We start from the raw sequence: 288358 nt of genomic DNA on the forward strand, positions 1-288358 counted from the left end.
TGTATGTCTTTGTTACTTGGTGTCAGTGTATGTCTTTGTTACTTGGTGTAAGCGTGTCTGTGTTACTGGGTGTCCGTGTATGTATTTGTTAATGGGTGTCAGTGTATGTCTTTGTGACTTGGTGTCAGTGTATGTCTTTGTTACTTGGTGTAAGTGTGTGTCCGTGTAACTGAGTATCAGTGTAAGTCTTTGTTACTTGGTGTAAGTGTGTGTCTGTGTTACTGGGTATCAGTGTATGTCTTTGTTACTTGGTGTCATTGTATGTCTTTGTTACTTGGTGTCAGAGTGTGCCTTTGTTACTTGGTGTCATTGTGTGTCTTTGTTACTGGGTATCAGTGTATGTCTTTGTTACTGGGTGTCAGTGTATGCCTTTGTGACTTGGTGTAAGTGTTTGTATGTGTTACTGGGTATCAGTGTCAGTCATTGTAACTTGGTGTAAGTGTGTGTCTGTGTTACTGGGTATCAGTGTATGTCTTTGTTACTTGGTTTCAGAGTGTGTCTGTGTTACTTGGTGTAAGTGTGTGTCTGTGTAACTGAGTATCAGTGTGTGTGTTTGTTACTTGGTGTCAGTGTATGTCTGTGTTCTTGGTGTAAGTGTGTGTCTTTGTTACTTGCTTCAGTGTATGTCTGTGTTACTTGATGTAAGTGGATGTCTTTGTTACTTGGTGTCTTTGTCTGTCTTTGTTACTTGGTGTCAGTGTGTGTCTGTGTTACTTGGTGTCAGTGTATGTCTTTGTTACTTGGAGTCAGTGTATGTCTTTGTTACTTGGAGTCAGTGTATGTCTTTGTTACTTGGTGTAAGTGTATGTCTTTGTTTCTTGGTGTCAGTTTATGTCTTTATTACTTGGTGTAAGTGTGTGTCTGTGTTACTGAGTATCAATGTATGTCTTTGTTCCTTGGTGCAAGTGTGTGTCTGTGTTACTGGGTATCATTGTATGTCTTAGTTACTTGCTGTCAGTGTATGTCTTTGTTACTGGGTGTCAGTGTACGTTTTTGTTAATGGGTGTCAGTGTATGTCTTTGTTACTTGGTATCCGTGTGTGTCTGTGTTACTGGGTGTCAGTGCATGTCTTTCTTACTTGGTGTCAGAGTATGTCTGTGATACTTGGTGTAAGTGTGTGTCTGTGTAACTGAGTATCAGTGTATGTCTTTGTTACTTGGTGTAAGTGTATGTCTGTGTTACTTGGTGTCAGTGTATGTCTTTGTTACTTGGTGTCAGTGTATGTCTGTGTACTTGGTGTAAGTGTGTGTCTTTGCTACTTGGTTCAGTGTATGTCTGTGTTACTTGGTGTCAGTGTATGTCTTTGTTACGTGGTGTCTTGGTCTGTCTTTGTTACTTGGTGGAAGTGTGTGTCTGTGTTACTGGGTATCAGTGCATGTCTTTATTACTTGGTGTCAGTGTATGTCTTTGTTACTTGGTGTAAGTGTATGTCTTTGTTACTTGGTGTCAGTGTATGTCTTTGTTACTTGGTGTAAGTGTGTGTCTGTGTTACTGAGTATCAGTGTATGTCTTTGTTCCTTGGTGTAAGTGTGTGTCTGTGTTACTGGGTGTCAGTGTATGTCTTTGTTACTTGCTGTCTGTGTATGTCTTTGTTACTTGGTGTCAGTGTGTGTCTTTGTTACTTGGTGTAAGTGTGTTTCTGTGTTACTGGGTATCAGTGAATGTCTTTGTTACTTGGTGTCAGTGTATGTCTTTGTTACTTGTTGTCAGTGTATGTCTTTGTTATTGGGTGTCAGTGCGTGTCTGTGATACTGGCTATCACTGTATGTCTTTGTTGCTTGGTGTCAGTGTATGTCTTTGTACTTGGTGTAATTGGATGTCTTTGTTACTTGGTGTTAGTTTGTGTCTGTGTTACTTGGTGTAAGTGTGTGTCTGTGTTACTGTGTATCAGTGTATGTCTTTGTTACTTGCTGTCAGTGTATGTCTTTGTTACTTGGTGTAACTTTATGTCTTTGTTACTTGCTGTCAGTGTATGTCTTTGTTACTTGGTGTAAGTGTGTGTCTGTGTTACTGGGTATCAGTGTATGTCTTTGTTACTTGGTGTAAGTGTCTGTCTGTGTTACTGGGTATCAGTGTACGTCTTTGTTACTTGGTGTCAGTATATGTCTTTGTTACTTGGTGTAAGTGTATGTCTTTATGACTGGGTGTCAGTGTAAGTCTTTGTTACTTGGTGTAAGTGTGTGTCTGTGTTACTGGGTATCAGTGTATCTCTCTGTTAATTGATGTCAGTGTATGTCTTTGTTACTTGGTGTCAGTGTATGTCTTTGTTACTTCGTGTAATTGTGTGTCTCTGTTACTGGGTATCAGTGCATGTCTTTGTTACTTGGTGTCAGTGTGTCTTTGTTACTGGGTGTCAGTGTATGTCTTTGTTACTGGGTGTCAGTGTGTGTCTTTGTGACTTGGTGTATGTGTGTGTCTGTATTACTGGGTATCAGTGTCTGTCTTTGTTACTTGGTGTAAGTGTGTGTCTGTGTTACTTGGTATCAGTGTAAGTCTTTGTTACTTGGTATCAGTGTATGTCTTTGTTACTTGGTGACAGTGTATGTCCGTGTTACTAGGTTTAAGTGTCTGTCTTTGTTAATTGGTGTAAGCGTATGTCTGTCTTACTTGGTGGAAGTGTATGTCTTTGTTACTTGGTGTCAGTGTTTGTCTTTGATTCTTGGTGTAAGTGTGTGTCTGTGTTACTGGGTATCAGTGTCTGTCTTTGTTACTTGGTGTAAGAGTGTGTCTGTGTTACCTGGTATCAGTGTATGTCTTTGTTACTTGGTGTCAGTGGATGTCTGTGTAACTGAGTATCAGTGTATGTTTTTGTTACTTGGTGTGAGTGTGTGTCTGTGTTGCTAGGTATCAGTGTATGTCTTTGTTACTTGGTGTCAGTGTATGTCTTTGTTACTTGGTGTAAGTGTCTGCTGTGTTACTGGGTATCAGTGTATGTCTTTGTTACTTGGTGTCAGAGTGTGCCTTTGTTACTTGGTGTCATTGTGTGTCTTTGTTACTGGGTATCAGTGTATGTCTTTGATACTGGGTGTCAGTGTATGTCTTTGTGACTTGGTGTAAGTGTTTGTATGTGTTACTGGGTATCAGTGTCAGTCATTGTTACTTGGTGTAAGTGTGTGTCTGTGTTACTGGCTATCAGTGTATGTCTCTGTTACTTCGTGTCAGAGTATGTCTGTGTTACTTGGTGGAAGTGTGTGTCTGTGTAACTGAGTATCAGTGTATGTCTTTGTTACTTGGTGTAAGTGTATGTCTGTGTTACTGGGTGTCAGTGTATGTCTTTGTTACTTGGTGTCAGTGTATGTCTGTGTTCTTGGTGTAAGTGTGTGTCTTTATCACTTGGTTCAGTGTATGTCTGTGTTACTTGGTGTAAGTGTATGTCTTTGTTACTTGGTGTCTTTGTCTGCCTTTGTTACTTGGTGTAAGTGTGTGTCTGTGTTACTGGGTATCAGTGTATGTCTTTGTTACTTGGTGTCAGTGTATGTCTATGTTACTTGGTGTAAGTGTATGTCTTTGTTACTTGGTGTCAGTGTATGTCTTTGTTCCTTGCTGTAAGTGTGTGTCTGTGTTACTGGGTATCAGTGTATGTCTTTGTTACTTGCTGTCAGTGTATGTCTTTGTTTCTTGGTGTCAGTGTATGTCTTTGTTACTTGGTGTAAGTGTGTGTCTGTGTTACTGAGTATCAGTGCATGCCTTTGTTCCTTGGTGTAAGTGTGTGTCTGTGTTACTGTGTATCAGTGTATGTCTTTGTTACTTGCTGTCAGTGTATGTCTTTGTTACTTGCTGTCAGTGTATGTCTTTGTTACTTGGTGTAAGTGTGTGTCTGTGTTACTAGGTATCAGTGTATGTCTTTGTTACTTGGTGTCAGTGTATGTCTTTGTTACTTGGTGTCAGTGTATGTCTTTGTTACTTGGTGTAAGCGTGTGTCTGTGTTACTGGGTGTCAGTGTATGTTTTTGTTAATGGGTGTCAGTGTATGTCTTTGTTACTTGGTGTCTGCGTGTGCCTGTGTTACTTGGTGTCAGTGTATGTCTTTGTTACTTGGTGTCAGTGTATGTCTTTGTTACTTGGTGTAAGTGTGTGTCTGTGTAACTGAGTATCAGTGTATGTTTTTGTTACTTGGTGTGAGTGTGTGTCTTTGTTACTTGGTGTAAGTGTGTGTCTGTGTAACTGAGTATCAGTGTATGTTTTTGTTACTTGGTGTGAGTGTGTGTCTGTGTTGCTAGGTATCAGTGTATGTCTTTGTTACTTGGTGTCAGTGTATGTCTTTGTTACTTGGTGTCATTGTGTGTCTTTGTTACTGGGTATCAGTGTATGTCTTTGATACTGGGTGTCAGTGTATGTCTTTGTGACTTGGTGTAAGTGTTTGTATGTGTTACTGGGTATCAGTGTCAGTCATTGTTACTTGGTTTAATTGTGTGTCTGTGTTACTGGGTATCAGTGTATGTCTCTGTTACTTGGTGTCAGAGTATGTCTGTGTTACTTGGTGGAAGTGTGTGTCTGTGTAACTGAGTATCAGTGTATGTCTTTGTTACTTGGTGTAAGTGTATGTCTGTGTTACTGGGTGTCAGTGTATGTCTTTGTTACTTGGTGTCAGTGTATGTCTGTGTTCTTGGTGTAAGTGTGTGTCTTTGTCACTTGGTTCAGTGTATGTCTGTGTTACTTGGTGTAAGTGTATGTCTTTGTTACTTGGTGTCTTTGTCTGCCTTTGTTACTTGGTGTAAGTGTGTGTCTGTGTTACTGGGTATCAGTGTATGTCTTTGTTACTTGGTGTCAGTGTATGTCTTTGTTACTTGGAGTCAGTGTATGTCTCTGTTACTTGGTGTAAGTGTATGTCTTTGTTAATTGGTGTCAGTGTATGTCTTTGTTACTTGGCGTAAGTGTGTGTCTGTGTTACTGAGTATCAGTGCATGTCTTTGTTCCTTGGTGTAAGTGTATGTCTTTGTTACTTGGTGTCAGTGTATGTCTTTGTTACTTGGTGTAAGTGTGTGTCTGTGTTACTGAGTATCAGTGCATGTCTTTGTTCCTTGGTGTAAGTGTGTGTCTGTGCTACTGGGTATCAGTGTATGTCTTTGTTACTTGCTGTCAGTGTATGTCTTTGTTACTTGCTGTCAGTGTATGTCTTTGTTACTTGGTGTAAGTGTGTGTCTGTGTTACTAGGTATCAGTGTATGACTTTGTTACTTGGTGTCAGTGTATGCCTTTGTTACTGGGTGTCAGTGTACGTTTTTGTTAATGGGTGTCAGTGTATGTCTTTGTTACTTGGGATCCGTGTGTTTCTATGTTACTGTGTGTCATTGTATGCCTTTGTTACTTGGTATCCGTGTGTGTCTGTGTAACTGAGTATCAGTGTACGTCTTTGTTGCTTGGTGTAAGTGTGTGTCTGTGTTACTGGGTATCAGTGTATGTCTTTGTTAGTTGGTGTCAGTGTATGCCTTTGTTACTTGGTGTAAGTGTATGACCTTGTTACTTGGTGTCAGTGTATGACCTTGTTACTTGGTGTCAGTGTATGTCTTTGTTACTTGGTGTAAGTGTATGTCTGTGTTACTGGGTATCAGTGTATGTCTTTGTTACTTGGTGTCAGTGTATGTCTTTGTTACTTGGTGTAAGTGTATGTCTGTGTTACTGGGTATCAGTGTATGTCTGTGTTACTGGGTATCAGTGTATGTATTTGTTACTTGGTGTCAGTGTATGTCTTTGTTACTTGGTGTAAGCGTGTGTCTGTGTTACTGGGTGTCCGTGTATGTATTTGTTAATGGGTGTCAGTGTATGTCTTTGTGACTTGGTGTCAGTGTATGTCTTTGTTACTTGGTGTAAGTGTGTGTCTGTGTAACTGAGTATCAGTGTAAGTCTTTGTTACTTGGTGTAAGTGTGTGTCTGTGTTACTGGGTATCAGTGTATGTCTTTGTTACTTGGTGTCAGTGTATGTCTTTGTTACTTGGTGTCAGAGTGTGCCTTTGTTACTTGGTGTCATTGTGTGTCTTTGTTACTGGGTATCAGTGTATGCCTTTGTGACTTGGTGCAAGTGTTTGTATGTGTTACTGGGTATCAGTGTCAGTCATTGTTACTTGGTGTAAGTGTGTCTCTGTGTAACTGAGTATCAGTGTGTGTGTTTGTTACTTGGTGTCAGTGTACGTCTGTGTTCTTGGTGTAAGTGTGTGTCTTTGTTACTTGCTTCAGTGTATGTCTCTGATTCTTGGTGTAAGTGGATGTCTTTGTTACTTGGTGTCTTTGTCTGTCTTTGTTACTTTGTGTACGTGTGTGCCTGTGTTACTTGGTGTCAGTGTATGTCTTTGTTACTTGGAGTCAGTGTATGTCTTTGTTACTTGGAGTCAGTGTATGTCTTTGTTACTTGGTGTAAGTGTATGTCTTTGTTTCTTGGTGTCAGTGTATGTCTTTATTACTTTGTGTAAGTGTGTGTCTGTGTTACTGAGTATCAATGTATGTCTTTGTTCCTTGGTGCAAGTGTGTGTCTGTGTTACTGGGTATCAGTGTATGTCTTAGTTACTTGCTGTCAGTGTATGTCTTTGTTACTTGGTGTAAGTGTGTGTCTGTGTTACTGGGTATCAGTGTATGTCTTTGTTACTTGGTGTCAGTGTATGTCTGTGTTACTTGGTGTAAGTGTGTGTCTTTGTTACTTGGTGTAAGTGTGTGTCTGTGTCACTTGGTATCAGTGTATGTCTTTGTTACTTGGTGTCAGTGTATGTCTGTGTTACTGAGTATCAGTGCATGTCTTTGTTCCTTGGTGTAAGTGTGTGTCTGTGTTACTGGGTATCAGTTTATGTCTTTGTTACTTGCTGTCAGTGTATGTCTTTGTTACTTAGTGTCAGTGTATGTCTTTGTTACTTGGTGTAAGTGTGTGTCTGTGTTACGAGGTATCAGTGTATGTCTTTGTTACTTGGTGTCAGTGTATGTCTTTGTTACTGGGTGTCAGTGTACGTTTTTGTTAATGGGTGTCAGTGTATGTCTTTGTTACTTGTGATCCGTGTGTGTCTATGTTACTGTGTGTCATTGTTTGCCTTTGTTACTTGGTATCCGTGTGTGTCTGTGTAACTGAGTATCAGTGTACGTCTTTGTTACTTGGTGTAAGTGTGTGTCTGTGTTACTGGGTATCAGTGTATGACTTTGTTACTTGTTGTCAGTGTATGTCTTTGTTACTTGGTGTAAGTGTGTGTCTGTGTTACTGGGAATCATTGAATTACTTTGTTAGTTGGTGTCAGTGTATGCCTTTGTTACTTGGTGTAAGTGTATGTCCTTGTTACTTGGTGTCAGTGTATGTCTTTGTTACTTGGTGTAAGTGTATGTCTGTGTTACTGGGTATCAGTGTATGTCTTTGTTACTTGGTGTCAGTGTATGTCTTTGTTACTTGGTGTAAGTGTGTGTCTGTGTTACTTGGTGTCAGTGTATGTCTTTGTTACTTGGTGTCAGTGTATGTCTTTGTTACTTGGTGCAAGCGTGTGTCTGTGTTACTGGGTGTCCGTGTATGTATTTGTTAATGGGTGTCAGTGTATGTCTTTGTTACTTGGTGTCTTTGTGTGCCTGTGTTACTGGGTGTCAGTGTATGTCTTTGTTACTTGGTGTCAGTGTATGTCTTTGTTACTTGGTGTAAGTGTGTGTCTGTGTAACTGGGTATCAGTGTATGTCTTTGTTACTTGGTGTCAGTGTGTGTCTGTGTTACTGGGTATCAGTGTATGTCTTTGTTACTTGGTGTCAGTGTATGTCTTTGTTACTTGGTGTAAGTGTCTGTCTGTGTTACTGGGTATCAGTGTATGTCTTTGTTACTTGGTGTCAGAGTGTGCCTTTGTTACTTGGTGTCATTGTGTGTCTTTGTTACTGGGTATCAGTGTATGTCTTTGTTACTGGGTGTCAGTGTATGTCTTTGTGACTTGGTGTAAGTGTTTGTATGTGTTACTGGGTATCAGTGTCAGTCATTGTTACTTGGTGTAAGTGTGTGTCTGTGTTACTGGGTATCAGTGTATGTCTTTGTTACTTGGTTTCAGAGTATGTCTGTGTTACTTGGTGTCAGTGTATGTTTTTGTTAATGGGTGTCAGTGTATGCCTTTGTTACTTGGTGTCTGTGTGTGCCTGTGTTACTGGGTGTCAGTGTATGTCTTTGTTACTTGGTGTCAGTGTATGTCTTTGTTACTTGGTGTCAGTGTATGCCTTTGTTACTTGGTGTCAGTGTATGTCTTAGTTACTTGGTGTAAGTGTGTGTCTGTGTAACTGAGTATCAGTGTTTGTCTTTGTTACTTGGTGTAAGTGTGTGTCTGTGTTACTAGGTATCAGTGTATGTCTTTGTTACTTGGTGTCAGTGTATGTCTTTATTACTTGGTGTAAGTGTCTGTCTGTGTTACTGGGTATCAGTGTATGTCTTTGTTACTTGGTGTCAGAGTATGTCTGTGTTCTTGGTTTAAGTGTGTGTCTTTGTTACTTGGTTCAGTGTATGTCTGCGTTACTTGGTGTAAGTGTATGTCTTTGTTACTTGGTGTCTTTGTCTGTCTTTGTTACTTGGTGTAAGTGTGTGTCTGTGTTACTGGTATCAGTGTATGTCTTTGTCACTTGGTGTCAGTGCATGTCTTTGTTACTTGGTGTAAGTGTATGTCTTTGTTACTTGGTGTCAGTGTATGTCTTTGTTACTTGGTGTAAGTGTGTGTCTGTGTTACAGAGTATCAGTGTATCTCTTTGTTACTTGGTGTAAGTGTGTGTCAGTGTTACTGGGTATCAGTGTATGTCTTTGTTACTTGGTGTCAGTGTATGTCTTTGTTACTTGGTGTCAGTGTATGTCTTTGTTACTTGGTGTAAGCGTGTGTCTGTGTTACTGGGTGTCAGTGTATGTTTTTGTTAATGGGTGTCAGTGTATGTCTTTGTTACTTGGTGTCTGCGTGTGCCTGTGTTACTGGGTGTCAGTGTATGTCTTTGTTACTTGGTGTCAGTGTATGTCTTTGTTACTTGGTGTAAGTGTGTGTCTGTGTAACTGAGTATCAGTGTCAGTCATTGTTACTTGGTGTCTGCGTGTGCCTGTGTTACTGGGTGTCAGTGTATGTCTTTGTTACTTGGTTTCAGAGTATGCCTGTGTTACTTGGTGGAAGTGTGTGTCTGTGTAACTGAGTATCAGTGTATGTCTTTGTTACTTGGTGTCAGTGTATGTCTGTGTTCTTGGAGTAAGTGTGTGTCTTTGTCACTTGGTTCAGTGTATGTCTGTGTTACTTGGTGTAAGTGTATGTCTTTGTTACTTGGTGTCTTTGTCTGCCTTTGTTACTTGGTGTAAGTGTGTGTCTGTGTTACTGGGTGTCAGTGTATGTCTTTGTTACTTGGTGTCAGTGTATGTCTTTGTTACTTGGAGTCAGTGTGTGTCTCTGTTACTTGGTGTAAGTGTATGTCTTTGTTACTTGGTGTCAGTGTATGTCTTTGTTACTTGGTGTAAGTGTGTGTCTGTGTTACTGAGTATCAGTGCATGTCTTTGTTCCTTGGTGTAAGTGTGTGTCTGTGTTACTGGGTATCAGTGTATGTCTTTGTTACTTGCTGTCAGTGTATGTCTTTGTTACTTGGTGTCAGTGTATGTCTTTGTTACTTGGTGTAAGTGTGTGTCTGTGTTACTAGGTATCAGTGTATGTCTTTGTTACTTGGTGTCAGTGTATGTCTTTGTTACTGGGTGTCAGTGTACGTTTTTGTTAATGGGTGTCAGTGTATGTCTTTGTTACTTGGGATCCGTGTGTGTCTATGTTACTTGGTGTCATTGTCTGCCTTTGTTACTTGGTGTCCGTGTGTGTCTGTGTAACTGAGTATCAGTGTACGTCTTTGTTGCTTGGTGTAAGTGTGTGTCTGTGTTACTGGGTATCAGTGTATGTCTTTGTTACTTGGTGTCAGTGTATGTCTTTGTTACTTGGTGTAAGTGTGTATCTGTGTTACTGGGAATCAGTGAATTACTTTGTTAGTTGGTGTCAGTGTATGCCTTTGTTACTTGGTGTAAGTGTATGTCCTTGTTACTTGGTGTCAGTGTATGTCTTTGTTACTTGGTGTAAGTGTATGTCTGTGTTACTGGGTATCAGTGTATGTCTTTGTTACTTGGTGTCAGTGTATGTCTTTGTTACTTGGTGTAAGTGTGTGTCTGTGTTACTGGGTATCATTGTATGTCTTTGTTACTTGGTGTCAGTGTATGTCTTTGTTACTTGGTGTAAGCGTGTGTCTGTGTTACTGGGTGTCCGTGTATGTATTTGTTAATGGGTGTCAGTGGATGTCTTTGTGACTTGGTGTCAGTGTATGTCTTTGTTACTTGGTGTAAGTGTGTGTCTGTGTAACTGAGTATCAGTGTAAGTCTTTGTTACTTGGTGTAAGTGTGTGTCTGTGTTACTGGGTGTCAGTGTATGTCTTTGTTACTTGCTGTCTGTGTATGTCTTTGTTACTTGGTGTCAGAGTGTGCCTTTGTTACTTGGTGTCATCGTGTGTCTTTGTTACTGGGTATCAGTGTATGTCTTTGTTACTGGGTGTCAGTGTATGCCTTTGTGACTTGGTGTAAGTGTTTGTATGTGTTACTGGGTATCAGTGTCAGTCATTGTTACTTGGTGTAAGTGTGTGTCTGTGTTACTGGGTATCAGTGTATGTCTTTGTTACTTGGTTTCAGAGTATGTCTGTGTTACTTGGTGTAAGTGTGTGTCTGTGTAACTGAGTATCAGTGTGTGTGTTTGTTACTTGGTGTCAGTGTATGTCTGTGTTCTTGGTGTAAGTGTGTGTCTTTGTTACTTGCTTCAGTGTATGTCTGTGTTACTTGATGTAAGTGGATGTCTTTGTTACTTGGTGTCTTTGTCTGTCTTTGTTACTTTGTGTACGTGTGTGTCTGTGTTACTTGGTGTCAGTGTATGTCTTTGTTACTTGGAGTCAGTGTATGTCTTTGTTACTTGGAGTCAGTGTATGTCTTTGTTACTTGGTGTAAGTGTATGTCTTTGTTTCTTGGTGTCAGTGTATGTCTTTATTACTTGGTGTAAGTGTGTGTCTGTGTTACTGAGTATCAATGTATGTCTTTGTTCCTTGGTGCAAGTGTGTGTCTGTGTTACTGGGTATCATTATATGTCTTAGTTACTTGCTGTCAGTGTATGTCTTTGTTACTTGGTGTAAGTGTGTGTCTGTGTTACTGGGTATCAGTGTATGTCTTTGTTACTTGCTGTCAGTGTATGTCTTTGTTACTGGGTGTCAGTGTACGTTTTTGTTAATGGGTGTCAGTGTATGTCTTTGTTCCTTTGTATCCGTGTGTGTCTGTGTTACTGGGTGTCAGTGCATGTCTTTCTTACTGTGTGTCAGAGTATGTCTGTGTTACTTGGTGTAAGTGTGTGTCTGTGTAACTGAGTATCAGTGTATGTCTTTGTTACTTGGTGTAAGTGTATGTCTGTGTTACTGGGTGTCAGTGTATGTCTTTGTTACTTGGTGTCAGTGTATGTCTGTGTACTTGGTGTAAGTGTGTGTCTTTGTTACTTGGTTCAGTGTATGTCTGTGTTACTTGGTGTCAGTGTATGTCTTTGTTACGTGGTGTCTTTGTCTGTCTTTGTTACTTGGTGGAAGTGTGTGTCTGTGTTACTGGGTATCAGTGCATGTCTTTATTACTTGGTGTCAGTGTATGTCTTTGTTACTTGGTGTAAGTGTATGTCTTTGTTACTTGGTGTCAGTGTATGTCTTTGTTACTTGGTGTAAGTGTGTGTCTGTGTTACTGAGTATCAGTGTATGTCTTTGTTCCTTGGTGTAAGTGTGTGTCTGTGTTACTGGGTGTCAGTGTATGTCTTTGTTACTTGCTGTCTGTGTATGTCTTTGTTACTTGGTGTCAGTGTGTGTCTTTGTTACTTGGTGTAAGTGTGTTTCTGTGTTACTGGGTATCAGTGAATGTCTTTGTTACTTGGTGTCAGTGTATGTCTTTGTTACTGGGTGTCAGTGTACGTTTTTGTTAATGGGTGTCAGTGTATGTCTTTGTTACTTGGTATCCGTGTGTGTCTGTGTTACTGGGTGTCAGTGTATGTCTTTGTTACTGTGTTTCATTGTATGCCTTTGTTACTGGGTGTCAGTGTACGTTTTTGTTAGTGGGTGTCAGTGCATGTCTTTGTTACTTGGTATCCGTGTGTGTCTGTGTTACTGAGTGTCAGTGTATGTCTTTGTTACTTGTTGTCAGTGTATGTCTTTGTTACTTGGTGTCAGTGTGTGTCTGTGTTACTGGGTATCAGTGTATGTCTTTGTGACTTGGTATCAGTGTATGTCTTTGTGACTTGGTGCCAGTGTATGTCTTTTTTACTGGGTGTCAGTGTGTGTCTGTGTTACTTGGTGTCAGTGTATGTCATTGTTACTGTGTATCAGTGTTTCTCTGTGCTACTGGTTGTCAGTGTCTGTTTGTTTGTGTTGCTGGGTATCAGTGTATGTCTTTGTGACTTGGTATCAGTGTTTGTCTTTGTTCCTGGGTGTCAGTGTGTGTCTGTGTTACTTGGTGTCAGTGTATCAATGTTTCTCTGTGCGACTGGGTGTCAGTGTGTGTTTGTTTGTGTCACTGGGTGTCAGTGACACTAGGTGTCAGTATTTAGTTTAGTTCAGAGATACAGCACTGAAACAGGCCCTTCGGCCCACCGAGTCTGTGCCGACAATCAACCAACCATTTATACTAATCCTACACTAATCCCGTATTCCTATCACATCCCCACCTATCCCTATATATTTCCGTACCACCTACCTATACTAGGGGCAATTTATGATGGCCAATTAACATATCAACCTGCAAGTCTTTGGCATGTGGGAGGAAAACGGAGCACACTGTGTATGGGGTTTTCACAATGTATCAGGATCCTGCCAGGTGTGTATGGGTTTTTCACAGTGGATCAGGATCCTGCCAGGTGTGCATGGGGTTTTCATTGTGTATCAGGATCCTGCCTGGTGTGTATGGGTTTTCACAGTGTATCAGGATCCTGCCAGGTGTATGGAGTTTTCACAATGTATCAGGATCCTGCCGAGTGTGTATGGTTTTTCACAGTGTATCAGGATCCTGCCGGGTGTGTATGGGGTTTTCACAGTGTAACAGGATCCTGCCAGTTGTGTATGGGGGTTTCACAGTGTAACAGGATCTGCCAGGTGTGAATGGGGTTTTCACAGTGAATCAGTATCCTGCCAGGTGTGTCTGGGGTTTTCACAGTGTATCAGGATCCTGCCAGGTGTGTATGGGGTTTCACATTGTATCAGGATCCTGCCAGGTGTGTATGGGGGTTTCACAGTGTATCTGGATCAGCCAGGTGTGTATGGGGTTTCACAGTGGATCAGGATCCTGCCAGATGTGTTTGGGGGTTTAACAGTGTATCAGGATCCTGCCAGATGTTTATGGGGTTTCGCAGTGGATTATGAACCTGCCAGGTGTGTCTGGGGCTTTAACAGTGTATCAGGATCTGCCAGGTGTGTATGGGGTTTCACAGTGGGTCATGATCCTGCCAGGTGTGTATGGGGGTTTAACAGTGTATCAGGATCTGCCAGGTGTATTTGGGGGTTTCACAGTGTATCAGGATCTGCCAGGTGTGTATGGGGTTTCACAGTGGATCAGGATCCTGCCAGGTGTGTTTGGGGGTTTCACAGTGTATCAGGATCCTGCCAGGTGTGTATGGGGTTTCACAGTGGATCAGGATCCTGCCAGGTGTGTATGGGCTTTCACAGTGTATCAGGATCCTGCCAGGAGTGTATGGGGTTTCAGAGTGGATCTGAACATTGATCTTACTGACTGTTACTTTCATCAACAGCCTCTTCCCTCTGGCACCAGCAACTCAACATCCCATTCAGGGCCTGCTCAGGGCAACAGAGGATATTTTCTGTTCCACCGAATACACAATATCTCACCATGATCTCTCACCTATTCCTGTGCCTCACCTGTTTCTCATCCTGTCCAGCGTTGGGTGGCTTCCTGCTCTTTGCGGTCACACTTTTGCTCAGAAACATATTCTTCACTGAATGACTGTCTCTACCCAGTTTACAGTCCCCAATACCAGATATCTATTGCTCTGTTCTGGTGCTCAGGGGTTCCCTCCAGCTGTGTGATGCCCCTCTTCCTATTAAACCCCTGTACTGTGTGCTCTGCTTGTATGAGCTGAAGATTCTTCAAGGAGCGTAGGACCATTTGTCAGGGCAGAGTTTGTATTTGAACAGATTTGTGAACTTACCTGTGCTCAATCTCATTCTTGAAGGTGTTAGATCTGCTCCTCCGCTTGGACCTTCGGCCATGGTGGTGACAGACGTTCCAAGATCCTGACGTTCTGTAATAAATACAATATTAATAAGAGGGTGGAACGGCAATATTAGAAGGAGACCGTTGCCTTGTTAAATATGGTATCAGTCCTTCGCCCTCCATCAGCACAGCAGCTGTTAGTTCTGAGGCCAAGCCTTTCCCAGGTGTTATGATCAACTCTCCACATCAGAGGCTGCTCAGTGAAATCTAGTGAACCTGCTGATCTCTGGAACCCATTTGCAGACAGGATCCCATTGGCCGAGACTCCGCACTGGGAGCATTCATTGATGAGATTTATTAACACAATGCAGCCTGAGGTAGAGAATATTCTGCAGGGAAATATGGACCTGGTCATGATAAAGGTTGAGACTGGGGAATAAGTAATGGGAAGAAGGAAATGGCAGAGACTTTGAACAAATACTTTGTAACTGTCTTCACAGTGGAACACACTAAAAGCATCCCCTAATAATAGAAAGCACATACCTTCCAGGAGAGCACGAGGAGGGAGCCAATAAATAGAGTCTGAGGATTGCGGCCGAGAGAACTTACCTTCCGGGAGAGCAGTGGAGAGGAGTCCAGGCACATCAGAGTTTGAAAACAAAGTGAGCAGTGACGTTGCAGGAAAGCTGCAAGGTGAGCAACTGCTGTGGGAATAACTCGAAAGGTGGACTGATACACCGCACCAAACAACATGAAAAAAGGAAAGAAGGTACCAGCCCTTCGCTTTGCAAGCTGGAACGTCAGAACTATGTGTCCTGGCCTGTCGGAAGACCTTACACAAATCAACGATTCTCGGAAGACCGCCATCATTAACAACGAGCTCAGTAGACTCAATGTGGACATTGCAGCACTTCAGGAGACTCGCCTCCCCGCGAGTGGCTCTCTAGCAGAGCAAGACTACACCTTCTTCTGGCAGGGCAGGGATCCTGAAGAACCAAGACAGCATGGAGTGGGCTTCGCCATCAGAAACTCCTTGCTCAGCATGATAGAGCCTCCCTCAAATGGCTCGGAACGCATACTGTCCATCCGACTGCTCACCACCTCTGGTCCAGTACACCTACTCAGCATCTATGCTCCAACACTCTGTTCCGCACCTGAAGCTAAAGACCAGTTCTATGAACAACTCCATCACATCATTAGCAGCATCCCCAACACCGAACACCTATTCCTGCTGGGGGACTTTAATGCCAGGGTTGGGGCCGACCATGACTCATGGCCCTCCTGCCTTGGGCGCTATGGCGTTGGAAGGATGAATGAGAACGGGCAGAGACTGCTTGAGTTGTGTACCTATCATAACCTCTGCATCACCAACTCGTTCTTTCACACTAAACCCTGTCACCAGGTTTCATGGAGGCACCCAAGATCACGTCGTTGGCACCAGCTAGACCTCATTGTCACAAGGCGAGCCGCCTTAAACAGTGTTCAAATCACACGCAGCTTCCACAGTGCGGACTGCGACACCGACCACTCCCTGGTGTGCAGCAAGGTTAGACTCAGACCAAAGAAGTTGCATCATTCCAAGCAGAAGGGCCACCCGCGCATCAACACGAGCAGAATTTCTCACCCACAGCTGTTACAAAAATTTCTAAATTCACGTGTAACAGCCCTTCAAAACACTCCCACAGGGGATGCTGAGACCAAGTGGGCCCACATCAGAGACGCCATCTATGAGTCAGCTTTGACCACCTACGGCAAAAGTGCGAAGAGAAATGCAGACTGGTTTCAATCTCATAATGAAGAGCTGGAACCTGTCATAGCCGCTAAGCGCATTGCACTTTTGAACTACAAGAAAGCCCCCAGCGATTTAACATCCCAGCACTTAAAGCAGCCAGAAGTACTGCACAAAGAACAGCTAGGCGTTGCGCAAACGACTACTGGCAACACCTATGCAGTCATATTCAGCTGGCCTCAGACACCGGAAACATCAGAGGAATGTATGATGGCATGAAGAGAGCTCTTGGGCCAACCATCAAGAAGATCACCCCCCTCAAATCTAAATCGGGGGACATAATCACTGACCAACGCAAACAGATGGACCGCTGGGTTGAGCACTACCTAGAACTGTACTCCAGGGAGAATGCTGTCACTGAGACTGCCCTCAATGCAGCCCAGCCTCTACCAGTCATGGATGAGCTGGACATACAGCCAACCAAATCGGAACTCAGTGATGCCATTGATTTCCTAGCCAGCGGAAAAGCCCCTGGGAAGGACAGCATTACCCCTGAAATAATCAAGAGTGCCAAGCCTGCTATACTCTCAGCACTACATGAACTGCTATGCCTGTGCTGGGACGAGGGAGCAGTACCCCAGGACATGCGCGATGCCAACATCATCACCCTCTATAAAAACAAAGGTGACCGCGGTGACTGCAACAACTACCGTGGAATCTCCCTGCTCAGCATAGTGGGGAAAGTCTTTGCTCGAGTCGCTCTGAACAGGCTCCAGAAGCTGGCCGAGCGCGTCTACCCTGAGGCACAGTGTGGCTTTCGTGCAGAGAGATCGACTATTGACATGCTGTTCTCCCTTCGTCAGATACAGGAGAAATGCCGTGAACAACAGATGCCCCTCTACATTGCTTTCATTGATCTCACCAAAGCCTTTGACCTCGTCAGCAGACGTGGTCTCTTCAGACTACTAGAAAAGATCGGATGTCCACCAAAGCTACTAAGTATCATCACCTCATTCCATGACAATATGAAAGGCACAATTCAACATGGTGGCTCCTCATCAGAGCCCTTTCCTATCCTGAGTGGTGTGAAACAGGGCTGTGTTCTCGCACCAACACTTTTTGGGATTTTCTTCTCCCTGCTGCTTTCACATGCGTTCAAATCCTCTGAAGAAGGAATTTTCCTCCACACAAGATCAGGGGGCAGGTTGTTCAACCTTGCCCGTCTAAGAGCGAAGTCCAAAGTACGGAAAGTCCTCATCAGAGAACTCCTCTTTGCTGACGATGCTGCTTTAACATCTCACACTGAAGAATGCCTGCAGAGTCTCATCGACAGGTTTGCGTCTGCCTGCAATGAATTTGGCCTAACCATCAGCCTCAAGAAAACGAACATCATGGGGCAGGATGTCAGAAATGCTCCATCCATCAATATTGGCGACCACGCTCTGGAAGTGGTTCAAGATTTCACCTACCTAGGCTCAACTATCACCAGTAACCTGTCTCTAGATGCAGAAATCAACAAGCGCATGGGTAAGGCTTCCACTGCTATGTTCAGACTGGCCAAGAGAGTATGGGAAAATGGCGCACTGACACGGAACACAAAAGTCCGAGTGTATCAGGCCTGTGTCCTCAGTACCTTGCTCTACGGCAGCGAGGCCTGGACAACGTATGCCAGCCAAGAGCGACGTCTCAATTCATTCCATCTTCGCTGCCTTTGGAGAATACTTGGCATCAGGTGGCAGGACTATATCTCCAACACAGAAGTCCTTGAAGCGGCCAACATCCCCAGCTTATACACACTACTGAGTCAGCGGCGCTTGAGATGGCTTGGCCATGTGAGCCGCATGGAAGATGGCAGGATCCCCAAAGACACATTGTACAGCGAGCTCGCCACTGGTATCAGACCCACCGGCCGTCCATGTCTCCGTTATAAAGACGTCTGCAAACGCGACATGAAATCGTGTGACATTGATCACAAGTCGTGGGAGTCAGTTGCCAGCATTCGCCAGAGCTGGCGGGCAGCCATAAAGACAGGGCTAAATTGTGGCGAGTCGAAGAGACTTAGTAGTTGGCAGGAAAAAAGACAGAGGCGCGATGGGAGAGCCAACTGTGCAACAGCCCCAACAAACACATTTCTCTGCAGCACCTGTGGAAGAGCCTGTCACTCCAGAATTGGCCTTTATAGCCACTCCAGGCGCTGCTTCACAAACCACTGACCACCTCCAGGCGCGTATCCATTGTCTCTCGAGATAAGGAGGCCCAAAAGAAGTTGGGTTAGGACACTACTGTTCAGGTGTGTGTGTGTGTAAATAACTTAATAATAAGGAACATGTGAGTAGCTGCTTCTTTTTTTGAGTTAGGTTTATTTTAACTGGTGAATTGCATTGATTTTTAGTAGGATTTATCAGTTCTCGTAAGGTTTATTAATAATTCTAAGCTGTTATAGTATTAGTAAGGTTTTTTTTTTAAGAAATAGTAAAGGGTCAACTTATAAATAAAAGGTATGGCAGGGTTGCTACAACCTCAAGAGTGCACCTCCTGTGCTATGTGGGAGCTCCAGGACGTTTCCCATATCCTGGAGAAACATTTGTGCAGGAAGTGTCGTCAATTGAAGCAGCTTGAGCTCCGGGTTTTGGAATTTGAGCAGCAGCTAGCGACACCGCAGTGTATTCATGAGGATGAGATCTACGTGGATCGCACTTTTATAGATGTGGTCACCCCACAGCTAAGAGTTTGCAGGGAGCGAGGGAATGGGTGACCACCAGACAGTCAAAAAGAATCAGGCAGGTAGTGCAGGAAACCCCTGAGTTCATCTCGCTCTCCAACAGGTATTCAGTTCTGAAAACTGAGGAAAGTGATGCTTCACCTGGGGAGTGCAGCCAGAATCAAGTCCATGGCACCATGGGTGGCTCAGCTGCACAGGGGGGTACAGGGAAGACTAGAAGAGCCATAGTGATAGGTGATGCAATAGTCAGGGGAACAGACCAGCGTCTCTGTGGCCGCAAACATGAATCCAGGATGGTGTGTTGCTTCCCTGGTGCTAGGGTCACTGAGAATTCTGAAGGGGGAGGGTGAACAGCCAGCAGTCATGGCCCACATCGGAACCAACGACACAGGTAGAAAGAGGGATGTGGTCCTGCAGTCAGAACTTAGGGAGCTTGGTAAGAAATTAGCAAGCAGGTCCTCAAAAGTAGTAAACCCCAGATTACTCCCAGTGCCACGTGCTCGTGAGTATAGAAATAGAAGGATAAGACAGATGAATGCGTAACTGGAAAGATGGTGCATAAGGGAGGGCTTCAGATTCCTGGGACAATAGGACCGGCTGTGGGGGGAGATGAGACCTGTACAGGCTGGACGGGTTGCACCTGAACAGAGCTGGGACTGAGTTCCTGACGGGACGTTTTGCCAGTGCTGTTGGGGAGGGCTTAAACTAGTTTGGCAGGGGGATGGGGACCTGAGGGTGGACTCAGTTGGGACAAAATCAGAAATGAAAATGGAAGGTGGAAAATTAATGGATGGGTCTGGAAGACAGAGGAAATGAGGGTTAGAAAATAAATAAATTTGGCAGTGCTCAGGGTATCTACTTCAATGCAAGAAGTATAGCAAATAAAGCAGATGAGCTGAGGGCAGAAATAGACAAGTGGCAGTATGATATCATAGCTATTACAGAAACATGGCTTAAGGAGGGACAGGAATGGCAGCTGATCGTTACAGGCTTTTCAGATGCGATAGGGAGGGGGATAAGAAAGGAGGAGGAGTGGCATTTTAGGTCAAAGAAACTATTGTGAGGAGGGATAATATGTTGGAAGGTTCATCAAATGAGACCATATGGATTGAGCGAAAGAACAAAAAAGGGGCAATGACACTGCTAGGAGTGTACTATAGACCCCCAGTCAGAGGGAGATAGAAGAGCAGATATGTAGGCAAATCTCTGAGAAGTTCAAGATCAATAGGGCAGTAATAGTAGGAGATTTTAACTCCCCCAATATTAACCGGGATAGTTTTAATGTGAAAGGAATTGAGGGAGCAGAATTCTTTCAGGAGAACTTTTTTACCCAGTATGTAGTAAGTCCAACAAGAGAGGGCGCAGTTTGAGACTTAGTTTTAGGAAATGAAGATGGGCAGATGGAAGGATTGGCAGTGGGAGAGAGAGCATTTTGGTGATAGTGATCATAATTCAGTCAGTTTTAACATAATTGTGGAAAAGGACATAGATAGAACAGGAGTTAGAGTTCTCAATTGGGCAAATCCAATTTGACTAAACTGAGGAGTGATTTAGTGAAAGTGGACCGAATCAGATACTTGAAGGTAAATCAGTGTCAGAACAGTGGGAGGCATTCAAAGGGGAGATTCAAGGGGTTCAGGGTAAACATGTTCCTACAAAGAAAAAGGGTGAGGCGGCCAAATCTAGAGCCCTATGGATGGCAAGGAGCCTACAGGGTAAGATAAGGCAGAAAAGGAAAGCTTATGTCCAACACCGAGAACTCAATACTACAGAAAGCCGGCAGGAGGATAGAAAGTGGAGGGGTGAAATCAAAAAGGAAATTAGAAAAGCAAACAGAGGGCATGAAAGAATATTGGCAAGCAAAATCAAGATGAACCCAAAGATGTTTTATCAATACATTAAGAGTAACTAAGGAGAGAGTAGGGCCCATAAAAGACCAAAAAGGTAACCTATGTGTAGGAGTGGATGATATTGGTATGGTTCATAATGAATACTTTGCGTCTGTCTTCACAAAACAGGGGGGCGTTGCAGATATTATAGTTAAGGAGGAAGAGTGTGAAGCATTGGATGAGATAAACATAGGGAGAGGGGAGGTATTAATAGGAGTAGCATCCTTGAAAGTTGATAAACCACCAGAGCCAGATGAAATGTATCCGAGACTGTTAAAAGCAGCAAGAGAGGAAATAGCAGAGGGTCTGACCATCATGTTCCAGTCCTCACTGGATACAGGTGTGGTGTCGGAGAATTGCTAACGTTGTACCTCTGTTTAAAAAGGGATCGAAGGATAGACCGAATAATTACAGGCCAGTCAGTCTAACCTCAGTAGTGGGCAAATTATTGGAATCTATTCTGAGAGACAGGGTAAACTGTCACTTAGAAAGGCACAGATGAATCATGGATAGTCAGCATGGATTTGTTAAGGGAAGATTTTGTTTGACCAACTTGATCAAATGTTTTGAAGAAGTAACAAGGAAGATAGATGGGGGTTATGCAGTTGATGTGGTATACACGGATTTTAGCAAGGCTTTTGACAAGGTCCCACATGGCAGACTGGTTAAAAAAATAAAATCCCATGGGATCTAGGGAAATGCAGCAAGGTGGATACAAAATTGGCTCAATGGCAGGAAACAAAAAGTAATTGTTGATGGGTTTGTTTGTAACTGGACGGCTGTTTCCAGTGACGTTCCACAGGGCTCAGTACTGGGTCCCCTGCTTTTTGTGGTATATATTATCGATTTGGACGTAAATGTAGGGGGCATGATTAAGAAGTTTGCAGATGACGCAAAGATTGGCTGTGTGGTAGATAGCGAGGAGGATAGCTGCAGGCTACAGGAAGATACTGATGGTGTGGTCAGATGTGCAGAAAAGTGGGAAATGGAATTCAACCTGGAGAAGTGTGAGGTGATGCATTTGGGGAGGTCAAACAAGGCAACGGAATACACGATTAATGGGAAAATACTGAAGTGTAGAGGAGGTGAGGGACCTTGGAGTGAATGTCCACAGATCCCTGAAGGTAGCAGGACAGGTCGATAAGGTGGTTAAGAAGGCATATAGAATCCTTTCCTTTATTAACTGAGGTCTCAAATACAAGAGCAGGGAGGTTCTGTTGGAACTGTATAACTCATTGGTTGGGCCACAACTTGAGTACTGTGTGTAGTTCTGGTCACCTCATTACAGAAATGATGGAATTGCACCAGAGAGGGTGCAGAGGATATTTACCAGGATGTTGTCTGGACTGGAAAATGCAGCTATGAGGAAAGATTGGATAGGCTGGGGTTGTTCTTCTTGGAACAGAGAAGGCTGAGGAGAGATCAGATTGAAATGTACAAAATTGTGAGGGACCTGGATAGAGTGGAGGTGAAGGGTCTATTCACCTTAGCAGAGAGGTCAGTGATGGGGGTGGGGGGGCATAGATTTAAAGTAATCGGTAGAAGGATTAGAGGTGAGATGAGGAAAAACCTTTTCACCCAGAGGATGGTGATGGTCTGAAAGTCACTGCCTGAAAAGGGGAGTTGACTGAACTGGGTCAGAATACAGGAACTGTTCCGGGATAGAAACCCCAGGGAATGGACTGAACTGGGTCAGAATACAGGGGATTGTCCGGGATAGAAACCCCAGGGAATGGACCAAACCGGGTCAGAATACAGGGGATGGTCCGGGATAGAAACCACAGGGAATGGACCAAAACGGGTCAGAATACAGGGGCTGCTCCAGGATAGTAACCCCAGGGAATGGACCGAACTGGGTCAGAATACAGGGGATGCTCCAGGATAGTAACCCCAGGGAATGGACCGAACTGGGTCAGAATACAGGGGCTGGTCCAGGATAGTAACCCCAGGGAATGGACCGAACTGGGTCAGAATACAGGGGCTGGTCCTGGATAGTAACCCCAGGGAATGGACTGAACTGGGTCAGAATACAGGGGCTGGTCCAGGATAGTAACCCCAGGGAATGGACTGAACTGGATCAGAAAACAGGGGCTGGTCCAGGATAGTAACCCCAGGGAATGGACTGAACTGGATCAGAACACAGGGGCTGGTCCAGGATAGTAACACCAGGGAATGGACTGAAATGGGTCAGAATACAGGGGCTGGTCAGGATAGTAACCCCAGGGAATGGACTGACCTGGATCAGAACACAGGGGCTGGTCCAGGATAGTAACCCCAGGGAATGGACTGAACTGGTTCAGAATACTGGGGCTGGTCCAGGATAGTAACCCCAGGGAATGGACTGAACTGGATCAGAATACAGGGGCGGGACCAGGATAGTAACCCCAGGGAATGGACTGAACTGGGTCAGAATGCAGGGGCGGGTCCAGGATAGTAACCCCAGGGAATGGACTGTACTGGGTCAGAATACAGGGGCTGGCCCAGGATAGTAACCCCAGGGAATGGACCGAACTGGGTCAGAATACAGGGGCTGCTCCAGGATAGTAACCCCAGGGAATGGACCGAAATGGGTCAGAATACAGGGGCTGCTCCAGGATAGTAACCCCAGGGAATGGACCGAACTGGGTCAGAATACAGGGGCTGGTCCTGGATAGTAACCCCAGGGAATGGACCGAAATGGGTCAGAATACAGGGGCTGGTCCTGGATAGCAACCCCAGCGAATGGACCGAACTGGGTCAGAATACAGGGGCTGCTCCAGGATAGTAACCCCAGGGAATGGACCGAACTGGGTCAGAATACAGGGGCTGGTCCTGGATAGTAACCCCAGGGAATGGACCGAACTGGGTCAGAATACAGGGGCTGCTCCGGGAGAGTAACCCCAGGGAATGGACCGAACTGGATCAGAATACAGGGGCTGGTCCGGGATAGTAATCCCAGGGAATGGACCGAACTGGGTCAGAGTACAGGGACTGGTCCAGGATAGTAACCCCAGGGAATGGACCGAACTGGGTCAGAATACAGGGGCTGGTCCAGGATAATAACCCCAGGGAATGGACTGAACTGGGTCAGAATACTGGGGCTGGTCCAGGATAGTAACCCCAGGGAATGGACTGAACTGGTTCAGAATACGGGGACTGGTCCAGGATAGTAACCCCAGGGAATGGACTGAACTGAACTGCGTCAGAATGCAGAGGCTGGTCCAGGATAGTAACCCCAGGGAATGGACTGAACTGAACTGGGTCAGAATACAGGGGATGGTCCAGGATAGTAACCCCAGGGAATGGACTGAACTGGGTCAGAATACAGGGGCGGGTCCAGAACAGTAACCCCAGGGAATGGACTGTACTGGGTCAGAATACAGGGGCTGGTCCAGGATAGTAACCCCAGGGATTGGACCGAACTGGGTCAGAATACAGGGGCTGGTCCAGGATAGTAACCCCAGGGAATGGACCGAACTGGGTCAGAATACAGGGGTTGGTCCAGGATAGTAACCCCAGGGAATGGACCGAACTGGGTCAGAATACATGGGCTGGTCCTGGATAGTAACCCCAGGGAATGGACCGAACTGGGTCAGAATACAGGGGCTGCTCCGGGAGAGTAACCCCAGGGAATGGACCGAACTGGATCAGAATACAAGGGCTGGTCCGGGATAGTAATCCCAGGGAATGGACCGAACTGGGTCAGAATATAGGGACTGGTCCAGGATAGTAACCCCAGGGAATGGACCGAACTGGGTCAGAATACAGGGGCTGGTCCAGGATAATAACCCCAGGGAATGGACTGAACTTGGTCAGAATACTTGGGCTGATCCAGGATAGTAACCCCAGGGAATGGACTGAACTGGTTCAGAATACGGGGACTGGTCCAGGATAGTAACCCCAGGGAATGGACTGAACTGAACTGCGTCAGAATACAGAGGCTGGTCCAGGATAGTAACCCCAGGGAATGGACTGAACTGAACTGGGTCAGAATACAGGGGATGGTCCAGGATAGTAACCCCAGGGAATGGACTGAACTGGGTCAGAATACAGGGGCGGGTCCAGGATAGTAACCCCAGGGAATGGACTGTACTGGGTCAGAATACAGGGGCTGGTCCAGGATAGTAAACCCAGGGAATGGACCGAACTGGGTCAGAATACAGGGGCTGGTCCAGGATAGTAACCCCAGGGAATGGACCGAACTGGGTCAGAATACAGGGGCTGCTCCAGGATAGTAACCCCAGGGAATGGACCGAACTGGGTCAGAATACAGGGGCTGGTCCTGGATAGTAACCCCAGGGAATGGACCGAACTGGGTCAGAATACAGGGGCTGCTCCGGGATAGTAACCCCAGGGAATGGACCGAACTGGATCAGAATACAGGGGCTGGTCCGGGATAGTAATCCCAGGGAATGGACTGAACTGGGTCAGAATACAGGGACTGGTCCAGGATAGTAACCCCAGGGAATGAACTGAACTGATCTGTGTCAGAATACAGGGGATGGTCCAGGATAGTAACCCCAGGGAATGGACTGAACTGGTTCAGAATACGGGGACTGGTCCAGGATAGTAACCCCAGGGAATGGACTGTACTGAACTGCGTCAGAATACAGAGGCTGGTCCAGGATACTAACCCCAGGGAATGGACTGAACTGAACTGGGTCAGAATACAGGGGATGGTCCAGGATAGTAACCCCAGGGAATGAACTGAACTGAACTGTGTCAGAATACAGGGGATGGTCCAGGATAGTAACCCCAGGGAATGGACTGAACTGGGTCAGAATACAGGGGCTGGTCCAGGATAGTAACCACATGGAATGGACTGAACTTGATCAGAATACAGGGGCTGGTCCAGGATAGTAAGCCCAGGGAATGGACTGAACTGAACTGGGTCAGAATACACGGGCTGGTCCAAGATAGTAACCCCAGGGAATGGACTGAACTGGGTCAGAAGACAGGGGCTGGTCCAGGATAGTAACCCAAGGGAATGGACAGAACTGGGTCAAAATACAGGGGCTGGTCCAGAATAGCAATCCTTTGCAATGGACCGAACCGGGTCAGAATACTGGGGCTGTTCCAGAATAGCAACCCCAGGCAATGGACCGAACCGGGTCAGATTACAGGGTCCGGTCCAGTATAGAAACCCCAGGGAATGGACTGAACTGGGTCAGAATACAGGAACTGCTCCGGGATAGAAACCACAGGGAATGGACCAAACTGGGTTAGAATACAGGGGATGGTCCGGGATAGAAACCCCAGGGAATGGACCAAACGGGGTCAGAATACAGGAACTGCTCCGGGATAGAAACCCCAGGGAATGGACTGAACCAGATCAGAATACATGGGATGGTCCGGGATAGAAACCCCAGGGAATGGACTGAACTGGATCAGAATACAGGGGATGGTCCGGGATAGAAACCCCAGGGAATGGACTGAACCGGATCAGAATACAGGGGATGGTCCGGGATAGAAACCTCAGGGAATGGACTGAACCGGATCAGAATACAGGGGCTGGTACGGGATAGAAACCCCAGGGAATGGATTGAACCGGATCAGAATACGGGGGATGGTCCGGTATAGAAACCCCAGGGAATGGACTGAACCGGGTAAGAATACAGGGGCTGGTCCGGGATAGAAACCCCAGGGTATGGTCCGAACCAGGTCAGAATACAGGGGCTGCACCAGGATAGAAACCCCAGGGAACGGACCGAACCGGGTAAGAATACAGTGGATGGTCCGGGATAGAAACTCCAGCCAATGGACTGAACTGGGTCAGAATACAGGGGCTGCACCAGGATAGAAACCCCAGGGAATGGACCGAACTGGGTCAGAATACAGGGGCTGGTCCGGGATAGAAACCCCAGTGAATGGACTGAACCGGGTCATAATACAGGGGCTGGTCCGGGATAGAAACCCCAGGGAATGGTCCGAACCGGGTCAGAATACAGGGGCTGCACCAGGATAGAAACCCCAGGGAACGGACCGAACCGGGTCATAATACAGGGGCTGGTCCGGGATAGAAACCCCAGGGAATGGACCGAACCGGGTCAGAATACAGGGGCTGGTCCGGGATAGAAACCCCAGTGAATGGACTGAACCGGGTCATAATACAGGGGCGGGTCCAGGATAGTAACCCCAGGGAATGGACTGAACTGGGTCAGAATACAGGGGCTGCACCAGGATAGAAACCCCAGGGAACGGACCAAACCGGGTAAGAATACAGTCTGGGGTACTAATGGAAGCTGACACATGCCCTGGACCAGAGGGCCTGTCCCCTGCTGGATTCAAGGAGCTTGCTGCAGTGATCTTGGACACACAGGTTTTGATCTTCCAGACTTCCAACAACAACTTGTATTTTCCAGCGCCTTTAATTTCATAAAACATCCCAAGGTGTTTCACCGGAGCATTATAAAACAAAGGATAACACCAAGCCACAAAAGGAGGGTTAAATGACAAAAAGCTTGGTCAAGGAGGTAGGTTTTTTTTAAAGTGTCTTAAAAGAGCAAAACAGAGAGTTGAAGAGATGCAGGGAGGGGCTTCCAGAGCTTGGGTCTGAGGCAACTGAAAACATAGCCAGCAATGGTGGAGCGATTAAAATCAGGGATGCATAAGAGGCCAGAATTTGGGCAGCACAGATATGTTGGAGGTTTCTGGAGCACTTGCCTTCCGGGAGAGGAGTCCAAGCACGCCAGAGTTGGAAAACAAAGTGAGCAGTGATGTAACAGGAATGATGCAGGGTGATTGCTGAGTAAATGCTGTGGGAATAACTCCTAAATAGCCGGGTTAGTGCAGTAAAAAGTTTAATAATAAGGAACAAGTGAGTAACGTTTTTTGAGTGAGATTTATGTTAACTAGTGAACTATATTAATTTTTAGTCGGATTTATCAGCAACTTCAAAAGTAAAGGTAAGGACTTTAGATTGTAGTGGGTAGTGTTTGGAGTAGAACAAGGCCCCTAGCGTGATTAGTATTTTTTTAATTCAGGGATTAACTAATCAATCTGAGGGTAAGTCATGACAGGAGAGCTCAGCCCCGTGATCTGCTCCTCCTCCGCTATGTGGGAAATCAGGGACGCTTCCAGTGTCCCTGATGTCCGTGTGTGCAGGATGTGTATCCATCTGCAGCTACTGGCTACCAGCATTACGGAGCTGGAGCTCTGGGTGGTTTTACTGTGGAGCATCCGCGATGCTTAAAACGTCATGGATAGCACGTTTAGCGAGGTGGTCACTGCAGGAAAATGCTGCAAAAGCAGAAAGGAAGTGGGTGACCAGCAGGCGGAGTAGAGGAAGGCAGTTAGTGGAGGAGTCCCCTGTGGCCAACCTTTTCTCTCTAACAGATATACCGCTTTGAATACTGTTGGGGGAGATGGCTCAGGGGATAGCAGCAACGGACAAGTTCATGGCACCATGTGTGGCTCTGTCGCACAAGAGGGAAGGAAGAAGAGTGGCAGGGATTTAGTGATTGGGGATTCAATCGTAAGGGGAACAGTCAGGCGTTTCTGTGATCACAAAAGAGACTCCAGGATGGTATGTTGTCTCCCTGGTGCGAGGGTCAAGGATGTCTCGACTGCAGGGAATGCTGAGGGGGGAGCGCAAGCAGCCAATTGTCTTGGTACATATTGGTATCAACGACATAGGTTTTTTTAAAAAGGGAATGAGGTCCTACGAGCTGAATATAGGGAGTTCGGACATAAATTTAAGAAGTCGGACCTCAAAGGTAGTAATCTCAGGTTTACAGAGTGGAATGTGGGAAACCAGCCAGGAGTGTGTTGGAATAATCAAGTCGAGAGGGAACGAAGGCAAGAATGAGGGTTTCAGCAGCAGATGTGCTGAGACGGGGGCAAAGTTGGGTGATGCTCTCGAAATGGAAATAGGTGGTCTTAGTGGTGGCGTGATGGGACACCAACGGTGTGAATAGACTGGCATAATCTTGGACTGTGACCAGGGGGAGGGTCAGTAGCTAATGAACAGAGTTTGCAACAACGGTTTCAGTGTTCCTGATATTTGATTGGAGGACATTTCTCTCATTCTGGATGTCTGAGAATGAGTTTGATAATTTCGCAACAGTGGCGGACTGGAGGGAACTGGCGAGGTAGAGCTCGGTGTCATCAGCATACGTTATGAAAACTAAAGCTATGCTTTTCGATGTCGCCGAGGGGCAGCATGCAGATTAGCATTAGGAGGGGGGCCAAGGATAGATCGGATAGACACCAGAGGTAACAGTGCAGGAGCAGGAAGAGAGCCATTATAAGTGATTCTCTGGTTGCAATGAGATAAATAAGAGTGAGAGCAGTCCCACCCAGCTGGACGACAGTGGAGAGGTGTTAGAGGAGGATGGGTGCAGTCAGATCGAGATGGAGGAGGAGGGAACGTACGTGTACCACAGTCACAGTGGATGTCATTGTGACTTGATAGGAAGTGTTTCAGTACTATGGCGGTTGTGGAAACCTGATTGTAGGGAATAGGATCGAGGGGACAGGAGGTGGGTCTTGTAGACAAGATGAGTTCAGACAGGGCATGAGGGGAGATGGGTGTGAGTTCAGGGCGAGGGAAGGAGGCAGCGTTATAGGAAGTTTGGCCATTGGGCTAATGAGAAGAAGGAAATGGCAGGGGCAGCTGATAGGCAGGTCTTGATCTTAGTGACAAAGAAGTCTGTGAGTTGCTCACATTTATTGTCAGAGGTGAGGTTAGAGGGGTTTAAGAAGACAGTTTGTAATAGAGAAAGGAAGCCAGGGGTTATCCTTGCAATCCAGGATGAACAGTTTTTGTCGATGAGAGCAGGACCTGATGGTGTTTTAGGTTGTCCAGCTGGATGGCTAAACCAGTTGTTTGCCATGTCCATTCACGTCTGCATCCCTTAGACATAAGGCAGTGGAGATTAGGGCTGTACCAGGGGGCAGGGCCAGGGTGAGAGATTGATCTGTTTACTGGGGACAAAGGTGGAGGTGAGTTGTGCAAATCAGTAGCTACCGAAAATGTCTGAGGGCCAAAGGGTAGATCGTTGAGAATTTGAAAGTGTTGTTGTAAGTAAATAGGGGGATTGTATTTATCCAGGGATGGATACGGAAGGAGGTGGAGTTGGAGTGTGGGAAAGGGATGTGGGTGCAGAGTGAGACAAGGAAGTGATCATGAGATGGCCTTTTCTGTAACTTGTGCAGTGGGAGTAGCAAGGTCACGTGAGTCGGCAAGGTCGAGGGGGTGGCCGTGAAAATGGCCGGGTTTGGCTATTTCCGTGAAGAGCGAGATTGAGAGAGGATAAGAGGGCCATGAACTCAGGAGAGAGTGAGAAAATGATGAGCTGAGATGGAGATTGAAATCACTGAGGATGAGAATTCTTTCAGCGCAGAGGCTGAGGGAGAAAAGCAGTGAAGGTATCTCCATGATAAAACTCTTTATTGGAATTGAAGGCAGTACAGAACAATGGTTTTGATCGAGAGGTGATGGGGTGGAACAAGGTGAGATGCTCAAAGGAGGAGAAAGGGCCAGAGAAGTGGGGTGGTGGTGGTGGTTGGGGGGGGGGGGGGGGGGGCGGGGAATGTCCTTCCAAGGTGTGATCTGGCGATGAGAGCGACACAGCCACAGCGATGGTCTTAGCGGGGCAGGTGATGGACGATGTAACCAGGCGGGGAGGCTTCATTAAGTGGCGTGGTGTCATCACCCCTCAGCCAGCTTTCCTTTAAGGCCATGATGTCGACGCACAGTAAGGTCACGGATGACACGTGAACGAACATTCTGGAGGAAAATGTGTAGATGGAGTGGTGAGAACGGTCAGTCCACAGGGTCAGCAGTGAGTTGAACATGGTGAAGATTGGTATGATCAGTCCCTAGTGGTCACACTGGATGGGAAGGGAGAGGAGAGTGGGATGGACACTTGGGTTGCTGCTTCTAATGAGGAAGCACCCGATGCCTCAGTGAGGTCATCAGAGGATGCCAAGAGAAGCACTGTGCTGAGCTGCCGGCTTATCGGAATGGGACTCGAGCCTGGGACGACAGGAACGTTGAGTCCTGAAGGGTTGGGGTCGGGAGTGCAGTGTGTGTGAGAGTGGGGAAGTGAAAAGAGGGATGGCAATACAAGAGCTTTTGGAGGGGTAAAGAGAAAAGAAGTTTAAGGGAAAGAGCCAAAGTGGAAATAGATTGATCGGCTTGAATTTGGATGGCAGCTAAAATGGACACCGGGAGAGCTCAAGTTAAATCAGTCTAGTTGCATGAAAACATGATAGTAAAGGGGAATTAGATGGGGATATTAGGAAGGAGTTCAGAGTTAGTCTGAGAACCTGTGGTGGAATAATGATGACTTGGAATGGTTGGAATCAGCATGGAGCATCAATGAGCTGTTCTGTGAGTTTGGAGACAGATAAAGCAAGTTTGAAGATAGAGTATCAGGATGCATAGATACAGGTATTTCCTAGGAATGGAGATCCTCTGGAGGTGTACAGAGTCAGTTGCAGGATGAAAAGGTGATGGCAAAGTTGGAGGACTCCATTAAAACCCAGGTGAGTGATATTCCAGCCAACAATCCGACTGAAGCTGATAAACCAGTATAGCCAGCGACCAGCCACAGAGTCAGCAGGAGACAAGACGGACAAGAAGGAAGGACTGTGAAAGGATGGAGGGGGAGAGAGAGGTTAAATGACAGATGTTATGGAACAGAATGCAAATTGAGTGCGACATAGTTGGACAAAAATACAGCGCGAGTTCAGAGAGAGTGTTAATGGCAGAATAATGAACAGCTCTGTACAAAAGCAAAAACATGAAAAATAAGTTTGGCGAGCACATGGTTAAATATATTTATAGTTTGCATTATTTTGTTTATATATGTATATCTCAAAAAATAATGGGGCTCATGGTCTCAAATTATTGAACTCAATATTGAGTCCGGAAGGCTGTAGAGTGCCCAATCGGTAAATTAAATGCTGTTCCTCGAGCTTGCGTTGATGTCCACTGGAAAACTGCAGCAGGCTGGGGACTGAGGTCTCAATCACAGCAGTGGTGGGCGGAGGGTAGTAGACTGCGCAAAGTTACTTTAAATGTTGCAAAAGTGCGGCAAATCTGAGACAGAAGTTGGGTAAAAGTTAAAATGGTTTCCTCAGATTAGAAGGTAGCAATTGTAGCTGTGCGGAGGGGGGAAAGAGAGAATCATATGATGAGGCAAAGTAAACATGGATATTTGGAACGTACGTTATGCTTGACTAAGTTTTTTTTTGAGGGTGTCACTGGTAGGGTGGATAAGGGAGATCAGTGGATGTAGTCTGATTGGATTTTCAGAAGGCATTTGACACGATACCACACAGGAGATTGTTGTACAATATTAGGGCTTCTGGGATTAGGGAGAATATATTAGCACGGATTGAATATTGCATAACAGGCTGAAGACCAAGTAAGAGTAAGTGAAACACTTCAGGGTTGGCTGTAACTCTGGGAGCACTGCAAGGATCAGTCTTTGGGCCTCAGCTACTTACAATCTATATCAATGACTTGGACAAGAGGACCAAGTTCTGCCGATAGAAAGCCAGGTGGGAATGTAAACTGAAGAGGACGCAAAGATGCTACAAAGGAATGTAGACCCCTTAAGTGTTTGGGCAAGCAATTGTTCACTATGGGCAGAAGAATTGAAAAGCAGTCTTTTTTTTAGAGGTGAAAGACTGGTAAACATTGTAGTCTAAGGGATTGGGGGATCGAGATATACTCGCCTTAGGGGGTGGATTGAAGGTTCACTGGGTTGATTCCTGTGATGGGTGCACTGTCCTATGGGGAGTGATTGAGTAGAATAGGCCTATGCTCTTTGGTGTTTAGAAGAATGAAAGGTGATCTCGTAGAAATTTATAACATTCTCCGAGGGCTTGACAGGGTAGAAGTTGAGACTGTTTCCCCCAGCTGGAGAGTTCAGAACGAGTAGTCATAGTAGCAAGGTAAGGGGTAGTCCATCAGGACTGAGATGAGCAGAAACCTCTTCGATCCGAGTGTTGTAAATCTTTGGAACTCTCTAGCCCAGATTGCTGTGGACACTCAGTAGATGAGTTTATTCAAGACTGAGACTGTGCCACGTAATAGACTTTATCAGCAAATTTGAAGCCCATGGAATGAAAAGGACGTTGGCAGCATGGATACCAAGTTGGCTGAATGACAAACAATGAGTAATGGTGAACGATTATTTTTCAGACTGGATGAAGGTATACAGTGGTGTTCCCCAGGGGTCGGCATGAGCAGAAAGACCTGGGAGTGTATGTGAACAAATTGTTGAAGGTGACTGGGCAGGTTGAGAAAGTCATTGAATAAATATGTGGGGTTCTAGGCTTTATAAAGAGAGTCACAGAGTACAAAGCAAAGAAGTTATGATGAACCTTCTCTAAAACATTGGTTCATAAGAACTAGGAGCAGGAGTAGGCTGTCCGGCCACTCGAGCCTGCTCCGCCATTCAATAAGATCATGGCTGATCTTTTCGTGGACTCAGATCCACTTACCCGCGCTCCCACCACATCCCTTACTTCCTTTATTGTTCAAAAATATGTCTACCTTAGCTTTAAAGACGTTTACTGAAGTAGCGTCAACTACTTCACTGGGCAAGGAATTCCATAGATTAACAACCCTCTGGGTGAAGAAGTTCCTTCTTAATTCAGTCCTAAATCTGCTCCCTCTAATCTGGAGGCTATGCCCTCTTGTCCTAGCTTCACCTTCCAGTGGAAACATCCTCTCTACTTGTGTCTTATCTATTCCCTTCATGATTTTATATGTTTCTATAAGATCCCCCCTCATTCTTCTGAATTCCAATGAATATAATCCCAATCTACTCAGTCTCTCCTCATAAGCCAGCCCCCTCAACTCCGGAATCAACCTAGTGAACCTCCTCTGCACCCCCTCCAGTGCCAGTACATCCTTTCTCAAGTAAGGAGACCAAAACTGCACACAGTACTCCAGGTGCGGCCTCACCATTACCTTATACAGCTGCAACATAACCTCTCTGCTTTTAAACTCAATCCCTTTAGCAATGAAGGACAAAATTCCATTTGCCTTCCTAATTACTTGCTGCAATGCAGACCAACCTTCTGCGATTCATGCACAAGGACACCGAGGTCCCTCTGCATAGCAGCATGCTGCAACTTTTTACCATTCCAGTAATAATCCTTTTTCCTCTTACTCCTACCGAAATGAATGACTTCACATTTATTAACTTTGCATTCCATCTGCCAGACATTTGCCCACTCACTCAATGTATCTATGTTCCTCTGCAAAGTTTCACAGTTATCTGCATACTCATCTTAGTGTCATCTGAAAACTTTGACACCCTACACGTGGCCCCCAACTCCAAATCATCTATATAAATTGTAAATAATTGCGGTCCCAACACTGATCCCTGAGGCATACCACTAGTGACTGATTGCCAACCAGAATAGCACTCATTTATCCCCACTCTCTGCTTCCTGTTAGTCAACCAATCCTCTATCCATGCTAATAACTTTACACCTGACGCCATGCATCCTTATCTTATGCAGCAGCCTCTTGTGCAGCACCTTGTCGAAGGCCTTTTGGAAATCTAGTGTACACCACATCCACTGGGTCCCCATTGTCCACTTTGCTCGTAATGTCATCATAGAATTCCAAAAGATTTGTCAAGCATGACCTGCCCTTCATGAACCCGTGCTGCGTCTGCCAAACGGGACAATTTCTATCGAGATGCCCTGCTATTTCTTCCTTGATAATAGACTCAAGCATCTTCCCCACTACAGAAGTTAAGCTAACCGGTCTATAATTCCCCATCTTTTGTCTACCTCCCTTTTTAAACAGTGGTGTCACATCTGCTGTTTTCCAATCAGCTGGGACTACCCCAGAGTCCAGCAAATTTTGGAAAATTTCCGCCAGAGCACCTGCTATTTCTCCCACCATCTCTTTTAGTACCCTGGGATGCATTCCATCAGGGCCAGGAGACTTATCAATCCTTAGCTCCATTAGCTTGCCCAACACTACTTCTTCCATAATAATGATTGTTCCCAGGTCCTCACCTACGTTCGTCTCTTTGTCAATTACTGGCATGTTATTAATGTCCTCCACTGTGAAGACTGATACAAAATACCTGTTCAATGCCTCGGCCATTTCATCATATCCCATAACTAAATTCCTCTTCTCATCCTCTAAAGGACCAACGTTTACTTTAGCCACTCTTTTTCGTTTTATATATTTATAGAAACTTTTGCTATCTGTCTTTATATTCTGTGCTAGATTTTTCTCATGTTCCATCTTACGTTTCTTTATAGCTCTTTTTGTAGCTTTCTGTTGACCTTTAAAGTTTTCCCAATCTTCTAGTTTCATGCTGCTTTTGGCCACTTTGTATGCCTTCTTTTTCAATTTGATAGCCTCCCTTATTTCCTTAGACACCCATGGCAGATTACCCCTTTTCTTCCAGTCCTTCCTTTTCACTGGAATATACTTTTGCTGAGCACTTTGAAAAATTGCTTTGAAAATCCTCCACTGCTCGTCAACTGTCCCACCATAAAATCTTTGTTTCCAGTCTACTTTAGCCAAGTCCTCCCTCATTCTATTGTAGTCCCCCTTGTTCAAGTGCAGGACCCTGGTATTGGATTTTACCTTCACACTCTCCATCTGTATTCTAAATTCAACCATACTGTGATCACTCCTTCCAAGAGGATCCCTAACTATGAGGTCATTAATTATTCATGTCTCATTACACAGGACTAGATCTAGGATAGCTTGCTCCCATTGCATACTGTTCAAGAAATCTATCAGGGATACACTCAAAGAATTCCTTCTCAAGGCTACCCTGACTGAGCTGGTTCGACCAATCTCCATGTAGATTAAAATCCCTCATGATAATTGCCATACCATTTTTACAGGCATTGGTTATTTCTTTGTTTGTTGCCCGCCCCGATGTGATATTATTTGGTGGCCTATAGACTACGCCTATCAATAACTTTTTCTTTAGAGTTTCTATTTTCCACCCGAATGGATTCAACCTCATTCTCCATAGAACCTATATCATCTCTCAGCACCGCCCTGATGTCGTCCTTGAGTATCAGAACTACACCACCTCCCTTACCTTCCTGTCTGTCCTTCCGAATAGTCTGGTATCCCTGGATATTTAACTCCCAGTCGTGACCAACCTGTAACCATGTCTCCGTAATGGCTACCAAATCATATTCATTCGCGATGATTTGTGCCGTTAACTCATCAACCTTGTTATGAATGCTACGAACATTCAGGAAAAGTGCCTTTATGCTAGCTTTCTTACCCTCATGATTCCCAACATCTCTAATAATAACTCCTGAGTTATCCTTCCTTTCTGCTTCTATCATAGTCTGCCTTGAACTTAAACCCTCCTGCACACGTTAGCCTGCTGCTTACCTTTTTATTTATCATCATACACCCTGTCGTTTTCCCTTTCCCTTTCCCTTCCCCCCGAGTCGCTAGTTTAAAGTCCTAGAGACCACCCTATTTATCCGTTTCGCTAGAACACTGGTTCCAGATCTGTTCAGGTGGAGACCGTCCCATCGGTACAGATCCCCCCGGTTCCAAAACTGATGCCAATGCCCCATGAAATGGAACCCCTCTTTCTCACACCACTCCCTTCAGCCCCAATTCAGGGTATCACACTCCCGCAAGGATGTGAAGGATTTACAGAAGGTGTTGCAAAAGATTTAAATGAATGATTCCAGGGATGGCAGACTTCAGCTGCGTGGATAGATTGGAGGAGCTGAAATTGTTCTCTTTGGTGAAGAGAAAGTTTGAGAGGAGATTTGATCGAGGTGTTCAAAATCATGAGGTGTCTGGACAATGTAGATAGAGAGAAACTGTTCCCATTGGTGGAAGATCCGAGAACTAGAGGACACATGGCCACATGAAAAACTTTTACACAGCGAGTGGTTATAATCTGGAATGCACTGTCTAAAAATGTGGAGATAGATTCAATCATAGCTTTCAAAAGAGAATTGGATAAGTACCTGAAATGGGGTTTGGGGAGGGGGGGGGAGTGAAGGAGGAATTGCAGGGGTACAGGGAACATGCAGGGGAGTGGGAGGAGCTAAATTGCTCTTGCAGAGAACTGGCACATAATGGACTGGCTGAATGGCCTCATTCTGTGCTGTCACCATTCAGTGATTCTGTGCAACAATAGATTTCCTGCTGCCAACTGCAGAGAACCATGGTGTGCCATAAACTGCTTGTTCAACAGGACAGTGTGTTAAGATAAACAGGAAATATATCACTGGGATGACTGGGTGGTGTCGCTGTGAATTCAGCTCCATCTAATAAACAGCTGGCAGTTCCTGCACTGGACTTTGCAGTAAACTAACTGGTGATTTAGAGAACACAATGGGGTTTGCTGGGAACTGAGGTGCTGCTGTGGGGAGACAATGAGCACAGGACGGGCTTTGTCCTGGGGCAGAGGGAGGAAACAGCAATGTACAAATGAACAACAGGACTGTGGTGACGTGGGACACCAGTTCACAATATTTGTCAATATTTCCCTCATTTTTCACATGTCACCCTTTGTCCTTTCTTTCCTTCCCAATCTTTCCTCAATACCTTGTATCTAGGAATAGTTAGTGCCCAGTCTTGCCCTATTTTGAACCAGGTCTCCGTTATCATCTCAACGCCATATTCCCAAGTGACTGTCGACACCTGCAGCTCACTAATCATATTTACCACACTCTGTGCATTCACATCCATGCACTGTAAACCTAATTTAGATCTTACTGCATTCTCTCACACTCTGAACCCACCTAATGCCTTATTATTTCTTATGCTAGTGCTAGCTATCGCTCTCAATTCTTTGTGCACCTTGCTTTTCCTCTCTAATGTTACCTCCTGATTCCCACCACTCCCCCTCTTGTTAGTTTAAACCCTCCCGATAGCACTAGCAAACTGTCTGGCAAGGACATTGGTCCCAGCTCTGTTCTGGTGCCATTAATGTGGCCTGTACAGCTCCCATCTCCCCAAGAACCTGTCCCAATGTCCCAGGAATCTAAAGCCCTCCCTCCTCTCTCTCCAGCCACACATTCATCTGCTCTATCCTCCCATTCACCAGCGCTTGGCACTGTGAGTATTCTGGAAATTTATGCATCTGGAGTCCAGCTTGTTAATTTATTTCTGAGCTCTCTCAAATCTGCCTGCAGATTTTCCTTTTTTCTTCCTGTGTTATTAGTATTTGGTCACCCCAACCCTTCTCTTTTTTTCAAAATAAGAGAACTGACATATTAATCCTTTCCTGATCGCTACAACTTCTCATTTCTGGTATTATCTTTTGTAAATCTTTCTTGCACTCTCCCTGGTGCCTCTATATCACTTTCGTAATATGGTGACCAGAACTGTGCACAGTACTCCAAGTGTGGGCAAACCAAGGTTTGATACAAGCTTCACATGACTTCTCGACTTTTCAATGATGTCTCTCTAGAAATAAACACTGGTGCATGATTTGTCTTTTTTTATCTGGCCTTATTAACTTGCATCTCTACCTTTTTGTGTATTTGTACCCCATTTAGATTCTTATTTTACAAGTAATAAGTGACTTAATATTTCTTAGTGAATGTAATAACTCACTTTTATACGTGTTGAAATTGATTTGGCAATTGTATGCCCGTTCCGCAGGTTTTGGTGCCTCTTTTGCAATTTATTATAATCACAACATTACACGAGTGTTAATATTAGTGGAACAGTGGGAAATATCCTCCGCTCCTGCAGTGTTCACTAGTCAGGTGCTGGTACAGTGAGAAATATAATAAATATATTCAAATGGATGCACTAACCAGGGCACATCTGCATGAAGATGGAGAACAGAGAAATCATACCTCTCTAGATATTGTGTTCATTGATAAAGTAGCAGAATTTTATATTAAAACTCAGCAAATCGAAATTATTTAGCGAAAGATCTGCTCATATTTTTAACGAATTTTCATGCTGAATAAAACCTGAGTGAAGAATCATTTAATTCACCAATGATTGCCCTGCTTCATGTTGCCATACTGCATATTCTCTCTTTCAGGAGTAAGTCTGGATTTGCCCTGCACTGCTTGAATAACTCTTGCCAATGGGCACTGTCCGTGTAGAGACTCAGCCAATGGGAATGCGTCCAGAACTAGGTTGTCGAGATCAGCAGGACTTGTTGCATTGCCCTGGGAAGCTGTCTGTGTTAAACCTGATGTGGAGGGTTGATCGCAGCACTTGGGAATTGCTTGATCTCCGAGCCAACAACTGTTATACTGTTGAGGGAGATGGGACTGACCACGTGCCTTACAAAGCAATGCTCTCCTTATCATATTAATATTTCCATCTAATCCTCCTATTTATTACAGAGCATCAGAATCTGAGAATGCCTGTCACCACCACAACTGAAGGTTCAAACAGGGCAGAAGATGCAACATCTTGAATAAGAAAGTGAATGGACGCAGGGACGTTAACAAAATACTTCAACATTTAATTTCTGCTCTGATCAATGTCCAGCTCTCGGTCAAGGACCTGGAGCTTACACAGAAAGAAGGTGCAGGGACAGGGGCTTAGTGGAAAGAGGGAAGTGAGTGACCATCCAGAAAGGCATCACAGTCCGAAATGGAGAGTGTCCCTGAGTATTGCAACTGTCCAATATAATCATCTAGAGCACAGAAGGCGGCCATTCTGCCCGTCCAACCCATACTAGCTCCCTCCTGCAAGAGCTATCTATCTAGTCCCACTACCCTGCCCTTTCCACCGCAGTCCAAATAGATGGCTAGTATTGGTGACAGTAAGGGGGATTGAGTGTGTCTGAGGAGGGTCACCTTGAGCAACAGTGTGACGCTATTAATCCAGAGGCCCAGACTCATCCCGAGACGCAGATGCCAACCCCACCACAGAAGCTGGGGAAATTCAAATACAATTAATGAAATAAATCTGGAATTAACAGTTTCTCACAGTAATGGTGAATCTACCAAATTGTCCTTTTAAAAACCCATTTGCCTCAACTATCTCATCTGAGAGACTTCTACTTTGGGTCCCACGACCCCGCCCCCCGCAAGACGAGTTTAAACCCTCCCGAGTAGGACTAGCAAACCTCCCCACAAGGAAATTGGTCCCCTTCCAGTTTAGATGCAACCCGTCCCTCTTGTACAGGTCACCTCTGCACCAGAAGAGATCCCAATGATCAAAGCAGCTGAAGCCCTCCCGCCTACACCAGCTCTTCAGCCCCGCATTCATTTGCCTTATCCTGCTATTCCTACCCTCACTGGCACGTGGCACAGGGAGTAAATCCTGAGATTCCAACCCTAGAGGTCCTGCTATTTAACCTTCTGCCTAACTCCCTATTTTCACTTTGAGGAACCTCATCTCTCTTCCTGACGGCAAATTCGGGCACATCAAGTTCCCAGAAACTGCAATGTGATAATGTGATCATGAGTTTACAGGTTACTGGTCGAGCGACAACTATTGATCAGGACACGGGGAAGAAACCTTCTACTGTTTGATGAAATAGTAAATCTGTTGCACAAGACCGCCAACTCCCCAACCCCCCTCCCCCCACACTCTCCCAGTTCTATGGTGCTGCCCTCTTACCACCCACAACTACCAGGGGGGTGTTCTGGCACTTTTTAACCACAGGCCCAAGTCATCTCATTGCCCCTTATCAGGATTGGTGTAGCGTTGCCAATTCTGCGGCAGTTTGACTAGGATGTGACTGCTTAACATCCCTGTCCCTTATTTCCGTCCCCCCTTGATCAGAGCACCAGCCTCCTCCAGCAATACTATCAGCAGAGTCCCGGCAGCTCGCTGGCATCTCCACCAAGCTTTTGCTTTTTTTTTTGTTTGCTGCTCGATTCACAATCAAAGCCTTAAAACAAAATGTCTCTGACAGGTTTTCCAGCCTGGTCGTCCTGCGAGGGAGAGGGGGGCCGCTGCTGGGCTTGTCGCCCCTCACCGTCAGAGACACCCGCTAAGTATCCCTGGGGCCAGCCGCTGGCTCCGCCGGGGTGCTCGGCCCAGTCTCTCCGCGGGGGGTGGCGAAGGCAGCTCCCTCCCGCTTCTCGCCGTCAGGGTCAGCGTGCGATGCGGGAGCGATCGGGAGAGGTGCAGGTCGGGGCAACATCCGTGTCCAGTCGAGCAGCTCCGCTCTTTCCCTTCACAGACAAAGTAAAACAGAGAACAGTGAAGGAACAACACAAATGGGGATAGTATCTTTGCTCAGAGGAAGGGCTGCCAGGGGTGGACGGGAGGCTTCAGAGAAACAGGTTAGCTGCGAGGGAGCGGCTTTGTAAAGTAGACAAGCAGAAAGATTAGTACTTGGTGCTTTGTGAGTGAAATGGAGCCAGTTGAAAAGGAAGGATGTAAATCAGAGGGACTGAAGCAAAGGAAGCATCACAAGAACAGAGAAAACATCAACACTTTAAACTTCCCGCTGCATTTGCTGACAACGCAACCACTAGGAGGCACAGTACTAGCACATGCGCAAATGCAGCTTCTTCCACTGAAACGTCACTGTCTGAGACGTTCCAGGCAGCTGCCAGGATGAAAGATGGCGCTGCTCAATTTATCACAGGAAATGTAGCTGCTCAATTTATTTATTTGGAGATGCAGCACTGAAACAGGCCCTTCGGCCCACCGAGTCTGTGCTGACTATTAAACCACCCATTTATACTAATCCGACATTAATCCCATATTCCATACCACATCCCCACCATTCTCCTACCACCTACCTACACTAGGGGCAATTTAGAATTAGAATTTTTTAGAATATTACAGCGCAGTACAGGCCCTTCGGCCCTCGATGTTGCGCCGATCATCTGACCTACACTATTCCATTTACATCCATATATCTATCCAATGACCACTTAAATGCCCTTAAAGTTGGCGAGTCTACTACTGTTGCAGGCAGGGCGTTCCACGCCCCTACTACTCTCTGCGTAAAGAAACTACCTCTGACATCTGTGCTAAATCTTTCACCCCTCAACTTAAAGCTATGTCCACTCGTGTTTGCCATCCTCATCCGAGGAAAAAGACTCTCACTATCCACCCTATCTAACCCTCTGATTATCTTGTATGTCTCTATTAAGTCACCTCTCCTCCTCCTTCTCTCGAACGAAAACAACCCCAAGTCCCTCAGCCTTTCCTCGTAAGACCTTCCCTCCATACCAGGCAACATCCTAGTAAATCTCCTCTGCACCCTTTCCAAAGCTTCCACATCCTTCCTATAATGCGGTCACCAGAACTGCACGCAATACTCAAGGTACGGTCTCACCAGAGTTTTGTACAGCTGCATCATGACCTCGTGGCTCCGAAACTCGATCCCCCTACTAATAAAAGCTAACACACCATATGCCTTCTTAACAGCCCTACTAACCTGGGTAGCAACTTTCAGGGATTTATGTACCTGGACACCAAGATCTCTCTGCTCATCTACACTACCAAGAATCTTCCCATTAGCCCAGTACTCTGCATTGCTGTTACTCCTTCCAAAGTGAATCACCTCACACTTCCCCGCATTAAACTCCATTTGCCATCTCTCAGCCCAGCTTTGCAGCCTATCTATGTCCCTCTGTTGCCTACAACACCCTTCGACACTATCCACTATTCCACCGACCTTCGTGTCATCCGCAAATTTACTAACCCACCCTTCTACACCCTCATCCAGGTCATTTATAAAAATGACAAACAGCAGTGGCCCCAAAACAGATCCTTGCGGTACACCACTAGTAACTAAACTCCAGGATGAACATTTGCCATCAACCACCACCCTCTGTCTTCTTTCAGCTAGCAATTTCTGATCCAAAGCTCTAAATCACCTTCAACCCCATACTTCCGTATTTTCTGCAATAGCCTACCGTGGGGAACCTTATCAAACGCCTTACTGAAATCCATATACACCACATCCACGGCTTTACCCTCATCCACCTGTTTGGTCACCTTGTCAAAAAACTCAATAAGGTTTGTGAGGCACGACCTACCCTTCACAAAACCGTGCTGACTATCGCTAATGAAATTATTCTTTTCAAGATGATTATAAATCCTATCTCTTACAACCTTTTCCAACATTTTACCCACAACCGAAGTAAGGCTCACAGGTCTATAATTACCATGGCTGTCTCTACTCCCCTTCTTGAACAAGGGGACAACATTTGCTATCATCCAGTCTTCTGGCACTATTCCTGTCGACAATGACGACAGAAAGATCAAGGACAAAGGCTCTGCAATCTCCTCCCTGGCTTCCCAGAGAATCCTAGGATAAATCCCATCTGGCCCAGGGGACTTATCTATTGTCACACTTACCAAAATTGATAACACCTCCTCCTTGTGAAACTCAATCCCATCTAGCCTAGTAGTCTGTATCTCAGTATTCTCCTCGACAACATTTTCTTTCTCTCTTGTAAATACTGACGAAAAATATTCATTTAACGCTTCCCCTATCTCCTCTGATTCCACACACAACTTCCCACTACTATCCTTGATTGGCCCTGTTCTAACTCTAGTCATTCTTTTATTCCTGATATACCTATAGAAAGCCTTAGGTTTTTCCTTGATCCGATCCGCCAATGACTTCTCGTGTCCTCTCCTCACTCTTCTAAGCTCTCCCTTTCGATCATTCCTAGCTAGCTTGTAACTCTCAAGCGCCCTAACTGAGCCTTCACGTCTCATCCTAATATAAGCCTTCTTCTTCCTCTTGACAAGCGCTTCAACTTCTTTAGTAAACCACGGCTCCCTCGCTCGACAACATCCTCCCTGCCTCACAGGTACATACTTATCAAGGACTCGCAGTAGCAGCTCCTTGAATAAGCTCCACATTTCGATTATGCGCATCCCCTGCAGTTTCCTTCCCCATCCTACGCATCCTAAATCTTGCCTAATCGCATCATAATTTCCTTTCCCCCAGCTATAATTCTTTCCCTGCGGTATATACCTGTCCCTGCCCATCGCTAAGGTAAACCTAACCGAATTGTGATCACTGTCACCAAAGTGCTCACCTACGTCTAAATATAAAACCTGGCCGGGTTCATTACCCAGTACCAAATGCAATGTGGCATCGCCCCTGGTTGGCTTGTATACATACTGTGTCAGAAAACCCTCCTGCACACACTGGACAAAAACTGACCCATCTAAAGTACTCGAACTATAGTATTTCCAGTCAATATTTGGAAAGTTAAAGTCCCCCATAACAACTATCCTGTTACTCTCGCTCCTGTCGAGAATCATCTTCGCTATCCTTTCCTCTACATCTCTGGAACTATTCGGAGGTCTAGAAAACTCCCAACAGGGTGACCTCTCCTCTCCTGTTTCTAACCTCGGCCCATACAACCTCAGCAGATGAGTCCTCAAACGTCCTTTCTGCCACCGTAATACTCTCCTTGATGAACAATGCCACACCCTCACCCCACCCCCCCCCCCCCCTCTTTTACCATCTTCTCTGTTCTTACTGAAACATCTAAATCCCGGAACCTGCAACATCCATTCCTGTCCCTGCTCTACCCATGTCTCCGAAATGGCCACAACATCGAGATCCCAGGTGCCAACCCATGCTGCAACCTCACCCACCTTATTCTGGATGCTCCTGGCGTTGAAGCAGACACACTTTCAACCAAGTTCTTGCTTGCCAGTGCCCTCTTGCGCCCCTGTAACCTTATCCCCTACCTCACTACTCTCAACATCCTGTACACTGGAACTACAATTTAGGTTCCTAACCCCCTGCTGAATTAGTTTAAACCCCCGAAGAGCACTAGCAAATCTCCCCCTCAGGATATTGGTACCCCTCTGGTTCAGGTAAAGACCACCCCGTTTGTAGAGGTCCCACCTACCCCAGAAAGAGCCCCAATTATCCAGGAAACCAAAACCCTCCCTCCTACACCATCCCTGCAGCCACGTGTTCACCTCCTCTCTCTCCCTATTCCTCGCTTCGCTAGCACGTGGCACGGGCAACAACCCAGAGATAACAACTCTATGCTAACGGTATGCCGAAGTCTAAGTGCAACCATAATGTTGAACCTCAAATCAATGCTTAACCAAACTGTCAACCTGACCATAAATCTAACTGCAAGACTAACCCCAAACTAACCCGAATGCTAAATCTAGCCCTTACTCAAATTGTATTCCTAATCTAAACCTAACGCTATAACTAACCCAACACATACTGTAAAATGAACCAGTCGCAAACCAGAACCTTAACACAAATTGCTAAACTGAACCTAACCCTAAATCGAGCTCTCTGCTAACCGCAACACTAAATGTAACACTAACTATGAAACAAAGCACAACCTTAATCCGAACAGTCACCAAACCTGAGGCATAACCTTCTGCTGAAACAATCTCAGTGCTAACCTCTACCTGTTAGTTGATGGAGTAAAGTGCAGGCCCCATTGAGATTTGCGTAGGGTTGTGGTTCGTCCGCTCACAGCAACATCCACAGACTTTGCTTCTTCTTTGCCATCGCCATCTTGCAGCACTTGTTCACTTCCTCCCACCGCCGCCGCCCCGTCCCCCCAAAAATCAGCACAAAAGTATTTCTATTGAACCCAAGTTTCAGCAATAAACCACCATCATATTTAACACTAATGCACCTCTGCCACAGCAAATGCATCTTTTCAATTGCTTCAGCTGTTTCAGCCTGCTGCGACACTGAATAGAATGACACAGCCTGAAGAATGGGATTCGGCTGCACTAGCTGGTTTCCACTTTAAACAGTTACCACAGTCAGGAAGTGTACCAGACAGCGATGGGGAGAGGCGACAATGGCAGGTGCAAGGTGGCACTGGCAGATTCAGCTTCAATTCTGCATGCAAGTGGTTCAGCATGATGAGTTATTTGACTGTTGAGCTGAGACAACAACATCATCTGGCAACACTCTGAGTGACGAAGCAGTATTCGCTCGGAATAATACTGCTTGTTCCGAATGGGGATGGGCCGAAAAAGATGGCCCAGACAATCCTTGTCTCAACTCTCCTTGTTGGCGAACCGTCGCCAACGGGCATCTCGTATATCAGTGCAAAAGAATGAAGTAACACATATAAATGCAAAAAAAAAAGCAAATGAGAAATAAAAATCTTGAAGCTTGCGGGCTGGATTATTCACACAATGTCAGATTAAGATGATTACAGACTCCATGAAATATCTTCCACACGAATAGCCAGTGAGCATGCCCATCTGGACATTGACATCACATCATTCTGTGAAGTTTACTTTGCAGAGCAGGGATCAATAACAGAACATGGCGCAGGCTTTTCTGGGCAGAGAAAATTAAAGTTGAGTGATCCCTCTTAAGGAATTTGTGACTAAAACATATATTGCTAGCATGTGTAAGAACCTCCCCATGGGCTTTTCTAAACGCCTCATATCCTCACGATTATCAGTCCAGGACGATCAATTCGCTACCATTATCAGCACATATTCACCTATCCTACAAGCCGATATGGTGATGAAAGAAAGCTTCTACCGTGAGCTGCATAATCTTCTACTGACGTTTGACTCGAATGATAAGTTCACCAGATTTCGAGATTTCAATGCATGAGTTGGGCCTGACCAAGAGCATTGACAAACTGTCTGGGGAAGATATGGTATTGGCAAATGTAATGAAAATATGGTCGAATTATGCTGGAATTATGTATGGAGTACGGACTCAGATTTACTAATTCTGATTCCATCAGAAAGCCGGATTTCAAATCAGCTGAAGGCATCCAGGCGCAAAGCACGAGCACTTATTGGGTTATATTCTGGTGCAGCAACGAAAAATATGGGACGTGCTACACAGTCGTGTGATGCCAAGTCCTGACTGCGATAGCAGCCACATACTGTTTCGACTCAATCTTGCCTTCACAATCAGACCATTGCCCAAAAGAAAAAAAGAGCCACAAACAAGGAAAACGCAAGTCCATGAATTCTAATTACAGGAGGAAAACCGTTCCCAGAGCAAGCTTGAACAGAGCCTCTGCAGTGAAGCGACTCTGGATAGTGATATCAATCCAGCAAAGCAGTGGGGACAGTTGAACTCCGTCCTTTAAGGTTGAAAAGAAACTGCAGAGCTGGTTGGCTTCTCAACCAGAAGAAGCCAAGATTATTTTCGAGAAAAATTATATTGAAATCCAAGAGCTTCTTCAGAAGAAACACATCTGTCTCAATTGATAACTTGCATGTACTGATGAGCAGGCTACAAAAGCTGCATATAGGGAAGCCTGCATCCCTCTGCAAACCAACCTCCATGCCAACCAAAGAAATTCACGAACAGTGGTCATTGAGAAGGCACAGATGTATGCAGCTACGGGAGATATGAAATTCCACTCAGAAGCCTTGAGATCTGTAAATGGACCTTCCACCATGTGCAGGCACCATTAAAGTCTTCGGATGGAACAACAATGCCCAAAGACACTGATGTTATCTTGGCAACAAGTAGTCAGATTACTATGAGAGCCTATTTGATGACGCTCAGATGGTGTAGGAGACGTCCATCGCAATGATCTCGAAGAGGGAAGTGAAATGCGAGCTGGATGGACCACCACACATGAAAAGATCAAGACCGCTGCAGCACAATTAAAATCACTAAAGCCCCTGGAATAGATGGGATTCCAGCCAAGGTTTATAAACAGGGAAGATATGTGAACCTTGATAGGCTTACAGATGGGCTTTCAGCATGCTGGAAGAAAAGTACATTGCTTCAGAACCTTCCAGGTGCAGTGACTGTCTACCTCAACAACAAAAACAGAAACAAGGGAGAGAGTTCTGACTATTCAAAGTACGGAAGTTTACTACACAAAAACAAGAAATGCTGGATTCACTCAGCAGGTCTGGCAGCATCTGTGGAAAGAGAAGCAGAGTTAACGTTTCGGGTCAGTGACCCTTCTTCGGAACTGACAAATATTAGCAAAGTCACAGATTATAAAAAAGTGAGGTGGGGGTTGGGCAAGAGATAACAAAGGAGAAGGTGCAGATTGGACCAGGCCACATAGCTGACCAAAAGGTCACGGACCAAAGGCAAACAATATGTTAATGGTGTGTTGAAAGACAAAGCATCAGTACAGATTAGGTGTGAATATACTGAATATTGAACATCAGCAAGTGCAAACCTGAAGAAAAACAACCTGAAAAAAACAGTGGGTAAGCAAACTGAACAAAATAAGATGAAATTAAATAAATGCAAAAAAAGATTGTAAAAAATGTAAAAAGGAATGCAAAAAAAAAAGGAAGAAAAAATAACTAAAAATGACTAAAAATGAAAGTAAAGTGAGGGGCTGTCATGCTCTGAAATTATTGAACTCAATGTTCAGTCCGGCAGGCTGTAGTGTGCCTAATCGGTAGATGAGATGCTGTTCCTCGAGCTTGCGTTGATGTTCACTGGAACACTGCAGCATGCCCAGGACAGAGATGTGAGCATGAGAGCAGGGGGGAGTGTTGAAATGGCAAGCAACCGGAAGCTCAGGGTCCTGCTTGCGGACTGAGCGGAGATGTTCCGCAAAGCGGTCACCCAGTCTGCGCTTGGTCTCCCCAATGTAGAGGAGACCACACTGTGAGCAGCGAATACAGTATACTACATTGAAAGAAGTACAAGCAAATCGCTGCTTCACCTGAAAGGAGTGTTTGGAGCCTGGGATAGTGAGGAGAGAGGAGTTAAATGGACAGGTATTACACCTCCTGCGATTGCAAGGGAAGGTGCCCTGGGACGCGGACGAGGTGGTGGGGGTAATGGAGGAGTGGACCAAGGTGTCGCGGAGGGAATGATCCCTTCGGAATGCTGACAGGGGAAGGGAGGGGAAGATGCGACTGGTAGTGGCATCACGCTGGAGGTGGCGAAAATGGCGGAGGATGATCCTTTGGATATGGAGGCTGGTGGGATGAAAAGTGAGGACAAGGGGAACCCTGTCACGGTTCTGGGAGGGAGGGGAAGGGGTGAGGGTAGAGGTGCGGGGAATGGGTCGGACATGGTTGAGGGCCCTGTCAACCACAGTGAGGGGAAATCCTCGGTTGAGGAAAAAGGAGGTCATATCAGAAGCACCGTCATGGAAGGTAGCATCATCAGAACAGATGCGTCGGAGACGGAGAAACTGGGAGAATGGAATGGAGTCCTTACAAGAGGTACGGTGTGAAGAAGTGTAGTCGAGGTAGCTGTGGGAGTCAGTGGGCTTATAATGGATATTGGTAGACAACCTATCCCCAGAGATGGAGACAGAGAAGTCGAGGAAGGGAAGGGAAGTGTCAGAGATGGACCATGTAAAGTTGAGAGAAGGGTGGAAATTGGAAGCAACGTTGATAAAGTTTTCTAGTTCGGGGCGGGAGCAGGAAACGGCACCGATACAGTCATCAATGTACCGGAAAAAGAGTTGGGGGAGGGGGCCTGAGTAGGACTGGAACAAAGAATGCTCGACATATCCCACAAAAAGACAGGCATAACTAGGACCCATGCGGGTACCCATAGCGACACCTTTTACTTGAAGGAAAACATGGAGTTGAAGGAGAAGTTGTTCAATGTGAGAACAAGTTCAGCCAGGCGGAGGAGGGTGTTGGTGGATGGGGACTGGTTGGGCCTCTGTTCCAGGAAGAAGCGGAGAGCCCTCAAACCATCCTGGTGTGGGATGGAGGTGTAGAGCGATTGGACGTCCATAGTGAAGAGGAGGCGGTTAGGACCAGGAAACTGGAAATTGTCAAAATGACGTAGGGCGTCAGAAGAGTCACGGATGTAGGTGGGAAGAGACTGGACCAGCGGAGAAAAGATAGAGTCTAGATAGGAAGAAATAAGTTCAGTTGGGCAGGAGCAGGCTGACACAATGGGTCTGCCGGGACAGTCCCGTTTGTGGATTTTGGGAAGGAGGTAGAAGCGGGCTGGACAGGGGAAGGGAGGGGAAGATGCGACTGGTAGTGGCATCACGCTGGAGGTGGCGAAAATGGCGGAGGATGATCCTTTGGATATGGAGGCTGGTGGGATGAAAAGTGAGGACAAGGGGAACCCTGTCACGGTTCTGGGAGGGAGGGGAAGGGGTGAGGGTAGACGTGCGGGGAATGGGTCGGACAGGGTTGAGGGCCCTGTCAACCACAGTGAGGGGAAATCCTCGGTTGAGGAAAAAGGAGGTCATATCAGAAGCACCGTCATGGAAGGTAGTATCATCAGAGCAGATGCGTCGGAGACGGAGAAACTGGGAGAATGGAATGGAGTGCCTGTCTTTTTGTGGGATATGTCGAGCATTCTTTGTTCCAGTCCTACTCAGGCCCCCTCCCCCAACTCTTTTTCCGGTACATTGATGACTGTATCGGTGCCGTTTCCTGCTCGCGCCCCGAACTAGAAAACTTTATCAACTTTGCTTCCAATTTCCACCCTTCTCTCACCTTTACATGGTCCATCTCTGACACTTCCCTTCCCTTCCTCGACTTCTCTGTCTCCATTTCTGGGGATAGGCTGTCTACCAACATACATTATAAGCCCACTGACTCCCACAGCTACCTCGACTACACTTCTTCACACCCTACCTCCTGTAAGGACACCATTCCATTCTCCCAGTTTCTCCGTCTCCGACGCATCTGCTCTGATGATGCTACCTTCCATGACGGTGCTTCTGATATGACCTCCTTTTTCCTCAACCGAGGATTTCCCCTCACTGTGGTTGACAGGGCCCTCAACCGTGTCCGACCCATTCCCCGCACGTCTACCCTCACCCCTTCCCCTCCCTCCCAGAACCGTGACAGGGTCCCCCTTGTCCTCACTTTTCATCCCACCAGCCTCCATATCCAAAGGATCATCCTCCGCCATTTTCGCCACCTCCAGCGTGATGCCACTACCAGTCGCATCTTCCCCTCCCTTCCCCTGTCAGCATTCTGAAGGGATCGTTCCCTCCGCGACACCCTGGTCCACTCCTCCATTACCCCCACCACCTCGTCCCCGTTCCAGGGCACCTTCCCTTGCAATCGCAGGAGGTGTAATACCTGCCCATTTACCTCCTCTCTCCTCACTATCCCAGGCCCCAAACACTCCTTTCAGGTGAAGCAGCGATTTACTTGTACTTCTTTCAATGTAGTATACTGTATTCGCTGCTCACAGTGTGGTCTCCTCTACATTGGGGAGACCAAGCACAGACTGGGTGACCGCTTTGCGGAACATCTCCGCTCAGTCCGCAAGCAGCACCCTGAGCTTCCGGTTGCTTGCCATTTCAACACTCCCCCCTGCTCTCATTCTCACATCTCTGTCCTGGGATTGCTGCAGTGTTCCAGTGAACATCAACGCAAGCTCGAGGAACAGCATCTCATCTACCGATTAGGCACACTACAGCCTGCCGGACTGAACATTGAGTTCAATAATTTCAGAGCATGACAGCCCCCCACTTTACTTTCATTTTTAGTCATTTTTAGTTATTTTTCCTTCCTTTTTTTTTGCATTCCTTTTTACATTTTTTACAATCTTTTTTTGCATTTATTTAATTTCATCTTAGTTTGTTCAGTTTGCTTACCCACTGTTTTTTTCAGGTTGTTTTTCTTCAGGTTTGCACTTGCTGATGTTCAATATTCAGTATATTCACACCTAATCTGTACTGATGCTTTGTCTTTCAACACACCATTAACATATTGTTTGCCTTTGGTCCGTGACCTTTTGGTCAGCTATGTGGCCTGGTCCAATCTGCACCTTCTCCTTTGTTATCTCTTGCCCAACCCCCACCTCACTTGTTTATGATCTGTGACATTTCTAATATTTGTCAGTTCCGAAGAAGGGTCACTGACCCGAAACGTTAACTCTGCTTCTCTTTCCACAGATGCTGCCAGACCTGCTGAGTGAATCCAGCATTTCTTGTTTTTTTTCAGATTTCCAGCATCCGCAGTATTTTGCTTTTATTACGGAAGTTTACTGTCTATTGCAGGCAAAATCTTGACCATTTTGATTCGAACTAAACGTTTTCCGACAATAGATGCAGAGAGGATCCGTGAGAGTCTGTGAAGATTCAGACCCAATAAGGAACTTCAGGTATGATTTTTGTGCTGAGACAGGTCCAGGAGAAAAGTGAAGAATACAACATAGGCATGTACTCTTCTTTAGTAGAACTCTCCGAGATGTTTGATACAGTCAACGGGGACAGACTAAGGTACAGTCAAAGAATAATAGAATGGTTACAGCATAGAAGGAGGCATTTGGCAAGCCGTGTCAGTGACCGTTTTCTTAAAGAGCAACTCACCTAGTCCCACTCCCCTGTTTTTTTTCTGTAGCCCTTCATTGTTTTTATTAATCTTCAGATAATTAGTCAGTACACTTCTGAAGGCCCCAATTGAACTTGTCTCTACCGCACTGCCAGTCACTGAATTCCAGATCCTAAGCACTTGTTCCATAAAACAAAGTTTTCCGCATGTCACTGCTTCATCTTTTGCACTTCACATTAAGTCGCCTTTTTACGTTCTCGATCCTCTAGTCCTGGATCCTTGAGCCAATCTTTGAATTTCTCCGTATCCCGTGTATATTCTGTCCAGACCCCTCATGATATCAAATCTCCTCGTTATTGTCTTGTCTGCCTATACCATCAGCCTGTTTATATCCTGTTGAAGATTATCATTATCCTCCTCATGGTTCACAATACTAGCAAGTCCTTTTTCATGCTCAACTTTTTTTGAAAAATTGTGCCCTGCACAACAAAGTCTAGGTCATTAATGCAGGTCATGAAAAGCAGGCATCCCAACACTGACCACTGGGGATCCTCACTAAATACCTTATGCAGTCTTAAAATAACTGTTCACACATAACATAACTGAGGAGGTTTGCGTAGAACTCCGAAAGGAGATAGATACATTGGTGGAATGAGAAGACAGGTGGCAGATGAAGTGAAATGCACAGAAATGGGATGTGATTCATGCTGGTAAGTAGAACATGGGGAGACAATATTAAATAAAATGTACAATTCTAAAGAGTGTGCAGGGGCAGAACGACCTAGGTGTATACGTGCATAAGTCATTGCAGGTGGCAGGGCAGGTTGAGAGAGCAGTTAATAAAGCATACAGTATCCTGGGCATGAATACGGGCATAGGGCACAAGAGGAAGGAAGTTATGCTGAACGTGGATAAGACACTCGTTCAGCCTCAGCTCGAATATTGCGTCCAGTTCTGGAAGCCGCACATTAGGAAAGACATGAGAGCATTGGAGCGAGTAAAGAAAAGATTCATGAGAATGATTCCAGTGATGAGGAATTTCAGTTATGAGGATAACTTGAAGAAAAACATACTTGACCTTTCCTCACCAATCTGCCTGCTGCAGATGTATCTGTCCATGACACTATTGGTAGGACTGACCATCGCACAGTCGTTGTGGAGACAAAAGCATGCCTTTACATTGAGGATAAACCCCATCGTGTTGTGTGGCACAAACACCGTCCGAAATGGGAAAGATTTGAAACAGATCTAGCAGTGCAAAACTGGGCATCCATGATGCGCTTTGGGCCATCAGTAGCAGCAGAATTGTACTCTACCACAATCTGTAACCTCATGGCTGGCTTATTCCCAATCGACAATTACCATCAAGCCAGCAGACCAACCCTGGTTCAATGAAGAGTGCAGGAGGGCGTGCCAGGAGCAGTACCAGGCATATCTCAAAATGGGGTGTCAATCTGGTGAAGCTGCAACAAAGGACGACTTGTGTGCGAAACTGTGTAAGCAGCATGCGATAGACAGAGCTAAGCGATCCCATGACCAATGGATCAGATGCAGTCCTGCCACATCCAGCTGTGAATGATGGTGGACAAATAAACAAAAAGCCCGAGGTGGTGGCTCCACAAATATCAGCATTCGTAATGATGGGCGAACCCAGCACATCAGTGCAAAGATAAGGCTGAAGCATTTGCAACCATCTCCAGCGAGAAGTGCCGAGTTGATAATCCATGTCGGCCTTCTAATGAAGTCCCCAGCATCACAGATGCCAGACTTGAGCCAATTTTATTCATTCTGCATGATATGGAGAAACGACAGAAGGCTATGTATACTGCAAAGGCTATAGGCCCTGACAATATACCGGCAATAGAACTGAAGACCTGTCCTCCATAACTTGCCACACCCCTAGCCAAGCTGTTCCAGTACTGCTGCAAATTGTCCTCTACCTATAAAAGTAGAAAATTGCCCAGGTACATCCTGTACACAAAAATCAGGACAAGTTCAAACAGCCAATTACTGCCCCATAAGTCTGTTCTCAATCATCAGTAAAGTGATGGAAGGTGTCATCAGCAAAGCTATCAAGCGGCATTTGCTTAGCAATAACCTGCTCAGTGACGCTCAGTTTGGGTTCCGCCAGGGCCACTCAGCTCCTAACCTCATTACACACTTGGTCCTAACATGGACAAAAGTGTTGAACTCAAGAGGTGAGGTAAATGTGACTACCCTTGACATCAAGGCAGCATTTGACCGAGTATGGCAGCAAGGAGCCCTAGCAAAAGTGAAGTCAATGTGAATCGGGGGAAAACTCTCCGCTGGTTGGAGTAACAACGAGCGCAAAGAAAAATGGTTGTGGTTGTTGGAGGTCAATCATCTCAGCTCCAGGAGTTCCTCAGGGTTGTGGCCTCGGCCCAACCACGTTCAGCTGCTTCATCAATGACCTTCCTTCAATCCTAAGGTCAGAAGTGGGGATGTTCGCTGATGATTGCACAATGTTCAGCACCATTCCTAACTCCTCAGATACTGAAGCGACCCGTGGAGAAACGCAGGAAGACCTGGGCAATATACAGCCTTGTGCTTATCGGTGGCTAGTAACATAAACGCCACACAATTGCCAGGCAATGACCATCTCTAACAAGAGAGAATCTAACCATCTCCCCTTGACATTCAATGGCATTACGATCGCTTAATCCCCCACTGTCAACATCCTGGGGTTTGCCATTGACAATAAAGTAAAATAGAGTAGCCATATAAATACAATAGCTGCAAGAGCAGGTAGAGGCTAGGAATCAGGTGGCGAGTAACTCACCTGCAGACTCCCCAAATCCGTTCCACCATCTACAAGGCACACGTCAAGAGTTTGATGAAGTAATCTCCACTTGCTTTGATGGGTGCAGCTCCAACAACACTCAAGAAGCTCGCCACCATCCAGGAGAAAGCAGCCTGCTTGATTGGTATTCCAGCCACAGACATTCAATTCCTCCACCATTGACACACAGTGAGAGCTGTGTGTACCATCTACAAGATGCACCGCAACAATGCACCAAGGCTCCTTTGACAGTACCTGACAGACAGGCAATCTCGACCAACTAGAAGGCCGAGGTCAGCACATGCATGGGAACTTCCTCTCCAAGTCACAAACCATTCTGACGTAGAACTATATAGCCGTTCCGTCAATGCTGCGCGGTCAAAATTCTGGAAATCTCTTCCTAACAGCACTTTGGATGTACCTACCCCACATGGACTACAGCGATTCAAGAAGGCAGCTCACCACCACCTTCTCCAGGGCAATTAGGAATGGAAAATAAATGCTGGAAAAAGCCAATGACGCCCACAAGCCATGTATGCATAATATAAAAAAATAGATATTTGAAGTGAGGAAAGTGAGTCTGCATTAGATGGCAGTGGACTGAGAAGGACTACGAGGAATTCAAAGACGGGAGTACAATACATGTGTGAACACACAAAGTGTGGTGTTTAAGGTCGGTGAGCGAATGTTTAAATATGGGAATGCGAAGTAGTGGAAATAATGGAAACGAGGTCCGGGCCCTTAATATATAAGGATACAAAGATATAAAGGGGTGGCAGTACTAATTAAGGAAGACTTTTCATTGCTGGAAAGGGACGTGCTTCGACATGGCAAGTACAGAATCCATTATTCCAAGATGAAGAGCAGAATATGCATGATTGCTGTCCTCGGGGTATTCTCTAGGCCTCCAAATAGTACAAAAGAGGTCGAGGAGCAAATCTCAGGGAAATCACAGAGATGTGCAACAACTAAAGTTAGGTGATATTTGGGAACTTTAATGACCAAACAGTTGATTGATATGATTTTGGATTAAAGATTAAGGACTGGGAGGAATTTGTAAAATGTGTCAGGAGAAATTTCTTGATCGGCATGCTCTCAGCCAACGAGAAAAGAGGAATTGCGAACTCTGGTGTTGGGAAATGAGCTAACCCAAGTGGACCCGGCGTCTATGCAGAAATACTTGGGTAAGAGTGATCATCGTATCATAGGTTTTCGACTAGTAATGCGGAAAAGCAAAGAACAAAATAATGGAAAGTGTCTTGATTGGAAGGGGACTAATTTCAAAAAATGAGAAGGGATCCAGTTGGGAAGAATGGAACCAAAGATTCGCAGGAATATCTGCATCAGCACGATAGGTTATATTTAAGGTAGAGGTGCTTCAGTTCCATATTAGGAATATCCCACCAAGGGTGAAAGGTAGCGGAATGAAGAACATGTCACCTTGGTTGATGAAGGAGATATAGATGATGATGAAACAATCAAAAAACAAGGCACGTAATGCATGTCAGGTGAACTCAAGTGAGAGCCAGGCCAGTGGCAGTAAGTTGAGAGGAGAGGTGGGGAGGAAAATAAGACCAGTAAAGAGAGAATATGAGAATGCAATGACAGCCTATTAAGTGAGTTGTGCAAGGAGGAATGCCTATTAGGGACACATAGGGTAATACATACTTAGAGGTGCAGGGTAATGCTAATACACTTAATGACTACGTTTTATCAGTATTCACCAGAGGAATGGATGCTGACAAAATATCAGTGGAAGTGGAGTGAGTCGACATCGTGGAAGCGGATACAAAAAATGGTCTGGAAAGGTGCTAAAAAGGATGGCTTATAGTACATAAGGCACTTCGACTGGATGGCTTGCATCCCCAGTTATTAAAAATGATGGGGGCGGAAATAGCAGACGAGGTTGCTGTAATCTTCCAGTCTTTGCTGGATGCGAGTGTGATGCTGGAAGATTGTAAACTGCTAAATGTAAGACCTTCATTCAAGAAAGTGTGTGATGACAGTCCTAGAAAGTAAAAGTCAGTTAGTACAAACATCCGTGGTCGGTAAGGTTTTAGAAATAATAATCCGGGAAAATATCAACTGACATTCAGAGAAGTTTCAGTTAGTTAAGAATAGCCAGCATAGATTTCGTCAAGGCTGAACAAAACTCTGACAGTGCAGCGCACCCGCAATACTGACCCTCCGACAGTGCAGCATTCCCTCAGTACTGACCATCTGACACTGCAGTGCTCCCTCAGTATCGAACCCCCTGACAGTGCAGCAGTCCCACAGTACTGACCCTATAACACAGCAGTGCTCACTCAGTACTGACCCTCTGACAGTGCAGTGCTCCCTCAGTACTGACTTCCTGACAGTGCAGCACTCCCTCAGTACTGACCCTCTGGCAGTGCAGTGCTCCCTCAGTACTGACTTCCTGACAGTGCAGCGCTCCCTCAGTACTGACCCTATGACAGAGCAGCACTCCCTCAGTACTTACCCTCTGACAGTGCGTCACTCCCTCAGTGCTGAGCCTCCGGCAGTGTAGTGCTCCTTCTGTACTGACCCAATGACTCCGCAGTGCTCCCTCAGTAATAATCCTCCGACAGCGCGGCACTCCCTCAGTGCTGAGCCTCCGACAGTTCAGTGCTCCTTCTGTACTGACCTTATGACACCGCTGTAAACCCTCAGTACTGAACCTCCGACAGTACGGCATTCCGTCAGGAGTGACCCTACGAAAGTGCAGCAATCCCTCAGTACTGACCCTCCGACAGTGCGGCACTTCCTCAATGCAGAGCATCTGATGGTGCAATGCTCCTTCTGTACTTACCCGATAACACCGCTGTGCTCACTCAGTACTGACCCTCCGACAGTACGGCACTCCGACAGTAGTCAGCATAAGACAGTGCAGCACGCCCTCTGTACTGTCCATCTGACTGTGCAGTGCTCCGTCAGTACTGACCCTGTGACACTGCAAAGCTCCCTCAGAACTGACAGTGCAGCTCTCCCGCAGTACTGACCCTCTGCCACTGCAGTGCTCCCTCAGTACTGACCCTCTCACATTGCAGCACTCCCTCAGTACTGACCCTCTGACGGTGCAGTGCTCCTTGAGTATTGAACCACCGACAGAGCAGTGCACTCTCAGTACTGAACCTCCAACAGTGCAGTGCTCCCTCAGTAATGTCCTTCCGAAATTGCGGCACTCCCTCAGTACTGACCCTCCGAGGGTGCAGTGCTCCCTCAGTACTGAACGTCCGACAGTGCGGCACTCCCTCAGTACTGAGCCTCCGACAGTGCAGTGCTCATTCAGTACTGACCCTGTGCCATCGCAGTACTCCCTCAGTACTGAACCTCCAACAGTACGACATTCCATCAGTACTGACCCTCCGACAGTGCAGCACTCCCTCAGTACTGACCATCTGGCAGTGCAGTGCACCCTCAGTACTGAACCTCCGACAGTGCAGTGCTCCCTCAGTAATGTCCTTCTGACATTGCGGCACTCCCTCAGTACTGACCCTCCGAGGGTGCAGTGCTCCCTCAGTACTGACCGTCCGACAGTGCGGCACTCACTCAGTGCTGAGTCCCCGACAGTGCAGTACTCATTCTGTACTGATCCTGTGACATCGCAGTGCTCCCTCAGTACTGACCCTATGACAGTGCAGTGCTCCCTCATTACTGACACTCTGGCAGTGCAGTGCTACCTCAGTACTGACCTTACGACAGTGCAGTGCTCCCCCAGTACTGGCCATCTGACATTGTGGCACTCCCACAGTACTGACCCTCCGACAGTGCAGCACTACCTCTGTACTGACCCTCTGACACTGCAGTGCTCCCTCAGCACTGACCTTACGACAGTGCAGTGCTCCCCCAGTACTGGCCACCTGACATTGTGGCACTCCCACAGCACTGACCCACCGACAGTGCGGCACTACCTCAGTGCTGAGCCTCTGACAGTGCAGTGCTCCTTCTGTACTTACCATATCACACCGCTGTGCTCCATCAGTACTGACCCTCCGACAGTCCGGCACTCCGTCAGTGACCATCTCACAGTGCAGCACTCCTTCAATAATGACCCTATGACATTGCAGTGCCCACTCAGTACTGACATTCCGACAGAACAGTTTTCCCTCAGTACTGACCCTTAGACAGTGCAGTGGTCCCTCAGTCCTGATGATCCGAAAGTGCGGCACTCCCTCAGTACTCACCCTCCGACATTGCAGTGCTCCTTCTGTACTGACCTTCTGACAGTGCAGCACTTCTTCAGTACTGACCCAATGACACTGCAGTGCTCCCTCAGTACTGACCCTCTGACAGTGCAGTGCTCAGTCAGTACTGTCCCTCCGACAGTGAAGCACTCGCTCAGTACTGACCCTCTGACAGTGGAGCACCATCTCAGTACTGACCCTATGACACTGCAGTGCTCCTTCAGCACTGACCCTATGACACGACTGTGCTCCCTCAGTACTGACCCTCGGACAGTACGGCATTCTGTCAGTAGTGACCTTACGACTGTGCAGCACTCCCTCTGTACTGACCCTCTGACACTGCAGTACTCCCTCAGTATTGACACTCTGACAATGCAGAAGTCCCTCAGTACTGACCCGATGACACTGTAGTGCTCCCTTAGTACTGACCCTCTGACAGTGCAGCACTCCCTCAGTACGTTAACATTTACACTGCAGCACTCTCTCAGTACTGACCCTCTGACAGTGCAGTGGTTCCTCAGTGGTAACCCTGTGACAGTGCAGCACTCCCTCAGTACTGACCGTCTGACAGTGCAGTGCTTCCTCAGTATTGACCCTTTGACAGTGCAGCACTCCCTCAGTACGGACACATTTACACTGCAGCACTCCCTCATTACTGACCCTCCGAAAGTGCCGCACGCCCTCAGTGCTGAGCCTTCGACAGTGCAGTGCTCCTTCTGTACTGAACCTATGACACCGCTGTGCTCGCTCAGTACTTACCGTCCGACAGTATGGCATTGCGTCAGTACTGATCTTATGACAGTGCAGCACTCCCTCAGCACTGACCCTAAGACAGTGCAGCATGCCCTCTGTACTGTCCCTCTGAGAGTGCAGTGCTCCATCAGTACTGACCCTATGACACTGCAATGTTCATTCAGTACTGACCCTCTGACAGTGCAGCACTCCCTCAGTACTGACCAGATGACACTGCCGTGCTCCCTCAGTACCTACCATCTGACAGTGCAGCACTCCCTCAGTACTGACTCTATGACATTGCAGTGCCCCCTCAGTACTGACCCTCCGACAGAGCAGTTTTCCCTCATTCCTGACCCTACGACGTTGAGGCACTCCCTCAGTATTGATCCCATGACAGTGCATTGCTCCTTCTGTGCTGACCCTATGGCACCGCTGCGCTCCCACTGTCCTGACCCTCCGACAGTATGGCACTCCGTCAGTACTGAACCTGCGACAGTGCAGCTCTCCCACTGTACTGACCCTCTGACAGTATAGTGCTGCCAGTACCGACCATAAAACACTACAGTGCTCCCTCAATACTGACCCTCTGACAGTGCAGCAATCCCCAGTACATACCCTCCGACAGTGCAGTGCTCCCTCAGTCCTGACCCGACGACACTGCTGTGCCCCTTCAGTACTGACCCTACGAAAGTGCAGTCTTCCCTCAGTACTGGCCCTAACACAGTGCAGTGCTCCTTCAGCTCTGACATTGTGACACCACTGTGTTCCCTCAGAATTGACACTCTGACAGGATGGCACTCCGTCAGTGGTAACCCTACGACAGTGCAGCACTCTCTCTGTACTGACCATCTGACACTGCAGTGCTCCTTCAGTAATGACCCTCTGACAGTGCAGCGCTCCCTCTGTCCTGATCCTACGACACTGCTGTGCCCCTCAGTACTGACACTCTGACAGTGCAGTGCTCCATCAGTACTGACCCATCGACAGTGCAGCACTCCCTCAGTAGTGACTCTCTGACAGTGCAGCACTCCCTCAGTACTGACCCTCTGACAGTGCAGCACTCCCTCAGTACTGACCCAATGAAACTGCAGTGCTCCCTCAGTACTGACCCACCGACAGTGCAGTGCTTCCTCGGTACTGAACCTCCGACAGGGCATTTCTCCCTCAGTACTGACCTTCCGACATTGCGGCACTCCCACAGTTCTGACCCTCTGATAGTGTAGTGCTCCCTCAGTACTGACCCTCCGACACTGCAGTGCACCCTGAGCACTGACCTCCAACACTGCAGTGCTCCCTCAGTATTGACCCTCTGACAGTACGCCGCTCCCCCAGTTCTGACCCTCCGACAGTGCAGTGCTCCATCAGTATTGACCCATCGCTGGATGGATGCAGCTCCAACAACACTCAAGGAGATAACATTTTGAGGAGTGAATACAGTATACTCCATTGAAAAAAGTACATGTAAATCACTGCTTCACCTGAAGGGAGAGTTTGAGGCCTGGGTTACTGAGGAGAGAGGAAGTAAATGGGCAGGTATTACACCTCCTGCGATTGCAGGGGAAGGTGCCGTGGGAAGAGGACGAGGCGGTGTGGGTAATGGAGCAGTGGACCATGGTTTCGTGAACGGAATGATCCCTTCGGAATGCTGACCAGGGAAGGGAGGGGAGGATGCTTTCGGCAGTGGCATCACGCTGGACGTGTCGGAAATGGTGGAGGATGATCCTTTGGATGTGGAAGCTCGTGAGGTGGAAAGTGAGGACAAGAGGGAACCCTGTCACTGTTCTGGGAGAGGGGGGAAGGGGTGAGGGTAGAGGTGCGGGAAATGGGCTGGACACAGTTGCGGGCTCCGTCAACCACATTTGCCAGTTCTGTTGAAATGTCACCGACCTGAAACATTAATTCTGCTTCTCTCTCCACAGATACTGCCAGACCTGCTGAGTATTCCCAGCATTTCCTGTTTTTATTTCAGATTTCCAACATCTGCAGTATTTTGCTTTTACTTAAATGGGAGATCCGTGCAATAGGAGAGCTGTCAATCAAAGCCGAACCCCGTGCAGCCTGCTGTCAGTCACAGAGTACTGGCGGCCGGATGGAAACCACGGAACTCAACATTTATTACGACTGAAACTGGTGTCTGTGCGCAGACATTTTGCTGACTCCTGGACCAGGAGGATAAGGAACCCCGCTTCAGTCATTTTGGTAAACGCTGGTTGCAGTTAACAGCGCACAGGCAATTAAATCCCCGCTGCCGTGTCCTCTGTCCCTTTTTCTATTCTCTGTTGTCAATTAAGAGCGTAGGGGATGGAAGGTTGGGCAGTTGCATGCTCCTCTTGCAGGATGTGGGAGGTAAGGGTCACCACCTGTGTCCCTGCTGACCTCACCTGCGAGAAGAGCACCCAACTCCAGCTCCTAATAGACAGTGTTCGGGAACTGGATGAACTTCGGATCATTCAGAAGGCTGAGGGGGTGATAGAGAGCAGTTATAGGGAAGTAGTGAAACCTAAGTTATAGGATAAAGGTAGCTGTGTGACCGTCAGGGTAGGGAAAGGGAATAGGCGCACAGTGCAGGGATCCCCTGTGGCCGTTCCCCTCAATAATACGTATGCCGTTTTGGATACTGTTGGGGGCGACGATCTACCAGGAGAAAGCCACTGCGGCCAGGTCTGTGGCACTGAGCCTGGCTCTGTGGCTCAGAAGGGAAGGGGGGAGAATAGTAGAACGATAATGAAAGGAGATTCAATGGTTAGAGGAAAAGATAGGAGATTCTGTGGTCGCGAACGAGACTCCCGGATGGTATGTTGCTTCCCGGGTGCCAGGGTCAGGGATGTCTCGGATCGAGTCTACGGGATTCTTAAGGGGGAGGGGGAGCAGCCAGCAGTCGTGGTACACATCGGTTCCAATGACATAGCTAGAAAAATGGTTGAGGACCTGAAAAGCGAATATAGGAGTTAGGTTGGAAGCTAAAAGGCAGGACGAGCAGAGTAGTAATCTTAGGATTGATACAGGTGCCACGTGCTTGTGAGGCTGGAAACAGAGAGCGAATGCAGCTGAACACGTGGCTACAGAGCTGGTGCAGGAGGGAGGGCTTCAGATATGTGGATCATTGGATTAACTTTTGGGAAAGGTGGGACATGTACAAGAAGGACGGGTTGCATCTGAACTGGAGGGGCACCAATATCCTCTGCGGGAGGTTTGCTAGAGATCTTCGGGAGGGTTTAAACTAGTTTGGCAGGGGGATGGGAACCGGAGCTCCGGATCAGTGGATGGGGTAGCTGTTGGACAGGCAGATACAGAGAGCAGAGAGTCTGGAGGAAGGTTAGACAGTTAACAGGGCAAAGTTTCAGCCAGTATGATGGGTTGAAGTGTGTCTATTTTAACGCAAGAAGTGTCAGGAATAAGGGTGATGAACTTGGAGCATGGATCAGTACTTGGGGCTACGATGCAGTGGCCATTACGGAGACTTGGATGTCGCAGGGGCAGGAATGGATGTTGGATGTTCCGGGGTTTAGATGGTTCAAAAGGAATAGGGAGGGAGGTAAAAGAGGTGGGGGAGTGGCATTGTTAATCAGGGACAGTATCATAGCTGCAGAAAGGGAGGTCGTCGAGGAGAGTTCTTCGACTGAGTCAGTATGGGTGGAAGTCAGAAACAGGAAAGGAGCAGTCAATTTTTGGGAGTTTTCTATAGACCCCCCCAATAAGAACAGAGACACGGAGGAACAGATTGGGAGGCAGATTTTGGAAGGGTGCAGAAGTAACAGGGTTAACATAGAACATAGAACATAGAACAGTACAGCACAGTACAAGCCCTTCGGCCCACGATGTTGTGCCGAACCTTGAACCAACTCTAAGATCAAACGACCTACATACCCTTCATTCTACGATCATCCATGTACCTATCCAAGAGTCGCTTAAATGTCCCTAATGTATCTGCTTCTACTACCACCCCTGGCAGTGCATTCCACGCACCCACCACTTTCTGTGTAAAGAACATACCGCTGACATCTCCCCAAAACCTTCCTCTAATCACATTAAAACTATGCCACCTGGAGATATCCCTTTCCGCCCTGGGAAAAAGTCTCTGGCTATCCACTCTATCGATGCCTCTCATCATCTTGTACGCCTCTATCAAGTCACCTCTCATCCTTCTTCTCTCCAATGAGATAAGACCTAGCACCATCAACATTTCTTCGCAAGACATGCCCTCCAGTCCAGGCAGCACCCTGGTAAAACTCCTCTGCACCCTCTCTTAAGCTTCCACATCCTTCCGATAATGAGGCGACCAGAACTGAACACAATATTACAAGTGTGGTCTAACCAGGGCTTTATAGAGCTGCAGCATCACCCCGCGGCTCTTAAACTCAATCCCCCTGTTAACGAAAGTCAACACACCATACGCCTTCTTAACAACAGTATCAACTTGGGTGGCAACTTTGAGCAATTTATGGCCATGGACCCCAAGATCCCTCTGTTCCTCCACACTACCAAGAATCCTGTCTTTAAGCCTGTATTCTGCATTCAAATTCGCCCTTCCAAAAGGAATCACTTCACACTTTTCCAGGTTGAACTCCATCTGCCACTTCTCAGCCCAGCTCTGCATCCTGTCAATGTCCCGTTGCAACCTACAACAGCCTTCCACACTATCCACAACTCCAGCAACATTCGTGTCATCGGTAAACTTGCTAACCCAGCCTTCCACTTCCTTATCCATGTCATTTATAAAGATCACAAAGAGCCGAGGTCCCAGAACAGATTCCTGCGGAACACCACTGGTCACCGAGCTCCAGGCTGAATACTTTCCATCTACTACCACCCTCTGTCTTCTATAGGCCAGCCAGTTCTGCATCCAGACAGCCAAATTTCACTGTATCCCATGCCTCCTTACTTTCTGAATGAGCCTACCATGGGGAACCTTATCAAAGGCCTTGCTAAAATCCGTCTCCGCCACATCCACCACTCTTCCTTTATCAATGTGTTTTGTCACATCTTCAAAGATTTCAATAAGGCTTGTGAGGCATGACCTGCCCCTCACAAAGCCATGCTGACTGTCTCTCATCAAACTATGCCTTTCCAAATAATCATACATCTTGTCTCTCAGAATCCTCTCCAATAATTTGCCCACTACCGACGTAAGACTGACTGGTCTATAATTCCCAGGGTTATCCCTATTCCCTTTCTTGAACAAGGGAATGACATTTGCCACCCTCCAATCATCCAGTACTACTCCAGTGGACAGTGAGGACGCAACGATCATCGCCAAAGGCGCGGCAATCTCTTCCCTCGCTTCCCGTAAAAACCTTGGGTATATCCCATCTGGCCCAGGGGATGTATCTATCCTCATGTCTTTCAAAATTGGCAGCACATCCTCCCTCTTAACATCAACCTGTTCGAGCAAATCAGCCTGTTTCACGCTGTCCTCACCAACGACCAGGTCCCTCTCGCCAGTGAATATTGAACCAAAGTATTCATTTAGGACGTCCCCTACCTCCACAGACTCCAGGCACAAGTTCCCTCCACTATCCCTGATCGGCTCTACCCTCCCTTTGGTCTTCCTGTTGTTCCTCACATATGTGTAGAACGCCTTGGGACTTTCCTTAATCTTACCCACCAAGACTTTTTCATGTCCCCTTCTAGCTCTCCTAAGTCCATTCTTCTGTATGTTCCTGGCTACCTTGTAACCCTTTAGAGCCCTGTCTGATCCTTGCTTCCTCAACCTTAAGTAAGTTTCCTTCTTCCTCTTGACTCGCTGGTCCACATCTCTTGTCATCCAAGGTTCCTTCACCCTACCATCCCTTCCTTGCCTCATCGGGACAAACCTATCCACAAGTCGCAGCAAGAGCTCCCTGAACAACCTCCACATTTCTGTCGTGCATTTCCCTGAGAAAATATGTCACAATTTAACCTGCCCAGTTCCTGCCTAATCACATTGAAATTTCCCCTCCTCCAATTAAATATTTTCCCATCCCGTCTGCTCCTTTCCTTCTCCACGGCTATCGTCAAGGTCAGGGAGTTCGGATCACTATCACCGAAATGCTCTCCCACCGAGAGATCTGCCACCTGGCCTGGTTCGTTGCCAAGCACCAAATCCAACATAGCCTCCCCGCTCGTCGGCCTATCTGCATATTGTGTCAGGAAACCTTCCTGGACACACCTGACAAAAACTGCTCCATCCAAACTATTTGCACTAAGGAGGTTCCAATCAATATTCGGGAAGTTGAAGTCACCCATGACAACAACCCTGTAACATCTACACCTTTCCAAAATCTGCCTCCAATTTGTTCCTCCGTGTCTCTGTTGCTATTGGGGGGTCTATAGAAAACGCCCAATAATGTGACTGCTCCTTTCCCGTTTCTGACTTCCACCCATACTGACTCAGTGGACAAACCCTCCTCGTTGTTGTCTTGGGTGACTTCAACTTACCTAATATTGATTGGAACCTCCTTAGTGCATATAATGTGCATGGAGCAGATTTTGTTAATGTGCCTGGGAAGGTTTCCTGACTCAATATGTAGATAGGCCGACCAGAGGGGCGACTATTTTGGATTTGGTGCTTGGCAACGAACCAGGCCAGGTGGCAGATCTCTCGGTGGGAGAGCATTTCGCTGATAGTGATCACAACTCCCTGACCTGTACTATCGTCATGAAGAGGGATATGAGCAGATGGGATGTGAAAATATTTAATTGGGGGAGGGGGAACAACAATGCTATTCGGCAGGAACTGAGGTGCTTAAATTGGGAACAGATGTTCTCAGGGAAATGAACGACAGAAATGTGGAGGTTGTTTAGGGAGCAGTTGCTGCGACTGCTGGATAGGTTTGTCCCGATAGGCAAGGAAGGGGTGGTACGGTAAAGGAAACATGGATGACAAGAACAGCTAGTCAAGAGGAAGAAGAAAGGGTGGCACAGTGGCGCAGTGGTTTGCACTGCAGTCTCACAACTCCAGCGACATGGGTTCAATTCCGGGTACTGCCTCTGTGGAGTTTGCAAGTTCTCCCAGTGTCTGCGTGGGTTTTCCCCGGGTGCTCCGTTTCCTGCCAAAAGACTTGCAGGTTGTTAGGTAAATTGGCCATTATAAATTGCCCCTAGCATAGGTAGGTGGTAGGGAAATATACGGACAGGTGTGGATGTGGCAGGAATGTAGGATTAGTATAAATGGGTACAAATAGCTGATGGTTGGCACAGACTCGGTCTGACAAAGGGTCTGTTTCAGTGCTGTATCTTTAAAACTAAAACTAAAGCTTATTTAAGTTTGAGGAAGCAATAATCATACAGGGCTTTAGAGGGTTACAAGGCAGCCAGGAAGGAACTGAAGAATGGACTTAGGAGAGCTAGAAGGGGACATGAAAAAGTCTTGGTGGGTAGGATTAAGGAAAATCCCAAGGCGTTCTACACTTATGTGAGGAACAAGAGGATGGCCAGAGTGAGGGTCGGGCCGTTCAGGGATAGTGGAGGAACTTCTGCCTGGAGTCGCAGGAGGTCCATCCCCCACTCTTATCCCCCTCTCCCCAGTCAGCGTCCACCCCCTCCCTCCCCCTGTGTCCCTCCCCTCTCCCCCAATTTACATCCCCGTCCCCCCTCAGAGTCCATCACCCTTCTCCCGTCCCTCTGCGTCCATCCCCCTCTCCTATCCCCCTCTCTGGAGTCTGTGTCCACCCCGTCCTTCCCCTTATCTCCCTCCTCTATCCCCCAATGTCCAACCCCCTCCCCCTTCCGATGTGTCTATCACCTCTCTCCTGTCCCTCTGTGTCCATCCCCGCTCTCCCTCCTTGTCACCATCCCCCCCACTTTCCCCTTGTGTCCATCCCCTACTCTCCCCTCTTTGTCCATCCACCTCTCCCCCTCTGTGTCCATCCCTCTCTTCCCCTTCTTTGTCCATCCCTCTCTCCCCGTCTGTGTCCATCCATCTCTCCCCTTCTGTGTCCATCCATCTCTCCCCCTCTATGTCCATCTCCCTCTCCCCCGCTGTGCCCAAAACCTCTTTCCCACCTCTGTGTCCTCAGTACTGACCCTCCAACAGTATTGCACTCCCGAAGTACAGAGCCTCCGACAGTATTGCACTCCCTCAGTTCAGACCCTCCGACAGTATGGCACTCCTTCAGTACTGACCCTCCGACAGTGCAGCATTCCTTCAGTGCTGACCCTCCAAAAGTGCAGCACTCCATCATTACTGACCCTTCACCAGTTTGGCACTCCCTCAGTACTGAACCTTCAAAAGTGCAGCACTCCCTCAATACTGACTATCCAACACTATGGCATTCCCTCAATACTGACCCTCCATCAGTTTGATTTTCCCACAGTACTGATGCTCCGAGAGTATGGCACTCCCTCAGTAATGACCCTCCGAAAGTGCAGCTCTCCCCCAGTATCTACTCTCTGACTGTGCAACGCTCTCTCAGTACTGACCCTGTAACAGTGCAGCACTCCATCAGTACTGAACCTCCACCAGTACGGCACTCCCTCAGTACTGACACGCTGGCAGTTAGCATCCCTCAATACTAACAATCTGAGAGTATAGCGCTCCCTCAGTACTGACTCAACAACAATGCAGCGCTCCCTCACTACTGACCCTACATCAGTATGGCACTCCCTCAGTCCTGACCCTCCAACAGTATGGCACTCCCTCAGTACTGACCCTCCAACAGTGCAGATCTACCTCAGTATCGACTCTCTGACTGTGCAACGCTCCCTCAGTACTGATCCTCTAACAGTGCAGCACTCCATCAGTACTGAACCTCCACCAGGACTGCACTCCCTCAGTACTGATCCGCCAACGGCAGGCACTTCCTCGGTGCAGAGCAGCCGGCAGTATGGCACTCCCTCAGTAGTGACCGTCCAACAGTGCAGCATTCCCTGAGTACTGACCATCTGACAGTGCAGCATTTCCAAAGTATTGACACTCTGAGAGTGCAGCATTCCCTCAGTACTGATTCAACAACAATGCAACACTCCCTCAGTACTGACCCGCTGGCAGTCAGCATCCCTCAATACTAACACTCTGAGAATGCAGCGCTCCCTCAGTACTGACCCTCCAACAGTGCATCATTCCCTCAATGCTGACTCTCCACCAGAACGGCACTCGCTCAGTACTGACCCGACAACAGCATGACACTCCCGCAGTACTGATCCTCCGACAGTGCAGCACTCACTCAATACTGACCCCTCGACAGGATGGCACTCCCTCAGTGCTGACCATCTGACAGGGCAGAGCTCCCTTAGTACTGGCCCTCCAAAAGAATGGCCCACCATCAGAACTGACCCTCTGACAGTACGGCACTCCCACAGTACTGATCCTCCGACAGTTTGGCACTCCCTCACTGCTGACGCTCCAACAGTGCAGCAGTTCCTCAGTACTGACACACCAAAAGTACAGCACTCCCTCAATACTGATTCTCCGACAGTGCGGCGCTCCCTCAGTACCGACTCTCTAACAGTGCAGCACTCCCTCAGTACTGAATCTCTAACAGTGCAGCACTCCCTTAGTACTGATCCTTCGACAGTGTAACACTCCCTCAGTGCTGACCCTCTACCAGTATGGCTCTCCCTCAGTACTGACCCTCCAATAGTATGAGACTCCCTCAATACTGACCATCCAACTGTATAACACTCCCTCAGTACTTACACTCTGACAGTATGGCACTCCCTCAGTGTTGACCATCTGACAGGGCAGAAATCCCTCAGTACTGGCCCTCCAAAAGAAGGGCACACCATCAGAACAGACCCTCTGACAGTACGGCAGGCCCACAGTACTGGCCCTCCGACAGTCTGGCACTCCTTCAGTGCTGACTCTCCAACAGTGCAGCACTTCCTCAGTACTGACACTCTGAGAGTGCAGGGCCCCCTCAGTACCGACTCAACAATAATGCAGCGCTCCCTCAGTCCTGACACTGAGCGTGCAGCATTCCCTCAGTGCAGACTCAACAACAATGCAGCGCTCCCACAGTGCTGACCATCTGGCAGTGCAGCCCTCCCTCAGTTCTAAGCATCTGACAGTGCAGCACTCCCTCAGTACTGACACTCTGAGAGAGCAGCATTTCCTCAGTACTGATCCTCCGACAGTGCAGCACTCCCTCATCACAGACTTTCTGAGAGTGCAGCATTCCCTCAGTACTGATCTTCTGACAGTGCCGCACACCCTCTATTCTGACCCTCTGGCAGTGAAAGACTCCCTCAGCACTGACTCTCTAACAGTGCAGCACACCCTCAGGACTGATCCTCTGACATTGTAGCATTCCCTCAGTGCTGACCCTCCATCAGTGTGGCTGTCCCTCATTCCGGCCCCCAAATAGTATGATACTCCCTCAATACTGACCCACCATAAGTAGAGAACTCCCTCAGTACTGACCCTCCAATAGTCTGGCACACCCTCAGTACTGAAGCTCCATCAGTATGGCAGTCCCTCAGTACTGACCCACCCACAGTATGGCACTCCCTCATTATTGATCTTCTGACAGGATGGCTCTCCCTCAGTACTGACCCTCTAAATGTCTGGCACTTCCTCAGTACTGACCGTCCATCAGTGTGGCACTCCCTCAGTACTGATCTTCTGACAGGATGGTTCTCCCTCAGTACTGACCCTCTAAAAGTCTGGCTCACCCTCAGTACTGACCCTCCAACAGTATGGCTGACCCTCAGTACTAACCCTCTAATTGTATGATACTCCCTCAGTACTGACATTCTGACAGTGCAGCAGTCCCACAGGACTGAGAATGCAGCGCCCCCTCAGTACTGACTGAACAACAATTCAGCACTCCATCAGTTCTGACCATCTGATGCTGCAGAACTCCCTCAGGACTGATGCTCCAAAAGTGCACCACTACCTCAGTACTGACCCTCCGACAGTGCAGCGCTCCCTCAGTACCGACTTTCTGACAGTGCAACACTCCCTCAGTGCTGACCCTATAACATTGCAGAACTCCATCAGTACTGACCCTCCAACAGTATTGCACTCCCGCAGTACAGAGCCTCCGACAGTATTGCACTCCCTCAGTTCTGACCATCCGACAGTATGGCACTCCTTCAGTACTGACCTTCCGACAGTGCAGCATTCCTTCAGTGCTGACCCTCCAAAAGTGCAGCACTCCATCATTACTGACCCTTCACCAGAATGGCACTCCCTCAGTATTGACCCTTCAAAAGTGCAGCACTCCCTAAATACTGACTATCCAACACTTTGGCATTCCCTCAATACTGACCCTCCATCAGTTTGATATTCCCACAGTACTGATGCTCCGAGAGTATGGCTCTCCCTCAGTACTGACCCTCCGAAAGTGCAGCTCTCCCTCAGTATCGACTCTCTGACTGGACAACGCTCTCTCAGTACTGACCCTGTAACAGTGCAGCACTCCATCAGTACTGAACCTCCACCAGTACGGCACTCCCTCAGTACTGACACGCTGGCAGTCAGCATCCCTCAATACTAACAATCTGAGAGTATAGCGCTCCCTCAGTACTGACTCAACAACAATGCAGCGCTCCCTCACTACTGACCCTACATCAGTATGGCACTCCCTCAGTACTGACCCTCCGACAGTATGGCACTCCCTCAGTACTGATCATCTGGCAGTATGGCTCTGCCTCAGTACTGACCCTCCGACAGTATGGCACTCCCTCAGTGCTGACCAACTGACAGGGCACAACTCCCTCAGTACTGGTCCTCCAAAAGAATGACACACCATCAGAACTAACCCTCTGACTGTACGGCACCACCAGTACTGACCCTCCGACAGTCCGGCACCCCCTCAGTGCTGACGCTCCAACAGTGCAGCACTTCCTCAGTACTGATGCGCCAAAACTGCAGCGCTCCCTCAATACGGATCCGCCAACAGTGCGGTGCTCCCTCAGTACCGGCCCTCCAAACGAATGGCACACCATCGGAACTGTCCCTCCAACAGTATGGCACTCCGTCCTAACTGATCCTCCAGCAGTATGGCACTCCCTCAGTACTGAGCCACCAACAGTATGGAAATCCCTCAGTTATGACCCTCCGACTGTATGGCACTCCTTCACTACTGACCCACTGGCAGTGCCGCACTCCCTCAGTACTGATCTTCCGACAGTGTAGCACTCCCTCAGTGCTGACTCTCTACCAGTATGGCTCTCCCTCAGTACTGACCCTCCAATAGTATGAGACTCTTTCAATACTGACCATCCAACTGTATAACACTCCCTCAGTACTTACACTCTGACAGTATGGCACTCCCTCAGTGTTGACCATCTCACAGGGCAGAAATCCCTCAGTACTGGCCCTCCAAAAGAAGGGCACACCATCAGAACTGACCCTCTGACAGTATGGCAGGCCCACAGTACTGGCCCTCCGACAGTCTGGCACTCCTTCAGTGCTGACTCTCCAACAGTGAAGCACTTCCTCAGTACTGACACTCTGAGAGTGCAGGGCCCCCTCAGTACCGACTCAACAATAATGCAGCGCTACCTCAGTCCTGACACTCTGAGCGTGCAGCATTCCCTCAGTGCAGACTCAACAACAATGCAGCGCTCCCACTGTGCTGACCATCTGGCAGTGCAGCTCTCCCTCAGTTCTAAGCATCTGACAGTGCAGCACTCCCTCAGTACTGACACTCTGAGAGAGCAGCATTTCCTCAGTACTGATCCTCCGACAGTGCAGCACTCCCTCATCACAGACTTTCTGAGAGTGCAGCATTCCCTCAGTACTGATCTTCTGACAGTGCCGCACACCCTCTATTCTAACCCTCTGGCAGTGAAAGTCTCCCTCAGCACTGACTCTCTAACAGTGCAGCACTCCCTCAGGACTGATCCTCCGACATTGTAGCATTCCCTCAGTGCTGACCCTCCATCAGTGTGGCTGCCCCTCAGTCCGGCCCCCCAATAGTATGATACTCCCTCAATACTGACCCACCATAAGCAGAGAGCTCCCTCAGTACTGACCCTCCAACAGTCTGGCACACCCTCAGTACTGAAGCTCCATCAGTATGGCAGTCCCTCAGTACTGACCCACCCACAGTATGGCACTCCCTCATTATTGATCTTCTGACAGGATGGCTCTCCCTCAGTACTGACCCTCTAAATGTCTGGCACTTCCTCAGTACTGACCGTCCATCAGTATGTCACTCCCTCAGTACTGATCTTCTGACAGGATGGCTCTCCCTCATTACTGACCCTGTAACAGTCTGGCACTCCCTCAGTACTGACCCTCCGACAGTATGGCTGACCCTCAGTACTAACCCTCCAATTGTATGATACTCCCTCAGTACTGACATTCTGACAGTGCAGCAGTCCCTCAGTACTGGGAATGCAGCGCCCCCTCAGTACTGACTCAACAACAATACAGCACTCCATCAGTTCTGACCATCTGACGCTGCAGAACTCCCTCAGGACTGATGCTCCAAAAGTGCACCACTACCTCAGTACTGACCCTCCGACAGTGCAGCACTCCCTCAGTACCGACTTTCTGACAGTGCAACAGTCCCTCAGTGCTGACCCTATAACATTGCAGAACTCCATCAGTACTGACCCTCCAACAGTATTGCACTCCCGCAGTACAGAGCCTCCGACAGTATTGCACTCCCTCAGTTCTGACCCTCCGACAGTATGGCACTCCTTCAGTGCTGAACCTCCGACAGTGCAGCATTCCCTCAGTACTGACTCTACAACAATGCAACACTCCCTCAGTACTGACCCGCTGGCAGTCAGCATCCCTCAATACGAACAATCTGATAATGCAGCGCTCCCTCAGTAGTGACCCTGACCCTCTAACAGTGAGGCGCTCCCTTAGTACTAACCATCCAAGAGTGCAGCACTCCCTCAATGCTGACTCTCCACCAGAACGGCACTCGCTCAGTACTGTACCGACAACAGTACGACTTTCCCGCAGTACTGATCCTCCGACAGTGCAGCACTCACTCAATACTGACCCTCCGACAGGATGGGACTCCCTCAGTGCTGACCGTCTGACAGGGCAGTGCTCCCTCAGTACTGGCCCTCCAAAAGAATGGCTCACCATCAGAACTGACCCTCTGACAGTACAGCACTCCCACAGTACTGATCGTCCGACAGTCTGGCACTCCTTCAGTACCGATTTTCTGACAGTGCAACACTCCCTCAGTACTGACCCTCTAACAGTGCAGTATTCCCTCAGTGCTTATCCTCCGACAGTGCAGCATTCCCTCAGTACTGACCCTCCACCAGTATGGCACTCCATCAGTACTGACCGTCCAACAGTGCAGCATTCCCTGAGTACTGAACCTCCGAAAGTATGACACTCGCTTAGAACTGACACTCCGGCAGTGTGACAGTCCTTCCGTACAGACCATCTGACAGGGCAGCACTCCCTCAGTACTGACACTCTGAGAGTGCAGCATTCCCTCAGAACTGACTCAACAACAATGCAACACTCCCTCAGTACTGACCCGCTAGCAGTCAGCATCCCTCAACACTCTGAGAATGCAGCGTTCCCTCAGTAGTGACCCTGACCCTCTAACAGTGAGGCACTCCCTTAGTACTAACCATCCAAGAGTGCATCATTCCCTCAATGCTGACTCTCCACCAGAACGGCACTCGCTCAGTACTGACCCGACAACAGTACGACACTCCCGCAGTACTGTTCCTCCGACCGTGCAGCACTCACTCAATACTGTCCCTCCGACAGGATGGCACTCCCTCAGTGCTGACCATCTGACAGGGCAGAGCTCCCACAGTACTGGCCCTCCAAAAGAATGGCCCACCATCAGAACTGACCCTCTGACTGTATGGCACTCCCACAGTACTGATCCTCCGACAGTTTGGCACTCCCTCAGTGCTGACGCTCCAACAGTGCAGCACTTCCTCAGTACTGACACGCCAAAAGTGCAGCACTCCCTCAATACTGATCCTCCGACAGTGCAGCACTCCCTCAGTACTGTCAATCTGGCAGTGCAGCCCTCCCTTTGTACTGACCTTCTGACAGTGCAGCACTGCCTCTGTACTGACACTCTGAAAGAGCAGCATTCCCTCAGTACTGATCCTCCGACAGTGCAGCACTCCCTCAATCTCGAACCTCTGGCAGTGCAACACTCCCTCAGCACTGATCCTCCGACAGTACAGCACTCCCTCAGTACTGAACCTCCACTAGTATGTCTCTCCTTCAGTCCTGACCCTCCAATATTATGATAAACCCTCAATACTGACCCTCCAACAGTATGGCACTCCCTCATTACTGACCATCCAGCAGTATGACACTCCATCAGTACTGATGCTCCGACAGTATGGCACTCCCTCAGTACTGATGCTCCGACAATGTGGCACTCCCTCAGTACTGAACCTCTGACACTGCAGCACTCCCTCAGTACTGACACTCTGAGAGTGCAGCGCTCCCTCAGTACTCACTTAACAAAAATGCAACACTCCCTCAGTACTGACCCGCTGGCAGTCAGCATCCCTCAATACTAACGCTCTGAGAATGCAGCGCTCCCTCAGTACATACTCAACAACAATGCGGTGCTTGCACAGTACTGACACTCTGAGAGTGCAGCAGTCCCTCAGTACAGACTGAACAAAAATGCAGCGCTCCTTTGCAACAGACCATCTGACAGTGCAGCACTCACTCAGTTCAGACTCAACATCAATGCAGAAATCCCTCAGTACTGACATTTTGAGGTTGCAGCACTCCCTCAGATCTGACCCTCTGACAGTGCAGCACTGCATCATTACTGACCCTCTACCAATATGGCACTCCATCAGTGCTGACCCTCCACCAGTAAGGCACTCCCTCATTACTGTCCCTCCAACAGTGCAACAGTCCCTCAGCACTCACTCTATAACAGTGCAGCACTCCCTCGGTACTGACCCTCCACCAGTCTGGCACTCCCTCAGCACTGACCATCCATCAGTATGGCACTCCCTCAGTACTTTTTCCTCCGACAGTGCATCACTCCTTCAATACTGACACTCTGAGAGATCAGCGCTCCCTCAGTACTGACACAACAACAATACAATATTCCCTCAGTACAGATCCGCTGGCAGTCAGCATCCCTCAATACTAACACTCTGAGAATACAGCACTCTCTCAGTACTGACTCAACAGCAATGCAACGCTCCCTCAGCACTGACAATCTGTGAGAGCAGCATTTCCTCAGTACTGAGCATCTGACAGTGCAGCATTCCCTCAGTACTGATCCTCCAACAGTGCATCACTCACTCATCACCAACTTTCTGAGAGTGCAACATTGCCTCAGGACTGATCCTTCGACAGTGCAGCACTCCATCAATACTAACCCTCTGGCAGTGCAGCGCTCCCTAAGTACCGACTTTCTGACAGTGCAACACTCCCTCAGCAATCACTCTCTAACAGTGCAGTGCTCCCTCATTACTGATTCTCTGACAGTGCATCACTCCCTCAGTACTGACCCTCCACCAGTATGGCACTCCCTCAGCACTGACCCTCCAATAGTATGATACTCCCTCAATACTGACACTCCAACAGTATTACACTCCCTCAGTACTGAAGCTCCAACGGTCTGGCACTCCCTCATTACTGACCCACCATCAGTCTGGCACTCCCTCAATACTGATACTCCTACAGTATAGCACTCCCTCAGTACTGACCCTCCACCAGTATGGCACTTCCTCAGCACTGACCCACCAATAGTATGATACTCCCTCAATACTGACACTCCAACAGTATTACACTCCCTCAGTACTGATGCTCCAACGGTCTGGCACTCCCTCATTACTGACCCACCATCAGTCTGGCACTCCCTCAATACTGACACTCCTGCAGTATAGCACTCCCTCATTACTGATCTTCTGACAGTATGGCACTCCCTCAGTACTGACCCTTCGAAAGAATAGCACCCCCTCTGTACTGATCCTCTCACAGTGCAGCACTCCCTCAGTACTGACCCTCAGCAGTATGGCACTCCATCATTACTGACCATCCAGCAGTATGGCACTCCCTCAGCAATGATCCTCCGACAGTATGGCACTCCCTCATCTACAGCTTTCTGACAGTGCAGCACTCACTTAGTATTGACCCTCTAACAGTGCAGGACTCACTCAGTACTGACCCTCTAACAGTGCAGCACTCCCTCAGAACTGACCATCTGACAGTGCAGCACTCCCTCAGTACTGAATCAAAAACAATGCAGCACTCCTTCAGTACTTACACTCGGAGGGTGCAGCGTTCCCTCAGTGCTGACTCAACAACAATGCAGCATTCCCTCAGTACTGACGATCTGGCACTGCAGCACTCACTCTATACTGACCCTCTAACAGTGCAGCACTCCCTCAGTACTGATCATCTGACTGTGCAGCACTACTTCAGTACTGGCACTCCACCGGTATGGAAAACCATCCGTACTGACACTGCAACAGCATCGCATTCCCTCAGTACTGACCTTCCAACAGTCTGTCACTCCCTCAGTACTGACCCTCCGACAGCATCGCACTCCCTCAATACTAACCATCTATTAGGGCAGCAACCTCTCAGTACTGAAACAGTGAGAGTGCAGCACTCCCTCAGAACTGACTCAACAACAACGCAGCGCTCCCTCAGCACTGAGACACCAGCAGTAGGCAGGTCTTCATCACCAAATTGATGACAGTGCAGAACTCCCTCAGTACTGGTCCTCCAACAGTGCAGCACTCCCGTAGTACTGACTCAACAACAATGCAGCGACCCTTCAGATCTGACCATCCGACAGTGCAGCACTCACTCAGTACTGACCCTCTGAGATTGCAGCGCTCCCACAGTACAGGCTCAACAACAATGCAGCACCCTCTCAGTACAGACAGTCTGTGAATGCAGCCTTCCCTCAGTACTGACTCAACAACAATGAGCCATTCCCTCAGTACTTACCATCTTACTGTGCAGCACTCCCTCATCACTGACCCTCTGACAGTGCAGCACTCCCTCATCACTGACCCTCTGACAGTGCAGCGCTCCCACAGAACTGATACTCTGAGAGTGCAGCATTCCCTCAGTACTGACCAGCTGAAGTGCAGCATTTCCTCAGTACTGACCATCTGACACCGCAGCATTCACACAGTACTGGCACTCTGAGAGTGCAGCATTCCCTCATCACCAACTTTCTGACAGTGCAGCTCTCCCTCACTACTGATCCTCAGAAAGTGCAGCACTCCCTCAGTACGGATCCTCTGACAGTGCAGCACACTCTCAGTACTGACCCTCCACAAATATAGCACTCCCTCAGTACTGACCCTCCAACAGTATGGAACACCCTCAGTACTGACCCTTCAACAATGCAGCTCTCCCTCAGTACTGACCACCCAAGTATCGCACTGCCTCAGAACTGACCCTCCGACAATACAGCACCACCTCAGTACCGACCATCCGGCAGTATGGCACTCCCTCAGTACTGACCCTCCGACAGAATGTCTGTCCCTCAGTACTGACCCTCCGACAGTGCGACACACCCTCATACTGACACTCGAACAGGGTCGCACTCCCTCACTACTGACTCTCCAAATATGCAGCACTCCCACAATACGTATCCTCCGACAGTGCAGCACTGCCTCAGTACCGAATTTCTGACATTGCAGCACTGCCACAGCACTGACCCTCTAGCAGAGCAGCACTCCCTCAGTACGGATCCTCCGACAGTGCCGCACACCCTCAGTGCTGACCCTCCAACAGCACAGCACTCCCTCAGTACTGACCCTCCAACTATCGCACTCCCTCAGAACTGACCCTCCGACAATACGGCACCACCACAGTCCTGACCATCCGACGGTATGGCACTCCCACAATACTGACCGTCCGACAAAATGTCAGTCCCTCAGACCTGACCCTCCGACAGTGCGGCACACCCTCAGTACTGTTCCTCCCACTGTCCAGCAGTCCCTCAGTGCTGACCCTCCACCTGTATGGCCAACCAATAGTACTGACCTTCCAACAGTAAGGCACTCCCTCAGTACTGACCCTCCAACAGTATGGCACTCCCTCGGTGCTGACTATCTGATGGTGCAGCATCCGTCAATACTGAGTGCAGTGCTCCCTCAGTACTGACTCATCAACAATGCAGCGCTCCCTCAGTACTGATCCTCTAACGGAAGGCAATCCCGCATCACCAAGTTTCTGACAGTGCAGCACTCCCTCAATACAGACTCTCTGGCAGTGCAGCTTTCACTTAGTAACGATTTTCTGACAGTGCAACACTCCGTCAGCACTGACTCTGTAATAGTGCAGCAGTCCCTCAGTACTGATCATCCGACAGTGCAGCACTCCCTCAGTACTGACCCTCCAACAGTACGGCACGCCCTCATTTCTGACCCTCCAGCAGTATGGCTTTCCATCAGTACTGATCCTCCAACAGTATCGCTCTCCCAGAGTATTGACCATCCAACACTCCCTAAGTACTGACCCTCCAATAGTGCAGCACTCCCTCAGTACTGACTCTCCAACAGTATGGTACTCCCTCAGTACTGTCAATCTGACAGTGCAGCAATCATCAACAGTTACACTCCAAGAGTGCAGCGCCTGCTCATTACTGACTCAAAAACCATGCAGCACTCTCTCACTACTGACACTCTGAGAGTGCAGCATTCCCTCAGTACTGACTCAACAACAATGCAGCTCTCCTTCAGAACTTACCATCCAACAGTGCAGCAATGCCTCAGTACTGACACTGAGAGTGCAGAGTTCCCTCAGAACTGACTCTGCAACAATGCAGCTTTCCCAAAGTACTGACAGTCTGAGAATGCAGCTTTCCCACAGAACTGACACTCTGAGAGTTCAGCATTTCTCCCGTACTGACTCAAGAACAATGCAGCACACACTTTGTACTGACCCTCTGACAGTGCAGCACTCCCTCAGTACTGAATCAACAACAATGCAACAGTCCCTCAGCTTTCAGTGCAGCAGCTTTTTCGGGAGCAGAGTGTGAGCGAGTGAGCAGCTGGGAAGGTCAGTTTGAAAGTAAATTTAATTTCCTTTTGTTTTTCGGCGGAGGCCAGGGGGCTGCTGGGTAAGTAAAACACTATATATTTGGCCGGTTTAAAATAACGTTCCTTTCAGTGCAGCAGCTTTTTCGGGAACAGAGTGTGAGCGAGTGAGCAGCTGGGAAGGTCAGTTTGAAAGTAAATTTAATTTCCTTTTGTTTTTCGGCGGAGGCCAGGGGGCTGCTGGGTAAGTAAAACACTATATATTTGGGCGGTTTAAAATAACTTTCCTTTCAGTGCAGCAGCTTTTTCGGGAGCAGAGTGTGAGCGAGTGAGCAGCTGGGAAGGTCAGTTTGAAAGTAAATTTAATTTCCTTTTGTTTTTCGGCGGAGGCCAGGGGGCTGCTGGGTAAGTAAAACACTATATATTTGGCCGGTTTAAAATAACGTTCCTTTCAGTGCAGCAGCTTTTTCGGGAACAGAGTGTGAGCGAGTGAGCAGCTGGGAAGGTCAGTTTGAAAGTAAATTTAATTTCCTTTTGTTTTTCGGCGGAGGCCAGGGGGCTGCTGGGTAAGTAAAACACTATATATTTGGGCGGTTTAAAATAACTTTCCTTTCAGTGCAGCAGCTTTTTCGGGAGCAGAGTGTGAGCGAGTGAGCAGCTGGGAAGGTCAGTTTGAAAGTAAATTTAATTTCCTTTTGTTTTTCGGCGGAGGCCAGGGGGCTGCTGGGTAAGTAAAACACTATATATTTGGGCGGTTTCTGAACCCGAGACACCACACTTGTAGTGTCTCCCACCCGCCCTCCTCCTCTAACCAAAAAAAAAGGACTCGGTGGGGTGTTTATAAGGTAAGGCTTTTTCAATTTCTCTGGTTTTATTGTGATTGGTAAAAACTTTTCGTTCCTTTTTCATTTAACTAAGTTTAAACTTAAGATTAAAAATGGCAGGAGATCTCAGACCTGTATCATGCTCCTCTTGCTCAATGTGGGAGCTCAGGTACATGGCTGATGACCCTGACTCCTTCACGTGCAGGAAGTGTGTCCAGCTGCAGCTCTTGTTAGACCGCATGACGGCTCTCGAGCTGCGGATGGACTCACTTTGGAGCATGCGCGATGCTGAGGAGGTCGTGGATAGCACGTTTAATGAATTGGTCACACCGCAGATTAGGATTGCTGAGGGAGAAAGGGAATGGGTGACCAAAAGGCAGAGAAAGAGCAGGAAGGCAGCGCAGGAGTCCCCTGCGGTCATCTCCCTCCAAAACAAGTATACCGTTTTGGATACTGTTGAGGGAGATGGCTCACCAGGGGAAGGCAGCAGTAGCCAGGTCCATGGCACCATGGCTGGCTCTGCTGTTCCGAAGGGCGGGAAAAAGAGTGGAAGGGCTATAGTCGTAGGGGATTCGATTGTAAGGGGAGTAGATAGGCGGTTCTGTGGTCGAAAACGAGGCTCCCGAATGGTATGTTGCCTCCCAGGTGCACGGGTCAGGGACGTCTCAGATCGGCTGCAGAATATTCTAAAGGGGGAGGGTGAACAGCCAGTTGTCATTGTGCACATAGGCACTAATGATATAGGTAAAAAACGGGATGAGGTCCTACAAGCAGAGTTTAGGGAGTTAGGAGCCAAGTTAAAAAGTAGGACCTCAGAGGTAGTAATCTCAGGATTACTACCAGTGCCACGTGATAGTCAGAGTAAAAATGAAAGAATAGTCAGGATGAATGCGTGGCTTGAGAGATGGTGCAGGAAGGAGGGGTTCAGATTTTTGGGACATTGGGACCGGTTCTGGGGGAGGTGGGACTGTTACAAATTGGACGGTCTACACCTGGGCCGGACTGGAACCAATGTCCTTGGAGGTGCTTTTGCTAACGCTGTTGGGGAGGGTTTAAACTAATGTGGCAGGGGGATGAGAACCAATTGAGGTCAGTTGACAGTAAGGAGGTAGTAACAAAAGCCTGTAAGGAACTAGATAATGAAGTCAGTGTGACTAAGGGGAAGAGCAGGCAGGGAGCAGATGATGAATAAAAAGGGACTGGTGGTCTGAGCTGCATTTGTTTTAATGCAAGAAGTGTAGTAGGTAAGGCAGATGAACTTAGGGCTTGGATTAGTACCTGGGAGTATGATGTTATTGCTATTACTGAGACTTGGTTGAGGGAAGGGCATGATTGGCAACTAAATATCCCAGGATATCGATGTTTCAGGCGGGATAGAGAGGGAGGTAAAAGGGGTGGAGGAGTTGCATTACTGGTCAAAGAGGATATCACAGCTGTGCTGCAGGAGGGCACTATGGAGGACTCGAGCAGTGAGGCAATATGGACAGAACTCAGAAATAGGAAGGGTGCGGTAACAATGTTGGGGCTGTACTACAGGCCTCCCAACAGCGAGCGTGAGATAGAGGTACAAATATGTAAACAGATTATGGAAAGATGTAGGAGCAACAGGGTGGTGGTGGTAGGAGATTTTAATTTTCCCAACATTGACTGGGATTCGCTTAGTGTTAGAGGTCCAGATGGAGCAGAATTTGTATGGAGCATCCAGGAGGGTTTTCTAGAGCAGTATGTAAATAGTCCAACTCGGGAAGGGGCCATACTGGACCTGGTGTTGGGGAATGAGCCCGGCCAGGTTGTTGAAGTTTCAGTAGGGGACTACTTTGGGAATAGTGATCACAATTCCGTAAGCTTTAAAATACTCATGGACAAAGACGAGAGTGGTCCTAAAGGAAGAGTGCTAAATTGGGGGAAGGCCAACTATACCAAAATTCGGCAGGAGCTGGGAAATGTAGATTGGGAGCAGCTGTTTGAAGGTAAATCCACATGTGATATGTGGGAGGCTTTTAAAGAGAGGTTGATTAGCGTGCAGGAGAGACATGTTCCTGTGAAAATGAGGGATAGAAATGGCAAGATTAGGGAACCATGGATGACAGGTGAAATTGTGAGACTAGCTAAGAGGAAAATGGAAGCATACATAAGGTCTAGGCGGCTGATGAAAGACGAAGCTTTGAAAGAATATCGGGAATGTCGGACCAATTTGAAATGACAAATCAAGAGGGCTAAAAGGCGTCAAGAAATATCTTTAGCAAACAGGGTTAAGGAAAATCCCAAAGCCTTTTATTCATATATAAGGAGAAAGAGGGTAACTAGAGAAAGGATTGGCCCACTAAAGGACAAAGGAGGAATGTTATGCTTGGACTCAGAGAAAATGGGTGAGATTCTAAACGAGAACTTTGCATCGGTATTCACCGAGGAGAGGGACATGACGGATGTTGAGGTTAGGAACAGATGTTTGATTACTCTAGGTCAAGTCGGCATAAGGAGGGAGGAAGTGTTGGGTATTCTAAAGGGCATTAAGGTGGACAAGTCCCCAGGTCCGGATGGGATCTATCCCAGGTTACTGAGGGAAGCGAGAGAGGAAATATCTGGGGCCTTAACAGATATCTTTGCAGCATCCTTAAACACGGGTGAGGTCCCGGAGGACTGGAGAATTGCTAATGTTGTCCCCTTGTTTAAGAAGGGTAGCAGGGATAATCCAGGTAATTATAGACCGGTGAGCCTGACGTCAGTGGCAGGGAAGCTGCTGGAGAAGATACTGAGGGATAGGATCTATTCCCATTTGGAAGAAAATGGGCTCATCGGTGATAGGCAACATGGTTTTGTGCAGGGAAGGTCATGTCTTACCAACTTAATAGAATTCTTTGAGGAAGTGACAAAGTTGATTGATGAGGGAAGGGCTGTCGATGTCATATACATGGACTTCAGTAAGGCGTTTGATAAGGTTCCCCATGGCAGGCTGATGGAGAAAGTGAAGGCGCTTGGGGTCCAAGGTGTACTAGCTAGATGGATAAAGAACTGGCTGGGCAACAGGAGACAGAGAGCAGCAGTAGAAGGGAGTTTCTCAAAATGGAGACGTGTGACCAGTGGTGTTCCACAGGGATCCGTGCTGGGACCACTGTTGTTTGTGATATACATTAATGATTTGGAGGAAAGTATAGGTGGACAGATTAGCAAATTTGCAGACGACACCAAGATTGGTGGAGTAGCAGACAGTGAAGGGGACTGTCAGAGAAGACAGCAGAATATAGATAGATTGGAGAGTTGGGCAGAGAAATGGCAGATGGAGTTCAATCAGGGCAAATGCGAGGTGATGCATTTTGGAAGATCCAATTCAAGAGTGAACTATACAGTAAATGGAAAAGTCCTGGGGAAAATTGATGTCCAGAGAGATTTGGGTGTTCAGGTCCACTGTTCCCTGAAGGTGGCAACGCAGGTAAATAGAGTGGTCAAGAAGGCATACGGCATGCTTTCCTTCATCGGACGGGGCATTGAGTATAAGAGTTGGCAGGTCATGTTACAGTTGTATAGGACTTTGGTTCGGCCACATTTGGAATACTGCGTACAGTTCTGGTCGCCACATTATCAAAAGGATGTGGATGCTTTGGAGAGGGTGCAGAGGAGGTTCACCAGGATGTTGCCTGGTATGGAGGGCGCTAGCTATGAAGAGAGGTTGAGCAGATTAGGATTATTTTCATTAGAAAGACGGAGGTTGAGGGGGGACCTGATTGAGGTGTACAAAATCATGAGAGGTATAGACAGGGGGGATAGCAAGAGGCTTTTTCCCAGAGTGGGGGATTCAATTACCAGAGGTCACGAGTTCAAACTGAAAGGGGAAAAGTTTAGGTGGGATATGCGTGGAAAGTTCTTTACGCAGAGGGTGGTGGGCACCTGGAACGCATTGCCAGCGGAGGTGGTAGATGCGGGCACGATGGAGTCTTTTAAGATGTATCTAGACAGATACATGAATGGGCCGAAAGAAAAGAGATACAGAACCTTAGAAAATAGGCGACATGTTTAGAGAGAGGATCTGGATCGGCGCAGGCTTGGAGGGCCGAAGGGCCTGTTCCTGTGCTGCAATTATCTTTGTTCTTTGTTCTTTGTACTGACACTCTGAGGGTGCAGCACTCCCTCAGTACTGACCTTCTGACAGTGCAGCACTCCCACAGTAGTGACACTCTGAGAGTGCAGCGCTCCCTCATTACTGACTCAACAACAGTGCATCACTCCCTCAGTACTGACCGTCGCAGAGTGCTGCATTCCCTCAGTACTGATCTTCAGACAGTGCAGCACTCCATCAGCACCAACATCCTGTCACTGCAGCATCCTTCAGTACTGATCCTCCGACAGGGCAGCGCTCGCTCAGTACTGACTCTCCAACAATAGGGCACTCCCTCGGTAGTGAATCTGCATCAGTCTGGCACTCCACCAGTACTGACCATCCGACAGTATGTCACTCCCTCAGTACTGACCCTCCGACAGTATCGCACTCCCTCAATACTGACCATCTATTAGGGTTTCGGTGACTGCAGCTTTGATATTAACGGAGGTGCGGGAGCGGGCTGACTGCTGCGAAGTCAATTTCAGTGTCAGTTTAAAAGTGAATTATCTTTTGTTTTCGGAGGACCAGCGGACTGCTGGGTAAGTAAAAACTATACATTTGGGTTGTTTAAAATCTCTTTCTTTTAGTTTCGGTGGCTGCAGCTTTGATAGTAACGGAGGTGCGGGTGCGGGCTTACTGCTGCGAAGTCAATTTCAGTGTAAGTTTAAAAGTGAATTCCCTTTTGTTTTCGGAGGACCAGGGGACTGCTGGGTAAGTAAGAACTATATATTTGGGTTGTGGCTGTACCCGAGACACTACATGTGTAGTGTCTCCCACCCACCCTCCTCCTCTAACCAAAATGAATGACTCTGGTGTGTTGATAAGGTAAGCTTTTTATTAAAGAAGTTCTGTCCGTTGGATGGCTAACCTAACAAGTTTTGACTTTTTGTTTTTGGTTTTTCAGTAGATTTGTTGGGAATTTGGAATAGTGGGAATAGAAGTTAAGGCAGTTGTATGTACCTCCTGCAGAATGTAGGAGGTAAGGGTCGCCAAGAGTGTCCCTGCTGACTGCATCTGCGGGAAGTGCACCCAACTCCAGCTCCTCGAGAACCGCGTTAGGGAACTGGAGCTGGAGCTGGATGAACTTCAGATCATTCGGGAGGTGGAGGAGGTTATTGAGAGGAGTTATGGGGAGGTAGTATCACCTCAGGTAAAAGAAGTAGGTAGATGGGTTACCGTCAGGGGAAGGAGAGGGAACCAGCAGGCAGTGCAGGGATCCCCTGTGGCCGTTTCCCTCAACAACAGGTATACCGTTTTGGATACTGTTGCGGGGGACGACTTACCAGGGGTAAGCAATGGGGTACAGGTATCTGGCACAGAGTCTGTCCCTGTTGCGCAGAAGGGAAGGGGGAAGAGGAGCAGAACATTAGTCATTGGGGACTCTATAGTTAGGGGAAAAGATAGGAGGTTCTGTGGGAACGAGAGAGACTCACGGTTGGTATGTTGCCTCCCAGGTGCCAGGGTTCGTGATGTCTCGGATCGTGTTTTTGGGATCCTTAATGGGGAGGGGGAGCAGCCCCAAGTCGTGGTCCACATAGGCACCAACGACATAGGTTGGAAGAGAGATGGGGATTTAAGACATAAATTCACGGAGCTAGGGTGGAAGCTAAGAGTGAGAACAAACAGAGTTGTTCTGTCTGGGTTGTTGCCCGTGCCACGTGATAGCGAAGCGATAGCGAGGGAGAGAGAGGAGTTGAACATGTGGCTGCAGGGAAGGTGCAGGAGGGAGGGTTTTGGTTTCCTGGATAATTGGGGCTCTTTCTGGGGTAGGTGGGACCTCTACAAACAGGATGGTCTTCACCTGAACCAGAGGTGTACCAATATACTGGGCGGGAGATTTGTTAGTGCTCTTCGGGGGGGGGGGGGGGGGGGGGGGGGTTTAAACTAATTCAGCAGGGGAATGGGAACCTAAATTGTAGTGCCAGTGTGCAGAATGTTGAGAGTAGTGAGGTCAGGGATATGGTTACAAGGACGCAAGAGGGCACTGGCAAGCAAGAACCTGGTTTAAAGTGTGTCTAATTAAACGCCAGGAGCATCCGGAATAAGGTGGGTGAGCTTGCAGCTTGGGTTGGTACCTGGGATCTCGATGTAGTGGCCATTTCGTAGACATGGGCAGAGCAGGGGCAGGAATGGATGTTGCAGGTTCCGGGATTTAGATGTTTCAGTAAGAACAGAGAAGATGGTAAAAGAGGGGGAGGTGTGGCATTGTTAATCAAGGAGAGTATTACAGCGACAGAAAGGACGTTTGAGGACTCGTCTACTGAGGGAGTATGGGCCGAGTTTAGAAACAGGAGAGGTGAGGTTACCCTGTTGGGAGTCCTTTATAGACCTCCAAATAGTTCCAGAGATGTAGAGGAAAGGATAGCGAAGATGATTCTCGACAGGGGCGAGAGTAACAGGGTAGTTGTTATGGGGGACTTTAACTTTCCAAATATCGACTGGAAATACTATAGTTCGAGTACTTTCGATGGGTCAGTTTTTGTCCAGTGTGTGCAGGAGGGTTTTCTGACACAGTATGTAGACAGGCCAACCAGGGGAGATGCCACATTGGATTTGGTACCGGGAAATGAACCCGGCCAGGTGTGACATTTAGATGGAGGTGAGCACTTTGGTGATAGTGATCACAATTCGGTTAGGTTTACCTTAGCGATGGACAGGGACAGGTATATACCGCAGGGCAAGAATTGTAGCTGGGGGAAAGGAAATTATGATGCGATTATGCAAGATTTAGGATGGGTAGGATGGGGAAGGAAATTGCAGGGGATGGGAACAATCGAAATGTGGAGCTTATTCAAGGAGCAGCTACTGCGTGTCCTTGATAATTATGTACCTGTGAGGCAGGGAGGAAGTTGTCGAGCCAGGGAGCCGTGGTTTACTAAGGAAGTTGAAGCGCTTGTCAAGAGGAAGAAGAAGGCTTATGTTAGGATGAGACGTGAAGGCTCAGTTAGGGCGCTTGAGAGCTACAAGCTTGCAAGGAAGTATCTAAAGGGAGAGCTAAGAAGAGCAAGAAGAAGACACGAGAAGTCATTGGCGGATAGGATCAGGGAAAACCCGAAGGCTTTCTCTAGGTATATCAGGAATAACAGAATGACTAGAGTTAGATTAGGGCCAATCAAGGATAGTAGTGGGAAGTTGTCTGTGGAATCAGAGGAGATAGGGGAAGTGTTAAATGAATATTTTGCGTCAGTATTTACAGTAGAGAAAGAAAATGTTGTTGAGGAGAATACTGAAATTCAGGCTACTAGGCTAGATGGGATTGAGGTTCACAAGGAGGAGGTGTTATCAATTTTGGAAAGTGTGAAAATAGATAAGTCCCCTGGGCCAAATGGGATTTACCCCAGGATTCTCTGGGAAGCCAGGGAGGAGATTGCAGAGCCTTTGTCCTTGATCTTTATGTCGTCATTGTCGACAGGAATAGTGTCGGAAGACTGGAGGATAGCAAATATTGTCCCATTGTTCAAGAAGGGGAGTAGAGACAGCCCTGGTAATTATAAACCTGTGAGCCTTACTTCGGTTGTGGGTAAAATGTTGGAAAAGGTTATAAGAGACAGGATTTATAATCATCTTGAAAATAATAAGTTCATTAGCGATGGTCAGCACGGTTTTGTGAAGGGTAGGTCGTGCCTCACAAACCTTAGTGAGTTTTACGAGAAGGTGACCAAACAGGTGGATGAGGGTAAAGCAGTGGATGTGGTGTATATGGATTTCAGTAAGGCGTTTGATCAGGTTCCCCACGGTAGGCTATTGCAGAACATACGGAACTATGGGGTTGAAGGTGATTTAGAGCTTTGGATCAGAAATTGGCTAGCTGAAAGAAGACAGAGGGTGGTGGTTGATGGCAAGTGTTCACCTGGAGATTAGTTACTAGTGGTGTACCGCAAGGATCTGTTTTGGTGCCACTGCTGTTTGTCATTTTTATAAATGACCTGGAAGAGGGTGTAGAAGGGTGGGTTAGCAGATTTGCGGATGACACGACGGTCGGTGGAGTTGTGGATAGTGCCAAAGGATGTTGTAGGGTACAGAGGGACATAGATAGGCTGCAGAGCTGGGTTGAGAGATGGCAAATGGAGTTTAATGCGGAAAAATGTGAGGTGATTCACTTTGGAAGGAGTAACAGGAATGCAGAGTACTGGGCTAATGGGAAGATTCTTGGTAGTGTCGATGAACAGAGAGATCTTGGTGTCCAGGTGCATAAATCCCTGAAAGTTGCTACCCAGGTTAATAGGGCTGTGAAGAAGGCATATGGTGTATTCGCTTTTATTTGTAGGGGGACCGAGTTTCGGAGCCACGAGGTCATGCTGCAGCTGTACAAAACTCTGGTGAGACCGCACCTGGAGTATTGCGTGCAGTTCTGGTCACCGCATTATCGGAAGGATGTGGAAGCTTTGGAAAGGCTGCATAGGTGATTTAGTAGGATGTTGCCTGGTATGGAGGGAAGGTCTTACGAGGAAAGGCTGAGGGACTTGAGGTTGTTTTCGTTGAGAGATGGAGAAGGAGAGGTGACTTAATAGAGACATATAAGATAATCAGTGGGATAGATAGGGTGGATAGTGAGCGTCTTTTTCCTCGGATGGTGATGGCAAACACGAGGGGACATAGCTTTAAGTTGAGGGGTGATAGATATAGGACAGATGTTAGAGGTAGTTTCTTTACTCAGAGAGTAGTAGGGGCGAGGAACGCCCTGCCTGCAACAGTAGTAGACTCGCCAACTTTAAGAGCATTTAAGTGGTCATTGGATAGACATATGGATGAAAATGGAATAGTATAGGTCAGATGGTTTCACAGGTCGGCGCAACATCGAGGGCCGAAGGGCCTGTACTGCGCTGTAATTTTCTACCTGCTACCCCCAATACTGCCAGATCTCTGTACTCCCCAAGGCTGCCAGATGCCTGCTCCCTCCAATACTGCCTGATCTCTGTACTCCCCAATACTGCCAGCTACCTGCTCCCTCCATTACTGCCAGCTCCCTGCTCCCTCCAATAGTTCCTGGTCTCTGTACTCCCCAATACTGCCTGCTCCCTGCCCCCTCCAATAATGACCACTGCATGCTCCCTGCTCCCTCCAATACTGCCAGCTCCCTGCTCCCGCCAATGCTGCCTGCTCCCTGCTCCCTCCAGTACTACCAGATATCTGTACTCTCCAATACAGCCAGCTCCCTGCTCCCTCCAAAAGTTCCTGGTCTCTGTACTCCCCAATACTGCCTGCTCCCTGCTCCCTCCTATAATGCCAATTGCGTGCTCCCTGCTCCCTCTAATACTGCGAGCTCCCTGCTCCCTCCAATACTGCCATCTCCCTGCTCCCTCCAAAACTGCCAGGCCGCTGCTCCCTAAAATAATGCCAGCTCCGTGCTCCATCCAATACTGCCAACTCCCTGCTCCCTCTAATAATGCCTGATCATTTTACTCCCCAATACTGCCAGCTCCCTGCTCCCTCCAATAATGACAACTGCGTGCTCCCTGCTCCCACAAAAACTGCCAGCTCCGTGCTCCCTCCAATACTGCCAACTCCCTGCTCCCTCTAACACTGCCTGTTCATTTTTCTCCCCAATACTGCCGGCTCCCTGCTCCTTCCAATAATGCCAACTGCGTGCTTTCTCCAATCCTGCCATCTCCCTGCTCCCTCCAAACATGCCATTTCCGTGCTCCCTCCAATACTGCCATCTCCCTGCTCCCTCCAATACTGCCAGCTCCCTGCTCCCACCGATACTGACAGGTCTCTGTACTCCCCAATACTGCCAGCTCCCGGCTCCCTCCAATACTGCCAGCTCCCTGCTCCCACCAATACTTCCATATCCCTGCTCCCTCCAATACTGCCAGCTCCGAGCTCCCTCCAAGAATGCCAACTGCGTGCTCCCTGCTCCCTCCAATACTGCGAGCACCCTGCTCCCTCCAATACTGCCATCTCCCTGCTCCCTCCAAAACTGCCATTTCCGTGCTCCCTCCAATACTGCCAGCTCCCTGCTCCCACCAGTACTTCCATATCCCTGCTCCCTCCAATACTGCCAGCTCCGAGCTCCCTCCAATAATGCCATCTCCATGCCCCCTCCAATATTGCCAGCTCCCTGCTCCCATCGATACTGACAGATCTCTGTACTCCCCAATGCAGGTAGCTCCCTGCACCCTCCAATACTGCCATATCTCAGCACTTCCCAAGGCTGCCAGATGCCTGCTTCCTCCAATACTGCCAGAACCCTACTCTCTCCAACACGGCCAGAGCTCTGTACTCCCCAATACTGCCAGCGACCTGCACCCCGCAATACTGCCAGATCTCTGAACTCCCCAAGGCTGCCAGCTCCCTGCTTCCTCCAATACTGCCAGAGCCCTGCTACCTCCAACACTGCCAGAGCTCTGTACACTCCAATATTGCCAGATCTCTGCACTCCCCAAGGCTTCCAGATCCCAGCTCCCTTCTATACTGTCAGGTCGCTACACCCTCTTATACAGCCTGCTCCCTGCTCCCTCCAGTACAGCCAGATCTCTGTACTCCCCAATACTGTCAGCTGCCTGCCCCCTCTAATAATGCCAACTGCGTGCTCCCTGCTCCCTCCAATACTGTTAGCTCCCTGCACCATCCAATACTGCCAGATCTCTGTACTCTCCGATACTCGCCAGCTCCCTGCGCCCTCCAATACTGCCAGCTCCCTGCGCGCCCTCCAATACTGCCAAATCTCTGCACTACCCAATATTGCAAGCTCCCTGCTGACTCCAATACTGCCAGGTCTCAATACTCCCCAATACTGCCAGCTCCCTGCTCCCTCCAATACTGCCAGCTCCCTCCTCCCTCCAATACTGCCATATCAATGCTGCCTCCAATAATGCCAGCTCCCTGCTGCCTCCAATAATACCAGCTCCCTGCTCCCTCCAATACCGCCAGCTCCCTCCTCCCTCCAATACTGCCATATCCCTGCTCCCTCCAATAATGCCAGCTCCCTGCTCCCTCCAATACTGCCAGATATCTGTGCTCCCCAATACTGCCAGCACCTTGCTCACTCCAAGACTGCCGGATCTCTGTACTCACCAATCCTGCCAGCTCCCTGCTCCCTCCAATACTGACAGCTCCCTGCTCCCTCCAAAACTCCCAGATCTCTGAACTCCCCAAGGCTGCCAGCTCTCTGCTTCCTCCAATACTGCCAGAACCCTGCTACCTCCAACACTGCCAGAGCTCTGTACACTCCAATATTGCCAGATCTCTGCACTCCCCAAGGCTGCCAGATCCCTGCTCCCTCCTATACTGTCAGGTCGCTACATCCTCTTCACTGCCTGCTCCCTGCTCCCTCCAGTACAGCCAGATCTCTGTACTCCCCAATACTGTCAGCTGCCTGCCCCCTCTAATAATGCCAACTGCGTGCTCCCTGCTCCCTCCAATACTGTTAGCTCCCTGCTCCATCCAATCCTGCCAGATCTCTGTACTCTCCGATACTCGCCAGCTCCCTGCGCCCTCCAATACTGCCAGCTCCCTGCGCGCCCTCCAATACTGCCAAATCTCTGCACTACCCAATATTGCAAGCTTCCTGCTCACTCCAATACTGCCAGGTCTCTATACTCCCCAATACTGCCAGCTCCCTGCTCCCTCCAATACTGCCAGCTCCCTCCTCCCTCCAATACTGCCATATCCCTGCTGCCTCCAATAATGCCAGCTCCCTGCTGCCTCCAATAATGCCAGCTCCCTGCTCCCTCCAATACCGCCAGCTCCCTCCTCCCTCCAATACTGTCATATCCCTGCTCCCTCCAATAATACCAGCTCCCTGCTCCCTCCAATACTGCCAGATATCTGTGCTCCCCAATACTGCCAGCACCTTGCCCACTCCAATACTGCCGGATCTCTGTACTCACCAATACTGCCAGCTCCCTGCTCCCTCCAATACTGACAGCTCCCTGCTCCCTCCAAAACTGCCAGATCTCTGGACTCACAACTACTGCCAGCTCCCTGCTCCCTCCAATACTGACAGCTCCCTGCTCCCTCCAAAATGGCCAGATCTCTGAACTCCCCAAGGCTGCCAGCTCCCTGCTTCCTCCAATACTGCCAGAACCCTGCTACCTCCAACACTGCCAGAGCTCTGTACACTCCAATATTGCCAGATCTCTGCACTCCCCAAGGCTGCCAGATCCCTGCTCCCTCCTATACTGTCAGGTCGCTACACCCTCTTATCCTGCCTGCTCCCTGCTCCCTCCAGGACAGCCAGATCTCTGTACTCCCCAATACTGTCAGCTGCCTGCCCCCTCTAATAATGCCAACTGCGTGCTCCCTGCTCCCTCCAATACTGTTAGCTCCCTGCACCATCCAATACTGCCAGATCTCTGTACTCTCCGATACTCGCCAGCTCCCTGCGCCCTCCAATACTGCCATCTCCCTGCGCGCCCTCCAATACTGCCAAATCTCTGCACTACCCAATATTGCAAGCTCCCTGCTCACTCCAATACTGCCAGGTCTCTATACTCCCCAATACTGCCAGCTCCCTGCTCCCTCCAATACTGCCAGCTCCCTCCTCCCTCCAATACTGCCATATCCCTGCTGCTTCCAATAATGCCAGCTCCCTGCTGCCTCCAATAATGCCGACTCCCTGCTCCCTCCAATACCGCCAGCTCCCTCCTCCCTCCAATACTGCCATATCCCTGCTCCCTCCAATAATGCCAGCTCCCTGCTCCCTCCAATACTGCAAGATATCTGTGCCCCCCAATACTGCCAGCACATTGCTCACTCCAATACTGCCGGATCTCTGTACGCACCAATACTGCCAGCTCCCTGCTCACTCCAATACTGACAGCTCCCTGCTCCCTCCAAAACTGCCTGCTCCCTGCTCACTCCAATACTGCCGGATCTCTCCTCCCTCCAATACTGCCATATACCTGCTCCCTCCAATAAGGCCATCTCCCTGCTCACTCCAATACTGCCAGAACTCGGTACTCCCCAATACTGCCAGATCTCTGTACTCCCCAATACAGGGAGCTCCCTGCACCCTACAATACTGCCAGAACTCTGTACTCCCCAATCCAGGGAGCTCCCTGCTCCCTGCAAAACTGCCAGATCTCTGTACTCCCCAATTCTGCCAAGTCCCTGCTCCCGCCAATACTACCAGATACCTGTACTCTCCAATACTGCCAGCTCCCTGCTCCCTCCAATACTTCCTGGTCTCTGTACTGCCCAATACTGCCAGCTCCCTGCTCCCTCCAACAATGCCCACTGCGTGCTCCCTCCAATACTGCCAGATCTCTGTACTCCCCAATTCTGCCAGCTCCTTGCTCCCTCCAATACTACCAGATATCTGTACTCAAAAACTGCCAGCTCCCTGCTCCCTCCAATACTTCCTGGTCTCTGTACTGCCCAATACTGCCAGCTCCCTGCTCCCTCCAACAATGCCCACTGCGTGCTCCCTCCAATACTGCCGGATCTCTGTACTCACCAATACTGCCAGCTCCCTGCTCCCTCCAATACTGACAGCTCCCTGCTTCCTCCAAAACTGCCAGATCTCTGAACTCCCCAAGGCTGCCAGCTCCCTGCTTCCTCCAATACTGCCAGAACCCTGCTACCTCCAACACTGCCAGAGCTCTGTACACTCCAATATTGCCAGATCTCTGCACTCTCCAAGGCTGCCAGATCCCTGCTCCCTCCAATACCGACAGCTCCCTGCTCCCTCCAAAACTGTCAGATATCTGAACTCCCCAAGGCTGCCAGCTCCCTGCTTCCTCAAATACTGCCAGAACCCTGCTACCTCCAACACTGCCAGAGCTCTGTACACTCCAATATTGCCAGATCTCTGCACTCCCCAAGGCTGCCAGATCCCTGCTCCCTCCTATACTGTCAGGTCGCTGCACCCTCTTATCCTGCCTGCTCCCTGCTCCCTCCAGTACAGCCAGATCTCTGTACTCCCCAATACTGTCAGCTGCCTGCCCCCTCTAATAATGCCAACTGCGTGCTCCCTGCTCCCTCCAATACTGTTAGCTCCCTGCTCCATCCAATACTGCCAGACCTCTGTACTCTCCGATACTCGCCAGCTCCCTGCGCCCTCCAATACTGCCAGCTCCCTGCGCGCCCTCCAATACTGCCAAATCTCTACACTACCCAATATTGCAAGCCTCCTGCTCACTCCAATACTGCCAGGTCTCTATACTCCCCAATACTGCCAGCTCCCTGCTCCCTGCTCCCTCCAATACTGCCAGCTCCCTCCTCCCTCCAATACTGCCATATCCCTGCTGCCTCCAGTAATGCCAGCTCGCTGCTGCCTCCAATAATGCCAGCTCCCTTCTCCCTCCAATACCGCCAGCTCCCTCCTCCCTCCAATACTGCCATATCCCTGCTCCCTCCAATAATGCCAGCTCCCTGCTCCCTCCAATACTGCCAGATATCTGTGCCCCCCAATACTGCCAGCACCTTGCTCACTCCAATACTGCCGGATCTCTGTACTCACCAATACTGCCAGCTCCCTGCTCCCTCCAATACTGACAGCTCCCTGCTCCCTCCAAAACTGCCTGCTCCCTGCTCACTCCAATACTGCCGGATCTCTCCTCCCTCCAATACTGCCATATCCCTGCTCCCTCCAATAATGCCATCTCCCTGCTCACTCCAATACTGCCAGATCTCTGTGCTCCCCAATACTGCCAGCTCCCAGCTCCCTCCAATACTGCCAGAACTCGGTACTCCCCAATACTGCCAGATCTCTGTACTCCCCAATACAGGGAGCTCCCTGCACCCTACAATACTGCCTGAACTCTGTACTCCCCAATTCTGCCAAGTCCCTGCTCCCGCCAATACTACCAGATACCTGTACTCTCCAATACTGCCAGCTCCCTGCTCCCTCCAATACTTCCTGGTCTCTGTACTGCCCAATACTGCCAGCTCCCTGCTCCCTCCAACAATGCCCACTGCGTGCTCCCTCCAATACTGCCAGATCTCTGTACTCCCCAATTCTGCCAGCTCCTTGCTCCCTCCAATACTACCAGATATCTGTACTCTCCAAAACTGCCAGCTCCCTGCTCCCTCCAATACTTCCTGGTCTCTGTGCTCCCCAATACTGCCAGCTCCCTGCTCCATCCAACAATGCCCACTGTGTGCTCCCTCCAATACTGCCAGATCTCTGAACTCCCCAATTCTGCCAGTTCTCTGCTCCCTACAATATTGCCAGATCTCTGTCCTCCCCAAGGCTGCCAGCTCCCTGCTCCATCCAATAATGCCCACTGTGTGCTCCCTCCAATACTGCCAGAACTCTGTCCTCACCAATACTGCCAGCTACCCGCTCCCCACAATACTGCCAGATCTCTGTACTCCCCAAGGCTGCCAGCTCCCTGCTCCCTCCAATACTGCCAGATCTCTGTACTCCCCAATATTGCCAGCTCCCTGCTCACTTCAATACTGCCAGATCTCTGTACTCCCCAATATTGCCAGCTCCCTGCTCACTCCAATACTGCCAGATCTCTGTACTCCCCAAACTGCCAGCTCCCTGCTCCCCCCAACACTGCCAGCCACCTGCTCCCTGCAATATTGCCGGATTTCTGTACTCACCAAAACTGCCAGTTCCCTGCTCACTGCAATACTGGAGCTCTCTGCTCCATCCAATACTGCCAGCTCACTGTTCCCTCCAATACTGCCAGATTACTGCTCCCTCCAATAATGCCAGATCCCTGCTCCCCCCAATACTGCCAGCTCCCTGCTCCCCGCATTACTGCCAGATCTCTGTACTCCCCAAAAGTGACAGCCCCCTGCTCCCACCAATACTGCCAGATCTCTGTACACCCCAATACTGCCAGCTCCCTGCACCCTCCAATACAGCAAGATCTCTGTACTCCCCAATAATGCCAGCTCCATGCTCCCCCCAACACTGCCAGCCACCTGCTCCCTGCAATATTGCCGGATCTCTGTACTCACCAAAACTGCCAGTTCCCTGCTCACTGCAATACTGGAGCTCTCTGCTCCATCCAATACTGCCAGCTCACTGCTCCCACCAATACTGCCAGATCCCTGCTCCCTCCAATGCTGCCAGATCCCTGCTCCCTCCAATACTGCCAGATCGCTTCTCCCTCCAATACAGCCAGATCTCTGGAATCTCCAATACTGCCAGCTCACTCCTCCCTCCAATACTGGAGCTCTCTGCTCCCTCCAATACTGCCAGCTCACTACTCCCTCCAATACTGCCAGATCCCTGCTCCCTCCAATACTGCCATCTCCCTTCTCCCTCCAATACAGCCAGATCTCTGTACTCTCCAATACTGCCAGCTCCCTCCTCCCTCCAATACTGGAGCTCTCTGCTCCCTCCAATACTACCAGTTCCCTGCTCCCTACCATACTGACATATCTCAGTTCTCCCAATACTGCCAGATCCCTGCTCCCTCCAATACTGCCAGATCCTTGTTCCCTCCAATACTGCCAGATCTCTGTACTCCCTAATACTACCAGCTCACGGCTCCCTCCAATACTGCCAGATCCCTGCTGCCTCCAATACTGCCAGATCCCTGCTCCCCGCGAGACTGCCAGATTTCTGTTCACCCTGCAATACAGCCAGCTCACTGCTCCCTCCAATACTGCCAGATTTCTGTACTCCCGAATACTGCCAGCTCCCTGCTCCCTCCAATACTGCCAGATCTCTGCTCTCCCAATACAGCCAGCTCCCTGCTCCCTCCAATACTGCCAGATCTCTGTACTCCCCAATACTGCAGCTCCCTCCTCACTCCAATACTGCCAGCTCCATGCTCCCTCGTAAACTGCCAGCTCCCTGCTCCCTCCAATACTGCCAGCTCACTTCTCCCTCCAATACTGCCTGATCTTCTTACTCCCCAATATTGCCTGCTCCCTGCTTGCTCCAATATTTCCAGATCTCTGTACTCCCCAATGCTGCCAGCTCCGTGCTCCCTCAAATACTGCGAGATCTCTGCACTCCCCAATAATGCCAGCTCCCTGGACACTCCAATAATGCCACATCTCTGTATTCTCCAGTACTGCCAGCTCGCTGCTCCCTCCAATACTGGAGCTCACTGCTCCCTCCAACACTGCCAGCTCCCTGCTCCCTCCAATATTGTCAGGTCGCTGTACTCCGCAATACTGCCAGCTCTCTGATCCCACCAATAATGCCAGGTCTCTGTACTCCCCAACGCTGCCAGCTCCCTGCTCCCTCCAATACTGCCAGCTCCCTGCTTCGTCCAATATTGCCAGGTCTCTGTACTCCGCAATGCTACCAGCTCCCTGCTCCATCAAATACTGCCAGCTCCCTGCTCCCTCCAATAATGCCAGGTCTCTGTACTCCCCAATACTGCCAGCACCCTGCTCCCTCCAATACTGCCAGCTCCCTGCTCCCTCCACTACTGTCAGCTCGCTGCTCGCTCCAATACTGCCAGGTCTCTGTACTGCCCAATACTGCCAGCTCCCTGCTCCATCAAATACTGCCAGCTCCCTGCTCCCTCCAATACTGTCAGCGCACTCCTCCCTCCAATACTGTCAGCTCACTCCTCCCTCCAATACTGCCAGTTCCCTGCTCCTTCCAATACTGCCAGCTCCCTGCTCCCTCCAATACTGCCAGCTCCCTGCTCCCTCCAATACTGTCAGCTCACTCCGCCCTCCAATACGGCCAGCTCCCTCCTCCCTCCAATACTGTCAGCTCACTTCTCCCTCAAATACTGCCAGATCACTGCTCCCTCCAATATTGCCAATCTCTGTACTCCGCTAAAATGCCAGCTCCCTGCTGGCTCAAATATTGCCACATCTCTGCACTCCCCAATACTACCAGCTCCCTGCTCGCTCCAATACTGCCAGCTCACGTCTCCCTCCAATACTGGAGGTCACTGCTCCCTCCAATACTGCCAGCTCACTTCTCCATCCAATACTGCCAATCTCTGTACTCCCCAATACTGCCAGCTCCCTGCTTGCTCCAATACTGGAGCTCACTGCTCCCTCCAATACTGCCAGCTCACTTCTCCCTCCAATACTGGAGGTCACGTCTACCTCCAATACTGGCAGCTCACTTCTCCCTCTAATACTGCCAATCTCTGTACTCCCCAAAACTGCCAGCTCCCTGCCCCATCCAATACTGCCAGATCTCTTTTCTCCCAATACTGCCAGCTCCCTGCTCCCTCCAATAGTACCAGTTTTCTGCACCCTCCAGTACTGCCAGTTCCCTGCACACTCCAATACTACCAGTTCCCTGCACCTTCCAATAATGCCAGCTCCCTCCCATACTGCCAGCTTCCTGCTCCCCCCAATGCTGCCAGCTCCCTGCTCCCCCCAATACTGCCATCTCCATGTTCCATCCAATACTACTCGTTCCCTGCACCCTCCTATACTGCCGGTTCCCTGCTCCCTACAATACTGCCAGATCTCTTTACTCCCAATACTGCCAGCTCCCTGCTCCCTCCAATACTGCCAGATCTCTGTACTCCCCAATACTGCCAGCTCCCTGCTCCCTCCAATACTGCCAGATCTCTGTACTCCGGAATACTGCCAGCTCCCTGCCCCCTCCAATACTGCCATCTCCCTGCTCCCTCCAATAGTGTCAGCTCCCTGCCCCCTCCAATACTGCCAGCTCCCAGGTCCCTCCAAAACTGCCAGCTGCCCGCTCCCTCCAATACTGCCAACCTCCTGCGCCCTCCAGTACTACCAGCTCCCAGCACCCTCCAATGCTGCCATCTCCCTCCTCCTTCCAATAGTGACAACTCCCTGCTCCCTCCAATAATGCAAGATCTCTGTACTCCTCAATACTGCCAGTTCCCTGCTCCCTACCATACTGACATATCTCAGTTCTCCCAATACTGCCAGCTCCCTGCTCCCTCCAACACTACGACTCCATTCTCCCTCCAATACATCCAGATTTCTGGACTCCGCAACACTGCCAGCTCGCTGCTCCCTCCAGTAATGCCAGCTCCCTGCTCCCTCCAACACTACGACCCAATGCTCCATCCAATACTGCCAGCTCCCTGCTCCCTCCAATACAGCCAGATTTCTGGACTCCGCAATACTGCCAGCTCCCTGCTCCCTCCAATAATGCCAGCTCCCTGCTGCCCACAACACTACCTGCTCCCTGCTCCATCCAATACTGCCAAATCCCAGCTCCATCCAATACTGCCAGCTCCCTGCTCCCTCCAACACTGCCAGCTCCCTGCTCCCTTCAACACTACCTGCTCTCTGCTCCCTCCAATACTGACAGCTCCCTACTGCCTCCAATAATGCCAGATCCCTGCTCCATCAAATACTGCCAGATCTCTCTACTCCCCAATACTGCCAGCTCCCTGCTCCCTCCAATACTGCCAGATCTCTGTACTCCCCAATACTGCCAACTCACTGCAGCCTCCAATACTGCCAGCTTCCGGTTCGCTCAAATACTGCCAACTCCCACCCCATTCCAATACTGCCAGCTCATGCTACCTCGAATACTGCCAGATCTCTGTACACCCCGATACTGCCAGCTTCCTGCGCCCGGCAATGCTGGCAGCTCCATGTTCCATCCAATACTGCACACTCGCTGCACCGTTCAATACTGCCTTCACCCTGCATCTTCCAATACTACTCGTTCCCTGCACCCTGCAATACTGCCAGTTCCCTGCTCCCTACAATACTGCCAGATCTCTTTACTACCAATACTGCCAGTTCCCTGCTCCCTCCCACACTGTCAGATCTCTGTACTCCCCAATACTGCCAGCTCCCTGCTCCCTCCAATACTGCCAGATCTCTGTACTCCCCAATACTGCCAGCTCCATGCTCCCTCCAATACTGCCAGATCTAATGCTGCCCCACAATCTAAGGCAGCCCCTCAAACTAAGTTAGCCCCTCAAACTAATGCAGCCACTCAATCAAAGGCAGACTCTCAAACTACTGCAGCCACTCAATCAAAGGCAGCCCCTCATTTAAGCCCACCCCTCAAATTAATGCAGCCGCTCAAACTAAGGCAGCCTCTCAAACTAAGGCAGCCTCTCACATTAAGGCAGCCTCTCAAAGTAAGGCAGACCCTCAAATTAAGGGAGCGCCTCAACCAAAGGCAGCCCCTCAAACTAATGCAGCCGCTCAACTTGAGGCAGCCCCTCAAACCCAGGCAGCCTCTCAACCTAAGGCAGACTCTCAAACTAAGGCAGCCTGTCAAACTGAGGCAGCCTCTAAAAGTAAGGCAGACCCTCAAACTAAGGCAGCCGCTCAAACTAAGGCAGACTCTCCAATTAAGGCAGACCCTCAAACTAAGGCAGCCCCTCAAACTAAGGCAGCCGCTCAAACGAAGACAGCCCCCAAACTAAGGCAGCCTCTCAAACTAAGGCAGCCCCTCAAACTAAGGCAGCCTCTCAAGCTAAGGCACCCCCTCAAACTAATGCAGCCCCTCAATCTAAGGCAGCCCCTCAATCTAAGGCAGCCCCTCAAACTAAGACAGCCCCTCAAACTAAGACAGCCCCTCAAACTAAGACAGCCCCTCTAACTAATGCAGCCCCTCAATCAAAGGCCACTCCTCAAACTAAGGCAGCCCCTCAAACTAAGGCAGCCGTTCAAACTAAGGCAGGCCCTTAAAGTAAGGCAGCCCCTCAAACTAAGAAAGGGCCTCAACCAAAGGCAGCCCCTCAAACTAATGCAGCCGCTCAAACTCAGGCAGCCTCTCAAACTAAGGCAGCCTGTCAAACTAAGGAAGCCTCTCAAATTAAAGCAGACCCTCAAACTAAGACAGCCTCTCAAACTAAGGCAGTCTCTCAAACTCAAGCAGCCTCTCAAACTAAGGCAGCCTCTCACATTAAAGCTGCCTCTCAAAGTAAGGCAGACCCTCAAATTAAGGGAGCGCCTCAACCAATGGCAGCCCCTCAAACTAATGCAGCCGCTCAACTTGAGGCAGCCCCTCATACCCAGGCAGCCTCTCAACCTAAGGCAGACTCTCAAACTAAGGCAGCCTGTCAAACTGAGGCAGCCTCTAAAAGTAAGGCAGACCCTCAAACTAAGGCAGCCGCTCAAACTAAGGCAGCCGCTCAAACTAAGGCAGACTCTTAAACTAAGGCAGACCCTCAAACTAAGGCAGACCCTCAAACTAAGGCAGCCCCTCAAACTAAGGCAGCCGCTCAAACGAAGACAGCCCCCAAACTAAGGCAGCCTCTCAAACTAAGGCAGCCCCTCAAACTAAGGCAGCCTCTCAAGCTAAGGCACCCCCTCAAACTAATGCAGCCCCTCAATCTAAGGCAGCCCCTCAATCTAAGGCAGCCCCTCAAACTAAGGCAGCCCCTCAAACTAAGGCAGCCGTTCAAACTAAGGCAGGCCCTTAAAGTAAGGCAGCCCCTCAAACTAAGGAAGGGCCTCAACCAAAGGCAGCCCCTCAAACTAATGCAGCCGCTCAAACTCAGGCAGCCTCTCAAACTAAGGCAGCCTGTCAAACTAAGGACGCCTCTCAAAGTAAAGCAGACCCTCAAACTAAGGCAGCCTCTCAAACTAAGGCAGTCTCTCAAACTAAGGCAGCCCCTCAAACTAAGGCAGCCCCTCAAACTAAGGCAGCCCCTCAAACTAAGTTAGCCCCTCAAACTAATGCAGCCACTCAATCAAAAGCAGACTCTCAAACCACTGCAGCCACTCAATCAAAGGCAGCCCCTCAAACTAAGCCCACCCCTCAAATTAATGCAGCCGCTCAAACTAAGGCAGCCCCTCAAACTCAAGCTGCCTCTCAAACTAAGGCAGCCTCTCACATTAAGGCAGCCTCTCAAAGTAAGGCAGACCCTCAAATTAAGGGAGTGCCTCAACCAAAGTAAGCCCCTCAAACTAATGCAGCCGCTCAACTTGAGGCAGCCCCTCAAACCCAGGCAGCATCTCAAACTAAGGCAGACTCTCAAACTAAGGCAGTCTGTCAAACTGAGGCAGCCTCTAAAAGTAAGGCAGACCCTCAAACTAAGGCAGCCGCTCAAACTAAGGCAGCCGCTCAAACTAAGGCAGCCTCTCAAATTAAGGCAGACCCTCAAACTAAGGCAGCCCCTCAAACTAAGGCAGCCACTCAAACGAAGACTGCCCCCAAACTAAGGCAGCCTCTCAAACTAAGGCAGCCCCTCAAACGAAGACAGCCCCCAAACTAAGGCACCCCCTCAAACTAATGCAGCCCCTCAATCTAAGGCAGCCCCTCAAACGAAGACAGCCCCTCAAACGAAGACAGCCCCTCAAACTAATGCAGCCCCTCAATCCTAGGCCAATCCAGAAACTAAGGCAGCCCCTCAAACTAAGGCAGCCTCTCAAACTAATGCTGCCCCTTAAAGTAAGGCAGCCCCTCAAACTAAGGAAGGGCCTCAACCAAAGGCAGCCCCTCAAACTAATGCAGCCGCTCAAACTCAGGCAGCCTCTCAAACTAAGGCAGCCTGTCAAACTAAGGCAGCCTCTCAAAGTATGGCAGACCCTCAAACTAAGGCAGCCTCTCAAACTAAGGCAGTCTCTCAAACTAAGGCAGCCCCTCAAACTAAGGCAGCCCCTCAAACTAAGGCAGCCGCTCAAACTAATGCAGCCCCTCAAACTAAGGCAGCCGCTCAAATTAATGCAGCCCCTCAATCTAAGGCAGCCCCTCAACTAAGGCAGCCGCTCAAACTAAAGCAGCCCATCAAACTAATGCAAACCCTCAATCTAAGGCAGCCCCTCAAACTAAGGCAGCCCCACAAACAAATGCAGCCCCTCAATCTAAGGCAGCCCTTCAAACTAAGTCAGCCCCTCAAGCTAATGCAGCCACTCAATCAAAGGCAGACTCTCAAACTAATGCAGCCACTCAATCAAAGGCTGAACCTCAAACTAAGCCTATCCCTCAAACTAATGCAGCCGCTCAAACTCAGGCAGCCCCTCAAACTCAGGCAACCTCTCAAACTAAGACAGCCTCTCAAACTAAGGCAGCCTGTCAAAGTAAGGCAGCCTCTCAAAGTAAGGCAGACCCTCAAATTAAGGGAGCACCTCAACCAAAGGCAGCCCCTCAAACTAATGCAGCCGCTCAAATTTAGGCAGCCCCTCAAACTCAAGCAGGCTCTCAAACTAAGGCAGCCTGTCAAACTGAGGCAGCCTCTAAAAGTAAGGCAGACCCTCAAACTAAGGCAGCCGCTCAAACTAAGGCAGCCGCTCAAACTAAGGCAGATTCTCAAACTAAGGCAGCCGCTCAAACTAAAGCAGCCGCTCAAACTAAGGCAGCCGCTCAAACTAAGGCAGTCTCTCAAATTAAGGCAGACCCTCAAACTAAGGTAGCACCTCAAATTAAGGAAGCCGCTCAAACTAAGGCAGACTCTCAAACTAAGGGAGACGCTCAAACTAAGGCAGCCGCTCAAACTAAGGCAGCCGCTCAAACTAAGGCAGCCTCTCAAATTGAGGCAGCCCCTCAAACTAAGGTAGCCCCTCAAAATAAGACTGCCGCTCAAACTAATGCAGCCCCTCAAACTAAGGCAGCTGCTCAAATTAAGGCAGCCCCTCAAACTATGGCAGACTCTCAAACTAAGGCAGCCCCTCAAACATAGGCAGCCTCTCAAACTAAGGCAGCCCCTCAAACTAATGCAGAACTCAATCTAATGCAGCCCCTCAAACTAAGGCATCCCCTCAAACTAATGCAGCCCCTCAAACTAATGCAGCCCCTCAAACTGATGCAGCCCCTCAGTATAAGGCAGCCCCTCAAACTAAGGCAGCCCCTCAAACTAAGGCAGACGCTCAAACTAATGTAGCCACTCAACCAAAGGCAGCACCTCAAACTAATGCAGCCGCTCAAACTAAGGCAGCCTCTCAAACTGAGGCAGCCCCTCAAACTAAGGCAGACTCTCAAACTGACGCTGCCCCTTAAAGTAAGGCAGCCCAACAAACTAAGTGAGCGCCTCAACCAAAGGCAGCCCCTCAAACTAATGCAGCCGCTCAAACTAAACTGCCCCTCAAACTGAGAGAGCCGATCAAACTAATGCAGCCCAGCCTAAGGCAGCCCCTCAAACTAAAGCAGCCTCTCAAACAAAGGCAGCCCCTCAAACTAAGGCAGCCCCTCAAACTAAGGCAGACTCTCAAACTAATGCAGAACTCAATCCAAGGCAGACCCTCAAACTAGGGCAGCCCCTCAAAATAATGCAGCCCCTCAAACTAATGCAGCACCTCAAACTAATGCAGCCCCTCAATCTAATGCAGTCGCTCAAACTCAGGCAGCCTCTCAAACTAAGGCAGCCTGTCAAACTAAGGCAGCCTCTCAAAGTATGGCAGACCCTCAAACTAAGGCAGACTCTCAAACTAAGGCAGCCTGTCAAACTGAGGCAGCCTCTAAAAGTAAGGCAGACCCTCAAACTAAGGCAGTCGCTCAAACTAAGGCAGCCGCTCAAACTAAGGCAGACTCTCAAATTAAGGCAGACCCTCAAACTAAGGCAGCCCCTCAAACTAAGGCAGTCGCTCAAACGAAGACAGCCCCCAAACTAAGGCAGCCTCTCAAACTAAGGCAGCCCCTCAAACTAAGGCAGCCTCTCAAGCTAAGGCACCCCCTCAAACTAATGCAGCCCCTCAATCTAAGGCAGCCCCTCAATCTAAGGCAGCCCCTCAAACTAAGACAGCCCCTCTAACTAATGCAGCCCCTCAATCAAAGGCCACTCCTCAAACTAAGGCAGCCCCTCAAACTAAGGCAGCCGTTCAAACTAAGGCAGGCCCTTAAAGTAAGGCAGCCCCTCAAACTAAGGAAGGGCCTCAACCAAAGGCAGCCCCTCAAACTAATGCAGCCGCTCAAACTCAGGCAGCCTCTCAAACTAAGGCAGCCTGTCAAACTAAGGAAGCCTCTCAAAGTAAAGCAGACCCTCAAACTAAGGCAGCCTCTCAAACTAAGGCAGTCTCTCAATCTAAGGCAGCCCCTCAAACTAAGGCAGCCCCTCAAACTAAGGCAGCCCCTCAAACTAAGTTAGCCCCTCAAACTAATGCAGCCACTCAATCAAAAGCAGACTCTCAAACCACTGCAGCCACTCAATCAAAGGCAGCCCCTCAAACTAAGCCCACCCCTCAAATTAATGCAGCCGCTCAAACTAAGGCAGCCCCTCAAACTCAAGCTGCCTCTCAAACTAAGGCAGCCTCTCACATTAAGGCAGCCTCTCAAAGTAAGGCAGACCCTCAAATTAAGGGAGTGCCTCAACCAAAGTAAGCCCCTCAAACTAATGCAGCCGCTCAACTTGAGGCAGCCCCTCAAACCCAGGCAGCATCTCAAACTAAGGCAGACTCTCAAACTAAGGCAGTCTGTCAAACTGAGGCAGCCTCTAAAAGTAAGGCAGACCCTCAAACTAAGGCAGCCGCTCAAATTAAGGCAGCCGCTCAAACTAAGGCAGCCTCTCAAATTAAGGCAGACCCTCAAACTAAGGCAGCCCCTCAAACTAAGGCAGCCACTCAAACGAAGACAGCCCCCAAACTAAGGCAGCCTCTCAAACTAAGGCAGCCCCTCAAACGAAGACAGCCCCCAACTAAGGCAGCCCCTCAAACTAATGCAGCCCCTCAATCTAAGGCAGCCCCTCAAACGAAGACAGCCCCTCAAACGAAGACAGCCCCTCAAACGAAGACAGCCCCTCAATCCTAGGCCAATCCAGAAACTAAGGCAGCCCCTCAAACAAAGGCAGCCTCTCAAACTAATGCTGCCCCTTAAAGTAAGGCAGCCCCTCAAAGTAAGGAAGGGCCTCAACCAAAGGCAGCCCCTCAAACTAATGCAGCCGCTCAAACTCAGGCAGCCTCTCAAACTAAGGCAGCCTGTCAAACTAAGGCAGCCCCTCAAACTAAGGCAGCCGCTCAAACTAATGCAGCCCCTCAAACTAAGGCAGCCGCTCAAACTAATGCAGCCCCTCAATCTAAGGCAGCCCCTCAACTAAGGCAGCCGCTCAAACTAAAGCAGCCCATCAAACTAATGCAACCCCTCAATCTAAGGCAGCCCCTCAAACTAAGGCAGCCCCACAAACAAATGCAGCCCCTCAATCTAAGGCAGCCCCTCAAACTAAGTCAGCCCCTCAAACTAATGCAGCCACTCAATCAAAGGCAGACTCTCAAACTAATGCAGCCACTCAATCAAAGGCTGAACCTCAAACTAAGCCTATCCCTCAAACTAATGCAGCCGCTCAAACTCAGGCAGCCCCTCAAACTCAGGCAGCCTCTCAAACTAAGACAGCCTCTCAAACTAAGGCAGCCTGTCAAACTAAGGCAGCCTCTCAAAGTAAGGCAGACCCTCAAATTAAGGGAGCGCCTCAACCAAAGGCAGCCCCTCAAACTAATGCAGCCGCTCAAATTTAGGCAGCCCCTCAAACTCAAGCAGGCTCTCAAACTAAGGCAGCCTCTCAAACTAAGGCAGCCTGTCAAACTGAGGCAGCCTCTAAAAGTAAGGCAGACCCTCAAACTAAGGCAGCCGCTCAAACTAAGGCAGCCGCTCAAACTAAGGCAGATTCTCAAACTAAGGCAGCCGCTCAAACTAAAGCAGCCGCTCAAATTAAGGCAGACCCTCAAACTAAGGTAGCACCTCAAACTAAGGAAGCCGCTCAAACTAAGGCAGACTCTCAAACTAAGGGAGACGCTCAAACTAAGGCAGCCGCTCAAACTAAGGCAGCCGCTCAAACTAAGGCAGCCGCTCAAACTAAGGCAGCCTCTCAAATTGAGGCAGCCCCTCAAACTAAGGTAGCCCCTCAAAATAAGACTGCCGCTCAAACTAATGCAGCCCCTCAAACTAAGGCAGCCGCTCAAATTAAGGCAGCCCCTCAAACTATGGCAGACTCTCAAACTAAGGCAGCCCCTCAAACATAGGCAGCCTCTCAAACTAAGGCAGCCCCTCAAACTAATGCAGAACTCAATCTAATGCAGCCCCTCAAACTAAGGCATCCCCTCAAACTAATGCAGCCCCTCAAACTAATGCAGCCCCTCAAACTGATGCAGCCCCTCAATATAAGGCAGCCCCTCAAACTAAGGCAGCCCATCAAACTAAGGCAGACGCTCAAACTAATGTAGCCACTCAACCAAAGGCAGCACCTCAAACTAATGCAGCCGCTCAAACTAAGGCAGCCTCTCAAACTGAGGCAGCCCCTCAAACTAAGGCAGACTCTCAAACTGACGCTGCCCCTTAAAGTAAGGCAGCCCAACAAACTAAGTGAGCGCCTCAACCAAAGGCAGCCCCTCAAACTAATGCAGCCGCTCAAACTAAACTGCCCCTCAAACTGAGAGAGCCGATCAAACTAATGCAGCCCAGCCTAAGGCAGCCCCTCAAACTAAAGCAGCCTCTCAAACAAAGGCAGCCCCTCAAACTAAGGCAGCCCCTCAAACTAAGGCAGACTCTCAAACTAATGCAGAACTCACTCCAAGGCAGACCCTCAATCTAGGGCAGCCCCTCAAACTAATGCAGCCCCTCAAACTAATGCAGCACCTCAAACTAATGCAGCCCCTCAATCTAATGCAGCCGCTCAAACTCAGGCAGCCTCTCAAACTAAGGCAGCCTGTCAAACTAAGGCAGCCTCTCAAAGTATGGCAGACCCTCAATCTAAGGCAGCCTCTCAAACTAAGGCAGTCTCTCAAACTAAGGCAGCCCCTCAAACTAAGGCAGCCCCTCAAACTAAGGCAGCCCCTCAAACTAAGGCAGCCACTCAAACTAATGCAGCCCCTCAAACTAAGGCAGCCGCTCAAACTAGTGCAGCCCCTCAATCTAAGGCAGCCCCTCAACTAAGGCAGCCGCTCAAACTAAAGCAGCCCATCAAACTAATGCAACCCCTCAATCTCAGGCAGCCCCTCAAACTAAGGCAGCCCCACAAACAAATGCAGCCCCTCAATCTAAGGCCGCCCCTCAAACTAAGTCAGCCCCTCAAACTAATGCAGCCACTCAATCAAAGGCAGATTCTCAAACTAATGCAGTCACTCAATCAAAGGCTGAACCTCAAACTAAGCCTATCCCTCAAACTAATGCAGCCGCTCAAACTCAGGCAGCCCCTCAAACTCAGGCAGCCTCTCAAACTAAGGCAGCCTCTCAAAGTAAGGCAGACCCTCAAATTAAGGGAGCGTCTCAACCAAAGGCAGCCCCTCAAACTAATGCAGCCGCTCAAATTTAGGCAGCCCCTCAAACTCAAGCAGGCTCTCAAACTAAGGCAGCCTCTCAAACTAAGGCAGCCTGTCAAACTGAGGCAGCCTCTAAAAGTAAGGCAGACCCTCAAACTAAGGCAGCCGCTCAAACTAAGGCAGCCGCTCAAACTAAGGCAGATTCTCAAACTAAGGCAGCCGCTCAAACTAAAGCAGCCGCTCAAACTAAGGCAGCCGCTCAAACTAAGGCAGTCTCTCAAATTAAGGCAGACCCTCAAACTAAGGTAGCACCTCAAACTAAGGAAGCCGCTCAAACTAAGGCAGACTCTCAAACTAAGGGAGACGCTCAAACTAAGGCAGCCGCTCAAACTAAGGCAGCCGCTCAAACTAAGGCAGCCTCTCAATTTGAGGCAGCCCCTCAAACTAAGGTAGCCCCTCAAAATAAGACTGCCGCTCAAACTAATGCAGCCCCTCAAACTAAGGCAGCCGCTCATATTAAGGCAGCCCCTCAAACTATGGCTGACTCTCAAACTATGGCAGACTCTCAAACTAAGGCAGCCCCTCAAACATAGGCAGCCTCTCAAACTAAGGCAGCCCCTCAAACTAATGCAGAACTCAATCTAATGCAGCCCCTCAAACTAAGGCATCCCCTCAAACTAATGCAGCCCCTCAAACTAATGCAGCCCCTCAAACTGATGCAGCTCCTCAATATAAGGCAGCCCCTCAAACTAAGGCAGCCCCTCAAACTAAGGCAGACGCTCAAACTAATGTAGCCACTCAACCAAAGGCAGCACCTCAAACTAATGCAGCCGCTCAAACTAAGGCAGCCTCTCAAACTGAGGCAGCCCCTCAAACTAAGGCAGACTCTCAAACTGACGCTGCCCCTTAAAGTAAGGCAGCCCAACAAACTAAGTGAGCGCCTCAACCAAAGGCAGCCCCTCAAACTAATGCAGCCGCTCAAACTAAACTGCCCCTCAAACTGAGAGAGCCGATCAAACTAATGCAGAACTCAATCCAAGGCAGACCCTCAAACTAGGGCAGCCCCTCAAACTAATGCAGCCCCTCAAACTAATGCAGCACCTCAAACTAATGCAGCCCCTCAATCTAATGCAGCCCCTCAAACTAATGCAGCCACTCAATCAAAGGCAGACTCTCAAACTAATGCAGCCACTCAATCAAAGGCAGCGCCTCAAACTAAGCCAACCCCTCAAACTATGGCAGCCCCTCAAACTAAGGCAGACTCTCAAACTCATGCAGCCCCTTAAAGTAAGGCAGACCCTAAAACTAAGCCTACCCCTCAAACTAATGCAGCCGCTGAAACGAAGGCAGTCCTCAAACTCAGGCAGCCTGTCAAACTAAGGCAGCCCCTCAAACTAAGGCAGCCTGTCAAACTAAGGCAGCCTCTCATAGTAAGGCAGACACTCAAACTAAGGGAGCGCCTCAACCAAAGGCAGCCCCTCAAACTAATGCAGCCGCTCAAATTAAAGCAGCCCCTCAAACTCAGGCAGCCTCTCAACCAAAGGCAGCCCATCATACTAATGCAGCCGCTCAAACTAAGGCAGCCCCTCAAACTAAGGCAGCCACTCAAACTAATGCAGACACTCAAACTAAGGCAGCCGCTCAAACTAAGGCAGCCCCTCAAACTAATGCAGACCCTCAATCTAAGGCACCCCCTCAAACGAATGCCGCCCCTCAATCTATGGCAGCCCCTCATTCCAAGGCAGCCCCTCAAACTAATGCAGCCCCTCAAACGAAGGCAGCCCCTTAAACTAAGCCAGCCCCTCAAACTAATGCAGCCACTCAATCAAAGGCAGCCCCTCTAACTAAGCCAACACCTCAAACTAAGGCATCCCCGCAAACGAAGGCAGACTCTCAAATTAATGCAGCCACTCAATCAAAGGCAGCCCCTCAAACTAAGCCAACCACTCAAACTAAGGTAGCACCTCAAACTAAGGCAGCCACTCAAAGTACTGCAGCCCCTCAAACAAATGCAGCCCCTGTATCTAAGGCAGCCCCTTAAACTAAGGCAGCCTCTCAAACTAATGCAGCCCCACAAACCAAGATGGCCCCTCAATCTAAGGCAGCCGCTCAAACTATGGCAGCCGCTCAAACTAAGGCATCCGCTCAAACCAAGGCAGCCCCTCAAATTTAGGCAGCCGCTCAAACTCAGGCAGGCCCTCAAACTGAGATTGCCGCTCAAACTAATGCAGCCCCTCAGTTTAAGGCAGCCCCTCAAATTAAGGAAGCCGCTCAAACTAATGCAGCCCCTCAAACTAAGGCAGCCGCTCAAACTAATGCAGCCCCTCAATCTAAGGCAACCCCTCAACTAAGGCAGCCGCTCAAACTAAAGCAGCCCATCAAACTAATGCAGCCCCTCAATCTAAGGCAGTCCCTCAAACTAAGGCAGCCCCTCAAACAAATGCAGCCCCTCAAACTCAGGCAGCCTCTCAACCAAAGGCAGCCCATCAAACTAATGCAGCCGCTCAAACTAAGGCAGCCCCTCAAACTAAGGCAGCCACTCAAACTAATGCAGACACTCAAACTAAGGCAGCCGCTCAAACTAAGGCAGCCCCTCAAACTAAGGCAGACTCTCAAACTAAGGCACCCCCTCAAACGAATGCAGCCCCTCAATCTATGGCAGCCCCTCATTCCAAGGCAGCCACTCAAACTAATGCAGCCCCTCAAACGAAGGCAGCCCCTAAAACTAAGCCAGCCCCTCAAACTAATGCAGCCACTCAATCAAAGGCAGCCCCTCTAACTAAGCCAACACCTCAAACTAAGGCATCCCCGCAAACGATGGCAGACTCTCAAACTAATGCAGCCACTCAATCAAAGGCAGCCCCTCAAACTAAGCCAACCACTCAAACTAAGGTAGCACCTCAAACTGAGGCAGCCCCTCAAAGTACTGCAGCCCCTCAAACAAATGCAGCCCCTCAATCTAAGGCAGCCCCTCAAACTAAGGCAGCCCCTTAAACTAAGCCAGCCCCTCAAACTAATGCAGCCACTCAATCAAAGGCAGCCCCTCTAACTAAGCCAACACCTCAAACTAAGGCATCCGCGCAAACGAAGGCAGACTCTCAAATTAATGCAGCCACTCAATCAAAGGCAGCCCCTCAAACTAAGCCAACCACTCAAACTAAGGTAGCACCTCAAACTAAGGCAGCCCCTCAAAGTACTGCAGCCCCTCAAACAAATGCAGCCCCTCAATCTAAGGCAGCCCCTCAAACTAAGGCAGCCCCTCAAACTAATGCAGCCACTCAAACCAAGGCAGCCGCTCAATCTAAGGCAGCCGCTCAAACTATGGCAGCCGCTCAAACTAAGGCATCCGCTCACACCAAGGCAGCCCCTCAAACTTAGGCAGCCGCTCAAACTCAGGCAGGCCCTCAAACTGAGACAGCCGCTCAAACTAATGCAGCCCCTCAGTTTAAGGCAGCCCCTCAAACTCAGGCAGCCTCTCAAATTAAGGAAGCCGCTCAAACTAATGCAGCCCCTCAAACTAAGGCAGCCGCTCAAACTAAGGCAGCCCCTCAATCTAAGGCAACCCCTCAACTAAGGCAGCCGCTCAAACTAAAGCAGCCCATCAAACTAATGCAGCCCCTCAATCTAAGGCAGTCCCTCAAACTAAGGCAGCCCCTCAAACAAATGCAGCCCCTCAAACTCAGGCAGCCTCTCAACCAAAGGCAGCCCATCAAACTAATGCAGCCGCTCAAACTAAGGCAGCACATCAAACTAAGGCAGCCACTCAAACTAATGCAGACACTCAAACTAAGGCAGCCGCTCAAACTAAGGCAGCCGCTCAAACTAAGGCAGCCCCTCAAACTAAGGCAGACTCTCAAACTAAGGCACCCCCTCAAACTAATGCAGACCCTCAATCTAAGGCACCCCCTCAAACGAATGCAGCCCCTCAATCTATGGCAGCCCCTCATTCCAAGGCAGCCACTCAAACTAATGCAGCCCCTCAAACGAAGGCAGCCCCTAAAACTAAGCCAGCCCCTCAAACTAATGCAGCCACTCAATCAAAGGCAGCCCCTCTAACTAAGCCAACACCTCAAACTAAGGCATCCCCGCAAACGATGGCAGACTCTCAAACTAATGCAGCCACTCAATCAAAGGCAGCCCCTCAAACTAAGCCAACCACTCAAACTAAGGTAGCACCTCAAACTGAGGCAGCCCCTCAAAGTACTGCAGCCCCTCAAACAAATGCAGCCCCTCAATCTAAGGCAGCCCCTCAAATTAAGGCAGCCCCTCAAACTATGGCAGACTCTCAAACTATGGCAGACTCTCAAACTAAGGCAGCCCCTCAAACATAGGCAGCCTCTCAAACTAAGGCAGCCCCTCAAACTAATGCAGAACTCAATCTAATGCAGCCCCTCAAACTAAGGCATCCCCTCAAACTAATGCAGCCCCTCAAACTAATGCAGCCCCTCAAACTGATGCATCTCCTCAATATAAGGCAGCCCCTCAAACTAAGGCAGCCCCTCAAACTAAGGCAGACGCTCAAACTAATGTAGCCACTCAACCAAAGGCAGCACCTCAAACTAATGCAGCCGCTCAAACTAAGGCAGCCTCTCAAACTGAGGCAGCCCCTCAAACTAAGGCAGACTCTCAAACTGACGCTGCCCCTTAAAGTAAGGCAGCCCAACAAACTAAGTGAGCGCCTCAACCAAAGACAGCCCCTCAAACTAATGCAGCCGCTCAAACTAAACTGCCCCTCAAACTGAGAGAGCCGATCAAACTAATGCAGCCCAGCCTAAGGCAGCCCCTCAAACTAAAGCAGCCTCTCAATCAAAGGCAGCCCCTCAAACTAAGGCAGCCCCTCAAACTAAGGCATCCCCTCAAACTAAGGCAGACTCTCAAACTAATGCAGAACTCAATCCAAGGCAGACCCTCAAACTAGGGCAGCCCCTCAAACTAATGCAGCCCCTCAAACTATTGCAGCACCTCAAACTAATGCAGCCCCTCAATCTAATGCAGCCCCTCAAACTAATGCAGCCACTCAATCAAAGGCAGACTCTCAAACTAATGCAGCCACTCAATCAAAGGCAGCGCCTCAAACTAAGCCAACCCCTCAAACTATGGCAGCCCCTCAAACTAAGGCAGACTCTCAAACTCATGCAGCCCCTTAAAGTAAGGCAGCCCCTAAAACTAAGCCTACCCCTCAAACTAATGCAGCCGCTGAAACGAAGGCAGTCCTCAAACTCAGGCAGCCTCTCAAACTAAGGCAGCCCCTCAAACTAAGGCAGCCTGTCAAACTAAGGCAGCCTCTCATAGTAAGGCAGACACTCAAACTAAGGGAGCGCCTCAACCAAAGGCAGCCCCTCAAACTAATGCAGCCGCTCAAATTAAAGCAGCCCCTCAAACTCAGGCAGCCTCTCAACCAAAGGCAGCCCATCATACTAATGCAGCCGCTCAAACTAAGGCAGCCCCTCAAACTAAGGCAGCCACTCAAACTAATGCAGGCACTCAAACTAAGGCAGCCGCTCAAACTAAGGCAGCCCCTCAAACTAATGCAGACCCTCAATCTAAGGCACCCCATCAAACGAATGCAGCCCCTCAATCTATGGCAGCCCCTCATTCCAAGGCAGCCCCTCAAACTAATGCAGCCCCTCAAACGAAGGCAGCCCCTTAAACTAAGCCAGCCCCTCAAACTAATGCAGCCACTCAATCAAAGGCAGCCCCTCTAACTAAGCCAACACCTCAAACTAAGGCATCCCCGCAAACGAAGGCAGACTCTCAAATTAATGCAGCCACTCAATCAAAGGCAGCCCCTCAAACTAAGCCAACCACTCAAACTAAGGTAGCACCTCAAACTAAGGCAGCCACTCAAAGTACTGCAGCCCCTCAAACAAATGCAGCCCCTGTATCTAAGGCAGCCCCTTAAACTAAGGCAGCCTCTCAAACTAATGCAGCCCCACAAACCAAGGCAGCCCCTCAATCTAAGGCAGCCGCTCAAACTATGGCAGCCGCTCAAACTAAGGCATCCGCTCAAACCAAGGCAGCCCCTCAAACTTAGGCAGCCGCTCAAACTCAGGCAGGCCCTCAAACTGAGACAGCCGCTCAAACAAATGCAGCCCCTCAGTTTACGGCAGCCCCTCAAACTCAGGCAGCCTCTCAAATTAAGGAAGCCGCTCAAACTAATGCAGCCCCTCAAACTAAGGCAGCCGCTCAAACTAATGCAGCCCCTCAATCTAAGGCAACCCCTCAACTAAGGCAGCCGCTCAAACTAAAGCAGCCCATCAAACTAATGCAGCCCCTCAATCTAAGGCAGTCCCTCAAACTAAGGCAGCCCCTCAAACAAATGCAGCCCCTCAAACTCAGGCAGCCTCTCAACCAAAGGCAGCCCATCAAACTAATGCAGCCGCTCAAACTAAGGCAGCCCCTCAAACTAAGGCAGCCACTCAAACTAATGCAGACACTCAAACTAAGGCAGCCGCTCAAACTAAGGCAGCCCCTCAAACTAAGGCAGACTCTCAAACTAAGGCACCCCCTCAAACTAATGCAGACCCTCAATCTAAGGCACCCCCTCAAACGAATGCAGCCCCTCAATCTATGGCAGCCCCTCATTCCAAGGCAGCCACTCAAACTAATGCAGCCCCTCAAACGAAGGCAGCCCCTAAAACTAAGCCAGCCCCTCAAACTAATGCAGCCACTCAATCAAAGGCAGCCCCTCTAACTAAGCCAACACCTCAAACTAAGGCATCCCCGCAAACGATGGCAGACTCTCAAACTAATGCAGCCACTCAATCAAAGGCAGCCCCTCAAACTAAGCCAACCACTCAAACTAAGGTAGCACCTCAAACTGAGGCAGCCCCTCAAAGTACTGCAGCCCCTCAAACAAATGCAGCCCCTCAATCTAAGGCAGCCCCTCAAACTAAGGCAGCCCCTTAAACTAATGCAGCCACTCAAACCAAGGCAGCCGCTCAATCTAAGGCAGCCGCTCAAACTATGGCAGCCGCTCAAACTAAGGCATCCGCTCAAACGAACGCAGCCCCTCAAACTCAGGCAGCCTCTCAAATTAAGGCAGCCGCTCAAAGTAAGACAGCCCCTCAAACTAAGACAGCCGCTCAAACTAATGCAGCCCCTCAAACTTAGGCAGCCCCTCAAACTATGGCAGCACCTCAAACTAATGCAGCCCCTCAAACTAATGCAGTCCCTCAAACTAATGCAGCCCCTCAATCTAAGGCAGCCCCTCAAAATAATGCAGCCACTCAATCAAAGGCAGACTCTCAAACTAATGCAGCCACTCAATCAAATGCAGCCCCTCAAACTAAGCGAACCCCTCAAACTAAGGCAGCCCATCAAACTAGTCAGAATCTCAAACTAATGCTGCCCTTTAAAGTAAAGCAGCCCCACAAACTAAGGGAGCGCCTCAACCAAAGGCAACCCCTCAAATTAATGCAGGCGCTCAAACTAAGGCAGCCCCTCAAACTCAGGCAGCCTCTCAAAGTAAGGCAGACCCTCAAACTAAGGCAGCCGCTCAAACTAAGGCAGACTCTCAAACTAAGGCAGCCGCTCAAATTAAGGCAGCCCCTCAAACTAAGGCAGACTCTCAAACTAAGCCAACCTCTCAAACGATGTCAGCCGCTCAATCTAAGGCTGCCCCTCAAACTAAGGTAGCCCCTCAAACTGAGGCATCCGCTCAAACTAATGCAGCCCCTCAATCTAAGGCAGTCCCTCAACTAAGGCAGCCGCCCAAACTAAAGAAGCCCATCAAACTAATGCAGCCCCTCAAATTACGTCAGACCCTCAAACTGATGCAACCACTCAATCAAAGGCAGACTCTCAAACTAATGCAGCCACTCAGTCAAAGGCAGCCCGTCAAACTAAGCCTACCCCTCAAACTAATGCAGCCGCTCAAACTAAGGCAGCCCCTCAAACTCAGGCATACTCTCAAACTAAGGCAGCCCCTAAAACTAAGGCAGACTGTCAAACCACGGCAGCCTCTCAAAGTAAAGCAGACCCTCAAACTAAGGGAGCGCCTCAACCAAAGGCAGCCCCTCAAACTAATGCAGCCGCTCAAATTAAAGTAGCCCCTCAAACTCAGGCAGCCTCTCAACCAAAGGCAGCCCATCAAACTAATGCAGCCGCTCAAACTAAGGCAGCCACTCAAACTAATGCAGACACTCAAACTAAGGCAGCCGCTCAAACTAAGGCAGCCCCTCAAACTAAGGCAGACTATCAAACTAAGGCACCCCCTCAAACTAATGCAGACCCTCAATCTAAGGCACCCCCTCAAACGAATGCAGCCCCTCAATCTATGGCAGCCCCTCATTCCAAGGCAGCCCCTCAAAATAATGCAGCCCCTCAAACTAATGCAGCCCCTCAAACGAAGGCAGCCCCTTAAACTAAACCAGCCCCTCAAACTAATGCAGCCACTCAATCAAAGGCAGCCCCTCTAACTAAGCCAACACATCAAACTAAGGCATCCCCGCAAACGAAGGCAGACTCTCAAACTGATGCAGCCACTCAATCAATGGCAGCCCCTCAAACTAAGCCAACCACTCAAACTAAGGTAGCACCTCAAACTAAGGCAGCCCCTCAAAGTACTGCAGCCCCTCAAACAAATGCAGCCCCTCAATCTAAGGCAGCCCCTTGAACTAAGGCAGCCCCTCAAACTAATGCAGCCCCTCAAACCAAGGCAGCCGCTCAATCTAAGGCAGCCGCTCAAACTATGGCTGCCGCTCAAACTAAGGCATCCGCTCAAACGAAGGCAGCCCCTCAAACTTAGGCAGCCGCTCAAACTCAGGCAGGCCCTCAAACTGAGACAGCCGCTCAAACTAATGTAGCCCCTCAGTCTAAGGCAGCCCCTCAAACTCAGGCAGCCTCTCAAAGTAAGGCAGCCGCTCAAACTAAGGCAGCCCCTCAAACTAAGACAGCCGCTCAAACTAATGCAGCCTCTCAAACTAAGGCAGCCGCTCAACTCAGGCAGCCGCTCAAACTAAAGCAGCCCATCAAACTAATGCAGCCCCTCAATCTAAGGCAGCCCCTCAAACTATGGCAGCACCTCAAACTAATGCAGCCCCTCAAACTAATGCAGTTCCTCAAACTAATGCAGCCCCTCAATCTAAGGCAGCCCCTCAAAATAATGCAGCCACTCAATCAAAGGCAGCCTCTCAAACTAATGCAGCCACTCAATCAAATGCAGCCCCTCAAACTAAGCGAACCCCTCAAACTAAGGCAGCCCATCAAACTAAGGCAGACTCTCAAAATAATGCTGCCCTTTAAAGTAAAGCAGCCCCACAAACTAAGGGAGCGCCTCAACCAAAGGAAACCCCTCAAATTAATGCAGCCGCTCAAACTAAGGCAGTCCCTCAAACTCAGGCAGCCTCTCAAAGTAAGGCAGACCCTCAAACTAAGGCAGCCGCTCAAACTAAGGCAGACTCTCAAACTAAGGCAGCCGCACAAATTAAGGCAACCCCTCAAACTAAGGCAGATTCAAACTAAGCCAACCTCTCAAACGATGACAGCCGCTCAATCTAAGGCTGCCCCTCAAACTAAGGTAGCCCCTCAAACTGAGGCATCCGCTCAAACTAATGCAGCCCCTCAATCTAAGGCAGTCCCTCAACAAAGGCAGCCGCTCAAACTAAAGAAGCCCATCAAACTAATGCAGCCCCTCAAACTAAGTCAGCCCCTCAAACTGATGCAACCACTCAATCAGAGGCAGACGCTCAAACCAATGCAGCCACTCAATCAATGGCAGCCCCTCAAACTAAGCCTACCCCTCAAACTAATGCAGCCGCTCAAACTAAGGCAGCCCCTCAAACTCAGGCATACTCTCAAACTAAGGCAGCCCCTAAAACTAAGGCAGACTGTCAAACCACGGCAGCCTCTCAAAGTAAAGCAGAACCTCAAACTAAGGGAGCGCCTCAACCAAAGCTAGCCACTCAAACTAACGCAGCTGCTCCAAATAAGGCTGCCCCTCAAACACAGGCAGCCTCTCAATCTAAGGCAGCCGCTCAAACTAAAGCAGCCTGTCAAACTAAGGCAGCCTCTCAAAGTAAGGCAGACCCTCAAACGATGGCAGCCGCTCAAACTAAGGCAGACTCTCAAACAAAGGCAGAACCTCTAACTAATGCAGCCCCTCAATCTAAGGAAGCCTCTCAAACTAAGGCAGCCCCTCAAACTAATGCAGCCCCTCAATCTAAGGCAGCCCCTCAAACAAATGCAGCCCCTCAAACAAAGTCAGCCCCTCAAACTAAGTCCGCCCCTCAAACTAATGCAGCCACTCAATCAAAGGCAGACTCTTAAACTAATGCAGCCACTCAATCAAAGGCAGCCCCTCAAACTAAGCCTACCCCTCAAACTAATGCAGCCGCTCAAACTAAGGGACGCCTCAACCAAAGTCAGCCACTCAAACTAATGCAGCCGCTCAAATTAAGGCAGCCCCTCAAACTAAGGCAGCCTGTCAAGCTAAGGCAGCCTGTCAAACTCAGGCAGCCTGTCAAACTAAGGCAGCCTCAAAAAGTAAGGCAGACCCTCAAACTAAGGCAGCCGCTCAAAATAAGGCAGACTGTCAAACTAAGGCATCCCCTCAAACTAAGGCAGACTCTCAAACTAAGGCAGCCGCTCAAACTATGGCAGCCGCTCAAACTAAGACAGCCTCTCAAATTAAGGCAGCTGCTCAAACTAAGGCAGCCCCTCAAACTAAGGCAGCCTCTCAAACTAAGGCACGCCCTCAAACTAAGCCAGCCCTTCAATCTAAGGCACCCCCTCAAACTAATTGTGCCTCTGAATCTAAGGCAGCCCCTCAACCTAATGCAGCCCCTCAAACTAAGGCAGCCCCTCAAACTAAGGCAGCCCCTCAAACTAAGCCAACCCATCAAACTAAGGCATCCCATCAAACTAAGGCAGACTCTCAAACTAATGCAGCCACTCAATCTAAGGCAGCCCCTCAAACAAAGCCAACCCCTCAAACTAAGTCATCCCCTCAAACTAAGGCAGACTCTCAAACTAATGCAGCCCCTCAATCGAAGGCAGCCCCTTAAACTGAGACAGCCCCTCAAACTAAGGCAGCCCCTCAAACCAAGGCAGCCCCTCAAACCAAGGCAGCCGCTCAAACTAAGGCCGCCCCTCAAACTAAGGCAGCCGCTCAAACTAAGGCAGCCCCTCAAACTCAGGCAGCCGCTCAAACTAAGGCAGTCCCTCAAACAGAGACAGCAGCTCAAACTAATGCAGCCCCTCAGTCTAAAGCAGCCCCTAAAACTCAGGCTGCCTCTCAATCTAAGGCAGCCGATCAAACTAAGGCAGCCCCTCAAACTAAGACAGTCGCTCAAACTAATGCAGCCCCTCAAACTAAGGCAGCCGCTCAAATTAAGGCTGCCCCTTAAACTAATGCAGCCCCTCAAACTAATGCAGAACTCTATCTAAGGCAGCCCCTCAAAATAAGACAGCCCATCAAACTAATGCAGCCCCTCAAACTAATGCAGCCCCTCAACCTAATGCAGCCCCTCAATCTAAGGCAGCCCCTCAAACTAAAGCACCCACTCAAACTAATGCACCCACTCAAACTAATGCAGCCCCTCAAACTAATGCAGCCCCTCAATCTAAGGCAGCCTCTCAAACTAATGCAGCCACTCAATCAAAGGCAGACTCTCAAACTAATGCAGCCACTCAATCAAAAGCAGCCCCTCAAACTAAGCCAACCCCTCAAACTAAGGCAGCCCCTCAAACTAAGGCAGACTCTCAAACTGACGCTGCCCCTTAAAGTAAGGCAGCCCTACAAACTAAGGGAGCGCCTCAACCAAAGGCAGCCCCTCAAACTAATGCAGCCGCTCAAACTAAGGCAGCCCCTCAAACTCAGGCAGCCTCTCAAACTAAGGCAGCCGCTGAAACTAAGGCAGCCTGTCAAACTAAGGCAGCCGCTCAAACTAAGGCAGCCGCTCAAACTAAGGCAACCCTCAAACTAAGGCAGCCACTCAAACTAAGGCAGATTCTCAAACTAAGGCAGCCTCTCAAACTAAGTCAGCCGCTCAATCTGAGGCAGCCCCTCAAACTAAGGCAGCCCCTCAAACTAAGGCAGCCGCTCAAAGTAATGCAGCCCCTCAATCTAAGGCAGCCCCTCAAACTAAGGCAGCCCCTCAAACTAAGGCAGCCCCTCAAACTAAGGCAGCCCCTCAAACTAATGCAGCCCCTCAATCTAAGGCAGCCCATCAAACAAATGCAGGCCCTCAAACAAATGCAGCCCCTCAAACTACGTCAGCCCCTCAAACTAAGTCAGCCCCTCAAACTAAGTCAGCCCGTCAATCAAAGGCAGACTCTCAAACTAATGCAGCCGCTCAAACAAAGGCAGCCCCTCAAACTCAGGCAGCCTCTCAAACTAACGCAGCCGCTGAAACTAATGCAGCCTGTCAAAGTAAGGCAGACCCTCAAACTAAGGGAGCGTCTCAACCAAAGGCAGCCCCTCAAACTAATGCAGCCGCTCAAATTAAGGCAGCCCCTCAAGCTAAGGCAGCCTCAAAAAGTAAGGCAGACCCTCAAACTAAGGCAGCCGCTCAAACTAAGGCAGACTCTCAAACTAAGGCAGACTCTCAAACTAAGGGAGCGCCTCAACCAAAGGCAGCCCCTCAAACTAATGCAGCCGCTCAAATTAAGGCAGCCCCTCAAACTAAGGAAGCCTCTAAAAGTAAGGCAGACCCTCAAACTAAGGCAGCCGCTCAAACTAAGGAAGACTCTCAAACTAATCCAGACGCTCAAACTAAGGCAGCCTCTCAAATTAAGGCAGCCGCTCAAACTAAGGCAGCCCCTCAATCTAAGGCAGCCCCTCAAACTAATGCAGCCACTCAATCAAAGGCAGACTCTCAAACTAATGCAGCCACTCAATCAAAAGCAGCCCCTCAAACTAAGCCAACCCCTCAAACTAAGGCAGCCCCTCAAACTAAGGCAGACTCTCAAACTGACGCTGCCCCTTAAAGTAAGGCAGCCCTACAAACTAAGGGAGCGCCTGAACCAAAGGCAGCCCCTCAAACTAATGCAGCCGCTCAAACTAAGGCAGCCCCTCAAACACAGGCAGCCTCCCAAACAAAGGCAGCCCCTCAAACTAAGTCAAAGTAAGGCAGACACTCAAAGTAAGGGAGCGCCTCAACCAAAGGCAGCCCCTCAAACTAATGCAGCCGCTCAAATTAAGGCAGCCCCTCAAGCTAAGGCAGCCTCAAAAAGTAAGGCAGACCCTCAAACTAAGGCAGCCGCTCAAACTAAGGCAGACTCTCAAACTAAGGCAGACTCTCAAACTATGGGAGCGCCTCAACCAAAGGCAGCCCCTTAAACTAATGCAGCCGCTCAAATTAAGGCAGCCCCTCAAACTAAGGAAGCCTCTAAAAGTAAGGCAGACCCTCAAACTAAGGCAGCCGCTCAAACTAAGGAAGACTCTCAAACTAAGGCAGCCCCTCAAACTAAGGCAGCCGCTCAAACTAATGCACACGCTCAAACTGAGGCAGCCGCTCAAACTGAGCCAGACGCTCAAACTAAGGCAGCCACTCAAATTAAGGCAGCCGCTCAATCTAAGGCAGCCCCTCAAAGTAAGGCAGCCTCTCAAACTAAGGCACTCCCTCAAACTAATGCAGCCCCTCGATCTAAGGCAGCCCCTCATTCTAATGCAACCCCTCAAACTAAAGCAGCCCCTCAAACTAAGGCAGCCCCTCAAACTGAGGCAGCCCCTCTAACTAAGCCAACCCCTCAAACGAAGGCATCCCCTCAAACTAAGGCAGACTCTCAAACTAATGCAGCCACTCAATCTAAGGCAGCCCCTCAAACTAAGCTAACCCCTCAAACTAAGGCAGCGCCTCAAACTGAGGCAACCCCTCAAAATAATGCAGCCCCTCAAACTAATGCAGACCCACAATCTAATGAAGCCCCTCAAACTAATGCAGCCACTCAATCAAAGGCAGACTTTCAAACTAATGCATCGCCTCAACCAAAGGCAGCCCCTCAAACTAATGCAGCCTCTCAAATTAAGGCAGCCCCTCAAACTAAGGCAGCCTCTAAAAGTAAGGCAGACCCTCAAACGAAGGCAGCCGCTCAAACTGAGGCAGACTCTCAAACTAAGGCAGCCCCTCAAACTAAGGCAGCCGCTCAAACTAATGCAGACTCTCAAACTAAGGCAGCCGCTCAAACTAAGGCAGCCCCTCAAACTAAGTCAGCCCCTCAAACTAATGCAGCCACTCAATCAAATGCAGACTCTCAAACTAATGCAGCCGCTCAAACTAAGGCAGCCCATCAAACTCAGGCAGCCTCTCAAACTAACGCAGCCGCTCAAACTAAGGCAGCCTGTCAAAGTAAGGAAGACCCTCAAACTAAGGGAGCGCCTCAACCAAAGGCAGCCCCTCAAACTAATGCAGCCGCTCAAATTAAGGCAGTCCCTCAAACTAAGGCAGCCTCAAAAAGTAAGGCAAACCCTCAAACTAAGGCAGCCGCTCAAACTAAGGCAGACTCTCAAACTAAGGCAGACTCTCAAACTAAGGCAGACTCTCAAACTAAGGGAGCGCCTCAACAAAAGGCAGCCCCTCAAACTAATGCAGCCGCTCAAATTGAGGCAGCCCCTCAAACTAAGGAAGCCTCTAAAAGTAAGGCAGACCCTCAAACTAAGGCAGCCGCTCAAACTAAGGAAGACTCTCAAACTAAGGCAGCCCCTCAAACTAAGGCAGCCCCTCAAACTAAGGCAGCCCCTCAAACCAAGGCAGCCGCTCAAACTAAGGCAGCCCCTCAAACTAAGGCAGCCGCTCAAACTAAGGCAGCCCCTCAAACTCAGGCAGCCGCTCAAACTAAGGCAGCCCCTCAAACTGAGACAGCCGCTCAAACTAATGCAGCCGCTCAGTCTAAAGCAGCCCCTCAAACTCAGCCTGCCTCTCAATCTAAGGCAGCCGCTCAAACTAAGGCAGCCCCTCAAACTAAGACAGTCGCTCAAACTAATGCAGCCCCTCAAACTAAGGCAGCCGCTCAAACTAAGGCAAACCCTCAAACTAAGGCAGCCACTCAAACTAAGGCAGCCCCTCAAAATAAGGCAGCCGCTCAAACAAATACAGCCCCTCAATCTAAGGCAGCCCCTCAAACTAAGGCAGCCCCTCAAACTAAGGCAGCCCCTCAAACTAATGCAGCCCCTCAATCTAAGGCAGCCCATCAAACAAATGCAGCCCCTCAAACTACGTCAGCCCCTCAAACTAAGTCAGCCCCTCAAACTAAGTCAGCCCCTCAAACTAATGCAGCCACTCAATCAAAGGCAGACTCTCAAACTAATGCAGCCGCTAAAACTAAGGCAGCCCCTCAAACTCAGGCAGCCTCTCAAACTAACGCAGCCGCTGAACCTAAGGCTGCCTCAAAAAGTAAGGCAGACCCTCAAACTAAGGCAGCCGCTCAAACTAAGGCAGCCCCTCAAACTAAGGCAGACTCTCAAACTGACGCTGCCCCTTAAAGTAAGGCAGCCCTACAAACTAAGGGAGCGCCTCAACCAAAGGCAGCCCCTCAAACTAATGCAGCCGCTCAGACTAAGGCAGCCCCTCAAACACAGGCAGCCTCCCAAACTAAGGCAGCCGCTGAAACTAAGGCAGCCTGTCAAACTAAGGCAGCCGCTCAAACTAAGGCAGACTCTCAAACTAAGGCAAACCCTCAAACTAAGGCAGCCACTCAAACTAAGGCAGACTCTCAAACTAAGGCAGCCTCTCAAACTAAGTCAGCCGCTCAATCTGAGGCAGCCCCTCAAACTAAGGCAGCCCCTCAAACTAAGGCAGCCGCTCAAACAAATGCAGCCCCTCAATCTAAGGCAGCCCCTCAAACTAAGGCAGCCCCTCAAACTAATGCAGCCCCTCAATCTAAGGAAGCCCATCAAACAAATGCAGCCCCTCAAACTACGTCAGCCCCTCAAACTAAGTCAGCCCCTCAAACTCAGGCAGCCCCTCAAACTCATGCAGCCCCTCAAACTAACGCAGCCGCTGAAACTACGGCAGGCTGTCAAAGTAAGCCAGACCCTCAAACTAAGGGAGCGCCTCAACCAAAGGCAGCCCCTCAAACTAATGCAGCCGCTCAAATTAAGGCAGCCCCTCAAGCTAAGGCAGCCTCAAAATGTAAGGCAGACCCTCAAACTAAGGCAGCCGCTCAAACTAAGGCAGACTCTCAAACTAAGGGAGCGCCTCAACCAAAGGCAGCACCTCAAACTCATGCAGCCGCTCAAATTAAGGCAGCCCCTCAAACTAAGGAAGCCTCTAAAAGTAAGGCAGACCCTCAAACTAAGGCAGCCGCTCAAACTAAGGAAGACTCTCAAACTAAGGCAGCCCATCAAACTAAGGCAGCCGCTCAAACTAAGGCAGCCCCTCAAACTAAGGCAGACTCTCAAACTGACGTTGCCCCTTAAAGTAAGGCAGCCCTACAAACTAAGGGAGCGCCTCAACCAAAGGCAGCCCCTCAAACTAATGCAGCCGCTCAAACTAAGGCAGCCCCTCAAACACAGGCAGCCTCCCAAACTAAGGCAGCCGCTGAAACTAAGGCAGCCTGTCAAACTAAGGCAGCCGCTCAAACTAAGGCAGACTCTCAAACTAAGGCAAACCCTCAAACTAAGGCAGCCACTCAAACTAAGGCAGACTCTCAAACTAAGGCAGCCTCTCAAACTAAGTCAGCCGCTCAATCTGAGGCAGCCCCTCAAACTAAGGCAGCCCCTCAAACTAAGGCAGCCGCTCAAACAAATGCAGCCCCTCAATCTAAGGCAGCCCCTCAAACTAAGGCAGCCCCTCAAACTAAGGCAGCCCCTCAAACTAATGCAGCCCCTCAATCTAAGGCAGCCCATCAAACAAATGCAGCCCCTCAAACTACGTCAGCCCCTCAAACTAAGTCAGCCCCTCAAACTCAGGCAGCCACTCAATCAAAGGCAGACTCTCAAACTAATGCAGCCGCTAAAACTAAGGCAGCCCCTCAAACTCAGGCAGCCTCTCAAACTAACGCAGCCGCTGAAACTAATGCAGCCTGTCAAAGTAAGCCAGACCCTCAAACTAAGGGAGCGCCTCAACCAAAGGCAGCCCCTCAAACTAATGCAGCCGCTCAAATTAAGGCAGCCCCTCAAGCTAAGGCAGCCTCAAAAAGTAAGGCAGACCCTCAAACTAAGGCAGCCGCTCAAACTAAGGCAGACTCTCAAACTAAGGGAGCGCCTCAACCAAAGGCAGCCCCTCAAACTAATGCAGCCGCTCAAATTATGGCAACCCCTCAAACTAAGGAAGCCTCTAAAAGTAAGGCAGACCCTCAAACTAAGGCAGCCGCTCAAATTAAGGAAGACTCTCAAACTAAGGCAGCCCCTCAAACTAAGGCAGCCGCTCAAACTAATGCACACTCTCAAACTGAGGCAGCCGCTCATCTAAGCCAGACGCTCAAACTAAGGCAGCCTCTCAAATTAAGGCAGCCGCTCAAACTAAGGCAGCCCCTCAAAGTAAGGCAGCCTCTCAAACTAAGGCACTCCCTCAAACTAATGCAGCCCCTCAATCTGAGGCAGCCCCTCATTCTAATGCAGTTCCTCAAACTAATGCAGCCCCTCAAACTAAGGCAGCCCCTCTAACTAAGCCAACCCCTCAAACTAAGGCATCTCCTCAAACTAAGGCAGACTCTCAAACTAATGAAGCCACTCAATCTACGGCAGCCCCTCAAACTAAGCTAACCCCTCAAACTAAGGCAGCCCCTCAAACTGAGGCAGCCCCTCAAAATAATGCAGCCCCTCAAACTAATGCAGGCCCTCAATCTAATGCAGCCCCTCAAACTAATGCAGCCACTCAATCAAAGCAGACTCTCAAACTAATGCAGCGCCGCAACCAAAGGCAGCCCCTCAAACTAATGCAGCCGCTCAAATTAAGGCAGCCCCTCAAACTAAGGCAGCCTCTAAAAGTAAGGCAGAAACTCAAACTTAGGCAGCCGCTCAAACTAAGGCAGACTCTCAAACTAAGGCAGCCCCTCAAACTAAGCTAACCTCTCAAACTAAGGCAGCCCCTCAAACCGAGGCAGCCCCTCAAAATAATGCAGCCCCTCAAACTAATGCAGACCCTCAATCGAATGCAGCCCCTCAAACTAATGCAGCCTCTCAATCAAAGGCAGACTGTCAAACTAATGCAGCGCCTCAACCAAAGGCAGCCCCTCAAACTAATGCAGCCGCTCAAACTAAGGCAGCCCCTCAAACACAGGCAGCCTCCCAAACTAAGGCAGCCGCTGAAACTAAGGCAGCCTGTCAAACTAATGCAGCCGCTCAAACTAAGGCAGACTCTCAAACTAAGGCAAACCCTCAAACTAAGGCAGCCACTCAAACTAAGGCAGCCACTCAAACTAAGGCAGCCTCTCAAACTAAGTCAGCCGCTCAATCTGAGGCAGCCCCTCAAACTAAGGCAGCCCCTCAAACTAAGGCAGCCGCTCAAACAAATGCAGCCCCTCAATCTAAGGCAGCCCCTCAAACTAAGGCAGCCCCTCAAACTAAGGCAGCCCCTCAAACTAATGCAGCCCCTCAATCTAAGGCAGCCCATCAAACAAATGCAGCCCCTCAAACTACGTCAGCCCCTCAAACTAAGTCAGCCCCTCAAACTAATGCAGCCACTCAATCAAAGGCAGACTCTCAAACTAATGCAGCCGTTAAAACTAAGGCAGCCCCTCAAACTCAGGCAGCCTCTCAAACTAACGCAGCCGCTGAAACTAACGCAGCCTGTCAAAGTAAGCCAGACCCTCAAACTAAGGGAGCGCCTCAACCAAAGGCAGCCCCTCAAACTAATGCAGCCGCTCAAATTAAGGAAGCCCCTCAAGCTAAGGCAGCCTCAAAAAGTAAGGCAGACCCTCAAACTAAGGCAGCCGCTCAAACTAAGGCAGACTCTCAAACTAAGGGAGCGCTTCAACCTAAGGCAGCCCCTCAAACTAATGCAGCCACTCAAATTAAGGCAGCCCCTCAAACTAAGGAAGCCTCTAAAAGTAAGGCAGACCCTCAAACTAAGGCAGCCGCTCAAACTAAGGAAGACTCTCAAACTAAGGCAGCCCCTCAAACTAAGGCAGCCGCTCAAACTAATGCACACTCTCAAACTGAGGCAGCCGCTCATCTAAGCCAGACGCTCAAACTAAGGCAGCCTCTCAAATTAAGGCAGCCGCTCAAACTAAGGCAGCCTCTCAAAGTAAGATAGCCTCTCAAACTAAGGAACTCCCTCAAACTAATGCAGCCCCTCAATCTGAGTCAGCCCCTCATTCTAACGCAACCCCTCAAACTAATGCAGCCCCTCAAACTAAGGCAGCCCCTCTAACTAAGCCAAACCCTCAAACTAAGGCTTCCCCTCAAACTAAGGCAGACTCTCAAACTAATGCAGCCACTCAATCTACGGCAGCCCCTCAAACTAAGGCAGCCCCTCAAACTAATGCAGCCCCTCAATCTAAGGCAGCCCATCAAACAAATGCAGCCCATCAAACTACGTCAGCCCCTCAAACTAAGTCAGCCCCTCAAACTCAGGCAGCCACTCAATCAAAGGCAGACTCTCAAACTAATGCTGCCGCTAAAACTAAGGCAGCCCCTCAAACTCAGGCAGCCTCTCAAACTAACGCAGCCGCTGAAACTAAGGCAGCCTGTCAAAGTAAGCCAGACCCTCAAACTAAGGGAGCGCCTCAACCAAAGGCAGCCCCTCAAACTAATGCAGCCGCTCAAATTAAGGCAGCCCCTCAAGCTAAGGCAGCCTCAAAAAGTAAGGCAGACCCTCAAACTAAGGCAGCCGCTCAAACTAAGGCAGACTCTCAAACTAAGGGAGCGCCTCAACCAAAGGCAGCCCCTCAAACTAATGCAGCCGCTCAAATTAAGACAGCCCCTCAAACTAAGGCAGCCGCTCAAACTAAGGAAGACTCTCAAACTAAGGCAGCCCCTCAAACTAAGGCAGCCGCTCAAACTAATGCACACTCTCAAACTGAGGCAGCCGCTCATTCTAATGCAGTTCCTCAAACTAATGCAGCCCCTCAAACTAAGGCAGCCCCACTAACTAAGCCAACCCTTCAAACTAAGGCATCCCCTCAAACTAAGGCAGACTCTCAAACTAATGAAGCCACTCAATCTACGGCAGCCCCTCAAACTAAGCTAACCCCTCAAACTAAGGCAGCCCCTCAAACTGAGGCAGCCCCTCAAAATAATGCAGCCCCACAAACTAATGCAGGCCCTCAATCTAATGCAGCCCCTCAAACTAATGCAGCCACTCAATCAAAGCAGACTCTCAAACTAATGCAGCGCCGCTACCAAAGGCAGCCCCTCAAACTAATGCAGCCGCTCAAATTAAGGCAGCCCCTCAAAATAAGGCAGCCTCTAAAAGTAAGGCAGAACCTCAAACTTAGGCAGCCGCTCAAACTAAGGCAGACTCTCAAACTAAGGCAGCCCCTCAAACTAAGCTAACCTCTCAAACCGAGGCAGCCCCTCAAAATAATGCAGCCCCTCAAACTAATGCAGCCTCCCAAACTAAGGCAGCCGCTGAAACTAAGGCAGCCTGTCAAACTAATGCAGCCGCTCAAACTAAGGCAGACTCTCAAACTAAGGCAAACCCTCAAACTAAGGCAGCCACTCAAACTAAGGCAGACTCTCAAACTAAGGCAGCCTCTCAAACTAAGTCAGCCGCTCAATCTGAGGCAGCCGCTCAAACAAATGCAGCCCCTCAATCTAAGGCAGCCCCTCAATCTAAGGCAGCCCCTCAAACTAAGGCAGCCCCTCAAACTAAGGCAGCCCCTCAAACTAATGCAGCCCCTCAATCTCAGGCAGCCCATCAAACAAATGCAGCCCCTCAAACTACGTCAGCCCATCAAACTAAGTCAGCCCCTCAAACTAATGCAGCCACTCAATCAAAGGCAGACTCTCAAACTAATGCAGCCGCTAAAACTAAGGCAGCCCCTCAAACTCAGGCAGCCTCTCAAACTAACGCAGCCGCTGAAACTAACGCAGCCTGTCAAAGTAAGCCAGACCCTCAAACTAAGGGAGCGCCTCAACCAAAGGCAGCCCCTCAAACTAATGCAGCCGCTCAAATTAAGGAAGCCCCTCAAGCTAAGGCAGCCTCAAAAAGTAAGGCAGACCCTCAAACTAAGGCAGCCGCTCAAACTAAGGCAGACTCTCAAACTAAGGGAGCGCTTCAACCTAAGGCAGCCCCTCAAACTAATGCAGCCGCTCAAATTAAGGCAGCCGCTCAAACTAAGGAAGACTCTCAAACTAAGGCAGCCCCTCAAACTAAGGCAGCCGCTCAAACTAATGCACACTCTCAAACTGAGGAAGCCGCTCATCTAAGCCAGACGCTCAAACTAAGGCAGCCTCTCAAATTAAGGCAGCCGCTCAAACTAAGGCAGCCTCTCAAAGTAAGGCAGCCTCTCAAACTAAGGAACTCCCTCAAACTAATGCAGCCCCTCAATCTGAGTCAGCCCCTCATTCTAATGCAACCCCTCAAACTAATGCAGCCCCTCAAACTAAGGCAGCCCCTCTAACTAAGCCAACCCCTCAAACTAAGGCATCCCCTCAAACTAAGGCAGACTCTCAAACTAATGCAGCCCCTCAAACTAAGCTAACCTCTCAAACTAAGGCAGCCTCTAAAAGTAAGGCAGACCCTCAAACTAAGGAAGCCGCTCAAACTAAGGCAGACTCTCAAACTAAGGCAGCCCCTCCATCTAAGCTAACCTCTCAAACTCAGGCAGCCCCTCAAACCGAGGCTGCCCCTCAAAATAATGCAGCCCATCAAACTAATGCAGACCCTCCATCGAATGCAGCCCCTCAAACTAATGCAGCCTCTCAATCAAAGGCAGGCTCTCAAACTAATGCAGCGCCTCAACCAAAGGCAGCCCCTCAAACTAATGCAGCCGCTCAAATTAAGGCAGCCCCTCAAACTAAGGCAGCCTCTAAAAGTAAGGCAGACCCTCAAACTAAGGCAGCCGCTCAAACTAAGGCAGACTCTCAAACTAAGGCAGCCCCTCAAACTAAGGCAGCCGCTCAAACTAATGCAGACTCTCAAACTAAGGCAGCCGCTCAAACGAAGGCAGGCCCTCAACCTAATGCAGCCCCTCAACCTAATGCAGCCCCTCAATCTAAGGCAGCCCCTCAAACTAATGCACCCACTCAAACTAATGCAGCCCCTCAAACTAATGCAGCCCCTCAATCTAAGGCAGCCCCTCAAACTAATGCAGCCACTCAATCAAAGGCAGACTCTCAAACTAATGCAGCCACTCAATCAAAAGCAGCCCCTCAAACTAAGCCAACCCCTCAAACTAAGGCAGCCCCTCAAACTAAGGCAGACTCTCAAACTGACGCTGCCCCTTAAAGTAAGGCAGCCCTACAAACTAAGGGAGCGCCTCAACCAAAGGCAGCCCCTCAAACTAATGCAGCCGCTCAAACTAAGGCAGCCCCTCAAACTCAGGCAGCCTCTCAAACTCAGGCAGCCTGTCAAACTAAGGCAGCCTGTCAAACGAAGGCAGCCGCTCAAACTAAGGCAGACTCTCAAACTAAGGCAACCCCTCAAACTAAGGCAGCCACTCAAACTAAGGCAGACTCTCAAACTAAGGCAGCCTCTCAAACTAAGTCAGCCGCTCAATCTGAGGCAGCCCCTCAAACTAAGGCAGCCCCTCAAACTAAGGCAGCCGCTCAAACTAATGCAGCCCCTCAATCTAAGTCCCCCCTCAAACTAAGGCAGCCCCTCAAACTAATGCAGCCGCTCAAACTAAGGCAGCCCCTCAAACTCAGGCAGCCTCTCAAACGAACGCAGCCGCTGAAACTAAGGCAGCCTGTCAAAGTAAGGCAGACCCTCAAACTAAGGGAGCGCCTCAACCAAAGGCAGCCCCTGAAACTAATGCAGCCGCTTAAATTAAGGCAGCCCCTCAAGCTAAGGCAGCCTCAAAAAGTAAGGCAGTCCCTCAAACTAAGGCAGCCGCTCAAACTAAGGCAGACTCTCAAACTGAGGCAGACTCTGAAACTAAGGGAGCGCCTCAACCAAAGGCAGCCCCTCAAACTAATGCAGCCGCTCAAATTCAGGCAGCCCCTCAAACTAAGGAAGCCTCTAAACGTATGGCAGACCCTCAAACTAAGGCAGCCGCTCAAACTAAGGAAGACTCTCAAACTAAGGCAGCCCCTCAAACTAAGGCAGCCGCTCATACTAATGCACACTCTCAAACTGAGGCAGCCGCTCAAACTAAGCCAGGCGCTCAAACTAAGGCAGCCTCTCAAATTAAGGCAGCCGCTCAAACTAAGGCAGCCCCTCAAAGTAAGGCAGCCTCTCAAACAAAGGCACTCCCTCAAACTAATGCAGCCCCTCAATCTAAGGCAGCCCCTCATTCTAATGCAACCCCTCAAACTAAGGCAGCCCCTCAAACTAAGGCAGCCCCTCTAACTAAGCCAACCCCTCAAACTAAGGCATCCCCTCAAACTAAGGCAGACTCTCAAGCTAATGCAGCCTCTCAATCTAAGGCAGCCCCTCATACTAAGCTAACCCCTCAAACTAAGGCAGTCCCTCAAACTGAGGCAGCCCCTCAAAATAATGCAGACCCTCAAACTAATGCAGACCCTCAATCTAATGCAGCCCCTCAAACTAATGCAGCCACTCAATCAAAGGCAGACTCTCAAACTAATGCAGCGCCTCAAACTAAGGCAGCCCCTCTAACTAAGCCAACCCCTCAAACTAAGGCAGCCCCTCAAACAAATGCAGCCGCTCAAATTAAGGCAGCCCCTCAAACTAAGGCAGCCTCTAAAAGTAAGGCAGACCCTCAAACTAAGGCAGCCGCTCAAACTAAGGCAGACTCTCAAACTAAGGCAGACCCTCAAACTAAGGCAGCCGCTCAAACTAATGCAGACTCTCAAACTAAGGTAGCCGCTCAAACTAAGGCAGCCGCACAAACTCAGGCAGCCTCTCAAATTAAGGCAGCCGCTCAAACTAAGGCAGCCGCTGAAACTAATACAGCCCCTCAATCTGAGGCAGCCCCTCAAACTAAGGCAGGCCCTCAAACTAAGGCAGCCCCTCAAACTAATGCAGCCCCTCAATCTAAGGCAGCCCATCATACTAATGCAGCCCCTCAAACTACGTCAGCCCCTCAAACTCAGTCAGCCCCTCAAACTAATGCAGCCACTCAATCAAAGGCAGACTCTCAAACTAATGCAGCCGCTCAAACTAAGGCAGCCCCTCAAACTCAGGCAGCCTCTCAATCTAACGCAGCCGCTCAAACGAAGGCAGCCTGACAAAGTAAGGCAGACCCTCAAACTAAGGGAGCGCCTCAACCAAAGGAAGCCCCTCAAACTAATGCAGCCGCTCAAATTAAGGCAGCCCCTCAAACTAAGGCAGCCTCAAAAAGTAAGGCAGACCCTCAAACTAAGGCAGCCGCTGAAACTAAGGCAGACTCTCAAACTAAGGCAGACTCTCAAACTAAGGGAGCGCCTTAACCAAAGGCAGCCCCTCAAACTAATGCAGCCGCTCAAATTAAGGCAGCCCCTCAAACTAAGGAAGCCTCTAAAAGTAAGGCAGACCCTCAAACTAAGGCAGCCGCTCAAACTAAGGAAGACTCTCAAACTAAGGCAGCCCCTCAAACTAAGGCAGCCGCTCAAACTAATGCACACTCTCAAACTGAGGCAGCCACTCATACTCAGCCAGCCGCTCAAACTAAGGCAGCCTCTCAAATTAAGGCAGCCGCTCAAACTAAGGCAGCCCCTCAAAGTAAGGCAGCCTCTCAAACTGAGGCACTCCCTCAAACTAATGCTGCCCCTCAATCTAAGGCAGCCCCTCATTCTAATGCAACCCCTCAAACTAATGCAACCCCTCAAACTAAGGCAGCCCCTCAAACTATGGCAGCCCCTCAAACGAAGGCATCCCCTCAAACGAAGGCATCCCCTCAAACTAAGGCAGACTCTCAAACTAATGCAGCCACTCAATCTAAGGCAGCCCCTTAAACTAAGCTAACCCCTCAAACGAAGGCAGCCCCTCAAACTGAGGCAGCCCCTCAAAATAATGCAGCCCCTCAAACTAATGCAGACCCTCAATCTAATGCAGCCCCTCAATTTAATGCAGCCACTCAATCAAAGGCAGACTCTCAAACTAATGCAGCGCCTCAACCAAAGGCAGCCCCTCAAACTAATGCAGCCGCTCAAACAAAGGCAGACTCTCAAACTAAGGCAGCCCCTCAAACTAAGGCAGCCGCTCAAACTAATGCAGACTCTCAAACTAAGGCAGCCGCTCAAACTAAGTCAGCCGCTCAAACTCAGGCAGCCTCTCAAATTAAGGCAGCCACTCAAACTAAGACAGCCCCTCAAAGTAAGGCAGCCCCACAAACTAAGGCACTCCCTCAAACTAATGCAGCCCCTCAATCTAAGGCAGCCCCTCATTCTAATGCAACCCCTCAAACTAAGGCAGCCCCTCAAACTAAGGCAGCACTTCTAACTAAGCCAACCCCTCGAACTAAGGAATCCCCTCAAACTAAGGCAGACTCTCAAACTAATGCAGCCCCTCAATCTAAGGCAGCCCCTCATAATAATGCAGCCCCTCAAACAAATGCAGTCCCTCAATCTAATGCAGCCCCTCAAACTAATGCAGCCACTCAATTAAAGGCAAGCTCTCAAACTAATGCAGCCACTCAATCAAAGCCAGACCCTCAAACTCAGCCAACCACTCAAACTAAGGCAGCCCCTCAAACTAAGGCAGACTCTCAAACTAATACAGCCCCTTAAAGTAAGGCAGCCCCTCAAACTATGGGAGCGCCTCAACCAAAGGCAGCCCCTCAAACTAAGGCAGCCCCTCTAACGAAGCCAACCCATCAAACTAAGGCATCCCCACAAACTAAGGCAGACTCTCAAACTATTGCAGCCCCTCATTCTAAGGCAGCCCCATAATCTAAGACAGCCCCTCAAACTAATGCAGCCCGTCAAACCAAGGCAGCCGCTCAAACTAAGGCAGCCCCTCAAACTAAGGCAGCCGCTCAAACTAAGGCAGCCCCTCAAACTCAGGAAGCCGCTCAAACTAAGGCAGCCCCTCAAACTGAGACAGCCGCTCAAACTAATGCAGCCCCTCAGTCTAAAGCAGCCGCTCAAACTAAGGCAGCCCTTCAAACTAAGACAGTCGCTCAAACTAATGCAGCCCCTCAAACTAAGGCTGCCGCTCAAATTAAGGCAGCCCCTCAAACTATGGCAGACTCTCAAACGAAGGCAGCCACTCAAACTTAGGCAGCCTCTCAAACTAAGGCTGCCCCTTAAACTAATGCAGCCCCTCAAACTAATGCAGAACTCTATACAAGGCAACCCCTCAAACTAATGCAGCCCCTCAAACTAATGCAGCCCCTCAAACTAATGCAGCCCCTCAATCTAATGCAGCCACTCAAACTAATGCAGCCCCTCAATCTAAGGCAGCCCCTCAAAATAATGCAGCCACTCAATGAAAGGCAGACTCTCAAACCAATGCAGCCACTCAATCAAAGGCAGCCCCTCAAACTAAGGCAGACTCTCAAACTGACGCTGCCCCTTAAAGTAAGGCATCGCTACAAACTAAGGGAGCGCCTCAACCAAAGGCAGCCCCTCAAACTAATGCAGCCGCTCAAACTAAGGCAGCCCCTCAATCTCAGGCAGCCTCTCAAACTAAGGCAGCCGCTGAAACTAAGGCAGCCTGTCAAACGAAGGCAGCCGCTCAAACTAAGGCAGACTCTCAAACTAAGGCAACCCCTCAAACCAAGGCAGCCGCTCAAACTGAGGCAGATTCTCAAACTAAGGCAGCCTCTCAAACTAAGTCAGCCGCTCAATCTAAGGCAGCCCCTCAAACTAAGGCAGCCCCTCAAACTAAGGCAGCCCCTCAAACTAATGCAGCCCCTCAATCTAAGGCAGCCCCTCAACTAAAGCAGCCGCTCAAAATAAAGCAGCCCATCAAACTAATGCAGCCCCTCAATCTAAGGCAGCCCTTCAAACTAAGGCAGCCCCTCAAACGAAGGCAGCCCCTCAAACTAAGGCAGCCCCTCAGTCTAAGGCAGCTCTTCAACTAAGGCAGCAGCTCAAAATAAAGCATCCCATCAAACTAATGCAGTCCCTCAAACTACGTCAGCCCCTCAAACTAAGTCAGCCCCTCAAACTAATGCACCACTCAATCAAAGGCAGACTCTCAAACTAATGCAGCCGCTCAAACTAAGGCAGCCCCTCAAACCCAGGCAGCCTCTCAAACTAACGCAGCCGCTCAAACAAAGGCAGCTTGTCAAAGTAAGGCAGACCCACAAACTAAGGGAGCGCCTCAACCAAAGGCAGCCCCTCAAACTAATGCAGCCGCTCAAATGAAGGCAGCCCCTCAAACTAAGGCAGCCTCTAAAGTAAGGCAGCCGCTCAAACTAAGGCAGCCCCTCAAAGTAAGCAGCCTCTCAAACTAAGGCACTCCCTCAAACTAAGGCAGCCCCTCAAACTAAGCCAACCCCTCAAACTAAGGCTTCCCCTCAAACTAAGGCAGTCTCTCAAACTAATGCAGCCACTCAATCAAAGGCAGACTCTCAAACTAAGCGAACCCCTCAAACTAAGGCAACCCATCAAACTAAGGCAGACTCTCAAAATAATGCTGCCCTTTAAAGTAAAGCAGCCCCACAAACTAAGGGAGCGCCTCAACCAAAGGCAACCCCTCCAATTAATGCAGCCGCTCAAACTAAGGCAGTCCCTCAAACTCAGGCAGCCTCTCAAAGTAAGGCAGACCCTCAAACTAAGGCAGCCGCTCAAACTAAGGCAGACTCTCAAACTAAGGCAGCCGCTCAAATTAAGGCAGCCCCTCAAACTAAGGCAGACTCTCAAACTAAGCCAACCTCTCAAACTAAGTCAGCCGCTCAATCTAAGGCTGCCCCTCAAACTAAAGTAGCCCCTCAAACTGAGGCATCCGCTCAAACTAATGCAGCCCCTCAATCTAAGGCAGTCCCTCAACTAAGGCAGCCGCTCAAACTGATGCAACCACTCAATCAAAGGCATCCTCTCAAACTAATGCAGCCACTCAATCAAAGGCAGCCCCTCAAACTAAGCCTACCCCTCAAACTAATGCATCCGCTCAAACTAAGGCAGCCCCTCAAACTCAGGCATACTCTCAAACTAAGGCAGCCCCTAAAACTAAGGCAGACTGTCAAACCACGGCAGCCTCTCAAAGTCAAGCAGACCCTCAAACCAAGGGAGCGCCTCAACCAAAGGCAGCCACTCAAACTAATGCAGCTGCTCCAACTAAGGCAGCCCCTCAAACACAGGCTGCCTCTCAATCTAAGGCAGCCGCTCAAACTAAAGCAGCCTGTCAACCTAAGGCAGCCTCTCAAAGTAAGGCAGACCCTCAAACGAAGGCAGCCGCTCAAACTAAGGCAGACTCTCAAACAAAGGCAGAACCTCAAACTAAGGCAGCCGCTCAAACTAAGGCAGACTCTCAAACTAAGGCAGCATCTCAAACTAAAGCAGCCCCTCAATCTAAGGAAGCCTCTCAAACTAAGGCAGCCCCTCAAACTAATGCAGCCCCTCAATCTAAGGCAGCCCCTCAAACAAATGCAGCCCCTCAAACTAAGTCAGCCCCTCAAACTAAGTCCGCCCCTCAAACTAATGCAGCCACTCAATCAAAGGCAGACTCTTAAACTAATGCAGCCACTCAATCAAAGGCAGCCCCTCAAACTAAGCCTACCCCTCAAACTAATGCAGCCGCTCAAACTAAGGGAGCGCCCCAAACAAATTCAGCCCCTCAACATAATGCAGCCGCTCAAATTATGGCAGCCCCTCAAACTAAGGCAGCCTGTCAAGCTCAGGCAGCCTGTCAAACGAAGGCAGCCTGTCAAACTAAGGCAGCCTCAAAAAGTAAGGCAGACCCTCAAACTTAGGCAGCCGCTCAAACTAAGGCAGACTCTCAAACTAAGGCAGCCGCTCAAACTAAGGCAGCCGCTCAAACTAAGACAGCCTCTCAAATTAAGGCAGCCGCTCAAACTAAGACAGCCCCTCAAACTAACGCAGCCTCTCAAACTAAGGCACGCCCTCAAACTAATGCAGCCCTTCAATCTAAGGCACCCCCTCAAACTAATTGTGCCCCTCAATCTAAGGCAGCCCCTCAAACTAATGCAGCCCCTCAAACTAAGGCAGCCACTCAAACTAAGGCAGCCCCTCAAACTAAGCCAACCCATCAAACTGAGGCATCCCATCAAACTAAGGCAGACTCTCAAACTAATGCAGCCACTCAATTTAAGGCAGCCCCTCAAACAAAGCCAACCCCTCAAACTAAGGCATCCCCTCAAACTAAGGCAGACTCTCAAACTAATGCAGCCCCTCAATCTAAGGCAGCCCCTTAAACTGAGACAGCCCCTCAAACTAATGCAGCCCCTCAAACCAAGGCAGCCGCTCAAACTAAGGCAGCCCCTCAACCTAAGGCAGCCGCTCAAACTAAGGCAGCCCCTCAAACTCAGGCAGCCGCTCAAACTAAGGCAGCCCCTCAAACAGAGACAGCCGCTCAAACTAATGCAGCCCCTCAGTCTAAAGCAGCCCCTCAAACTCAGGCTGCCTCTCAATCTAAGGCAGCCGCTCAAACTCAGGCAGCCCCTCAAACTAAGACAGTCGCTCAAACTAATGCAGCCCCTCAAACTAAGGCAGCCGCTCAAATTAAGGCAGCCCCTCAAACTATGGCAGACTGTCAAACGAAGGCAGCCCCTCAAACTTAGGCAGCCTCTCAAACTAAGGCTGCCCCTTAAACTAATGCAGCCCCTCAAACTAATACAGAACTCTATCTAAGGCAGCCCCTCAAAATAAGGCAGCCCCTCAAACTATTGCAGCCCCTCAAACTAATGCAGCCCCTCAACCTAATGCAGCCCCTCAATCTAAGGCAGACCCTCAAACTAATGCAACCACTCAAACTAATGCAGCCCCTCAAACTAATGCAGCCCCTCAATCTAAGGCAGCCCCTCAAACTAATGCAGCCACTCAATCAAAGGCAGACTCTCAAACTAATGCAGCCACTCAATCAAAAGCAGCACCTCAAACTAAGGCAACCCCTCAAAAGAAGGCAGCCCCTCAAACTAAGGCAGCCCCTCAAACTGACGCTGCCCCTTAAAGTAAGGCAGCCCTACAAACTAAGGGAGCGCCTCAACCAAAGGCAGCCCCTCAAGCTAAGGCAGCCTCAAAAAGTAAGGCAGACCCTCAAACTAAGGCAGCCCCTCAAACTAAGCCAACCCATCAAACTGAGGCATCCCATCAAACTAAGGCAGACTCTCAAACTAATGCAGACTCTCAAACTAAGGGAGCGCCTCAACCAAAGGCAGCCCCTCAAACTAATGCAGCCGCTCAAATTAAGGCAGCCCCTCAAACTAAGGAAGCCTCTAAAAGTAAGGCAGACCCTCAAACTAAGGCAGACTCTCAAACTAAGGCAGCCGCTGAAACTAAGGCAGCCGCTCAAATTAAGGCAGCCCCTCAAACTAAGGAAGCCTCGAAACGTAAGGCAGACCCTCAAACTAAGGCAGCCGCTCAAACTAAGGAAGACTCTCAAACTAAGGCAGCCCCTCAATCTAAGGCAGCCGCTCAAACTAATGCACACTCTCAAACTGAGGCAGCCGCTCAAACTAAGCCAGACGCTCAAACTAAGGCAGCCTCTCAAATTAAGGCAGCCGCTCAAACTAAGGCAGCCCCTCAAAGTAAGGCAGCCTCTCAAACTAAGGCACTCCCTCAAACTAATGCAGCCCCTCAATCTAAGGCAGCCCCTCATTCTAATGCAACCCCTCAAACTAATGCAGCCCCTCAAACTAAGGCAGCCCCTCTAACTAAGCCAACCCCTCAAACTAAGGCATCCCCTCAAACTAAGGCAGACTCTCAAACTAATGCAGCCACTCAATCCAAGGCAGCCCCTCAAACTAAGCTAACCCCTCAAACTAAGGCAGCCCCTCAAAATGAGGCAGCCCCTCAAAATAATGCAGACCCTCAAACTAATGCAGACCCTCAATCTAATGCAGCCCCTCAAACTAATGCAGCCACTCAATAAAAGGCAGACTCTCAAACTAATGCAGCGCCTCAACCAAAGGCAGCCCCTCAAACTAATGCAGCCGCTCAAATTAAGGCAGCCCCTCAAACTAAGGCAGCCTCTAAAAGTAAGGCAGACCCTCAAACTAAGGCAGCCGCTTAAACTAAGGCAGACTCTCAAACTAAGGCAGCCCCTCAAACTAAGGCAGCCGCTCAAACTAATGCAGACTCTCAAACTAAGGCAGCCGCTCAAACTAAGGCAGCCCCTCAAACTAAGCAGCCGCTCAAACTCAGGCAGCCTCTCAAATTAAGGCAGCCGCTCAAACTAAGGCAGCCACTCAAACTAATACAGCCCCTCAATTTGAGGCAGCCCCTCAAACTAAGGCAGGCCCTCAAACTAAGGCAGCCCCTCAAACTAATGCAGCCCCTCAATCTAAGGCAGCCCATCATACAAATGCAGCCCCTCAAAATACGTCAGCCCCTCAAACTAAGTCAGCCCCTCAAACTAATGCAGCCACTCAATCAAAGGCAGACTCTCAAACTAATGCAGCCGCTCAAACTAAGGCAGCCCCTCAAACTCAGGCAGCCTCTCAAACTAACGCCGCTGCTCAAACTAAGGCAGCCTGTCAAAGTAAGGCAGACCCTCAAACTAAGGGAGCGCCTCAACCAAAGGAAGCCCCTCAAACTAATGCAGCCGCTCAAATTAAGGCAGCCCCTCAAACTAAGGCAGCCTCAAAAAGTAAGGCAGACCCTCAAACTAAGGCAGCCGCTGAAACTAAGGCAGACTCTCAAACTAAGGCAGACTCTCAAACTAAGGGAGCGCCTCAACCAAAGGCAGCCCCTCAAACTAATGCAGCCGCTCAAATTAAGGCAGCCCCTCAAACTAAGGAAGCCTCTAAAAGTAAGGCAGACCCTCAAACTAAGGCAGCCGCTCAAACTAAGGAAGACTCTCAAACTAAGGCAGCCCCTCAAACTAAGGCAGCCGCTCAAACTAATGCACACTCTCAAACTGAGGCAGCCACTCAAACTCAGCCAGCCGCTCAAACTAAGGCAGCCTCTCAAATTAAGGCAGCCGCTCAAACTAAGGCAGCCCCTCAAAGTAAGGCAGCCTCTCAAACTAAGGCACTCCCTCAAACTAATGCAGCACCTCAATCTAAGGCAGCCCCTCATTCTAATGCAACCCCTCAAACTAATGCAACCACTCAAACTAAGGCAGCACCTCAAACTAAGGCAGCCCCTCAAACGAAGGCATCCACTCAAACTAAGGCAGACACTCAAAATAATGCAGCCACTCAATCTAAGGCAGCCCCTCAAACTAAGCTAACCCCTCAAACTAAGGCAGCCCCTCAAACTGAGGCAGCCCCTCAAAATAATGCAGCCCCTCAAACTAATGCAGACCCTCAATCTCATGCAGCCCCTCAAACTAATGCAGCCACTCAATCAAAGGCAGACTCTCAAACTAATGCAGCGCCTCCACCAAAGGCAGCCCCTCAAACTAATGCAGCCGCTCAAATTAAGGCAGCCCCTCAAACTAAGGCAGCCTCAAAAAGTAAGGCAGACCCTCAAACTAAGGCAGCCGCTGAAACTAAGGCAGACTCTCAAACTAAGGCAGACTCTCAAACTAAGGGAGCGCCTCAACCAAAGGCAGCCCCTCAAACTAATGCAGCCGCTCAAATTAAGGCAGCCCCTCAAACTAAGGAAGCCTCTAAAAGTAAGGCAGACCCTCAAACTAAGGCAGCCGCTCAAACTAAGGAAGACTCTCGAACTAAGGCAGCCCCTCAAACTAAGGCAGCCGCTCAAACTAATGCACACTCTCAAACTGAGGCAGCCACTCAAACTCAGCCAGCCGCTCAAACTAAGGCAGCCTCTCAAATTAAGGCAGCCGCTCAAACTAAGGCAGCCCCTCAAAGTAAGGCAGCCTCTCAAACGAAGGCACTCCCTCAAACTAATGCAGCACCTCAATCTAAGGCAGCCCCTCATTCTAATGCAACCCCTCAAACTAATGCAACCACTCAAACTAAGGCAGCACCTCAAACTAAGGCAGCCCCTCAAACGAAGGCATCCACTCAAACTAAGGCAGACACTCAAAATAATGCAGCCACTCAATCTAAGGCAGCCCCTCAAACTAAGCTAACCCCTCAAACTAAGGCAGCCCCTCAAACTGAGGCAGCCCCTCAAAATAATGCAGCCCCTCAAACTAATGCAGACCCTCAATCTCATGCAGCCCCTCAAACTAATGCAGCCACTCAATCAAAGGCAGACTCTCAAACTAATGCAGCGCCTCCACCAAAGGCAGCCCCTCAAACTAATGCAGCCGCTCAAACAAAGGCAGACTCTCAAACTAAGGCAGCCCCTCAAACTAAGGCAGCCGCTCAAACTAATGCAGACTCTCAAACTAAGGCAGCCGCTCAAACTAAGGCAGCCGCTCAAACTCAGGCAGCCTCTCAAATTAAGAAAGCCGCTCAAACTAAGACAGCCCCTCAAAGTAAGACAGCCCCACAAACTAAGGCACTCCCTCAAACTAATGCAGCCCCTCAATCTAAGGCAGCCCCTCATTCTAATGCAACACCTCAAACTAATGCAGCCCCTCAAACTAATGCAGCACTTCTAACTAAGCCAACCCCTCGAACTAAGGAATCCCCTCAAACTAAGGCAGACTCTCAAACTAATGCAGCCCCTCAATCTAAGGCAGCCCCTCATAATAATGCAGCCCTTCAAACAAATGCAGTCCCTCAATCTAATGCAGCCCCTCAAACTAATGCAGCCACTCAATCAAAGGCAAGCTCTCAAACTAATGCAGCCACTCAATCAAAGGCAGACTTTCAAACTAATGCATCGCCTCAACCAAAGGCAGCCCCTCAAACTAATGCAGCCTCTCAAATTAAGGCAGCCCCTCAAACTAAGGCAGCCTCTAAAAGTAAGGCAGACCCTCAAACGAAGGCAGCCGCTCAAACTAAGGCAGACTCTCAAACTGAGGCAGCCCCTCAAACTAAGGCAGCCGCTCAAACTAATGCAGACTCTCAAACTAAGGCAGCCGCTCAAACTAAGGCAGCCTCTCAAACTAAGTCAGCCCCTCAAACTAATGCAGCAGCTCAAACTAAGGCAGCCCCTCAAACTAAGGCAGCCCCTCAAACTCAGGCAGCCTCTCAAACTAACGCAGCCGCTCAAACTAAGGCAGCCTGTCAAAGTAAGGAAGACCCTCAAACTAAGGGAGCGCCTCAACCAAAGGCAGCCCCTCAAACTAATGCAGCCGCTCAAATTAAGGCAGTCCCTCAAACTAAGGCAGCCTCAAAAAGTAAGGCAGACCCTCAAACTAAGGCAGCCCCTCAAACTAAGGCAGACTCTCAAACTAAGGCAGACTCTCAAACTAAGGGAGCGCCTCAACATAAGGCAGCCCCTCAAACTAATGCAGCCGCTCAAATTGAGGCAGCCCCTCAAACTAAGGAAGCCTCTAAAAGTAAGGCAGACCCTCAAACTAAGGCAGCCGCTCAAACTAAGGAAGACTCTCAAACTAAGGCAGCCACTCAAACTAAGGCAGCCCCTCAAACTAAGGCAGCCCCTCAAACCAAGGCAGCCGCTCAAACTAAGGCAGCCCCTCAAACTAAGGCAGCCGCTCAAACTAAGGCATCCCCTCAAACTCAGGCAGCCGCTCAAACTAAGGCAGCCCCTCAAACTGAAACAGCCGCTCAAACTAATGCAGCCCCTCAGTCTAAAGCAGCCCCTCAAAATCAGGCTGCCTCTCAATCTAAGGCAGCCGCTCAAACTAAGGGAGCCCCTCAAACTAAGACAGTCGCTCAAACTAATGCAGCCCCTCAAACTAAGGCAGCCGCTCAAACTAAGGCAAACCCTCAAACTAAGGCAGCCACTCAAACTAAGGCAGACTCTCAAACTAAGGCAGCCTCTCAAACTAAGTCAGCCGCTCAATCTGAGGCAGCCCCTCAAACTAAGGCAGCCCCTCAAACTAAGGCAGCCGCTCAAACAAATGCAGCCCCTCAATCTAAGGCAGCCCCTCAAACTAAGGCAGCCCCTCAAACTAAGGCAGCCCCTCAAACTAATGCAGCCCCTCAATCTAAGGCAGCCCATCAAACAAATGCAGCCCCTCAAACTACGTCAGCCCCTCAAACTAAGTCAGCCCCTCAAACTAATGCAGCCACTCAATCAAAGGCAGACTCTCAAACGAATGCAGCCGCTAAAACTAAGGCAGCCCCTCAAACTCAGGCAGCCTCTCAAACTAACGCAGCCGCTGAAACTAAGGGAGCCTGTCAAAGTAAGCCAGACCCTCAAACTAAGGGAGCGCCTCAACCAAAGGCAGCCCCTCAAACTAATGCAGCCGCTCTAATTAAGGCAGCCCCTCAAGCTAAGGCAGCCTCAAAAAGTAAGGCAGACCCTCAAACTAAGGCAGCCGCTCAAACTAAGGCAGCCCCTCAAACTAAGGCAGACTCTCAAACTGACGCTGCCCCTTAAAGTAAGGCAGCCCTACAAACTAAGGGAGCGCCTCAACCAAAGGCAGCCCCTCAAACTAATGCAGCCGCTCAAACTCAGGCAGCCCCTCAAACACAGGCAGCCTCCCAAACTAAGGCAGCCGCTGAAACTAAGGCAGCCTGTCAAACTAAGGCAGCCGCTCAAACTAAGGCAGACTCTCAAACTAAGGCAAACCCTCAAACTAAGGCAGCCTCTCAAACTAAGGCAGACTCTCAAACTAAGGCAGCCTCTCAAACTAAGTCAGCCGCTCAATCTGAGGCAGCCCCTCAAACTAAGGCAGCCGCTCAAACAAATGCAGCCCCTCAATCTAAGGCAGCCCCTCAAACTAAGGCAGCGCCTCAAACTAAGGCAGCCCCTCAAACTAATGCAGCCCCTCAATCTAAGGAAGCCCATCAAACAAATGCAGCCCCTCAAACTACGTCAGCCCCTCAAACTAAGTCAGCCCCTCAAACTCAGGCAGCCACTCAATCAAAGGCAGACTCTCAAACTAATGCAGCCGCTAAAACTAAGGCAGCCGCTCAAACTCAGGCAGCCTCTCAAACTAACGCAGACGCTGAAACTACGGCAGCCTGTCAAAGTAAGCCAGACCCTCAAACTAAGGGAGCGCCTCAACCAAAGGCAGCCCCTCAAACTAATGCAGCCGCTCAGATTAAGGCAGCCCTTCAAGCTAAGGCAGCCTCAAAAAGTAAGGCAGACCCTCAAACTAAGGCAGCCGCTCAAACTAAGGCAGACTCTCAAACTAAGGGAGCGCCTCAACCAAAGGCAGCCCCTCAAACTAATGCAGCCGCTCAAATTAAGGCAGCCCCTCAAACTAAGGCAGCCCCTCAAAGTAATGCAGCACCTCAATCTAAGGCAGCCCATCAAACAAATGCAGCCCCTCAAACTACGTCAGCCCCTCAAACTAACTCAGCCCCTCAAACTCAGGCAGCCACTCAATCAAAGGCAGACTCTCAAACTAATGCAGCCGCTAAAACTAAGGCAGCCCCTCAAACTCAGGCAGCCTCTCAAACTAACGCAGCCGCTGAAACTAAGGCAGCCTGTCAAAGTAAGCTAGACCCTCAAACTAAGGGAGCGCCTCAACCAAAGGCAGCCCCTCAAACTAATGCAGCCGCTCAAATTAAGGCAGCCCCTCAAGCTAAGGCAGCCTCTAAAAGTAAGGCAGACCCTCAAACTAAGGCAGCCGCTCAAACTAAGGCAGACTCTCAAACTAAGGGAGCGCCTCAACCAAAGGCAGCCCCTCAAACTAATGCAGCCGCTCAAATTAAGGCAGCCCCTCAAGCTAAGGCAGCCTCAAAAAGTAAGGCAGACCCTCAAACTAAGGCAGCCGCTCAAACTAAGGAAGACTCTCAAACTAAGGCAGCCCCTCAAACTAAGGCAGCCGCTCAAACTAATGCACACTCTCAAACTGAGGCAGCCGCTCATCTAAGCCAGACGCTCAAACTAAGGCAGCCTCTCAAATTAAGGAAGCCGCTCAAACTAAGGCAGCCCCTCAAAGTAAGGCAGCCTCTCAAACTAAGGCACTCCCTCAAACTAATGAAGCCCCTCAATCTGAGGCAGCCCCTCATTCTAATGCAGTTCCTCAAACTAATGCAGCCCCTCAAACTAAGGCAGCCCCTCTAACTAAGCCAACCCCTCAAACTAAGGCATCCCCTCAAACTAAGGCAGACTCTCAAACTAATGAAGCCACTCAATCTACGGCAGCCCCTCAAACTAAGCTAACCCCTCAAACTAAGGCAGCCCCTCAAACTGAGGCAGCCCCTCAAAATAATGCAGCCCCTCAAACTAATGCAGGCCCTCAATCTAATGCAGCCCCTCAAACTACTGCAGCCACTCAATCAAAGCAGACTCTCAAACGAATGCAGCGCCGCAACCAAAGGCAGCCCCTCAAACTAATGCAGCCGCTCTAATTAAGGCAGCCCCTCAAACTAAGGCAGCCTCTAAAAGTAAGGCAGAACCTCAAACTAAGGCAGCCGCTCAAACTAAGGCAGACTCTCAAACTAAGGCAGCCCCTCAAACTAAGCTAACCTCTCAAACTAAGGCAGCCCCTCAAACTAAGGAAGCCTCTAAAAGTAAGGCAGACCCTCAAACTAAGGCAGCCGCTCAAACTAAGGAAGACTCTCAAACTAAGGCAGCCCCTCAAACTAAGGCAGCCGCTCAAACTAATGCACACTCTCAAACTGAGGCAGCCGCTCATCTAAGCCAGACGCTCAAACTAAGGCAGCCTCTCAAATTAAGGAAGCCGCTCAAACTAAGGCAGCCCCTCAAAGTAAGGCAGCCTCTCAAACTAAGGCACTCCCTCAAACTAATGAAGCCCCTCAATCTGAGGCAGCCCCTCATTCTAATGCAGTTCCTCAAACTAATGCAGCCCCTCAAACTAAGGCAGCCCCTCTAACTAAGCCAACCCCTCAAACTAAGGCATCCCCTCAAACTAAGGCAGACTCTCAAACTAATGAAGCCACTCAATCTACGGCAGCCCCTCAAACTAAGCTAACCCCTCAAACTAAGGCAGCCCCTCAAACTGAGGCAGCCCCTCAAAATAATGCAGCCCCTCAAACTAATGCAGGCCCTCAATCTAATGCAGCCCCTCAAACTACTGCAGCCACTCAATCAAAGCAGACTCTCAAACGAATGCAGCGCCGCAACCAAAGGCAGCCCCTCAAACTAATGCAGCCGCTCTAATTAAGGCAGCCCCTCAAACTAAGGCAGCCTCTAAAAGTAAGGCAGAACCTCAAACTAAGGCAGCCGCTCAAACTAAGGCAGACTCTCAAACTAAGGCAGCCCCTCAAACTAAGCTAACCTCTCAAACTAAGGCAGCCCCTCAAACCGAGGCAGCCCCTCAAAATAATGCAGCCCCTCAAACTAATGCAGACCCTCAATCGAATGCAGCCCCTCAAACTAATGCAGCCTCTCAATCAAAGGCAGACTCTCAAACTAATGCAGCGCCTCAACCAAAGGCAGCCCCTCAAACTAATGCAGCCGCTCAAACTAAGGCAGCCCCTCAAACACAGGCAGCCTCCCAAACTAAGGCAGCCGCTGAAACTAAGGCAGCCTGTTAAACTAATGCAGCCGCTCAAACTAAGGCAGACTCTCAAACTAAGGCAAACCCTCAAACTAAGGCAGCCACTCAAACTAAGGCAGACTCTCAAACTAAGGCAGACTCTCAAACTAAGTCAGCCGCTCAATCTGAGGCAGCCCCTCAAACTAAGGCAGCCCCTCAAACTAAGGCAGCCGCTCAAACAAATGCAGCCCCTCATTCTAATGCAACCCCTCAAACTAATGCAGCCCCTCAAACTAAGGCAGCACTTCTAACTAAGCCAACCCCTCGAACTAAGGAATCCCCTCAAACTAAGGCAGACTCTCAAACTAATGCAGCCCCTCAATCTAAGGCAGCCCCTCATAATAATGCAGCCCCTCAATCAAAGGCAAGCTCTCAAACTAATGCAGCCACTCAATCAAAGCCAGACCCTCAAACTCAGCCAACCACTCAAACTAAGGCAGCCCCTCAAACTAAGGCAGACTCTCAAACTAATACAGCCCCTTAAAGGAAGGCAGCCCCTCAAACTAGGGGAGCGCCTCAACCAAAGGCAGCCCCTCAAACTAAGGCAGCCCCTCTAACGAAGCCAACCCATCAAACTAAGGCATCCCCACAAACTAAGGCAGACTCTCAAACTAATGCAGCCCCTCAATCTAAGGCAGCCCCATAATCTAAGACAGCCCCTCAAACTAATGCAGCCCGTCAAACCAAGGCAGCCGCTCAAACTAAGGCAGCCCCTCAAACTAAGGCAGCCGCTCAAACTAAGGCAGCCCCTCAAACTCAGGCAGCCGCTCAAACTAAGGCAGCCCCTCAAACTGAGACAGCCGCTCAAACTAATGCAGCCCCTCAGTCTAAAGCAGCCCCTCAAACTCAGGCAGCCTCTCAATCTAAGGCAGCCGCTCAAACTAAGGCAGCCCTTCAAACTAAGACAGTCGCTCAAACTAATGCCGCCCCTCAAACTAAGGCTGCCGCTCAAATTAAGGCAGCCCCTCAAACTATGGCAGACTCTCAAACCAAGGCAGCCACTCAAACTTAGGCAGCCTCTCAAACTAAGGCTGCCCCTTAAACTAATGCAGCCCCTCAAACTAATGCAGAACTCTATCTAAGGCAACCCCTCAAACTAATGCAGCCCCTCAAACTAATGCAGCCCCTCAAACTAATGCAGCCCCTCAAACTAATGCAGCCCCTCAATCTAATGCAGCCACTCAAACTAATGCAGCCCCTCAATCTAAGGCAGCCCCTCAAAATAATGCAGCCACTCAATGACAGGCAGACTCTCAAACCAATGCAGCCACTCAATCAAAGGCAGCCCCTCAAACTAAGGCAGCCCCTCAAACTAAGGCAGACTCTCAAACTGACGCTGCCCCTTAAAGTAAGGCATCCCTACAAACTAAGGGAGCGCCTCAACCAAAGGCAGCCCCTCAAACTAATGCAGCCGCTCAAACTAAGACAGCCCCTCAATCTCAGGCAGCCTCTCAAACTAAGGCAGCCGCTGAAACTAAGGCAGCCTGTCAAACGAAGGCAGCCGCTCAAACTAAGGCAGACTCTCAAACTAAGGCAACCCCTCAAACCAAGGCTGCCGCTCAAATTAAGGCAGCCCCTCAAACTAAGGCAGCCTCTAAAAGTAAGGCAGACCCTCAAACTAAGGCAGCCGCTCAAACTAAGGCAGACTCTCAAACTAAGGCAGCCGCTCAAACTAAGGCAGCCGCTCAAACGAAGGCACTCCCTCAAACTAATGCAGCCTCTCAATCTAAAGCAGCCCCTCAATCTAAAGCAACCCCTCAATCTAAAGCAACCCCTCAAACTAATGCAGCCCCTCAAACTAAGGCAGCCCCTCAAATTAAGCCAACCCCTCAAACTAAGGCTTCCCCTCAAACTAAGGCAGACTCTCAAACTAATGCAGCCACTCAATCAAAGGCAGACTCTCAAACTAAGCGAACCCCTCAAACTAAGGCAACCCATCAAACTAAGGCAGACTCTCAAAATAATGCTGCCCTTTAAAGTAAAGCAGCCCCACAAACTAAGGGAGCGCCTCAACCAAAGGCAACCCCTCCAATTAATGCAGCCGCTCAAACTAAGGCAGTCCCTCAAACTCAGGCAGCCTCTCAAAGTAAGGCAGACCCTCAAACTAAGGCAGCCGCTCAAACTAAGGCAGACTCTCAAACTAAGGCAGCCGCACAAATTAAGGCAGCCCCTCAAACTAAGGCAGACTCTCAAACTAAGCCAACCTCTCAAACTAAGTCAGCCGCTCAATCTAAGGCTGCCCCTCAAACTAAAGTAGCCCCTCAAACTGATGCATCCGCTCAAACTAATGCAGCCCCTCAATCTAAGGCAGTCCCTCAACTAAGGCAGCCGCTCAAACTGATGCAACCACTCAATCAAAGGCATCCTCTCAAACTACTGCAGCCACTCAATCAAAGGCAGCCCCTCAGACTAAGCCTACCCCTCAAACTAATGCAGCCGCTCAAACTAAGGCAGCCCCTCAAACTCAGGCATACTCTCAAACTAAGGCAGCCCCTAAAACTAAGGCAGACTGTCAAACCACGGCAGCCTCTCAAAGTCAAGCAGACCCTCAAACTAAGGGAGCGCCTCAACCAAAGGCAGCCACTCAAACTAATGCAGCTGCTCCAACTAAGGCAGCCCCTCAAACACAGGCAGCCTCTCAATCTAAGGCAGCCGCTCAAACTAAAGCAGCCTGTCAACCTAAGGCAGCCTCTCAAAGTAAGGCAGACCCTCAAACGAAGGCAGCCGCTCAAACTAAGGCAGACTCTCAAACAAAGGCAGAACCTCAAACTAAGGCAGCCGCTCAAACTAAGGCAGACTCTCAAACTAAGGCAGCATCTCAAACTAAAGCAGCCCCTCAATCTAAGGAAGCCTCTCAACCAAAGGCAGCCCCTCAAACTAATGCAGCCGCTCAGATTAAGGCAGCCCTTCAAGCTAAGGCAGCCTCAAAAAGTAAGGCAGACCCTCAAACTAAGGCAGCCGCTCAAACTAAGGCAGACTCTCAAACTAAGGGAGCGCCTCAACCAAAGGCAGCCCCTCAAACTAATGCAGCCGCTCAAATTAAGGCAGCCCCTCAAACTAAGGCAGCCCCTCAAAGTAATGCAGCACCTCAATCTAAGGCAGCCCATCAAACAAATGCAGCCCCTCAAACTACGTCAGCCCCTCAAACTAACTCAGCCCCTCAAACTCAGGCAGCCACTCAATCAAAGGCAGACTCTCAAACTAATGCAGCCGCTAAAACTAAGGCAGCCCCTCAAACTCAGGCAGCCTCTCAAACTAACGCAGCCGCTGAAACTAAGGCAGCCTGTCAAAGTAAGCTAGACCCTCAAACTAAGGGAGCGCCTCAACCAAAGGCAGCCCCTCAAACTAATGCAGCCGCTCAAATTAAGGCAGCCCCTCAAGCTAAGGCAGCCTCAAAAAGTAAGGCAGACCCTCAAACTAAGGCAGCCGCTCAAACTAAGGCAGACTCTCAAACTAAGGGAGCGCCTCAACCAAAGGCAGCCCCTCAAACTAATGCAGCCGCTCAAATTAAGGCAGCCCCTCAAGCTAAGGCAGCCTCAAAAAGTAAGGCAGACCCTCAAACTAAGGCAGCCGCTCAAACTAAGGAAGACTCTCAAACTAAGGCAGCCCCTCAAACTAAGGCAGCCGCTCAAACTAATGCACACTCTCAAACTGAGGCAGCCGCTCATCTAAGCCAGACGCTCAAACTAAGGCAGCCTCTCAAATTAAGGAAGCCGCTCAAACTAAGGCAGCCCCTCAAAGTAAGGCAGCCTCTCAAACTAAGGCACTCCCTCAAACTAATGAAGCCCCTCAATCTGAGGCAGCCCCTCATTCTAATGCAGTTCCTCAAACTAATGCAGCCCCTCAAACTAAGGCAGCCCCTCTAACTAAGCCAACCCCTCAAACTAAGGCATCCCCTCAAACTAAGGCAGACTCTCAAACTAATGAAGCCACTCAATCTACGGCAGCCCCTCAAACTAAGCTAACCCCTCAAACTAAGGCAGCCCCTCAAACTGAGGCAGCCCCTCAAAATAATGCAGCCCCTCAAACTAATGCAGGCCCTCAATCTAATGCAGCCCCTCAAACTACTGCAGCCACTCAATCAAAGCAGACTCTCAAACGAATGCAGCGCCGCAACCAAAGGCAGCCCCTCAAACTAATGCAGCCGCTCTAATTAAGGCAGCCCCTCAAACTAAGGCAGCCTCTAAAAGTAAGGCAGAACCTCAAACTAAGGCAGCCGCTCAAACTAAGGCAGACTCTCAAACTAAGGCAGCCCCTCAAACTAAGCTAACCTCTCAAACTAAGGCAGCCCCTCAAACTAAGGAAGCCTCTAAAAGTAAGGCAGACCCTCAAACTAAGGCAGCCGCTCAAACTAAGGAAGACTCTCAAACTAAGGCAGCCCCTCAAACTAAGGCAGCCGCTCAAACTAATGCACACTCTCAAACTGAGGCAGCCGCTCATCTAAGCCAGACGCTCAAACTAAGGCAGCCTCTCAAATTAAGGAAGCCGCTCAAACTAAGGCAGCCCCTCAAAGTAAGGCAGCCTCTCAAACTAAGGCACTCCCTCAAACTAATGAAGCCCCTCAATCTGAGGCAGCCCCTCATTCTAATGCAGTTCCTCAAACTAATGCAGCCCCTCAAACTAAGGCAGCCCCTCTAACTAAGCCAACCCCTCAAACTAAGGCATCCCCTCAAACTAAGGCAGACTCTCAAACTAATGAAGCCACTCAATCTACGGCAGCCCCTCAAACTAAGCTAACCCCTCAAACTAAGGCAGCCCCTCAAACTGAGGCAGCCCCTCAAAATAATGCAGCCCCTCAAACTAATGCAGGCCCTCAATCTAATGCAGCCCCTCAAACTACTGCAGCCACTCAATCAAAGCAGACTCTCAAACGAATGCAGCGCCGCAACCAAAGGCAGCCCCTCAAACTAATGCAGCCGCTCTAATTAAGGCAGCCCCTCAAACTAAGGCAGCCTCTAAAAGTAAGGCAGAACCTCAAACTAAGGCAGCCGCTCAAACTAAGGCAGACTCTCAAACTAAGGCAGCCCCTCAAACTAAGCTAACCTCTCAAACTAAGGCAGCCCCTCAAACCGAGGCAGCCCCTCAAAATAATGCAGCCCCTCAAACTAATGCAGACCCTCAATCGAATGCAGCCCCTCAAACTAATGCAGCCTCTCAATCAAAGGCAGACTCTCAAACTAATGCAGCGCCTCAACCAAAGGCAGCCCCTCAAACTAATGCAGCCGCTCAAACTAAGGCAGCCCCTCAAACACAGGCAGCCTCCCAAACTAAGGCAGCCGCTGAAACTAAGGCAGCCTGTCAAACTAATGCAGCCGCTCAAACTAAGGCAGACTCTCAAACTAAGGCAAACCCTCAAACTAAGGCAGCCACTCAAACTAAGGCAGACTCTCAAACTAAGGCAGACTCTCAAACTAAGTCAGCCGCTCAATCTGAGGCAGCCCCTCAAACTAAGGCAGCCCCTCAAACTAAGGCAGCCGCTCAAACAAATGCAGCCCCTCATTCTAATGCAACCCCTCAAACTAATGCAGCCCCTCAAACTAAGGCAGCACTTCTAACTAAGCCAACCCCTCGAACTAAGGAATCCCCTCAAACTAAGGCAGACTCTCAAACTAATGCAGCCCCTCAATCTAAGGCAGCCCCTCATAATAATGCAGCCCCTCAATCAAAGGCAAGCTCTCAAACTAATGCAGCCACTCAATCAAAGCCAGACCCTCAAACTCAGCCAACCACTCAAACTAAGGCAGCCCCTCAAACTAAGGCAGACTCTCAAACTAATACAGCCCCTTAAAGGAAGGCAGCCCCTCAAACTAGGGGAGCGCCTCAACCAAAGGCAGCCCCTCAAACTAAGGCAGCCCCTCTAACGAAGCCAACCCATCAAACTAAGGCATCCCCACAAACTAAGGCAGACTCTCAAACTAATGCAGCCCCTCAATCTAAGGCAGCCCCATAATCTAAGACAGCCCCTCAAACTAATGCAGCCCGTCAAACCAAGGCAGCCGCTCAAACTAAGGCAGCCCCTCAAACTAAGGCAGCCGCTCAAACTAAGGCAGCCCCTCAAACTCAGGCAGCCGCTCAAACTAAGGCAGCCCCTCAAACTGAGACAGCCGCTCAAACTAATGCAGCCCCTCAGTCTAAAGCAGCCCCTCAAACTCAGGCAGCCTCTCAATCTAAGGCAGCCGCTCAAACTAAGGCAGCCCTTCAAACTAAGACAGTCGCTCAAACTAATGCCGCCCCTCAAACTAAGGCTGCCGCTCAAATTAAGGCAGCCCCTCAAACTATGGCAGACTCTCAAACAAAGGCAGCCACTCAAACTTAGGCAGCCTCTCAAACTAAGGCTGCCCCTTAAACTAATGCAGCCCCTCAAACTAATGCAGAACTCTATCTAAGGCAACCCCTCAAACTAATGCAGCCCCTCAAACTAATGCAGCCCCTCAAACTAATGCAGCCCCTCAAACAAATGCAGCCCCTCAATCTAATGCAGCCACTCAAACTAATGCAGCCCCTCAATCTAAGGCAGCCCCTCAAAATAATGCAGCCACTCAATGACAGGCAGACTCTCAAACCAATGCAGCCACTCAATCAAAGGCAGCCCCTCAAACTAAGGCAGCCCCTCAAACTAAGGCAGACTCTCAAACTGACGCTGCCCCTTAAAGTAAGGCATCCCTACAAACTAAGGGAGCGCCTCAACCAAAGGCAGCCCCTCAAACTAATGCAGCCGCTCAAACTAAGACAGCCCCTCAATCTCAGGCAGCCTCTCAAACTAAGGCAGCCGCTGAAACTAAGGCAGCCTGTCAAACGAAGGCAGCCGCTCAAACTAAGGCAGACTCTCAAACTAAGGCAACCCCTCAAACCAAGGCTGCCGCTCAAATTAAGGCAGCCCCTCAAACTAAGGCAGCCTCTAAAAGTAAGGCAGACCCTCAAACTAAGGCAGCCGCTCAAACTAAGGCAGACTCTCAAACTAAGGCAGCCGCTCAAACTAAGGCAGCCGCTCAAACGAAGGCACTCCCTCAAACTAATGCAGCCTCTCAATCTAAAGCAGCCCCTCAATCTAAAGCAACCCCTCAATCTAAAGCAACCCCTCAAACTAATGCAGCCCCTCAAACTAAGGCAGCCCCTCAAATTAAGCCAACCCCTCAAACTAAGGCTTCCCCTCAAACTAAGGCAGACTCTCAAACTAATGCAGCCACTCAATCAAAGGCAGACTCTCAAACTAAGCGAACCCCTCAAACTAAGGCAACCCATCAAACTAAGGCAGACTCTCAAAATAATGCTGCCCTTTAAAGTAAAGCAGCCCCACAAACTAAGGGAGCGCCTCAACCAAAGGCAACCCCTCCAATTAATGCAGCCGCTCAAACTAAGGCAGTCCCTCAAACTCAGGCAGCCTCTCAAAGTAAGGCAGACCCTCAAACTAAGGCAGCCGCTCAAACTAAGGCAGACTCTCAAACTAAGGCAGCCGCACAAATTAAGGCAGCCCCTCAAACTAAGGCAGACTCTCAAACTAAGCCAACCTCTCAAACTAAGTCAGCCGCTCAATCTAAGGCTGCCCCTCAAACTAAAGTAGCCCCTCAAACTGATGCATCCGCTCAAACTAATGCAGCCCCTCAATCTAAGGCAGTCCCTCAACTAAGGCAGCCGCTCAAACTGATGCAACCACTCAATCAAAGGCATCCTCTCAAACTACTGCAGCCACTCAATCAAAGGCAGCCCCTCAGACTAAGCCTACCCCTCAAACTAATGCAGCCGCTCAAACTAAGGCAGCCCCTCAAACTCAGGCATACTCTCAAACTAAGGCAGCCCCTAAAACTAAGGCAGACTGTCAAACCACGGCAGCCTCTCAAAGTCAAGCAGACCCTCAAACTAAGGGAGCGCCTCAACCAAAGGCAGCCACTCAAACTAATGCAGCTGCTCCAACTAAGGCAGCCCCTCAAACACAGGCAGCCTCTCAATCTAAGGCAGCCGCTCAAACTAAAGCAGCCTGTCAACCTAAGGCAGCCTCTCAAAGTAAGGCAGACCCTCAAACGAAGGCAGCCGCTCAAACTAAGGCAGACTCTCAAACAAAGGCAGAACCTCAAACTAAGGCAGCCGCTCAAACTAAGGCAGACTCTCAAACTAAGGCAGCATCTCAAACTAAAGCAGCCCCTCAATCTAAGGAAGCCTCTCAAACTAAGGCAGCCCCTCAAACTAATGCAGCCCCTCAATCTAAGGCAGCCCCTCAAACTAATGCAGCCCCTCAAACTAAGTCAGCCCCTCAAACTAAGTCCGCCCCTCAAACTAATACAGCCACTCAATCAAAGGCAGACTCTCAAACTAATGCAGCCACTCAATCAAAGGCAGCCCCTCAAACTAAGCCTACCCCTCAAACTAATGCAGCCGCTCAAACTAAGGGTGCGCCTCAAACAAATTCAGCCCCTCAAAATAATGCAGCCGCTCAAATTATGGCAGCCCCTCAAACTAAGGCAGCCTGTCAAGCTCAGGCAGCCTGTCAAACGAAGGCAGCCTGTCAAACTAAGTCAGCCTCAAAAAGTAAGGCAGACCCTCAAACTTAGGCAGCCGCTCAAAATAAGGCAGACTGTCAAACTAAGGCATCCCCTCAAACTAAGGCAGCCGCTCAAACTAAGGCAGACTCTCAAACTAAGGCAGCCGCTCAAACTAAGGCAGCCGCTCAAACTAAGACAGCCTCTCAAATTAAGGCAGCCGCTCAAACTAAGACAGCCCCTCAAACTAAGGCAGCCTCTCAAACTAAGGCACGCCCTCAAACTAATGCAGCCCTTCAATCTAAGGCACCCCCTCAACCTAATTGTGCCCCTCAATCTAAGGCAGCCCCTCAAACTAATGCAGCCCCTCAAACTAAGGCAGCCCCTCAAACTAAGGCAGCCCCTCAAACTAAGCCAACCCATCAAACTGAGGCATCCCATCAAACTAAGGCAGACTCTCAAACTAATGCAGCCACTCAATCTAAGGCAGCCCCTCAAACAAAGCCAACCCTCAAACTAAGGCATCCCCTCAAACTAAGGCAGACTCTCAAACTAAGGCATCCCCTCAAACTAAGGCAGACTCTCAAACTAATGCAGCCACTCAATCTAAGGCAGCCCCTCAAACTAAGCTAACCCCTCAAACTAAGGCAGCCCCTCAAACTGTGGCAGCCCCTCAAAATAATGCAGACCCTCAAACTAATGCAGACCCTCAATCTAATGCAGCCCCTCAAACTAATGCAGCCACTCAATCAAAGGCAGACTCTCAAACTAATGCAGCGCCTCAACCAAAGGCAGCCCCTCAAACTAATGCAGCCGATCAAATTAAGGCAGCCCCTCAAACTAAGGCAGCCTCTAAAAGTAAGGCAGCCCCTCAAACTAAGGCAGCCGCTCAAATTAAGGCAGCCCCTCAAACTATGGCAGACTGTCAAACGAAGGCAGCCCCTCAAACTTAGGCAGCCTCTCATACTAAGGCTGCCCCTTAAACTAATGCAGCCCCTCAAACTAATGCAGAACTCTATCTAAGGCAGCCCCTCAAAATAAGGCAGCCCCTCAAACTAATGCAGCCCCTCAAACTAATGCAGCCCCTCAACCTAATGCAGCCCCTCAATCTAAGGCAGACCCTCAAACTAATGCACCCACTCAAACTAATGCAGCCCCTCAAACTACTGCAGCCCCTCAATCTAAGGCAGCCCCTCAAACTAATGCAGCCACTCAATCAAAGGCAGACTCTCAAACTAATGCAGCCACTCAATCAAAAGCAGCACCTCAAACTAAGCCAACCCCTCAAACTAAGGCAGCCCCTCAAACTAAGGCAGACTCTCAAACTGACGCTGCCCCTTAAAGTAAGGCAGCCCCTCAAACTAATGCAGCCGCTCAAACTAAGGCAGACCCTCAAACTCAGGCAGCCTCTCAAACTAAGGCAGCCGCTGAAACTAAGGCAGCCTGTCAAACTAAGGCAGCCGCTCAAACTAAGGCAGACTCTCAAACTGAGGCAAATCCTCAAACTAAGGCAGCCACTCAAACTAAGGCAGACTCTCAAACTAAGGCAGCCTCTCAAACTAAGTCAGCCGCTCAATCTGAGGCAGCCCCTCAAACTAAGGCAGCCCCTCAAACTAAGGCAGCCGCTCAAACTAATGCAGCCCCTCAATCTAAGGCAGCCCCTCAAACTGAGGCAGCCCCTCAAACTAAGGCAGCCCCTCAAACTAATGCAGCCCCTCAATCTAAGGCAGCCCATCAAACAAATGCAGCCCCTCAAACTACGTCAGCCCCTCAAACTAAGTCAGCCCCTCAAACTAATGCAGCTACTCAATCAAAGGCAGACTCTCAAACTAATGCAGCCGCTCAAACTAAGGCATCCCCTCAAACTCAGGCAGCCTCTCAAACGAACGCAGCCGCTGAAACTAAGGCAGCCTGTCAAAGTAAGGCAGACCCTCAAACTAAGGGAGCGCCTCAACCAAAGGCAGCACCTCAAACTAATGCAGCCGCTCAAATTAAGGCAGCCCCTCAAGCTAAGGCAGCCTCAAAAAGTAAGGCAGACCCTCAAACTAAGGCAGCCCCTCAAACTAAGGCAGCCCCTCAAACTAAGCCAACCCATCAAACTGAGGCATCCCATCAAACTAAGGCAGACTCTCAAACTAATGCAGACTCTCAAACTAAGGGAGCTCCTCAACCAAAGGCAGCCCCTCAAACTAATGCAGCCGCTCAAATTAAGGCAGCCCCTCAAACTAAGGAAGCCTCTAAAAGTAAGGCAGACCCTCAAACTAAGGCAGCCTCTCAAACTAAGGCAGCCGCTGAAACTAAGGCAGCCGCTCAAATTAAGGCAGCCCGTCAAACTAAGGAAGCCTCTAAACGTAAGGCAGACCCTCAAACTAAGGCTGCCGCTCAAACTAAGGAAGACTCTCAAACTAAGGCAGCCCCTCAATCTAAGGCAGCCGCTCAAACTAATGCACACTCTCAAACTGAGGCAGCCGCTCAAACTAAGCCAGACGCTCAAACTAAGGCAGCCTCTCAAATTAAGGCAGCCGCTCAAACTAAGGCAACCCCTCAAAGTAAGGCAGCCTCTCAACATAAGGCACTCCCTCAAACTAATGCAGCCCCTCAATCTAAGGCAGCCCCTCATTCTAATGCAACCCCTCAAACTAATGCAGCCCCTCAAACTAAGGCAGCCCCTCTAACTAAGCCAACCTCTCAAACTAAGGCATCCCCTCAAACTAAGGCAGACTCTCAAACTAATGCAGCCCCTCAATCTAAGGCAGCCCCTCATTCTAATGCAACCCCTCAAACTAATGCAGCCCCTCAAACTAAGGCAGCCCCTCGAACTAAGCCAACCCCTCAAACTAAGGCATCCACTCAAACTAAGGCAGACTCTCAAACTAATGCAGCCACTCAATGTAAGGCAGCCCCTCAAACTAAGCTAACCCCTCAAACTAAGGCAGCCCCTCAAACTGTGGCAGCCCCTCAAAATAATGCAGACCCTCAAACTAATGCAGACCCTCAATCTAATGCAGCCCCTCAAACTAATGCAGCCACTCAATCAAAGGCAGACTCTCAAACTAATGCAGCGCCTCAACCAAAGGCAGCCCCTCAAACTAATGCAGCCGATCAAATTAAGGCAGCCCCTCAAACTAAGGCAGCCTCTAAAAGTAAGGCAGACCCTCAAACTAAGGCAGCCGCTTAAACTAAGGCAGACTCTCAAACTAAGGCAGCCCCTCAAACTAAGGCAACCGCTCAAACTAATGCAGACTCTCAAATTAAGGCAGCCGCTCAAACTAAGGCAGCCGCTCAAACTAATACAGCCCCTCAATCTGAGGCAGCCCCTCAAACTAAGGCAGGCCCTCAAACTAAGGCAGCCCCTCAAACTAAGGCAGCCCCTCAAACTAAGGCAGCCCATCATACAAATGCAGCCCCTCAAACTACGTCAGCCCCTCAAACTAAGTCAGCCCCTCAAACTAATGCAGCCACTCAATCAAAGGCAGACTCTCAAACTAATGCAGCCGCTCAAACTAAGGCAGCCCCTCAAACTCAGGCAGCCTCTCAAACTAACGCAGCCACTCAAACTAAGGCAGCCTGTCAAAGTAAGGCAGACCCTCAAACTAAGGGAGCGCCTCAACCAAAGGAAGCCCCTCAAACTAATGCAGCCGCTCAAATTAAGGCAGCCCCTCAAACTAAGGCAGCCTCAAAAAGTAAGGCGGACCCTCAAACTAAGGCAGCCGCTGAAACTAAGGCAGACTCTCAAACTAAGGCAGACTCTCAAACTAAGGCAGACTCTCAAACTAAGGGAGCGCCTCAACCAAAGGCAGCCCCTCAAACTAATGCAGCCGCTCAAATTAAGGCAGCCCCTCAAACTAAGGAAGCCTCTAAAAGTAAGGCAGACCCTCAAACTAAGGCAGCCGCTCAAACTAAGGAAGACTCTCAAACTAAGGCAGCCCCTCAAACTAAGGCAGCCGCTCAAACTAATGCACATTCTCAAACTGAGGCAGCCACTCAAACTCAGCCAGCCGCTCAAACTAAGGCAGCCTCTCAAATTAAGGCAGCCGCTCAAACTAAGGCAGCCCCTCAAAGTAAGGCAGCCTCTCAAACTAAGGCACTCCCTCAAACTAATGCAGCCCCTCAATCTAAGGCAGCCCCTCATTCTAATGCAACCCCTCAAACTAATGCAACCCCTCAAACTAAGGCAGCACCTCAAACTAAGGCAGCCCCTCAAACGAAGGCATCCCCTCAAACTAAGGCAGACACTCAAACTAATGCAGCCACTCAATCTAAGGCAGCCCCTCAAACTAAGCTAACCCCTCAAACTAAGGCAGCCCCTCAAACTGAGGCAGCCCCTCAAAATAATGCAGCCCCTCAAACTAATGCAGACCCTCAATCTAATGCATCCCCTCAAACTAATGCAGCCACTCAATCAAAGTCAGACTCTCAAACTAATGCAGCGCCTCCACCAAAGGCAGCCCCTCAAACTAATGCAGCCGCTCAAACAAAGGCAGACTCTCAAATTAAGGCAGCCGCTCAAACTAAGGCAGCCGCTCAAACTAATACAGCCCCTCAATCTGAGGCAGCCCCTCAAATTAAGGCAGGCCCTCAAGCTAAGGCAGCCCCTCAAACTAATGCAGCCCCTCAATCTAAGGCAGCCCATCATACAAATGCAGCCCCTCAAACTACGTCAGCCCCTCAATCTAAGTCAGCCCCTCAAACTAATGCAGCCACTCAATCAAAGGCAGACTCTCAAACTAATGCAGCCGCTCAAACTCAGGCAGCCTCTCAAACGAACGCAGCCGCTGAAACTAAGGCAGCCTGTCAAAGTAAGGCAGACCCTCAAACTAAGGGAGCGCCTCAACCAAAGGCAGCACCTCAAACTAATGCAGCCGCTCAAATTAAGGCAGCCCCTCAAGCTAAGGCAGCCTCAAAAAGTAAGGCAGACCCTCAAACTAAGGTAGCCCCTCAAACTAAGCCAACCCATCAAACTGAGGCATCCCATCAAACTAAGGCAGACTCTCAAACTAATGCAGACTCTCAAACTAAGGGAGCTCCTCAACCAAAGGCAGCCCCTCAAACTAATGCAGCCGCTCAAATTAAGGCAGCCCCTCAAACTCAGGAAGCCTCTAAAAGTAAGGCAGACCCTCAAACTAAGGCAGCCTCTCAAACTACGGCAGCCGCTGAAACTAAGGCAGCCGCTCAAATTAAGGCAGCCCGTCAAACTAAGGAAGCCTCTAAACGTAAGGCAGACCCTCAAACTAAGGCAGCCGCTCAAACTAAGGAAGGCTCTCAAACTAAGGCAGCCCCTCAATCTAAGGCAGCCGCTCAAACTAATGCACACTCTCAAACTGAGGCAGCCGCTCAAACTAAGCCAGACGCTCAAACTAAGGCAGCCTCTCAAATTAAGGCAGCCGCTCAAACTAAGGCAACCCCTCAAAGTAAGGCAGCCTCTCAAACTAAGGCACTCCCTCAAACTAATGCAGCCCCTCAATCTAAGGCAGCCCCTCATTCTAATGCAACCCCTCAAACTAATGCAGCCCCTCAAACTAAGGCAGCCCCTCGAACTAAGCCAACCCCTCAAACTAAGGCATCCACTCAAACTAAGGCAGACTCTCAAACTAATGCAGCCACTCAATGTAAGGCAGCCCCTCAAACTAAGCTAACCCCTCAAACTAAGGCAGCCACTCAAACTGTGGCAGCCCCTCAAAATAATGCAGACCCTCAAACTAATGCAGACCCTCAATCTAATGCAGCCCCTCAAACTAATGCAGCCACTCAATCAAAGGCAGACTCTCAAACTAATGCAGCGCCCCAACCAAAGGCAGCCCCTCAAACTAATGCAGCCGATCAAATTAAGGCAGCCCCTCAAACTAAGGCAGCCTCTAAAAGTAAGGCAGACCCTCAAACTAAGGCAGCCGCTTAAACTAAGGCAGACTCTCAAACTAAGGCAGCCCCTCAAACTAAGGCAACCGCTCAAACTAATGCAGACTCTCAAATTAAGGCAGCCGCTCAAACTAAGGCAGCCGCTCAAACTAATACAGCCCCTCAATCTGAGGCAGCCCTTCAAACTAAGGCAGGCCCTCAAACTAAGGCAGCCCCTCAATCTAAGGCAGCCCCTCAAACTAAGGCAGCCCATCATACAAATGCAGCCCCTCAAACTACGTCAGCCCCTCAAACTAAGTCAGCCCCTCAAACTAATGCAGCCACTCAATCAAAGGCAGACTCTCAAACTAATGCAGCCGCTCAAACTAAGGCAGCCCCTCAAACTCAGGCAGCCTCTCAAACTAACGCAGCCGCTCAAACTAAGGCAGCCTGTCAAAGTAAGGCAGACCCTCAAACTAAGGGAGCGCCTCAACCAAAGGAAGCCCCTCAAACTAATGCAGCCGCTCAAATTAAGGCAGCCCCTCAAACTAAGGCAGCCTCAAAAAGTAAGGCAGACCCTCAAACTAAGGCAGCCGCTGAAACTAAGGCAGACTCTCAAACTAAGGCAGACTCTCAAACTAAGGCAGACTCTCAAACTAAGGGAGCGCCTCAACCAAAGGCAGCCCCTCAAACTAATGCAGCCGCTCAAATTAAGGCAGCCCCTCAAACTAAGGAAGCCTCTAAAAGTAAGGCAGACCCTCAAACTAAGGCAGCCGCTCAAACTAAGGAAGACTCTCAAACTAAGGCAGCCCCTCAAACTAAGGCAGCCGCTCAAACTAATGCACATTCTCAAACTGAGGCAGCCACTCAAACTCAGCCAGCCGCTCAAACTAAGGCAGCCTCTCAAATTAAGGCAGCCGCTCAAACTATGGCAGCCCCTCAAAGTAAGGCAGCCTCTCAAACTAAGGCACTCCCTCAAACTAATGCAGCCCCTCAATCTAAGGCAGCCCCTCATTCTAATGCAACCCCTCAAACTAATGCAACCCCTCAAACTAAGGCAGCACCTCAAACTAAGGCAGCCCCTCAAACGAAGGCATCCCCTCAAACTAAGGCAGACACTCAAACTAATGCAGCCACTCAATCTAAGGCAGCCCCTCAAACTAAGGCAGCCCCTCAAACTGAGGCAGCCCCTCAAAATAATGCAGCCCCTCAAACTAATGCAGACCCTCAATCTAATGCAGCCCCTCAAACTAATGCAGCCACTCAATCAAAGTCAGACTCTCAAACTAATGCAGCGCCTCCACCAAAGGCAGCCCCTCAAACTAATGCAGCCGCTCAAACAAAGGCAGACTCTCAAATTAAGGCAGCCGCTCAAACTAAGGCAGCCGCTCAAACTAATACAGCCCCTCAATCTGAGGCAGCCCCTCAAATTAAGGCAGGCCCTCAAGCTAAGGCAGCCCCTCAAACTAATGCAGCCCCTCAATCTAAGGCAGCCCATCATACAAATGCAGCCCCTCAAACTACGTCAGCCCCTCAATCTAAGTCAGCCCCTCAAACTAATGCAGCCACTCAATCAAAGGCAGACTCTCAAACTAATGCAGCCGCTCAAACTCAGGCAGCCTCTCAAACGAACGCAGCCGCTGAAACTAAGGCAGCCTGTCAAAGTAAGGCAGACCCTCAAACTAAGGGAGCGCCTCAACCAAAGGCAGCACCTCAAACTAATGCAGCCGCTCAAATTAAGGCAGCCCCTCAAGCTAAGGCAGCCTCAAAAAGTAAGGCAGACCCTCAAACTAAGGTAGCCCCTCAAACTAAGCCAACCCATCAAACTGAGGCATCCCATCAAACTAAGGCAGACTCTCAAACTAATGCAGACTCTCAAACTAAGGGAGCTCCTCAACCAAAGGCAGCCCCTCAAACTAATGCAGCCGCTCAAATTAAGGCAGCCCCTCAAACTAAGGAAGCCTCTAAAAGTAAGGCAGACCCTCAAACTAAGGCAGCCTCTCAAACTAAGGCAGCCGCTGAAACTAAGGCAGCCGCTCAAATTAAGGCAGCCCGTCAAACTAAGGAAGCCTCTAAACGTAAGGCAGACCCTCAAACTAAGGCAGCCGCTCAAACTAAGGAAGGCTCTCAAACTAAGGCAGCCCCTCAATCTAAGGCAGCCGCTCAAACTAATGCACACTCTCAAACTGAGGCAGCCGCTCAAACTAAGCCAGACGCTCAAACTAAGGCAGCCTCTCAAATTAAGGCAGCCGCTCAAACTAAGGCAACCCCTCAAAGTAAGGCAGCCTCTCAAACTAAGGCACTCCCTCAAACTAATGCAGCCCCTCAATCTAAGGCAGCCCCTCATTCTAATGCAACCCCTCAAACTAATGCAGCCCCTCAAACTAAGGCAGCCCCTCTAACTAAGCCAACCCCTCAAACTAAGGCATCCACTCAAACTAAGGCAGACTCTCAAACTAATGCAGCCACTCAATGTAAGGCAGCCCCTCAAACTAAGCTAACCCCTCAAACTAAGGCAGCCCCTCAAACTGAGGCAGCCCCTCAAAATAATGCAGACCCTCAAACTAATGCAGACCCTCAATCTAATGCAGCCCCTCAAACTAATGCAGCGCCTCAACCAAAGGCAGCCCCTCAAACTAATGCAGCCGATCAAATTAAGGCAGCCCCTCAAACTAAGGCAGCCTCTAAAAGTAAGGCAGACCCTCAAACTAAGGCAGCCGCTTAAACTAAGGCAGACTCTCAAACTAAGGCAGCCCCTCAAACTAAGGCAAACGCTCAAACTAATGCAGACTCTCAAATTAAGGCAGCCGCTCAAACTAAGGCAGCCGCTCAAACTAATACAGCCCCTCAATCTGAGGCAGCCCCTCAAACTAAGGCAGGCCCTCAAACTAAGGCAGCCCCTCAAACTAAGGCAGCCCCTCAAACTAAGGCAGCCCATCATACAAATGCAGCCCCTCAAACTACGTCAGCCCCTCAAACTAAGTCAGCCCCTCAAACTAATGCAGCCACTCAATCAAAGGCAGACTCTCAAACTAATGCAGCCGCTCAAACTAAGGCAGCCCCTCAAACTCAGGCAGCCTCTCAAACTAACGCAGCCGCTCAAACTAAGGCAGGCTGTCAAAGTAAGGCAGACCCTCAAACTAAGGGAGCGCCTCAACCAAAGGAAGCCCCTCAAACTAATGCAGCCGCTCAAATTAAGGCAGCCCCTCAAACTAAGGCAGCCTCAAAAAGTAAGGCAGACCCTCAAACTAAGGCAGCCGCTGAAACTAAGGCAGACTCTCAAACTAAGGCAGACTCTCAAACTAAGGGAGCGCCTCAACCAAAGGCAGCCCCTCAAACTAATGCAGCCGCTCAAATTAAGGCAGCCCCTCAAACTAAGGAAGCCTCTAAAAGTAAGGCAGACCCTCAAACTAAGGCAGCCGCTCAAACTAAGGAAGACTCTCAAACTAAGGCAGCCCCTCAAACTAAGGCAGCCGCTCAAACTAATGCACATTCTCAAACTGAGGCAGCCACTCAAACTCAGCCAGCCGCTCAAACTAAGGCAGCCTCTCAAATTAAGGCAGCCGCTCAAACTAAGGCAGCCTCAAAAAGTAAGGCAGACCCTCAAACTAAGGTAGCCCCTCAAACTAAGCCAACCCATCAAACTGAGGCATCCCATCAAACTAAGGCAGACTCTCAAACTGATGCAGACTCTCAAACTAAGGGAGCTCCTCAACCAAAGGCAGCCCCTCAAACTAATGCAGCCGCTCAAATTAAGGCAGCCCCTCAAACTAAGGAAGCCTCTAAAAGTATGGCAGACCCTCAAACTAAGGCAGCCTCTCAAACTAAGGCAGCCGCTGAAACTAAGGCAGCCGCTCAAATTAAGGCAGCCCGTCAAACTAAGGAAGCCTCTAAACGTAAGGCAGACCCTCAAACTAAGGCAGCCGCTCAAACTAAGGAAGGCTCTCAAACTAAGGCAGCCCCTCAATCTAAGGCAGCCGCTCAAACTAATGCACACTCTCAAACTGAGGCAGCCGCTCAAACTAAGCCAGACGCTCAAACTAAGGCAGCCTCTCAAATTAAGGCAGCCGCTCAAACTAAGGCAACCCCTCAAAGTAAGGCAGCCTCTCAAACTAAGGCACTCCCTCAAACTAATGCAGCCCCTCAATCTAAGGCAGCCCCTCATTCTAATGCAACCCCTCAAACTAATGCAGCCCCTCAAACTAAGGCAGCCCCTCTAACTAAGCCAACCCCTCAAACTAAGGCATCCACTCAAACTAAGGCAGACTCTCAAACTAATGCAGCCACTCAATGTAAGGCAGCCCCTCAAACTAAGCTAACCCCTCAAACTAAGGCAGCCCCTCAAACTGAGGCAGCCCCTCAAAATAATGCAGACCCTCAAACTAATGCAGACCCTCAATCTAATGCAGCCCCTCAAACTAATGCAGCCACTCAATCAAAGGCAGACTCTCAAACTAATGCAGCGCCTCAACCAAAGGCAGCCCCTCAAACTAATGCAGCCGATCAAATTAAGGCAGCCCCTCAAACTAAGGCAGCCTCTAAAAGTAAGGCAGACCCTCAAACTAAGGCAGCCGCTTAAACTAAGGCAGACTCTCAAACTAAGGCAGCCCCTCAAACTAAGGCAACCGCTCAAACTAATGCAGACTCTCAAATTAAGGCAGCCGCTCAAACTAAAGCAGCCGCTCAAACTAATACAGCCCCTCAATCTGAGGCAGCCCCTCAAACTAAGGCAGGCCCTCAAACTAAGGCAGCCCCTCAAACTAAGGCAGCCCCTCAAACTAAGGCAGCCCATCATACAAATGCAGCCCCTCAAACTACGTCAGCCCCTCAAACTAAGTCAGCCCCTCAAACTAATGCAGCCACTCAATCAAAGGCAGGCTCTCAAACTAATGCAGCCGCTCAAACTAAGGCAGCCCCTCAAACTCAGGCAGCCTCTCAAACTAACGCAGCCGCTCAAACTAAGGCAGCCTGTCAAAGTAAGGCAGACCCTCAAACTAAGGGAGCGCCTCAACCAAAGGAAGCCCCTCAAACTAATGCAGCCGCTCAAATGAAGGCAGCCCCTCAAACTAAGGCAGCCTCAAAAAGTAAGGCAGACCCTCAAACTAAGGCAGCCGCTGAAACTAAGGCAGACTCTCAAACTAAGGCAGACTCTCAAACTAAGGGAGCGCCTCAACCAAAGGCAGCCCCTCAAACTGATGCAGCCGCTCAAATTAAGGCAGCCCCTCAAACTAAGGAAGCCTCTAAAAGTAAGGCAGACCCTCAAACTAAGGCAGCCGCTCAAACTAAGGAAGACTCTCAAACCAAGGCAGCCCCTCAAACTAAGGCAGCCGCTCAAACTAATGCACATTCTCAAACTGAGGCAGCCACTCAAACTCAGCCAGCCGCTCAAACTAAGGCAGCCTCTCAAATTAAGGCAGCCGCTCAAACTAAGGCAGCCCCTCAAAGTAAGGCAGCCTCTCAAACTAAGGCACTCCCTCAAACTAATGCAGCCCCTCAATCTAAGGCAGCCCCTCATTCTAATGCAACACCTCAAACTAATGCAACCCCTCAAACTAAGGCAGCACCTCAAACTAAGGCAGCCCCTCAAACGAAGGCATCCCCTCAAACTAAGGCAGACACTCAAACGAATGCAGCCACTCAATCTAAGGCAGCCCCTCAAACTAAGCTAACCCCTCAAACTAAGGCAGCCCCTCAAACTGAGGCAGCCCCTCAAAATAATGCAGCCCCTCAAACTAATGCAGACCCTCAATCTAATGCAGCCCCTCAAACTAATGCAGCCACTCAATCAAAGGCAGACTCTCAAACTAATGCAGCGCCTCCACCAAAGGCAGCCCCTCAAACTAATGCAGCCGCTCAAACAAAGGCAGACTCTCAAATTAAGGCAGCCGCTCAAACTAAGGCAGCCGCTCAAACTAATACAGCCCCTCAATCTGAGGCAGCCCCTCAAATTAAGGCAGGCCCTCAAACTAAGGCAGCCCCTCAAACTAATGCAGCCCCTCAATCTAAGGCAGCCCATCATACAAATGCAGCCCCTCAAACTACGTCAGCCCCTCAATCTAAGTCAGCCCCTCAAACTAAAGCAGCCACTCAATCAAAGGCAGACTCTCAAACTAATGCAGCCGCTCAAACTCAGGCAGCCTCTCAAACGAACGCAGCCGCTGAAACTAAGGCAGCCTGTCAAAGTAAGGCAGACCCTCAAACTAAGGGAGCGCCTCAACCAAAGGCAGCACCTCAAACTAATGCAGCCGCTCAAATTAAGGCAGCCCCTCAAGCTAAGGCAGCCTCAAAAAGTAAGGCAGACCCTCAAACTAAGGTAGCCCCTCAAACTAAGCCAACCCATCAAACTGAGGCATCCCATCAAACTAAGGCAGACTCTCAAACTAATGCAGACTCTCAAACTAAGGGAGCTCCTCAACCAAAGGCAGCCCCTCAAACTAATGCAGCCGCTCAAATTAAGGCAGCCCCTCAAACTAAGGAAGCCTCTAAAAGTAAGGCAGACCCTCAAACTAAGGCAGCCTCTCAAACTAAGGCAGCCGCTGAAACTAAGGCAGCCGCTCAAATTAAGGCAGCCCGTCAAACTAAGGAAGCCTCTAAACGTAAGGCAGACCCTCAAACTAAGGCAGCCGCTCAAACTAAGGAAGGCTCTCAAACTAAGGCAGCCCCTCAATCTAAGGCAACCGCTCAAACTAATGCACACTCTCAAACTGAGGCAGCCGCTCAAACTAAGCCAGACGCTCAAACTAAGGCAGCCTCTCAAATTAAGGCAGCCGCTCAAACTAAGGCAACCCCTCAAAGTAAGGCAGCCTCTCAAACTAAGGCACTCCCTCAAACTAATGCAGCCCCTCAATCTAAGGCAGCCCCTCATTCTAATGCAACCCCTCAAACTAATGCAGCCCCTCAAACTAAGGCAGCCCCTCTAACTAAGCCAACCCCTCAAACTAAGGCATCCACTCAAACTAAGGCAGACTCTCAAACTAATGCAGCCACTCAATGTAAGGCAGCCCCTCAAACTAAGCTAACCCCTCAAACTAAGGCAGCCCCTCAAACTGAGGCAGCCCCTCAAAATAATGCAGACCCTCAAACTAATGCAGACCCTCAATCTAATGCAGCCCCTCAAACTAATGCAGCCACTCAATCAAAGGCAGACTCTCAAACTAATGCAGCGCCTCAACCAAAGGCAGCCCCTCAAACTAATGCAGCCGATCAAATTAAGGCAGCCCCTCAAACTAAGGCAGCCTCTAAAAGTAAGGCAGACCCTCAAACTAAGGCAGCCGCTTAAACTAAGGCAGACTCTCAAACTAAGGCAGCCCCTCAAACTAAGGCAACCGCTCAAACTAATGCAGACTCTCAAATTAAGGCAGCCGCTCAAACTAAGGCAGCCGCTCAAACTAATACAGCCCCTCAATCTGAGGCAGCCCCTCAAACTAAGGCAGGCCCTCAAACTAAGGCAGCCCCTCAAACTAAGGCAGCCCCTCAAACTAAGGCAGCCCATCATACAAATGCAGCCCCTCAAACTACGTCAGCCCCTCAAACTAAGTCAGCCCCTCAAACTAATGCAGCCACTCAATCAAAGGCAGACTCTCAAACTAATGCAGCCGCTCAAACTAAGGCAGCCCCTCAAACTCAGGCAGCCTCTCAAACTAACGCAGCCGCTCAAACTAAGGCAGCCTGTCAAAGTAAGGCAGACCCTGAAACTAAGGGAGCGCCTCAACCAAAGGAAGCCCCTCAAACTAATGCAGCCGCTCAAATTAAGGCAGCCCCTCAAACTAAGGCAGCCTCAAAAAGTAAGGCAGACCCTCAAACTAAGGCAGCCGCTGAAACTAAGGCAGACTCTCAAACTAAGGCAGACTCTCAAACTAAGGGAGCGCCTCAACCAAAGGCAGCCCCTCAAACTAATGCAGCCGCTCAAATTAAGGCAGCCCCTCAAACTAAGGAAGCCTCTAAAAGTAAGGCAGACCCTCAAACTAAGGCAGCCGCTCAAACTAAGGAAGACTCTCAAACTAAGGCAGCCACTCAAACTCAGCCAGCCGCTCAAACTAAGGCAGCCTCTCAAATTAAGGCAGCCGCTCAAACTAAGGCAGCCTCAAAAAGTAAGGCAGACCCTCAAACTAAGGTAGCCCCTCAAACTAAGCCAACCCATCAAACTGAGGCATCCCATCAAACTAAGGCAGACTCTCAAACTAATGCAGACTCTCAAACTAAGGGAGCTCCTCAACCAAAGGCAGCCCCTCAAACTAATGCAGCCGCTCAAATTAAGGCAGCCCCTCAAACTAAGGAAGCCTCTAAAAGTAAGGCAGACCCTCAAACTAAGGCAGCCTCTCAAACTAAGGCAGCCGCTGAAACTAAGGCAGCCGCTCAAATTAAGGCAGCCCGTCAAACTAAGGAAGCCTCTAAACGTAAGGCAGACCCTCAAACTAAGGCAGCCACTCAAACTAAGGAAGGCTCTCAAACTAAGGCAGCCCCTCAATCTAAGGCAGCCGCTCAAACTAATGCACACTCTCAAACTGAGGCAGCCGCTCAAACTAAGCCAGACGCTCAAACTAAGGCAGCCTCTCAAATTAAGGCAGCCGCTCAAACTAAGGCAACCCCTCAAAGTAAGGCAGCCTCTCAAACTAAGGCACTCCCTCAAACTAATGCAGCCCCTCAATCTAAGGCAGCCCCTCATTCTAATGCAACCCCTCAAACTAATGCAGCCCCTCAAACTAAGGCAGCCCCTCTAACTAAGCCAACCCCTCAAACTAAGGCATCCACTCAAACTAAGGCAGACTCTCAAACTAATGCAGCCACTCAATGTAAGGCAGCCCCTCAAACTAAGCTAACCCCTCAAACTAAGGCAGCCCCTCAAACTGAGGCAGCCCCTCAAAATAATGCAGACCCTCAAACTAATGCAGACCCTCAATCTAATGCAGCCCCTCAAACTAATGCAGCCACTCAATCAAAGGCAGACTCTCAAACTAATGCAGCGCCTCAACCAAAGGCAGCCCCTCAAACTAATGCAGCCGATCAAATTAAGGCAGCCCCTCAAACTAAGGCAGCCTCTAAAAGTAAGGCAGACCCTCAAACTAAGGCAGCCGCTTAAACTAAGGCAGACTCTCAAACTAAGGCAGCCCCTCAAACTAAGGCAACCGCTCAAACTAATGCAGACTCTCAAATTAAGGCAGCCGCTCAAACTAAAGCAGCCGCTCAAACTAATACAGCCCCTCAATCTGAGGCAGCCCCTCAAACTAAGGCAGGCCCTCAAACTAAGGCAGCCCCTCAAACTAAGGCAGCCCCTCAAACTAAGGCAGCCCATCATACAAATGCAGCCCCTCAAACTACGTCAGCCCCTCAAACTAAGTCAGCCCCTCAAACTAATGCAGCCACTCAATCAAAGGCAGACTCTCAAACTAATGCAGCCGCTCAAACTAAGGCAGCCCCTCAAACTCAGGCAGCCTCTCAAACTAACGCAGCCGCTCAAACTAAGGCAGCCTGTCAAAGTAAGGCAGACCCTCAAACTAAGGGAGCGCCTCAACCAAAGGAAGCCCCTCAAACTAATGCAGCCGCTCAAATTAAGGCAGCCCCTCAAACTAAGGCAGCCTCAAAAAGTAAGGCAGACCCTCAAACTAAGGCAGCCGCTGAAACTAAGGCAGACTCTCAAACTAAGGCAGACTCTCAAACTAAGGGAGCGCCTCAACCAAAGGCAGCCCCTCAAACTAATGCAGCCGCTCAAATTAAGGCAGCCCCTCAAACTAAGGAAGCCTCTAAAAGTAAGGCAGACCCTCAAACTAAGGCAGCCGCTCAAACTAAGGAAGACTCTCAAACTAAGGCAGCCCCTCAAACTAAGGCAGCCGCTCAAACTAATGCACATTCTCAAACTGAGGCAGCCACTCAAACTCAGCCAGCCGCTCAAACTAAGGCAGCCTCTCAAATTAAGGCAGCCGCTCAAACTAAGGCAGCCCCTCAAAGTAAGGCAGCCTCTCAAACTAAGGCACTCCCTCAAACTAATGCAGCCCCTCAATCTAAGGCAGCCCCTCATTCTAATGCAACACCTCAAACTAATGCAACCCCTCAAACTAAGGCAGCACCTCAAACTAAGGCAGCCCCTCAAACGAAGGCATCCCCTCAAACTAAGGCAGACACTCAAACTAATGCAGCCACTCAATCTAAGGCAGCCCCTCAAACTAAGCTAACCCCTCAAACTAAGGCAGCCCCTCAAACTGAGGCAGCCGCTCAAATTAATGCAGCCCCTCAAACTAATGCAGACCCTCAATCTAATGCAGCCCCTCAAACTAATGCAGCCACTCAATCAAAGGCAGACTCTCAAACTAATGCAGCGCCTCCACCAAAGGCAGCCCCTCAAACTAATGCAGCCGCTCAAACAAAGGCAGACTCTCAAATTAAGGCAGCCGCTCAAACTAAGGCAGCCACTCAAACTAATACAGCCCCTCAATCTGAGGCAGCCCCTCAAATTAAGGCAGGCCCTCAAACTAAGGCAGCCCCTCAAACTAATGCAGCCCCTCAATCTAAGGCAGCCCATCATACAAATGCAGCCCCTCAAACTACGTCAGCCCCTCAATCTAAGTCAGCCCCTCAAACTAATGCAGCCACTCAATCAAAGGCAGACTCTCAAACTAATGCAGCCGCTCAAACTAAGGCAGCCCCTCAAACTCAGGCAGCCTCTCAAACTAACGCAGCCGCTCAAACTAAGGCAGCCTGTCAAAGTAAGGCAGACCCACAAACTAAGGGAGCGCCTCAACCAAAGGAAGCCCCTCAAACTAATGCAGCCGCTCAAATTAAGGCAGCCCCTCAAACTAAGGCAGCCTCAAAAAGTAAGGCAGACCCTCAAACTAAGGCAGCCGCTGAAACTAAGGCAGACTCTCAAACTAAGGCAGACTCTCAAACTAAGGGCGCGCCTCAACCAAAGGCAGCCCCTCAAACTAATGCAGCCGCTCAAATTAAGGCAGCCCCTCAAACTAAGGAAGCCTCTAAAAGTAAGGCAGACCCTCAAACTAAGGCAGCTGCTCAAACTAAGGAAGACTCTCAAACTAAGGCAGCCCCTCAAACTAAGGCAGCCGCTCAAACTAATGCACACTCTCAAACTGAGGCAGCCACTCAAACTCAGCCAGCCGCTCAAACTAAGGCAGCCTCTCAAATTAAGGCAGCCGCTCAAACTAAGGCAGCCCCTCAAAGTAAGGCAGCCTCTCAAACTAAGGCACTCCCTCAAACTAATGCAGCCCCTCAATCTAAGGCAGCCCCTCATTCTAATGCAACCCCTCAAACTAATGCAACCCCTCAAACTAAGGCAGCACCTCAAACTAAGGCAGCCCCTCAAACGAAGGCATCCCCTCAAACTAAGGCAGACACTCAAACTAATGCAGCCACTCAATCTAAGGCAAAGCCTCAAACTAAGCTAACCCCTCAAACTTATGCAGCACCTCAAACTGAGGCAGTCCCTCAAAATAATGCAGCCCCTCAAACTAATGCAGACCCTCAATCTAATGAAGCCCCTCAAACTAATGCAGCCACTCAAACAAAGGCAGACTCTCAAACTAAGGCAGCCCCTCAAACTAAGGCAGCCGCTCAAACAAAGGCAGACTCTCAAACTAAGGCAGCCCCTCAAACTAAGGCAGCCGCTCAAACTAATGCAGACTCTCAAACTAAGGCAGCCGCTCAAACTAAGGCAGCCGCTCAAACTCAGGCAGCCTCTCAAATTAAGGCAGCCGCTCAAACTAAGACAGCCCCTCAAAGTAAGGCAGCCCCACAAACTAAGGCACTCCCTCAAACTAATGCAGCCCCTCAATCTAAGGCAGCCCCTCATTCTAATGCAACCCCTCAAACTAATGCAGCCCCTCAAACTAAGGCAGCACTTCTAACTAAGCCAACCCCTCGAACTAAGGAATCCCCTCAAACTAAGGCAGACTCTCAAACTAATGCAGCCCCTCAATCTAAGGCAGCCCCTCATAATAATGCAGCCCTTCAAACAAATGCAGTCCCTCAATCTAATGCAGCCCCTCAAACTAATGCAGCCACTCAATCAAAGGCAAGCTCTCAAACTAATGCAGCCACTCAATCAAAGCCAGACCCTCAAACTCAGCCAACCACTCAAACTAAGGCAGCCCCTCAAACTAAGGCAGACTCTCAAACTAATACAGCCCCTTAAAGTAAGGCAGCCCCTCAAACTGAGGGAGCGCCTCAACCAAAGGCAGCCCCTCAAACTAAGGCAGCCCCTCTAACGAAGCCAACCCATCAAACTAAGGCATCCCCACAAACTAAGGCAGACTCTCAAACTAATGCAGCCCCTCAATCTAAGGCAGCCCCATAATCTAAGACAGCTGCTCAAACTAATGCAGCCCGTCAAACCAAGGCAGCCGCTCAAACTAAGGCAGCCCCTCAAACTAAGGCAGCCCCTCAAACTAAGGCAGCCCCTCAAACTCAGGCAGCCGCTCAAACTAAGGCAGCCCCTCAAACTGAGACAGCCACTCAAACTTGCAGCCCCTCAGTCTAAAGCAGCCCCTCAAACTCAGGCAGCCTCTCAATCTAAGGCAGCCGCTCAAACTAAGGCAGCCCCTCAAACTAAGACAGTCGCTCAAACTAATGCAGCCCCTCAAACTAAGGCTGCCGCTCAAATTAAGGCAGCCCCTCAAACTATGGCAGACTCTCAAACGAAGGCAGCCACTCAAACTTAGGCAGCCTCTCAAACTAAGGCTGCCCCTTAAACTAATGCAGCCCCTCAAACTAATGCAGAACTCTATCTGAGGCAACCCCTCAAACTCATGCAGCCCCTCAAACTAATGCAGCCCCTCAAACTAATGCAGCCCCTCAATCTAATGCAGCCACTCAAACTAATGCAGCCCCTCAATCTAAGGCATCCCCTCAAAATAATGCAGCCACTCAATGAAAGGCAGACTCTCAAACCAATGCAGCCACTCAATCAAAGGCAGTCCCTCAAACTAAGGCAGCCCCTCAAACTAAGGCAGACTCTCAAACTGACGCTGCCCCTTAAAGTAAGGCATCCCTACAAACTTCGGGAGCACCTCAACCAAAGGCAGCCCCTCAAACTAATGCAGCCGCTCAAACTAAGGCAGCCCCTCAATCTCAGGCAGCCTTTCAAACTAAGGCAGCCGCTGAAACTAAGGCAGCCTGTCAAACGAAGGCAGCCGCTCAAACTAAGGCAGACTCTCAAACCAAGGCAACCCCTCAAACCAAGGCAGCCGCTCAAACTAAGGCAGATTCTCAAACTAAGGCAGCCTCTCAAACTAAGTCAGCCGCTCAATCTAAGGCAGCCCCTCAAACTAAGGCAGCCGCTCAAACTAAGGCAGCAGCTCAAACTAAGGCAGCAGCTCAAACTAATGCAGCCCCTCAATCTAAGGCAGCCGCTCAACTAAGGCAGCCGCTCAAAATAAAGCAGCCCATCAAACTAATGCAGCCCCACAAACTAAGGCAGCCCTTCAAACTAAGGCAGCCCCTCAAACTAAGGCAGCCCCTCAAACTAAGGCAGCCCCTCAATCTAAGGCAGCCCCTCAACTAAGGCAGCCCCTCAAAATAAAGAATCCCATCAAACTAATGCAGCCCCTCAAACTACGTCAGCCCCTCAAACTAAGTCAGCCCCTCAAACTAATGCAGCCACTCAATCAAAGCCAGACTCTCAAACTAATGCAGCCGCTCAAACTAAGGCAGCCCCTCAAACCCAGGCAGCCTCTCAAACTAACGCAGCCGCTCAAACTAAGGCACCTTGTCAAAGTAAGGCAGACCCACAAACTAAGGGAGCGCCTCAACCAAAGGCAGCCCCTCAAACTAATGCAGCCGCTCAAATTAAGGCAGCCCCTCAAACTAAGGCAGCCTCTAAAAGTAAGGCAGACCCTCAAACTAAGGCAGCCGCTCAAAATAAGGCAGACTCTCAAACTAAGGCAGCCGCTCAAACTAAGGCAGCCGCTCAAACGAAGGCAGCCGCTCAAACGAAGGCAGTCGCTCAAACTAAGGCAGCCCCTCAAAGTAAGGCAGCCTCTCAAACTAAGGCACTCCCTCAAACTAAGGCAGCCCCTCAATCTAAAGCAGCCCCTCATTCTAATGCAACCCCTCAAACTAATGCAGCCCCTCAAACTAAGGCAGCCCCTCAAACTAAGCCAACCCCTCAATCTAAGGCATCCCCTCAAACTAAGGCAGACTCTCAAACTAATGCAGCCACTCAATCAAAGGCAGACTCTCAAACTAATGCAGCCACTCAATCAAATGCAGCCCCTCAAACTAAGCGAACCCCTCAAACTAAGGCAGCCCATCAAACTAAGGCAGACTCTCAAAATAATGCTGCCCTTTAAATTAAAGCAGCCCCACAAACTAAGGGAGCGCCTCAACCAAAGGCAACCCCTCCAATTAATGCAGCCGCTCAAACTAAGGCAGTCCCTCAAACTCAGGCAGCCTCTCAAAGTGAGGCAGACCCTCAAACTAAGGCAGCCGCTCAAACTAAGGCAGACTCTCAAACTGAGGCAGCCGCTCACATTAAGGCAGCCCCTCAAACTAAGGCAGACTCTCAAACTAAGCCAACCTCTCAAACTAAGTCAGCCGCTCAATCTAAGGCTGCCCCTCAAACTAAAGTAGCCCCTCAAACTGAGGCATCCGCTCAAACTAATGCAGCCCCTCAATCTAAGGCAGTCCCTCAACTAAGGCAGCCGCTCAAACTGATGCAACCACTCAATCAAAGGCATACTCTCAAACTAATGCAGCCACTCAATCAAAGGCAGCCCCTCAAACTAAGCCTACCCCTCAAACTAATGCAGCCGCTCAAACTAAGGCAGCCCCTCAAACTCAGGCATACTCTCAAACTAAGGCAGCCCCTAAAACTAAGGCGGACTGTCAAACCACGGCAGCCTCTCAAAGTAAAGCAGACCCTCAAACTAAGGGAGCGCCTCAACCAAAGGCAGCCACTGAAACTAATGCAGCTGCTCCAACTAAGGCAGCCCCTCAAACACAGGCAGCCTCTCAATCTAAGGCAGCAGCTCAAACTAAAGCAGCCTGTCAAACTCAGGCAGCCTCTCAAAGTAAGGCAGACCCTCAAACGAAGGCAGCCGCTCAAACTAAGGCAGACTCTCAAACAAAGGCAGAACCTCAAACTAAGGCAGCCGCTCAAACTAAGGCAGACTCTCAAACTAAGGCAGCATCTCAAACTAAAGCAGCCCCTCAATCTAAGGAAGCCTCTCAAACTGAGGCAGCCCCTCAAACTAATGCAGCCCCTCAATCTAAGGCAGCCCCTCAAACTAAGTCAGCCCCTCAAACTAAGTCAGCCCCTCAAACTAAGTCCGCCCCTCAAACTAATGCAGCCACTCAATCAAAGGCAGACTCTCAAACTAATGCAGCCACTCAATCAAAGGCAGCCCCTCAAACTAAGCCTACCCCTCAAACTAATGCAGCCGCTCAAACTAAGGGAGCGCCTCAACCAAAGTCAGCCCCTCAAACTAATGCAGCCGCTCAAATTATGGCAGCCCCTCAAACTAAGGCAGCCTGTCAAGCGAAGGCAGCCTGTCAAACGAAGGCAGCCTGTCAAACTAAGGCAGCCTCAAAAAGTAAGGCAGACCCTCAAACTTAGGCAGCCGCTCAAAATAAGGCAGACTGTCAAACTAAGGCATCCCCTCAAACTAAGGCAGCCGCTCAAACTAAGGCAGACTCTCAAACTAAGGCAGCCGCTCAAACTAAGGCAGCCGCTCAAACTAAGGCAGCCGCTCAAACTAAGACAGCCTCTCAAATTAAGGCAGCCGCTCAAACTAAGTCAGCCCCTCAAACTCAGGCAGCCTCTCAATCAAAGGCAGACTCTCAAACTAATGCAGCCACTCAATCAAAGGCAGACTCTCAAACTAATGCAGCGCCTCAACCAAAGGCAGCCCCTCAAACTAATGCAGCCGCTCAAATTAAGGCAGCCCCTCAAACTAAGGCAGCCTCTAAAAGTAAGGCAGACCCTCAAACTAAGGCAGCCGCTCAAACTAAGGCAGACTCTCAAACTAAGGCAGCCCCTCAAACTAAGGCAGCCCCTCAAACTAATGCAGACTCTCAAACTAAGGCAGCCGCTCAAACTAATGCAGCCGCTCAAACTCAGGCAACCTCTCAAATTAAGGCAGCCGCTCAAACTAAGGCAGCCGCTCAAACTAATGCAGCCCCTCAATCTGAGGCAGCCCCTCAAACTAAGGCAGCCCCTCAAACTAAGGCAGCCCCTGAAACTAATGCAGCCCCTCATTCTAAGGCAACCCATCAAACAAATGCAGCCCCTCAAACTAAGTCAGCCCCTCAAACTAAGTCAGCCCGTCAAACTAAGTCAGCCCCTCAAACTAATGCAGCCACTCAATCAAAGGCAGACCCTCAAACTAATGCAGCGCCTCAACCAAAGGCAGCCCCTCAAACTAATGCAGCCGCTCAAATTAAGGCAGTCCCTCAAACTAAGGCAGCCTCAAAAAGTAAGGCAGACCCTCAAACTAAGGCAGCCGCTCAAACTAAGGCAGACTCTCAAACTAAGGCAGACTCTGAAACTAAGGGAGCGCCTCAACCAAAGGCAGCCCCTCAAACTAATGCAGCCGCTCAAGTTAAGGCAGCCCCTCAAACTGAGGAAGCCTCTAAAAGTAAGGCAGACCCTCAAACTAAGGCAGCCGGTCAAATTAAGGAAGACTCTCAAACTAAGGCAGCCCCTCAAACTAAGGCAGCCGCTCAAACTAATGCACACTCTCAAACTGAGGCAGCCGCTCAAACTCAGCCAGCCGCTCAAATTAAGGCAGCCTCTCAAATTAAGGCAGCCGCTGAAACTAAGGCAGCCCCTCAAAGTAAGGTAGCCTCTCAAACTAAGGCACTCCCTCAAACTAATGCAGCCCCTCAATCTAAGGCAGCCCCTCATTCTAATGCAACCCCTCAAACTAATGCAGCCACTCAATCTAAGGCAGCCCCTCAAACTAAGCTAACCCCTCAAACTAAGGCAGCCCCTCAAACTGAGGCAGCCCCTCAAAATAATGCAGCCCCTCAAACTAATGCAGACCCTCAATCGAATGCAGCCCCTCAAACTAATGCAGCCTCTCAATCAAAGGCAGACTCTCAAACTAATGCAGCGCCTCAAAAAAAGTCAGCCCCTCAAACTAATGCAGCCGCTCAAATTAAGGCAGCCCCTCAAACTAAGACAGCCTCTAAAAGTAAGGCAGACCCTCAAACTAAGGCAGCCGCTCAAACTAAGGCAGACTCTCAAACTAAGGCAGCCCCTCAAACTAAGGCAGCCGCTCAAACTAATGCAGACTCTCAATCTAAGGCAGCCGCTCAAACTAAGGCAGCCCCTCAACCTAATGCAGCCCCTCAACCTAATGCAGCCACTCAATCTAAGGCAGCCCCTCAAACTAATGCACCCACTCAAACTAATGCAGCCCCTCAAACTAATGCAGCCCCTCAATCTAAGGCAGCTCCTCAAACTAATGCAGCCACTCATCAAAGGCAGACTCTCAAACTAATGCAGCCACTCAATCAAAAGCAGCCCCTCAAACTAAGCCAACCCCACAAACTAAGGCAGCCCCTCAAACTAAGGCAGACTCTCAAACTGACGCTGCCCCTTAAAGTAAGGCAGCCCTACAAACTAAGGGAGCGCCTCAACCAAAGGCAGCCCCTCAAACTAATGCAGCCGCTCAAACTAAGGCAGCCCCTCAAACTCAGGCAGCCTCTCAAACTAAGGCAGCCGCTGAAACTAAGGCAGCCTGTCAAACTAAGGCAGCCGCTCAAACTAAGGCAGCCGCTCAAACTAAGGCAGACTCTCAAACTAAGGCAACCCCTCAAACTAAGGCAGCCACTCAAACTAAGGCAGACTCTCAAACTAAGGCAGCCTCTCAAACTAAGTCAGCCGCACAATCTGAGGCAGCCCCTGAAACTAAGGCAGCCCTTTAAACTAAGGCAGCCGCTCAAACTAATGCAGCCCCTCAATCTAAGGCAGCCCCTCAAACTAAGGCAGCCCCTCAAACTAAGGCAGCCCCTCAAACTAATGCAGCCCCTCAATCTAAGGCAGCCCATCAAACTAATGCATCCGCTCAAACTAAGGCAGCCCCTCAAACTCAGGCAGCCTCTCAAACTAACGCAGCCGCTGAAACTAAGGCAGCCTGTCAAAGTAAGGCATACCCTCAAACTAAGGGAGCGCCTCAACCAAAGGCAGCCCCTCAAACTAATGCAGCCGCTCAAATTAAGCCAGCTCCTCAAGCTAAGGCAGCCTCAAACTAAGGCAGCCGCTCAACCTAAGGCAGACTCTCAAACTGAGGCAGACTCTCAAACTAAGGGAGCGCCTCAACCAAAGGCAGCCCCTCAAACTAATGCAGCCGCTCAAATTAAGGCAGCCCCTCAAACTAAGGAAGCCTCTAAAAGTAAGGCAGACCCTCAAACTAAGGCAGCCGCTCAAACTAAGGAAGCCTCTCAAACTAAGGCAGCCCCTCAAACTAAGGCAGCCGCTCAAACTAATGCACACTCTCAAACTGAGGCAGCCGCTCAAACTAAGCCAGACGCTCAAACTAAGGCAGCCTCTCAAATTAAGGCAGCCGCTCAAACTAAGGCAGCCCCTCAAAGTAAGGCAGCCTCTCAAACTAAGGCACTCCCTCAAACTAATGCAGCCCCTCAATCTAAGGCAGCCCCTCATTCTAATGCAACCCCTCAAACTAATGCAGCCCCTCAAACTAAGGCAGCCCCTCTAACTAAGCCAACCCCTCAAACTAAGGCATCCCCTCAAACTAAGGCAGACTCTCAAACTAATGCAGCCACTCAATCTAAGGCAGCCCCTCAAACTAAGCTAACCCCTCAAACTAAGGCAGCCCCTCAAACTGAGGCAGCCCCTCAAAATAATGCAGACCCTCAAACTAATGCAGACCCTCAATCTAATGCAGCACCTCAAACTAATGCAGCCACTCAATCAAAGGCAGACTCTCAAACTAATGCAGCGCCTCAACCAAAGGCAGCCCCTCAAACTAATGCAGGCGCTCAAATTAAGGCATTCCCTCAAACTAAGGCAGCCTCTAAAAGTAAGGCAGACCCTCAAACTAAGGCAGCCGCTCAAACTAAGGCAGACTCTCAAACGAAGGCAGCCCCTCAAACAAAGGCAGCCGCTCAAACTAATGCAGACTCTCAAACTAAGACAGCCGCTCAAACTAAGGCAGCCGCTCAAACTCAGGCAGCCTCTCAAATTAAGGCAGCCGCTCAAACTAAGGCAGCCGCTCAAACTAATGCAGCCCCTCAATCTGAGGCAGCCCCTCAAACTAAGGCAGCCCCTCAAACTAAGGCAGCCCCTCAAACTAATGCAGCCCCTCAATCTAAGGCAGCCCATCAAACAAATGCAGCCCCTCAGACTACGTCAGCCCCTCAAACTAAGTCAGCCCCTCAAACTAATGCAGCCACTCAATCAAATGCAGACTCTCAAACTGATGCAGCCGCTCAAACTAAGGCTGCCCCTCAAACTCAGGCAGCCTCTCAAACTAACGCAGCCGCTCAAACTAAGGCAGCCTGTCAAAGTAAGGCAGACCCTCAACCTAATGCAGCCCCTCAACCTAATGCAGCCACTCAATCTAAGGCAGCCCCTCAAACTAATGCACCCACTCAAACTAATGCAGCCCCTCAAACTAATGCAGCCACTCAATCTAAGGCAGCCCCTCAAACTAATGCAGCCACTCAATCAAAGGCAGACTCTCAAACTAATGCAGCCACTCAATCAAAAGCAGCCCCTCAAACTAAGCCAACCCCACAAACTAAGGCAGCCCCTCAAACTAAGTCAGACTCTCAAACTGACGCTGCCCCTTAAAGTAAGGCAGCCCTACAAACTAAGGGAGCGCCTCAACCAAAGGCAGCCCCTCAAACTAATGCAGCCGCTCAAACTAAGGCAGCCCCTCAAACTCAGGCAGCCTCTCAAACTAAGGCAGCCTGTCAAACTAAGGCAGCCTGTCAAACTAAGGCAGCCGCTCAAACTAAGGCAGCCGCTCAAACTAAGGCAGACTCTCAAACTAAGGCAACCCCTCAAACTAAGGCAGCCACTCAAACTAAGGCAGACTCTCAAACTAAGGCAGCCTCTCAAACTAAGTCAGCCGCTCAATCTGAGGCAGCCCCTCAAACTAAGGCAGCCGCTCAAACTAAGGCAGCCGCTCAAACTAATGCAGCCCCTCAATCTAAGGCAGCCCCTCAAACTAAGTCAGACTCTCAAACTGACGCTGCCCCTTAAAGTAAGGCAGCCCTACAAACTAAGGGAGCGCCTCAACCAAAGGCAGCCCCTCAAACTAATGCAGCCGCTCAAACTAAGGCAGCCCCTCAAACTCAGGCAGCCTCTCAAACTAAGGCAGCCTGTCAAACTAAGGCAGCCTGTCAAACTAAGGCAGCCGCTCAAACTAAGGCAGCCGCTCAAACTAAGGCAGACTCTCAAACTAAGGCAACCCCTCAAACTAAGGCAGCCACTCAAACTAAGGCAGACTCTCAAACTAAGGCAGCCTCTCAAACTAAGTCAGCCGCTCAATCTGAGGCAGCCCCTCAAACTAAGGCAGCCCCTCAAACTAAGGCAGCCGCTCAAACTAAGGCAGCCGCTCAAACTAATGCAGCCCCTCAATCTAAGGCAGCCCCTCAAACTAAGGCAGCCCCTCAAACTAAGGCAGCCTCTCAAACTAATGCAGCCCCTCAATCTAAGGCAGCCCATCAAACTAATGCAGCCGCTCAAACTAAGGCAGCCCCTCAAACTCAGGCAGCCTCTCAAACTAACGCTGCCGCTGAAACTAAGGCAGCCTGTCAAAGTAAGGCAGACCCTCAAACTAAGGGAGCGCCTCAACCAAAGGCAGCCCCTCAAACTAATGCAGCCGCTCAAATTAAGGCAGCCCCTCAAGCTAAGGCAGCCTCAAACTAAGGCAGCCGCTCAAACTAAGGCAGACTCTCAAACTGAGGCAGACTCTCAAACTAAGGGAGCGCCTCAACCAAAGGCAGCCCCTCAAACTAATGCAGCCGCTCAAATTAAGGCAGCCCCTCAAACTAAGGAAGACTCTATAAGTAAGGCAGACCCTCAAACTAAGGCAGCCGCTCAAACTAAGGAAGACTCTCAAACTAAGGCAGCCCCTCAAACTAAGGCAGCCGCTCAAACTAATGCACACTCTCAAACTGAGGCAGCCGCTCAAACTAAGCCAGACGCTCAAACTAAGGCAGCCTCTCAAATTAAGGCAGCCGCTCAAATCAAGGCAGCCCCTCAAAGTAAGGCAGCCTCTCAAACTAAGGCACTCCCTCAAACTAATGCAGCCCCTCAATCTAAGGCAGCCCCTCATTCTAATGCAACCCCTCAAACTAATGCAGCCCCTCAAACTAAGGCAGCCCCTCTTTAAGCCAACCCCTCAAACTAAGGCATCCCCTCAAACTAAGGCAGACTCTCAAACTAATGCAGCCACTCAATCTAAGGCAGCCCCTCAAACTAAGCTAACCCCTCAAACTAAGGCAGCCCCTCAAACTGAGGCAGCCCCTCAAAATAATGCAGACCCTCAAACTAATGCAGACCCTCAAACTAAGGCAGCCGCTCAAACTAAGGCAGACTCTCAAACTAAGGCAGCCCCTCAAACTAAGGCAGCCCCTCAATCTAATGCAGACTCTCAAACTGAGGCAGCCGCTCAAACTAATGCAGCCGCTCAAACTCAGGCAGCCTCTCAAATTAAGGCAGCCGCTCAAACTAAGGCAGCCGCTCAAACTAATGCAGCCCCTCAATCTGAGGCAGCCCCTCAAACTGAGGCAGCCCCTCAAACTGAGGCAGCCCCTCAAACTCAGGCAGCCCCTCAAACTCAGGCAGCCCCTCTATCTAAGGCAGCCCATCAAACAAATGCAGCCCCTCAAACTACGTCAGCCCCTCAAACTGAGCCAGCCCCTCAAACTAAGTCAGCCCCTCAAACTAATGCAGCCCCTCAATCAAAGGCAGACTCTCAAACTAATGAAGCCGCTCAAACTGAGGCAGCCTGTCAAAGTAAGGCAGACCCTCAAGCTAATGCAGCGCCTCAACCAAAGGCAGCCCCTCAAACTAATGCAGCCGCTCAAATTAAGGCAGTCCCTCAAACTAAGGCAGCCTCAAAAAGTAAGGCAGACCCTCAAACTAAGGCAGCCGCTCAAACTAAGGCAGACTCTCAAACTAAGGCAGACTCTCAAACTAAGGGAGCGCCTCAACCAAAGGCAGCCCCTCAAACTAATGCAGCCGCTCAAGTTAAGGCAGCCCCTCAAACTGAGGAAGCCTCTAAAAGTAAGGCAGACCCTCAAACTAAGGCAGCCGCTCAAGCTAAGGAAGACTCTCAAACTAAGGCAGCCCCTCAAACTAAGGCAGCCGCTCAAACTAATACACACTCTCAAACTGAGGCAGCCGCTCAAACTAAGCCCGCCGCTCAAATTAAGGCAGCCTCTCAAATTAAGGCAGCCGCTCAAACTAAGGCAGACTCTCAAACTGAGGCAGACTCTTAAACTAAGGGAGCGCCTCAACCAAAGGCAGCCCCTCAAACTAATGCAGCCGCTCAAATTAAGGCAGCCCCTCAAACTAAGGAAGACTCTATAAGTAAGGCAGACCCTCAAACTAAGGCAGCCGCTCAAACTCAGGAAGACTCTCAAACTAAGGCAGCCCCTCAAACTAAGTCAGCCGCTCAAACTAATGCACACTCTCAAACTGAGGCAGCCGCTCAAACTAAGCCAGACGCTCAAACTAAGGCAGCCTCTCAAATTAAGGCAGACGCTCAAATCAAGGCAGCCCCTCAAAGTAAGGCAGCCTCTCAAACTAAGGCACTCCCTCAAACTAATGCAGCCCCTCAATCTAAGGCAGCCCCTCATTCTAATGCAACCCCTCAAACTAATGCAGCCCCTCAAACTAAGGCAGCCCCTCTAACTAAGCCTACCCCTCAAAATAAGGCATCCCCTCAAACTAAGGCAGACTCTCAAACTAATGCAGCCACTCAATCTAAGGCAGCCCCTCAAACTAAGCTAACCCCTCAAACTAAGGCAGCCCCTCAAACTGAGGCAGCCCCTCAAAATAATGCAGACCCTCAAACTAATGCAGACCCTCAATCTAATGCAGCACCTCAAACTAATGCAGCCACACAATCAAAGGCAGACTCTCAAACTAATGCAGCGCCTCAACCAAAGGCAGCCCCTCAAACTAATGCAGCCGCTCAAATTAAGACAGCCCCTCAAACTAAAGCAGCCTCTAAAAGTAAGGCAGACGCTCAAACTAAGGCAGCCGCTCAAACTAAGGAAGACTCTCAAACTAAGGCAGCCCCTCAAACTAAGGCAGCCGCTCAAACTAATGCACACTCTCAAACTGAGGCAGCCGCTCAAACTCAGCCAGCCGCTCAAATTAAGGCAGCCTCTCAAATTAAGGCAGCCGCTCAAACTTAGGCAGCCCCTCAAAGTAAGGTAGCCTCTCAAACTAAGGCACTCCCTCAAACTAATGCAGCCCCTCAATCTAAGGCAGCCCCTCATTCTAATGCAACCCCTCAAACTAATGCAGCCACTCAATCTAAGGCAGCCCCTCAAACTAAGCTAACCCCTCAAACTAAGGCAGCCCCTCAAACTGAGGCAACCCCTCAAAATAATGCAGCCCCTCAAACTAATGCAGACCCTCAATCGAATGCAGCCCCTCAAACTAATGCAGCCTCTCAATCAAAGGCAGACTCTCAAACTAATGCAGCGTCTCAAAAAAAGTCAGCCCCTCAAACTAATGCAGCCGCTCAAATTAAGGCAGCCCCTCAAACTAAGACAGCCTCTAAAAGTAAGGCAGACCCTCAAACTAAGGCAGCCGCTCCAACTAAGGCATTTTCTCAAACTAAGGCAGCCCCTCAAACTAAGGCAGCCGCTCAAACTAATATGCAGACTCTCAATCTAAGGCAGCCGCTCAAACTAAGGCAGCCCCTCAACCTAATGCAGCCCCTCAACCTAATGCAGCCACTCAATCTAAGGCAGCCCCTCAAACTAATGCACCCACTCAAACTAATTCAGCCCCTCAAACTAATGCAGCCCCTCAATCTAAGGCAGCTCCTCAAACTAATGCAGCCACTCATCAAAGGCAGACTCTCAAACTAATGCAGCCACTCAATCAAAGGCAGCCCTACAAACTAAGGGAGCGCCTCAACCAAAGGCAGCCCCTCAAACTAATGCAGCCGCTCAAACTAAGGCAGCCCCTCAAACTCAGGCAGCCTCTCAAACTAAGGCAGCCTGTCAAACTAAGGCAGCCTGTCAAACTAAGGCAGCCGCTCAAACTAAGGCAGCCGCTCAAACTAAGGCAGACTCTCAAACTAAGGCAACCCCTCAAACTAAGGCAGCCACTCAAACTAAGGCAGACTCTCAAACTAAGGCAGCCTCTCAAACTAAGTCAGCCGCACAATCTGAGGCAGCCCCTCAAACTAAGGCAGCCCTTTAAACTAAGGCAGCCGCTCAAACTAATGCAGCCCCTCAATCTAAGGCAGCCCCTCAAACTAAGGCAGCCCCTCAAACTAAGGCAGCCCCTCAAACTAATGCAGCCCCTCAATCTAAGGCAGCCCATCAAACTAATGCATCCGCTCAAACTAAGGCAGCCCCTCAAACTCAGGCAGCCTCTCAAACTAACGCAGCCGCTGAAACTAAGGCAGCCTGTCAAAGTAAGGCATACCCTCAAACTAAGGGAGCGCCTCAACCAAAGGCAGCCCCTCAAACTAATGCAGCCGCTCAAATTAAGGCAGCCCCTCAAGCTAAGGCAGCCTCAAACTAAGGCAGCCGCTCAACCTAAGGCAGACTCTCAAACTGAGGCAGACTCTCAAACTAAGGGAGCGCCTCAACCAAAGGCAGCCCCTCAAACTAATGCAGCCGCTCAAATTAAGGCAGCCCCTCAAACTAAGGAAGACTCTATAAGTAAGGCAGACCCTCAAACTAAGGCAGCCGCTCAAACTAAGGAAGACTCTCAAACTAAGGCAGCCCCTCAAACTAAGGCAGCCGCTCAAACTAATGCACACTCTCAAACTGAGGCAGCCGCTCAAACTAAGCCAGACGCTCAAACTAAGGCAGCCTCTCAAATTAAGGCAGCCGCTCAAATCAAGGCAGCCCCTCAAAGTAAGGCAGCCTCTCAAACTAAGGCACTCCCTCAAACTAATGCAGCCCCTCAATCTAAGGCAGCCCCTCATTCTAATGCAACCCCTCAAACTAATGCAGCCCCTCAAACTAAGGCAGCCCCTCTAACTAAGCCAACCCCTCAAACTAAGGCATCCCCTCAAACTAAGGCAGACTCTCAAACTAATGCAGCCACTCAATCTAAGGCAGCCCCTCAAACTAAGCTAACCCCTCAAACTAAGGCAGCCCCTCAAACTGAGGCAGCCCCTCAAAATAATGCAGACCCTCAAACTAATGCAGACCCTCAATCTAATGCAGCACCTCAAACTAATGCAGCCACTCAATCAAAGGCAGACTCTCAAACTAATGCAGCGCCTCAACCAAAGGCAGCCCCTCAAACTAATGCAGGCGCTCAAATTAAGGCATTCCCTCAAACTAAGGCAGCCTCTAAAAGTAAGGCAGACCCTCAAACTAAGGCAGCCGCTCAAACTAAGGCAGACTCTCAAACTAAGGCAGCCCCTCAAACTAAGGCAGCCGCTCAAACTAATGCAGACTCTCAAACTAAGACAGCCGCTCAAACTAAGGCAGCCGCTCAAACTCAGGCAGCCTCTCAAATTAAGGCAGCCGCTCAAACTAAGGCAGCCGCTCAAACTAATGCAGCCCCTCAATCTGAGGCAGCCCCTCAAACTAAGGCAGCCCCTCAAACTAATGCAGCCCCTCAATCTAAGGCAGCCCATCAAACAAATGCAGCCCCTCAAACTACGTCAGCCCCTCAAACTAAGTCAGCCCCTCAAACTAATGCAGCCACTCAATCAAATGCAGACTCTCAAACTGATGCAGCCGCTCAAACTAAGGCTGCCCCTCAAACTCAGGCAGCCTCTCAAACTAACGCAGCCGCTCAAACTAAGGCAGCCTGTGAAAGTAAGGCAGACCCTCAACCTAATGCAGCCCCTCAACCTAATGCAGCCACTCAATCTAAGGCAGCCCCTCAAACTAATGCACCCACTCAAACTAATGCAGCCCCTCAAACTAATGCAGCCACTCAATCTAAGGCAGCCCCTCAAACTAATGCAGCCACTCAATCAAAGGCAGACTCTCAAACTAATGCAGCCACTCAATCAAAAGCAGCCCCTCAAACTAAGCCAACCCCACAAACTAAGGCAGCCCCTCAAACTAAGTCAGACTCTCAAACTGACGCTGCCCCTTAAAGTAAGGCAGCCCTACAAACTAAGGGAGCGCCTCAACCAAAGGCAGCCCCTCAAACTAATGCAGCCGCTCAAACTAAGGCAGCCCCTCAAACTCAGGCAGCCTCTCAAACTAAGGCAGCCTGTCAAACTAAGGCAGCCTGTCAAACTAAGGCAGCTGCTCAAACTAAGGCAGCCGCTCAAACTAAGGCAGACTCTCAAACTAAGGCAACCCCTCAAACTAAGGCAGCCACTCAAACTAAGGCAGACTCTCAAACTAAGGCAGCCTCTCAAACTAAGGCAGCCCCTCAAACTAAGGCAGACTCTCAAACTAAGGCAGCCCCTCAAACTAAGGCAGCCGCTCAAACTAATGCAGACTCTCAAACTAAGACAGCCGCTCAAACTAAGGCAGCCGCTCAAACTCAGGCAGCCTCTCAAATTAAGGCAGCCGCTCAAACTAAGGCAGCCGCTCAAACTAATGCAGCCCCTCAATCTGAGGCAGCCCCTCAAACTAAGGCAGCCCCTCAAACTAAGGCAGCCCCTCAAACTAATGCAGCCCCTCAATCTAAGGCAGCCCATCAAACAAATGCAGCCCCTCAAACTACGTCAGCCCCTCAAACTAAGGCAGCCCCTCAAACTAAGGCAGCCGCTCAAACTAAGGCAGCCGCTCAAACTAATGCAGCCCCTCAATCTAAGGCAGCCCCTCAAACTAAGTCAGACTCTCAAACTGACGCTGCCCCTTAAAGTAAGGCAGCCCTACAAACTAAGGGAGCGCCTCAACCAAAGGCAGCCCCTCAAACTAATGCAGCCGCTCAAACTAAGGCAGCCCCTCAAACTCAGGCAGCCTCTCAAACTAAGGCAGCCTGTCAAACTAAGGCAGCCTGTCAAACTAAGGCAGCCGCTCAAACTAAGGCAGCCGCTCAAACTAAGGCAGACTCTCAAACTAAGGCAACCCCTCAAACTAAGGCAGCCACTCAAACTAAGGCAGACTCTCAAACTAAGGCAGCCTCTCAAACTAAGTCAGCCGCTCAATCTGAGGCAGCCCCTCAAACTAAGGCAGCCCCTCAAACTAAGGCAGCCGCTCAAACTAAGGCAGCCGCTCAAACTAATGCAGCCCCTCAATCTAAGGCAGCCCCTCAAACTAAGGCAGCCCCTCAAACTAAGGCAGCCTCTGAAACTAATGCAGCCCCTCAATCTAAGGCAGCCCATCAAACTAATGCAGCCGCTCAAACTAAGGCAGCCCCTCAAACTCAGGCAGCCTCTCAAACTAACGCTGCCGCTGAAACTAAGGCAGCCTGTCAAAGTAAGGCAGACCCTCAAACTAAGGGAGCGCCTCAACCAAAGGCAGCCCCTCAAACTAATGCAGCCGCTCAAATTAAGGCAGCCCCTCAAGCTAAGGCAGCCTCAAACTAAGGCAGCCGCTCAAACTAAGGCAGACTCTCAAACTGAGGCAGACTCTCAAACTAAGGGAGCGCCTCAACCAAAGGCAGCCCCTCAAACTAATGCAGCCGCTCAAATTAAGGCAGCCCCTCAAACTAAGGAAGACTCTATAAGTAAGGCAGACCCTCAAACTAAGGCAGCCGCTCAAACTAAGGAAGACTCTCAAACTAAGGCAGCCCCTCAAACTAAGGCAGCCGCTCAAACTAATGCACACTCTCAAACTGAGGCAGCCGCTCAAACTAAGCCAGACGCTCAAACTAAGGCAGCCTCTCAAATTAAGGCAGCCGCTCAAATCAAGGCAGCCCCTCAAAGTAAGGCAGCCTCTCAAACTAAGGCACTCCCTCAAACTAATGCAGCCCCTCAATCTAAGGCAGCCCCTCATTCTAATGCAACCCCTCAAACTAATGCAGCCCCTCAAACTAAGGCAGCCCCTCTTTAAGCCAACCCCTCAAACTAAGGCATCCCCTCAAACTAAGGCAGACTCTCAAACTAATGCAGCCACTCAATCTAAGGCAGCCCCTCAAACTAAGCTAACCCCTCAAACTAAGGCAGCCCCTCAAACTGAGGCAGCCCCTCAAAATAATGCAGACCCTCAAACTAATGCAGACCCTCAAACTAAGGCAGCCGCTCAAACTAAGGCAGACTCTCAAACTAAGGCAGCCCCTCAAACTAAGGCAGCCCCTCAATCTAATGCAGACTCTCAAACTGAGGCAGCCGCTCAAACTAATGCAGCCGCTCAAACTCAGGCAGCCTCTCAAATTAAGGCAGCCGCTCAAACTAAGGCAGCCGCTCAAACTAATGCAGCCCCTCAATCTGAGGCAGCCCCTCAAACTGAGGCAGCCCCTCAAACTCAGGCAGCCCCTCAAACTCAGGCAGCCCCTCAAACTCAGGCAGCCCCTCTATCTAAGGCAGCCCATCAAACAAATGCAGCCCCTCAAACTACGTCAGCCCCTCAAACTGAGTCAGCCCCTCAAACGAAGGCAGCACCTCAAACTAAGGCAACAACTCAAACTAAGGCAACAACTCAAACGAAGGCAACAACACAAACTAAGGCAACAACTCAAACTAAGGCAACAACTCAAACTGAGGCAACACCTCAAACTAAGGCAACAACTCAAACTAAGGCAACACCTCAAACTAAGGCAACACCTCAAACAAATGCAACACCTCAAACTGAGGCAAAACCACAAACTAAGGGAGCACTCAATCTAAGGCAACGCATCAAACTAAGGCATCCCTCAAAATAAGGCAGCCCCTCAAACTAAGGCAGCCCCTCAAACTAAGGCAACCCCTCAAACTAAGGATACCCCTCAAACTAAGGCAGCCCCTCAAACTAAGGCAGCCCCTCAAACTAAGTCAGCACCTCAAACGAAGGCAGCAAATCAAACTAATGCAGCACCTCAAACGAAGGCAACATCTAAAACTAAGGCAGCACCACAAACGAAGGGAACCCTCAATCTGAGGCAACACCTCAAACTGAGGCAACAACTCAAACTAAGGCAACACCTCAAACTAAGGCAACCTGCAAACAAATGCAACACCTCAAAGGAATGCAACACCTCAAACGAAGGCAACACCTCAAACGAAGGCAACACCTCAAACGAAGGCAACACCTCAAACTAAGGCAACATCTCAAACTAAGGAAACACCTCAAACTTAGGCAACAGTCAAACTAAGGAAACACCTCAAACTTAGGCAACACTCAAACTAAGGGAACCGTCAAACTAATGCAACACCTCAAACTAATGCAACACCTCAAACTAAGGCATAACCTTAAACCTCAAACTAAGGCAAAACCTCAAACTAAGGCAAAACCTCAAACTAAGGCAAAACCTCAAACTAAGGCAACCCTCAAACTAAGGCAACCCTCAATCAAAGGAAACCCTCAATCAAAATAAACCCTCAATCAAAGGCAACTCTCAAACAAAGGCAACATCTCAAACTAAGGCAACACCTCAACCTAAGGCAACACCTCAATCTAAGGCAGCCGTCAAATAAAGGCAACACCTCAAATGAAGGCAACACCTCAACCTAAGGCAAACGTCAAACAAATGCAACACCTCAAACGAAGGCAACACCTCAAACGAAGGCAACACCTCAAACGAAGGCAACACCTCAAACTAAGGCAACGTCTCAAACTAAGGAAACACCTCAAACTTAGGCAACAGTCAAACTAAGGAAACACCTCAAACTTAGGCAACACTCAAACTAAGGGAACCGTCAAACTAATGCAACACCTCAAACTAATGCAACACCTCAAACTAAGGCATAACCTTAAACCTCAAACTAAGGCAAAACCTCAAACGAAGGCAAAACCTCAAACTAAGGCAAAACCTCAAACTAAGGCAGCCCCTCAAACTAAGGCAGCCCCTCAAACTAAGGCAACACATCAAAATAATGCAACACATCAAAATAATGCAACACCTCAAATTAAGGCAACACCTTAAACTAAGGCAACACCTGAAACTAAGGCAAAACCTCAAAGTAAGGCAACACCTCAACCTGAGGCAACCGTCAAACTAATGGAACCCTCAAACTAAGGCAACACCTCAAACGAAGTCAACACCTCAAACTGAGGCAACACCTCAAACAAAGGCAACTCTCAAACTAAGGCAACTTTCACACTAAGGCAACACCTCAAACTAAGGCAACACCTCAAACTAATGCAACACCTCAAACTAATGCAACAACTCAAACTAAGGCAACACCTCAAACTAAGGCAACACCTCAAACTAAGGCAACACCTCAAACTAAGGCATCACCTCAAACTCAGGCAACACCTCAAACTAAGGCAACACCTCAAACTAAGGCGACACCTCAAAGTAAGGGAAACCTCAAACTAATGCAACACCTCAAACTAAGGCAACCTCTCAAACTAAGGCAACCCCTCAAATTGAGGCAACCCCTCAAACATATGCAGCCCCTCAAACATATGCAGCCCCTTAAACCAACGCAACACCTCAAACTAAGGCAATCCTCAATCTAAGGCAACCCTCAAACTAATACAACATCTGAAACTAAGGCAACCCCTCAAACAGATGCAACCCCTTAAACTAACGCAACACCTCAAACTAAGGCAACACCTCAAAATAAGGGAACCCTCAAGCTAAGGGAACCCTCAAACTAAGGGAACCCACTAACGAAGGCTGCAACTCAAACTAAAGCAACACCTCAAACTAAGTCAACCTTCAAACTAAGGCAGCCGGTCAAACGAAGGCAACACCTCAAACTAAGACAACCCTCAAACTAAGGCAACCCTCAAACTAAGGCAACCCTCAAACTAAGGCAGCCCCTCAAACTAAGGCAGCCCCTCAAACGAAGGCAGCACCTCAAACTAAGGCAACAACTCAAACTAAGGCAACAACTCAAACGAAGGCAACAACACAAACTAAGGCAACAACTCAAACTAAGGCAACAACTCAAACTGAGGCAACACCTCAAACTAAGGCAACAACTCAAACTAAGGCAACACCTCAAACTAAGGCAACACCTCAAACAAATGCAACACCTCAAACTGAGGCAAAACCACAAACTAAGGGAGCACTCAATCTAAGGCAACGCGTCAAACTAAGGCATCCCTCAAACTAAGGCAGCCCCTCAAACTAAGGCAGCCCCTCAAACTAAGGCAACCCCTCAAACTAAGGATACCCCTCAAACTAAGGCAGCCCCTCAAACTAAGGCAGCCCCTCAAACTAAGTCAGCACCTCAAACGAAGGCAGCAAATCAAACTAATGCAGCACCTCAAACGAAGGCAACATCTAAAACTAAGGCAGCACCACAAACGAAGGGAACCCTCAATCTGAGGCAACACCTCAAACTGAGGCAACAACTCAAACTAAGGCAACACCTCAAACTAAGGCAACCTGCAAACAAATGCAACACCTCAAAGGAATGCAACACCTCAAACGAAGGCAACACCTCAAACGAAGGCAACACCTCAAACGAAGGCAACACCTCAAACTAAGGCAACATCTCAAACTAAGGAAACACCTCAAACTTAGGCAACAGTCAAACTAAGGAAACACCTCAAACTTCGGCAACACTCAAACTAAGGGAACCGTCAAACTAATGCAACACCTCAAACTAATGCAACACCTCAAACTAAGGCATAACCTTAAACCTCAAACTAAGGCAAAACCTCAAACTAAGGCAAAACCTCAAACTAAGGCAAAACCTCAAACTAAGGCAACCCTCAAACTAAGGCAAACCTCAATCAAAGGAAACCCTCAATCAAAATAAACCCTCAATCAAAGGCAACTCTCAAACAAAGGCAACATCTCAAACTAAGGCAACACCTCAACCTAAGGCAACACCTCAATCTAAGGCAGCCGTCAAATAAAGGCAACACCTCAAATGAAGGCAACACCTCAACCTAAGGCAAACGTCAAACAAATGCAACACCTCAAACGAAGGCAACACCTCAAACGAAGGCAAGACCTCAAACGAAGGCAACACCTTAAACTAAGACAACACCTCAAACTAAGGCAACACCTCAAACTAAGGCAACACCTCAAACTTAGGCAACACCTCAAACTTAGGCAACATCTCAAACGTAGGCAACACCTCAAACTAAGGCAACACCTCAAACGAAGGCAACACCTCAAACGAAGGCAACACCTCAAACTAAGGCAACACCTCAAACTAAGGCAACAACTCAAAGTAAGGCAACACCTCAAACTAAGGCAACCGTCAAACAAATGCAGCACCTCAAACGAAGGCAACACCTCAAACGAAGGCAACACATCAAATGAAGGCAACACCTCAAACTAAGGCAACACCTCAAACTAAGGCAACAGTCAAACTAAGGCACCACCTCAAACTAAGGCAACAGTCAAACTAAGGGAACCGTCAAACTAATGCAACACCTCAAACTAATGCAACACCTCAAACTAAGGCTAAACCTCAAACTAAGGCAAAACCTCAAACTAAGGCAAAACCTCAAACTAAGGCAAAACCTCAAACTAAGGCAACCCTCAAACTAAGGCGACCCTCAATCAAAGGAAACCCTCAATCAAAGGAAACCCTCAATCAAAGGCAACCCTCAAACAAAGGCAACACCTCAAACTAAGGCAACACCTCAAACTAAGGCAACACATCAAACTAAGGCAACACATCAAACTAAGGCAACACATCAAACGAAGGCAACACATCAAACTGAGGCAACAAATCAAACTCAGGCAACACATCAAACGAAGGCAACACATCAAACTGAGGCAACAAATCAAACTAAGGCAACACATCAAACTAAGGCAACACCGCAAACTAATGCCATACCTCAAACTAATGCAATACCTCAAACTAATGCAACACCTCAAACGAAGGCAACACCTCAAACTGAGGCAACACCGCAAACTAAGGCAACACCTCAAAATCGGCCAACACCTCAAACAAAGGCTCCCATCAAACTAAGCAATATCTCAAACTAAGGCAACACCTAAAACTAATGCAACACCTCAAACAAAGGCTACCATCAAACTAAGCAATATCTCAAACTAAGGCAATCCTCAATCTAAGGTAAACCTCAGACTGAGGCAGCAGTCAATACAATGCAACTCTCAATTTTAGACAACCCTCAAACGAATGCAACACCTGAAACTAAGGCAACCCATAAACGAAGGCAATTCCTCAAACTAAGGCAATTCCTCAAACGAAGGCAACCCTCAAACGAAGGCAAGACCTCAAACGAAGGCAACACCTCAAACGAAGGCAAGACCTCAAACGAAGGCAACACCTTAAACTAAGACAACACCTCAAACTAAGGCAACACCTCAAACTAAGGCAACACCTCAAACTTAGGCAACACCTCAAACTTAGGCAACATCTCAAACGTAGGCAACACCTCAAACTAAGGCAACACCTCAAACGAAGGCAACACCTCAAACGAAGGCAACACCTCAAACTAAGGCAACACCTCAAACTAAGGCAACAACTCAAAGTAAGGCAACACCTCAAACTAAGGCAACCGTCAAACAAATGCAGCACCTCAAACGAAGGCAACACCTCAAACGAAGGCAACACATCAAATGAAGGCAACACCTCAAACTAAGGCAACACCTCAAACTAAGGCAACAGTCAAACTAAGGGAACCGTCAAACTAATGCAACACCTCAAACTAATGCAACACCTCAAACTAAGGCTAAACCTCAAACTAAGGCAAAACCTCAAACTAAGGCAAAACCTCAAACTAAGGCAAAACCTCAAACTAAGGCAACCCTCAAACTAAGGCGACCCTCAATCAAAGGAAACCCTCAATCAAAGGAAACCCTCAATCAAAGGCAACCCTCAAACAAAGGCAACACCTCAAACTAAGGCAACACCTCAAACTAAGGCAACACATCAAACTAAGGCAACACATCAAACTAAGGCAACACATCAAACGAAGGCAACACATCAAACTGAGGCAACAAATCAAACTCAGGCAACACATCAAACGAAGGCAACACATCAAACTGAGGCAACAAATCAAACTAAGGCAACACATCAAACTAAGGCAACACCGCAAACTAATGCCATACCTCAAACTAATGCAATACCTCAAACTAATGCAACACCTCAAACGAAGGCAACACCTCAAACTGAGGCAACACCGCAAACTAAGGCAACACCTCAAAATCGGCCAACACCTCAAACAAAGGCTCCCATCAAACTAAGCAATATCTCAAACTAAGGCAACACCTAAAACTAATGCAACACCTCAAACAAAGGCTACCATCAAACTAAGCAATATCTCAAACTAAGGCAATCCTCAATCTAAGGTAAACCTCAGACTGAGGCAGCAGTCAATACAATGCAACTCTCAATTTTAGACAACCCTCAAACGAATGCAACACCTGAAACTAAGGCAACCCATAAACGAAGGCAATTCCTCAAACTAAGGCAATTCCTCAAACGAAGGCAACCCTCAAACGAAGGCAAGACCTCAAACGAAGGATACACCTCAAACGAAGGCAAGACCTCAAACGAAGGCAACACCTTAAACTAAGACAACACCTCAAACTAAGGCAACACCTCAAACTAAGGCAACACCTCAAACTTAGGCAACACCTCAAACTTTGGCAACATCTCAAACGTAGGCAACACCTCAAACTAAGGCAACACCTCAAACGAAGGCAACACCTCAAACTAAGGCAACACCTCAAACTAAGGCAACAACTCAAAGTAAGGCAACACCTCAAACTAAGGCAACCGTCAAACAAATGCAGCACCTCAAACGAAGGCAACACCTCAAACGAAGGCAACACATCAAATGAAGGCAACACCTCAAACTAAGGCAACACCTCAAACTAAGGCAACAGTCAAACTAAGGCACCACCTCAAACTAAGGCAACAGTCAAACTAAGGGAACCGTCAAACTAATGCAACACCTCAAACTAATGCAACACCTCAAACTAAGGCTAAACCTCAAACTAAGGCAAAACCTCAAACTAAGGCAAAACCTCAAACTAAGGCAAAACCTCAAACTAAGGCAACCCTCAAACTAAGGCGACCCTCAATCAAAGGAAACCCTCAATCAAAGGAAACCCTCAATCAAAGGCAACCCTCAAACAAAGGCAACACCTCAAACTAAGGCAACACCTCAAACTAAGGCAACACATCAAACTAAGGCAACACATCAAACTAAGGCAACACATCAAACGAAGGCAACACATCAAACTGAGGCAACAAATCAAACTCAGGCAACACATCAAACTAAGGCAACACATCAAACTGAGGCAACAAATCAAACTAAGGCAACACATCAAACTAAGGCAACACCGCAAACTAATGCCATACCTCAAACTAATGCAATACCTCAAACTAATGCAACACCTCAAACGAAGGCAACACCTCAAACTGAGGTAACACCGCAAACTAAGGCAACACCTCAAAATCGGCCAACACCTCAAACAAAGGCTCCCATCAAACTAAGCAATATCTCAAACTAAGGCAACACCTAAAACTAATGCAACACCTCAAACAAAGGCTACCATCAAACTAAGCAATATCTCAAACTAAGGCAATCCTCAATCTAAGGTAAACCTCAGACTGAGGCAGCAGTCAATACAATGCAACTCTCAATTTTAGACAACCCTCAAACGAATGCAACACCTGAAACTAAGGCAACCCATAAACGAAGGCAATTCCTCAAACTAAGGCAATTCCTCAAACGAAGGCAACCCTCAAACTAACACAACCCTCAATCTAACGCAACCCTTAAACTAACGCAACCCTCAAACTAAGGCAACGCTCAAAGGAAGGCAGCGCTCAAACTAAGGCAACGCTCAAACTAAGGCAACCCTCAACAAAGGCAACACCTCAAACGAAGGCAACACCTCAAATGAAGGCAACACCTCAAACTAAGACAACACCTCAAACTAAGGCAACACCTCAAACTTAGGCAACACCTCAAACTTAGGCAACACCTCAAACCTAGGCAACACCTCAAACTGAGGCAACAGTCAAACTAAGGCAACAGTCAAACTAAGGCAACACCTCAAACTAAGGCAACACCTCAAACGAAGGCAACACCTCAAACGAAGGCAACACCTCAAACTAAGGCAACACCTCAAACTAAGGCAACACATCAAACTGAGGCAACACCTCAAACTAAGGCAACCGTCAAACAAATGCAACACCTCAAACGAAGGCAACACCTCAAACGAAGGCAACACCTCAAACGAAGGCAACACATCAAGCTAAGGCAACACCTCAAACTAAGGCAACACCTCAAACTAAGAAAACACTTCAAACTTAGGCAACAGTCAAACTAAGGCAACACCTCACACTAAGGCAACAGTCAAACTAAGGGAACCGTCAAACTAATGCAACACCTCAAACTAATGCAACACCTCAAACTAAGGCAAAACCTAAAACTAAGGCAAAACCTCAAACTAAGGCAAAACCTCAAACTAAGGCAACCCTCAAACTGAGGCTACCCTCAAACTAAGGCAACCCTCAATCAAAGGAAACCCTCAATCAAAGGAAGCCCTCAATCAAAGGCAACCCTCAAACAAAGGCAACACCTCAAACTAAGGCAACACCTCAAACTAAGAAAACACCTCAAACTGAGGCAACACCTCAGACTAAGGCAACACCTCAAACTAAGGCAGCCGTCAAATAGAGGCAACACCTCAAATTAAGGCAACTCATCAAACTGAGGCAACACATCAAACTAAGGCAACACATCAAACGAAGGCAACACATCAAACTAAGGCAACACATCAAACTAAGGCAACACATCAAACTAAGGCAACCCTCCAACTAATGCCATACCTCAAACTAATGCAGCACCTCAAAATAATGCAACACCTCAAACTAAGGCAACACCACTAACTAAGGCAACACCTCAAACTCAGGCAACACCTCAAAATAGGCCAACTCCTCAAACAAAGGCTCCCATCAAACTAAGCAATATCTGAAACTAAGGCAATCCTCAATCTAAGGCAAACCTCAGACTGAGGCAGCAGTCAATACAAGGCAACTCTCAATTTAAGACAACCCTCAAACTAATACAACACCTGAAACTAAGGCAACACATAAACGAAGGCAATTCCTCAAACTAAGGCAATTCCTCAAACTAAGGCAACCCTCAAACTAGGGCAACCCTCAAACTAATGCAACCCTCAAACTAACGCAACCCTCAAACTAAGGCAACCCTCAAACTAAGGCAACGCTCAAACTAAGGCAACGCTCAAACTAAGGCATGCCTCAACAAAGGCAACCCCTCAAACAAAGGCAACCCCTCGAACAAAGGCAACCCTCAAACTAAGGGAACCCTCAAACTAAGGGAACCCTCAAACTAAGGCAACACCTCAAACTAAGGCAATAGCTCAAGCTAAGGCAACACCTCAAACTAAGGCAACACCTCAAACTAATGCAACACCTCAAACTAAGGCAAAACCTCAAACTAAGGCAAAACCTCAAACTAAGGCAACACCTCAAACTAAGGCAAAACCTCAAACTAAGGCAAAACCTCAAACTAAGGCAAACCTCAAACTAAGGCAACCCTCAAACTAAGACAACCCTCAATCAAAGGAAACCCTCAATCAAAGGAAACTCTCAATCAAAGGCAACCCTCAAACAAAGGCAACACCTCAAACTAAGGCAACACCTCAAACTAAGGCAACACCTCAAACTAAGCCAGCCGTCAAATGAAGGCAGCACCTCAAATTAAGGCAACACATCAACTAAGGCAACACATCAAACTAAGGCAACACATCAAACTGAGGCAACACATCAAACTGAGGCAACACATCAAACGAAGGCAACCCTCCAACTCATGCCATACCTCAAACTAATGCAATACCTCAAACTAATGCAACATCTCAAACTAAGGCAACACCTCAAACTAAGGCAACACCGCAAACTAAGGCAACACCTCAAAATAGGCGAACACCTCAAACAAAGGCTCCCATCAAACTAAGCAATATCTCAAACTAAGGCAACACCTAAAACTAATGCAACACCTCAAACAAAGGCTACCATCAAACTAAGCAATATCTCAAACTAAGGCAATCCTCAATCTAAGCCAAACCTCAGACTGAGGCAGCAGTCAATACAAGGCAACTCTCAATTTAAGACAACACTCAAACTAATGCAACACCTGAAACTAAGGCAACCCATAAACGAAGGCAATTCCTCAAACTAAGGCAATTCCTCAAACTAAGGCAACCCTCAAACTAACGCAACCCCCAAACTAACGCAACCCTCAAACTAACGCAACCCTCAAACTAAGGCAACCCTCAAACTAAGGCAACGCTCAAACTAAGGCAACGCTCAAACTGAGGCAACCCTCAACAAAGGCAACACCTCAAACGAAGGCAACACCTCAAACGAAGGCAACACCTCAAACTAAGACAACACCTCAAACTAAGGCAACACCTCAAACTGAGGCAACAGTCAAACTAAGGCAACACCTCAAACTAAGGCAACACCTCAAACTGAGGCAACAGTCAAACTAAGGCAACACCTCAAACTGAGGCAACAGTCAAACTAAGGCAACACCTCAAACTGAGGCAACACCTCAAACTAAGGCAACACCTCAAACTGAGGCAACAGTCAAGCTAAGGCAACACCTCAAACTAAGGCAACACCTCAAACGAAGGCAACACCTCAAACTAAGGCAACACATCAAACTAAGGGAACACCTCAAACTAAGGCAACGCTCAAACTAAGGCAACCCTCAAACTAAGGCAAAACCTCAAACTAAGGCAAAACCTCAAACTAAGGCAAAACCTCAAACTAAGGCAACCCTCAAACTGAGGCTACCCTCAAACTAAGGCAACCCTCAATCAAAGGAAACCCTCAATCAAAGGAAGCCCTCAATCAAAGGCAACCCTCAAACAAAGGCAACACCTCAAACTAAGGCAACACCTCAAACTAAGAAAACACCTCAAACTGAGGCAACAACTCAGACTAAGGCAACACCTCAAACTAAGGCAGCCGTCAAATAGAGGCAACACCTCAAATTAAGGCAACACATCAAACTAAGGCAACACATCAAAGTAAGGCAACACATCAAACGAAGGCAACGCATCAAACTAAGGCAACACATCAAACTAAGGCAACACATCAAACTAAGGCAACCCTCCAACTAATGCCATACCTCAAACTAATGCAGCATCTCAAACTAATGCAACACCTCAAACTAAGGCAACACCACTAACTAAGGCAACACCTCAAACTCAGGCAACACCTCAAAATAGGCCAACTCCTCAAACAAAGGCTCCCATCAAACTAAGCAATATCTGGAACTAAGGCAATCCTCAATCTAAGGCAAACCTCAGACTGAGGCAGCAGTCAATACAAGGCAACTCTCAATTTAAGACAACCCTCAAACTAATACAACACCTGAAACTAAGGCAACCCATAAACGAAGGCAATTCCTCAAACTAAGGCAATTCCTCAAACTAAGGCAACCCTCAAACTAGGGCAACCCTCAAACTAATGCAACCCTCAAACTAACGCAACCCTCAAACTAAGGCAACCCTCAAACTAAGGCAACGCTCAAACTAAGGCAACGCTCAAACTAAGGCAAGCCTCAACAAAGGCAACCCCTCAAACAAAGGCAACCCCTCAAACAAAGGCAACCCTCAAACTAAGGGAACCCTCAAACTAAGGGAACCCTCAAACTAAGGCAACACCTCAAACTAAGGCAATAGCTCAACCTCAGGCAACACCTCAAACTAAGGCAACACCTCGAACTAATGCAACACCTCAAACTGAGGCAAAACCTCAAACTAAGGCAAAACCTCAAACTAAGGCAACACCTCAAACTAAGGCAAAACCTCAAACTAAGGCAAACCTCAAACTAAGGCAACCCTCAAACTAAGGCAACCCTCAATCAAAGGAAACCCTCAATCAAAGGAAACCCTCAATCAAAGGCAACCCTCAAACAAAGGCAACACCTCAAACTAAGGCAAAACCTCAAACTAAGGCAACACCTCAAACTAAGCCAGCCGTCAAATGAAGGCAGCACCTCAAATTAAGGCAACACATCAACTAAGGCAACACATCAAACTAAGGCAACACATCAAACTGAGGCAACACATCAAACTGAGGCAACACATCAAACGAAGGCAACCCTCCAACTAATGCCATACCTCAAACTAATGCAATACCTCAAACTAATGCAACATCTCAAACTAAGGCAACACCTCAAACTAAGGCAACACCGCAAACTAAGGCAACACCTCAAAATAGGCAAACACCTCAAACAAAGGCTCCCATCAAACTAAGCAATATCTCAAACTAAGGCAACACCTAAAACTAATGCAACACCTCAAACAATGGCTACCATCAAACTAAGCAATATCTCAAACTAAGGCAATCCTCAATCTAAGCCAAACCTCAGACTGAGGCAGCAGTCAATACAAGGCAACTCTCAATTTAAGACAACCCTCAAACTAATGCAACACCTGAATCTAAGGCAACCCATAAACGAAGGCAATTCCTCAAACTAAGGCAATTCCTCAAACTAAGGCAACCCTCAAACTAACGCAACCCCCAAACTAACGCAACCCTCAAACTAACGCAACCCTCAAACTAAGGCAACCCTCAAACTAAGGCAACGTTCAAACTAAGGCAACGCTCAAACTGAGGCAACCCTCAACAAAGGCAACACCTCAAACGAAGGCAACACCTCAAACGAAGGCAACACCTCAAACTAAGACAACACCTCAAACTAAGGCAACACCTCAAACTGAGGCAACAGTCAAACTAAGGCAACACCTCAAACTGAGGCAACAGTAAAACTAAGGCAACACCTCAAACTGAGGCAACAGTCAAACTAAGGCAACACCTCCATCTGAGGCAACACCTCAAACTGAGGCAACAGTCAAACTAAGGCAACACCTCAAACTGAGGCAACAGTCAAACTAAGGCAACACCTCAAACTAAGGCAACACCTCAAACGAAGGCAACACCTCAAACTAAGGCAACACATCAAACTAAGGGAACACCTCAAACTAAGGAAACGCTCAAACTAAGCAACCCTCAAACTAAGGCAACCCTCAACAAAGGCAACACCTCAAACTTAGGCAACACCTCAAACTTAGGCAACACCTCAAACTGAGGCAACAGTCAAACTAAGGCAACACCTCAAACTAAGGCAACACCTCAAACGAAGGCAACACCTCAAACTAATGCAACACCTCAAACTCAGGCAACACCTCAAACTAAGGCAACACCTCAAACTAAGGCAACACATCAAACTAAGGCAACCCTCAAACTAACGCAACCCCCAATCTAACGCAACCCTCAAACTAACGCAACCCTCAAACTAAGGCAACCCTCAAACTAAGGCAACGCTCAAACTAAGGCAACGCTCAAACTGAGGCAACCCTCAACAAAGGCAACACCTCAAACGAAGGCAACACCTCAAACGAAGGCAACACCTCATACTAAGACAACACCTCAAACTAAGGCAACACCTCAAACTGAGGCAACAGTCAAACTAAGGCAACACCTCAAACTAAGGCAACACCTCAAACTGAGGCAACAGTCAAACTAAGGCAACACCTCAAACTGAGGCAACAGTCAAACTAAGGCAACACCTCAAACTGAGGCAACAGTCAAACTAAGGCAACACCTCAAACTGAGGCAACAGTCAAACTAAGGCAACACCTCAAACTAAGGCAACACCTCAAACGAAGGCAACACCTCAAACTAATGCAACACCTCAAACTCAGGCAACTCCTCAAACTAAGGCAACACCTCAAACTAAGGCAACACATCAAACTAAGGCAACCCTCAAACTAACGCAAACCCCAAGCTAACGCAACCCTCAAACTAACGCAACCCTCAAACTAAGGCAACCCTCAAACTAAGGCAACGCTCAAACTAAGGCAACGCTCAAACTGAGGCAACCCTCAACAAAGGCAACACCTCAAACGAAGGCAACACCTCAAACGAAGGCAACACCTCAAACTGAGGCAACAGTCAAACTAAGGCAACACCTCAAACTAAGGCAACACCTCAAACTGAGGCAACAGTCAAACTAAGGCAACACCTCAAACTGAGGCAACAGTCAAACTAAGGCAACACCTCAAACTGAGGCAACAGTCAAACTAAGGCAACACCTCAAACTGAGGCAACAGTCAAACTAAGGCAACACCTCAAACTAAGGCAACACCTCAAACTAAGGCAACACCTCAAACTAAGGCAACACATCAAACTAAGGGAACACCTCAAACTAAGGCAACGCTCAAACTAAGGCAACCCTCAAACTAAGGCAACCCTCAACAAAGGCAACACCTCAAACTTAGGCAACACTTCAAACTTAGGCAACACCTCAAACTGAGGCAACAGTCAAACTAAGGCAACACCTCAAACTAAGGCAACACCTCAAACGAAGGCAACACCTCAAACTAATGCAACACCTCAAACTCAGGCAACCCCTCAAACTAAGGCAACACCTCAAACTAAGGCAACACATCAAACTAAGGCAACACCTCAAACTAAGGCAACCGTCAAACAAATGCAGCACCTCAAACGAAGGCAACACCTCAAACGAAAGCAACACCTCAAACGAAGGCAACACCTCAAGCTAAGGCAACAGCTCAAACTAAGGCAACACCTCAAACTAAGGAAACACTTCAAACTTAGGCAACAGTCAAACTAAGGCAACACCTCAAACTCAGGCAACAGTCAAACTAAGGGAACCGTCAAACTAATGCAACACCTCAAACTAATGCAACACCTCAAACTAAGGCAAAACCTCAAACTAACGCAAAGCCTCAAACTAAGGCAAAACCTCAAACTAAGGCAACCCTCAAACGTATGCAACCCTCAAACTAAGGCAACTCTCAATCAAAGGAAACCCTCAATCAAAGGAAGCCCTCATTCAAAGGCAACCCTCAAACAAAGGCAACACCTCAAACTAAGGCAACACCTCAAACGAAGGCAACACCTCAAACTGAGGCAACACCTCAAACTAAGGCAACACCTCAAACTAAGGCAACCGTCAAATAAAGGCAACACCTAAAATTAAGGCAACACATCAAACTAAGACAACACATCAAACTAAGGCAACACATCAAACTAAGGCAACACAGCAATCTAAGTCAACCCTCCAACTAATGCCATACCTCAAACTAATGCAGTATCTCAAACTAATGCAACACCTCAAACAAAGGCAACACCTCAAACTAAGGCAACACCTCAAACTAAGGCAACACCTCAAACTAAGGCAACACCTCAAAATAGGCTCCCATCAAACTAAGCAATATCTCAAACTAAGGCAATCCTCAATCTAAGGCAAACATCAGACTGAGGCAGCAGTCAATACAAAACAACTCTCAATTTAAGACAACCCTCAAACGAATGCAACACCTGAAACTAAGGCAACCCATAAACGAAGGCAATTCCTCAAACGAAGGCAATTCCTCAAACTAAGGCAACCCTCAAACTAAGGCAACCCTCAAACTAATGCAACCCTCAAACTAATGCAACCCTCAAACTAAGGCAACCCTCAAACTAAGGCAACGCTCAAACTAAGGCAACACTCAAACTAAGGCAACCCTCAACAAAGGCAACCCCTCAAACAAAGGCAACCCCTCAAACAAAGGCAACCCCTCAAACAAAGGCAACCCTCAAACTAAGGGAACCCTCAAACTAAGGCAACACCTCAGACTAAGGCAACACCTCAAACTAAGGCAGCCCAAAGACTAAGGCAACGCCTCAAACGTAGGCAACGCCTCAAACTGAGGCAACGCCTCAAACTGAGGCAGCGCCTCGATCTAAGGCGACGCCTCAATCTAAGGCAACCCTTAAAATATGGCAATGCTCGAACTAATGCAGACCCTCCAACTAATGCAGCCCCTCAAACTGAGGCAACAGTCAAACAAAGGCAACACCTCAAACTAAGGCAACACCTCAAACGAAGGCAACACCTCAAACTAAGGCAACACATCAAACTAAGGCAACACCTCAAACTAAGGCAACGCTCAAACTAAGGCAACCCTCAAACTAAGGCAACCCTCAACAAAGGCAACACCTCAAACTTAGGCAACACCTCAAAAGAAGGCAACACCTCAAACTAATGCAACACCTCAAACTCAGGCAACACCTCAAACTAAGGCAACACCTCAAACTAAGGCAACACATCAAACTAAGGCAACACCTCAAACTAAGGCAACCGTCAAACAAATGCAACACCTCAAACGAAGGCAACACCTCAAACGAAGGCAACACCTCAAACGAAGGCAACACCTCAAGCGAAGGCAACAGCTCAAACTAAGGCAACACCTCAAACTAAGGAAACACTTCAAACTTACGCAACAGTCAAACTAAGGCAACACCTCAAACTCAGGCAACAGTCAAACTAAGGGAACCGTCAAACTAATGCAACACCTCAAACTAATGCAACACCTCAAACTAAGGCAAAACCTCAAACTAAGGCAAAGCCTCAAACTAAGGCAAAACCTCAAACTAAGGCAACCCTCAAACTTATGCAACCCTCAAACTAAGGCAACTCTCAATCAAAGGAAACCCTCAATCAAAGGAAGCCCTCAATAAAAGGCAACCCTCAAACAAAGGCAACACCTCAAACTAAGGCAACACCTCAAACGAAGGCAACACCTCAAACTGAGGCAACACCTCAAACTAAGGCAACACCTCAAACTAAGGCAGCCGTCAAATAAAGGCAACACCTCAAATTAAGGCAACACATCAAACTAAGGCAACACATCAAACTAAGGCAACACATCAAACGAAGACAACACATCAAACTAAGGCAACACATCAAACTAAGGCAACACAGCAATCTAAGTCAACCCTCCAACTAATGCCATACCTCAAACTAATGCAGTATCTCAAACTAATGCAACACCTCAAACAAAGGCAACACCTCAAACTAAGGCAACACCTCAAACTAAGGCAACACCTCAAACTAAGGCAACACCTCAAAATAGTCTCCCATCAAACTGAGCAATATCTCAAACTAAGGCAATCCTCAATCTAAGGCAAACATCAGACTGAGGCAGCAGTCAATACAAGGCAACTCTCAATTTAAGACAACCCTCAAACGAATGCAACACCTGAAACTAAGGCAACCCATAAACGAAGGCAATTCCTCAAACTAAGGCAATTCCTCAAACTAAGGCAACCCTCAAACTAAGGCAACCCTCAAACTAATGCAACCCTCAAACTAACGCAACCCTCAAACTAAGGCAACCCTCAAACTAAGGCAACGCTCAAACTAAGGCAACGCTCAAACTAAGGCAACCCTCAACAAAGGCAACCCCTCAAACAAAGGCAACCCCTCAAACAAAGGCAACCCCTCAAACAAAGGCAACCCTCAAACTAAGGGAACCCTCAAACTAAGGCAACACCTCAGACTAAGGCAACACCTCAAACTAAGGCAGCCCAAAGACTAAGGCAACGCCTCAAACGTAGGCAACGCCTCAAACTGAGGCAACGCCTCAAACTGAGGCAGCGCCTCAATCTAAGGCGACGCCTCAATCTAAGGCAACCCTTAAAATATGGCAATGCTCGAACTAATGCAGACCCTCCAACTAATGCAGCCCCTCAAACTAAGGCAACCATCAAACTTAGGCACCCTTCAAACTAATGCAACACCTCAATCTAAGGCAACCCTTAAAATATGGCAACGCTCAAACTAATGCAGACCCTCAAACTAATGCAGACCCTGAAACTAAGGCAACCCTCAAGCTGAGGCAACCCTTAAGGCTTTTAGTTTTGGTGACTGCAGCTTTGGCAGTCGCGAAGGTGCGAGAGCGAGCTTGCAGCTGGGAAGTCAATTTCAGTGGAAGTTTAAAAGTTAATTCTCTTTTGTTTTCGGAGGACCAGGGGACTGCTGGGTAAGTAAAAACTATATATTTGGGTCTTTTAAAATCTCTTTCTTTTAGTTTTGGTGACTGCAGCTTTGACAGTAGCGAAGGTGCAAGAGCGAGCTTACAGCTGGGAAGTCAATTTCAGTGGAAGTTTAAAAGTTAATTCCCTTTTGTTTTCGGAGGACCAGGGGACTGCTGGGTAAGTAAAAACTATATATTTCGGTGGTGGCTGTACCCGAGACAGTACACATGTGGTGTCTCCCACCCTCCCTCCTCCTGTAACCAAAAAAAAGGACTCTTGTTTTGATAAGGTTAGCTTTTTATTTAAGAAGTTCTGTCCGTTGGATTGCTATCTGAACAAGTTTTGACATTTTTTTTTTGCTTTTTCAGTAGATTTGTTGGGAATTTAGAATAGAGGGACAGGAAGTTAAGGCAGTTGCATGTTCCTCCTGCAGAATGTGGTAGGTAAGGGTCGCCAAGAGTGTCCCTGCTGACTGCATCTGCAGGAAGTGCACCCAACTCCAGCTCCTCGAGAACAGCGTTTGGGAACTGGAGCTGGAGCTGGATGAACTTCGGATCATTCGGGAGGCGGAGGGGGTTATTGAGAGGAGTTATGGGGAGGGAGTCACACCTCAGGTAAAAGAAGTAGGTAGATGGGTTACCGTCAGGCGAAGGAGTGGGAACCAGCAGGCAGTGCAGGGATCCCCTGTGGCCGTTTCCTTCAACCACAGGTATCCCGTTTTGGATACTGTTGCGGGGGACGACTTACCAGGAGTAAGCAATGGGGTACAGGTCTCTTTCACAGAGTCTGTCCCTGTTGCTCAGAAGGGAAGGGGGAAGAGGAGCAGAGCATTAGTCATTGGGGACTCCATAGTTAGGGGAACAGATAGGAGGTTCTGTGGGAACGAGAGAGACTCACGGTTGGTATGTTGCATCCCAGGTGCCAGGGTTCGTGATGTTTCGGATCTTGTTTTTGGGATCCTCAGGGGGCAGGGGGAGCAGCCCCAAGACGTGGTCCACATTGGCACCAATGACATAGGTAGGAAGAGAGATGGGGATTTAAGACAGAAATTCTGGGAGCTAGGGTGGAAGCTTAGAGTGAGAACAAACAGAGTTGTTATCTCTGGGTTGTTGCCCGTGCCACGTGATAGCGAAGCAAGGAATAGGGAGAGAGAGGAGTTGAATCCTGCAGGATGGTGCAGGAGGGAGGGTTTTGGTTTCCTGGATAATTGTGGCTCTTTCTGGGGTAGGTGGGACCTCTACAAACAGGATGGTCTTCACCTGAACCAGAAGGGTACCAATATCCTGGGGGGGAGACTTGGTAGTGCTCTTCGGGGGGGTTTAAACTAAATCAGCAGGGGAATGGGAACCGAAAATGTAGTGCCAGTGTACAGGATGTTGAGAGTAGTGAGGTCAGGGATAAGGTTACAAGGACGCAAGAGGGCACTGGCAAGCAAGAACCTGGTTTAAAGTGTGTCTATGTCAATGCCGGGAGCATCTGGAATAAGGTGGGTGAGCTTGCAGTATGGGTTGGTACCTGGGATCTCGATGTGGAGGCCATTTCGGAGACATGGGTCGTGCAGGGGAAGGAATGGATGTTGCAGGTTCCGGGATTTAGATGTTTCAGTAAGAACAGAGAAGATGGTAAAAGAGGGGTGGGGGGGTGGGGGTGGCATTGTTAATCAAGGAGAGTAGAACAGCGACAGAAAGGACGTTTGAGGACGCGTCTACTGAGGTAGTATGGGCCGAGGTTAGAAACAGGAGAGGTGAGGTCACCCTGTTGGGAGTCTTTTATAGACCTCCAAATAGTTCCAGAGATGGAGAGGAAAGGATAACGAAGATGATTCTCGACAGGGGCGAGAGTAACAGGGTAGTTGTTATGGGGAACTTTAACTTTCCAAATATTGACTGGAAATACTATAGTTCGAGTACTTTCGATGGGTCTGTTTTTGTCCAGTGTGTGCAGGAGGGTTTTCTGACACAGTATGCAGACAGGCCAACCAGGGGCGATGCCACATTGGATTTGGTACTGGGTAATGAACCCGGCCAGGTGTTAGATTTACATGTTGGTGAGCACTTTGGTGATCGTGATTACAATTCGGTTAGGTTTACCTTAGCGATGGGCAGGGACAGGTATATACCGCAGGGCAAGAATTATAACTGGGGGAAAGGAAATTATGATGCGATCAGGCAAGATTTAGGATGCGTAGGATGGGGAAGGAAACTGCAGGGGATGGGAACAATCGAAATGTGGAGCTTATTCAAGGAGCAGCGACTGCGTGTCCTTGATAAGTATGTAAATGTGAGGCAGGGAGGAAGTTGTCGAGCGAGGGAGCCATGGTTTACTAAAGAAGTTCAAGCGCTTGTCAAGAAGAAGAAGTCTTATGTTCGGATGAGACGTGAAGGCTCAGTTAGGGCGCTTGAGAGTTACAAGCCAGCCAGGAAGGATCTAAAGGGAGAGCTAAGAAGAGCAAGGAGAGGACACGAAAAGTCATTGGCGGATCGGATCAGGGAAAACCCTAAGGCTTTCTATAGGTACATCAGGAATAAAAGAATGACTGGAGTTAGATTAGGGCCAATCAAGGATAGTAGTGGGAAGTTGTGTGTGAAATCAGAGGAGGTCGGGGAAGCGTTAAATGAATATTTTGCGTCAGTATTTACAGTAGAGAAAGGAAATGTTGTCGAGGAGAATACTGAGATTCAGGCTACCAGGTTAGATGGGATTGAGGTTCACAAGGAGGAGGTGTTATCCATTTTGGAAAGTGTGAAAATAGATAAGTCCCCTGGGCCAGATGGGACTTATCCTCGGATTCTCTGGGAAGCCAGGGAGGAGATTGCAGAGCCTTTGTCCTCTATCTTTATGTCGTCATTGTCGACAGGTATCGTGCCGGAAGACTGGAGGATAGCAAATGTTGTCCCCTTGTTCAAGAAGGGGAGCAGAGACAGCCCTGGTAATTATAGACCTGTGAGCCTTACTTCGGTTGTGGGTAAATTGTTGGAAAAGGTTATAAGAGACAGGATTTATAATCATCTTGAAAAGAATAAGTTCATTAGCGATAGTCAGCACGGTTTTGTGACGGGTAGGTCGTGCCTCACAAACCTTATTGAGTTTTTCGAGAAGGTGACCAAACAGGTGGATGAGGGTAAAGCAGTGGATGTGGTGTATATGGATTTCAGTAAGGCATTTGATAAGGTTCCCCACGGTAGGCTATTGCAGAAAATACGGAAGTATGGGGTTGAAGGTGATTTAGAGCTTTGGATCAGAAATTGGCTAGCTGAAAGAAGACAGAGGGTGGTGGTTGATGGCAAATGTTCATCCTGGAGTTTAGTTACTAGTGGTGTCCCACAAGGATCTGTTTTGGGGCCACTGCTGTTTGTCATTTTTAGAAATGACCTGGAAGAGGGTGTGGAAGGGTGGGTTAGTAAATTTGCGGATGACACTAAAGTCGGTGGACTTGTGGATAGTGCCGAAGGGTGTTGTAGGGTGCAGAGAGACATAGATAGGCTGCAGAGCTGGGCTGAGAGATGGCAAATGGAGCTAAATGCGGAAAAGTGCGAGGTGATTCACTTTGGAAGGAGTAACAGGAATGCAGAGTACTGGGCTAATGGGAAGATTCTTGGTAGTGTAGATGAAGAGAGAGATCTTGGTGTCCAGGTGCTTAAATCCCTGAAGGTTGCTGCCCAGGTTAATAGGGCTGTAAAGAAGGCATACGGTGTGTTAGATTTTATTGGTTTGGGGATCGAGTTTCGGAGCCACGAGGTCATGCTGCAGCTGTCCAAAACTCTGGTGAGACCGCACCTGGAGTATTGCGTGCAGTTCTGGTCACCGCATTATAGGAAGGATGTGGAAGCTTTGGAAAGTGTGCAGAGGAGATTTACTAGGATGTTTCCTGGTATGGACGGAGGGTCTAACGAGGAAAGGCTGAGGGACTTGAGGTTGTTTTCGTTAGAGAGAAGGAGGATAGACAGAGAGAGAGAGACAGAGAGAGAGAGAGAGAAATCTCTTTGCACTGTTTGTGAACTCCCCTGTTCGATTCTTTTTATGTGCAAAGTAGCAGATCTCCCATTTGTCACAGTTTTCTCCATTCACTTCATCTACAAATATCTCATCGCAATTTTATGCTTCAATCTAATGGCTCTGTACTAAAGAGTGCGCAGGAACACAGGGACCTGGAGGTACATGTGCGTCGATTATTGAAGGAGGCAGGACATATTGAGAGAGTGGTTAGTATAACAGTTGGGATTGGGATCTTGGGTTTCATAATTAGAGGCATTGAGTGCAAAAGCAGGGAAATTATGCTGAACCTTTATACAACTCTGGTTAGGCCCTAACTGGAGGATTATGTCCAGTTCTGGTCACCACACATTAGGAAGGAGGTGAGGGTCCTTGAGAGGGTGCAGAGGAGATTTACCAGAATGGTTCCAGTGATGAGGGATTTTAGTTACAAGGTCAGGTTGCCAAAGGCAACACTCCAAACCCAAAGGCAACACTCCAAACCCAAAGGCAACACTCCAGAGCCAAAGGCAACACTCCAAACCCAAAGGCAACACTCCAAACCCAAATGCAACACTCCAAACCCAAAGGCAACACTCCAAACCCAAAGGCAACACTCCAGAGCCAAAGGCAACACTCCAAACCCAAAGGCAACACTCCAAACCCAAATGCAACACTCCAAACCCAAAGGCAACACTACAAACCCAAAGGCAACACTCCAGAGCCAAAGGCAACACTCCAAACACAAAGGCAACACTACACAACCAAAGACAACACTCCAAACCCAAAGGCAACACTCCAAACCCAAAGGCAACACTCCAAACCAAAGGCAACCCTCCATACACTATGAAACCCGCATACACACCTGGCAGGATCCTGATACACAGTGAAACCCCCCTCACACCTGGCAGGATCCTGATACACTGTGAAACCCCCATACACACCTGGCAGGATCCTGATACAAAGTGAAACCCGCCTCACACCTGGCAGGATCCTGATACACTGTGAAACCCCCATACACACCTGGCAGGATCCTGATACACAGTGAAACCCCCCTCACACCTGGCAGGATCCTGATACACAGTGAAACCCCCTTCACATCTGGCAGGATCCTGATACACAGTGAAACCCCCCTCATACCTGGCAGGATCCTGATACACAGTGAAACCCCCTCAAACCTGGCAGGATCCTGATCCACTGTGAACACCCCATACACACCTGGCAGGAACCTGATACACTGTGAAACCCCCATGTACACCTGGCAGTATCCTGATCCACTGTGAACACCCCATACACACCTGGCAGGATCCTGATACACTGTGAAACCCCAATCACACCTGGCAGGATCCTGATACGCTGTGAAACACCCATACACACCTGGCAGGACCCTGATAAACTGTGAAAACCCAATTCACACCTGGCAGGATCCTGATACACTGAGAAACCCCCATACACACCTGGCAGAATCCTGATACACTGTGAAAACCCAATTCACACCTGGCAGGATCCTGATACACTGTGAAACCCCCATACACACCTGGCAGGATCCTGATACACTGTGAAACCCCACTCACACCTGGCAGGATTCTGATACACTGTGAAACGCCCACACACACCTGGCAGGATCCTGAGACACTGTGAAACCCCACTCACACCTGGCAGGATTCCGATACACTGTGAAACCCCCATACACACCTGGCAGGATTCTGATACACTGTGAAACCCCCATAGACATCTGGCAGGATCCTGATACACTGTGAAACCCCACTCACACCTGGCAGGATTCTGATACACTGTGAAACGCCCATACACACCTGGCAGGATCCTGATACACAGTGAAACCCCCCTCAAACCTGGCAGGATCCTGATCCACTGTGAACACCCCATACACACCTGGCAGGATCCTGATACACTGTGAAACCCCCATATACACCTGGCAGTTTCCTGATCCACTGTGAACACCCCATACACACCTGGCAGGATCCTGATACACTGTGAAACCCCACTCACACCTGGCAGGATCCTGATACGCTGTGAAACACCCATACACACCTGGCAGGACCCTGATAAACTGTGAAAACACAATTCACACCTGGCAGGATCCTGATACACTGAGAAACCCCCATACATATCTGGCAGAATCCTGATACACTGTGAAAACCCAATTCACACCTGGCAGGATCCTGATACACTGTGAAACCCCCATACACACCTGGCAGGATCCTGATACACTGTGAAACCCCACTCACACCTGGCAGGATTCTGATACACTGTGAAACGCCCACACACACCTGGCAGGATCCTGAGACACTGTGAAACCCCACTCACACCTGGCAGGATTCCGATACACTGTGAAACCCCCATACACACCTGGCAGGATTCTGATACACTGTGAAACCCCCATAGACATCTGGCAGGATCCTGATACACTGTGAAACCCCACTCACACCTGGCAGGATTCTGATACACTGTGAAACGCCCATACACACCTGGCAGGATCCTGATACACTGTGAAACCCCACTCACACCTGGCAGGATTCTGATACACTGTGAAATCCCAGACACACCTGGCAGGATCCTGATACACTGTGAAACCCCCTACACACCCGGCAGGATCCTGATACACTGTGAAAACCCATACAGAACTGGCAGGAACCTGATCCACTGAGAAAACGCAGGACACACCTGGCAGGATCCTGATACACTGTGAAAACCCCATACACACCTGGCAGGATCCTGATAAACTGTGAAAACCCCATACATCCCTGGCAGGATCCTGATTCACTGCGAAACCCCACTCATACCTGGCAGCATCCTGATACACTGTGAAACCCCCATACACTCCTGGCAGGATTCTGATACACTGTGAAACCCCAGACACATCCGGCAGGATCCTGATGCACTGTGAAATCCCCATACACACCTGGCAGGATCCTGATAAACCGTGAAACCCCATACACACGTGGCAGGATCCTGATCCACTGTGAAAACCCCACACACAACTGGAAGGATCCTGATAAAATGTGAAACCCCCATACACACTTGGAAGGATCCTGATAAACTGTGAAACCCCCATACACACCTGGCAGGATCCTGATCAACTGTGAAACCCCCATACACACCGGGCAGGATCCTGATAAACTGTGAAACCCCCATACACACCTGGCAGGATCCTGATAAACTGTGAAAACCCCAGGCACTCCTGGCAGGATCCTGATATAGTGCGAAAACCCCATACACACCTGGCAGGATCCTGATACTCTGTGAAACCCCCTGACACACCTGGCAGGATCCTGATATATTGTGAAAACACCGTACATACCTGGCAGGGTCCTGACTCTGTGAAACCCCGTACACGTCTGGCAGGATCCTGATATATTGTGAAAACCCCGGACACACCTGGCAGGATCCTGATCGTCTGTGAAACCCCGTACACATCTGGCAGGATCCTGATATATTGTGAAAACCCCAAACACACCTGGCAGGATCCTGATCCTCTGTGAAACCCCGTACACATCTGGCACGATCCTGATATATTGTGAAAACCCCGCACGCACCTGGCAGGATCCTGATCCTCTGTGAAACCCCACACACATCTGGCAGGATCCTGATCCACTTTGAAAACCCCATACACACCTGGCAGGATCCTGATACTCTGTGAATCCCCCTGACACACCTGGCAGGATCCTGATATATTGTGAAAACCCCGTACAAACCTGGCATGATCCTGATCCTCTGTGAAACCCCGTGCACATCTGGCAGGATTCTGATATATTGTGAAAACCCCGTACACACCTGGCCGGATCGTGATCCTCTGTGAAACCCCGTACACACCTGGCAGGATCCTGATATACTGTGAAACACCCATAAACACCTGGCAGGATCCTGATAAACTGTGAAACCCCCATACACACCTGGCAGGTTCCTGATGCACAGTGAAACCCCATTCACATCAGGCAGTATCATGATACACTGTGAAAACCACATACACATCTGGCAGGATCCTGATCCACTGTGAAACCACATTCACATCTGGCAGCATCCTGATACACTGTGAAACCCCATTCACACCTGGCAGGAATCCTGATACACAGTGAAACCCCATTCACATCTGGCAGGATGCTGATGCACTGTGAAACCCCATACACGGCTGGCAGGATCCTGATACGCTGCGAAAACCCCCATCCACTCCTGGCAGGATCCCGCGACACTGTGAAAGCCCATACACACCTGGCAGGATCCTGATACACTGTGAAAACCCCATTCACATCCGGCAGGATACTGATACACAGTGAAACCCCATACACACCTGGCAGGATTCTGATCCTCTGTGAAACCCCCATAAACACCTGGAAGGATCCTAAAACACTGTGATACCCCAGACAGATCTGGCAGGATCCTGATGCACTGTGAAAACCCCTTACACACCTGGTAGATCCTGATACACTGTGAAATCCCAATACACACCTTGCAGGATCCTGATAAATTGTGAAAACCCCATACACATCTGGCAGGATCCTGATCCACAGTGAAAACCCCATAGACACCTGGCAGGATCCTGATAAACTGTGAAACCCCCATGCACACCTGGCAGGATCCTGATAAACTGTGAAACCCCCATGCACAGCTGGCAGGATCCTGATAAACTGTGAAACCCCCAAACACACCTGGCAGGATCCTGATAAATAGTGAAACCCCCATACACACCTGGAAGAATCCTGATAAAATGTGAAAACCCCATGCACACCTGGCAGGATCCTGATATAGTGTGAAAACCCCGTACACACCTGGCAGGATCCTGATACTCTGTGAAATCCCGTGCACATCTGGCAGGATCCTGATATATTGTGAAAACCCCGTACACACCTGGCACGATCCTGATCCTCTGTGAAACCCCGGACACACCTGGCAGGATCCTGATACACTGTGAAACCCCCAGACACACCTGGCAGTATCCTGATAAACTGTGAAACCCACAGACACACCTGGCAGGAGACTAATACACTGTGACAACCCCGTACACACCTGGCAGGTTCATCATGCACAGTGAAACCCCATTCACATCTGGCAGTATCATGATACATTGTGAAAAACCCAAACACAACTGGCAGGATCCTGATACACAGTGAAACCCCATTCACATCTGGCAGGATCCTGACACACTGTGAAACCCCATACACACCTGGCAGGAGCCTAATACACTGTGAAAACCCCGTACACACCTGGCAGGTTCCTGATGCACAGTGAAACCCCAATCACATCTGGCAGTATCATGATGCACTGTGAAAAACCCATACACAACTGGCAGGATCTTGATCCACTGTGAAACCCCATTCACATCTGGCAGGATCCTGATACACTGTGAACCCCCTTTCACACCTGGCAGGATCCTGATACACAGTTAAAACCCATTGACAACTGGCAGGATTCCTGATACACAGTGAAACCCCATTCACATCTGGCAGGATCCTGATACACTGTGAAACCCCATACACACCTGGCAGGATCCTGATCAACTGTGAAAACCCCAAACACACCTGAAAGGACCCGGAACCACTGTGAAACACCCATACACACCTGGCAGGGTCCTGATACACTGTGAAACCCACATACACACCTGGCAGGATCCTGATAAACGGTGAAACCCCCATACACACCTGGCAGGATCCTGACACACTGTGAAAATAACATTCACACCTGGCAGGATCCTGATACACTGTGAAACCCCAGTCACCCCTGGCAGGATTCTGATACACTGAAAACCCCAAACACACTTGGCTGGATCCTGATACACTGTGAAACCCCATACACACCTGGCAGGAACCTGATGCACTGTGAAAACCCCAAACACACCTGGCAGGACCCAGATACACAGTGAAACACCATACACACCTGGCAGGATCCTGATCCACTGTGAAAACCCCAAACACACGTGGCAGGATTCTGATACACTGTGAAACCCCATGTACACCTGGCAGGATCCTGATACACTGTGTAATCCCCATTCACATCCGGCAGGATCCTGATACACTGTGTAACCCCATAAACACCTGGCAGGATCCTGATCCACTGTGAAACCCCCATACACACCTGGCAGAATCCTGATACACTGTGAAACCCCATACACACCTGGCAGGATCCTGATGCACTGTGAAAACCCATACACACCTGGCAGATTCCTGATACACTGTGAAACCCCATGCACACCTGGCAGGATCCTGATACACTGTGAAATCCCCATTCACATCCGGCAGGATCCTGATACACTGCGAAACCCCATAAACACCTGTCAGGATCCTGATCCACTGTGAAACCCCCATACACACCTGGCAGGATCCTGATACACTGTGAAAACCCCATACACACCTGGAAGGATACTGATGCACTGTGAAACCCCATACACACCTGGCAGGATCCCGATCCACTGTGAAACCCCCATACACAACTGGCAGGATCCTGATACACAGTGAAAACCGCATACACACCTGGCAGGATCCTGATACACTGTGAAACCCCATACACACCTGGCAGGATTCTGATCCACTGTGAAAACCCCATACACACATGGAAGGATCCTGATCCACTGTGAAATCCCCATACACACCTGGCAGGATCCTGATAAACTGTGAAACCCCATACACCCCTGGCAGGATCCTGATAAATTGTGAAAACCCCATACACACCTGGAAGAATCCTGATAAAATGTGAAAACCCCATGCACACCTGGCAGGATCCTGATATAGTGTGAAAACCCCATACACACCTGGCAGGATCCTGATCCTCTGTGAAACCCCGTACACACCTGGCAGGATCCTGATACACTGTGAAACCCCCAGACACACCTGGCAGGATCCTGATAAACTGTGATACCCCCATACACACCTGGCAGGAGACTAATACACTGTGACAACCCCGTGCACACCTGGCAGGTTCCTGATGCACAGCGAAACCCCATTCACATCTGGCAGTATCATGATACATTGTGAAAACCCCAAAAACAACTGGCAGGATCCTGATACACAGTGAAACCCCATTCACATCTGGCAGGATCCTGACACACTGTGAAACCCCATACACACCTGGCAGGAGCCTAATACACTGTGAAAACCCCGTACACACCTGGCAGGTTCCTGATGCACAGTGAAACCCCATTCACATCTGGCAGTATCATGATGCACTGTGAAAAACCCATACACAACTGGCAGGATCTTGATCCACTGTGAAACCCCATTCACGTCTGGCAGGATCCTGATACACTGTGAAACCCCTTTCACACCTGGCAGGATCCTGATACACAGTTAAAACCCAATGACACCTGGCAGGATTCCTGATACACAGTGAAACCCCATTCACATCTGGCAGGATCCTGATACACTGTGAAAACCCCAAACAAACGTGGCAGGATTCTGATACACTGTGAAACCCCGTGCACACCTGGCAGGATCCTGATACACTGTGAAATCCCCATTCACATGCGGCAGGATCCTGATACACTGCGAAACCCCATAAACACCTGGCAGGATCCTGATCCACTGTGAAACCCCCATACACACCTGGCAGGATCCTGATACACTGTGAAACCCCATACACACCTTGCAGGATCCTGATACACTGTGAAACCCCATACGCACCTGGCAGATTCCTGATACACTGTGAAAACCCCATACACACCTGACAGGATCCTGATCCACTGTGAAACCGCCATACACACCTGGCAGGATCCTGATACACAGTGAAAACCCCATACACACCTGGCAGGATCCTGATACACTGTGAAACCCCATACACACCTGGCAGGATTCTGATCCACTGTCAAAACCCCATACACACATGGAAGGGTCCTGATCCACTGAGAAATCCCCATACACACCTGGAAGGATCCTGATAAACTGTGAAACCCCATACACACCTCGCAGGATCCTGATAAATTGTGAAAACCCCATACACATCTGGCAGGATCCTGATCCACAGTGAAAACCCCAAAGACACCTGGCAGGATCCTGATACACTGTGAAACCCACGTGCACATCTGGCAGGATCCTGATCAACTGTGAAACCCCCATGCACAGCTGGCAGGATCCTGATAAACGGTGAAACCCCCAAACACACCTGGCAGGATCCTGATAAACAGTGCAACAACCATACACACCTGGAAGAATCCTGATAAAATGTGAAAACCCCTGCACACCTGGCAGGATCCTGATATAGTGTGAAAACCCCATACACACCTGGCAGGATCCTGATCCTCTGTGAAATCCCGTACACATCTGGCAGGATCCTGATATATTGTGAAAACCCCGTACACACCTGGCAGGATCCTGATCCTCTGTGAAACCCCGTACACACCTGGCAGGATCCTGATACACTGTGAAACCCCCAGACACACCTGGCAGTATCCTGATAAAATGTGAAACCCCCATACACACCTGGCAGGAGACTAATACACTGTGACAACCCCGTACACACCTGGCAGGATCCTGATGCACAGTGAAACCCCATTCACATCTGGCAGTATCATGATACATTGTGAAAACCCCAAACACAACTGGCAGGACGCTGATACACAGTGAAACCCCATTCACATCTGGCAGGATCCTGACACACTGTGAAACCCCATACACACCTGGCAGGAGCCTAATACACCGTAAAAACCCCGTACACACCTGGCAGGTTCCTGATGCACAGTGAAGCCCCATTCACATCTGGCAGTATCATGATGCACTGTGAAAAACCCATACACAACTGGCAGGATCTTGATCCACTATGAAATCCCCATTCACATCTGGCAGGATCCTGATACAATGTGAAACCCCTTTCACACCTGGCAGGATCCTGATACACAGTTAAAACCCATTGACACCTGACAGGATTCCTGATAGACAGTGAAACCCCATTCACATCTGGCAGGATCCTGATACACTGTGAAACCCCATACACACCTGGCAGGATCCTGATCCACTGTGAAAACCCCATACACACATGGAAGGATCCTGATACACTGTTAAACTCCATACACACCTGGCAGATACTGATACACTGTGAAAAACCCATACACACCTGGCAGGATCCTGATCCACTGTGAAATCCCCATAGACACCTGGCAGGATCCTGATAAACTGTGAAACCCCATACACACCTGGCAGGATCCTGATAAATTGTGAAAACCCCATACATACCTGGCAGGAACCTGATAAACTGTGAAACCCCCATACACACCTGGCAGGTCCTGATAAACTGTGAAACCCCCATACACACCTGGCAGGATCCTGATAAACTGTGAAACCCTCAGACACATCTGGCAGGATAATGATAAACTGTGAAAACCCATGCACACCTGGCAGGATCCTGATATAGTGTGAAACCCCCATACACAACTTGCAGGACCCTGATATATTGTGAAAACCCCGTACACACCTGGCAGGATCCTGATCCTCTGTGAAACCCCGTACACACCTGGCAGGATCCTGATCCACTGTGAAACCCCCATACACACCTGGCAGTATCCTGATAAACTGAAACCACCATACACACCTGGCAGGAGCCTAATACACTGTGAAAGCCCCGTACACACCTGGCAGGTTCCTGATGCACAGTGAAACCCCATTCACATCTGGCAGTATCATGATACACTGTGAAAACCCCATACACAACTGGCAGGATCTTGATCCACCGTGAAGCACCATTGACATCCGGCAGGATCCTGATCCACTGTGAAACCCCATTCACAGCTGGCAGGATCCTGATACACAGTGAAAACCCATTTACACCTGGCAGGAATCCTGATGCACAGTGAAACCCCATTCACATCTGGCAGGATCCTGACACACTGTGAAACCCCATACATACCTGGCAGGTGCCTAATACACTGTGAAAACGCCGTACACACCTGGCTGGTTCCTGATGCACAGTGAAACCCCACTCAAATCTGGCAGTATCATGATACACTGTGAAAATCCCATACACAACTGGTAGGATCTTGATCCACTGTGAAACCCCTCTCACTTCTGGCAGGTTCCTGATACACTGTGAAACGCCATTCACACCTGGCAGGATCATGATACACAGTGAAACCCCATTAACACCTGGCAGGAATCCTGATACACTGTGAAACCCCATTCACATCTGGCAGCATCCTGATACACTGTGAAACCCCATACACACCTGGCAGGATCCTGATCCACTTTGAAAACCCCATACACACCTGGCAGGATCCTGATCCACTGTGAAGCCCCATTCACACCTGGCAGGATCCTGATACACAGTGAAAACCCCATACACACCTGGCAGGATCCTGAACCACTGTGAAACCCCCATACACACCTGGCAGGATCCTGATACACTGTGAAACCCACATCCACACCTGGTAGGTTCCTGATGCACTGTGAAAACCCCATACACACCTGGCAGGACCCTGATACACTGTGAAACCCCATATAAACCTGACAGGACCCTGACACACAGTGAAACCCCTAACACACCTGGCAGGATCCTGATCCCAAGTGAAACCCCAAACACACGTGGCAGGATTCTGATGCACTGTGAAACCTCATACTCACCTGGCAGGAGACTAATACACTGTGACAACCCCGTACACACCTGGCAGGATCCTGATGCACAGTGAAACCCCATTCACATCTGGCAGTATCATGATACATTGTGAAAACCCCAAACACAACTGGTAGGATCCTGATACACAGTGAAACCCCATTCACATCTGGCAGGATCCTGACACACTGTGAAACCCCATACACATCTGGCAGGAGCCTAATACACCGTGAAAACCCCGTGCACACCTGGCAGGTTCCTGATGCACAGTGAAGCCCCATTCACATCTGGCAGTATCATGATGCACTGTGAAAAACCCATACACAACTGGCAGGATCTTGATCCACTATGAAACCCCATTCACATCTGGCAGGATCCTGATACACTGTGAAACCCCTTTCACACCTGGCAGGATCCTGATAAACAGTTAAAACCCATTGACACCTGGAAGCATTCCTGATACACAGTGAAACCCCATTCACATCTGGCAGGATCCTGATACACTGTGAAACCCCATGCACACCTGGCAGGATCCTGATCCACTGTGAAAACCCCATACACACCTGGCAGGATCCTGATCCAATGTGAAGCCCCATTCACTCCTGGCAGGATCCTGATACACAGTGAAAACCCCAAACACACCTGGCAGGACCCGTAACCACTGTGAAACCCCCATACACACCTGGCAGGATCCTGATACACTGTGAAACCCACATACACACCTGGCAGGATCCTGATAAACGGTGAAACCCCCATACACACCTGGCAGGATCCTGACACACTGTGAAAATCCCATTCACACCTGGCAGGATCCTGATCCACTGTGAAGCCCCATTCACATCTGGCAGTATCCTGATATACTGTGAAACCCCAGTCACACCTGGCAGGATTCTGATACACTGAAAACCCCAAACACACTTGGCTGGATCCTGATACACTGTGAAACCCCATACACACCTGGTAGGAACCTGATGCACTGTGAAAACCCCAAACACACCTGGCAGGACCCAGATACACAGTGAAACCCCAGACAAACATGGCAGGACCCTGATACACAGTGAAACCCCAAACACACCTGGCAGGATCCTGATCCACTGTGAAACCCCATACACACCTGGCAGGATCCTGATCCACTGTGAAAACCCCAAACACAGGTGGCAGGATTCTGATACACTGTGAAACCCCATGCACATCTGGCAGGATCCTGATACACTGTGAAATCCCCATTCACATCCGGCAGGATCCTGATGCACTGTGAAACCCCATAAACACCTGGCAGGATCCTGATCCACTGTGAAACCCCATACACACCTGGCAGATTCCTGATACACTGTGAAAACCCATACACACCTGGCAGGATTCTGATGCACTGTGAAAACCCCATACACACATGGAAGGATCCTGATCCACTGATAAACTCCATACACACCTGGCAGATACTGATACACTGTGAAAAACCCATACACACCTGGCAGGATCCTGATCCACTGTGAAATCCCCATAGACACCTGGCAGGATCCTGATAAACTGTGAAACCCCATACACACCTGGCAGGATCCTGATAAATTGTGAAATCCCCATACATACCTGGCAGGAACCTGATAAACTGTGAAACCCCCATACACACCTGGCAGGTCCTGATAAACTGTGAAACCCCCATACACACCTGGCAGGATCCTGATAAACTGTGAAACCCTCAGACACATCTGGCAGGATAATGATAAACTGTGAAAACCCATGCACACCTGGCAGGATCCTGATATAGTGTGAAACCCCCATACACAACTTGCAGGACCCTGATATATTGTGAAAACCCCGTACACACCTGGCAGGATCCTGATCCTCTGTGAAACCCCGTACACACCTGGCAGGATCCTGATCCACTGTGAAACCCCCATACACACCTGGCAGTATCCTGATAAACTGTGAAACCACCATACACACCTGGCAGGAGCCTAATACACTGTGAAAGCCCCGTACACACCTGGCAGGTTCCTGATGCACAGTGAAACCCCATTCACATCTGGCAGTATCATGATACACTGTGAAAACCCCATACACAACTGGCAGGATCTTGATCCACCGTGAAGCCCCATTCACATCTGGCAGGATCCTGATCCACTGTGAAACCCCATTCACAGCTGGCAGGATCCTGATACACAGTGAAAACCCATTTACACCTGGCAGGAATCCTGATGCACAGTGAAACCCCATTCACATCTGGCAGGATCCTGACACACTGTGAAACCCCATACATACCTGGCAGGTGCCTAATACACTGTGAAAACGCCGTACACACCTGGCAGGTTCCTGATGCACAGTGAAACCCCACTCAAATCTGGCAGTATCATGATACACTGTGAAAAACCCATACACAACTGGTAGGATCTTGATCCACTGTGAAACCCCTCTCACTTCTGGCAGGTTCCTGATACACTGTGAAACGCCATTCACACCTGGCAGGATCATGATACACAGTGAAATCCCATCACACCTGGCAGGAATCCTGATACACTGTGAAACCCCATTCACATCTGGCAGCATCCTGATACACTGTGAAACCCCATACACACCTGGCAGGATCCTGATCCACTTTGAAAACCCCATACACACCTGGCAGGATCCTGATCCATTGTGAAGCCCCATTCACACCTGGCAGGATCCTGATACACAGTGAAAACCCCATACACACCTGGCAGGATCCTGAACCACTGTGAAACCCCCATACACACCTGGCAGGATCCTGATACACTGTGAAACCCACATCCACACCTGGTAGGTTCCTGATGCACTGTGAAAACCCCATACACACCTGGCAGGACCCTGATACACTGTGAAACCCCATATAAACCTGACAGGACCCTGACACACAGTGAAACCCCTAACACACCTGGCAGGATCCTGATCCCAAGTGAAACCCCAAACACACGTGGCAGGATTCTGATGCACTGTGAAACCTCATACACACCTGGCAGGATACTGATCCACTGTGAAAACCCCATACACACATGGAAGGATCCTGATCCACTGTTAAACTCAATACACACCTGGCAGATACTGATACATTGTGAAAACCCCATACACACCTGGCAGGATCCTGATCCACTGTGAAATCCCCATACACACCTGGCAGGATCCTGATAAACTGTGAAACCCCATACACACCTGGCAGGATCCTGATAAATTGTGAAAACCGCATACACATCTGGCAGGGTCCTGATCCATTGTGAAAACCCCATACACAACTGGCAGGATCCTGATAAACTGTGAAACCCCATACACACCTGGCAGGATCCTGATAAATTGTGAAAACCCCATACATACCTGGCAGGAATCTGATAAACTGTGAAACCCCCATACACACCTGGCAGGTCCTGATAAACTGTGAAACCCCCATACACACCTGGCAGGATACTGATAAACTGTGAAACCCTCAGACACATTTGGCAGGATCATGATAAACTGTGAAAACCCATGCACACCTGGCAGGATCCTGATATAGTGTGAAACCCCCATACACAACTTGCAGGACCCTGATATATTGTGAAAACCGGGTACACACCTGGCAGGATCCTGATCCTCTGTGAAACCCCGTACACACCTGGCAGGATCCTGATCCACTGTGAAACCCCCATACACACCTGGCAGTATCCTGATAAACTGTGAAACCACCATACACACCTGGCAGGAGCCTAATACACTGTGAAAACCCCGTGCACACCTGGCAGGTTCCTGATGCACAGTGAAACCCCATTCACATCTGGCAGTATCATGATACACTGTGAAAACCCCATACACAACTGGCAGGATCTTGATCCACCGTGAAGCCCCATTCACATCTGGCAGGATCCTGATCCACTGTGAAACCCCATTCACAGCTGGCAGGATCCTGATACACAGTGAAAACCCATTCACAATTGGCAGGAATAATGAAACACTGTGAAACCCCATTCACATCTGGCAGCATCCTGATACACTGTGAAACCCCATACACACCTGGCAGGATCCTGATCCACTTTGAAAACCCCATACACACCTGGCAGGATCCTGATCCACTGTGAAGTCCTATTAACACCTGGACGGATCCTGATACACAGTCAAAACCCCATACACACCTGGCAGGATCCTGAAACACTGTGAAACCCCCATACACACCTGGCAGGATCCTGATACACTGTGAAACCCACATCCACACCTGGTAGGTTCCTGATGCACTGTGAAAACCCCATACACACCTGGCAGGACCCTGATACACTGTGAAACCCCATATAAACCTGACAGGACCCTGATACACAGTGAAACCCCTAACACACGTGGCAGGATTCTGATGCACTGTGAAACCTCATACACACCTGGCAGGATACTGATCCACTGTGAAAACCCCATACACACATGGCAGGATCCTGATCCACTGTGAAATCCCCATACACACCTGGCAGGATCCTGATAAACTGTGAAACCCCATACACACCTGGCAGGATCCTGATAAATTGTGAAAACCCCATACACATCTGGCAGGGTCCTGATCCACTGTGAAAACCCCATACACACCTGGCAGGATCCCGATGAACTGTGAAACCCCCATACGTACCTGGCAGGAACCTGATAAGCTGTGAAACCCCCATACACACCTGGACGGTCCAGATAAACTGTGAAACCCCCATACACACCTGGCAGGATCCTGATAAACTGTGAAACCCTCAGACACATCTGGCAGGATCATGATAAACTGTGAAAACCCATGCACTCCTGGCAGGATCCTGATATAGTGTGAAACCCCCATACACAACTTGCAGGACCCTGATATATTGTGAAAACCCCCTACATACCTGGCAGGATCCTGATCCTCTGTGAAACCCCGTACACATCTGGCAGGATCCTGATATATTGTGAAAACCCCGTACACACCTGGCAGGATCCTGATCCTCTGTGAAACCCCATACACACCTGGCAGGATCCTGATCCACTGTGAAACCCCCATACACACCTGGCAGGATCCTGACATACTGTGAAAATCCCATTCACACCTGGCAGGATCCTGATCCACTGTGAAGCTCCATTCACATCTGGCAGTATCCTGATACACTGTGAAAGCCCAGTCACACCTGGCAGGATTCTGATACACTGAAAACCCCAAACACACTTGGCTGGATCCTGATACACTGTGAAACCCCATACACACCTGGTAGGAACCTGATGCACTGTGAAAACCCCAAACACACCTGGCAGGACCCAGATACACAGTGAAACCCCAAACACACCTGGCAGGATCCTGATCCACTGTGAAACCCCAAACACACCTGGCAGGATCCTGATCCACTGTGAAAACCCCAAACACAGGTGGCAGGATTCTGATACACTGTGAAACCCCATGCACACCTGGCAGGATCCTGATACACTGTGAAACCCCATACACACCTGGCAGGATCCTGATCCACTGTGAAACCCCCATACACACCTGGCAGGATCCTGATACACTGTGAAACCCCATACACACCTGCCAGGATCCTGATACACTGTGAAACCCCATACACACCTGGCAGATTCCTGATACACTGTGAAAACCCCATACACACCTGGAAGGATCCTGATGCACTGTGAAACCCCACACACCTGGCAGGATCCTGACCAACAGTGAAACCCCCATACACACCTGGCAGGATCCTGATACACAGTGAAAACCCCATACACACCTGGCAGGATCCTGATACACTGTGAAAACCCATACACACCTGGCAGGATTCTGATCCACTGTGAAAACCCCATACACACATGGAAGGATCCTGATCCACTGTTAAACTCCATACACACCTGGCAGATACTGATCCACTGTGAAAACCCCATACACACCTGGCAGGATCCCGATGAACTGTGAAACCCCCATACGTACCTGGCAGGAACCTGATAAGCTGTGAAACCCCCATACACACCTGGCAGGTCCAGATAAACTTTGAAACCCCCATACACACCTGGCAGGATCCTGATAAACTGTGAAACCCTCAGACACATCTGGCAGGATCATGATAAACTGTGAAAATCCATGCACTCCTGGCAGGATCCTGATATAGTGTGAAACCCCCATACACAACTTGCAGGACCCTGATATATTGTGAAAACCCCCTACATACCTGGCAGGATCCTGATCCTCTGTGAAACCCCGTACACATCTGGCAGGATCCTGATATATTGTGAAAACCCCGTACACACCTGGCAGGATCCTGATCCTCTGTGAAACCCCATACACACCTGGCAGGATCCTGATCCACTGTGAAACCCCCATACACACCTGGCAGTATCCTGATAAACTATGAAACCACATACACACCTGGCAGGATCCTGATAAACGGTGAAACCCCCATACACACCTGGCAGGATCCTGACACACTGTGAAAATCCCATTCACACCTGGCAGGATCCTGATCCACTGTGAAGCCCCATTCACATCTGGCAGTATCCTGATACACTGTGAAACCCCAGTCACTCCTGGCAGGATTCTGATACACTGAAAACCCCAAACACACTTGGCTGGATCCTGATACACTGTGAAACCCCATACACACCTGGTAGGAACCTGATGCACTGTGAAAACCCCAAACACACCTGGCAGGACCCAGATACACAGTGAAACCCCAGACAAACATGGGAGGACCCTGAGACACAGTGAAACCCCAAACACACCTGGCAGGATCCTGATCCACTGTGAAACCCCAAACACACCTGGCAGGATCCTGATCCACTGTGAAAACCCCAAACACAGGTGGCAGGATTCTGATACACTGTGAAACCCCATGCACACCTGGCAGGATCCTGATACACTGTGAAATCCCCATTCACACCCGGCAGGATCCTGAGGCACTGTGAAACCCCATACACACCTGGCAGATTCCTGATACACTGTGAAAACCCCATACACACCTGGAAGGATCCTGATGCACTGTGAAACCCCATACACACCTGGCAGGATCCTGACCAACAGTGAAACCCCCATACACACCTGGCAGGATCCTGATACACAGTGAAAACCCCATACACACCTGGCAGGATCCTGATAAACTGTGAAAACCCATACACACCTGGCAGGATTCTGATCCACTGTGAAAACCCCATACACACATGGAAGGATCCTGATCCACTGTTAAACTCCATACACACCTGGCAGATACTGATACACTGTGAAAAACCCATACATACCTGGCAGGATCCTGATCCACTGTGAAATCCCCATAGACACCTGGCAGGATCCTGATAAACTGTGAAACCCCATACACACCTGGCAGGATCCTGATAAATTGTGAAAACCCCATACATACCTGGCAGGAACCTGATAAACTGTGAAACCCCCATACACACCTGGCAGGTCCTGATAAACTGTGAAACCCCCATACACACCTGGCAGGATCCTGATAAACTGTGAAACCCTCAGACACATCTGGCAGGATCATGATAAACTGTGAAAACCCATGCACACCTGGCAGGATCCTGATATAGTGTGAAACCCCCATACACAACTTGCAGGACCCTGATATATTGTGAAAACCCCGTACACACCTGGCAGGATCCTGATCCTCTGTGAAACCCCGTACACACCTGGCAGGATCCTGATCCACTGTGAAACCCCCATACACACCTGGCAGTATCCTGATAAACTGTGAAACCACCATACACACCTGGCAGGAGCCTAATACACTGTGAAAACCCCGTACACACCTGGCAGGTTCCTGATGCACAGTGAAACCCCATTCACATCTGGCAGTATCATGATACACTGTGAAAACCCCATACACAACTGGCAGGATCTTGATCCACCGTGAAGCCCCATTCACATCTGGCAGGATCCTGATCCACTGTGAAACCCCATTCACAGCTGGCAGGATCCTGATACACAGTGAAAACCCATTCACACCTGGCAGGAACCCTGATGCACAGTGAAACCCCATTCACATCTGGCAGGATCCTGACACACTGTGAAACCCCATACACACCTGGCAGGTGCCTAATACACTGTGAAAACGCCGTACACACCTGGCAGGTTCCTGATGCACAGTGAAACCCCACTCAAATCTGGCAGTATCATGATACACTGTGAAAAACCCATACACAACAGGTAGGATCTTGATCCACTGTGAAACCCCTCTCACTTCTGGCAGGTTCCTGATACACTGTGAAACGCCATTCACACCTGGCAGGATCATGATACACAGTGAAACCCCATTCACACCTGGCAGGAATCCTGATACACTGTGAAACCCCATTCACATCTGGCAGCATCCTGATACACTGTGAAACCCCATACACACCTGGCAGGATCCTGATCCACTTTGAAAACCCCATACACACCTGGCAGGATCCTGATCCACTGTGAAGCCCCATTAACACCTGACAGGATCCTGATACACAGTGAAAACCCCATACACACCTGGCAGGATCCTGAACCACTGTGAAACCCCCATACACACCTGGCAGGATCCTGATACACTGTGAAACCCACATCCACACCTGGTAGGTTCCTGATGCACTGTGAAAACCCCATACACACCTGGCAGGACCCTGATACACTGTGAAACCCCATATAAACCTGACAGGACCCTGATACACAGTGAAACCCCTAACACACCTGGCAGGATCCTGATCCCAAGTGAAACCCCAAACACACGTGGCAGGATTCTGATGCACTGTGAAACCTCATACACACCTGGCAGGATACTGATCCACTGTGAAAACCCCATACACACATGGAAGGATCCTGATCCACTGTTAAACTCCAAACACACCTGGCAGATACTGATACATTGTGAAAACCCCATACACACCTGGCAGGATTCTGATCCACTGTGAAATCCCCATACACACCTGGCAGGATCCTGATAAACTGTGAAACCCCATACACACCTGGCAGGATCCTGATAAATTGTGAAAACCCCATACACATCTGGCAGGGTCCTGATCCACTGTGAAAACCCCATACACACCTGGCAGGATCCTGATAAACTGTGAAACCCCATACACACCTGGCAGGATCCTGATAAATTGTGAAAACCCCATACATATCTGGCAGGAACCTGATAAACTGTGAAACCCCCATACACACCTGGCAGGTCCTGATAAACTGTGAAACCCCCATACACACCTGGCAGGATCCTGATAAACTGTGAAACCCTCAGACACATCTGGCAGGATCATGACAAACTGTGAAAACCCATGCACACCTGGCAGGATCCTGATATAGTGTGAAACCCCCATACACAATTTGCAGGACCCTGATATATTGTGAAAACCCCGTACACACCTGGCAGGATCCTGATCCTCTGTGAAACCCCGTACACACCTGGCAGGATCCTGATCCACTGTGAAACCCCCATACACAACTGGCAGTATCCTGATAAACTGTGAAACCACCATACACACCTGGCAGGAGCCTAATACACTGTGAAAACCCCGTACACACCTGGCAGGTTCCTGATGCACAGTGAAACCCCATTCACATCTGGCAGTATCATGATACACTGTGAAAACCCCATACACAACTGGCAGGATCTTGATCCACCGTGAAGCCCCATTCACATCTGGCAGGATCCTGATCCACTGTGAAACCCCATTCACAGCTGGCAGGATCCTGATGCACAGTGAAAACCCATTCACACCTGGCAGGAATCCTGATACACAGTGAAACCCCATTCACATCTGGCAGGATCCTGACACACTGTGAAACCCCATACACACCTGGCAGGTGCCTAATACACTGTGAAAACCCCGTACACACCTGGCAGGTTCCTGATGCACAGTGAAACCCCACTCAAATCTGGCAGTATCATGATACACTGTGAAAAACCCATACACAACTGGTAGGATCTTGATCCACTGTGAAACCCCTCTCACTTCTGGCAGGTTCCTGATACACTGTGAAACGCCATTCACACCTGGCAGGATCATGATACACAGTGAAACCCCATTCACACCTGGCAGGAATCCTGATACACTGTGAAACCCCATTCACATCTGGCAGCATCCTGATACACTGTGAAACCCCATACACACCTGGCAGGATCCTGATCCACTTTGAAAACCCCATACACACCTGGCAGGATCCTGATCCACTGTGAATCCCCATTAACACCTGGCAGGATCCTGATACACAGTCAAAAACCCATACACACCTGGCAGGATCCTGAACCACTGTGAAACCCCCATACACACCTGGCAGGATCCTGATACACTGTGAAACCCACATCCACACCTGGTAGGTTCCTGATGCACTGTGAAAACCCCATACACACCTGGCAGGACCCTGATACACTGTGAAACCCCATATAAACCTGACAGGACCCTGATACACAGTGAAACCCCTAACACACCTGGCAGGATCCTGATCCCAAGTGAAACCCCAAACACACGTGGCAGGATTCTGATGCACTGTGAAACCTCATACACACCTGGCAGGATACTGATCCACTGTGAAAACCCCATACACACATGGAAGGATCCTGATCCACTGTTAAACTCCATACACACCTGGCAGATACTGATACATTGTGAAAACCCCATACACACCTGGCAGGATCCTGATCCACTGTGAAATCCCCATACACACCTGGCAGGATCCTGATAAACTGTGAAACCCCATACACACCTGGCAGGATCCTGATAAATTGTGAAAACCCCATACACATCTGGCAGGGTCCTGATCCACTGTGAAAACCCCATACACACCTGGCAGGATCCCGATGAACTGTGAAACCCCCATACGTACCTGGCAGGAACCTGATAAACTGTGAAACCCCCATACACACCTGCAGGTCCTGATAAACTGTGAAACCCCCATACACACCTGGCAGGATCCTGATAAACTGTGAAACCCTCAGACACATCTGGCAGGATCATGATAAACTGTGAAAACCCATGCACACCTGGCAGGATCCTGATATAGTGTGAAACCCCCATACACAACTTGCAGGACCCTGATATATTGTGAAAACCCCCTGCATACCTGGCAGGATCCTGATCCTCTGTGAAACCCCGTACACATCTGGCAGGATCCTGATATATTGTGAAAACCCCGTACACACCTGGCAGGATCCTGATCCTCTGTGAAACCCCGTACACACCTGGCAGGATCCTGATCCACTGTGAAACCCCCATACACACCTGGCAGTATCCTTATAAACTGTGAAACCACCATACACACCTGGCAGGAGCCTAATACACTGTGAAAACCCCGTACACACCTGGCAGGTTCCTGATGCACAGTGAAACCCCATTCACATCTGGCAGTATCATGATACACTGTGAAAACCCCATACACAACTGGCAGGATCTTGATCCACTGTGATGCCCCATTCACATCTGGCAGGATCCTGATCCACTGTGAAACCCCATTCACAGCTGGCAGGATCCTGATACACAGTGAAAACCCATTCACACCTGGCAGGAATCCTGATACACAGTGAAACCCCATTCACATCTGGCAGGATCCTGACACACTGTGAAACCCCATACACACCTGGCAGGTGCCTAATACACTGTGAAAACCCCGTACACACCTGGCAGGTTCCTGATGCACAGTGAAACCCCACTCAAACCTGGCAGTATCAAGATTCACTGTGAAAACCCCATACACAACTGGCAGGATCTTGATCCACTGTGAAACCCCTCTCACTTCTGGCAGGTTCCTGATACACTGTGAAACGCCATTCACACCTGGCAGGATCATGATACACAGTGAAACCCCATTCACACCTGGCAGGAATCCTGATACACTGTGAAACCCCATTCACATCTGGCAGCATCCTGATACACTGTGAAACCCAATACACACCTGGCAGGATCCTGATCCACTTTGAAAACCCCATACACACCTGGCAGGATCGTGATCCACTGTGAAGCACCATTAACACCTGGCAGGATCCTGATACACAGTGAAAACCCCATACAAACCTGGCAGGATCCTGAACCACTGTGAAACCCCCATACACACCTGGCAGGATCCTGATACACTGTGAAACCCACATCCACACCTGGCAGGTTCCTGATGCACTGTGAAAACCCCATACACACCTGGCAGGACCCTCATACACTGTGAAACCCCATATAAACCTGACAGGACCCTGATACACAGTGAAACCCCTAACACACCTGGCAGGTTCCTGTTCCCAAGTGAAACCCCAACCACACGTGGCAGGATTCTGATGCACTGTGAAACCTCATACACACCTGGCAGGATACTGATACACTGTGAAATCCCCATTCACATCCAGCAGGATCCTGATGCACTGTGAAGCCCAATACACACCTGGCAGGATCCTGATCCAATGCGAAACCCCCATGCACACGTGGCAGGAACCTGATACACTGTGAAACCCCATAAACACCTGGCATGATCCTGATCCACTGTGAAACCCCCATACACACCTGGCAGGATCCTGATTCACTGTGAAACCCCATACACACCTGGCAGGATCCTGATACACTGTGAAACCCCATACACACCTGGAAGGATCCTGATACACTGTGAAACCCTATACATACCTGGCAGGATCCTGATACACTGTGAAACCCCATACACACCTGTCAGGATCATGATCCACTGTGAAAACCCATACACACCTAGCAGGTTCCTGATGCACAGTGAAACCCCAAACACATCTGGCAGGATCCAGATACACTGTGAAAACCCCATGCACACCTGGCAGGATCCTGATACACAGTGAAACCCCATGCACACTTGGCAGGATACTGATGCACTGTGAAACCCCATACACACCTGGCAGGATCCTGATCCACTGTGAAACCACCATACACACCTGGCAGTATCCTGAAACACTGTGAAACCCCATACACACCTGGCAGAATCCTGATACACTGTGAAACCACATACACACCTGGCAGGATCCTGATCCTCTGTGAAAACCCGTACACACCTGGCAGGATCCTGATCCACTGTGAAACCCCCATACACACCTGGCAGTATCCTGATAAACTGTGAAACCACCATACACACCTGGCAGGAGCCTAATACACTGTGAAAACCCCGTACACACCTGGCAGGTTCCCGATGCACAGAGAAACCCGATTCACATCTGGCAGTATCATGATACACTGTGAAATCCCCATACACAACTGGCAGGATCTTGATCCACTGTGAAACCCCATTCACATCTGGCAGGATCCTGATACACTGTGAAACCCCATTCACAGCTGGCAGGATTCTGAAACACAGTGAATCCCCATTCACATCTGGCAGGATCCCGACACACTATGAAACCCCATACACCTCTGGCAGGAGCCTAATACACTGTGAAAACCCCGTACACACCTGGCAGGTTCCTGAAACACAGTGAAAACACATTCTCATCTGGCAGTATCATGATACACAGTGAAAACACCGTACGCAACTGGCAGGATCTAGATCCACTGCGAAACCCCATTCACTTCTGGCAGGATCCTGATGCACTGAGAAACCCCATTCACACATGGCAGGATCATGATACACAGTGAAACCCCATTCACACCTGGCAGGAATCCTGATACACAGTGAAACCCCCATTAACATCTGGCAGGATCCTGATACACTGTGATACCCCATACACACCTGGCAGGATCCTGATCCACTGTGAAGCCCCATTCACGCCTGGCAGGATCCTGATACACAGTGAAAACCCCATACACACCTGGCAGGATCCTGAACCACTGTGAAACCCCCATACACACCTGGTAGGATCCTGATACACTGTGAAACCCACATACACACCTGGCAAGATCCTGATAAACGGTGAAACCCCAATACACACCTGGCAGGATCCTGACACACTGTGAAAATCCCATTCACTCCTGGCAGGATCCTGATCCACTGTGAAACCCCAGTCACTCCTGGCTGGATTCTGATACACTGAAAACCCCAAACACACCTGGCAGGATCCTGATACACTGTGAAACCCCATACACACCTGGCAGTATCCTGATGCACTGTGAAAACCCCAAACACACCTGGCAGGACCCTGATACACTGTGAAACCCCATACAAACCTGGCAGGACCCTGATACACAGTGAAACCCCAAAAACACCTGGCAGGATCCTGATCCAAAGTGAAACTCCATACACACCTGGCAGGATCCTGATCCACTGTGAAACCACATACACACCTGGAAGGATGCTGATACGCTGTGAAACCCCATATACACCTGGCAGGATCCTGATCCACTGTGAAACCCCCATGCACACGTGGCAGGAACCTGATACACTGTGAAACCCCATACACACCTGGCAGGATCCTGATACACTGTGAAACCACATACACACCTGGAAGGATGCTGATACGCTGTTAAACCCCATATAAACCTGGCAGGATCCTGAGCCACTGTGAAACCCCCATGCACACGTGGCAGGAACCTGATACACTGTGAAACCCCCTACACACCTGGCAGGATCCTGATCCACTGTGAAACCCCCATACACACCTGGCAGGATCCTGATACACTGTGAAACCCCATACACACCTGGCAGAATCCTGATACACTGTGAAACCCCACACTCACCTGGCAGGATCCTGATACACTGTGAAAACCCCATACACACCTTGAAGGATCCTGATGCACTGTGAAACCCCATACACACCTGGCAGGATCCTGATACACTGAGAAACCCCCATACACACCTGGCAGGATCCTGATGCACTGTGAAAACTCCATACACACCTGGCAGGATCCTGATAAACTGGGAAACCCCATACAAACCTGGCAGGATCCTGATCCGCTGTGAAAACCCTTACACACCTGGCAGGTTCCTGATGCACAGTGAAACCCCATACACATCTGGCAGGATCCTGATACACTGTGAAAACCCCATACACACCTGGCAGGATCCTGATGCACAGTGAAAAACCATGCACACCTGGCAGGATCCTGATGCACTGTGAAACCCCATACACACCTGGCGGGATCCTGATTCACTGCGAATACCCCATACACACCTGGCAGGATCCCGAAACACTGTGAAACCCCATACACACCTGGCAGGATCCTGATACACTGTGAAACCCCATACACACCTGGCAGGATCCTGATACACTGTGAAACCCCATACACACCTGGCAGGATCCTGATCAACTGTGAAACCCCCATGCACACCTGGCAGGTACCTGATACACTGTGAAAAACCCATACAAACCTGGCAGGATCCTGATCCACTGTGAAATCCCCATGTACACCTGGCAGGAACCTGATACACTGTGAAACCCCATAAACACCTTTTCGGATCCTGATCCACTGTGAAACCCCCATACACACCTGGCAGGATCCTGATCCACTGTGAAATCCCCATGTACACCTGGCAGAATCCTGATCCACTGTGAAAACCCCGTACACACCTGGCAGGATCCTGATGCACTGTGAAACCCCATACACACCTGGCAGGATCCTGATCCACTGTGAAACCCCCACACACACCTGGCAGGATCCTGATACAATGTGAAAACCCCATGCACACCTGGCAGGTTCCTGATACAGTGTGAAACTCCATACACACCTGGCAGATTCTGATACACTGTGAAACCCCCATGCACACGTGGCAGGAACCTGATACACTGTGAAACCCCATAAACACCTTTTCGGATCCTGATCCACTGTGAAACCCCCATACACACCTGGCAGGATCCTGATTCACTGTGAAACCCCATACACACCTGGCAGGATCCTGATACACTGTGAAACCCCATACACACCTGGAAGGATCCTGATACACTGTGAAACCCTATACATACCTGGCAGGATCCTGATACACTGTGAAACCCCATACACACCTGGCAGGATCATGATCCACTGTGAAAACCCATACACACCTAGCAGGTTCCTGATGCACAGTGAAACCCCAAACACATCTGGCAGGATCCAGATACGCTGAGAAAACCCCATGCACACCTGGCAGGATCCTGATACACAGTGAAACCCCATGCACACCTGGCAGGATACTGATGCACTGTGAAACCCCATACACACCTGGCAGGATCCTGATCCACTGTGAAACCCCCATACACACCTGGCAGTATCCTGAAACACTGTGAAACCCCATACACACCTGACAGAATCCTGATACACTGTGAAACCACATACACACCTGGCAGGATCCTGATCCTCTGTGAAACCCCCATACACACCTGGCAGTATCCTGATAAACTGTGGAACCACCATACACACCTGGCAGGAGCCTAATACACTGTGAAATCCCCGTACACACCTGGCAGGTTCCTGATGCACAGAGAAACCCGATTCACATCTGGCAGTATCATGATACACTGTGAAATCCCCATACACAACTGGCAGGATCTTGATCCACTGTGAAACCCCATTCACATCTGGCAGGATCCTGATACACTGTGAAACCCCATTCACAGCTGGCAGGATCCTGAAACACAGTGAATCCCCATTCACATCTGGCAGGATCCTGACACACTATGAAACCCCATACACCCCTGGCAGGAGCCTAATACACTGTGAAAACCCCGTACACACCTGGCAGGTTCCTGATGCACAGTGAAAACCCATTCTCATCTGGCAGTATCATGATACACAGTGAAAACACCGTACGCAACTGGCAGGATCTAGATCCACTGCGAAACCCCATTCACTTCTGGCAGGATCCTGATGCACTGAGAAGCCCCATTCACACATGGCAGGATCATGATACACAGTGAAACCCCATTCACACCTGGCAGGAATCCTGATACACAGTGAAACCCCCATTCACATCTGGCAGGATCCTGATACACTGTGAAACCCCATACACACCTGGCAGGATCCTGATCCACTGTGAAGCCCCATTCACGCCTGGCAGGATCCTGAACCACTGTGAAACCCCCATACACACCTGGCAAGATCCTGATAAACGGTGAAACCCCAATACACACCTGGCAGGAACCTGACACACTGTGAAAATCCCATTCACAACTGGCAGGATCCTGATCCACTGTGAAACCCCAGTCACTCCTGGCTGGATTCTGATACACTGAAAACCCCAAACACACCTGGCAGGATCCTGATACACTGTGAAACCCCATACACACCTGGCAGGATCCTGATGCACTGTGAAAACCCCATACACACCTGGCAGGCCCCTGATACACAGTGAAACCCCAAAAACACCTGGCAGGATCCTGATCCAAAGTGAAACTCCATACACACCTGGCAGGATCCTGATCCACTGTGAAAACCTCAAACACACGTGGCAGGATCCTGATCCACTGTGAAACCCCCATACACACCTGGCAGGATCCTGAAACACTGTGAACCCCCATAGAAACCTGGCAGGATCCTGATACAATGTGAAAACCCCATGCACACCTGGCAGGATCCTGATACACTGTGAAACTCCATACACAAATGGCAGATTCTGATACACTGTGAAACCCCCATGCACACGTGGCAGGAACCTGATACACTGTGAAACCCCATAAACACCTGGCAGGATCCTGATCCACTGTGAAACCCCCATACACACCTGGCAGGATCCTGATTCACTGTGAAACCCCATACACACCTGGCAGGATCCTGATACACTGTGAAACCCCATACACACCTGGAAGGATCCTGATACACTGTGAAACCCTATACATACCTGGCAGGATCCTGATACACTGTGAAACCCCATACACACCTGGCAGGATCATGATCCACTGTGAAAACCCATACACACCTAGCAGGTTCCTGATGCACAGTGAAACCCCAAACACATCTGGCAGGATCCAGATACGCTGAGAAAACCCCATGCACACCTGGCAGGATCCTGATACACAGTGAAACCCCATGCACACCTGGCAGGATACTGATGCACTGTGAAACCCCATACACACCTGGCAGGATCCTGATCCACTGTGAAACCCCCATACACACCTGGCAGTATCCTGAAACACTGTGAAACCCCATACACACCTGACAGAATCCTGATACACTGTGAAACCACATACACACCTGGCAGGATCCTGATCCTCTGTGAAACCCCCATACACACCTGGCAGTATCCTGATAAACTGTGGAACCACCATACACACCTGGCAGGAGCCTAATACACTGTGAAATCCCCGTACACACCTGGCAGGTTCCTGATGCACAGAGAAACCCGATTCACATCTGGCAGTATCATGATACACTGTGAAATCCCCATACACAACTGGCAGGATCTTGATCCACTGTGAAACCCCATTCACATCTGGCAGGATCCTGATACACTGTGAAACCCCATTCACAGCTGGCAGGATCCTGAAACACAGTGAATCCCCATTCACATCTGGCAGGATCCTGACACACTATGAAACCCCATACACCCCTGGCAGGAGCCTAATACACTGTGAAAACCCCGTACACACCTGGCAGGTTCCTGATGCACAGTGAAAACCCATTCTCATCTGGCAGTATCATGATACACAGTGAAAACACCGTACGCAACTGGCAGGATCTAGATCCACTGCGAAACCCCATTCACTTCTGGCAGGATCCTGATGCACTGAGAAGCCCCATTCACACATGGCAGGATCATGATACACAGTGAAACCCCATTCACACCTGGCAGGAATCCTGATACACAGTGAAACCCCCATTCACATCTGGCAGGATCCTGATACACTGTGAAACCCCATACACACCTGGCAGGATCCTGATCCACTGTGAAGCCCCATTCACGCCTGGCAGGATCCTGAACCACTGTGAAACCCCCATACACACCTGGCAAGATCCTGATAAACGGTGAAACCCCAATACACACCTGGCAGGAACCTGACACACTGTGAAAATCCCATTCACAACTGGCAGGATCCTGATCCACTGTGAAACCCCAGTCACTCCTGGCTGGATTCTGATACACTGAAAACCCCAAACACACCTGGCAGGATCCTGATACACTGTGAAACCCCATACACACCTGGCAGGATCCTGATGCACTGTGAAAACCCCATACACACCTGGCAGGACACTGATACACTGTGAAACCCCATACAAACCTGGCAGGCCCCTGATACACAGTGAAACCCCAAAAACACCTGGCAGGATCCTGATCCAAAGTGAAACTCCATACACCCTGGCAGGATCCTGATCCACTGTGAAAACCTCAAACACACGTGGCAGGATCCTGATCCACTGTGAAACCCCCATACACACCTGGCAGGATCCTGAAACACTGTGAACCCCCATAGAAACCTGGCAGGATCCTGATACAATGTGAAAACCCCATGCACACCTGGCAGGATCCTGATACACTGTGAAACTCCATACACAAATGGCAGATTCTGATACACTGTGAAACCCCCATGCACACGTGGCAGGAACCTGATACACTGTGAAACCCCATAAACACCTGGCAGGATCCTGATCCACTGTGAAACCCCCATACACACCTGGCAGGATCCTGATTCACTGTGAAACCCCATACACACCTGGCAGGATCCTGATACACTGTGAAACCCCATACACACCTGGAAGGATCCTGATACACTGTGAAACCCTATACATACCTGGCAGGATCCTGATACACTGTGAAACCCCATACACACCTGGCAGGATCATGATCCACTGTGAAAACCCATACACACCTAGCAGGTTCCTGATGCACAGTGAAACCCCAAACACATCTGGCAGGATCCAGATACGCTGAGAAAACCCCATGCACACCTGGCAGGATCCTGATACACAGTGAAACCCCATGCACACCTGGCAGGATACTGATGCACTGTGAAACCCCATACACACCTGGCAGGATCCTGATCCACTGTGAAACCCCCATACACACCTGGCAGTATCCTGAAACACTGTGAAACCCCATACACACCTGACAGAATCCTGATACACTGTGAAACCACATACACACCTGGCAGGATCCTGATCCTCTGTGAAACCCCCATACACACCTGGCAGTATCCTGATAAACTGTGGAACCACCATACACACCTGGCAGGAGCCTAATACACTGTGAAATCCCCGTACACACCTGGCAGGTTCCTGATGCACAGAGAAACCCGATTCACATCTGGCAGTATCATGATACACTGTGAAATCCCCATACACAACTGGCAGGATCTTTATCCACTGTGAAACCCCATTCACAGCTGGCAGGATCCTGAAACACAGTGAATCCCCATTCACATCTGGCAGGATCCTGACACACTATGAAACCCCATACACCCCTGGCAGGAGCCTAATACACTGTGAAAACCCCGTACACACCTGGCAGGTTCCTGATGCACAGTGAAAACCCATTCTCATCTGGCAGTATCATGATACACAGTGAAAACACCGTACGCAACTGGCAGGATCTAGATCCACTGCGAAACCCCATTCACTTCTGGCAGGATCCTGATGCACTGAGAAGCCCCATTCACACATGGCAGGATCATGATACACAGTGAAACCCCATTCACACCTGGCAGGAATCCTGATACACAGTGAAACCCCCATTCACATCTGGCAGGATCCTGATACACTGAAAACCCGAAACACACCTGGCAGGATCCTGATACACTGTGAAACCCCATACACACCTGGCAGGATCCTGATGCACTGTGAAAACCCCATACACACCTGGCAGGACACTGATACACTGTGAAACCCCATACAAACCTGGCAAGATCCTGATACACAGTGAAACCCCAAAAACACCTGGCAGGATCCTGATCCAAAGTGAAACTCCATACACACCTGGCAGGATCCTGATCCACTGTGAAAACCTCAAACACACGTGGCAGGATTCTGATACACTGTGAAACCCCATACACACCTGGCTGGATCCAGAAACACTGTGAAATCCCCATTCACATCCGGCAGGATCCTGATACACTGTGAAACCACATACACACCTGGAAGGATGCTGATACGCTGTGAAACCCCATACACACCTGGCAGGATCCTGATCCACTGTGAAACCCCCATGCACACGTGGCAGGAACCTGATACACTGTGAAACCCCATACACACCTGGCAGGATCCTGATCCACTGTGAAACCCCCACACACACCTGGCAGGATCCTGATACACTGTGAAACCCCATACACACCTGGCTGAATCCTGATACACTGTGAAACCCCACACTCATCTGGCAGGATCCTGATACACTGTGAAAACCCCATACACACCTGGAATGATCCTGATGCACTGTGAAACCCCATACACACCTGGCAGGATCCTGATCCACTGTGAAACCCCCATACACACCTGGCAGGATCCTGATTCACTGTGAAACCCCATACACACCTGGCAGGATCCTGATACACTGTGAATCCCCATACACACCTGGAAGGATCCTGATACACTGTGAAACCCTATACATACCTGGCAGGATCCTGATACACTGTGAAACCCCATACACACCTGGCAGGATCATGATCCACTGTGAAAACCCATACACACCTAGCAGGTTCCTGATGCACAGTGAAACCCCAAACACATCTGGCAGGATCCAGATACGCTGAGAAAATCCCATGCACACCTGGCAGGATCCTGATACACAGTGAAACCCCATGCACACCTGGCAGGATACTGATGCACTGTGAAACCCCATACACACCTGGCAGGATCCTGATCCACTGTGAAACCCCCATACACACCTGGCAGTATCCTGAAACACTGTGAAACCCCATACACACCTGACAGAATCCTGATACACTGTGAAACCACATACACACCTGGCAGGATCCTGAACCACTGTGAAACCCCCATACACACCTGGCAGGAGCCTAATACACTGTGAAATCCCCGTACACACCTGGCAGGTTGCTGATGCACAGAGAAACCCGATTCACATCTGGCAGTATCATGATACACTGTGAAACCCCATTCACATCTGGCAGGATCCTGATACACTGTGAAACCCCATTCACAGCTGGCAGGATCCTGAAACACAGTGAATCCCCATTCACATCTGGCAGGATCCTGACACACTATGAAACCCCATACACCCCTGGCAGGAGCCTAATACACTGTGAAAACCCCGTACACACCTGGCAGGTTCCTGATGCACAGTGAAAACCCATTCTCATCTGGCAGTATCATGATACACAGTGAAAACACCGTACGCAACTGGCAGGATCTAGATCCACTGCGAAACCCCATTCACTTCTGGCAGGATCCTGATGCACTGAGAAGCCCCATTCACACATGGCAGGATCATGATACACAGTGAAACCCCATTCACACCTGGCAGGAATCCTGATACACAGTGAAACCCCCATTCACATCTGGCAGGATCCTGATACACTGTGAAACCCCATACACACCTGGCAGGATCCTGATCCACTGTGAAGCCCCATTCACGCCTGGCAGGATCCTGAACCACTGTGAAACCCCCATACACACCTGTTAGGATCCTGATACACTGTGAAACCCACATACACACCTGGCAAGATCCTGATAAACGGTGAAACCCCAATACACACCTGGCAGGATCCTGACACACTGTGAAAATCCCATTCACACCTGGCAGGATTCTGATCCACTGTGAAACCCCAGTCACTCCTGGCTGGATTCTGATACACTGAAAAACCCAAACACACCTGGCAGGATCCTGATACACTGTGAAACCCCATACACACCTGGCAGGATCCTGATGCACTGTGAAAACCCCATACACACCTGGCAGGACACTGATACACTGTGAAACCCCATACAAACCTGGCAGGACCCTGATACACAGTGAAACCCCAAAAACACCTGGCAGGATCCTGATCCAAAGTGAAACTCCATACACACCTGGCAGGATCCTGATCCACTGTGAAAACCTCAAACACACGTGGCAGGATCCAGAAACACTGTGAAATCCCCTTTCACATCCGGCAGGATCCTGATACACTGTGAAACCACATACACACCTGGAAGGATGCTGATACGCTGTGAAACCCCATACACACCTGGCAGGATCCTGATCCACTGTGAAACCCCCATGCACACGTGGCAGGAACCTGATACACTGTGAAACCCCATACACACCTGGCAGGATCCTGATCCACTGTGAAACCCCCACACACACCTGGCAGGATCCTGATACACTGTGAAACCCCATACACACCTGGCAGAATCCTGATACACTGTGAAACCCCACACTCATCTGGCAGGATCCTGATACACTGTGAAAACCCCATACACACCTGGAATGATCCTGATGCACTGTGAAACCCCATACACACCTGGCAGGATCCTGATCCACTGAGAAACCCCCATACACACCTGGCAGGATTCTGATGCACTGTGAAAACTCCATACACACCTGGCAGGATCCTGATACACTGGGAAACCCCATACAAACCTGGCAGGATCCTGATCCGCTGTGAAAACCCTTACACACCTGGCAGGTTCCTGATGCACAGTGAAACCCCATACACGTCTGGCAGGATCCTGATACACTGTGAAAACCCCATACACACCTGGCAGGATCCTGATGCACAGTGAAAAACCATGCACACCTGGCAGGATCCTGATGCACTGTGAAACCCCATACACACCTGGCAGGATCCTGATCCACTGCGAATACCCCATACACACCTGGCAGGATCCCGAAACACTGTGAAACCCCATACACACCTGGCAGGATCCTGATACACTGTGAAACCCCATACACACCTGGCAGGATCCTGATACATTGTGAAAACCCCATACACACCTGGAAGGATCCTGATACACTGTGAAACCCCATACACACCCGGCAGGATCCTGATCAACTGAGAAACCCCCATGCACACCTGGCAGGTACCTGATACACTGTGAAACCCCATAGAAACATGGCAGGATCCTGATACAATGTAAAACCCCCATGCACACCTGGCAGGATCCTGATACACTGTGAAACTCCATACACACCTGGCAGATTCTGATACACTGTGAAAACCCCATACACACCTGGCAGGATCCTGATCCACTGTGAAAACGCCATACACACCTGGCAGGATCCTGATGCACTGTGAAACCGCCATACACACCTGGCAGGATCCTGACCCACTGTGAAAACTACATACACACCTGGCAGGATCCTGATAAACTGTGAAACCCCCATACACAGCTGCAGGATCATGATCCACAGTGAAACCCCATTCACACCTGGCAGGAATCCTGATGCACAGTGAAACCCCATTCACATCTGGCAGTATCCTGATACACTGTGAAACCCCATACACACCTGGCAGGATCCTGATCACTGTGAAAACCCCATACACACCTGGCAGGATCCTGATCCACTGTGAAGCCCCATTCACGCCTGGCAGAATCCTGATACACAGTGAAAACTCCATACACACCTGGCAGGATCCTGAACCACTGTAAAACCCACATACACACGTGGTAGGATCCTGATACACTGTGAAACCCACATCCACACCTGGCAAGATCCTGATAAACGGTGAAACCCCAATACACACCTGGCAGGATCCTGATACACTGTGAAAATCCCATTCACACCTGGCAGAATCCTGATCCACTGTGAAACCCCAGTCACACCTGGCAGGATCCTGATACACTGTGAAACCCCATACACACCTGGCAGGATACTGATGCACTGTGAAAACCCCATACACACCTGGCAGGACCCTGATACACTGTGAAATCCCATACAAACCTGGCAGGAGCCTGATACACAGTGAAACCCCAAACACACCTGGCAGGATCCTGATCCAAAGTGAAACTCCATACACACCTGGCAGGATCCTGATCCACTGTGAAAACCTCAAACACACGTGGCAGGATTCTGATACACTGTGAAACCCCATACACACCTGGCAGGATCCTGATACACTGTGAAATCCCCATTCACATCCGGCAGGAACCTGATACACTGTGAAACCAAATACACACCTGGCAGGATGCTGATACGCTGTGAAACCCCATACACACCTGGCAGGATCGTGATCCACTGTGAAACCCCATGCACACGTGGCAGGAACCTGATACACTGTGAAACCCAATGCACACCTGGCAGGATCCTGGTCCACTGTGAAACCCCCATACACACCTGGCAGGATCCTGATACACTGTGAAACCCTAAACACACCTGGCAGGATCCTGATACACTGTGAAACCCCATACTCACCTGGCAGGATCCTGATACACTGCGAAAACCCCATACACACCTGGAAGGATCCTGATGCACTGTGAAGCCCCATGCACACCTGGCAGGATCCTGATCCACTGAGAAACCCCCATACACACCTGGCAGGATCCTGATACACTGTGAAAACCCCATACACACCTGGCAGAATCCTGAACCACTGTGAAACCCCAATCACACGTGGTAGGATCCTGATACACTGTAAAACCCACATACACACCTGGCAAGATCCTGATAAACGGTGAAACCCCAATACACACCTGGCAGGATCCTGATACACTGTGAAAATCCCATTCACATCTGGCAGGATCCTAATTCACTGTGAAACCCCAGTCACTCCTGGCAGGATTCTGATACACTGAAAACCCCAAACACACCTGGCAGGATCCTGATACACTGTGAAACCCCATACACACCTGGCAGGATCCTGATGCACTGTGAAAACCCCATACACACCTGGCAGGACCCTGATACACTGTGAAACCCCAAACACACCTGGCAGGATCCTGATCCAAAGTGAAACTCCATACACACCTGGCAGGATCCTGATCCACTGTGAAAACCTCAAACACACGTGGAAGGATTCTGATACACTGTGAAACCCCATACACACCTGGCAGGATCCTGATACACTGTGAAACCCCATTCACATCCGGCAGGATGCTGATACACTGTGAAACCACATACACACCTGGAAGGATGCTGGTACGCTGTGAAACCCCATACACACCTGGCAGGATCCTGATCCACTGTGAAACCCCCATGCACACGTGGCAGGAACCTGATACACTGTGAAAACCCATACACATCTGGCAGGATCCTGATCCACTGTGAAACCCCCATACACACCTGGCAGGATCCTGATACACTGTGAAACCCCATACACACCTGGCAGGATCCTGATACACTGTGAAACCCCATACTCACCTGGCAGGATCCTGATAAACTGTGAAAACCCCATACACACCTGGAAGGATCCTGATCCACTCAGAAACCCCCATACACACCTGGCAGGATCCTGATCCACTGAGAAACCCCCATACACACCTGGCAGGATCCTGATACACTGTGAAAACCCCATGCACACCTGGCAGGACCCTGATACACTGTGAAACCCCATACAAACCTGGCAGGACCCTGATACACAGTGAAACCCCAAACACACCTGGCAGGATCCTGATCCAAAGTGAAACTCCACACACACCTGGCAGGATCCTGATCCACTATGAATACCTCAAACACACGTGGCAGGATTCTGATACACTGTGAAACCCCATACTCACCTGGCAGGATCCTGATGCACTGTGAAATCCCCATTCACATCCGGCAGGAACCTGATACACTGTGAAACCACATACACACCTGGCTGGATGCTGATACGCTGTCAAACCCCATACACACTTGGCAGGATCGTGATCCACTGTGAAACCCCCATGCACACCTGGCAGGAATCTGATACACTGTGAAACCCCATACACACCTGGCAGGATCCTGATCCACTGTGAAACCCCCATAAACACCTGGCAGGATCCTGATACACTGTGAAACCCCATGCACACCTGGCAGGATCCTGATACACTGTGAAAACCCCATACACACCTGGAAGGATCCTGATGCACTGTGAAACCCCATACACACCTGGCAGGTTCCTGATCCACTGCGAATACCCCATACACACCTGGCAGGATCCCGAAACACTGTGAAACCCCATACACACCTGGCAGGATCCTGATACACTGTGAAACCCCATACACACCTGGCAGGATCCTGATACATTGTGAAAACCCCATAAACACCTGGAAGGATCCTGATACACTGTGAAACCCCATACACACCCGGCAGGATCCTGATCAACTGAGAAACCCCCATGCACTCCTGGCAGGTACCTGATACACTGTGAAAACCCCGTACACACCTGGCAGGATCCTGATGCACTGTGAAACCCCATACACACCTGGCAGGATCCTGATCCACTGTGAAACCCCCATACACACCTGGCAGGATCCTGAAACACTGTGAAACCCCATAGAAACCTGGCAGGATCCTGATACAATGTGAAAACCCCATGCACACCTGGCAGGATCCTGATACACTGTGAAACTCCATACACACTTGGCAGATTCTGATACACTGTGAAAACCCCATACACACCTGGCAGGATCCTGATCCACTGTGAAAACGCCATACACACATGGCAGGATCCTGATAAACTGTGAAACCGCCATACACACATGGCAGGATCCTGACCCACCGTGAAAACTACATACACACCTGGCAGGATCCTGATAAACTGTGAAACCCCCATACACACCTGCAGGATCATGATCCACAGTGAAACCCCATTCACACCTGGCAGGAATCCTGATGCACAGTGAAACCCCATTCACATCTGGCAGGATCCTGATACACTGTGAAACCCCATACACACCTGGCAGGATCCTGATCACTGTGAAAACCCCATACACACCTGGCAGGGTCCTGATCCACTGTGAAGCCCCATTCACGCCTGGCAGAATCCTGATACACAGTGAAAACCCCATACACACCTGGCAGGATCCTGAACCACTGTGAAACCCACATACACACGTGGTAGGATCCTGATACACTGTGAAACACACATCCACACCTGGCAAGATCCTGATAAACGGTGAAACCCCAATACACACCTGGCAGGATCCTGATACACTGTGAAAATCCCATTCACACCTGGCAGAATCCTGATCCACTGTGAAACCCCAGTCACACCTGGCAGGATCCTGATACACTGTGAAACCCCATACACACCTGGCAGGATACTGATGCACTGTGAAAACCCCATACACACCTGGCAGGACCCTGATACACTGTGAAATCCCATACAAACCTGGCAGGAGCCTGATACACAGTGAAACCCCAAACACACCTGGCAGGATCCTGATCCAAAGTGAAACTCCATACACACCTGGCAGGATCCTGATCCACTGTGAAAACCTCAAACACACGTGGCAGGATTCTGATACACTGTGAAACCCCATACACACCTGGCAGGATCCTGATACACTGTGAAATCCCCATTCACATCCGGCAGGAACCTGATACACTGTGAAACCAAATACACACCTGGCAGGATGCTGATACGCTGTGAAACCCCATACACACCTGGCAGGATCGTGATCCACTGTGAAACCCCATGCACACGTGGCAGGAACCTGATACACTGTGAAACCCAATACACACCTGGCAGGATCCTGATCCACTGTGAAACCCCCATACACACCTGGCAGGATCCTAATACACTGTGAAACCCTAAACACACCTGGCAGGATCCTGATACACTGTGAAACCCCATACTCACCTGACAGGATCCTGATACACTGCGAAAACCCCATACACACCTGGAAGGATCCTGATACACTGTGAAGCCCCATGCACACCTGGCAGGATACTGATCCACTGAGAAACCCCCATACACACCTGGCAGGATCCTGATACACTGTGAAAACCCCATACACACCTGGCAGAATCCTGAACCACTGTGAAACCCCAATCACACGTGGTAGAATCCTGATACACTGTGAAACCCACATACACACCTGGCAAGATCCTGATAAACGGTGAAACCCCAATACACACCTGGCAGGATTCTGATACACTGTGAAAATCCCATTCACATCTGGCAGGATCCTAATCCACTGTGAAACCCCAGTCACTCCTGGCAGGATTCTGATACACTGAAAACCCCAAACACACCTGGCAGGATCCTGATACATTGTGAAACCCCATACACACCTGGCAGGATCCTGATGCACTGTGAAAACCCCATACACACCTGGCAGGACCCTGATACACTGTGAAACCCCATACAAACCTGGCAGGACACTGATACACAGTGAAACCCCAAACACACCTGGCAGGATCCTGATCCAAAGTGAAACTCCATACACACCTGGCAGGATCCTGATCCACTGTGAAAACCTCAAACACACGTGGCAGGATTCTGATACACTGTGAAACCCCATACACACCTGGCAGGATCCTGATACACTGTGAAACCCCATTCACATCCGGCAGGATCCTGATACACTGTGAAACCACATACACACCTGGAAGGATGCTGGTACGCTGTGAAACCCCATACACACCTGGCAGGATCCTGATCCACTGTGAAACCCCCATGCACACGTGGCAGGAACCTGATACACTGTGAAAACCCATACACATCTGGCAGGATCCTGATCCACTGTGAAACCCCCATACACACCTGGCAGGATCCTGATACACTGTGAAACCCCATACACACCTGGCAGGATCCTGATAAACTGTGAAACCCCATACTCACCTGGCAGGATCCTGATAAACTGTGAAAACCCCATACACACCTGGAAGGATCCTGATCCACTCAGAAACCCCCAACACACCTGGCAGGATCCTGATCCACTGAGAAACCCCCATACACACCTGGCAGGATCCTGATACACTTTGAAAACCCCATACACACCTGGCAGGACCCTGATACACTGTGAAACCCCATACAAACCTGGCAGGACCCTGATACACAGTGAAACCCCAAACACACCTGGCAGGATCCTGATCCAAAGTGAAACTCCACACACACCTGGCAGGATCCTGATCCACTGTGAATACCTCAAACACACGTGGCAGGATTCTGATACACTGTGAAACCCCATACACACCTGGCAGGATCCTGATGCACTGTGAAATCCCCATTCACATCCGGCAGGAACCTGATACACTGTGAAACCACATACACACCTGGCTGGATGCTGATACGCTGTCAAACCCCATACACACTTGGCAGGATCGTGAGCCACTGTGAAACCCCCATGCACACCTGGCAGGAACCTGATACACTGTGAAACCCCATACACACCTGGCAGGATCCTGATCCACTGTGAAACCCCCATAAACACCTGGCAGGATCCTGATACACTGTGAAACCCCATGCACACCTGGCAGGATCCTGATACACTGTGAAAACCCCATACACACCTGGAAGGATCCTGATGCACTGTGAAACCCCATACACACCTGGCAGGATACTGATCCACTGAGAAACCCCCATACACACCTGGCAGGATCCTGATACACTGTGAAAACCCCATACACACCTGGCAGGATCCTGATACACTGGGAAACCCCATACAAACCTGGCAGGATCCTATTCCGCTGTGAAATCCCATACACACCTGGCAGGTTCCTGATGCACAGTGAAACCCCATACACATCTGGCAGGATCCTGATACACTGTGAAACCCCATACAAACCTGGCAGGACCCTGAGACACAGTGAAACCCCAAACACACCTGGCAGGATCCTGTTCCAAAGTGAAACTCCACACACACCTGGCAGGATCCTGATCCACTGTGAAAACCTCAAACACACGTGGCAGGATTCTGATACACTGTGAAACCCCATACACACCTGGCAGGATCCAGATGCACTGTGAAATCCTCATTCACATCCGGCAGGAACCTGATACACTGTGAAACCACATACACACCTGGCAGGATGCTGATACGCTGTGAAACCCCATACACACTTGGCAGGATCGTGATCCACTGTGAAACCCCCATGCACACGTGGCAGGAACCTGATACACTGTGAAACCCCAGACACACCTGGCAGGATCCTGATCCACTGTGAAACCCCCATACACACATGGCAGGATCCTGATACACTGTGAAACCCCATACACACCTGGTAGGATCCTGATACACAGTGAAAACCCCATACACACCTGGAAGGATCCTGATGCACTGTGAAACCCCATACACACCTGGCAGGATCCTGATCCACTGTGAAACCCCCATGCACACGTGGCAGGAACCTGATGCACTGTGAAACCCCAGACACACCTGGCAGGATCCTGATCCACTGTGAAACCCCCATACACACATGGCAGGATCCTGATACACTGTGAAACCCCATACACACCTGTTAGGATCCTGATGCACTGTGAAACCCCATACACACCTGGCAGGATCCTGATCCACTGTGAAACCCCCATACCCACCTGGCAGGATCCCGATACGCTGTGAAACCCCAGACACACCTGGTAGGATCCTGATACACAGTGAAAACCCCATACACACCTGGAAGGATCCTGATGCACTGTGAAACCCCATACACACCTGGCAGGATCCTGATCCACTGTGAAACCCCCATGCACACGTGGCAGGAACCTGATACACTGTGAAACCCCAGACACACCTGGCAGGATCCTGATCCACTGTGAAACCCCCATACACACATGGCAGGATCCTGATACACTGTGAAACCCCATACACACCTGTTAGGATCCTGATGCACTGTGAAACCCCATACACACCTGGCAGGATCCTGAACCACTGTGAAACCCCCATACCCACCTGGCAGGATCCCGATACGCTGTGAAACCCCAGACACACCTGGCAGGATCCTGATCCACTGTGAAACCCCCATACACACCTGGTAGGATCCTGATACACAGTGAAAACCCCATACACACCTGGAAGGATCCTGATGCACTGTGAAACCCTATACACACCTTGCAGGATCCTGATCCACTGAGAAACCTCCATACACACCTGGCAGGATCCTGATACACTGTGCAAACCCCATACACAACTGGCAGGATCCTGACACACTGGGAAACCCCATACAATCCTGACAGGATCCTGATCCGCTGTGAAAACCCATACACACCTGGCAGGTTCCTGATGCACAGTGAAACCCCATACACATCTGGCAGGATCCTGATACACTGTGAAAACCCCATACACACCTGGCAGGATCCTGATACACAGTGAAACCCCATGTACACCTGGCAGGATCCTGATGCACTGTGAAACCCCATACACACCTGGCAGGATCCTGATCCACTGCGAATACCCCATACACACTTGGCAGGAACCCGAAACACTGTGAAACCCCATACACACCTGGCAGGATCCTGATACACTGTGAAACGCCATACACACCTGGCAGGATCCTGATACACTGTGAAAACCCCATACACAACTGGAAGGATCCTGATACACTGTGAAACCCCATAAACACCCGGCAGGATCCTGATCAACTGTGAAACCCCAATACACACCTGGAAGGATCCTGATACACTGTGAAAACCACATACACACCTGGCAGGATCCTGATCCACGGTGAAATCCCCATGCACTCCTGGCAAGATCCTGATCCACTGTGAAAACCCCGTACACACCTGGCAGGATCCTGATACACTGTGAAACTCCATACACACCTGGCAGATCCTGATACACTGTGAAAACCTCATACACACCTGGCAGGATCCTGATCCACTATGAAAACGCCATACACACCTGGAAGGATCCTGATAAACTGTGAACACCCCATACACACCTGGCAGGATCCTGACCCTCTGTGAAAACCACATACACACCTGGCAGGATCCTGATAAACTGTGAAACCCCCATACACACCTGGCAGGATCCTGATAAAAAGTGAAACTCCCATTCACTCCTGGCAGCATCCTGATCCACAGTGAAATCCCCATGCACACCTGGCAGGATCCTGATCCACTGTGAAAACGCCGCACACATCTGGCAGGATTCTGATGCACTGTAAAATCCCCATACACACCTGGCAGGATCCTGATAAAATGTGATACCCCCAAACACACCTGGCGGGATCCTGATAGACTGTGAAACGCCCATACACACCTGGCAGTATCCTTTTAGCGTTGAAACCCCCATACACACCTGGCAGGATCCTGATAGAAGGTGAAAACCCCGTACACACTTGGCAGGATCCTGATCCTCTGTGAAACCCCGTACACACCTGGCAGGATCCTGATATATTGTGAAAACCCCGTATGCACCTGGCAGGAACCTGATCCTCTGCGAAAACCCCAGACACACCTGGCAGGATCCTGATGAACTGCGAAACCCCCATACACACCTGGCAGGATCCTGATAATCTGTGAAACCCCCGGACACACCTGGCAGGAGCCTGATACACTGTGAAAATCCCGTACACACCTGGCAGTTTCCTGATGCTCAGTGAAGCCCCATTCACATATGGCAGTATCCTGATACACTGTGAAAACCCCATACACACCTGGCAGGATCCTGATACACTGTGAAACCCCATACACACCTGGCAGGATCCTGATATACTGTGAAACTCCATACACAACTGGCAGGATCCTGATCCACTGTGAAACTCCCATACACACGTGGCTGGATCCTGTTACACTGTGAAACCCCATACACACCTGGCAGGATCCTGATCCACTGTGAAACTCCCATACACACCTGGCAGGATCCTGATACACTGTGAAACTCCATAAACACCTGGCAGGATCCTGATGCACTGTGAAACCCCATACACACCTGGCAGGATACTGATCCACTGTGAAACCCCCAGACACACCTGGCACGATCCTGATAAACGGTGAAACACCCATACACATCTGGCAGGATCCTGATATATTGTGAAAACCCCGTACACACCTGGCAGGATCCTGATCCTCTGTGAAACCCCGTCCACACCTGGCAGGATCCTGATACATTGTGAAAACCCCGTACACACCTGGCAGGAACCTGATCCTCTGTGAAACCCCGTACACACCTGGCAGGATCCTGATATATTGTGAAAATCCCGTACACACCTGGCAGGATCCTGATCCACTGTGAAGCCCCACTCACGCCTGGCAGAATCCTGATCCACAGTGAAAACCCCATATACACCTGGCAGGATCCTGAACCACTTTGAGACCCCCATACACACGTGGTAGGATCCTGATACACTGTGAAGCCCACATCCACACCTGGAAAGATCCTGATAAACGGTGAAACCCCCATACACAACTGGCAGTTTACTGATACACTGTGAAAATCCCATTCACACCTGGCAGGAACATGATACACAGCGAAACCCCATTCACACCTGGCAGGAATCCTGATACACAGTGAAACCCCATTCACATCTGGCAGGATCCTGATACACTGTGAAACCCCATACACACCTGGCAGGATCCTGATCACTGTGAAAACCCCATACACACCTGGCAGGATCCTGAACCACTTTGAAACCCCCATACACACGTGGTAGGATCCTGATACACTGTGAAAATCCCATTCACACCTGGCAAGATCCTGATAAACGGTGAAACCCCCAGACACAACTGGCAGGATTCTGATACACTGAAAACCCCAAACACACCTGGCAGGATCCTGATACACTGTGAAACCCCATACACACCTGGCAGGATACTGATGCACTGTGAAAACCCCATACACATCTGGCAGGACCCTGATGCACTGTGAAACCCCATACAAACCTGGCAGGACCCTGATACACAGTGAAACCCCAAACACACCTGGCAGGATCCTGATCCAAAGTGAAACTCCATACACACCTGGCAGGATCCTGATCCACTGTGAAAACCTCAAACACACGTGGCAGGATTCTGATACACTGTGAAACCCCATACACACCTGGCAGGATCCTGATACACTGTGAAATCCCCATTCACATCCGGCAGGAACCTGATACACTGTGAAACCACATACACACCTGGCAGGATGCTGATAAGCTGTGAAACTCCATACACACCTGGCAGGATCGTGATCCACTGTGAAATCCCCATGCACACGTGGCAGGAACCTGATACACTGTGAAACCCCATACACACCTGGCAGGATCCTGATCCACTGTGAAACCCCCATACACACCTGGCAGGATCCTGATACACTGTAAAACCCCATACACACCTGGCAGGATCCTGATACACTGTGAAAACCCCATACACACCTGGAAGGATCCTGATGCACTGTGAAACCCCATACACACCTGGCAGGATCCTGATCCACTGAGAAACCCCCATACACACCTGGCAGGATCCTGATACACTGTGAAAACCCCATACACACCTGGCAGGATCCTGATACACTGGGAAACCCCATACAAACCTGGCAGGATCCTGATCCGCTGTGAAAACCCATACACACCTGGCAGGTTCCTGATGCACAGTGTAACCCCACACACATCTGGCAGGATCCTGATACACTGTGAAAACCCCATACACACCTGGCAGGATCCTGATACACAGTGAAACCCCATGCACACCTGGCAGGATCCCGATGCACTGTGAAACCCCATACACACCTGGCAGGATCCTGATACACTGTGAAACCCCATACACAGCCGGCAGGATCCTGATCAACTGTGAAATCCCCATACACACCTGGCAGGATCCTGAGACACTGTGAAAAACCCATACACACCTGGAAGGATGCTGATACACTGTGAAAATCCCATACACACCTGGCAGGTTCCTGATCCACTGTGAAATCCCCATGCACACCTGGCAGGATCCTGATCCACTGTGAAAACCCCGTACACACCTGGCAGGATCCTGATACACTGTGAAACTCCATTCACACCTGGCAGATCCTGATACACTGTGAAAACCCCATACACACCTGGCAGGATCCTGACCCACTGTGAAAACCACATACACACCTGGCAGCATCCTGATAAACTGAGAAACCCCCATACACACCTGGCAGGATCCTGATAAACTGTGAAACCCCCATACACACTTGGCAGGATCCTTATAAAAAGTGAAACTCCCATACACAACTGGCAGCATCCTGATACACTGTGAAAACCCCATACACACCTGGCAGGATCCTGATACACTGGGAAACCCCATACAACCCTGGCAGGATCCTGATCCGCTGTGAAAACCCATACACACCTGGCAGGTTCCTGATGCACAGTGTAACCCCATACACATCTGGCAGGATCCTGATACACTGTGAAAACCCCATACACACCTGGCAGGATCCTGATACACAGTGAAACCCCATGCACACCTGGCAGGATCCTGATGCACTGTGAAACCCCATACACACCTGGCAGGATCCTGATACACTGTGAAACCCCATACACAGCCGGCAGGATCCTGATCAACTGTGAAATCCCCATACACACCTGGCAGGATCCTGAGACACTGTGAAAAACCCATACACACCTGGAAGGATGCTGATACACTGTGAAAATCCCATACACACCTGGCAGGTTCCTGATCCACTGTGAAATCCCCATGCACACCTGGCAGGATCCTGATCCACTGTGAAAACCCCGTACACACCTGGCAGGATCCTGATACACTGTGAAACTCCATTCACACCTGGCAGATCCTGATACACTGTGAAAACCCCATACACACCTCACAGGATCCTGACCCACTGTGAAAACCACATACACACCTGGCAGCATCCTGATAAACTGAGAAACCCCCATACACACCTGGCAGGATCCTGATAAACTGTGAAACCCCCATACACACTTGGCAGGATCCTTATAAAAAGTGAAACTCCCATACACAACTGGCAGCATCCTGATCCACTGTGAAATCACCATGCACACCTGGCAGGATCCTGATCCACTGAGAAAAGGCCGCACACACCTGGCAGGATCCTGATGCACTGTGAAAACCCCATAGACACCTGGCAGGATCCTGATAAAATTTGATACCCCCAAACACACCTGGCAGGATCCTGATAGATTGTGAAACCCCCATACACACCTGGCAGTATCCTTTTAGCGTTGAAACCCCCATACACACCTGGCAGGATCCTGATAGAAGGTGAAAACCCCGTACACACTTGGCAGGATCCTGATCCTCTGTGAAACCCCGTACACACCTGGCAGGATCCTGATATATTGTGAAAACCCCGTATGCACCTGGCAGGAACCTGATCCTCAGCGAAAACCCCAGACACACCTGGCAGGATCCTGATGAACTGCGAAACCCCCATACACACCTGGCAGGATCCTGATAATCTGTGAAACCCCCGGACACACCTGGCAGGAGCCTGATACACTGTGAAAATCCCGTACACACCTGGCAGTTTCCTGATGCTCAGTGAAGCCCCATTCACATATGGCAGTATCCTGACACACTGTGAAAACCCCATACACACCTGGCAGGATCCTGATACACTGTGAAACCCCATACACACCTGGCAGGATCCTGATACACTGTGAAACTCCATACACAACTGGCAGGATCCTGATCCACTGTGAAACTCCCATACACACGTGGCTGGATCCTGTTACACTGTGAAACCCCATACACACCTGGCAGGTTCCTGATCCACTGTGAAACTCCCATACACACCTGGCAGGATCCTGATACACTGTGAAACTCCATAAACACCTGGCAGGATCCTGATGCACTGTGAAACCCCATACACACCTGGCAGGATCCTGATACACTGTGAAACCCCATACACACCTGGCAGGATCCTGATACACTGTGAAAACCCCATACACACCTGGAAGGATCCTGATGCACTGTGAAACCCCATACACACCTGGCAGGATCCTGATCCACTGAGAAACCCCCATACACACCTGGCAGGATCCTGATACACTGTGAAAACCCCATACACACCTGGCAGGATCCTGATACACTGGGAAACCCCATACAACCCTGGCAGGATCCTGATCCGCTGTGAAAACCCATACACACCTGGCAGGTTCCTGATGCACAGTGTAACCCCATACACATCTGGCAGGATCCTGATACACTGTGAAAACCCCATACACACCTGGCAGGATCCTGATACACAGTGAAACCCCATGCACACCTGGCAGGATCCTGATGCACTGTGAAACCCCATACACACCTGGCAGGATCCTGATCCACTGCGAATACCCCATACACACCTGGCAGGAACCCGAAACACTGTGAAACCCCATACACACCTGGCAGGATCCTGATACACTGTGAAACCCCATACACACCCGGCAGGATCCTGATCAACTGTGAAATCCCCATACACACCTGGCAGGATCCTGAGACACTGTGAAAAACCCATACACACCTGGAAGGATGCTGATACACTGTGAAAACCCCATACACACCTGGCAGGATCCTGATCCACTGTGAAATCCCCATGCACACCTGGCAGGATCCTGATCCACTGTGAAAACCCCGTACACACCTGGCAGGATCCTGATACACTGTGAAACTCCATTCACACCTGGCAGATCCTGATACACTGTGAAAACCCCATACACACCTGGCAGGATCCTGACCCACTGTGAAAACCACATACACACCTGGCAGCATCCTGATAAACTGAGAAACCCCCATACACACCTGGCAGGATCCTGATAAACTGTGAAACCCCCATACTCACTTGGCAGGATCCTTATAAAAAGTGAAACTCCCATACACAACTGGCAGCATCCTGATCCACTGTGAAATCACCATGCACACCTGGCAGGATCCTGATGCACTGTGAAAACGCCGCACACACCTGGCAGGATCCTGATGCACTGTGAAAACCCCATACACACCTGGCAGGATCCTGATAAAATTTGATACCCCCAAACACACCTGGCAGGATCCTGATAGATTGTGAAACCCCCATACACACCTGGCAGTATCCTTTTAGCGTTGAAACCCCCATACACACCTGGCAGGATCCTGATAGAAGGTGAAAACCCCGTACACACTTGGCAGGATCCTGATCCTCTGTGAAACCCCGTACACACCTGGCAGGATCCTGATATATTGTGAAAACCCCGTATGCACCTGGCAGGAACCTGATCCTCAGCGAAAACCCCAGACACACCTGGCAGGATCCTGATGAACTGCGAAACCCCCATACACACCTGGCAGGATCCTGATAATCTGTGAAACCCCCGGACACACCTGGCAGGAGCCTGATACACTGTGAAAATCCCGTACACACCTGGCAGTTTCCTGATGCTCAGTGAAGCCCCATTCACATATGGCAGTATCCTGACACACTGTGAAAACCCCATACACACCTGGCAGGATCCTGATACACTGTGAAACCCCATACACACCTGGCAGGATCCTGATACACTGTGAAACTCCATACACAACTGGCAGGATCCTGATCCACTGTGAAACTCCCATACACACATGGCTGGATCCTGTTACACTGTGAAACCCCATACACACCTGGCAGGTTCCTGATCCACTGTGAAACTCCCATACACACCTGGCAGGATCCTGATACACTGTGAAACTCCATAAACACCTGACAGGATCCTGATGCACTGTGAAACCCCATACACACCTGGCAGGATACTGATCCACTGTGAAACCCCCAGACACACCTGGCACGATCCTGATAAACGGTGAAACACCCATACACATCTGGCAGGATCCTGATACATTGTGAAAACCCCGGACACACCTGGCAGGAACCTGATCCTCTGTGAAACCCCGTACACACCTGGCAGGATCCTGATATATTGTGAAAATTCCGTACATACCTGGCAGGATCCTGATCCACTGTGAAGCCCCACTCACGCCTGGCAGAATCCTGATACACAGTGAAAAACCCATACACACCTGGCAGGATCCTGAACCACTTTGAGACCCCCATACACACGTGGTAGGATCCTGATACACTGTGAAGCCCACATCCACACCTGGAAAGATCCTGATAAACGGTGAAACCCCCATACACACCTGGCAGGTTCCTGATACACTGTGAAAATCCCATTCACACCTGGCAGGAATGCTGATACACAGTGAAACCCCATTCACATCTGGCAGGATCCTGATACACTGTGAAACCCCATACACACCTGGCAGGATCCTGATCACTGTGAAAACCCCATACACACCTGGCAGGATCCTGAACCACTTTGAAACCCCCATACTCACGTGGTAGGATCCTGACACACTGTGAAGCCCACATCCACACCTGGCAAGATCCTGATAAACGGTGAAAACCCCATACACAACTGGCAGGCTCCTGATACACTGTGAAAATCCCATTCACACCTGGCAGGATCCTGATCCACTGTGAAACCCCAGTCACTCCTGGCAGGATTCTGATCCACTGAAAACCCCAAACACACCTGGCAGGATCCTGATACACTGTGAAACCCCATACACACCTGGCAGGATACTGATGCACTGTGAAAACCCCATACACATCTGGCAGGACCCTGATGCACTGTGAAACCCCATACAAACCTGGCAGGACCCTGATACACAGTGAAACCCCAAACACACCTGGCAGGATCCTGATCCAAAGTGAAACTCCATACACCTGGCAGGATCCTGATCCACTGTGAAAACCTCAAACACACGTGGCAGGATTCTGATACACTGTGAAACCCCATACACACCTGGCAGGATCCTGATACACTGTGAAATCCCCATTCACATCCGGCAGGAACCTGATACACTGTGAAACCACATACACACCTGGCAGGATGCTGATACGCTGTGAAAACCCATACACACCTGGCAGGATCGTGATCCACTGTGAAATCCCCATGCACACGTGGCAGGAACCTGATACACTGTGAAACCCCATACACACCTGGCAGGATCCTGATCCACTGTGAAACCCCCATACACACCTGGCAGGATCCTGATACACTGTGAAACCCCATACACACCTGGCAGGATCCTGATACACTGTGAAAACCCCATACACACCTGGAAGGATCCTGATGCACTGTGAAGCCCCATACACACCTGGCAGGATCCTGATCCACTGAGAAACCCCCATACACACCTGGCAGGATCCTGATACACTGTGAAAACCCCATACACACCTGGCAGGATCCTGATACACTGGGAAACCCCATACAAACCTGGCAGGATCCTGATCCGCTGTGAAAACCCATACACACCTGGCAGGTTCCTGATGCACAGTGAAACCCCATACACATCTGGCAGGATCCTGATACTCTGTGAAAACACCATACGCACCTGGCAGGATCCTGATACACAGTGAAACCCCATGCACACCTGGCAGGATCCTGATGCACTGTGAAACCCCATACACACCTGGCAGGATCCTGATCCACTGCGAATACCCCATACACACCTGGCAGGAACCCGAAACACTGTGAAACCCCATACACACCTGGCAGGATCCTGATACACTGTGAAACCCCATACACACCCGGCAGGATCCTGATCAACTGTAAAATCCCCATACACACCTGGCAGGATCGTGAGACACTGTGAAAAACCCAAACACACCTGGAAGGATCCTGATACACTGTGAAACCCCCATACACACCTGGCAGGATCCTGATCCACTGTGAAATCCCCATGCACACCTGGCAGGATCCTGATCCACTGAGAAAACCCCGTACACACCTGGCAGGATCCTGATACACTGTGAAACTCCATTCACACCTGGCAGATCCTGATACACTGTGAAAACCCCATACACACCTGGCAGGATCCTGACCCACTGTGAAAACCACATACACACCTGGCAGCATCCTGATAAACTGAGAAACCCCCATACACACCTGGCAGGATCCTGATAAACTGTGAAACCCCCATACACACTTGGCAGGATCCTTATAAAAAGTGAAACTCCCATACACACCTGTCAGCATCCTGATCCACTGTGAAATCACCATGCACACCTGGCAGGATCCTGATCCACTGTGAAAACGCCGCACACACCTGGCAGGATCCTGATGCACTGTGAAAACCCCATACACACCTGGCAGGATCCTGATAAAATTTGATACCCCCAAACACACCTGGCAGGATCCTGATAGATTGTGAAACCCCCATACACACCTGGCATTATCCTTTTAGCGTTGAAACTCCCATACACATCTGGCAGGATCCTGATATATTGTGAAAACCCCGTACACACTTGGCAGGATCCTGATCCTCTGTGAAACCCCGTACACACCTGGCAGGATCCTGATATATTGTGAAAACCCCGTATGCACCTGGCAGGAACCTGATCCTCTGCGAAAGCCCCAGACACACCTGGCAGGATCCTGATGAACTGCGAAACCCCCATACACACCTGGCAGGATCCTGATAATCTGTGAAACCCCCGTACACACCTGGCAGGAGCCTGATACACTGTGAAAATCCCGTACACACCTGGCAGTTTCCTGATGCTCAGTGAAGCCCCATTCACATATGGCAGTATCCTGACACACTGTGAAAACCCCATACACACCTGGCAGGATCCTGATACACTGTGAAACCCCATACACACCTGGCAGGATCCTGATACACTGTGAAACTCCATACACAACTGGCAGGATCCTGATCCACTGTGAAACTCCCATACACACGTGGCTGGATCCTGTTACACTGTGAAATCCCATACACACCTGGCCGTTTTCCTGATCCACTGTGAAACTCCCATACACACCTGGCAGGATCCTGATACACTGTGAAACCCCATAAACACCTGGCAGGCTCCTGATGCACTGTGAAACACCATACACACCTGGCAGGATACTGATCCACTGTGAAACCCCCAGACACACCTGGCACGATCCTGATAAACGGTGAAACACCCATACACATCTGGCAGGATCCTGATATATTGTGAAAACCCCGTACACACCTGGCAGGATCCTGATCCTCTGTGAAACCCCGTACACACCTGGCAGGATCCTGATACATTGTGAAAACCCCGTACACACCTGGCAGGAACCTGATCCTCTGTGAAACCCCGTACACACCTGGCAGGATCCTGATATATTGTGAAAATCCCGTACACACCTGGCAGGATCTTGATACACTGTGAAACCCCATACACACCTGGCAGGATCCTGATCCACTGTGAAACCCCCATACACACATGGCAGGATCCTGATACACAGTGAAACCCCATGCACACCTGGCAGGATCCTGATCCACTATGAAACCCCCATACACACATGGCAGGATACTGATACACTGTGAAACCCCATACACACCTGGCAGGATCCTGATGCACTGTGAAACCCCCAGACACACCTGGCAGGATCCTGATCTACTGTGAAAATCCCATACACACCTGTCAGGATCCTGATGCACTGTGAAACCCCATGCACACCTGGCAGGATCCTGATCCACTGTGAAACCCCCATACACACATGGCAGGATCCTGATACACTGTGAAACCCCAAACACACCTGGCAGGATCCTGATGCACTGTGAAACCCCATACACACACGGCAGGATCCTGATCCACTGTGATATCCCCAGACACACCTGGCAGGATCCTGATACACTGTGAAAACCCCAAACACATCTGGAAGGATCCTGATACACTGTGAAACCCCCATACACACCTGGCAGGATCATGATCCACTGTTAAAACCCCATACACACCTGGCATGATCCCGAAACACTGTGAAACCCCACACACACCTGGCAGGATTCTGATACACTGTGAAAACCCCATTAACATCCGGCAGGATCCTGATGCACTGTGAAACCCCATACACACCTGGCAGGATCCTGATCCACTGTGAAACCCCCATACACACCTGGCAGGATCCTGATAAACTTTGAAACCCCCAAACACACCTGGCAGGATCCTGATAGACTGTGAAACCCCCATACACACCTGGCAGTATACTTTTAGCGTTGAAAATCCCATACACACCTGGCAGGATCCTGATAGAATGTGAAAACCCCGTACACACTTGGCAGGATCCTGATCCTCTGTGAAACCCCGTACACACCTGGCAGGATCCTGATATATTGTGAAAACCCCGTATGCACCTGGCAGGAACCTGATCCTCTGCGAAAACCCCAGACACACCTGGCAGGATCCTGATGAACTGCGAAACCCCCATACACACCTGGCAGGATCCTGATAATCGGTGAAACCCCCGTACACACCTGGCAGGAGCCTGATACACTGTGAAAACCCCGTACACACCTGGCAGGATCCTGATACACTGTGAAACTCCATACACAACTGGCAGGATCCTGATCCACTGTGAAACTCCCATACACACGTGGCTGGATCCTGTTACACTGTGAAACCCCATACACACCTGGCAGGTTCCTGATCCACTGTGAAACTCCCATACACACCTAGCAGGATCCTGATACACTGTGAAACCCCATAAACACCTGGCAGGATCCTGATGCACTGTGAAACCCCATACACACCTGGCAGGATACTGATCCACTGTGAAACCCCCAGACACACCCGGCACGATCCTGATAAACGTTGAAACACCCATACACATCTGGCAGGATCCTGATATATTGTGAAAACCCCGTACACACCTGGCAGGATCCTGATCCTCTGTGAAACCCCGTACACACCTGGCAGGATCCTGATACATTGTGAAAACCCCGTACACACCTGGCAGGAACCTGATCCTCTGTGAAACCCCGTACACACCTGGCAGGATCCTGATATATTGTGAAAATCCCGTACACACCTGGCAGGATCCTGATACACTGTGAAACCCCATACACACCTGGCAGGATCCTGATCCACTGTGAAACCCCCATACACACATGGCAGGATCCTGATACACTGTGAAACCCCACACACACCTGTCAGGATCCTGATCCACTATGAAACCCCCATACACACATGGCAGGATCCTGATCCACTGTGAAACCCCATACACACCTGGCAGTATCCTGATGCACTGTGAAATCCCATGCACACCTGGCAGGATCCTGAGACACTGTGAAACACCCATACACACCTGGCAGGATCCTGATACACTGTGAAACCCCATACACACCTGGCAGGATCCTGATGCACTGTGAAACCCCATACACACCTGGCAGGATCCTGATCTACTGTGAAAATCCCATACACACCTGTGAGGATCCTGATGCACTGTGAAACCCCATGCACACCTGGCAGGATCCTGATCCACTGTGAAACCCCCATACACACATGGCAGTATCCTGATACACTGTGAAACCCCAAACACACCTGGCAGGAATCTGATGCACTGTGAAACCCCATACACACCTGTCACGATCCTGATGCACTGTGAAACCCCATACACACCTGGCTGGATACTGATACACTGCGAAAACCCCATACACACCTGGAAGGATCCTGATACACTGTGAAACCCCATACACACATGGCAGGATCCTGATCCACTGTGATATCCCCAGACACACCTGGCAGGATCCTGATACACTGTGAAAACCCCAGACACATCTGGAAGGATCCTGATACACTGTGAAACCCCCATACACACCTGGCAGGATCCTGATCCACTGTTAAAACCCCATACACACCTGGCAGGATCCCAAAACACTGTGAAACCCCAGACACACCTGGCAGGATCCTGATACACTGTGAAAACCCCATTCACATCCAGCAGGATCCTGATACACTGTGAAACCCCATACACACCTGGCAGGATCCTGATCCACAGTGAAACCCCCAGACACACCTGGCAGGATCCTGATAAACTTTGAAACCCCCAAACACACCTGGCAGGATCCTGATAGACTTTGAAACCCCCATACACACCTGGCAGTATCCTTTTAGCGTTGAAACCCCCATACACACTTGGCAGGATCCTGATCCTCTGCGAAAACCCCAGACACACCTGGCAGGATCCTGATGAACTGCGAAACCCCCATACACACCTGGCAGGATCCTGATAATCTGTGAAACCCCCGTACACACCTGGCAGGAGCCTGATACACTGTGAAAACCCCGTACACACCTGGCAGTTTCCTGATGCTCAGTGAAGCCCCATTCACATATGGCAGTATCCTGATACACTGTGAAAACCCCATACACACCTGGCAGGATCCTGATACACTGTGAAACCCCATACACACCTGGCAGGATCCTGATACACTGTGAAACTCCATACACAACTGGCAGGATCCTGATCCACTGTGAAACTCCCATACACACGTGGCTGGATCCTGTTACACTGTGAAAACCCATACACACCTGGCACGATCCTGATAAACGGTGAAACACCCATACACATCTGGCAGGATCCTGATAAACTGTGATACCCCATAAACACCTGGCAGGATCCTCACGCACTGTGAAACCCCATACACACCTGGCAGGATACTGATACACTGTGAAACCCCATAAACACCTGGCAGGATCCTCATGCACTGTGAAACCCCATACACACCTGGCAGGATCCTGATACACTGTGAAACCCGAGACACACCTGGCAGGATCCTGATGCACTGTGAAACCCCATACACACCTGGCAGGATCCTGATCTACTGTGAAAACCCCATTCACACCTGTCAGGATCCTGATGCACTGTGAAACCCTATACACACCTGGCAGGATCCTGATACACTGTGAAACCCGAGACACACCTGGCAGGATCCCGAAACACTGTGAAACCCCAGACACACCTGGCAGGATTCTGATACACTGTGAAAACTCCATTCACACCTGGCAGGATCCTGATGCACTGTGAAACCCCATACATACCTGGCAGAATCCTGAGGCACTGTGAAACCCCCATACACACCTTGCAGGATCCTGATACACTGTGAAACCCCAGACACACCTGGCAGGATCCTGATGCACTGTGAAAAACACGTGCACACCTGGCAGGATCCTGATGCACTGTGAAAACCCATACACACCTGGCAGGATCCTGACACACTGTGAAAACCCAATACACACCTGGAAGGATCCTGATAAACTGTGATACCCCATACACACCTGGCAGGATCCTGATCCACTGTGAAACCCCCATACACACCTGGCAGGATCCCGATCCACTGTGAAACGCCCATACACACGTGGCTGGATCCTGTTACACTGTGAAACCCCATACACACCTGGCAGGTTCCTGATCCACTGTGAAAGTCCCATACACACCTGGCAGGATCCTGATACACTGTGAAACCCCATACACACCTGGCAGGATACTGATCCACTGTGAAACCCCCACACACACCTGGCACGATCCTGATAAACGGTGAAACACCCATACACATCTGGCAGGATCCTGATATATTGTGAAAACCCCGTACACACCTGGCAGGATGCTGATCCTCTGTGAAACCCCGTACACAACTGGCAGCATCCTGATACATTGTGAAAAACCCGTACACACCTGGCAGGAACCTGATCCTCTGTGAAACCCCGTACACACCTGGCAGGATCCTGATATAATGTGAAAATCCCGTACACACCTGGCAGGATCCTGATACACTGTGAAACCCCATACACACCTTGCAGGATCCTGATCCACTGTGAAACCCCCATACACACATGGCAGGATCCTGATACACTGTGAAACCCCATACACACCTGGCAGGATCCTGATCCACTGTGAAACCCCCATACACACATGGCAGGATCCTGATCCACTGTGAAACCCCATACACACCTGGCAGTATCCTGATGCACTGTGAAACCCCATCCACACCTGGCAGGATCCTGAGACACTGTGAAACCCCCATACACACCTGGCAGGATCCTGATACACTGTGAAACCCGATACACACCTGGCAGGATCCTGATGCACTGTGAAACCCCATACACACCTGGCAGGATGCTGATCTACTGTGAAAACCCCATTCACACCTGTCAGGATCCTGATGCACTGTGAAACCCCATGCACACCTGGCAGGATCCTGATCCACTGTGAAACCCCGAGACACACATGGCAGGATCCTGATACACTGTGAAACCCCATACACACCTGGCAGAATCCTGATGCACTGTGAAACCCCATACACACCTGTCACGATCCTGATGCACTGTGAAACCCCATATCCACCTGGCTGGATCCTGATACACTGCGAAAACCCCATACACACCTGGAAGGAAACTGATACACTGTGACACCCCAGACACATATGGCAGGATCCTGATCCACTGTGACATCCCCAGACACACCTGGCAGGATCCTGATACACTGTGAAAACCCCATACACATCTGGAAGGATCCTGATAGACTGTGAAACGCCCATACACTCCTGGCAGGATCCCGAAACACTGTGAAACCCCAGACACACCTGGCAGGATTCTGATACACTGTGAAATCTCTATTCACACCTGGCAGGATCCTTATACACTGCGAAACCCCAAGCACACCTGGAAGGAAACTGATACACTGTGACACCCCAGACACATATGGCAGGATCCTGATCCACTGTGATATCCCCAGACACACCTGGCAGGATCCTGATACACTGTGAAAACCCCATACACATCTGGAAGGATCCTGATACACTGTGAAACGCCCATACACACCTGGCAGGATCCTGATAAACTGTGAAAACCCCATACACACCTGGCAGGATCCTGATCCACAGTGAAAACCCCATACACACCTGGCAGGATACTGATAAAATGTGAAACCCCCATACACACCTGGCAGGATCCTGATAGACTGTGAAAACCCAATACACACCTGGCAGGATCCTGATACACTGTGAAAACCCCGTACACATCTGGAAGGATCCTGATCCACTGTTAAAACCCCATACACACCTGGCAGGATCCCGAAACACTGTGAAACCCCAGACACACCTGGCAGGATTCTGATACACTGTGAAAACTCCATTCACACCTGGCAGGATCCCGATACACTGTGAAACCCCATACACACCTGGCAGGATCCTGTACACTGTGAAAGCCCCATTCACATGCGGCAGCATCCTGATACACTGTGAAACCCCATACGCACCTGGCAGGATCCTGATCCACTGTGAAACGCCCATAAACACCTGGAACGATCCTGATACACATGTGATACCCCAGACACATCTGGCAGGATCCTGGTGCTCTGTGAAAACCCCATACAAACCTGGCAGGAACCTGATCCACTGTGAAACTCCATACACACCTGGCAGCTCCTGATACACTGTGAAAGCCCCAGACACACCTGGCAGGATCCTGATCCACTGTGAAAACCCCAGACATACCTGGCCGGATCCTGATCAACTGTGAAACCCCATATACACCAGGCAGGATCCTGATGCACTTTGAAAACCCATATACACCTGGCAGGATCCTGATCCACTGTGAAACCCCCATGCACACCTGGCAGGATCATGATCCACTGTGAAACCCCGATACACACCTGGCAGGATCCTGATCCACTGTGAAAACCCCATGCACACCTGGCAGGATCCTGATAAACTGTGAAAACCCCATACACACCTGGCAGGATCCTGATCCACTGTGAAAACCCCATACACACCTGGCAGGATACTGATAAAATGTGAAACCCACATACACACCTGGCAGGATCCTGATAGACTGTGAAAACCCAATACACACCTGGCAGGATCCTGATAAACGGTGAAACCCCCATACGCACCTGTCAGTATCCTGAATATTGTGAAAACCCCTTACACACCTTGCAGGATCCTGATCCTCTGTGAAACCCCGTACACACCTGGCAGGATCCTGATATATTGTGAAAACCCCATACACACCTGGCAGGATCCTGATAAACTGTGAAAACCCCATACACACCTGGCAGGATCCTGATCCACAGTGAAACCCCATACACACCTGGCAGGATACTGATAAAATGTGCAACCCCCATACACACCTGGCAGGATCCTGATAGACTGTGAAAACCCAATACACACCTGGCAGGATCCTGATAAACGGTGAAACCCCCATACACACCTGTCAGTATCCTGAATATTGTGAAAACCCCTTACACACCTTGCATGATCCTGATCCTCTGTGAAACCCCGTACACACCTGGCAGGATCCTGAATATTGTGAAAACCCCTTACACACCTTGCAGGATCCTGATCCTCTGTGAAACCCCGTACTCACCTGGCAGGATCCTGATGAGCTGTGAAACCCCCATACACACCTGGCAGGAATCTGATAATCTGTGAAACCCCCGTACACACCTGGCAGGAGCCTGATACACTGTGAAAACCACGTGCACTCCTGGTAGGTTCCTGATGCACAGTGAAACCCCATTCACATCTGGCAGGATCCTGATGCACTTTGAAAACCCATACACACCTGGCAGGATCCTGATCCACTGTGAAACCCCCATGCACACCTGGCAGGATCCTGATCCACTGTGAAACCCCGATACACACCTGGCAGGATCCTGATCCACTGTGAAAACCCCATACACACCTGGCAGGATCCTGATAAACTGTGAAACCCCATACACACCTGGCAGGATCCTGATCCACTGTGAAAACCCCATACACACCTGACAGGATACTGATAAAATGTGAAATCCCCATACACACCTGGCAGGATCCTGATAGACTGTGAAAACCCAATACACACCTGGCAGGATCCTGATAAACGGTGAAACCCCCATACACACCTGTCAGTATCCTGAATATTGTGAAAAACCCCTTACACACCTTGCAGGATCCTGATCCTCTGCGAAACCCCGTACACACCTGGCAGGATCCTGATATATTGTGAAAACCCCTTACACACCTTGCAGGATCCTGATCCTCTGTGAAACCCCGTACACACCTGGCAGGATCCTGAATATTGTGAAAACCCCTTACACACCTTGCAGGATCCTGATCCTCTGTGAAACCCCGTACTCACCTGGCAGGATCCTGATGAACTGTGAAACCCCCATACACACCTGACAGGAATCTGATAATCTTTGAAACCCCCGTACACACCTGGCAGGAGCCTGATACACTGTGAAAACCACGTGCACACCTGGCAGGTTCTTGATGCACAGTGAAACCCCATTCACATCTGGCAGGATCCTGATATACTGTGAAACCCCCACACACACCTGGCAGGATCCTGATTTACTGTGAAACCCCCATACACACGTGGCAGGATCCTGATACACAGTGAAACCCCATACACATCTGGCAGGATCCTGATCCACTGTGAATGCCCCATACACACATGGCAGAATCCTGATACACTGTGACACCCCATGCACACCTGGCAGGATCCTGATGCACTGTGAAACCCCATAAACACCTCGCAGGATCCTGATCCACTGTGAAACCCCCATACACACCTGGCAGGATCCTGATACACTGTGAAACCCCATACACACCTGGCAGGATCCTGATATACTGTGAAACCCCATACACACCTGGCAGGTTCCTGATGCACAGTGAAACCCCATTTACATCTGGCAGGATCCTGATACACTGTGAAACCCCCAAACACACCTGGCAGGATCCTGATATACTGTGAAACCCCATACACACCTGGCAGGTTCCTGATGCACAGTGAAACCCCATTTACATCTGGCAGGATCCTGATCCACTGTGAAACCCCCAAACACACGTGGCAGGATCCTAATACACTGTGAAACCCCATACACACCTGGCAGGATCCTGATGCACTGTGAAACCCCATACATACCTGTCAGGATCCTGATCTGCTGTGATAACCCCACACACACGGCAGGATCCTGATCCACTGTGAAAACCCCATGCACACATGGCAGGATACTGATAAACTTTGAAACCCCCATACACACCTGGCAGGATCCTGATAAACTGTGAAACCCCCATACACACCTGGCAGGATCCTGATAAACGGTGTAACCCCCATACACACCTGGCAGGATCCTGATCCTCTGTGACACCCCGTACACCCCTGGCAGGATCCTGATACATTGTGAAAACCCCGTACACACCTGGCAGGATGCTGAAACACTGTCAAACCCCATTCACACATGGCAGAATCCTGATCCAGTGTGAAACCCCCATACACACGTGGCAGGATCATGATACACTGTGAAACCCCATACACACCTGGCAGAATTCTGATCCACTGTGAATCCCCCATACACACCTGGCAGGATCCTGATCCACTGTGAAACCCCCATACCCACCTGGCAGGATCCCGATACACTGTGAAACCCCATACACACCTGGCAGGATCCCGATACAATGTGAAAACCCCATTCACATCCGGCAGGATCCTGATACACTGTGAAACCCCATACACATCTGGCAGGATCCTGATCCACTGTGAAACCCCCATACACACCTGGAACGATCCTGATACACTGCGAAACCCCAGACACATCTGGCAGGATCCTGGTGCACTGTGAAAACCCCATTCACACCTGGCAGGATCCTAATCTACTTTGAAACTCCATACACATCTGGCAGATCCTGATACTCTGTGAAAACCCCATGCACACCTGGCAGGATCCTGATCCACTGTGAAACTCCATACACACTTGGCAGATCCTGATATACTGTGAAAATCCCTTACACACCTGGCAGGATACTGATCCACTGTGAAAACCCCATACATACCTGGCAGGATCCTGATAAACTGTGAAAACCCCATACACACCTGGCAGGATCCTGATGCACTGTGAAACCCCATACACACCTGGCAGGATCCTGATCCACTGTGAAACCCCCATACACACCTGGCAGGATCCTGATCCACTGTGAAAACCCTATACACACCTGGCAGGATCCTGATAAACTGTGAAAACCCCATACACACATGGCAGGATACTGATCCACTGTGAAAAGCCCATACACACCTGGCAGGATCCTGATAAACTGTGAAACCCCCATACACACCTGGCAGGATCCTAATCCACTGTGAAACCCCGATACACGCCTGGCAGGATCCTGATCCACTGCGAAAACCCCATACACACCTGGCAGGATCCTGATAAACTGTGAAAACCCCATACACACATGGCAGGATCCTGATCCACTGTGAAAACCCCATGCACACCTGGCAGGATACTGATAAAATGTGGAAACCCCCATACACACCTGGCAGGATCCTGATAGACTGTGAAAATCCCATACACACCTGGCAGGATCCTGATAAACGGTGAAACCCCCATACACACCTGTCAGTATCCTGAATATTGTGAAAACCCCTTACACACCTTGCAGGATCCTGATCCTCTGTGAAACCCCGTACACACCTGGCAGGATCCTGATATATTGTGAAAACCCCGTACACACCTTGCAGGATCCTGATCCTCTGTGAAACCCCGTACTCACCTGGCAGGATCCTGATGAACTGTGAAACCCCCATACACACCTGGCAGGAATCTGATAATCTGTGAAACCCCCGTACACACCTGGCAGGAGCCTGATACACCGTGAAAACCACGTGCACACCTGGCAGGTTCCTGATGCACAGTGAAAACCCATTCACATCTGGCAGGATCCTGATACACTGTGAAACCCCATACACACCTGGCAGGATCCTGATTTACTGTGAAACCCCCATACACACCTGGCAGGATCCTGATACACTGTGAAACCCCATACACATCTGGCAGGATCCTGATACACTGTGAAACCCCCATACACACATGGCAGAATCCTGATACACTGTGACACCCCATACACACCTGGCAGGATCCTGATGCACTGTGAAACCCCATAAACACCTCGCAGGATCCTGATCCACTGTGAAACCCCCATACACACCTGGCAGGATCCTGATACACTGTGAAACCCCATACACACCTGGCAGGATCCTGATATACTGTGAAACCCCATACACACCTGGCAGGTTCCTGATGCACAGTGAAACCCCATTCACATCTGGCAGGATCCTGATACACTGTGAAACCCCATACGCACCTGGCAGGATCCTGATCCACTGTGAAACCCCCAAACACACGTGGCAGGATCCTAATACACTGTGAAACCCCATACACACCTGGCAGGATCCTGATGCACTGTGAAACCCCATACATACCTGGCAGGATCCTGATCCACTGTGAAAACCCCATGGACACATGGCAGGATACTGATAAACTTTGAAACCCCCATACACACCTGGCAGGATCCTGATAAACTGTGAAACCCCCATACACACCTGGCAGGATCCTGATAAACGGTGTAACCCCCATACACACCTGGCAGGATCCTGATCCTCAGTGACACCCCGTACACCCCTGGCAGGATGCTGATACACTGTGAAACCCCATACACACCTGGCAGGATCCTGATGCACTGTGAAACCCCATTCACACATGGCAGAATCCTGATCCAGTGTGAAACCCCATACACACCTGGCAGAATTCTGATCCACTGTGAAGCCCCCATACACACCTGGCAGGATCCTGATACACTGTGAAAACCCATACACACCTGGCAGGATCCTGATGCACTGTGAGACCCCATACACACCTGGCAGGATCCTGATGCACTGTGAAACCCCATACACACCTGGCAGGATCCTGATCCACTGTGAAACCCCCATACCCACCTGGCAGGATCCCGATACGCTGTGAAACCCCATACACACCTGGCAGGATCCCGATACAATGTGAAAACCCCATTCAGATCCGGCAGGATCCTGATATACTGTGAAACCCCATACACACCTGGCAGGATCCTGATCCACTGTGAAACCCCCAGACACACCTGGAACGATCCTGATACACTGTGAAACCCCAGACACATCTGGCAGGATCCTGGAGCACTGTGAAAACCCCATACACACCTGGCAGGATCGTGATCTACTTTGAAACTCCATACACTTCTGGCAGATCCTGATACTCTGTGAAAACCCCATGCACACCTGGCAGGATCCTGATGCACTGTGAAACTCCATACACACCTGGCAGATCCTGATATACTGTGAAAATCCCATACACACCTGGCAGGATACTGATCCACTGTGAAAACCCCATACAAACCTGGCAGGATCCTGATAAACTGTGAAAACCCCATACACACCTGGCAGGATCCCGATGCACTGTGAAACCCCATACACACCTGGCAGGATCCTGATCCACTGTGAAACCCCCATACACACCTGGCAGGATCCTGATCCACTGTGAAAACCCTATACACACCTGGCAGGATCCTGATAAACTGTGAAAACACCATACACACCTGGCAGGATCCTGATCCACTGTGAAAAGCCCATACACACCTGGCAGGATCCTGATAAACTGTGAAACCCCCATACACACCTGGCAGGATCCTGATAGACTGTGAAACCCCCATACACACCTGGCAGTATCCTGATAAACGGTGAAACCCCCATACACACCTGTCAGTATCCTGATATATCGTGAAAACCCTGTACACACCTTGCAGGATCCTGATCCTCTGTGAAACCCCGTAAACACCTTGCAGGATCCGGATATATTGTGAAAACCCCGTACACACCTGGCAGGATCCTGATCCTCTGTCAAACCCCGTACACACCTGGCAGGATGCTGATGAACTGTGAAACCCCCATGCACACCTGGCAGGTTCCTGATAATCTGTGAAAACCCTGTACACACCTGGCAGGAGCCTGATACACCCTGACACCCCATCCACACCTGGCAGGATCCTGATGAACTGTGAAACCCCATAAACACCTGGCAGAATCCTGATACACTGTGAAACTCCATACACACCTGGCAGGATTCTGATCCACTGTGAAACCCCCATACACACCTGGAAGGATCCTGATACACTGTGAAACCCCAGATACATCTGGCAGGATCCTGGTGCACTGTGAAACCCCGTACACACCTGGCAGGATCCTGATATATTGCGAAATCCCCGTACACACCTGGCAGGATGCTGATACACTGTGAAACCCGATACACACCTGGCAGGATCCTGATCCACTGCGAAACCCCCATACACACCTGGCAGGATCCTGATCCACTGTGAAACCCCATACACACCTGGCATAATCCTGCTCCACTGTGAAATCCCCATACACACCTGGCAAGATCCTGATACACTGTGAAACCCCATACACACCTGGCAGGATCCTGATGCACTGTGAAACCCCATACATACCTGGCAGAATCCTGATCCACTGTGAAACCCCCATACACACCTGGCAGGTCCTGATACACTGTGAAACCCCATACACACCTGGCAGGATCCTGATGCACTGTGAAACACCAAACACACCTGGCAGGATCCTGATACACTGTGAAAACCCAATACACACCTGGAAGGATCCTGATAAACTGTGATACCCCATACACACCTGGCAGGATCCTGATCCACTGTGAAAACCCCACTCACATCCGGCAGGACCCTGATACACTGTGAAACCCCCATACCCACCTGGAACGATCCTGATACACATGTGATACCCCATACACACCTGGCAGGATCCTGGTGCTCTGTGAAAACCCCATACAAACCTGGCAGGATCCTGATCCACTGTGAAACTCCATACACATCTGGCAGATCCTGATACTCTGTGAAAACCCCATACACACCTGGCAGGATCCTGATACACTGTGAAACTCCATACACACCTGGCAGGATCCTGATCCACTGTGAAAACACCAGACATACCTGGCCGGATCCTGATCAACTGTGAAACCCCCATATACAACAGGCAGGATCCTGATGCACTTTGAAAACCGGGACACACCTGGTAGGATCCTGATCCACTGTGAAACCCCCATACACACCTGGCAGGATCCTGATCCACTGTGAAACCCCGATACACACCTGGCAGGATCCTGATCCACTGTGAAAACCCCAAACACACCTGGCAGGATCCTGATAAACTGTGAAAGCCCCATACACACCTGGCAGGATCCTGATCCACTGTGAAAACCCCATACACACCTGGCAGGATACTGATAAACTGTGAAACCCCCATACACACCTGGCAGGATCCTGATACACTGTGAAAACCCCATACACACCTGGCAGGATCCTGATAAACGGTGAAACCCCCATACACACCTGTCAGTATCCTGAATATTGTGAAAACCCCTTACAAACCTTGCAGGATCCTGATCCTCTGTGAAACCCTGTACACACCTGGCAGGATCCTGACATATTGTGAAAACCCCGTACACACCTTGCAGGATCCTGATCCTCTGTGAAACCCCGTACTCACCTGGCAGGATCCTGATGAACTGTGAAACCCCCATACACACCTGGCAGGATACTGATAATCTGTGAAACCACCGTACACACCTGGCAGGAGCCTGATACACTGTGAAAACCACGTGCACACCTGGCAGGTTCCTGATGCACAGTGAAACCCCATTCACATCTGGCAGGATCCTGATACACTGTGAAACCCCATACACACCTGGCAGGATCCTGATCCACTGTGAAACCCCCATACACACCTGGCAGGATCCTGATCCACTGTGAAAACCCTATACACACCTGGCAGGATCCTGATAAACTGTGAAAACCCCATACACACCTGGCAGGATCCTGATCCACTGTGAAAAGCCCATACACACCTGGCAGGATCCTGATAAACTGTGAAACCCCCATACACACCTGGCAGGATCCTGATAGACTGTGAAACCCCCATACACACCTGGCAGTATCCTGATAAACGGTGAAACCCCCATACACACCTGTCAGTATCCTGATATATCGTGAAAACCCCGTACACACCTTGCAGGATCCAGATCCTCTGTGAAACCCCGTAAACACCTTGCAGGATCCTGATATATTGTGAAAACCCCGTACACACCTGGCAGGATCCTGATCCTCTGTCAAACCCCGTACACACCTGGCAGGATGCTGATGAACTGTGAAACCCCATTGCACACCTGGCAGGTTCCTGATAATCTGTGAAAACCCTGTACACACCTGGCAGGAGCCTGATACACTCTGACACCCCATTCACACCTGGCAGGATCCTGATGAACTGTGAAACCCCATAAACACCTGGCAGAATCCTGATACACTGTGAAACTCCATACACACCTGGCAGGATCCTGATCCACTGTGAAACCCCCATACACACCTGGAAGGATCCTGATACACTGTGAAACCCCAGATACATCTGGCAGGATCCTGGTGCACTGTGAAAACCCCATACACACCTTGCAGATCCTGATGCACAGTGAAAACCCCATACACACCTGGCAGGATACTGTTCCACTGTGAAATCCACATACACACCTGGCAGGATACTGATAAACTGTGAAACCCCCATACACACCTGGCAGGATACTGATAAACTGCGAAACCGTCATACACACCTGGCAGGATCCTGAAAAACGGTGAAACCCCCATGCACACCAGGCAGGATCCTGACCCTCTGTGAAACCCCGTACACACCTGGCAGGATCCTGATATATTGCGAAATCCCCGTACACACCTGGCAGGATGCTGATACACTGTGAAACCCGATACACACCTGGCAGGATCCTGATCCACTGAGAAACCCCCATACACACCTGGCAGGATCCTGATCCACTGTGAAACCCCATACACACCTGGCATAATCCTGCTCCACTGTGAAATCCCCATACACACCTGGCAAGATCCTGATACACTGTGAAACCCCATACACACCTGGCAGGATCCTGATGCACTGTGAAACCCCATACATACCTGGCAGAATCCTGATCCACTGTGAAACCCCCATACACACCTGGCAGGTCCTGATACACTGTGAAACCCCATACACACCTGGCAGGATCCTGATGCACTGTGAAACACCAAACACACCTGGCAGGATCCTGATACACTGTGAAAACCCAATACACACCTGGAAGGATCCTGATAAACTGTGATATCCCATACACACCTGGCAGGATCCTGATCCACTGTGAAAACCCCACTCACATCCGGCAGGACCCTGATACACTGTGAAACCCCCATACCCACCTGGAACGATCCTGATACACATGTGATACCCCATACACACCTGGCAGGATCCTGGTGCTCTGTGAAAACCCCATACAAACCTGGCAGGATCCTGATCCACTGTGAAACTCCATACACATCTGGCAGATCCTGATAATCTGTGAAAACCCCATACACACCTGGCAGGATCCTGATACACTGTGAAACTCCATACACACCTGGCAGGATCCTGATCCACTGTGAAAACCCCAGACACACCTGGCCGGATCCTGATCAACTGTGAAACCCCCATATACAACAGGCAGGATCCTGATGCACTTTGAAAACCGAGACACACCTGGTAGGATCCTGATCCACTGTGAAACCCCCATACACACCTGGCAGGATCCTGATCCACTGTGAAACCCCGATACACACCTGGCAGGATCCTGATCCACTGTGAAAACCCCAAACACACCTGGCAGGATCCTGATAAACTGTGAAAGCCCCATACACACCTGGCAGGATCCTGATCCACTGTGAAAACCCCATACACACCTGGCAGGATACTGATAAACTGTGAAACCCCCATACACACCTGGCAGGATCCTGATACACTGTGAAAACCCCATACACACCTGGCAGGATCCTGATAAACGGTGAAACCCCCATACACACCTGTCAGTATCCTGAATATTGTGAAAACCCCTTACAAACCTTGCAGGATCCTGATCCTCTGTGAAACCCTGTACACACCTGGCAGGATCCTGAATTATTGTGAAAACCCCGTACACACCTTGCAGGATCCTGATCCTCTGTGAAACCCCGTACTCACCTGGCAGGATCCTGATGAACTGTGAAACCCCCATACACACCTGGCAGGATACTGATAATCTGTGAAACCACCGTACACACCTGGCAGGAGCCTGATACACTGTGAAACCCCATACACACCTGGCAGGATCCTGATCCACTGTGAAACCCCCATACACACGTGGCAGGATCCTGATACACTGTGAAAACCCATACACATCTGGCAGGATCCTGATCCACTGTGAAACCCCCATACACACCTGGCAGAATCCTGATACACTGTGACACCCCATACACACCTGGCAGGATCCTGATACACTGTGAAACCCCATACACACCTGGCATAATCCTGCTCCACTGTGAAATCCCCATACACACCTGGCAAGATCCTGATACACTGTGAAACCCCATACACACCTGGCAGGATCCTGATGCACTGTGAAACCCCATACATACCTGGCAGAATCCTGATCCACTGTGAAACCCCCATACACACCTGGCAGGTCCTGATACACTGTGAAACCCCATACACACCTGGCAGGATCCTGATCCACTGTGAAACCCCCATACACACGTGGCAGGATCCTGATACACTGTAAAACCCCATACACACCTGGCAGGATCCTGATGCACTGTGAAACCCCATACATACCTGGCAGAATCCTGATAAACTGTGAAAACCACGTGCACACCTGGCAGGATCCTGATACACTGTGAAACACCATACACACCTGGCAGGATCCTGATCCACTGTGAAACCCCCATACACACGTGGCAGGATCCTGATACACTGTGAAAACCCATACACATCTGGCAGGATCCTGATCCACTGTGAAACCCCCATACACACCTGGCAGAATCCTGATACACTGTGACACCCCATACACACCTGGCAGGATCCTGATACACTGTGAAACCCCATACACACCTGGCATAATCCTGCTCCACTGTGAAATCCCCATACACACCTGGCAAGATCCTGATACACTGTGAAACCCCATACACACCTGGCAGGATCCTGATGCACTGTGAAACCCCATACATACCTGGCAGAATCCTGATCCACTGTGAAACCCCCATACACACCTGGCAGGTCCTGATACACTGTGAAACCCCATACACACCTGGCAGGATCCTGATGCACTGTGAAACACCAAACACACCTGGCAGGATCCTGATACACTGTGAAAACCCAATACACACCTGGAAGGATCCTGATAAACTGTGATATCCCATACACACCTGGCAGGATCCTGATCCACTGTGAAAACCCCACTCACATCCGGCAGGACCCTGATACACTGTGAAACCCCCATACCCACCTGGAACGATCCTGATACACATGTGATACCCCATACACACCTGGCAGGATCCTGGTGCTCTGTGAAAACCCCATACAAACCTGGCAGGATCCTGATCCACTGTGAAACTCCATACACATCTGGCAGATCCTGATAATCTGTGAAAACCCCATACACACCTGGCAGGATCCTGATACACTGTGAAACTCCATACACACCTGGCAGGATCCTGATCCACTGTGAAAACCCCAGACATAGCTGGCCGGATCCTGATCAACTGTGAAACCCCCATATACAACAGGCAGGATCCTGATGCACTTTGAAAACCGAGACACACCTGGTAGGATCCTGATCCACTGTGAAACCCCCATACACACCTGGCAGGATCCTGATCCACTGTGAAACCCCGATACACACCTGGCAGGATCCTGATCCACTGTGAAAACCCCAAACACACCTGGCAGGATCCTGATAAACTGTGAAAGCCCCATACACACCTGGCAGGATCCTGATCCACTGTGAAAACCCCATACACACCTGGCAGGATACTGATAAACTGTGAAACCCCCATACACACCTGGCAGGATCCTGATACACTGTGAAAACCCCATACACACCTGGCAGGATCCTGATAAACGGTGAAACCCCCATACACACCTGTCAGTATCCTGAATATTGTGAAAACCCCTTACAAACCTTGCAGGATCCTGATCCTCTGTGAAACCCTGTACACACCTGGCAGGATCCTGAATTATTGTGAAAACCCCGTACACACCTTGCAGGATCCTGATCCTCTGTGAAACCCCGTACTCACCTGGCAGGATCCTGATGAACTGTGAAACCCCCATACACACCTGGCAGGATACTGATAATCTGTGAAACCACCGTACACACCTGGCAGGAGCCTGATACACTGTGAAAACCACGTGCACACCTGGCAGGTTCCTGATGCACAGTGAAACCCCATTCACATCTGGCAGGATCCTGATACACTGTGAAACCCCATACACACCTGGCAGGATCCTGATCCACTGTGAAACCCCCATACACACGTGGCAGGATCCTGATACACTGTGAAAACCCATACACATCTGGCAGGATCCTGATCCACTGTGAAACCCCCATACACACCTGGCAGAATCCTGATACACTGTGACACCCCATACACACCTGGCAGGATCCTGATACACTGTGAAACCCCATAAACACCTGGCAGGATCCTGATCCACTGTGAAACACCCATACACACCTGGCAGGATCCTGATACACTGTGAAACCCCATACACACCTGGCAGGATCCTGATATACTGTGAAACCCCATACACAACTGGCAGGTTCCTGATGCACAGTGAAACCCCATTCAGATCTGGCAGGATCCTGATACACTGTGAAACCCCATACGCACCTGGCAGGATCCTGATCCAAAGTGAAACCCCCAAACACATGTGGCAGGATCCTAATACACTGCGAAACCCCATACACACCTGGCAGGATCCTGATGCACTGTGAAACCCCATACATACCTGGCAGGATCCTGATCTACTGTGAAACCCCCACACACACGGCAGGATCCTGATCCACTGTGAAAACCCCACACACACATGGCAGGATACTGATAAACTTTGAAACCCACAAACACACCTGGCAGGATCCTGATAAACTGTGAAACCCCCAGACACACCTGGCAGGATCCTGATAAACGGTGTAACCCCCATACACACCTGGCAGGATCCTGATCCTCTGTGACAGCCCGTGCACCCCTGGCAGAATCCTGATCCACAGTGAAACCCCCATACACACCTGGCAGGATCCTGATACACTGTGAAACCCCATTCACATCTGGCAGGATCCTGATACACTGTGAAACCCCATACACACCTGGCAGGATCCTGATCCACTGTGAAACCCCCATACACACGTGGCAGGATCCTGATACACTGTGAAAACCCATACACATCTGGCAGGATCCTGATCCACTGTGAAACCCCCATCCACACCTGGCAGAATCCTGATACACTGTGACACCCCATACACACCTGGCAGGATCCTGATACACTGTGAAACCCCATAAACACCTGGCAGGATCCTGATCCACTGTGAAACACCCATACACACCTGGCAGGATCCTGATACACTGTGAAACCCCATACACACCTGGCAGGATCCTGATATACTGTGAAACCCCATACACAACTGGCAGGTTCCTGATGCACAGTGAAACCCCATTCAGATCTGGCAGGATCCTGATACACTGTGAAACCCCATACGCACCTGGCAGGATCCTGATCCAAAGTAAAACCCCCAAACACACGTGGCAGGATCCTAATACACTGTGAAACCCCATACACACCTGGCAGGATCCTGATGCACTGTGAAACCCCATACATACCTGGCAGGATCCTGATCTACTGTGAAACCCCCCCACACACAGCTGGATCCTGATCCACTGTGAAAACCCCACACACACATGGCAGGATACTGAAAAACTTTGAAACCCACAAACACACCTGGCAGGATCCTGATAAACTGTGAAACCCCCAGACACACCTGGCAGGATCCTGATAAACGGTGTAACCCCCATACACACCTGGCAGGATCCTGTTCCTCTGTGACACCCCGTGCACCCCTGGCAGAATCCTGATCCACAGTGAAACCCCCATACACACCTGGCAGGATCCTGATACACTGTGAAACCACATACACACCTGGCAGGATCCTGATGCACTGTGAAACCCCAGACACACCTGGCAGAATCCTGATCCACTGTGAAGCCCCCATACACACCTGGCAGGATCCTGATACACTGTGAAAACCCATACACACCTGGCAGGATCCTGCTGCACTGTGAAACCCCATGCACACCTGGCAGGATCCTGATGCACTGTGAAACCCCATACACACCTGGCAGGATCCTGATACACTGTGAAAACCCAATATCCACCTGGAAGCATCCTGATAAACTGTGAAAACCCAATACACACCTTGCAGGATCCTGATCCACTGTGAAACCCCCATACACACCTGGTAGGATCCTGATCCACTGTGAAACCCCCATACCCACCTGGCAGGATCCCGATACACTGTGAAACCCCATACACACCTGGCAGGATCCCGATACAATGTGAAAACCCCATTCACATCCGGCAGGATCCTGATACACTGTGAAACCCCATAGACACCTGGAAGGATCCTGATCCACTGTGAAACCCCCATACACACCTGGAACGATCCTGATACACTGTGAAACCCCAGACACATCTGGCAGGATCCTGGTGCACTGTGAAAACCCCATACACACCTGGCAGGATCCTGATCCACTGTGAAACCCCCATACACACCTGGCAGGATCCTGATCCACTGTTAAAACCCTATACACACCTGGCAGGATCCTGATAAACTTTGAAAACCCCATACACACCTGGCAGCATCCTGCTCCACTGTGAAAAGCCCATGCACACCTGGCAGGATCCTGATAAACTGTGAAACCCCCACACACACCTGGCAGGATCCTGATAGACTGTGAAACCCCCAAACACACCTGGCAGTATCCTGATAAACGGTGAAACCCCCATACACACCTGTCAGTATCCTGATATATTGTGAAAACCCCGTACGCACCTTGCAGGATCCTGATCCTCTGTGAAACCCCGTAAACACCTGGCAGGATCCCGATATATTGTGAAAACCCCGTACACACCTGGCAGGATCCTGATACTCTGTGAAACCCCGTACACACCTGGCAGGATGCTGATGAACTGTGAAATCCCCATGCACACCTGGCAGGTTCCTGATAATCTGTGAAACCCCCGTACACACCTGGCAGGAGCCTGATACACTGTGAAAACCCCGTACACACCTGGCAGGTTCCTGATGCACAGTGAAACCCCATTCACACCTGGCAGGATCCTGATCCACTGTGAAACCCCCATACACACGTGGCAGGATCCTGATACACTGTGACACCCCATACACACCTGGCAGTATCCTGATGAACTGTGAAACCCCATAAACACCTGGCAGGATCCTGATCCACTGTGAAACCCCCATACACACGTGGCAGGATCCTGATACTCTGTGAAACCCCATACACACCTGGCAGGATCCTGATGCGCTGCGAAACCCCATACACACCTGGCAGTTTCCTGATGCACAGTGAAACCCCATTCACATCTGGCAGGATCCTGAAACACTGTGAAACCCCATGCACACCTGGCAGGATACTGATAAAATGTGAAACCCCCATACACACCTGGCAGGATCCTGATAGACTGTGAAAACCCCATACACAACTGGCAGGATCCTGATAAACGGTGAAACCCCCATACACACCTGTCAGTATCCTGAATATTGTGAAAACCCCTTACACACCTTGCAGGATCCTGATCCTCTGTGAAACCCCGTACACACCTGGCAGGATGCTGATATATTGTGAAAACCCCGTACACACCTTGCAGGATCCTGATCCTCTGTGAAACCCCGTACTCACCTGGCAGGATCCTGATGAACTGTGAAACCCCCATACACACCTGGCAGGAATCTGATAATCTGTGAAACCCCCGTACACACCTGGCAGGAGCCTGATACACCGTGAAAACCACGTGCACACCTGGCAGGTTCCTGATGCACAGTGAAACCCCATTCACATCTGGCAGGATCCTGATACACTGTGAAACCCCATACACACCTGGCAGGATCCTGATTTACTGTGAAACCCCCATACACACCTGGCAGGATCCTGATACACTGTGAAACCCCATACACATCTGGCAGGATCCTGATCCACTGTGAAACCCCCATACACACATGGCAGAATCCTGATACACTGTGACACCCCATACACACCTGGCAGGATCCTGATGCACTGTGAAACCCCATAAACACCTCGCAGGATCCTGATCCACTGTGAAACCCCCATACACACCTGGCAGGATCCTGATACACTGTGAAACCCCATACACACCTGGCAGGATCCTGATATACTGTGAAACCCCATACACACCTGGCAGGTTCCTGATGCACAGTGAAACCCCATTCACATCTGGCAGGATCCTGATACACTGTGAAACCCCATACGCACCTGGCAGGATCCTGATCCACTGTGAAACCCCCAAACACACGTGGCAGGATCCTAATACACTGTGAAACCCCATACACACCTGGCAGGATCCTGATGCACTGTGAAACCCCATACATACCTGGCAGGATCCTGATCCACTGTGAAAACCCCATGCACACATGGCAGGATACTGATAAACTTTGAAACCCCCATACACACCTGGCAGGATCCTGATAAACTGTGAAACCCCCATACACACCTGGCAGGATCCTGATAAACGGTGTAACCCCCATACACACCTGGCAGGATCCTGATCCTCAGTGACACCCCGTACACCCCTGGCAGGATGCTGATACACTGTGAAACCCCATACACACCTGGCAGGATCCTGATGCGCTGTGAAACCCCATTCACACATGGCAGAATCCTGATCCAGTGTGAAACCCCATACACACCTGGCAGAATTCTGATCCACTGTGAAGCCCCCATACACACCTGGCAGGATCCTGAAACACTGTGAAAACCCATACACACCTGGCAGGATCCTGATGCACTGTGAAACCCCATACACACCTGGCAGGATCCTGATGCACTGTGAAACCCCATACACACCTGGCAGGATCCTGATCCACTGTGAAACCCCCATACCCACCTGGCAGGATCCCGATACGCTGTGAAACCCCATACACACCTGGCAGGATCCCGATACAATGTGAAAACCCCATTCAGATCCGGCAGGATCCTGATATACTGTGAAACCCCATACACACCTGGCAGGATCCTGATCCATTGTGAAACCCCCAGACACACCTGGAACGATCCTGATACACTGTGAAACCCCACACACATCTGGCAGGATCCTGGAGCACTGTGAAAACCCCATACACACCTGGCAGGATCGTGATCTACTTTGAAACTCCATACACATCTGGCAGATCCGGATACTCTGTGAAAACCCCATGCACACCTGGCAGGATCCTGATGCACTGTGAAACTCCATACACACCTGGCAGATCCTGATATACTGTGAAAATCCCATACACACCTGGCAGGATACTGATCCACTGTGAAAACCCCATACAAACCTGGCAGGATCCTGATAAACTGTGAAAACCCCATACACACCTGGCAGGATCCTGATGCACTGTGAAACCCCATACACACCTGGCAGGATCCTGATCCACTGTGAAACCCCCATACACACCTGGCAGGATCCTGATCCACTGTGAAAACCCTATACACACCTGGCAGGATCCTGATAAACTGTGAAAACCCCATACACACCTGGCAGGATCCTGATCCACTGTGAAAAGCCCATACACACCTGGCAGGATCCTGATAAACTGTGAAACGCCCATACACACCTGGCAGGATCCTGATAGACTGTCAAACCCCCATACACACCTGGCAGTATCCTGATAAACGGTGAAACCCCCATACACACCTGTCAGTATCCTGATATATCGTGAAAACCCCGTACACACCTTGCAGGATCCTGATCCTCTGTGAAACCCCGTAAACACCTTGCAGGATCCGGATATATTGTGAAAACCCCGTATACACCTGGCAGGATCCTGATCCTCTGTCAAACCCCGTACACACCTGGCAGGATGCTGATGAACTGTGAAACCCCCATGCACACCTGGCAGGTTCCTGATAATCTGTGAAAACCCCGTACACACCTGGCAGGAGCCTGATACACTCTGACACCCCATCCACACCTGGCAGGATCCTGATGAACTGTGAAACC

The sequence above is a fragment of the Heterodontus francisci genome, unplaced genomic scaffold, assembly GCF_036365525.1.
Source record: "Heterodontus francisci isolate sHetFra1 unplaced genomic scaffold, sHetFra1.hap1 HAP1_SCAFFOLD_63, whole genome shotgun sequence".
Classification (NCBI taxonomy): domain Eukaryota; kingdom Metazoa; phylum Chordata; class Chondrichthyes; order Heterodontiformes; family Heterodontidae; genus Heterodontus; species Heterodontus francisci.